The following is a 243,954-nucleotide window of genomic DNA, read 5'->3' as shown; positions in this document are numbered from 1 at the left end:
ATAAATGCAAAGTTAGCCTCGCTTTTTCTTCATTTTTTGAGCCGAAAATTCTTGGTCTCAGATTCGATCAAAATGACCCTTACCTGACCAATTGGACCCTCAGGAACTCAGGAAACGCAGCAAAAAGAGCGTGGGACCAACAGCAGAGAAATGGCGAGCAAAAAAGCACCTGCTGAAAAACGTCGAAAACACAGGATCTCGTTTTCAGCTGTAACTTTTGATCCGTTGATCGCAGCCTATTGGGACTGCGCCCAATCGATTTCTCTCGCAAAATTACGTCGAAATAGTGCATGAAAGAATTTATTCCGGCACTTTTCAAAATCGCGAAAATTTTCGCCAAAAACACAAAGGGGTTAGCCTTACTTTTTTTTTGGGCGAAAAACTTTTGGTCTCAGATTCGATTTCAATGACCCTTACCTGACTAATTGGACCCTCAGGAACTCAGAAAACGCAGCAAAAAGAGCGTGGGACCAACAGCAGAGAAATGGCAAGCAAAAAAGCACCTGCTGAAAAACGTCGAAAACTCAGGATCTCGTTTTTAGCTATAACTTTTGATCCGTTGATCGCAGCCTATTGGGACTGCGCCCAATCGATTTCTCTCGCAAAATTACGTCGGAATAGTGCATGAAAGAATTTATTCCGGCACTTTTCAAAATCGCGAAAATTTTCGCCAAAAACACAAAGGGGTTAGCCTTACTTTTTTTTTGGGCAAAAAACTTTTGGTCTCAGATTCGATTTAAATGACCCTGACCTGACTAATTGGACCCTCAGGAACTCAGAAAACGCAGCAAAAAGAGCGTGGGACCAACAGCAGAGAAATGGCGAGCAAAAAAGCACCTGCTGAAAAACGTCGAAAACTCAGGATCTCGTTTTTAGCTGTAACTTTTGATCCGTTGATCGCAGCCTATTGGGACTGCGCCCAATCGATTTCTCTCGCAAAATTACGTCGGAATAGTGCATGAAAGAATTTATTCCGGCACTTTTCAAAATCGCGAAAATTTTCGCCAAAAACACAAAGGGGTTAGCCTTACTTTTTTTTTGGGCAAAAAACTTTTGGTCTCAGATTTGATTTAAATGACCCTTATCCGACCAATTGGACCCTCAGGAACTCAGAAAACGCAGCAAAAAGAGCGTGGGACCAACAGCAGAGAAATGGCGAGCAAAAAAGCACCTGCTGAAAAACGTCGAAAACACAGGATCTCGTTTTCAGCTGTAACTTTTGATCCGTTGATCGCAGCCTATTGGGACTGCGCCCAATCGATTTCTCTCGCAAAATTACGTCGGAATAGTGCATGAAAGAATTTATTCCGGCACTTTTCAAAATCGCGAAAATTTTCGCAAAAACACAAAGGGGTTAGCCTTACTTTTTTTTTGGGCAAAAAACTTTTGGTCTCAGATTTGATTTAAATGACCCTTATCCGACCAATTGGACCCTCAGGAACTCAGAAAACGCAGCAAAAAGAGCGTGGGACCAACAGCAGAGAAATGGCGAGCAAAAAAGCACCTGCTGAAAAACGTCGAAAACTCAGGATCTCGTTTTGAGCTGTAACTTTTGATCCGTTGATCGCAGCCTATTGGGACTGCGCCCAATCGATTTCTCTCGCAAAATTACGTCGGAATAGTGCATGAAAGAATTTATTCTGGCACTTTTCAAAATCGCAAAAATTTTCGCCAAAAACACAAAGGGGTTAGCCTTACTTTTTTTTTGGGCGAAAAACTTTTGGTCTCAGATTCGATTTCCATGACCCTTACCTGACTAATTGGACCCTCAGGAACTCAGAAAACGCAGCAAAAAGAGCGTGGGACCAACAGCAGAGAAATGGCAAGCAAAAAAGCACCTGCTGAAAAACGTCGAAAACTCAGGATCTCGTTTTTAGCTATAACTTTTGATCCGTTGATCGCAGCCTATTGGGACTGCGCCCAATCGATTTCTCTCGCAAAATTACGTCGGAATAGTGCATGAAAGAATTTATTCCGGCACTTTTCAAAATCGCGAAAATTTTCGCCAAAAACACAAAGGGGTTAGCCTTACTTTTTTTTTGGGCAAAAAACTTTTGGTCTCAGATTCGATTTAAATGACCCTTACCTGACTAATTGGACCCTCAGGAACTCAGAAAACGCAGCAAAAAGAGCGTGGGACCAACAGCAGAGAAATGGCGAGCAAAAAAGCACCTGCTGAAAAACGTCGAAAACTCAGGATCTCGTTTTTAGCTGTAACTTTTGATCCGTTGATCGCAGCCTATTGGGACTGCGCCCAATCGATTTCTCTCGCAAAATTACGTCGGAATAGTGCATGAAAGAATTTATTCCGGCACTTTTCAAAATCGCGAAAATTTTCGCCAAAAACACAAAGGGGTTAGCCTTACTTTTTTTTTGGGCAAAAAACTTTTGGTCTCAGATTTGATTTAAATGACCCTTATCCGACCAATTGGACCCTCAGGAACTCAGAAAACGCAGCAAAAAGAGCGTGGGACCAACAGCAGAGAAATGGCGAGCAAAAAAGCACCTGCTGAAAAACGTCGAAAACACAGGATCTCGTTTTCAGCTGTAACTTTTGATCCGTTGATCGCAGCCTATTGGGACTGCGCCCAATCGATTTCTCTCGCAAAATTACGTCGGAATAGTGCATGAAAGAATTTATTCCGGCACTTTTCAAAATCGCGAAAATTTTCGCAAAAACACAAAGGGGTTAGCCTTACTTTTTTTTTGGGTAAAAAACTTTTGGTCTCAGATTCGATTTCAATGACCCTTACCTGACTAATTGGACCCTCAGGAACTCAGAAAACGCAGCAAAAAGAGCGTGGGACCAACAGCAGAGAAATGGCGAGCAAAAAAGCACCTGCTGAAAAACGTCGAAAACACAGGATCTCGTTTTCAGCTGTAACTTTTGATCCGTTGATCGCAGCCTATTGGGACTGCGCCCAATCGATTTCTCTCGCAAAATTACGTCGGAATAGTGCATGAAAGAATTTATTCCAGCACTTTTCAAAATCGCGAAAATTTTCGCAAAAACACAAAGGGGTTAGCCTTACTTTTTTTTTGGGCAAAAAACTTTTGGTCTCAGATTCGATTTCAATGACCCTTACCTGACTAATTGGACCCTCAGGAACTCAGAAAACGCAGCAAAAAGAGCGTGGGACCAACAGCAGAGAAATGGCGAGCAAAAAAGCACCTGCTGAAAAACGTCGAAAACTCAGGATCTCGTTTTTAGCTGTAACTTTTGATCCGTTGATCGCAGCCTATTGGGACTGCGCCCAATCGATTTCTCTCGCAAAATTACGTCGGAATAGTGCATGAAAGAATTTATTCCGGCACTTTTCAAAATCGCGAAAATTTTCGCAAAAACACAAAGGGGTTAGCCTTACTTTTTTTTTGGGCAAAAAACTTTTGGTCTCAGATTTGATTTCAATGACCCTTACCTGACTAATTGGACCCTCAGGAACTCAGAAAACGCAGCAAAAATAGCGTGGGACCAACAGCAGAGAAATGGCGAGCAAAAAAGCACCTGCTGAAAAACGTCGAAAACTCAGGATCTCGTTTTTAGCTGTAACTTTTGATCCGTTGATCGCAGCCTATTGGGACTGCGCCCAATCGATTTCTCTCGCAAAATTACGTCGGAATAGTGCATGAAAGAATTTATTCCGGCACTTTTCAAAATCGCGAAAATTTTCGCCAAAAACACAAAGGGGTTAGCCTTACTTTTTTTTTGGGCGAAAAACTTTTGGTCTCAGATTCGATTTCAATGACCCTTACCTGACTAATTGGACCCTCAGGAACTCAGAAAACGCAGCAAAAAGAGCGTGGGACCAACAGCAGAGAAATGGCGAGCAAAAAAGCACCTGCTGAAAAACGTCGAAAACTCAGGATCTCGTTTTGAGCTGTAACTTTTGATCCGTTGATCGCAGCCTATTGGGACTGCGCCCAATCGATTTCTCTCGCAAAATTACGTCGGAATAGTGCATGAAAGAATTTATTCTGGCACTTTTCAAAATCGCGAAAATTTTCGCCAAAAACACAAAGGGGTTAGCCTTACTTTTTTTTTGGGCGAAAAACTTTTGGTCTCAGATTCGATTTCAATGACCCTTACCTGACTAATTGGACCCTCAGGAACTCAGAAAACGCAGCAAAAAGAGCGTGGGACCAACAGCAGAGAAATGGCGAGCAAAAAAGCACCTGCTGAAAAACGTCGAAAACTCAGGATCTCGTTTTTAGCTGTAACTTTTGATCCGTTGATCGCAGCCTATTGGGACTGCGCCCAATCGATTTCTCTCGCAAAATTACGTCGGAATAGTGCATGAAAGAATTTATTCCGGCACTTTTCAAAATCGCGAAAATTTTCGCCAAAAACACAAAGGGGTTAGCCTTACTTTTTTTTTGGGCGAAAAACTTTTGGTCTCAGATTCGATTTCAATGACCCTTACCTGACTAATTGGACCCTCAGGAACTCAGAAAACGCAGCAAAAAGAGCGTGGGACCAACAGCAGAGAAATGGCGAGCAAAAAAGCACCTGCTGAAAAACGTCGAAAACTCAGGATCTCGTTTTTAGCTATAACTTTTGATCCGTTGATCGCAGCCTATTGGGACTGCGCCCAATCGATTTCTCTCGCAAAATTACGTCGGAATAGTGCATGAAAGAATTTATTCCGGCACTTTTCAAAATCGCGAAAATTTTCGCAAAAACACAAAGGGGTTAGCCTTACTTTTTTTTTGGGCAAAAAACTATTGGTCTCAGATTTGATTTAAATGACCCTTATCCGACCAATTGGACCCTCAGGAACTCAGAAAACGCAGCAAAAAGAGCGTGGGACCAACAGCAGAGAAATGGCGAGCAAAAAAGCACCTGCTGAAAAACGTCGAAAACTCAGGATCTCGTTTTTAGCTGTAACTTTTGATCCGTTGATCGCAGCCTATTGGGACTGCGCCCAATCGATTTCTCTCGCAAAATTACGTCGGAATAGTGCATGAAAGAATTTATTCCGGCACTTTTCAAAATCGCGAAAATTTTCGCCAAAAACACAAAGGGGTTAGCCTTACTTTTTTTTTGGGCAAAAAACTTTTGGTCTCAGATTCGATTTCAATGACCCTTACCTGACTAATTGGACCCTCAGGAACTCAGAAAACGCAGCAAAAAGAGCGTGGGACCAACAGCAGAGAAATGGCGAGCAAAAAAGCACCTGCTGAAAAACGTCGAAAACTCAGGATCTCGTTTTTAGCTGTAACTTTTGATCCGTTGATCGCAGCCTATTGGGACTGCGCCCAATCGATTTCTCTCGCAAAATTACGTCGGAATAGTGCATGAAAGAATTTATTCCGGCACTTTTCAAAATCGCGAAAATTTTCGCAAAAACACAAAGGGGTTAGCCTTACTTTTTTTTTGGGCAAAAAACTTTTGGTCTCAGATTTGATTTAAATGACCCTTATCCGACCAATTGGACCCTCAGGAACTCAGAAAACGCAGCAAAAAGAGCATGGGACCAACAGCAGAGAAATGGCGAGCAAAAAAGCACCTGCTGAAAAACGTCGAAAACACAGGATCTCGTTTTCAGCTGTAACTTTTGATCCGTTGATCGCAGCCTATTGGGACTGCGCCCAATCGATTTCTCTCGCAAAATTACGTCGGAATAGTGCATGAAAGAATTTATTCCGGCACTTTTCAAAATCGCGAAAATTTTCGCAAAAACACAAAGGGGTTAGCCTTACTTTTTTTTTGGGCAAAAAACTTTTGGTCTCAGATTTGATTTAAATGACCCTTATCCGACCAATTGGACCCTCAGGAACTCAGAAAACGCAGCAAAAAGAGCGTGGGACCAACAGCAGAGAAATGGCGAGCAAAAAAGCACCTGCTGAAAAACGTCGAAAACTCAGGATCTCGTTTTTAGCTGTAACTTTTGATCCGTTGATCGCAGCCTATTGGGACTGCGCCCAATCGATTTCTCTCGCAAAATTACGTCGGAATAGTGCATGAAAGAATTTATTCCGGCACTTTTCAAAATCGCGAAAATTTTCGCCAAAAACACAAAGGGGTTAGCCTTACTTTTTTTTTGGGCAAAAAACTTTTGGTCTCAGATTCGATTTAAATGACCCTTACCTGACTAATTGGACCCTCAGGAACTCAGAAAACGCAGCAAAAAGAGCGTGGGACCAACAGCAGAGAAATGGCGAGCAAAAAAGCACCTGCTGAAAAACGTCGAAAACTCAGGATCTCGTTTTTAGCTGTAACTTTTGATCCGTTGATCGCAGCCTATTGGGACTGCGCCCAATCGATTTCTCTCGCAAAATTACGTCGGAATAGTGCATGAAAGAATTTATTCCGGCACTTTTCAAAATCGCGAAAATTTTCGCCAAAAACACAAAGGGGTTAGCCTTACTTTTTTTTTGGGCAAAAAACTTTTGGTCTCAGATTTGATTTAAATGACCCTTATCCGACCAATTGGACCCTCAGGAACTCAGAAAACGCAGCAAAAAGAGCGTGGGACCAACAGCAGAGAAATGGCGAGCAAAAAAGCACCTGCTGAAAAACGTCGAAAACTCAGGATCTCGTTTTTAGCTGTAACTTTTGATCCGTTGATCGCAGCCTATTGGGACTGCGCCCAATCGATTTCTCTCGCAAAATTACGTCGGAATAGTGCATGAAAGAATTTATTCCGGCACTTTTCAAAATCGCGAAAATTTTCGCAAAAACACAAAGGGGTTAGCCTTACTTTTTTTTTGGGCAAAAAACTTTTGGTCTCAGATTTGATTTAAATGACCCTTATCCGACCAGTTGGACCCTCAGGAACTCAGAAAACGCAGCAAAAAGAGCGTGGGACCAACAGCAGAGAAATGGCGAGCAAAAAAGCACCTGCTGAAAAACGTCGAAAACTCAGGATCTCGTTTTTAGCTGTAACTTTTGATCCGTTGATCGCAGCCTATTGGGACTGCGCCCAATCGATTTCTCTCGCAAAATTACGTCGGAATAGTGCATGAAAGAATTTATTCCGGCACTTTTCAAAATCGCGAAAATTTTCGCCAAAAACACAAAGGGGTTAGCCTTACTTTTTTTTTGGGCAAAAAACTTTTGGTCTCAGATTCGATTTAAATGACCCTTACCTGACTAATTGGACCCTCAGGAACTCAGAAAACGCAGCAAAAAGAGCGTGGGACCAACAGCAGAGAAATGGCGAGCAAAAAAGCACCTGCTGAAAAACGTCGAAAACTCAGGATCTCGTTTTTAGCTGTAACTTTTGATCCGTTGATCGCAGCCTATTGGGACTGCGCCCAATCGATTTCTCTCGCAAAATTACGTCGGAATAGTGCATGAAAGAATTTATTCCGGCACTTTTCAAAATCGCGAAAATTTTCGCCAAAAACACAAAGGGGTTAGCCTTACTTTTTTTTTGGGCAAAAAACTTTTGGTCTCAGATTTGATTTAAATGACCCTTATCCGACCAATTGGACCCTCAGGAACTCAGAAAACGCAGCAAAAAGAGCGTGGGACCAACAGCAGAGAAATGGCGAGCAAAAAAGCACCTGCTGAAAAACGTCGAAAACTCAGGATCTCGTTTTTAGCTGTAACTTTTGATCCGTTGATCGCAGCCTATTGGGACTGCGCCCAATCGATTTCTCTCGCAAAATTACGTCGGAATAGTGCATGAAAGAATTTATTCCGGCACTTTTCAAAATCGCGAAAATTTTCGCCAAAAACACAAAGGGGTTAGCCTTACTTTTTTTTTGGGCAAAAAACTTTTGGTCTCAGATTTGATTTAAATGACCCTTATCCGACCAATTGGACCCTCAGGAACTCAGAAAACGCAGCAAAAAGAGCGTGGGACCAACAGCAGAGAAATGGCGAGCAAAAAAGCACCTGCTGAAAAACGTCGAAAACTCAGGATCTCGTTTTGAGCTGTAACTTTTGATCCGTTGATCGCAGCCTATTGGGACTGCGCCCAATCGATTTCTCTCGCAAAATTACGTCGGAATAGTGCATGAAAGAATTTATTCTGGCACTTTTCAAAATCGCGAAAATTTTCGCCAAAAACACAAAGGGGTTAGCCTTACTTTTTTTTTGGGCGAAAAACTTTTGGTCTCAGATTCGATTTCCATGACCCTTACCTGACTAATTGGACCCTCAGGAACTCAGAAAACGCAGCAAAAAGAGCGTGGGACCAACAGCAGAGAAATGGCGAGCAAAAAAGCACCTGCTGAAAAACGTCGAAAACTCAGGATCTCGTTTTTAGCTGTAACTTTTGATCCGTTGATCGCAGCCTATTGGGACTGCGCCCAATCGATTTCTCTCGCAAAATTACGTCGGAATAGTGCATGAAAGAATTTATTCCGGCACTTTTCAAAATCGCGAAAATTTTCGCCAAAAACACAAAGGGGTTAGCCTTACTTTTTTTTTGGGCGAAAAACTTTTGGTCTCAGATTCGATTTCAATGACCCTTACCTGACTAATTGGACCCTCAGGAACTCAGAAAACGCAGCAAAAAGAGCGTGGGACCAACAGCAGAGAAATGGCGAGCAAAAAAGCACCTGCTGAAAAACGTCGAAAACTCAGGATCTCGTTTTTAGCTATAACTTTTGATCCGTTGATCGCAGCCTATTGGGACTGCGCCCAATCGATTTCTCTCGCAAAATTACGTCGGAATAGTGCATGAAAGAATTTATTCCGGCACTTTTCAAAATCGCGAAAATTTTCGCAAAAACACAAAGGGGTTAGCCTTACTTTTTTTTTGGGCAAAAAACTATTGGTCTCAGATTTGATTTAAATGACCCTTATCCGACCAATTGGACCCTCAGGAACTCAGAAAACGCAGCAAAAAGAGCGTGGGACCAACAGCAGAGAAATGGCGAGCAAAAAAGCACCTGCTGAAAAACGTCGAAAACTCAGGATCTCGTTTTTAGCTGTAACTTTTGATCCGTTGATCGCAGCCTATTGGGACTGCGCCCAATCGATTTCTCTCGCAAAATTACGTCGGAATAGTGCATGAAAGAATTTATCCCGGCACTTTTCAAAATCGCGAAAATTTTCGCCAAAAACACAAAGGGGTTAGCCTTACTTTTTTTTTGGGCAAAAAACTTTTGGTCTCAGATTCGATTTAAATGACCCTTACCTGACTAATTGGACCCTCAGGAACTCAGAAAACGCAGCAAAAAGAGCGTGGGACCAACAGCAGAGAAATGGCGAGCAAAAAAGCACCTGCTGAAAAACGTCGAAAACTCAGGATCTCGTTTTTAGCTGTAACTTTTGATCCGTTGATCGCAGCCTATTGGGACTGCGCCCAATCGATTTCTCTCGCAAAATTACGTCGGAATAGTGCATGAAAGAATTTATTCCGGCACTTTTCAAAATCGCGAATATTTTCGCCAAAAACACAAAGGGGTTAGCCTTACTTTTTTTTTGGGCAAAAAACTTTTGGTCTCAGATTTGATTTAAATGACCCTTATCCGACCAATTGGACCCTCAGGAACTCAGAAAACGCAGCAAAAAGAGCGTGGGACCAACAGCAGAGAAATGGCGAGCAAAAAAGCACCTGCTGAAAAACGTCGAAAACTCAGGATCTCGTTTTTAGCTGTAACTTTTGATCCGTTGATCGCAGCCTATTGGGACTGCGCCCAATCGATTTCTCTCGCAAAATTACGTCGGAATAGTGCATGAAAGAATTTATTCCGGCACTTTTCAAAATCGCGAAAATTTTCGCCAAAAACACAAAGGGGTTAGCCTTACTTTTTTTTTGGGCAAAAAACTTTTGGTCTCAGATTTGATTTAAATGACCCTTATCCGACCAATTGGACCCTCAGGAACTCAGAAAACGCAGCAAAAAGAGCGTGGGACCAACAGCAGAGAAATGGCGAGCAAAAAAGCACCTGCTGAAAAACGTCGAAAACACAGGATCTCGTTTTCAGCTGTAACTTTTGATCCGTTGATCGCAGCCTATTGGGACTGCGCCCAATCGATTTCTCTCGCAAAATTACGTCGGAATAGTGCATGAAAGAATTTATTCCGGCACTTTTCAAAATCGCGAAAATTTTCGCAAAAACACAAAGGGGTTAGCCTTACTTTTTTTTTGGGCAAAAAACTTTTGGTCTCAGATTCGATTTCAATGACCCTTATCCGACCAATTGGACCCTCAGGAACTCAGAAAACGCAGCAAAAAGAGCGTGGGACCAACAGCAGAGAAATGGCGAGCAAAAAAGCACCTGCTGAAAAACGTCGAAAACTCAGGATCTCGTTTTGAGCTGTAACTTTTGATCCGTTGATCGCAGCCTATTGGGACTGCGCCCAATCGATTTCTCTCGCAAAATTACGTCGGAATAGTGCATGAAAGAATTTATTCTGGCACTTTTCAAAATCGCGAAAATTTTCGCCAAAAACACAAAGGGGTTAGCCTTACTTTTTTTTTGGGCGAAAAACTTTTGGTCTCAGATTCGATTTCCATGACCCTCACCTGACTAATTGGACCCTCAGGAACTCAGAAAACGCAGCAAAAAGAGCGTGGGACCAACAGCAGAGAAATGGCGAGCAAAAAAGCACCTGCTGAAAAACGTCGAAAACTCAGGATCTCGTTTTTAGCTGTAACTTTTGATCCGTTGATCGCAGCCTATTGGGACTGCGCCCAATCGATTTCTCTCGCAAAATTACGTCGGAATAGTGCATGAAAGAATTTATTCCGGCACTTTTCAAAATCGCGAAAATTTTCGCCAAAAACACAAAGGGGTTAGCCTTACTTTTTTTTGGGCAAAAAACTTTTGGTCTCAGATTTGATTTAAATGACCCTTATCCGACCAATTGGACCCTCAGGAACTCAGAAAACGCAGCAAAAAGAGCGTGGGACCAACAGCAGAGAAATGGCGAGCAAAAAAGCACCTGCTGAAAAACGTCGAAAACTCAGGATCTCGTTTTTAGCTGTAACTTTTGATCCGTTGATCGCAGCCTATTGGGACTGCGCCCAATCGATTTCTCTCGCAAAATCACGTCGGAATAGTGCATGAAAGAATTTATTCCGGCACTTTTCAAAATCGCGAAAATTTTCGCCAAAAACACAAAGGGGTTAGCCTTACTTTTTTTTTTGGGCAAAAAACTCTCGGTTTCAGATTCGATTTGAATGATCCTTATCCGACCAATTGTACCCTCAGGAACTCAGAAATCGCAGCGAATAGAGCGTAGGACCAACAGGAGAAAAACGGCGCGCAAAAAAGCACCTGCTGAAAAATGTCGAAAACACAGGATCTCGTTTATCAGCTGTAACTTTTGATGCGTTGATCGCAGCGTAATGGAATTGCGTCCAATCGATTTCTCTCGCAAAATTACTTTGGAATAGTGAATGAAAGAATTTATTCCAGCACTTTTCAAGATCGCGAAAGTTTTCGCCAAAAATGCAATGAGGCGAAATTAAGCCCTACTGTATCTACGAGCAAAAAATCACAGGTTTCCCATTCGATCCGTATGACCCTTCTTGACCAATCGGACCCGCAGGAGCTCAGCAAAGTTACATGAAAAGCATACGGCTATCAGCAATGCAATAATAATAGGCTGACTCGTCTTTTGACCGTCAGTTGCGCTCCGTTCCGCGCAAAGTCCTCGGGCTGCGCAGAACTGAAGTCGCATGCAATATAGCTTTCCATGTGAAGCATCGCAAAATTGATTCAAATATTTTCCAAAATCGACTAAATTCACGTCACATCGCAAGGGGCCCAATTATTTTTCGTCCCACAATGAATTGGTATGATTCTTGTCATACTCATCGGAACCGTGGCAGTGTGAACGAGAGATCAAGAACAGCAAAAGAACCAACAGATGGGGAAATTCAAAACAATACGGTTAAAATTAATTTTTTGTTTATTTCAATACAGGTTACATAAAATAGAGACAGTACTTTATCATAGATCATACATTGTATTCGACAGAGGTATGTTGCACCTATACGCCGAAACTGAAGCTTCACTTATAATAACTATCTGATATAGATCATGCATATTCTGCTGAATACAATGCATACTGCACACTCATTTCCGCATATGTACAATACTTAGGTTTTTCATGTAATGTTTAATCTTTGTGGAATTCTCTTCGTTTCACACTTCAATACTATTTGTCAGATACTTAAATTACTACACACACGGACACTCGAACACTCGTACTGTCATTCAGGTGCATTGATTTAACCATATATTGATGCATCAATTTTTGATTTTCCATCCTTACCTTTTCGAAAACCCATCGTAAATTTCATGATTTTCGGCCGTAACTTATTATCTGTCGTTCATAGTATAATTACTGCTCATTCTGCAGTTTCGTAAGAGAAATCTGATCTCCCCACAGATGCAAAATAGACACGTAGGACAGCAGAAGACCAACAGCTGAAGAAATACTGTGAAATATCTTCGTTTTTCGGCTGCAACTTTTCATCCGTTATCCTAGCGTATTCGGCCTTCGCGCAATCCATTCCTATTGCAAAATCACGTCGATATAGTACATCGAATAATTGATTCCAGCATTTTGCAAAAACATGAAAATATCACCAAAAACCGAAAACCTTACTTTTTTAAGTAAAGTTGTTCCGTCTCAGAATTGAATTGTATGATACTTTCTGCACCAACTTGACCTTCAATCACGCAAAAATCACATCGGAAAAAGCCTAGGACCAAACAAACAGCAGATAAATTTCTGTTTACAGTTTTTCTCGCGTTTGTTATTGTTGTTCTTGTCAATTGTAATGTGTCACGTGTCATGTCTTTTCTTCATGTGTCAAGTCTTATGTATTAGGTCTCAAGTCTCAATTGGTCACTATAAAGTCCTGTGTTTTTTGTCTAATATCAACATCGAGAATTTTTTGGTATCGAAAATTGTTTCATTGTCATCGAGCTCAATTTGACGGTTTTTATGGAATAAGAATGTATTATAATATAACAGAAATAAGGTTCACCCAAACATGGTGATTTATTGCACGATGTTCCAGAACACACATCAGTTTCCTAAAAAAAATTTTATGTCCTAAGACGGAGTCCCTATCAAGGCGGGACCCGGGGCTTCAGCCTCTCAAAGCTTCTTCCTCAATCCAGTACTGGATTTGTAGGTTCTTTCTCCGATTAATCGATCTCTCAGGGTCGCAAAAAACACTACTAGAACATCGTAGGATAAGTAGCTGGGCAATTACGAAGTGTATTTTCTGTTTTGCGGCTATTACTTTCGATTCGCTCATCACAGTTCCTTCAGACCATGCTTAACTTATTTTTTTCAAAACTCACGTTCGTGTAGCGTCTGTGTAATCGATAGTTTTTATTCGAAAAGCGAAAAATATTTTCCCATACAAGTCTGCCGCGACTGTGCATGGTAAAATAATCTCGATTGATGTTTCTGTATTCTATAAGATCGTACAGTGCGTGTGAGCCAGAACGTCTTTCCTCGTGACCTCAGTGTCGCAGTAATACTTGTAGTATCGCGTGTGACAAACTTCGAAGCTCGATGAAACAAAAGTAACGGGGAGAGAGGTACCAACGTGAATGCATAAAGGTTCGATCTAGATTGCACTGCATAGGCCGGAACCGAAATCACCTCTCTACGTATATCTATACATATGTATGTACCTGCATTGCATATGGATATAAAGTTATTCTCTACACATATGTTTATTCACGCACACCTGAGTCGAATCTGTCGCTGGTGGTGCTGACTCGATACGATATCAAGGCCAGTGATCCTATTATCCGAGTTTCTTGTAGCACCAACTGACAATGAGTAGCGTTCACGGAGAGAAAAATTTGAGAAAAATTACCCTGCTGTTACTATAATCGTGATGTAAAAAACACTTAATGCAGTTTTTACCGTGCTGCATCAGAAAAATGCGTCGTCACATTTTAAATTTTGTGCTGCCGAAATACATAGTTTTTAAGCAAGGTAGTAATTTTTTTCATAAAAACCCATAATTTTTGTAACATGCATCAATAAAAACTGCATTAGGTGTCTTTTACATCACGATTAGTAACAGCAGGCTAATTTTTCTCAGATTTTTCTCTCCGTGTACCTACGACTAAATCTGACTAGAGACGATAAGTATTCAACTGGAAACGGTATCAAATTCGCTGAAATCAGAGTAGGAATTTTACAAAGCCGAAGAAATCACTACAATATTACAATAATTACGTATCAATTTTTAGGAGCGAAATTTCAAGCTGTACTGGACTAATTGAACATTTTTATTCTACAATGAATTTGCAAAAATCTAGGTGCGTAATCCCTGGCAAAAGTTCTCTTGTACAGTTGTAAAACGATGCATCATGGATGTCATTATGACGATCGGTGTAAAAACAAGAATAGATATTATAGAAATAAAACATCGCGCGTCAAATAACGACTGTAACGGAATTGCAGCCGTGACGCTTTGAAGCGTGATACGTGACTCGACAGAGGATAACAATTTAGCAATTACACGAAACCAACATGGTACATCCATTGACAATGTGTTACAATTAGTTAGGGAATGAAAAACGAAAAAAAAACCTTCATTGTATGTAGCACTCGAAATGAAAATCGTGGGTAATTATCGAATAACTGTTGTAACTGTTATACGCTCCTCAATACGAATAAGGCGACACTGTAATCCTGATGTTTTTCATATCTACTAGAAATTTTGGAAAAAAAAAAAACACAGTGAGTATCGAATTGTCGGGTGGCAAAAATTGCTAAGGAGAGAAGATATAAGAACGAAACGAACAAGGACAAGGATGCAAGTTTAATAAAACGCGTATACGATCAAACAATTTAAGGAAGGATTGTGAGTATTCATTCGGTTATTTCACATTAGCACGTGAAATTAACAACTATCCGAAAGAAAACCTTCAGTTTCCGAGTGCTAATTAACTACATACTTTGGACTTAGTTGAAGTAAAGCAAAGGAAATAATCGTTAAGCTCTGCAGCTAGTGTTGCATGAAAGTGTACGTGCGTAATAACGCATAAGCATAACTGAGGCGTAAATATATGTGCATTGTCGACTGGAAAATATAATAGCCGTACCGTTATCCCTGGGTTATAACCACTCATCTGCTCCGGCCGAGTGATCCCAAATAGTTTCGAACGAAGTTCAATTATGATTTCTGTAAAATACGAACCTGCACACGTTTTTACAATAATCATTACGACCATCGTTCGGTTACGCGAATTAATCATCAGATTTACACGTTGATGACGAATAGAAAAGTCATATCCGAACCACTTGTATTCGGGAACAATTCATTGACGTTAATCAAAAACTCGACAATTCCAATCTGGTCAGCCTATTTTTATAATTTTGACGCGAGTTGCGTCGATTGCAATAATGTATTACCTACACAGGTTTAATTTTAATCAAATAATACTATCGATTGCTTCTTGTTTGAAAAGTCTCTTAGCCTGAAATAATGGTTACACGATTCCGATATACTCGTATGTGCAACTCGAGTGCATGCAGCATACGTATATCTACATATCTACATATTACGTTCGAACCTACGTACGTACATACCACCGTCTTGCGGATATGTTCACCAGTTGGATCGGTTGATGTCGGTATGTATACTCGTAATAAACGAAATAGCGTACGCTTTAATGCACCAAGGCTACGGATGACTTTCTAACAACAATCACTTTATGTAACGGCCATTATTCGTTCCTTTATTACAACAAACGTAAATACAAATAATAGTTTATAGTAATAATTATTGATGATAATATTATAATCATAGTAATAATAATAATAATAATAATAATAATAATAATAATAATAATAATAATAATAATAATAGTAGTAATGATAATGATACTAGTCATATATGAACAAAATCGACAAGTGATCGGGGATTTTGTTATTATTTATTATAAATACATTGTGGAGGAGGGACTAGAGGGCCTCTTTGGCGATTGGCCGCTGCCGCAAACCGTCGGCTAATTATTGTCAACAAAACACGTCTTAAGTCAAACAAACAAATTATAACGATTAAATGGTCAAACAATTGACATTTACTTACATAAAAAAAATTTTTACACAATATTTATAACATTCAAGCGCTTACACTACACACAGTTCACTGTCAAACAATGATAAACCGTTGCACAAAAATACTCTGCAGCCACACTTTCGTTTTAAAAAGAACCTGGTCATTTGTTTCATTTCTACATTCATTCATTCGAAAAATTCTCTACGACCTTTCAGAGTTTTCTAATTTTGCGCCACAGTCTTATAAATTCTGAGGTATAATATCTATTCAATTAACAATATTTTTAATTTTACTTTTTTATTCTTGTTTTTTTTTTCTTCTCTTTTTTCTCAATTGATTTTAGTTCTTTCTTAATCGTGGGGCATTCGGAAATTGAATTCCATCTATTCCGTTGTACCTTAGATTAAACGTGTTACGCAACCAATCAGCCACACTTAACGAACGTTATATACCTTAATGTAGAGTATTCGAAGAAAGAATATTTTCCGATTCAATAAGCAGTGCCAACATGTGGGCAAAAAAATAGCATTTGCCTGAGCTTATTAAATTTTTGATATTCGACAGTAAGTCGAGAATTTATACTCGAACGAATTTAACCGGTCGCGGTACAATACAATAAATAAATAGGATAAGAAATTAACATGTAGTATGTATTCTATTAATTACATGTAGAACGTATAAACACACTCGTCCTGACTCACACTTCCGATATATATACAGGTGGTTTCCTGCAAAAAGTGAAAATGGCTACAAGAGCGTTACCGCGATATTATAATATTTCTACGTAGACCTATCAACTAGCTAACAGAAATTAATTTCTTTAAACATTTTGCTCACAGTACAGCAAATTATCGAATTATATATGCAGGCGTTGTTGCCTAATTCTCGCCTATCTCGGCAGGTTGTAAGTTATGTGTACATATGTATACAGAATGAAGTCAATACTGGAAATTTATTCTTCTTAAAAGTAACTTGTCTACGATTCCTGCGATTAGTTATACAAGTATTCAATCTTGATACAAGTAAATATTTAATTAAATATGTACAAAGATAACTGAACGGGAAAGAAACCCAGCGAATCCAGGTCACGCTACGTGTAATAACGTCGCGTATAATAAATAGTGCCCGTAAATTACCAGTCTCTTTCAATTTTTTATAAATTATTGTCCACATGAAAATTCAACAACTTTTGTGAAACTGATTACTTCTATGTATTCCTCGCAGTTTCAATCTAACGAAGAAAAATTGATTGTACAAAATATTTTTATAAAATTAGAAACACGAAATGGCGATAAATAATTGCCGATAATAACATAACGCACAGTATCTGACAATTGCGACGACAACGTCGTTTCGGACACACGCGTACTTTTCATTTCCCTGTAAACCTATCAGTTTTCATTTAAAGCGATACGTTCTACAAGACACAATATGTGCAAAATAGTATCTTTTCAAGAACTGGGGTGCCTTGAAGGAATTATCCATCAGCGAAATTTTAATATAACAACGTTTGATTGATCTACCAAAGTAAAATCATGTGATAACGCTGTGATTGGTAATCCGGTAGTTGTCATCAGTCAAAATAAACGCAGTCGCCGTGATGAACGAAAAATCGTTAATTGTACGGAAAAAAAGCACCGCTGGATGAGCACTGGTAGCTTTTTTGGTGATTGATGCGTGAAAAATAAACCTTAACAAAGTACCACCCGCGACTGGTGATTTTCCAAATGTTACAGAAGTGACTTTTCGGGACATCAAGAATATATAATTAAAACCAGAACAAAATCTAAGCTAAACAATCGAACATCGATGATATTTTATTATCATCATACATGTAAAGATTACTCAGCTGCAGTAATAATGTTAACTTCTCATTGGTAATTCTTTCAAGACACTCCATTACCGCAAAAATCCACCCTTTAAAGGTGTATTCAATAGCAACAAATAATGGATTCCTTTCCGACAGATACAAAAAGAAACAAAACAGAATTCAAACATTTTTCCGTTTATCGGATTGTTCATTTAACGTACTGCCTCCTTCTGCCGGTCGATTTCGCCGAAGACTTCTTATTCGTGGTACTACTCGGGGCTGATAGACTAAGATTAGCAACAACGCCGCCATCGCTCCACGTCCGACTCCGGCTGGTCAAAGCAGAGTCGCTACAGAATCTGGGCCTCTGTATATGCAAATGGCCATTAGTTTCCTCGGTGGATTTCTCCCCTTCGAAAAACCTGCACATTTCTCTAACCGGAACGGACTTGGTGGCTCTGTTCAAGTCGTGAAGAGAACGCGCCCGTTGCTTTCCTCTGGGACTAGGATTCGCTTTGGCCCTGCCGAGGTCCTCGGTGCTTCTTGCGAGCCGGCCGCCGAGTCTCGACAACGATTCGAAAAGCGTGAGCTTGTCGCGAACCGGAACATAGTGATCGACGCGTTGACACCGCTTCAGGAGCCTGGCAATCGCTTCTTCGGATGGTTCAGGGGCGAGGGAAAAGGACGTCGGGGATTTCGGCTGGGCCGTTTCTCTGTGTTTTAGTGCTGAGGATCTGGTCGAGGACAAGGTGGGTAAGGAGGTCAAAGTGGCCGCGGAGACTTCGAATGGTGGAGTTTGTACTTGTTGGTATATCGGAATCCTGGACGAAACGGGTGCCAGTCGTTCCTTGCGATCGCAGATAGTTTCGACCTGCGTATCGACGTTCGACGAGTGATTAATCGACGTCGTCATGCCCCTGTCTCGGACACTGCGTCGTTCTCTGGCGCGGCTTCTGCGTTCGCCGACGCTGCAGGAAACTGAATCAGTTTTCGGTTGGCTCGATATGAGGTTCGCGGATTTGGCCAGGTTCCCCTGCTCCTCGAACCGCACAAAGTTTCCCGACACCTTGACTAGCGACGACTTTATCGCCTCGAATTTTTCACCCTCGAGAATCGAGCCGTTCGTCATCGCCGTCGTCCTCGACTCCGGTGACCTCTGACGCACCGTGGTCAAACCACACGAGGAGACATCTTTCGCGAATTTCTCACGCGACACCGAACCGTTCCTGCGCGTAGCTCGCACGCCGTTCGTCGAAGTCAACAGGACTATGTTGTGATTTTTATTATTGTTATTATTGTTGTTGGTCTCGACGTTTTTCTCACTCTCGGCAGAGCGGTAAATCCTTGTTAACTTGGCGAGAGACACGATGTTGTTGTTCTCCTCAGCCCGGGCCTTTCGGCGCCGGGCATCCTCCTCCACGACCCTGCGACTCCGGGCCTCGTTTTCCCTCCGCCTCGCCTCCTTGTACCTCTGTATCCTCTGCTCCTTGAGCTCCGGCTCTGGTAGAACTGTTTTGCAGATACCGTTGACGGAGTCGACGGAGTCGACGCTCGACTGGCCGCCACCCCAGGGCAAGCTGTCGTCGCTACCCTCGCTGCTCTCGCTAAAGGCCCAAGGCCTCGTGGCTGGAGGTTCCTTCGGGAGTATATGAGGAATACTGCGAAACTCCACGTGGACGTCTTCGTCGCTCGAATTGCTAAACCATCCTCGCAGCTCGCTCCTGGCTCTCCTCTGGTGTTCCTCTGACGTGATCGAACTGTTCACCTCTCGCTCCTTCGAAGAGTTACGGAACCAGGAGCGCAGTTCGCTTCGAGACCGCCTTCTGGACTCGGTGGGGCTGTCCGGTAGCGGCACCGGACCTCGAGGGCAGATGGTCAGGATCTCAAGGAAGTTCAAACAGCGCTGAGCCCGGAACGGTGTTTGTCTAACGAGTTCAGCAGCGATAGCGCGCACCCAGGACCAGTAAATGGGTTCTGTGTCGGCCTGGAAAAAGAAAAGCTCGATTGATTCATTGGGTAAAGAACGGATATCGTAGAGAAAAGTCTTGATTGACTGTTTCGAGTAAGCATTGGGTTTTAAAATTTTAACTCCGACGATAAATTTTTCAATCCAACAAAACTGTTTCAACAACGATGGAAAGTTTCACGTTGCTCAATTCATCGCAGGAGAACCATGACGACGTTACGCGTAGAATTCAGCCGACTTCCGATGCCAACGCCATCGTACGTTCTTTCGGCGGATGTGAAACTTGGATGAACCCGCGACTTTCTGCTTGGTAATTGCAAGGTCGCGGTCGCCAATTACAAAGCGTCCGGATCAGGAATCGTGCACCTCCGACCCGCTAGTCTATATTGTTCAACGATATAAATGTTTGGTAACAATTGTGTTGCTAAGTCTCGTTGGTGGATACAAGTCGTTGATCTCGATTAGATTATACAGAACAGAATTACTGAGCTTCGTCCAGTATTGATTAAACCAACATAAATCGTCGATTCATTAATTACCAATTATAAAACATCAAATTTATCTTGCAGTCTCGTTGCGCTCTTCGCACGATACATCCGTATTTGTACAGAGAGGCTATCTTTCGAGTGGAATGATTCATTCTCGCGGGCTCGGAGAGTTCAAACTTTTTTTTGTACTTAATGAAACACACATGGCCAACAGAGATACGTCTCGCCGTGTACAGCTGGATAGAAAAGTGTGTAGAGTGAATATACATGCATACGCATTAAGAGAAGATCCTGAACAATGGGTCATGGGAGAGCGATCTCCGACTCCCACGCTAACCATAGACGTGCTTGTATCTTAACGATCTTATGGAAGAGAGGACGACGGCGACGACCTTGACTTCTCAACAAAGCCATTAGTTTTAACTCATCAGTTATATATCAGCAAAATTACATACGTGCCCGCTTATCAATGTGCTCGGCGTAGATATACAACTTGATATTACGTAAGCATCGGATCATTCAAAGGCATTATACGCGCAAGATGCCTTGGGTTCAATCACCAGTTTAATTCCTCGATTGTACGTTCACTTGCAAATGATTTTTTCGCCTAGCATGTACCTAGATACAGGGGGTACTTCAATATCGGTAAAAATAAACCTTTGAGAAGATTCAAGTTTAATTTTCAGAATTACTGCATCGAATTCTTATATCAGTAGCTTAGAAAAAAAACTAGCGATGATCAGATGTCCAGCAAATTTCATTCCGAGCCTTTTTGCAACGGTGCTTGAGATATTCCGGACGTAAAAACGTTTCCCACGAAACGCGTATAAAACGAAACCGAGAAAACTGTTGTACATACCAGGATTCAAGTCCGTCTATAAATGTACGAATAGCATGGTATTGTTGCCAGTGTGAGTGAGTGCGCATGATTGACTTGGAATGCGTAGCGTCGTGCGATTTTTTACTTTGTATTATCATCATTTATTGGTATTCCGTCTCGAGAAACGACCGTACAAGCATCTCGATCAGTCGTATCATGGACTGCTGCCAAGTCACGATGTCTAAAAACGACACGGGTACGTTCTGCAGGTGCATCTTAGCAAAGAAGTTCAACTCGTTCCCCTAGGTCAGAAACCGCGCCGAGCAGACTCTCGCGGTGCGTGATTATGTCTTGATTATTATTCCGTTACGTGACTGGAGCATTACGCGATTACGCTAACCATGCACGATGCTTGTATGGAAATGTCGTGAGGCATGCACCTCGACGTCACATTCAGAAATCATTCATTCCTAAAACTCGTCAGCTCACCCAAAACGTAGCCAGGGTGCCATTCTGGGGATTGCTCAAGGTGAAACCAAGAGCGGAGTCGTGGGGCTGGCATATACTTGGAGTTGCTTGGCGCAGGTTCAGCGCTCTGAGAGGAAGCCTCATCGGGGTTCCCTCGACCCAAAGCCATCCCATCCTGATCGTAACCATCCTCTGTTCTCCAAGGTTTTCCACATACAGTTCACCTGGAAAGATAAAATGGGTATACATCAGCTCGAGTGTCAGCACCGTCAACGACGTCGACTGACAATAAGCGACAGGTCGATTGAAGACGATGAAAAACTCGCGGCTCATTCATTCTACGGCGAGAATATATCGTTAGAATTGTGAATGTTCGGTAGCGTTTCGTGTTACGAACCAGGCACCGTTACCTAGATTTCATCTAATGAATTTCTTTCGACCCTTTTACCGCGGCCGACGCCGCGACGTTCACATATGAAACAAATTTGGAAATTCCGTTCGCGTTGAAGAACCACTTTGAGCGAAAGGATTGCCACGTTCATTAACGATACGTTAATTACTCTTCCCCCATTATATGCTGCACAAGGCGGGATTGCGTACTGACTCGACAATTGCGATTCAGCCTGCAAGTTGTCTCTTCAGTCTCTGCAGTCGAAAGAGAGAAGTCTTGGAGGTATAATAAGTATCTACTTCTTCATGAATATTCAAGCGGTTACGATTACGTGACAGATGACAGCTCCTCAGCCCTCGCAGGCGGCACTTGCAATTATACCTATATCCATGCAATCGTTGAATCGCAAATTGCTAGAGTGACGAGCGCTGCAACAGATCATAGTGTTTGGATCACAGCCTGTCTCGCATACGATAAGAAAATGATTGCGACCAGTGCTGCCAGTTGTCGGTTCACATTTTATCCTCCTTATTCAGTGCAAATGAGAAACAGGTCACCGACATCTTCTTATTCTTTGCGGAAAAATCCTTGCCAAAATCGATTTGACCAACAACGAATGGATACCACAAATGACGATAGTATAGCGACCCCCCACATCTGTCATGTTTACCTGGAATGTGGATTGCGAAATATCGGAATGCAAGCGGGAGAGAAGGAGCGGCCGTCCGACCTTGTCTCATGAGTAGGTATTATGATACGTTCGACCGACTAAGATCTGAGTGACCAGCCGTCGGAGAAGAATGGAGGAAAGAAAGAGAGAAATAGAGATAGAGAGAAGAAGACAAAGACAGAGAAGTTCAGAGAGCCGTGCTGGCTATAATCAAAGCCCCTAACTTATCAATGGGAATTCTATTTTAACGAGCATTCCGGGTCGGCTGAGTTCAAGTAGGAAGTGACCTCATACGGTTTCGTGATAAAATTTTGTATAAATATTTTAGAAATGCCATGTGAAAAAAGTAGCTAACACAGTTATGCAACTCTAAAGTATCTTATTAATAGTATTAGTATTTAATTAGTAAGAAAAATATAATGAGAATTTATTCTCATATTGATATGTGACAGATGAAGTCCCCGGCTGAAATTGCGGTAGACCCATGCGTCTATTTCCAATTTGCGCATTCTATGACATATACAGATACAAACTAGTCCCCTGATATTTTGGAACATACACCATCCACATTCTCACTCGAAAGAAACCCCGATAGTAAACACAGACGAGTCACGAAAACGTCCTAACCAAATTCTTAAAGCTGTACTCATAGAGATTACGTCATACAGATAAGTACCCAAGTTCACAATTTCTTTAACCTTCGTCACTTGGTGGGTGCTTCAGGAAAGTGAGGATAAGTATTTGTGAATGCAGGAAAAAGATAAAGAAACAAGCATCGTTTGACTACGAAGTTTCTGTCGTTAGCTGCCATTGACGTAGTAAAACATTCGGAACTGAGCAAGCGATCTAGTCGCACTAATTGACATTATCTTGATTTGCACTGCACTCCCCGAATCATGAAGCCGAAGCTAGCAGCAAGAGTTAGCAGCCAAATGTGTTTAAACTTTTTAGAAACAGGAAAAATGCATCTCAGTTTTATCCTCACAACTGTATAAAAGTATCGGAGGGCTCAAGGTATTTCAAAAAATTTTCTTATCGACCTTCACTACCTTATTCGAATGAAGATTAGGACGTTCGATCGCTAGCTTCAACCTCGTCCCCGAATCAGCTGAACCCTTTCCGTATTAGCCATAGACGGATTCCACAGAAGATATGAATATGGTGTGGTAATTGGGTTGTTTTCACGTGGGAAAGAAACAGAGCGGGCTATTAACGAGTTGGTTTTGTTTCCAAATTGGCATTATAAGGCCACGGCGAAATATCGAGTCTGTTAACGACCGTAATTGAAGGCTCCGGCTAATTGCTTTGTATAGCAAAGCGACGTCGTCAAGGTGTTAAGATAACGAGCGATTCACCGTTTCGGATTTTCATTTAAACGGAGGAGCGAAACGAGACGTCGCTCACAATCAGTCGGATCTCGTTCTCTCTCTCTCTCTCTTTCTCTGTCTCGTCGCATTACCTTCTCGCAAGCCATCCGGTAATGAAGCTTGACAGTTTTTACGGTTATACATGAGCAGGCAAGATAGTGGGCCAACCGGAAATGCTGGCCGTTGGGCGATCCGCCGTCGCGTCGGCAGCTGTAGACCTTACGATCCGTTGTTTTGGTCGGCTATTTAATTTGCGATGAAAATTAATTTTGGCCGGACCTCCGATCAATCGACCAATCCGACACGGCGTTGCGAAAGTTCACGGTAAAAAAACGTCCGAGGAGATTGAGCACATACTCGCTTACTTAGGCTTAGGTGTTGTTCTATAGAAACTGATTTCGGATTTATCTTGAGAGAAGATCAATCGTGGATAGCACGAAGCCAAAGATCAAAGACCTTGTGCGTTACGGTAATGTAGCAACGCGTTCGATCGCGGTTATACAAGCGGATTTACGTCGGAGAAACGTACGTCACGTTACACACGCCTCGAGTCCTTTCCAAATTCAATTGTGCCGAGGATCGCAATACGAGAGGTTTTACACGAGCGCAAAACTTTTCGGATGGAAAGCGGTCGCCGGTTAAGTATGTACTACACACGTATATTATGCAAACGACAAACTAGGCATTGAATAATCGGACATCTGACGGGTTACTCCCACAGTCAGCGAAACTCTAGTACAATCAAAATGACTGATCCGAGAACGGCGCATAGTCGTAGCGTAGGATATACGTTTATTCGATGACACAGTTCTGTTCTCAGTGTATTGCAATCTTCCTCAGCCTCGTTCTTCAATCAGTTATATTTAGTAATTCTAATCTCCATTCGCGTCTCCTCGGTCCAATTTCACGCAATTATTTACAAAACAGAAGCAGCGAACCGTGTGACTACACAGCCAGACGAAGTTGAGTGAGGGTCAAGAATACTTGTTGCTTAACTGGAAGAATTAACAAGCGAGATCATCGTCGTCTTAACTCAGATCAGAGTTATACGGTTACATGTAACACTGCATGTCCGCGGAGTGATGATGACTCCGAGGGAATTGCAATTGTTCCTCGTTAACGGGGATTATTAGAATTACGCGTACCACGTCCGAAGTGATCGCTGTGTAAGCGAAGAACTCGAATAATTCTCAAGACCGAGTCCATCGTCATCGCAATAAACGCGGAGTATTCTTCCAGAAGTTCTCGCTTTCTACGTATTATATATACAACAAGTCGACGGTTAATTGAAAGAAGTTCAAGCACCATACGGCATGCAGACGGTGCGCACTCGGTTGATCACCGCGTCTTCTCGTTTCTTTTTTATTTTTTTTTTTTTGCCCCTCACTTTCATCTTCCCTGCACCACGTTATGCGTTTTCGACCCTGACATTTCGTGGCCAAAGCATTGGGTGCATACAACACGCTCTGTTTCAATGTGTGGGTATAGAAGAAGGCAGGCGACACTGGCAGCTAAGCCATGGAAAATGTAAGCGGTACAGGGTACAATGGAGGTAAAGGGACATAAAGAGTGGAGGAGAAATAAAGAAAGGCAGAGGAGGGCGGATGTCCGCATCCTGCAGCTTCGTTTCTCTCCTCTTTCTCGTCTCCCCCCCCCCCCCCCCCCTCTCCCTCTGCTCGTCGAATTCTCTTCACCTCCCTCGTTCTCCTCAACGAGATACCCGACACCCGCGAGCCATTGCGTCATCGGAAGATGCACCGCGAGAGACTGCAGTCTCCTTTATCTTTATCGGGTGCTGCTGGTGCGTGAGTCGTGTCTCTCATATATCAGCGTGTGCGTTACGTGTCACTGTGCGTACACACTCGTCTCAGTTAGTTTCGCGCCCCGCCCAACGTGGGCGATAGAACATGTGCGCCGACTCTTCTGAAATGCGTGCACCACTGCAACAGCACTCCAATAACCCCGTGTCTCTTTTATATATGTATATATCACGCATGTAAGAAACGGAGGAATATATAACAGAAGAAGGCTTCGTCGCGACGCAATTAAGAAAAATGTCCGTTTGAATCTTCCAGGGCATCGAACTTTGCGTCTAGTGCACTGTAATGTAACGAACACCGTGATTATGATCCGTTAATTTTCTTGTCAACGCTTTATACTCACATGTAATTTCTATCGCAGCATTAAAAATCGATTTCATACGATTCTGAACGGTAATTGATAGATGCAGCGTTACTCATCAAGGGGATGTGACGAATACTATGCATAATAGCTACATTCATTAAAGGCTGGGCGTATCGTTCAAGCATATGCAAAAAATCTCCAAGTCCCTATTAATGACTACCTTGTAAGTCGCGTGACGGGGATGCGGCGGCGCATGCATACACTTATTACTCTACGTTTCTGCACATATACGACATGCCTTTAGACACGAGCAGACACTGGAAGGCGCGTGTAGCGTACACTCGGTCAGACTAATTCTGTCATCACTGCATAAAAACTTAAAAGATATGCAGCACGGTTGGTAACGCTGTTAATATCCGAGTGATTACGAGAATGTGCGAATTAATCTACACCACATTTTGTCTTTACGTGGGTAAAGTAATTCGAATACGACCTAGACTGTGGGCGACAGGAACGAATGTCGTTGAGTGTACGTGTAAGTCCGCAAGCACAGTTTAGGGATTCGTGAGGCGTTTCGGCGGCTGCCGTCTGCACGTCCCTTTCCATTCTATATATTCGTGTGTACAATATTTTCTCGTTTCGGCGAAGTTTGCCGATGCAGCTGCATCAGGATGACACTCAGTCTTTCCCCCTGCGTATAATCCCACCAACATCTCGTGCCTTGTAGGAATTGTTCCTTTTTTGAAAACACGCACGCCCGCACACACACGCAAGTATAAATCTTTTCGTCATGGATCTATTAATAATAGCCATAAACCATAAAGCGCTGTTACGAATTTCTGTACTCATTTCGTAGGCACCTTTCCTAATTGGTACATATATATTCTCTGAAGGAGAAAACTCCCACGCTTCTACGTCACAGACACATGAACTCGATTTGAACCCGGCGGTGTATTGTACAAGGCCCGCATATCCGTTGTACTGCCAATGATGCTGACTTCGCGATACGTGCTTATGCAGCTGTGTCTCCACACGAGTATGGTACCTGGATCCGCATCTGATACGTGACGGGAATAAGTGTCGATTGATTTTCTTGAAGTTAAAAAATTATCGACAGCAAGAAGAAACATCCTCACATCGTGACGGTTTAGTCTAATCGTATGTAACCACGAAATTTCTCATCGGAAAGACGACCCTGGACGTTGAGTGAAAGATGAATTCAAGATCTGCGTCGAAGTAGATTCGTAGGTACATGAAAATCAGTCCAGCGCGAATATTGTATCTTTGAAAATGTCCCAAAGTCCCCGATCGATTTTTCGAATCAAAGTGTGAAATCGGTCAAATGATACTGGAGGGGAAAAAATTAAGATATATTCGATGTTGGAATATTTACGGGTGGAACTTTCACGCTCAACGGTCCGAAAAATTCGAGTGTTAGAACTGATCATCCCGGAATTAAAGCATCCTCAAACGTACACGTTCATGATGCGAGAGTCATCTTTCAAAATCTGTCACTCGTGGATCGGGGTGCAGAGGCGATTCAAACGGCGAACACCTATCGTAGCTGAAATCCAAATTTCACTCTTTACCCGACTTCCGACTCTCCAATTTTCCGCCACCGATTCCCCTCCAGCTTCCGACTGTCAACCGAGGATATACCTTGTATACCTACCTATATCTATTCCGTAACCACAGAGAAGAACCAGTTACAGATTAAGAAATCTCGTACACGCAGGTGGTGGAGAGCTTGGAACCGACCAACTTTCACAAGCAGGCATTACAAGCGCCGCGGCGCGTCACCGTCAACCATCGTCTACCTATGATACCCTTCGGCGAGGACACCGTACTCCACCGGAAACACTCGGTGTCTGTACAAGAATAAATTAGGAAAAAAAAAACTCGCAAAAATTCATCTTGGCATGGGTTTGCACGCCACTCTCGTTATCAGGTCAGCCTTGGGGCTGTAGGGGAATTTGAACCGACGGTAAACAAGAAAAATAGGTCAGCTGCATAACGCGATATAAACTGAAATTGAATTTTTTTTCTGTACATAACAGTGATAAATATTTTTTACAGGTAAAAAAATATACATAAAAATAAAAATAAAAATAAAAAAAAAAAAAAAAATAAATAAAGTTACGGCTAGAGGTTTCCGTTGTTGTAAAGAATTTTCTAACGCCAGTCGTATAATTGCACGCGAATAAGTGTAACGTAACCTGCACACCGGCGGGTAAAGGCACGCGCAACGCGGAAGTGATAATTGTGTAGGTACCTTTACAAACTCGGTGAAATATACACATAACAACAAGGAGCCGAACCGGAACTTTTGTGCACCGAAGCAACGGCGCCTGTCTGTCCCCCACGTAGTATACCAGGGAACCGTTTGCTTCCCCAGATGACTGGGATAACGGTGTGACGAGAATGGAGGATGGAAACATAGGCGAAGGGGTTTCAAGTGTCTGAACCGGCGTTTCCCATTGGCGGGCAATTTGAACGCGCTTTGGTTATAACCGTGCAAAATCGGATTCGCCGGTGTGCCAATTAAAGTGCGCATGTACCGCGATATTACACTTTCTCTGTATATAGGATATAATATGGTCTGCCGAGGAGGAAGTTTTGCGCGGACGATAGTTGATATTACTCTAGTTATAGGAAGAGAATTAAGGGAAATTATTATGTCGATGAATCGCGCGTGCAATTTTTTCTTTTTTTTTCAACGTCGAGTGCAGTTACGAGTACAGGGCGTGTCTTGTGCTCGATGTTCCTTCTCCGCACCTCGAAAACCACAACGCAATGCAACGGACAAGGAAGAGTAAGAAAAAAAAAGGATAGAGGGAGAGAGAAAGACGAGGGACAGGAAATGAGCGCTTTAAACACGCGCTCAATCGAAAGCTATCTTGATATATGTATAGAATGAACAAAGTGAAGGTAGAGATATTAGTTATTAAGTAAGCTGGCAATGTTTACGGTACCCTCCATGCATCGGCGGTAAGGTACGATATATATGACGATGAGAGCTGCCGCGAGAATCGCTGGTATAATACAACGCGAAAGGAAATTAAGATCTAAACCGAGTAACGTTTGTGTGTATACACGGCAATTAGTGATGATATTTCATACCGTATAAACGGCCTAGAGTTGAAATTTTTTTTTTTTTCAATTTACAGTTACATATTTTTAATCAACATGTTACGGTTAGGTCGTGATTGTGTTGAAAAATCGAGTCACGGCGTTCATACTTGAAATTAGTACTACTTTTAACGTTGGCATAGGTAGGCGTACGCAGGCACATATACATGTTCAGATTCAATTCGAGTAGGCGTACACGCTTGTAATTTGAAATTACGGAAGGAAGTCCTCAAGATTTTCTAATTAATTCCTCGTCATACAATTACACGCCTCGTTTACGAGAGAACACTGTTTTACATGAATTATTATAATTACCAGAGCTAACCAAGCCCTACGGGAAGATTTTATGGCTGTTTAAAAAATTTAAAGAGAAACGTCAACGGCATACCTCGTTTAACCCGTGCCGACAAGCCAAGCAACCGCCACGAGTTAGGACACAGCGAAAAAGCAGTAATTTTTCACGAATCCCAAGGAACCACAAATTTTCCAATTCGTGTGATTATCTCTACCCTGATTCTCGAATATGGAACAACTTTTTATCTGTCTTTTTTTCTTCGGCTTTTGCCCCCCCCCCCCCCCCCCCCCAAATCGTTACAATAGCGATCGAGCCCGCTATTCAGAATAGATTTTCACCATGGCCGAGTCCGCCCTTTCACCATAATACGCCCGGATTGATTCGCGCAATTCTCTGACAGACTTATCCTAGTCAAACACATCTGTAGAGGAGTGATTTTTTGCCCGCACCTTGCCGTAAGGATAATTTATTCATGAATATCAAACGTGTACTTTGGGGCCCCGATGTCACGAGTGACCCACATTTCCGCCCCATACACCGTCAATTCATCGTCATCGATGTACTCCACACTCGAGTTTACCTCTTTACACGTATACGTACGTACGTACACGTTGCGATATCTTTTCTACATCTTTTCTTACGCCGCAACACGAATCATTCGGCATATTTGATTGACACGCGTTCTAAGCATCCGAGCAAGTATGCTAAAATGTGTCAATGAAAAAACTCCAACGACAAAAGAAATTTTTGCTACCATTTGCACCTACTTTCACTCTTTTCAAACTTTCGTTCAAAATTGATTCCATTTGACAGTGAATCGGAGTATTTTTGTACAGCTTAAACAACCCAGAGTCTCTTCGGTAGGATTTAGAAGGAAACTAAAAAATCCGCACTGTTTGGTACCACCTACTTCGTGATGTGAAGAAGAGAAAAAGTTCCCGCGGAAAGACGCAGAGATCTGTGTGATCCTGTCCTGTCTTTTGACCCGAGTAAGAAGTGCTTGGCGGTCATAAAGACAAGCCGATGTTTTCGATGTCGTTTCTTGTCTGGCTCTAATCTCCCTCGTTTCTATATACATACCTACCAACATACGTTAAACGTACGTACAAAGAGTGGAAGTAGACGCAGGGTGGAGAAGACGAGCATTGTCGGAACGATATTTCACCAGCAAAGCGTCGCGACACCGACACCGAAAACGGCTCGGTATACATATATGGTGGTCGAAGAATTTAAACGAGATTTTATTTTTAGGGTAAGCGGTAAGACGGCGCTCCGGTATTTGAAGGCATCGGGTCGCGGGAAGCGCGAGGGCTCAAATGTCGTGTCCAATTTTTATATCAAGTTCACCCTCGCAATTGACGAAGAAGTAATATAAAGCTCGCAAGTTTTTCATTGCGTGCTTTGCGAGAGCGTTCGTTTGACGGATAGGCGGTGAAACATGATTCAAGGAAAACTGAAATGCTAAACAAACTCGCTGTTTTCTCCGTATTCTCACTAGGAAAAAAAAAAGAGTCGGTGTTGTTAAACAAAGAAATATCGTGCGTCGTCGTCGTCGTTGAGTGGATGCAAAAACTGGGAACCGGAGGAACTAATGATCTGTAATTTTTACTGAGCGAAGGAACGAAAACCGGAAAGCACAGTAGCTGGTACTTTCAGAGAAAATCAAATACCGCTGAATTATATTTGTCGATAATGTCGCACGTGTATAAAAAATTAATTATACAATTCCCATAGCGCGATATTCCAGACATATTTACAACCGTGGCGGCAACGAAGGATAAGTTATTTAATAATGCGCACGAGAAGGAGGAAGTGACGTAAAAGCAGAAAACCGCGATACAAAGCCGGAGTGATTAACGGTTTAATATTAGCGGAATCATACGCGTTTTAGTCGTTGTTGATTTTTCAATCACACATGAAGATGAAGACAAACCGGGCAACGAAATAACGAACTGACAGAAATTCAGAAGGGCACAAAGAAAATTCGCGATTGTAAATGCATGCGCGTGTGTAATGTAGCATTGCTGGCAAGAGAAAGTTCGGACTGCTTTTGTACGTACGGGAATTGAAATAATCGTAACGACAATCGGCAGCGAATCGCGAATGCATAATTACCCTACGGGTTGTGCATATTGGCGTATATGGGTATTGCAACAGAGTACCGTAAATTACAGGTACTCTGGCCTGGTAGAGATCACATACAATAGGTACGCACCTGACGATTACATGTCAGTGAACACGTTACGTCCTAAACATCCATCTATACCTGGCTTACATCCACATTCAATTACATAAGTTAATTAGAATTATTTAAAAACTTATTGTTAATGTCGTGTCCACGCAGTGATTAGAATCTTCAGCTGTGGTCTGAAAAAAAATTCGTGCATTCCGTAAAAATTTATTATTTTACCGCTAAGGCAGCAGCGTTTGCATCGTTAATCTCGTCTATGTATCTCAGTTAATTCCGAGTCACTATCAGGTGCAGTCGTATAATTCTCGTTAATCAAGTCTGATGCAGACACTCAAAACTAATTAGAAGAAACCGTTAGAAACGTTACGAATAAAATAGACATCAGCTAAAAATCACCTGGGTAAGGATTATTTCTGTAACAGGAAATTATATTTATAACTATTATGGAAAAAATAGATTCCCGATTTAGAGAGGGGAAGAATACTTGGAGAAAAAAAAAAAATTCAGAGTTTTCTTTGCACTAGACAGACTCGACAAGTACGTATTATTTATGCCGTTGTCAAGAAAATTTAATGCAGTAAGATTATAAAATCTACACAGCGCAGATAAGGCGTTGGGTAAACGTTGTGTATTATCGCTTGGTGAAGAGTTTTTCACTCTAAGCAGCCGTAATGTTTTTTTTTTTTTTTTCCACCCTAAACCGCGGTCTACATCCGCTTTACTGCATGATGCCAGAGTTGCATATCACTCCTGGTATACGTTGTACTCGTATCTCAATAACGGTTTCTTCGATTCCATCGTGAGGTTTTCAACGTTTGAAAAATGTATTTCTTTTTCCGTCTCATATACAAGGCAAATATTATATTCAGACAGCATCCGATGCCTGCAGACCGATGATTGTATCATACCGACAACAGCACGCGGCAAAAGCGAAAGGGAAAATTGATTTAAAAATATGTACCTACGCACAAAGAAATAAATGGCTCGTGTCATCCGTGAAGGAAGTTGCAGCTGCAACGGACCGCAATATTTATCGGTCGAAAGAAAGGGTTGCCGATAGTCGTTTTTACGCAAAGTCATCCCGCACGGATAGCGGCGTAAAAGATACCCGAAACTCACTTCTCATCCGGCGCCTTCTGCGTCGTGAAGGAATTTAAAGAATACCAAGCGTAGCCATTGACTGAGTAGCAAACTCTGTTAAAGCGCGCTTGATATTTCCGGACCATTGACTTTTTCGGAAAGAGAAAATATAGAATGAAGAGGGGAGAGACTGAGGAAGAACGAAAGCAGTCGAACCCGATGTAAGGCGCCAGGATCGGTTCCCATTTTGGACACCGGCAGTCCCCTTCGTGTATTGTCACACGTCTTTTCGTCGATTAGGTGCCAATAAAGAAGCACACGCTGTATGTCACGTAGACGGAGAACCTGGACGCTAGGCATAGCACAGTTTCCTTGTTCGACATCGCGTTTCTGTAACTGACTGATGATTTTCTACCAAGAACATATAAGAACGGAATACAAACTGGCGAAACAGCTTCAAGCATGACTGAGAAAAACCGAGCGGAAAAAGGAACCCACAAATTATAGAAACTACTTCCTCATTGCGGTTAATCGAGCCTCAGTGCCAAGTCGGCGCATCTTCGAGTTCCTTGTGCGTTTTCACGTCGCAATTATAGATGCGAGAGAGATGAGTTACGGCAATTCTCGCAAATGAAATATCACAGTGGTTGTTTTATCGGCTGATCGTCTGACGGACAGAGAGACGATTCATAAACTACATGTGTTCCTCCATTCGAATGCGTTTCTTATATGCGGCGATTGTATACTCATATTAAATGTAAGAGGATCTGGTTTCATTTGATCTGATCGTCTAATTGAGCGCAAAATTGCATTAAGCTACGGTGAAAAACCGCAGACGAATCGTGAGAATGAATAACTATTTAAGAGTAAACGAATTTGATAAAGTCTTACATTGATTTACATGTAATATGATTCTGGGTTTGGGAAGAGAAATTTATCCGCAAATATACAAAATACGGCACCAAACTTGCTTGACTCACTTTTTCACCGAATTGAAATACAACTCTTGATTTCATCCCAATCGAGGCAAATTTGCTCCGTGTTTGTGCCGTCAGCCCACAATACGCCCAACGGAAATTTGTGCGAAATAAAAGAACAGGGGTACACTGTACGAAATGAAACGATAGGCGTTGAGAAAAGTCGAAATCATTAATAGAACGCAACGCGCGTGGGCTTGTCAAAAATGATTTACGATCTAGGGTTGATCACAAAGGGACATTCTTTGTCAATCGTATATTATATACGTCGTAGGAGCGAATGGCAGAGTACAACAATACCGCCCCAATGTGCGTCACAAAGAATTTGTTTACCTTAGAAATTATCAGCAATAGTACCGAACTGCATCGGGCAAGAAATCCCCTCTTAAATTTCAGCCCCACCCTGTGGGAAGGCAGAAATCACCGATCATCTACAGGCGTCGTTGCACAGAGATGTACACGATTGGATGTCCATTAAAAATTTTCCAGAGACTGCGCCGAAGTTGGGTTCGGTATACGCTTAGACCAGTATTTTTTCCCCATAGTTTTTTCCGTCGTAGATCCTTTCGCATGTGAATACACAAGGGGCCGTAGTAGGATGAATTTCGATCCCCAGACTTTGACCCCGCCGGATTACGATCCCGGCTAAACGATTCGTCACAAACTTCTTGCATCGCGCATACTTCACGAGCCAAAACTACCCTCGGATCATGGGAATGCTGCTCGTAAGATTCGACGCGCTATTGCGTAATGCTGATCGATCGCCCAATGCTGTCTCCTTAATTATCGCACTGGTACAACAACATTCGAAATCGAAATGCGTACACCGAGTGAAAAAAGTCGTTGAATCTACTAAATGTACGATCGCGGACGGCGAAATAAACGTTGATTTGTATCGATTCAAGACCTGTTGGTCTAAAAAAACCGACTCCTTCAACTATTTAAATCAGCTAAACATTTTGTTGGACCAACAGATCTTAATTTGACACAAATGAATACTCATTTCACCGCCCGTGACCGTACATTTAGTTGATTCGATGTCTTTTTGCTCTCACGGCATAACGTGGAACAATATTCTACTTTGAAAAATGGTTTAAAACGGATTACTCTCCCATGCATTTCGAGAAATGTACAACGCCAGCATTTGCACCAGGCTTTGGGGACCTATACATGTGTCAGTAAGTCCTGCAACATGACGCTTCGACCTCGACCATGGTTCGCCTTGGTATGGAAGGGTCCGGTTGAACCGCACGGGGGTGTCGATTTTCATGCGGGTCAACATGGGTATCCCTATCTCGATTCGGCTCTCCTTATTTGCCCACGACTCTCATTCTGCCTCCCCGTCACACGTTCAACTGCAGTTTGGTTCCCTCGACCGAGAAATGAGAAAGCATGGAGAATTCTTCCTGTGGCAGAGATAACCGACGCGTTTAGAGCTAAGCTAACCGGTGATAGGCGATCATTTTCACTCTAGATCAGGATAGTTGTCACATTGAAAATCATCGTAGATAAATAAAAATTCAATCGAGCACTTCTTCGTTAACGATCGAGCGCACGGATATAATAGAATACTTTGAACCATCGACGAGAGTTTACAGCTATATATAATGGAGGAGAGCTAATTCATCCGTGCAACGACGCGTGTATACGGCAGAAGCGAAAGTCGGGATTTCTCTCCTCTTTAGAATTTATTATCTCCGTAGTTCAAGAACACTCCAAATTCGTATTAATAGAAAGAAGAAAAAGAGAGAACGAGCGATTGGAATAAAAACGTCTCGACGCGATCTCACGCGATAATTTTGCAAACGTCAAAAAGTAATAACTAGAAATCGGCGTGATATATGAAACGCGTAAGGTAACGATAATTCTTACACGTCACGCGATAAGTCGTAGAGTGGTGTGTGAGAATTAGTTATTGACAAAGTGTGATCGTACAGCAACGGAAGTAATGACGAAAAATAAGCACGTACAACAGCGCAGACGTTATCTCAACCCTTCGTTTAAAATTTGATCTTGATAGAAGCTGACATTTGAATGGCGGGGAACAGACGCGGTCACGTCTATACACTGTTCAGCGTTACAGGCATACCACATATATATATATATAATCTTATCGTTCGGTAGTTTGAAAAGCCGTTGACTGAAAACCACCGTCGTACAAGCATCGCGCGGTTCTTCAGGCCTAGCTTCAACTTCCGTACGCTTCCTTCGGCTCGAGACGTTGAAACCCCTTGTCAAAATCACGTATGCTCAGATCGCACTTGAGAATCCACAACCTCGTGCGCGCGTGTATGCAACGGGGTCCCGTAAGACTCTCGAAACGATTCATGGGCATTCGAGCGTTCGACAAGAGTACTTGCCGGATCGAAAATTTCCATACGCGATTACGAGAATGGGGCCTTCCTTCCCTCCATTTTCACTTGGCACCCTTCGAAAATAGGGCGTTCCCGGTAAAGGGTGTTCCGTGGTTTTGTCGTACGGGATATGTAAAATGGTAATCGTGTAAATTACGAGTGTCCAAGCGGCGGGGCAACAGGTCCGTGAAAAAAATGTCGTCAAGGTCCGTTGCTCCGGTTTAGCTGCCGCTTCGCTCTCCGCTGCTCGACCAAAATATTGTCAATGTATACCCCGTGTGTATTGTAACACGAGAGTTTATCCAGCTGCCGTTGACCACCTGCCAAAACTCTGCGGTCACCAATGCACGAGGAGAGTTTGCCAGGAATTCCGGAACAGGGAAACTGGTCGGTTTGTCGCGTACAGTGAGCGAGCTGACAAAATTGAGAAGAAAAAAAAAAGAAAATTAAAATTCACCGTAACGTAACTTTCGAAACGCGTCAGGTAAATAATAATAACCAGCTGATTTTCGTTGCAGGCTTTTGACCGTATTACATTGACCCCGTCGGAAGGGAATCAAATTTTTAATTTCCCGCAGACCATAGAGTTTCAGTAAAACCATAACGCATCGAGACGCCAACAAAGGGGTTGAAATTCTAACCCCGATATATTCATAGATATACGATACGTTATTGTCGTCATTGTCGCACGGTCTACTGTTACGGAATTATAACCCTAGATGTATGCACATGTGAATTTCTCGTACGAGCTTAGCCGTCCATTGATACGTGCCGACGATTTAACATCGTTACGTACTCGTGTGCGTATGGCTATATTTATACGCCCAACCGTGCTTAAGTTTGTTATTCATATGTACAGACTAACGCTACAGGGTGCGGTAGAATCGAGCACGAAGGAAGGGTTTTTCGTCACCTTTCACCATCGTCAGGATATGGTTCGTCTCCTTGTTATAGCTGATGTTTTAATTACAGTCGATCGTATAAGACGGGCATGTACTCGTGTACGCGGAGTTGGTTCGGTCCAACGACCATAGACGGGATTTAAACTAAATAAAAAAAAGTGATTAAGCACGGCGAGTAATGGGTCAAGAAAATATACACCGGTGCTTTACTACTGGCATCTAACGATCCAACTGGTTCTCGATTTCTCCTAGGTAAAGGAAGAGAGAAGAAGAAGAAAAACACGGTATATAGATTTTACAGTGAAAGTGACGAGACTGCGGAGCGAGTCGCTAATCAATTGATACGTGCATGTATTGATACGTCATATATATATATGTAAATCTGTACATATATACGTATAATATCGTTCACCGATACAAGTCCAGTGCCGGTTCGGTTGGAACTCGACTGGTTAGTGATTGCACAAATGGTATTTCACTTGTACGCGACAACTTATCCGCAAGGATTCATCGCGAAAACAATAAGAATGTGACCGGGTACACGAACCCGTCTTACGCGTACGGTACCGGAAGTGGCTGCTTACGCACAGTTTCCGTCAACTCTTTAAACTCAAAGTCACGTAAATCTTTAACGGACGCTTTCATTCGGAACGTCAACTACGACAATTGCGTACCCTGCACGGTAGTCTATTCAAAGTTATTTTTTGCAAAACGTTTCAAGAGCAAATATTTCCTCTTAAAAGATCTGGCTACTTCATAAAGTAAACGTACAGCTAAGTGGAAACACAACGTGCAGTATCGTCGGTGGTTTTCACTCCGTTCCCTCACACAATCCTATCATTACGTGCAGAATTTTCAAACGATTTAGGTACCTTGTCGTGCAAAACACACGCGTAAATAAATTTTACAGATTTTACCGTCTGTAATGGTTCCAACGAAAAAAAAAAATAAATGAAAAAAAAAAGAAATAAATAAATAAATTAAAAAAACGACCCAAAACCGTTTACCGAAGGCGGGCGTTTTGCTAGACCGTGTATCACTGGTGGCTCGACTAGACCGGACTAGATTTCCCTAGATTGGGCGTGGTTTCTGGGAGTAAAAGTACAAAGCTATGCACAGTGGTAAGCGCTTCCTCGCAAAGCCCTTTTCTCACGCGACACCGTCGCCTCACTCCTTAGCCGAGAGTGTAAGAAGCGGCAAGGGTTGAGCGAGGTGTCGAACTCACATGTTTGCCGGTAGACAGAGAGAAAGAAGCAAGAGAGCCTCGGGGTATGAGAGGAACAACGGGATGTGACCAGTCCAGGTCCAGGCTTTGTACACGATACATGCCGGGTGTCATCTCGCAGTGGCGAAAACTCCAGCAGGAGCGTTACATTGTCTCCTCAGTACCACCGTAAGCGGCAAATTCCGTACCCGTAGTCTTGAATATTGTGACGTTTCAACCCTCGCGCTCCATCGTTCTCTCATCCTCGTCTCAATGTGAAATAAAATAAATAACACACGGCGGATGCGCGCAGACCGATGACTCGCCATTTATTACCGACTCACCCTTTCTTTACTCTAGCTTCTGGCGAAGTCCTCGATTAATCATTTCGTACCCGCTGCAAGATCGGGTTTTTCAACGACGCTACATAAGAGGATGAATCCTACCATCGCCGCGTCGTAGGATATTTAACTGCGTTTAGAGGACGGCCATGCGCGACTGGGAGTCGTTTTTCATTTGATTTCACTAAAACCCCGAGGCGACCGGCCTGCAGCGAGTATATGTATATATATCACGACGATAAATACAAGTTTTCGTGGATATTCGAAATCATCTCTTTCTCTCTTAATCGGCTTTCTCGAATTTAATCAACACCGATGCAGAACTTTCAATTAACAACTTTGCCTCGGTTAAATTCAATCCTCTCCTTGCACACGGATCCTTCGACACGTGTTTATCACCGCGGTGTTACCGATCGCCGTCACATAGACCTATACATGTATTATACAAGTTGCGGCAACGCCGTTGTAGAATCATTTATGGTAATGACCGTGAGAAATAAACAAATGTTCACGATCACACCCGTGCACAATATTTATATACATATCTATGAATAATAAATATGCAGCAAACTTTCTCCAAAAATTGTTGAAAATTTATCAAACTTCGCACGTGTATCGTACACCTTTCACAAGCCGTAAACTGTACAAGGATAATCGTTCGTTCCTTCCGATACCTAGGCTAATTTATCCGCGCGTTCAGTCTGCAAGTTCAAAGACCGAAACTTTCTTCAGCGTGGGCCAGGGAGCCCGACTTGCCGACAAAGAAGTGTACGGTGAATTTATAAACAATACCTACACCAGAGTAACGGCTAATTTATTCCAACAGCACGTATCCGGTCCAAAAGCTGGCCGAAGTCCGGAGTCGGCACGGTGACGAATATTTTCGTAAGCCTGTTCTGCATAGAGCTAGAACAAGATTTATGCACAGACTGTATAAGAAAACACCGCGCGAAGGATTCCTCAACCTATACCCATAGAGGCATGCATGGGTATGATTTTTCTCATGGAAAAACAGGATACGTCGTATTAGCTGATGGGACGGACACGCGGAGTTAGCAGCCCTCCTCCCCCCTCTCAATTTGCCGAGCCCCGAATCTCTGGACCCGTTTTTGAAGACTCAATTTTCTCTATCCGGGTCCCCTGCGGTGCGGCTCGGATCTAGATATGCTTGCGGAAATGATTTTTCAGCGTATATTAGCCACCGCCAGCTGGCTGTCAAAAGGACATCCATTTGCTTAGAGGCGAGCTGCAGACTCGTCTGTGTAGATAGTTGTCCCTTCTTAAACAGAACCAAGTCCTGCAAGGTGAATTAGTCACGCGCCCTAAGGGTATAAATTTCGTTGGCTGTGAATATTCACGATATTCGAATACACACATATATATATACACACACACGTGCGTATGATAATGATCGCAGGCAAGTTTCGATGCCTCTCCGCACTCTTCGCATTGCGTGTATTCTCATTCTTATACGTGCAGGTATGCGTTAATGATTCCGGCACGTACATATGCTGCGGAAATCTTCAAAATCGACACTCGACTAGCATTCTTTGTTCCTTGTCTCACTCGTCCTTCCTTTCGTTCCCACATGTCGAAGAAACAGTAAATTGCGCCGTTTTAGAATCACACGCGACATCGACGGCACCAATTGCAGGCCATTTCAAAGACACTCTATTCGTCGTAGAAAATGTAGAAAATGTAGAAAATGTATAAAAGGTTATTAATCACGTATAAGCATCGCCACCCGCTGGTTTCCGGCAAAATACGACATTTTTACATCATAGAGACTAGCGTGGTGCGTAACACCGATGCAGTTCCGTTATACAGGCGTTTATTTCGCGCAGATATACTCACACATGTACATATTATACGAACCGTGTGTTGCAGAAGCGTTGCAAAAGCGCCTAAGCTGTCCTATATAGAGGAAGAAAAAGGGGGGACGTCGTCGTTGCTCGTCGAGAACCCTATTTTTGAATAATCACATCTATTTCTCGCGTATTACAACAGACCCATAACCGGCCAGGGTGATATTCTCCCGAGGTTCTTCTATGTCGGCTGAACCCACCCCAAGAAACGAATTACGACGGCAGGATCCGCCCCCGGTCGAGACTTTCCACCCTTCGAAATCCTGGATTTTTTGTCTCTCCCGAGCATGGCCGTAATTTCGTCATTTTACGAGCGAAATTTGAATACCTAACCAGGAGGGGGATTTGACGCCTTTAAAGACGCTGTCCAGCCTCGCCGCTGGATGATGCGTTTATGTATAAGCAACGCGAAATATTGTAACGGACAAACGGTTGCTGCAGGAGCAACGTAAGCGACGTTACCCCAGTTCACGGATTTTTACGACTCGGACAAGCTCGTTGTGTTGCGGTACATACCCGTTGGACAAGAAGGAACGGCAGAGAAGAGGTTTCACGTTCTGCACTGTGCGAACAACTTAAACATTAACAGTAAGAGACACTGGTGTTCTTGTTCCTTCCGCCTCTGCTCACTCAACTCTTCACTTTCACGCTGCGGGCTCTGTGTCTCCGTTTAATAATATATTCCGTAGGTATTATACGATTCGCTGTTAACACCGTATCGTAGAATAGGTAATATGTTCGACGATAAAGCCGAGTTGACTCGATTTGGCAAGTAAGTAAAGAAACCGAACATCACGATCGGCGATAAGTTAGTGAAAGTATTTATTTTAGATACATTTTTTATTTATGCTGATCAGGAGAAAGATGTTAAATATTCCCCCGCCGTCCTGTGTTCACCGTTTAATTTCAAGAATCGAATTTTATCGCAAGACAAACGTGAGATTTTACCTATTAGTAAGAGTCAATCGTCTAGCTTCCTTATGTATCTGTAATGTCCATAACGAAGAGCCATAGAATAATTACAAGACCGCAGAGTGCTGTTAGGTCGAGCAGTGCAACACGCGAGATCTAAAAATAAATTGAAATTAACGACACTGTGTATCACATTTTATTCCGATATCGCAGACCTGAAAATCGTAAGGTGAAACCGTTACTTTATTAACACCTACGGCATTTAATCGGCGAGAGGACATTCGTCACTTTCTATTCCAAAGCTGTCTCTAAACCAATCGTGCCGTCGACTTGACTTTTTCGATCGTCGTATCACGGCGATGCTGAACGATTTCGAGCACAATTAGCGCGTATTTCCTGATAGGTAAGTCAAGGACGCGATTGGCACGCTCGTTGACTTTCATCCGTGGCGTCGTGATGCAAGGTCCTTTGGATTCGTTGCGAGGGAAGCTGGAATCGGCCAAGGACAACGGTCTGACCACAACGTATAGAACGCGTGAAAATGTCGAGGGATAGATCGATCGATCCATAAGGTGCATGAAATGAAATGACAAAAAGTTACACAAGCTGTTCTCGACGTGGTATACCCTACTCCTTTTTCATTCCACCACTTTTACCTCATTTTTCAGGGTTATACCGAGGATCAATGTATGCAAAATCACGAAGAGCTTGACAAAATTCAGAGATTAAAAAAATGCGGTTAACGTGTAGTCTGTACTTCGTTACAAACCATACACCAGGACACGTGAACGTATATCAGCGATGCGTTTACTTACTTACTTATTATTATTATTATTGTTATTATTGTTATTATTATTATGTACCGCAAAAATTTCATACCTTCAAGCTTCGTAACGCATAAGTTTTTGGGACACGGCTGCACGGAGCATACGAGTCATCGCTTTTATGCACTCGCGCTGCTGAACCCGATAGATTCTATTTTTAACACCAAGATCACATGACGATGGTGAATGAGAAGCCTGCGTCTATAATAACCTGAACTTGGATAAAGATACGGAAGTGTTCTTAGAAAACATATAAGGTCTTCCAAGAAGTTTATGCTATCGTCTGCATATGACGCATGTCATGCATGTATAATGCATATGCATATGTGTATACGTATAAATATATCAAGTTTCGAGATTTCGTCGACACCGATACGTTGACGGAGCCAAGATATCCGGGACTTATCACTCGCGGTGGAAACACCTGCACCTTCTTAGTCTTTGGAGTAAGTATGTACCAACTTGTCAAGTGGGGATAAAGAAAGGTGCATGATGTCAATTGTAAGGTAAATTTGTGTGTAATAATTCAGTAATCAGACAACAGCGGAGAAATAAGAACGCTGAATGAAAACCTGGAAAAATTGACGTTCATAGGAATTCTGCAGCAATTATAGAACGGAATTGTTTCTTCATGTGTTACCCTTTGATGTAAAGCTTGTTTAATGCTTTCTGTGGTCAGAAATGACGAATTGGACGTCGTTCTTGTAACCCGAGACAATTGTAGTGTGCAGTTATCGCTTCAGGCAGTAAAACTACATCCTGCACGTTGCGCAAATTACTGTATTAACCGAGCCTGCAGTCGCTGAAGCCGCAGCGGTTTGTCAATTCGTCAAACTTTTCAGCGTCATCTTGGTTTTAACTTGATCTAAGCCATGTTTCCCTACGTTTATTTTTTCGTAGAATAAAAAATAAAATAAACTGTAATACCAATCAACGTAAACGGATATTGAAAATTTCCGCTATGCGCACATTTCCTCCTGTATATTTTTCGTCTAAGAAAATGACCAATGAATAAGCGACGTAATTCTGTATCGTCGCGACGAGGAAAAATTATCAAAACCCATCGCATCTCGACAATCACGTCGTCCGTTAATTGTCGAGCCGAATGGATGAATTCATCGTGCGTAAATGAGCGTATAAACTGGACTGTATTACGCGGTATAACGGAGTAAGGCTCAAGATTTATCATCAATTGTGACGGCGATATCAAAATAACTTTAGATAGTAGTGGAGGTTTCAAACGGGTTCCTGCTTGGAGAAGAAATGAAAAAAGAAACAAGTTGCTTCGCAATCTCGGTACAATTTTATTTCGACATTGAAGAAACGTCAGCATAATTCAAACTGGCACCTTGATTCGATTGACTATTATTATTATTACCATACTACTGAATTTTATTGATGAAATTTTCGGAGCATTTAATCCGCGGTCATTCAACTTTGCCCTAAGATGGAAAAAAAAAAGAACACATTTTAGAACCTGGTTTTTAACGGAATTAAACCGTGAGATAAATTATCGTTGATTTCAATTCGAAGCCGCGATCGGTACATTATAATAATTTATTCGCCAAAAAGGAGTCCTTGACGACGGGCCGAATGTCGGCCGAGAAAATAAAAGCGAAGGAAAGAAGAAGAAGAAGAAGAAGAAGAAGAAGAAGAAGATGAAAAAGAAGATGAAAAAGAAGGAAAAGAAGAAAAAACGAAAGGCAGAGGGTAGGGTGCAAGTACCGTTTGTCGAATACCCGTCAGTAGGACAGCGTTAAAAAAATCCAGTTCAATACAAAGAGATGATAAGGTGCGCGGCGATTTCATTCAAGGCCCATAAAACCCGCTTTATACAAGACGTCGACGAGCGAAATCCGACTGCCGAGGCGGTTCTCGAGATGTATCGTGTTCGCTGCAACGTCGTGCAAAAAATACGACCGTCATCGTGAGTGGAGCTCGTTGTTAATATCCGTATCTGATTATTGCTTTTCGCACAAGAACGTAAGGAAACGCGAAGAAAGAGATACGAGGACAAAAACAAATAAATAAAAATACGCGAATGAAATCGTAATTGGACGAATTTTTAAAAACGAAACCGAATCGATTCCGGTGACGAATGTTACAGCTCGGGAGAGTCGCGCAAAGAGCATCGCCAAATGGAACGACTAGTATAAAGTCCTTGATACACTTTGACGTCTGCTCTCTGTCTCTCCTCTCTGATTCTCTCTCTTTCGCTAGAGAAGCTGGCAAGCCTCGGGCCGAATCGGAGAAGCGCTGGACCGCTGGAGGCTGTGAAGACACTGGGTCAGAGCCAACGGTGCAACGTCCTGACCTCCTCTCTCTCTTTCTTTCTTTCTCTCGTCGGACTCTCATCGCCCATCGTCTCTCTTCCTCATCCCCCACACGCGAGATAGAGAGCTCTGTCTAATTATATCCACTTGTGACTTGGCTTATTATATACGGACAACGCCGTAGCGGCATGTATTTCGCTCGCCGCCGAGTGCTCGTTACAATCTTGCGAGAGAGGGAGAAAAAGGGAGAAAAAGGGAGAAAGATAATGTAAAAAAGAGAGAGAAAGAGAGACAGAGAAAGTGCAGTTTAATTAATCCGCGTATTGCAATGCACAGCATGCGGGAAATGTATTAAAGCTGCGACGTACTGTAAGCCAATTTCAATAATTTTAATAAAGCGGTGTGAAAATGGTGATGAGGAAATAAAAAAAAAGGCAATAGTAAAAAAAAAAATTGTTGGTTTAAATTGGCGCGTTACTATTCACTGAAATCGGATAAACTTTACTGCGTAAAGAAGGAATATTTCTGATCCTGCGTTGTTAGGACAGATTTGGGAAAAAGCGTACCTATTCATCCTGCCCACCTAATTCTACCAAGATTCTTGATGCACGCTCGCGCGATCCAGAATCCTCTTTTTGGTCTCCCGAGGGTCGTGTTAGCGGAGAAAACGAAATTCCTCCCAGAAACACGTGGCGACCCTGGCAACCTCGAGTCGTAGGTATTTTGCGTGACACGACGCGGAGATTCCGCGAGTTATTTCGTTTTCCCCTCTCGACACTTCCGTGACAACAGGGTCGAAGATCAACGGGGTTAACATCCCGGTCGATTGTGCAGAAGCCAGGCGTTGATCGGATACTGTTCACGCTGCATTTCCGTAAAAGAGAATTAAGTAAAATTTCGTACGTTTTATTTTCATCAGGTTGAAGTTTGTATGGAGCGTTTCTAGAAAAAAATCCTTATTCTTTAGCTTTAGGATTACTTGAAATTTATTAAACTGTTAATAATACATTAAGAAACTCACATTTCGTAAATTCATCTTCTCCAGGTATTCTAAAGCGTGTAAAATAGTCATTTCTGTTTCAACGTTTCACTGTTAGAAATGCAGTGTTGAATGTAACACCAAAAATATTCTGTTAAAAGTCCACACTATTTTGGGTGTTGATTCTAAGGCCAGTTGGTGTCAAGAATCGAAGGATTTACACCGATGACCTTTAATTTTACAGTAATCGGTGTGGACTTTTATCGACACCGTGAATTTTCTGACAGTGTTCGATGCATTAAAGTTACCAATACCAGCCTCGTTTATTTTTCGATATTCTAATATTTTCTCGACATTTTTCTCTCTTTTCTGTACATACCTATAGGTACGGTATATCCTACAAAAATTTATCTCAAAGTTACCGCGGTGAAAATTATAGACATTATGTCACGCTCGAGGCTTAGTTTGGAGAAATAAAAAGGCTACAATATATACGGGCAAAAACAAAAGGTGAAAGTCGCAGGAATACATTTTTCGAAGTCAGAAAGTTCGACCGCTCAACTCTCTAGTGCATATTGAGGCAACAGATGGCATCGTTTAGAGAAAATGAAATAATAAAAAAATTTGACGGAGTAGGCCTAGTGGTCGGTCGGAGTTCAAGAGCAAGCCTACGGAAGTAACGACACATTAACAATCCAACAACCTTCGAACCCTCGGTTACGATCTCGATCGATCGTCTTCTGTAAAGACGAGTTTTCGTCGCGGTAAAAATGCGTGATGGATCACGCGTCTCGCCGCATGCACGTGAGAGTTCAGGATAGGTATAATAAAATTAACGACCTTTAATCCTGGAAAGCGCGACGATGATCATGCGGTAAAAAATCCTCCTTCTCGAGCGAATAAGCGAGAAAATTTTATTTTAAAATCTGACTCGATTAAAAGTTTATGAACAAGAAATAAATTGAAGTTGAAACTTTCTGAAAATCATTTTAGCACATTTAATTCGTTATGCGTGACAGTAGACGTCATGGTAATTATAAAAATTGCAGGCTGTCTCGAGCTTTCAAATTTTAAACATTTATTCCGTTTATATTGACATATTGACATAGTGTTTATTCCTCAAGAGTTGAAAGACTCTAACGTGACCGAAGTGAAATCAGACGCAACGATCAATTCGTCAGCTTACACAACGCGATGAGGACAAAGTTGTCTTTCTACGAAAAGCGATAATTCCCTCTCGCTTCCCGGTCATTCCGTATCACCGATTCCTCAGTGTCTAAAAATAAAATTCCTCAGAAACTGACCTACATTCACCAAATATGTATTTTTCTATTCGTTAAAGCTGCGTCTCGTTTCCCTTAAATGTGACTAGCCAAGTCTCGACTGTGCAATAATGATTTACAGTGAGAAGTTTTGCATCGCGTGCGACGCGCACAAGTCGAAGTAGGTATCTACACCAATCCATCGTTGCTCGTCACAGCTTCACAAACAAGTTCCCCGACGATGAGCTCGTTGATGCAGGCGAGACGTCTACGATCCACTCGCTCGTGTTGAAAAAAAAAAAAAAAAAAAAAGAAGTAAGAAAATATTTCTTACACATACGTATATTAACACCCACGCCGAAACGGCGGAGGCAGCGCAACCGTTGACAGACTTATCTCCTCACTCTCTATCAAGTTCCTGCCACCGACTCACCGTGATAAAACATCAATGCTCCTAACTGGCAAACGGACCAACTACAGCCTCCGCCTCTGCAGCTTTGTCCAAGGCTGAATAATAAAACCAATCAACGAGATCTATCATCGCACGCAAAAACATTTTCCACGCATGGGTCGTTGATTATAATGATGTGGAAATTTTCAAGGATGATATGAAATTCAACGACTTGTTGAAATGGCGTGAAATTCGCGTGCGCGTAAAGACCCTGTACTATGCAAACGCATTCCGTATATCATAGCATGTGGCGTTCGACAACCATAAGATTGGTTAAAGATTTCCAAAAATTTGTGTCGTACTACAACTGCGTGCTTAAATAAGCTCGTATACGTATTGCTGCACAATAAGCGATAACTCTTCGAGAATATGGTGTTCGTAATGAGGAGTAAAACGTGAGGGTAGGAATTACGACGAGGCGAAGAAGATTTCACAACTTTACATCGGAAAGTCGTGGTTGATTTCCACTCTTCTAGGGAACCTATAATTAGTTATATTTATCCGTTAATCCGTCGTTCGCATCATTCTCGACCAAACGCGAAGATAATGAAATGAAGATATACACGTATGCATGCGTTTCGTAATATCGACAGCGTATGTACCTTATGTGTACAGGATCGAGATCTAGCGTAAGCCGCGGCTGGTTTAAATAGTACAAGGAAAAGATTGAAGTGCTTAGCGCTCGTCAGCTTTGCTAACGCTGGTACATTTTTCAAGAGAAACGATCTGCCAAAGGGCAGATAAAATTTTGCCTGCGATAAAATGTGACGTTGTTTATAATCGAATACCGGATACGTTTTAGGTACCTTAAACTCCAGTTGCAGGTATACAGCGAGTAACAGGACACTAGGTACGAGTTACATGCATACCTAGAACAAGAGAAAGTCGGGAGAACTGTTGCAGCAGGTACAAACGTTAATCGATACGTATACATACCTGTATAACAGTGTGCCAGGGTAGCCTAATTCTAGGTCTACGTGCCCGCCTAGACTTTATGTTCTATGTTCTGCGTTTCTAGATTGCTTCCTTTCGTCAAACTACCTCGTGACTCTTTTTCTCAGGATTTATTTTTCCAGGGGGTCACCGCACCTCGAACGTCCGGTTTTACACCGTTTAACACCATTTAACACCACTACGTCGTATTGTATACCGGTTCGCGGAAAATTTTCACAACCACTTTTCTCCGACGCGTTGCAAGTTTCGGAATTCACGGTGTACGCTGATAGAAATCATCAAGTTGGAAAGAACGGTGCAACGGGAATTACTTTATACTTCGAAACGGGGCCAGGGAACTTATGGACATAGGTTAATTTACAGCCTTGTAGTAAGTAACCCGTTGGACTTGTAATCATGCATACAGTTTTGTTTACGGCGTATCGCAATTTCAGAGAAGAAATTTAGATCGGTTTAAAGTCGGGGCTTGTATAAAATTAGGTATAACGTACCGTACTGCACACATTGGGTAAAAAAGAAATTGACAGTTTAATTCGATTCTAACACTCGAGTGCAGAGATAGCGATTCACGGAATGCCGCTGTTTCTTCGACTTTCCAACTCTCCAACGTACCTTACACAACATAAGCATGCGCTTACAAAAAAACTGCGGAAATATGGAATAAAGTGTGTGAATTCCAAAGTGAAATTATAAACGTTGCATATTATTACAGATCTACGTAGTTAGGTAGGTACGGAACCGAATGCCGAACAAGGAACGTCTATAATAAGACTTACATTAAAACCAGACAAATGGCAGACGAAATGTGTTCTTTTGTAGATACTTGTAATATATTTGCAAATAAGTTATATGTATAATAGGGTGGTCCTTGTATGGGGTAAAAAAAAAATCCTCAATTTTTTCAGACTTTTATTTCATTCCCCTAGTCACCCTGTTCAAGAGGGGAGTTTCAAATTATTCAAAAATATGCTCATACGCTATATTTTGTACTGAATTTTATTTCAAACTTCTTCCTAGGCAAAAAAAATCCATAATCTCGACTATTCAGTGAGATTCTTCTTTCCAGTGGGGAAAAAAATCGTTTTGTCAATCATACGTAATCCGAGAGAAAAAATTTTGAAACAAAAGACTAGCATTCATTCAGTCAACGCTACGTAATATCACAATCGATGACGTGCAAATATTGAGGTTATTTTTTTTACTTAATCTGATCATTCGTCGTCTTGAAAAATAAAACGAATTAATTTATTTTTCGCCATTTGGAATCGATTTGACATTTTTTTTGTACCTCATACAAGGACCACCCTAATGTATAATGATACCGATATCGCAGAAATTCGTGTTGCGCGTTGGCCGCCCGCAGCAAGTGCGGAGAAATTCGAAGCAGATTTATAAATTGGCTTTTTCGTACAGCTAATTTCCAAGCTTGTATATAAAGATGTATATTGCACGAGAAAAACCGCCGTCTGTGAAATAACTTGCCGAGTATTCGTCGGCATGAAAGAGAGAAAATACAGAAGGGGCCTTGCCGAATAGTCCAAGTGCTCGAGGGCCTGCCTCGGAGACTTTCAGAGATTCTCTTTGGCGAGGAGTGTAACTGCAGCCATGGGCCCGTAGGTAGGCACTGTAGCACAGAAACGATCGATGCGATAGGTTAGGATTCTTAGATGTCGGTCACAGGCGTCTCCGTCTGCCGCCTTTCACTGGGTCTTCACACGTGGATGAATCCCCGTGTACCTTAAACCGAGTGAGTGCTTGCCTTGCCTTGCCTCCTCCTCCTCCTCCTCCTCTTCCTCCTTCTTCTTCTTCTTCTGCAGCAGTAGCTGCGATTTGGCGCTTTAACGCGACTGTCACTGACCGGCTTTGACTCTTTTTCGAAAACAACCGATCGCTCATTCTCCGTTTGATAATAATACATCACGTTTTAAAAATGCCTACGGCAAAGAGAAAACCAATCGAAAATCACTGGAATCGTTATAATGTGTGAAAAATGAAGGTGACAGTTACGAATATCCTGCTACTGTACGGTGCAACGATTTTGAATGATCGATCGAGTGCACTATCGGACAATGACAATGATTTTTAGCCAATAGAAGCGTGACGTATAAAAGATGTCAACCCGCTTGACTAAGCGATTCAAACAAAATACTTCTCTGCTGTTATACCTTTTTTTTGCAAACTTCACGCTCATCGTCGAATCGAACATATTATTACTGTGATTCATGTATGTGCAGGTGCACAGCCATTTGCATTTTCACTTCAACGTATATACCTACGTGCACTCGGTTGACAACGATCAATATTGCGCACTGCAATACCTGCAGGAGAGAGGAGATACAGACAGATTATTCAGGGTGTAGACGACTGAAATCCCCGACTGATTAAATTGCTGTTCCCTACAACGGTTTCAATCAAATCTATCAAATCGGTCAGATCTGCGGCTCTGACGTGTTGAAAAAATTTGTAAAAGCCATAGTCACAGTTTTCATTTTCCTCAATTTTCAAACGTCGGTGTAAGTCAACGCCAAGAAAAGGAGGTTACGAAAACGAAAAGAAATAAAGAATAGAACCTGCTTTCTTTGATGTTATTTTCACCTGAAAGCATTAGAAAGACTCGACTCGATAATATATTATCGCGTGTCAGAAGTCGTCGAGTTAGGCGGAACCGTTTCGACGTAAAAGTCACATCGTTACCATGCATGCAGGCAATATGGGGAGCCGAGGTGTCTGTATGGAAACTCGCGTGCTGCATCAATGAATTTTAGTATTAACAATAATTTAGTCACGCGATTCGCCCGGGCGTAAAATCGATCTGGGTGAACAAAAAACATTTCTAAAAGCAAACATATCAGTCAAGAAGCATTAGGCGTTAACGTTATGCACATGCACACATACGCACATGTATTATATAAAGTAGCGACAAGTTGATCCGGAATCCGGACGACGAGAAGAAATAAATAAAAACGATTCATCGAGTTTTGATTCGTGAATTCCCGTACCCTCGAACATCGACACCGTATCGAGCAATTCGTATAATATAAACCGCATTCCAGAGACAGTTGAGGATGAAAAATATCGCCAAGATTTGCGTCAATAAAGACATACGCCGGGCGCATGGAATTTGATTTGGCAATTAGGGTTCGTTTTGAAAGGTCAAACGACACCGCCTCGCATCGGAAAGCAGCGCGCATCTCGACCATCCAGCCACCGTATAACTACGATAGGAATCTCTTCGCGCTCTAAAAATAGCACCAAAAGATCCGATTCGAGCTTGAACACGTCGAACTATTTCGTACGATTCTCGCCGTTTTTGAAAATGATCCAACAATCGTTTTTCCGCAATCGTTCAAATTCATCGTAGCTTCATAAAAGTGCGCAATGAATTTTTTACGCGGATTCAAGCACGCGGAGGTCAACATCGGGCCAGAAAGCACTTGGGGATCTACTTTTCGTTTAAAAGTTGACCGCGTCACGGATGAGGGGATAGATTATCCGGCATGTAATGTCCAGCGATCTGATTCAGACGGCATATCGCAGGCCAAAAAGAGTATAAGGTATGGAAGGTCTACCAGTACCTGCACACGACTTGGAGTGAACACGGTTGATTGGTTTTCGAGGCGAAGGCTGAAGCAGACTTTATAGTTAGCCGGTAGCTTGTTTCGCAGCAGCGTGAATTGCCAAGTGTTACTAGGATACCCACACACGCACACCTTCGCGCATATCTACAGTCTCCGACGTAACAGGTATGAACTTATGTCCAGCATACAGAAGTCCGCTGTCGCATCTAAATCAGGTATAAGATCCGAGTCCGCACCAGCCCAGACGAACGCTGACAGCTTTTGTACACAGTACCTATCATGGCAAAATGTGTTCCTATAATATAAGATCCAGAGGAGCATTATTTTTTACGGAAGAATGAGTGTCAGGTTCAACTGGAATCCTCGATCCACCAAACATCGAAGGATTCTTTTTTTTTCTAAATCCCAAAAATCCTGAACTCTGCGCGAAACCGATTTCTGAACCAAGGACAAGCGAATCATACCCTTCAGTTCACGCGTACCTTCGTAAACTGTGACGGTCGAGTTTGCGCAGAATATTAAAATACGGCGATTTATGTACACAGTAAAGTGCAAAGTTACTGAGCGATGAAGCTGTTATTGCAATAACATACGGCCCGTGGCTCTAGTCTCCGTATCGATAAACACCACCGGTTAACCGGTATAGCCTTTACGTAAGTATAAAAAGATACGCCCAGCCATACATTTTCCAAGACGTCCTCTATACCCACACTCGAATAGATTAACTCAAGTGTCAGGGTGACGACATTGAGGGTTCGCCAATATGGAAAACTTTTCCTCGTCGTCGCGCGACGTCGTTTCCCTTCATCAACGCGGAGGCGAACGTCTGATACGACAATGAGTATTTTCCGATCATGGCGGAGCTCTGTTTCTTTTCCCAGCTTGGCTCACGTTGGATCTACGTAGGCAGGTATCGGTTCGCGTCTATCACCGGATCCCATGGAATTATCTAGATTGACCAGCGAGTGTCTGATATCGACTCGCCGCACGAAAGGCGAGGAGAAGGCGACATTGTTTCGTTGGCTGTGGGTGGATTTATCGATTGGCAGAATGTCACGCGAATCGGCGACGTGGAAAGAAAGCTTTGGATGGTTATTATGCAAGGCAGGTGTGCAAGCAAGATCTCCCGATCGTCCTAAGAATTTACCTCCAACTCGTTGTCTCAATTGAATTTCGCAAACCCCCGTTGAAAATCACTCTGTCTCACATTATGCATTGAATGTTATCAAGAATAAATGATCCGATTGCATACAGCATACTTTGACATTTAGGTAGTATTACATGTATACATTTGTGCGACAAGTGTACGTATAACATAATCTCTGCGGTTGTATAAAGAATAGATAATATAAGTTATCGTCCGCGGGCAAAGGGGAAAGTCCGAAGCTATATATAGTAATTCAGGATGTAGGAATACCTACGTGTAGAGAAAAGCAAGGGAATGTGCAATTGCGAAAACTAAACGTACGTGTCCAGCATATTTCTGCCTCATCAGCACGATCGTCCAGCGGAAGAAGAGGAATATATATATGTATATATATGTACATATATATACGTATCGTCAAAGGAAGTCGGCCCCTCCGACCCACGCGAACAATACCGACCACCACCGGCGTTATAGGACCCCGTGACATTGCGCGAATGTTTGAAAAACGGCGAAAACATCGAATGGGCGATATGGGCCTGACGGGCACTGTTTGAAAGTCCCATATACGCCCCGTCGATACGGAACTCCGGGGATTTGAGGATTCAAAAAAGACCCGCGGCGAGGGAACGCCGTTGTAAATGCCAAAGTATGCGTATGGGTAATATAATCGCGTGCGTCGCAAATGTGCGCGAGTCTACGGTCTACGAAATCGTAAAAGTAAACCACCATTGGCGGGACGACCTGAAGACGACGAACACTTTGGGGAGAATCGAGGATAATAATGGAAAAGTCGTAAAAATCAATTGAATCTTTCAGGGGTTCGAAACGTGAGGCTTTGCACAATTAAACAAACAAAATTTTCCTTCACGTTTCAATGGCTGCAGCGATTTTCAACGATTTTCAGATACCGATCAAACCTGGAACGTCGTTAAAAAAAAATACTCAAAATTATTCTACTAACCCCATGGGTGCAATGCGATTGAACATTCCGTACGATTACAGCTCGGTGAGTTTTCTCACGACAAATATTCAAGCGGGGTGCAACGATTCTTTGCAGTTCAACGTTATTCCCAGACGACGACGATTTTATACGAACCTCGGGGATATATGATCCTTTTCTTCTTGCGGGCTAATTTCGTTTCGTTCTAATCTCTGATTCACCCGTCGAGAACGACCAACGTTGTAACAAGAAGTACAATCTGTACCGTAGGCCGATTGTGTTAGTTTAAAATTTCCGTAACCATTTCCGGTTCTCCGTTGCACATGCAATTGGGTAGAATTGTTTGCACTTAAATACCATACATACCAAGAGACTATTTCTATGAACCAAAAACCTCGAATTATCAATTCCTAAAATTGACGACGAACACATTTTATTATAAGCCATGAGTTTGAACGCGTGACGATTTTTCTTAGGAATTTGTTTCTACGATAATCTCTGCGTTTTCTACGATTACAATGAACGATATCAGTTTTGATAATTGTTCTTATTTTTTCAACCGTACTTACGGATTTGGACGTAACACACACAACGAATAAGTATTTCAAGCCGAGGAGATACTTGGGTAAGTCATTAGCATAATCTCGGTAATTGTTTGACAAACATTGCGCTTGATATACTTCTGAAACATTATTATTATTATTATACGACGAATCGTTACGCTGGAAATTTTGACATTAAATACGTGATACTCAACGAAAAACAAAAAAAAATACTTCCGGATACATACCCAAGGCATAGAAACGCCGAAAGGAGAAGAGGGGATAAAATGTTTTCATCGAAGAGCGTCGAATGAAAATAACAAATTTATCAAAACCCGCAGCGAGTAGTCTGATAAATGAATAAACAAATATCAGTACGTGTCGGAAACACGATTTTCCATGCTTATACGTATACGTATAGCTCAAAACGCAGGAGGCTAAACAAAACTCGACTTGTGAAACATTGGAGCAGGGCAGCATGCAGCTGTCGGAGAGCTAATCGCAATGAAACCAAGATCGTTGCAGATAAGGGTACAAGAAAAGGGCTCTTCTGCGACCTACCCAAGTTCCATAATATGCTCCTCGTAAAATAAATAAAAAATAAAAAAAAGACACGCTCAAACGCACCGATGCGTTTGGTAAAAGCTAACCCAACATGCGGCTATTACATCGCCGTTACAAAAAAGAAGGGTCGCGGAGGTCGAAATTGGCCTGACAGCAGCTATACGCGCACATGTTGCACTCGCAGTGTCTTTTCACCGTGCTAACTGACCATTGAGAATGCTATAGTCAGTATTTACCGACTGAGTAGAATGTAAATTTTTGACTATTATTATTAGAAGTCTATACGCATAACTGACGATAAAATGCCGCAGTCAGCGCAATTTTACTACATGCAATGTCGAAACCGGATACCGAGCAAAAAGTTTTGTTTGACGCAATGATGATGCCAAAAAAAACAACGAATACCTGTAATGGAATTATCACTTATTGAAGGAATACATTTCCCGGCCTTCTTTTTGCATGAAACTAGGAAAGTTTGTATTAATAGTTATAGATAAAGAAAAGATAGTCAGTTAAAAATCTAGTAGATTCGTTCGATTTCACTCTATCATTTTCTACAAAGTCACTGAATCAGATTTTCTTTTTTTTTTATACAGTAAACGATTCAACATAGCCATCCATCGATCATAATCAATATTGTTGAAAATATGTTGTAAAATTAAATACACAACGATGTTGAAATGAGGAAAAAAGTGTTTCAGTAAATTAGTAGAAAATTGTCGTCTAAATAATTTGAAATAAAGTATCCATATCTGATTTTATGGTTTCGTTTAACTATTTCGCATTCCCAAAGAGTTTGACAAATACTCAATGTAACGTGTAATCTCAATATTATCTCGCAATAAAGTTGGTGGACAGCATAGATTTTTGGCCAATCACGACCCTTTTCAAACGCAACTTTAAAAATGTAGGCACTCTCACAATCCGCATTGTATTGTTCCTGCACGGATTGGCAAAGGGACTCTCGTAAATCACGTACGAAAGTAACTGCACCGCACGGTCGGAGTTCGTTTGGATTGGATATGCGATGTCACGCAGGGTTGTTTCAGCCGACCCTGCCACAGCTGTATACCGGAATCACATTAGTATTTGCAAAACCTACTATGTATATAAGGCACCTACCCACCAACCAAGGCCGTAAGGGGATCTCGGAGATTTTAACAGAGTCCTGGATCCCACCGGAAGAAGGAGGAGGACCGAGGAGAAAAGGAGAAGAGGAAATATCGGGGGCGTTGGCTATTTCGTGACCCGAGGCATACGGTCCTTTCTTTCAAACTTCCGTGACCTTACGCAGAGCTGCTACCGTGTACAGAGATTGCAGGCGAAAGCTGCAGTCGGCTACTTTCCTGGATATTGTCAAACACGACGACTAAAACCATTTCAGTGTCAAAGCGCGTACGAAAACAAGTTTTTCCTTTTTCGCGTAAACGAAATACGCGGAAGTCGTTATTCTTGCAAATTAGTTTATACGAGATAACCGTTCACCTATTTTCTTAAGCGGAAAGTTCTGACGCTGAAACTCGGACGAATTTTCGTTGCACCGACGAATAACGATTCACTTTTTCCGCAGGTTAACGAGGAGGAAAAAAATTCCAACAGCTGTTAGTTATTCGCAGGTGAAGAGACGACGAGAATGCTTTTGATTTGTTCAACGGACTCGCGGTATATAGATATTATTGATCGATAGTTAATACATGAAAACAGTAATTGAACACGTCGTTATAAAGTACAAGATATCCACACGATCCAGCTTCGTTATGGATATCCTGAAATTGAGATACCCGAGAAGCATCGAAGTCGGAGGTCCGTATTTCGTTACCTCTGATAAATCGTAAGCAAGTACGTATATACAGACTTCGGTTTGTATGCAATAACGTATAAACCAAGTTTCGCTTTGTTTACACATATTGATTTGAACAGTGCCATAAATCGCGATTTCGCACTTTAGTAACGACTCAAACCGCACACAATCTCAACACGTATCTAAAGCAGGTAAGACAATTTATCGAAAATGACGTAATTCAGCCTTATCGGCATTATATACGTATACATTACTGGCTGCAATCGGCAGGAAATCAGTCCCGAAAGTTTATCGAGACCTCTGCAAGTCCAGCAGGTGCTTAGTCGTTAACAGACGATTGTACAAATCACCGATAACAGTAGAATACTGGAAACAACCGCGCCTCTCTCTCTGCTCCCTTTTCTCCTTCTTCTTCTCGTTCGTCGCAAATTCTGCATAAATCCATACTTACGTTACACCCAAGAAAATTCAAAGCAAGGCCACCAACGAATCGTAAGAAGGGCCGAGAACCTCCCCTTGGAGATTAATCGCCTTTTGCCTCGAGCATCTGCCGATTGCGACGGCTGTGTTTCGATTCCGGTCAAACATTCAATCCACGTGGATGGAAATAATTCCTCGGTAGCGTCACGGATGTGAAAATTATAGTCGAACAGAATCGTTGAATGGATACAATAAATAATAACTCACCGCGAATTTTTATCTCCTGTGGATCCAACGGCGGCACTCTGGGATGAGTTAGAGAATCTTCGCGTTGTCCGGGCTTCTTCAACAACACCCCGACAACTTGTGGAGGAGCCATCATCATCCTGACTAACGATGCTCGATTAATCCTTTCTCGTCAAAATCTTCACTATTTTTTCACAATTGCGTGAGTGATTCGCTCAGCGATACATATCGTTTAAACTCGTTCACTGGATCGCCCTGACACGACGATGACACAATTAAAATACATAGGTTCCAATGATCCAGGTGGGACAAGACGCGTTTCTCCTCAATTTTCTGTGTACGTGATCGCAACCGTCCGACGGTAATCTTCTTCTTCTTCTTCTTCGTTCGTGCGTTGATTATTTGTTGCGAGATATCGGTTTACCATCGATTATTCTTCCACGACCCGAGTAATTTACAAACTTTTGCTCGCTTCCTTACTAAAGTTGTACGAGAAAACACGAAGCGTTCACGACGATCTCATCATTCCCCAAAGCTTCCTTGGCCATGTCCAAATTATCCGAATGATTCAACAATTGAATAGGTACGCGTTGTTATTAAACAGCGTTACGACACAAGCCCGCTACTTTCTATACCGTAATCCTTAACTTAACGTTCGTTCCGCGAACTGCAGACACAATCTTGAAGCGTGTGCATACGGTATATTTTGCTTTCTCGTTAAACACTTTTCTCACCCGGTTTCCGGACTGGGACGAAAACTCGGTCGCCTACTGCGATTTATATCTGAGAATGAGCTCTCGCGCTGGGAAGTGGACGGTCTCTTATCGGTGCAGTATTAAAACAACGGATGCAACGCAGTTTTTTCCCCTAGTTCTTTACAGTCAAATCATATCGATACACCCGTCACCCGAACAATGCGAGGCGCGTATTGACACAGAGATTACATGACACGGGCGAATCCACGATATAATCAAAAGACTCGAGGTACGCTGTTACAGTCATTGACAACGACACTGAGTTTATCCACGTAAATAAATAACGATAATTCGCACAGAATATTTATTTTTTTAATTACACACACCGCCGCGATCCTCTCCATCGGGAAGCGGTAAGGAGCAACACGCGGTTTTACCGGGGATCGAGTTATGACCAACTCGGATCGCCTCGACGTCGTCCATGGCGGGCGTATTGCCAGCGACTAACCAGACGCGGCGACTTTCGTCACGCCGCAACTGATTTTATCCCCACTGCTAGCCACGTTCTATGCCTCTTATTCTTACCCTCTCGGAATCTCGCTGCTGCGGCTGCTGCGGCTGCTGCAAACGAATCAAGAGAGTCACTTGTTTATGGACGTAAAAATGTGTTGACGGAATACTCGATGAGCAGAATATTGTTTCTTAGATAAAAATGTTCGGCGTTGGAATAGTTTACGACGTTTTTTTGTTTTAGTTTCGCGATATTGAGAAAAATAACGTTTTTATACGATGTATTCGTCAGGTGGATTCGAAACAATTGTTAGACGCAAAATGAAAATGGCCGCTGTTTGACGCACTTGACGTTTTATTTTGGTTCTACGACGGCTTACGGAGCTTGTTAGATGTCGAATGGTGTTTTACGTCAAACAAAATGACAGCTAGAGCTGCTGGAGTATAATTTCATTTGAAAATCAGTTGTAAGTATGGTACGTGTATTGTATAAAAAAACGGGTATGGTTAGCTCTTGATACGAATGATTTTTTTTTTTTTTTTGTTGATATTATTATAACAGTGCAGACTCACAATACCGATTCCACCATCTGCACAATTTATAATATTATCACCGTCTATTAGTAATTAATAATTTCTTGTTAATGTGCTAACTGTACTTGCCACATAAAAAATTCTCACAAACTTGGTCGTTGAAGTGTTCTTTCTTTCGTTACTATCCCAATTTTCTGCCCTACATATTCAAAGTTTTCATTTAATTTTACCTGTACTTGTGTAACATACTTTTTTACCAACGTTATATATACGTATATGGATCGGCTAGCTGCGATAAAAATTTCAACTTGAGGTGTGAACCGCGTATCGCCAGCTATTTCTGTCCGTCTGTTCTTTATACTATTCGGCACAATCAGCATTCGACTCTAGTTAGAATTATGACTCGCGGTATAATATCAGTGTTTGGCTCGCAATTAACCCGAAGGCGATCGCCAATGCACAATAAAGATTTAACGTTTACAATTAACCTGGTGAGTATAGATCGCTTCAAGTCTGGACATAGAGATTGAATTGAACTTGATTAGCCGCTTTGTTGCCAACGGTAAAATTTGAAAGTTCAATCTTCGTTCATTATTCTTTATTCTTTATTCTCACTCTTCGTTTGTATTTTGCTCGTTTCCATTAACTCGTTTATCGATCATCATCATACAACCGACAAAATAAAGTTAACATCCTCGAGTTCGATCGATGAAACAAAACTACGTATTCTGATTTCCGTAAGAATCTGTTCAAGTTATACGACAACCACTTGTTCGTATATAATACACAGGCATGTAGGTATTACAGCCCTCGGGCCGAGATAATTTAACGTATACACCTAAATTTTGAATCGAGATACAGAGTATCAGACGTCGTTCTATGGTCATTATAATAATATGAAAGCTCGCCAAGTGACAACCACTCTCGAAGGCAGTGACCGAGAAATTATACATGTATGCGTATGTATGTGAATAAAAACTGGCGAATCGCTGAACATGCTGCGTCGCGTTTACAGGTAGAGTTTATCGCGCGTTTCTCGCTGCACTTGGGTAACATAAAACCACTTGATCGGCGGTTGAACAAACCTGTATACGTGTAATAAAACTGTGGTAATTTACACGAAGTTGGGATACTATAATTTCGTTACCTGGTAGGTGTACATATTTCATCAAGATTGAACCTCGATCGTCATGAATTTTCTCAAACTTTTGCTTTCTTTTCTTTTTTTTTTTTACATCCCATAAATCGGAACTACGGAGTCGATCCATAATTAGGTTAACACGAATGATCGTGGGTCACGACTTTTCTAAATGCTCGGAGAAAGTATTATACACACACACACACACACACATATATATATATATATATATATATATATATATATATATATATATATATACACACACACACATATATACATATATATATATATATATATATATATATATATATATATATATATATATATATACACACATATATACATATATATATATATATATATATATATATATATATATATATATATATTATATATGCCTGTGTTTTTTTTTCTTCTAAATTATAAATACATATCGTTGCTTTTTTCCTTACATATAAAAACACAGACACACACAAACGCGCGAGCACAACTGTGCAAACATTGGTTAATTTTCACTGTAGAATTTTTTCAAATTTTAAGTACCTCATATAACGTTCGAGTAGATATAACGTTCGTGCTTGCTTTCTCTATCGTTGAGCACCTAATTTTTTCTACATACCTGCAATACGTCTCTCGTAAAAGCTTACGGGCCATTAATCCGAACGATGTAAATAGAATGACGAGTGTCGTGTGTATGTAATGTGCAAAAGTCGACACATTTGATTCTCGCTTGGTCAGCGATTCGTGTTCGCAAATTGCACATCCCCGTTGTCCATGGGTTGTACACGTATGTATATGTATGCATTACACATACCAGTGTGCCTAATCTCCCGCACTCGACGTCGTCCGTTGCGCGTTAAGGTAAAAGTGAGATCAACCTGGGGTTATTAACATAATTACCATCGAGTAAAAGGCCGCGTAGTCCGACGTGCGAAATCGTCGAAGGTTTATGAACGCTCTAGAAAGTAATCAATATTAATTATAACAATTATACACGTACCCCCTTGGATAATGTGGGTAAGCTACATCTATGATACGTAAAGAGAAGTTTTTGACCTCGGTGAACATATTTCTCTGCATCGCGGAACGTACAGCCGTAGGATATTTGCACGCGGGTCAAACGACGTATTATAGCGCTGTGCGCGCAAATTATATAAGCAATAGAATGTAGAATAATGGGCCCACGGACAGTACTTATTACAGGACTTTGCCAAATGTCACACACATAGGCTAGTACCTCTGGTTCATACAGCCCGATTTCTTTAACGCGATATGGGGCAACATTCCTGCGGCAGACGTAAGGAGCAAAGTGGAGGCCCAAATGAAAGGGCAGGCCTGGTGGGGCCCTTAGAGAAAACATCGTCAGCTCTCACCCTGCAGTAAAGTAGCTGATCCATTGGAGGCTTTTTGTAGAGTGTCGCCGTTAAACCAACACGCGTCGACTGCTGCCACCGTTGTGCAAAAGCCTGCAGCAAGGCGACGCGGAGACTGCAGGGCAGTAGGTATATGTAGGTATGTGTAGTGAATTCGAGGGGAATATCAAACGGAGTATCGTCTGACGACGTATTAGCGGATTCCTCTTATTGTTGAAATGGACACCGAGAGCGACAGAAAAACACGCGTACGGAAAAGAAAAAGCAAAGAAAGGAAGGGAGAAGGAGGGAGAAAAAATCTATTTTATAGAGATTTTAGCACAATGCTCTGCGGAGATTATATATATATAACATATTTTTTCCCTCTCTTTCCTTACCTTTCTTTGCTTTTTCTATCCATGTTAAAATTAGGGGAGGCAGGAACTGGAATTGGATCCGACAAACTCATAGCTCTTGTTTATCGTTCGATTATCAAATTTATTATTGCAGTCGAATTTGTTTTTCGTGGCAATGAATTAAAACTAAGAATTTCCGACTGCATACCGCGTACTTTTTCATGATAAAAGAACAAATTTGAAGCACCAGGTTTTATCTATTATATCTCCTGAATCTAGCAAGGTGTTTAACTTTTACCCTGTCACATGGAGTCGTTCGTGCTCGCGTGATTTCTTGTTATGTGTATATTTTGTATGTTAGAACGCGTGCAGCATTCTCCCAAATGAATAATCAAGAGAACAAACTATTGGACCTGCAACTAAACGCCTCAAGGAACATGCACGAATTTTCCCAGATTTTTTGCAGTACACAAAATAGCCAAAATATGGATGATAAGCGAAATACTAAGAAAGAAGTAACAAAAAAAATACAGAACCGTTGCTATTCTTTTTTTATCGTGGTCACTCGCAATATATTTTCCTACAGCTATTGCGATATTTTGATAGTGCAACAAGATTGTTGTTAGAAAGTCACTCAACCGGAAAAACGTAGTTAACTAATTAAACGGATTCCATCATACTATAACCAGAAAATAAAGTATTACGAACTACGGTAATTACACTGAATAATTAACCGTGTCAATTTTCTTATACGTCCAACGATATGTAGACCATTATTGTAACGATACTCATTTCACTAGACTTTCTTGGTAACGTGTTTAGTTCTTAGTTGGTTCGTTGCTGATCGCAGAGATAAAAGTCCGTGGCGAGTAATAAATTAAATACGTACGTAGATCGATTATCAAGAAACCGCGATGGCCTTAGTTGGGGTCATACATCCGCATGTGCTTTCTATGTATAACAACGCAACGCGTAGGTCATCCGGTCCGGTTCGCCGATCTCAAGCCTCGTAAAAGTTTTTCCTCTTGGGCTCCGGTGAACCGTGTACGTGTCACTGATGGCGCCAGCGCTGCGTCAACGGCGCTTTTAGGAAGAACGTGCGTAATAATAATAATAACAACAACAACAATAATGATGATGATGATGATGATGATGATGATGATGATGATAAGAATAATACGTTATACGTATTCAACGAAATGTTGCCTGTTCGCCTTTACGTCGCGAAATATTATTCAAACTGTGAATTATTGTAAGCGTATATAGTAGGTGCGAAATATTACACGACGAGAGTGTCCTTCGATCTCATTCTCGACGTGTATTGTCTCCTAGTTCGGTGTGTTAATTAAACAAAAATTGTCAAGGCGGGAATAATCTACACAATACAATTGTTATCCCGCCGTGTGATTGCCATTCGTATATCAGGAATTAATTGCTACGAATTATTATACATATTGACGAGAATTCGAAGTTATCACTCGTTCGGCGGTCTTAAATCGAGAGTGCTTTGAATGGTAATTAAAATCAAGGTTTCACCCTCATTCGACGTTCGTCGGTGATGTGCGATATATATGTTTTATTCAGACTTGCGATCCTTATTTTATATATATCTACGTTCGTTGAGCCGCGGACACGTGACTCATTGGAGACGTTTAAAAATAAATTATACAGCTGGGCTTCACCGCCGCTGTAGTGATGCACTGTAATAGATGCGATAGGGATTTAGCAGTTGGTGTTAATAGCCGCGAGATATTTACTTGTACGTATAACAGGCCGTTTTAGTAAAATATCGCCGGCCACACCCCAATATCATGGATTTTGCCGAAAGAATGTACAATCTTTATTTCTTCAACGGTGTGTGTAACGTAATATCGAAACCACGCGCGAATAGATCAAACACAGATTGATTCGTTCAACACGCTGCATAAAATAATACAATAACTTATATCTACGTTTTACAATGCGAGATACAACAAACCAGACAGTTCCTAATAAAGAAATAATGATGATAGAAACCTAACAATAATTTCTCTCAACTGATCCAAGTTGGTGATCACCTTTCATGATCGCAGAATCCTACAAAATGAAAGCACCCTTCTTTTTTCTTTACACATCTCATTACAACTCGAAGAATTGTCAAATCCTATAAAAAAAATTTTAAAATGCCTAGAAAAACGCGAAATGCGCACGCTCGGCAAGTCCGATGCAGGATTTTCTTTTTCGTTAATTTTAGTAAACTCGATATCGCTGCTCTCAAGTCACGGGGAGCTCGCTTGACTCACACGAGTCAGGACGTGCCTCGCAAACTCGTGTGTGATTCTTTTATGTATACAGGTACATGTAAATACGAGTCCGGGTGCATTGCAAACGTATGTATAAAAGATTGTACGGGCGTGAGGACCGACTAGACGCGCTTTAGTCATTAGCTAATTACAATGAAAGAGTTGGAACTTCGGGTGAATTTTAACTAATCATTTTCATTTTAAAGCGAACGTATTAAAATAGATGCGTATATTTTTTCCCACCCGAATTTGAAAAACAGTTCCATTATCATGTTCTATTTTGAACGCGACAGGTATTACGGCATATATGCGCGTCGTAATTATCATCGGAGATTGAATGTCGAGACAATGGGGAATACATGGAATATCGGAAAACGGTGAATACACGACCGACAATGAGTTTTTTATTTACTTTTATTCGCTTCTTTTCTCTTCTTCTATTTCAATTATAACGAAGCCGTTACGAAACAAAAGCCTTTGTGCAATATTCGCAGAGTAAAATATATAATAGACGTGCCAAATATACGCTTGTACCTTGGGCTCATCTCGATATAGAGACGAGCTGCGGCATTTGCGGCATTCGATCGGAAACACAATATCGATAAACGCTCGGTACCTATATATAATAATTGTCTCGAATCTATTTGCAATCGCTCGTACACACACGTCACATACACAAACGCACGGTGTACACGATGCATTATATACCGACTACTCGATGTACGAAAACGATTTAGAATTGTACGCGGGTGTTAGTGACGGTCGTTAAATCGCAATAACCCGAAGGTATACGTTTCGCAAATGTACATCATTTGCTGTTTTATCATTGATTTGCAGAACTGCCGCACCGTGACGATGTAACATACGTTATATACATGCGCTCCATGTATTCTACATGCATAGGTACCTCTGAATACGCGAATGCATTATTTATAAATTTTCTACGGGTATTATAAATCGTTGGAAAATGGAAAGTAAAAGGTATGCGCGCGGCGTCAACGCTCCCCGTCATTGGAAACGTAGAGTTTTCAGCTTTGGTGCAAACGAAAGCTGCCGGTCTCTGCCTGTAATACACGACACGTTCTATCCGTGCACTTACACGCTTAATTCCCTGCAGCTACCGCAGTACGCGGTAATGTTTAACGGGGGAAAAAAATTAGCGAGCTACCCGCCTTGAATACCTATAAGCTCGATAATAGCTACGGGTAAGAGAAATAATCGCGAAGGGAATACAAGCGTTGCTGTTTACGCGGTAAATCAAGGAAGACAATGATGACGAGAGTTGTCACGTTCCAAGTGAAAATAAAAACAGCCATTATACGCGTATGATCCTTTCTTCTGGGAAACGTCCATAGATGGTTACGATTATAACCCGCAGTAATACCACCATCTGTATACACACAATCCACGACCATCGTCTCGTGTCTATTCATCCGCGTTGTTATGATATATCGGACAATACTGATTACAATTACGCTCGTTTCTACGGCGCGAACGAAAAGTTGTCAATTTCAAGTGCCAAGTGTCTTTTATCACGGTCAATGAAAAATCCGCCGAGCCTTGTTATCTTCGCCTGCGAAAGAACGGAAACTGAGATTTGCTAACCGTTTATCCGCTGGAATATACCAAGTCGCCGGGCATGTGTGTGATCCAAATTTAGCCAGAGTTGTCCGGGGTACGAGATGCACGCATAATAATACACGCAATGTGCGTTTCTACTGCAAAACGAGAAGAATAGCGTCGCGCGTTTCTGAACGTTGGGTAAACAAATATCGATATCCGGAATCGAGGTGACTAGAGAAATTCAATAATGTCATCTAAGTACGAATGACAAGGTTAGAACGACGATCAGAGAGTCTGTTTCTGTGTGAATAACGGTACATCGATAACATCTATACGTATATACCCATGTACGTATTACTGACGAGCAATAAAGTGAAATGATTTTTGTGAACCCCTGCGGGTAATACGTGACCCGAGTATTTTTCTTTAGCTCGACAAATTGTATTTTTTACCATAAAAATGAATGCCTAGGACCTGGTCGAAGCCGTATTTTCCTCCATTTGTCACAAATAATTAATACGACGAGATGTACGATCAGACCCTACTTCCGTCAAGGAAGAATTCGAAACTGTTCAGAGTTTTGAAGGCGGTTAGCAGAGCCTCAAAATAAATCTCAGTAACGTAGCACTCTAGAGAGAGAATTTGATTTCTCTCGACTTCCATGACTGATGTTGTAGCGAAAATACTGCTCTTCCTGTTCAAATCACGAGAGTACGATAATGATTAATATCGAAGGGTTGACAAACGAATGAACATCCCAATCGGTAATTGACCCCAGATTTCCGCAACCCGTGATAAATTAATTGCAAATTGGGTAAACTCGTCGTTGAGTCGATCTAAAATCTGCGGCACAGCGGTCCACAGGATTTCCCAATTAGGTCAGCGGGAGATGCCGACTTTGTTTGCGTGGCACCCGCCATGCAGAACGGCCGGATTCTATGTGCGTTAATGACTCACGTACTATCCACGAATTGTTACTGTGCACTCGTCTTTGCGCAGCTGCGCGGATATATCTCGAAAGAGAGAAAGAGAGAAAGAGAGAGAGAGGTTTAATCTTTGGATCGTTATGATTATCACTTACAATTAGTGTATTATTATATATTTCATAGACGTGCCGTATTTTTCTCCAATCGTTCATTGTCCGTACATCATTACGCCTCTGTAAGGCGTCTAGGGTGAGGGTATAACAAGAATAATGAGAATACCGATCGTTACAGCTATATAATAAAGCGACAGATTTTCATTACGCGGTCATTATCTACGCGCTTTCACTGTCCAGGCGACGAATCGTGTGCAGCCCACGTCACCCTTTCATTATTTTCTTACATACTTGTGTGTTATATTATACATATACATGTATATAAGGTTAAGAGAGATCGTTGTTGCGCGATCGTTTCTTCTCCGCAACGGTAATTCATCTTTTAATATATTTTTTTTTTCCCTCAATTGGAATTCCGTTTCTTCTGTCAAATGACTCTTCGTCGTGTTAATTATTTCCTGCAGCACGCTGTCGGAAAATCCTAATCCGTCTTCGTTCCGTCTTAATATCATCTGATCAGAATAAAATTCGTTAGTCTCGGACCTTAAGTGACGATGAAATATTGAATATCTTTCCGGCAGATAAAACTGTCAACTTTATCATGCTTCGAACGCTCGGTTGGAGTCACATGTGCCTAGCGGACTACCGTGGTTTTCTATTTGACAATGAGTAAAACTTGTTCAAATCATACGTCGCAAGAGTCTACGAAGCGCAGGTTTTACCACCGAGTGTAAATTGAAGGTGTAATCAATAAGGTTCGTCGAATCGATACGCTGTCGACAAAGCGAGGGCTAATAAACTCTCCGCCTGACACTGAGGAGAAAATCGTTCTGCGGCTTACATGCGATATTCCAGTTACTAATTGCTCGTCGCACACAATGGAGTTCAACAGCCGTTAAACCCATGTAATTATGTATTAATCAGACGGCAACAAATCTTCGTTGCATTCTCATCAAGCCGATGTTGATAGTCATTAATGTCGTAGCTAGTCGAGATATGCATCTAGTCAGCCCACATTCATTTATGCTCACTCCGGCGTGATTGATAAATCGCTTGATGGGTGTAGCCGCACTATTGTTCGACCAAACATGACGTAATCCCATTTAATTCTCTGCTAAGGCTACCCATCTTCATTCTGCCGATTCATCGTTTGACCACGGTGTGCAGGAAAGGTTATCAATTCAGAAGATCCGATTCGAAGATATTTTAATACACTTTTCAGTGACTCGAATTCACTATCAAAACAGAACTGGGCAGCTGGGAATATCGGATCATCGAAGGTAACGTGATATCCCTTGAACATTTGATCGAAATCCGTTCGATCAATAGACGACCTTTGTGCAATAGCAATAATCGATCACGAATCATTTTATGCTCGTTCCGATGGTTCGAATTAAGGGATCGTAAAATCTGACGTAAACAGCTTGCATTCGTTCGCGAGTCAACTTTGAATAAATGTCCAGCGAACAATCGCGTTTATTGATACATGAAATGAAAAGCAACTGCGGTGGTGAGGATTTCTTATGCACTTGCAGCGATAGCGCTGATTAAAGACAGGCGTGAATAGCGTCTGGCAATTTTTAAGAAATCTTTCACGAGCACGTGTACTTAACGTATAAACGTATATAGACACGAGGTTTGACATCGCTCCTTATCCTTTGCATTATAATGACATTGTATACGTATATGCAATAAATGTATGAAATACTGGCGTCAGCATCGCTCTAATTGGTAACTGGCACTGGTTTTTGATAAAGCAAACGACACGCTGTGTATACGGTGTAAATAAATGAAAGCCCACAGATGGGTCATTATTCAAATTCCGATCGCAGATGTAAAGTAACGAATTCCGTCACACTGCGTCAATTCATAATTACTACACGTGTAACCAACAACGCGCAGTTTGTCTCGTACATGTGATTTTAATCGTTACATAAAACATGGAATGCAATTTTTTTCATCATTTTTTGTTTTCACTTCAGATGAATCAGTGTCTCTTGAATGTTTGCAACTTATCGTCTGCTGTCAACATTGGATATAACGTGAAAAACAAAAAACGTTTTTACAATGAAAACTAATTTCTATTTTCGAAAGTTATTTTTTATTTTATTTTTGATTGTACATAAAACGCCGGGTTTTCAGTTTTTATAAAGCAAGACTTGAAATTATTCCTTAAATGAAAATGTTGACGGTAATTAATTTCAAAAAAAAAATATTAAATATAACACCAACGGACTTATCATCAAATGATTTTCTTGGCAGTCGGTTACTTATCCATCGACCGGTACCTCGAATAAGTACACACGACAGTTTTGGCCTGGTTTCAGCAGTCGCTTGAAATATCCGGAGAGCAGCACTGGTTGACAATACTCGTCGATAAAGAAGCGCGCTGTACGAAATTGTTAAGCCTCGCTTGTGTTTAAATTCTTGCGAAGCAAAGGAAAATCGATATTGGCAGACGGTGCTGCGGAAGAAGAATTTTAAACACACCGCACGGCTACGTATATGCAATTCTTGCTTTTCAAGCTTAAACGGTTTCCGAAGCAAAAGCGATCCGAATAAAATTTTTCCGCAAATAGCCAGCGCGCCTTTTTCATCCGGTGGATTGATCCACTCGCCCACATTTCGGCACCGCCAATATATACAAATACTGCGTACAAGTTTCACATCTGCGATCTGATTTGCACCGAAACGTCCCTTCGTTGAATCAACGTGACGTTTTGTGGAGGTTTTTTGTTTCCATTTAATCGGACAGAGGCAAACACGCTTAACCGCAAACCGAATGAATGCAGTCACGTAAACTCACATCCACACAACGTGCAGAAAACATCCATTCGATATACACAAAACTCGGGTTTAACGCCGCTGCCGCAGTAGCGTTGAATTTTAATCAACTTACACACCCGACAATATTTTGCGCTTCCGGTGTATTCACTAATATATGATAGCCGTCTATAACGCGGCGAACGTATGAAATCGGCGCGGTCAGTATGAATCCTCTAATTTCTATCGTTCAATATTAAACAAGTAATTAAGCTGCAGACGGAATTTATACAAGTTTGCCAGTGTAAATTAGCCATGCAAGAGTTCGTTACACCTCATGAGCCTGACCTGCGTTGCTCCAAAATTAATGAAAAAGACGGAGCTAGCCAGATACTTGCTCCGTCTCCCTGCACCATATCCTCGTCACTCGGTATTTTTCTGCAGGGGTTGAGGCCAGGATGGCGCACTGCGGCTGATCTGCCTCGCATCTCAAACAGCGGGGCGCCCGGTCGCCGTCAATCCGATATCTCATCAGCAACGACGCGACGGTTCGGACGACTGCTGAGCACTCCTTGTTTCTACATATTTTCTTGTCCAAAGATTCCTCTCATCTTCGACGGAGCAGTAAATTTCACTGCTCGTGCAGTGATTGACCGAACTGAAGCTGGAGAGATTAATCTTTTCCTTATTATACTTTTCGCATTTCCCGCCCGATTTGAAAGATGGCGCCGTCTGCTGTCACGTGTGACGTCAGAAGTCTTCCAGCCAATCCATATCCTCCTCGTATTCCCGCGGGATCCTTAAAAAGCGTCATAATTATATTCGTATTGCTTGCGGGATTAAGATTAAAAAATTGTAATTACGCTTCACGTAACGAGCTTCGTTACTTGGACAATTTTCACGATAACAAATTTACGAGCAAGCCAATTGCTCGATTACAAGTACCATTCTACACCCACTAGATTGGACAGCTCATCTGTGTAATGATGGATTACATGGTAGTCGATTAAGTTCTGGAGCTTAGTTAACGAGTTCATTGACAACTAAGCGGCCAGGTTTCTTGTGGGATTTGAGTCAGGTACCTCAAGTTCTTTACTACTTCGTCTAGAATGTTCGTGGAGTTGTTGCGAATTTTTTGAAACAGCGTATAGATCGCATTCAGCTTTTGCATTGATTATTCAAATCACACCACTTCCGTACGAGAGTCAACGTATATTAGATCTTTCGCAACTACTGTACAGTTCTATTTTTAATCGCCTAGACACACACGAAAACGTAAAATATTAAAATACTAGGGGCTTCGCCCCTGCGCGCTTCGCGCGCCAACCCCATCTCGGCGCTACGCGCCTCGGGCACTCGGCGCTGCGCGCCTCGTTGTTCGGCGCTTCGCGCCTCACTATTTCCTTACGCATTGTCTAGTAGACAGGCGAATTCCTTCATGTTGATTTAATGACAGGTCCTGCACTTGCTGTCCACTTCAATTCCTTCTGTGCTTACTTTTCTTTTTTTCATCAATCTAAGCTTCCATTCGTTGGTTGAAAATTGGTGTTCCTTCTCTATTGATATCTGTCTATCTCCTTGACTTGCTGAATTATTTTTGCTACCGCTCTGCCCGTTATTCTCCAAAATCACCTTCTTTATATTTTTTTTTTCTCTGTATTTATGTTGCTGTTCACTCCGTAAAACACCTCTTTTTCTTGTGGTCAACATCTATCATGGTCGTCCTCTTGCCTGGTTATAGGAATATTTGTTTATTATTATTCTCTGCCTTATTTGGTTCTTCGCACTTAAAATTTTATTTTCCTTTTTCCTTTGTGATACTTCCGAGCATCCACCATCTTCATCGCCTTGTCTGCTGGTTGAAACTCCTCCTTTCTGTTCGTTTTTTTAAAAGCCAGTATGATATTTTTTGTTCGCTTCCCTATATTTTCGCTGCTGTTCATCACATTGGTTGGTCGTCCTCTCGATTTATTTTCCGAATCAATCATCGCAATCGATTCTTCTAATTCTTCGACACCCTTCGTTGAATTATTTTTACTGCCGCTCTGCCGGTTATTCTCCAAAATCACTTTCTTTATATTATTTTTTTCTCTATATTTGCGTTGATGTTCATTCCGCAAAACACCTCTTTCTCTTGTGGTCAACATCGATCCTGGTCGTCCTCATTCCTGGTTATACGAATATTTGGTGGATATTATTCTATGGCTTATTTGGTTCTTCGCACTTACAATTTTATTTTCCTCTTTCTTTTGTGATACTTCCGACCATCCACCATCTTCATCGCCTTGTCTGCTGCTTGAAACTCCTCCTTTCTCCATTGTCATCGTAAATCCTGGCTGTCCTTTTGACTGTTTGGTGATATATTTAGATTTACTATTATTTGATTGTTACTTTTCATACTTATTACTCACTATCTGAATTTTATTTTGGTTCTGCAAGACATCAAAGTGTCCACTCTCTCCGTCACCGGTGAAGAGTAGCGAGAATTGTGTTCCATTTTGTGATCCGATCCGGTGTGGATGAATTTGTTCTTCGCGATACTCGATTTAACATATCTTAATAATTTCCGCAGCTGCATATATTGCATTTTTATTCATATGTGATTTGTAATCACCAGGTCACCTAATCACAGCACCGTTTGACTCATTACCTGTAATAAAACCCGCAAATGTAGACCAATTATCCACTATATTTGAAACGATCCTCAGTCTCACCTCTGCGTGTCGATCTTGAGTGCCGTATACACAATACGCCAACGCGCGAAAAAGACAATTCCTGTCGGGAATCATCGTTATAATTTTCGTTTGCATGTTCATTTTTTGCGCGTCAGAAACAGATACCTATAAAGATATTTGTCAAAGACTGTCATAAACAGCCGATGACAGCTGTCAAAGGGTTTGCTAGATGCTTTTTGTTTTGTTTTCGGTATCTCACCCCACCGCCAACTTCATGCGTATACTATTGTTATTATAATCTTTTTTTACTATTGTTATTATAATCTTTTTTTACTATTGTTATTATAATCTTTTTCTACGTTCATTTGTTTGAAACTTTTTTATTAGATAGAGAGATATTGATACTTGCGGAATGTGAGGTGTCTTTTTTCTTTTCAGTTACGTAAATACATTCAGAGCACACGTAATTTAGCGTATGAAAATAGCCAGCAATAGTTCTCAACTTGTGAGTAATGAGTAAATTTTGGAAATAAAGTTTTTACCCAACTCCCACGCGTCACAAATTGCAGTAAATTTTTCTTCTCAGCAAAACACAACTCCCGCGGTACAGAAAAGAAAAAAGAATAACCGAGGCGTCCAGGCCGACGCGGTAACTCAGCAACATTTTTTATTATTATTCGCGATTTGCATTCAGGAAGAGCATATCTTAATCTCTGAAATTTACTAGTAGCACGTATTCTACGATGTAAGAACCTGTTTAACAGCCACTGCAGCTGGAGCCTTGGATTTATTTAGTGGATACAAAGTGCGGTAAGAGCCGGGTCACGCAGACATGGCTTTTTCAAATGAATAATTGATCGTTTTTAAATTTCACGAACACGCCACGCGTTTAAATATTGATCACGTCGCGTTTGATGCGCTTTTGAATTTCTCTGACAGCGGTAATGGCGCGTGTTCCGAGGTTTAAAGTGATGGTCGAGAAGTAGTACCCTGCACTGTTCAATTACCTCACATATACGATCTTTGGAATTCTCTCGCTTCGCTGAATGCCTCTCTCAAATTCAGCGAAAGCGCGTATAATTGCCATGAAAAAAGAATCACTCGAAAGATGTTTTTTTTTTTTTTTTCAAATTGTAAAGTGATTGCGCAACTATTTACCCCAAACTGGTGTGAAACCAGCCGCGAGCTATTCCATAATTTTTAAACGCACAATAAGTGCTTTCTCTTCCTTGAATAATTTCGATCCACAATTTTTGCCATTAGTAAAAGAAACGCAACGTCGAGAAATCTTAATAACCGATGTCGCTCGAAGGCGTAAGAGTTATGAGTTACACGTCATTCCGGCTACTCGTCGCGTGATCGGATCCCTTTTGTTTCCAAGTATAACGGAAGAGTGAAAATATCGTGACGTCATATTGAAAATCGCGACCGACACGGAAGAGAGAAATTTTCACGAACTTTACTTTTTCCTCTTGTTTTTATGACGTATCTTGATTCACGCACAGGTAAATCACGCAACAGAATATCTCGACAGCCGCCGGGGTAATCACACCTTCTCCATCTTCGCTATCCAATTGTAAGTACAAGATCTTCTTAAAGATCAGAGGTTTGAGTGAAGCGAAAAGTAAGTGAAAACTAATTAATTACAAGAATTGTATAATCTTAATTAACGGTATCAGCTAAGTGTAAGTGGAAAAGCTCGAAAAAGTAGAGTAAAGTAAGTACGTAAGAAGTCATACATGTTAAGTGAAAATCTCTCTGTGTGCGAGTCAGGGGGAACAACACGTGACTTATAATCGCACGTGGGTGGCACGAAGGGGTTTATAAAATTAAATCAAGCTTAATGAATTCGTTAAAACTGCAAATTGCCTTCTAGGTACACGACTGATTGGATCAGCGAAAGAAGAATTTATTCGAACCTCTCGATTCAACAATTTAGAATAAGGATAATTTTTGCATTCCGCTCTCTCTCTTTCTCTCTATCTATCCATCTATCTATCTCTTTCTCTGCCTCGCTCTCTCTCCGTTTATCTCAGTTAAACATCCCCACCACTGAACTCTCGTGTATCGAACGCTCCTGTGACGTCACTAAGGCTTATGTGACGTCATGACCGGGGCTCTCATTCCGCGAATACTGCAACACGTTATTCCTCTACGCAACATCGAACAAGTATCACAAAATTGAATGTCTCTACGCACGCAACGAATCTATGTTCTTTGCTGCTGTCCGTATACCGCGCGAAAGCTGAAGCTCAGTTCTTGATTAAACAATTGAACGATTCTCTTATAGACCTAATTGTAAGAGGGAAAAAAATACGGTAAAATTCAATTGATCAAGGGTCGCGAAATGTCAATTAATGTGATTTTCCCCCATGGTTTTTCCCCGTCAATTATTCACGTCAGTAATGTCAGAGCAATTCGGCGCGGCATTCAATTGTAATTAAGTACACTCTGTTGCACCAATTTAATTCAATCGTTTTTCGTCAGATGAACGTTTCTCTCGGCTAGAGCATGGTAGAATTCAATTCAACTACGAACGGCTCGCACATCGTTATTACTGAAACTCTATCTGTCAAAGCTGGCTGTTCGGTTTTTTCTCCTCGTGTCCCGAAGCCCCGCGCGAAAGTAAAAGCAAGAAAAAACACAGGCCACAGATGCCTGCGGTACTTTCATTTGGTAAATACTGTATAGAGAAATTTTCAAATTATACCTATAACACAACGCCGCGACAGTTATTCTTCGGGCCTGAAAACGGTTCGTTGCGGGAGAATGGATAAAAATGTGAAGAGAGAAAGAGAGAAGGACATTGATTGATTGATATATTCATTATGCCATGGCAGGCGATTGGCAACAAGTAAATAACGTCAAGTACAATTGAAAGATGATTAAAATTACAACTAGATCCACACTAATAAATACTAGTTTAATAGATAACATAACGTAAGAAAACAGTAATTTTTGTAGCATGCGGTAGACAAAGTTGAGTAGAGATATTGAAGCCGGTACAGTATTAAACAGTAGCAGTTAAGAAGTAAAAATAAAAATAATAATAACCGCGCAGTCGCGGGAGGATAGGTGTAATAAAAGTAAAATTACCTCTAGATCTGCAGTAATTAGTGTTAGTTCAATACGATCATACGGAGAGGAATACCATGAATTTTAATAGACATCCAATAGAGCAAGGGTAAGAGAATAGGGTACAATTACCGCTGAATCTACAATAATTATGATAGTTTAATAGATTAATCCAAGGAGGAGTCAAATGATTTTTAAGTGACTTGCGGCGGAGAGAGAGAGAGAGAGAGGAAAACCCGGTACTGATTGCCCTCGAGCATCCGCGAAGGCATGATACACATTCACGGGATGACGAAGTCGGCTTTCGAACACAACTACACATCTCCGAGGAGCGTGGCCTGTGCCCGTGTATGTCAAGCTTCTATTTTTGGCGAAATTCCTCCTCTCCTCCGAGCAGGATTCACCCTTTTCGCCCGTCCGGCGAGGGCTCGTCCTTGCGGGCATGACGCGAATCCCCATTTCATACGCCCGCGCATCGCGCTAGACAAACACATAGGCGATGATAAGGCGGGAGATTTCACCCCGTGCGTACAGGACGACCTAAGCCGAGATGGTCGAATATACGATATTCTATATCAGGTATTTACAATTAAATTTCGCAAATTCGCGGACGATCTGTTTCTCATTTCGTTTCGTCCTCGACCGGCTTCAGTTGTTTATAATTGGTGTGTCACCGAAACACGATTGTCACCCGAAACCGAAACTGAAACCGAATATTCGGCTCCTCTTCCAATTTCGGCCGAAGCCGTAACCGAAACAGAAGCTTGTGCGGTTACGTTGAATTTCGTTAAATTTTCTTCATACCTTGAAATTTAATGTTTTTCCCATAGCTTTGAAAGCCTCGATTTATTAAGAGATCACTTGTTTTTGGGATGCAATGTAAGTACAGTACTACTCGGCCAATTTCTGGGTGAAACCAACATTTTTTTTTCCGAAACAGAAATCGAAACTTCGGTCGCTCTTCGTTTACAATTATTCAAATCGGCTCGCTGTATCACCGATGGAAAAGCAAAGTTATCCGCGTACTTGAATCGACGCGTGCGATCTCTGAAAGAAATGTCGAAAGGATCAACTCGTGTGCTCGGGAAAGGATGAGCATTGGCAGGATCCTCACGTGCATGCAGGGCATGGATGCAATTTCCAGGGGTTTCTCCTCGACCACGGGTCCATTGATCTGACATTCCTGCAGGCGTGTGACGTCACAGCCGTGGAAAAGAATCGGGTCAAACACCAGAGTACGTACGTGGAAGAGAAATAGAGAAGGAGGGAAAAAGGTGATATGACCAGCTGCAAATGAAGAGCAGCGCGGGAATGCCGATGTGTGTTTGAACGTATGCATGTATGCATGTACCTAGTTACGAAAAGAGCCGCATTGAACTGGAAGACCGATTCACGGTACGACGGTGATGTGGTTTGAGTGTTATTGAGGGGCGACAGCTAATGGAGAAGGGGAGATTTTAAAAACCAATCATTTTCGTGATATTTTGTTGGTTTTTTTTTTTTTTTTTTTTTTTTTTTCTTTTTACAAATATTGTTACCGCGTTATTCGCTCGGCAGAAGTAGGGATGCGGCTTCTCGTTATCCGTGGTAAGCTGTTTTCGGATACACGTGTACGGTAATAACTTTTAACGACGAAGAAATTAGAGGGGTTGAGGGTCACAACCGTTGGCTTGTTACGCGGGCGTTGAAAATTTATCGAAATTACTGAACCATTTGCTTCGACCTAACCAGGAAAATACCGTTCCTCGTATTCGGAGTGAATTAGAATACTCAGACTTTAAATAATTTCGCATACCAAGCGCCGAAATATCCCTCGACATCTCGGTTCTTCTAATGGAGAGAAGAGAAACGACAGTTTCTTAAGAGGTTAAAATCTTTCTAAAATTAACTCAAATGTCCGGGTTACTTGTCGATTGAATTCCAGAAAAACGATTACGTCGCGAATGGTCAAGTGGTTCGTAACGAAGAAAAGAAAACCAGAAAGAAACGAGGGTTTGTTTGATATTTGAGAAAATCCACCGTCTGGGATCTCGAAGCTTTCTTCCATCGGATTCGAACAGTTTTCTGTTTTTCCCGTAACAATTTCTTTCTTCTCATTCGGCAATCCGCTAAAAGGGCCACGGCTGAATCGTCTTTGTGAAACAGTTCCGCGATACTGTTACAATAATGGCAACGGACCTTCGTCACGATCGAGAAAAATGTGAACGATGTATTTCCAAAGGTGTGTAATAAATACAAGAGTGCCGACCGCGGGCTGTGAGATGTGGACCATATCCGACAATTACTGATTTATGGTCACCCTGAAACTCTGGCGATTTCAGCATATCCTACGCGCACGGATTTGCGAGGATTGTGTCGTTGGCTGGCTAAGATTTGTCGTCGAGAGAGCGGCTGGAACGAGGAGCGGAGAAACGGGCTGACATTAGGGAAGATCTTTTACGGTTGCGTGTTTACAGCGGGTGGTTGGCCCAATTTCGTGACGACCGCATTTTTTACACGGACAAATTCGCCGCCACGATCTGCGGTAGGCATGTGCCTATGTCTCTTTTAAAACCAAATTCCTGCGGTCTGGTGTTCGAAGCCAGATCGTCTGACCTTTGATACCATTTGCCAAGAATCACAATGATCTCGGTTCTAGAATTAATATGGTCATTGGTCCTTTCCCGGATCCGCGAATGGAGAATTTACTGGTCGGTGTTTATATTAATTTCGTTTGGAAACCTTTCCTGCAGCTACGAAAGCTCCGAGTCGCGTGTTTCTTGACTCGACAAAGTAAAATAATTTCCGGCTGTATGTGAAATTTAATATCACAGTTCACGCATTGTCCGATATCAATTGCGTTGTAAACAAGATTTATTTAAGATTCGATCTATATCGAGTACTCGGTTTTTTTTAACGAGTTAAAATATATCTATATATCTGCAATAAGTCAGTTACGATCTGAGATATACATCTGTAGTCGTAAATGAAAATGTGCAAAATTTGGAAAATGAATAAAAAAAAAATTTACCGTCTCCGGTAAAGCGATTTTCACTTATCGATAGGCAATCGATTCGTTCGTCCTCGTTCCTAATTGAATAAACCTAGGAAACTCAGGAGTGCCAGGGAAAACAATGACCTTCGTCGTTTCGTGCCTCGTACCTCGATAAAATTATACTTTGAGCAATGATTTCGAAGTATCAGAAGAATTTCGCTTGCTAAAAAATCAGACACCTCACGATACTTTAGGCGACTTGTATCAAGTAAGGGTTAAATCATCGAGAAATCCATGCAACTTGTAAACACACTATGAAGAAATTTAACATTCCGATTCCTGATTAGCGGCACTTGGTGTTGCGTCTCCGGTTTGCCGGGGATGAAAATTCCGCACTGTAACACCCTGTTATTTTGTGGAGCCCACGCGTTGAATCGAGAAAATAAATCGTGGCTCGAACGGGATAAATTATGCGATAGTTTCACGCGACATTAAGTAAATCTTGTCCCCGGGCGCATAGCCAAAGTTGAGACGCGGTGTTATCGGTTCACGTAGCACCCTCGAAGGCCCGAATAGAGAGGGGAAATCGAATCTTACGGAATTACGTCGTTATTAGATGAATGCAGCTATAATTAATCTGTTAAACAGAATTACTCCGAGCCTGTAACAAGCCAAACTCACAAACGTATTCACACGCGTTCTCTCGATCAATAAATCAGTCGACTTTTCTGTCGACTCACGTGAGCCTGCCACAAATTCTCCGTCGATAGCTCCTTCGAGGACTTTGAATCTCTTGTTCAATACCACGCCAATGTCTCCCTTGGGTTTCAGGAAACATTTATTAAATTCACAGGGCCAACGCCACGCGCATCGGGTGCAAGCATGCTTTTTTTTCATACTCTACACGTGCTTGTACACGAAGAAAGATGATACCGACTGCCGCACATTCATTCCCAACTGTCTCTAGCTTTATCCTAAATCTTGGTACTCTTTTCCGCCCCTTCTTCTTTATTATATCCTATTTCGACCTGCTCTTTTCCCCGTTTTTCCGTCTTATTTTCGAAATCTTCCCTGCACAACGTTTGGTCGTAACGACCGATACTCAACCCCGGTCCTCGTACAGGCTATGAGCTTTTATTGAAACAACCACCGGGCGTTGAAAGAAAGAAAACTTTTCTCGCCTCCTCCTCGTTCTTTTCTCTCCTCCGTTTCTCCGTCACAGGTCTGTAACCTATTCCTCGCGTTGTCTCAGTTCAGCACGTCCCTGCAATGTCACTCGTCCCCGATTCAAGCGAGGCTTATCAAAAGCTGCAATGTGACTACGACGATGGCTAAAGTGGAAAGATGTGATATTTGTTCACTCGACGTCAGAACTCGTGGAGATAACCGGTGGAAAACAAAGGGTCAAAGCCAGTTGCGTGACGCACGATTTTTACCCTGAAGCAAAATATTCTAGGTTTTATACCGAAGAATTTCTACTCCCCATATAAAACAGTTTCAAAGGAGGATCGTTAACGATGGCTGCACGGTTATACCGAGGTTTTCGAATCGACAACTTTAACGTAAGATCCAAGCTCGTCTGTCTCGTTTCTGCAGGCGCAATTTACGTTTCAAAAATTTCTTACACTCATATGCGCGGTGCTCGATGTCGCCACATCCATTCGGAGATAATTCGAGAGGCAAAAGTGATATTTCCCCGGCTTTCAATTAAGACGCTGCGAAATGGGCGGCCTCAATTTAGAACCCCTTTCGCGGAACGCGGGTGGGAAGATGTGCGGATACTCTTACTCGGAGAGACATCTCGCCGAAAGCCACAGGATACATGTTCCATTCCGAATGTTGTACGAACCGTACGTCAAGGAGATGCCCCCATGGCGTGTCTAAGGTTTCGGCACACCGACACGGCGGATAAATTTATCACCGAGCTATAAATATTTATTTTACTACAGGCTATAAAAACTTTCTCTTTATAAGAACTATATCCGCGTATTGCAGGCCAATATCAATAGATTAAACCGTTTAGATGACGCTTGACGATCTCGGGGTTGTAATAAATTGAAAAGAATGTTTATTGAAATTTCACGGATTATTTGTCTCCAGCCAAAGTTCCGATGTGGCGAAGAAATATGGATAGCTTTAAGATCAGGTTCCACCTTGTAGGGATTACTTCGGAAATCTACGAAACTACGCGTCTGAAATACATCTGAGATACGCACTTCGGCGTGCTTTTGTCCTCCTATCTCACAGGCACTCGACGATGCTCCTCTTCACCGGTTGATGCAAGGGCGACGGGAGGGAAGAGGCTTCGGTTAGATTGCCGAGCGTCAAGCGACCCTCGGAAGAGTTCGGTATAACGGCACGTTCACAAGAGTATTTATCCCCGGGAAGCAGCCCCTTGAGTTCTTGGGACAAATTTCGGAGAAAGTCTAGACGACTTGGAGTACATTCGCATCTGGCGAGAAGAAGACGGTCTTTGCGATGCACAGGCGAGAGGGAGCATTGAGTGCCGAGTTTTAATAAACAGAAAAGCAGCCGGCCCGAAATGAACGCAACCGTAAAATTTTATTCACCGATAGTCGTTTCGTTCCCTTTAGAAATTTTTAATCCTACGCAGCGGGAATTTTACGCCCGATTTTATCGCCGACGAAGTCTCAGCTGATTACAGAATCTCTATACCCGGCGTTGCGATTTTTATTGTCAAGAGTGTACGATTCGTGTGACGATTTTTTGCTACATTTTCGACGTTACGTTTGTTTGTATTTTCGTGCGTGTTTCGTCGAGGCAATTGCCGTGCCAAAAATTCACCCCGATCTTATCTGTGTTTCAATTAATTTTTTCCGCAAGCGGAAATATTGAACCGTGTAAAAGTCGAAATCATACGAGACAAAAACTGTGTAACTAATTATAATATGTAAATCAGGTTCGTACAAGCATTATCGTCAACGAAATCGGTAATTACGGAAAACAAACGGGTTACCGAATAGTCGTAAAACAGATTAATTTGAAATGCAAGCGGTGAACGCGTACACAGCATTTCTCTCCGCGATCGTCACGGTTCGGAAATTGAAGTTTGAAACGTGAGAGTCGCATTAAAAACGCGATTTCTGAAAAGATGAGAGAAAAAATTCACGTTCCGTCGCATTGTTGAACTTGCTTGCTAACCGAAAAGAGTAGGTATCGCTTGGCATATTACGACACACGCTAGACGGTGCACAATATTGTAAGCAGAATTGTACATCGTATAGTTAGATAAGAGAAGTAGCTCAATCGATACTAATCAGCCTCGTAGCTCGCCGACCGTTTTTTCGTTGCTTAGGAAAGCGCGAGATAAATGTACAAACATCGACATTACACTTTGCAACGACACTTGAGAATTGCTCTTGTTAGAAATTTAACAAGACCGTGTGACTCTCGCCTCTATGTAAAAGTTGACACGCGAACATCGCAACCCGTTATTAAGTTATGAGTGAGTAGCGTATGGCATGAGCTGAGCTGCGAAAGATAAAACGACCACCGAACGCATTCGTTGATACCGAGCAGTAACGATTTTACGGTAGATCGAAATCTCCGAACATCGTACAAGCCGCGGAAAATTTCGGCGAAATCGCGAGGCTTGTACCAATTAGCACTCCGTCTGTTCCGTTATTACCGATTTTCCGGTATCCGACAGGCCGGAGCTTTCGTCAGCCCGCTACTTCAGCTCCCTGGAGTCGCCGCCAACTCCAATCGCTGTATTTTGCCGCGATCGCGCTTTTCTATTATAGGTATTATTGTTTATCTCAAGGAGGAGAGCTCTCCACCCGAGCTTTCGACGACTCCGGGATCCTCTAATATTTGCCAACCTCGATGTAAACTTCCGCTTTCAAAGTAGGTACATACTTGCCCTTACACTTGTACTTTCACTCTTCGGCGACAAGGCTTAAAGGTCAGTATTGAAGCTCGCAGATTAGAAGGGTACCCAACCCCTCTCAGTCTTCGATATTACGTAGCAAAATTTCCGCGCTGCTGTTTATTACGATACGGCGAGGTATTTGGAAAAAGCTTTTTACGAACTTCTCAACGACTTCTTAAGCCGTTTGAATTTTCAACCCGCCCACTGAGCGTGGGAGCCTGATTTTCCGATAAATATACTTCACGTTCGCGTTCTCCGTTAACGAAAACCCGTGAGTTTTTTTTCGGAACAGCATCCCTCGTAACAACGGTGGTTGAAACCCGATACTACCCGTATCGCGGAGGCTTTCTCGTGGTGGTTTATGACACGCGTATCCCCAGGGCACTGTTCATTCGATATCGCGAGGATGCTCGAAGGCTAAGTTCATGAACAAGAACATCAAGAGGATTAAAGCAAAGAGGAAAATTTACTGACGACATCTTCCGCCGGTTAGTAAATTTTTGTGACTTGTCAGGTGCTCTAAATTGACCTTTAAAAGCACCACTCATTTTCGAACACGCTCTGATAAGTCGGGGGTGGGTTCGTTAGTTTTAGACGATCAAGTTACGCTCGGTTTGGCTTCGCAACAGATATTAGACGGGCTTCCAGACCTGCTTACCATTCCTCCGAGTTTGGGTCCATTCGATCGAGTTCCACAGGTATTTCTTCTCTCGTACAATCGTTTACAAAGTCCAATGCGTTTCCTATACCTCGCTTCATACTCACTCTTAAAGCCCGATAAAACGATCCGTCTTGGCTTCAAATTTTAGTTCATTAGCGCAGGTTGAGGAATTGGTGTTGAATTCGTAGGCCATTATCTTGACAATCTGTTTCAAGGTGAAGACCTCCAATCGCGTTACAATATACTTGAACTTCTCTAAAATGGAAGGCAACGCGCGACCTTCGTGATTGATCAGACCCTTGATCTCGAAAGCCATGAATCAATTCTGTGTTTAAACTGTACAAAATTTGTTTGCCTTTGAATTTGATAAATATCATATAAACTTTCAACACTCTGACCGATTTTAAAAAGCGCTAGAATAAATTGCGTCATCAATGTCATTTTCGCTTTAAAGGTTGCTGCGATCAATGGTTCTTGTCACATTTTCTCAGTGGTTTTTCCAAGGATGTTCCGGTTTTGATTTTTGAGTGCCTCAGGTCCCGATTGACGGGAAAAGGTACCTGGAAACCGATTCTGAGACGATAAGTTATTGGGTTTCAAAAAATCGCACAGCCATTACCGCTAACTCTTTGAATTTTCGCCATTCAGATCTGATATCTCGAAATAGCTGTTAAAAACCAATCCAACATATATGGGTCGAGATAGAAGGGGTTTTATAAATGAAGTCACGTCGTAAATATAACTTCTCGTTTCATCCTTGCCGTTACCGTAATACTGCAGTGTAGTATAAAAAAAAAATAAAAGTGATCTCCATAAAACAGTTCCCCTTCGCCGTCGGAAAGGAGCGTGAAATAGCCGGAGAACTTTCGTAACAGAGCTTTAGACCAACAACATTCACCTACGCATACTCTAGGGTATTTACAAACCATAGTAAAAAAAAATTGTGTCGAAAGTTTAGCATGAGATTGAATACCTTCGGTGTCAGCGTAGCGTATGTAACTACGAGTGTTTCTCTAATAATTGTAAAAAGCATAGTAATTGAAACATAAAAACGCTAATCCGTTTATGGTAAATACACGTGATATATGGTCCTCGGTAAGAAAGAAAGGAAAAATAAAAAAAAGAAATCCAGACAGTTCTGCCGTAGCATATTTCTGTCCAATTGATTCCACGCATCCCCCCATTGCAGCGACAAAAAAAAAGATGCTTAAACAAAATCAAGGTGACCTCTCCGCAGAGTGTGCAAGCGATCTTTCGGGTAGTGTACATATAGGATACATCGTGTGTACGTTGTATAAGAAGTAGGGAATAAGATCGTCCGTCACCGACGAACGACGCGTCTGTCCTGCGAAGAAAAGATCGTGGATAGAGGATGTTATGAAAGGTGGTGTGAGAGGAGAAAGCGTTACAAGTACGACGACAGTGCGACGCGAAGTGGCGACGGACACTCGCCGTCGGAGTCAAGAGAGCCGCGTACGAGGTACCTACAAGGTAGAATAACGCTCGGTCTCGACGTTCTTCTCCTCGTCCTCGGCGAGGTTCTCGTCTTGGCGCCTCGGTTTTGGTCCCTCTTCCGCACTGCTCCTGCGCCGCCCCTTTCCTCCCTACCCCTAGCCGAATGCTACATCGGTCTCACTCCCTTTATCGATCCTTCCGCCGCCCCCACGTCCCTCCGCACTCATCCTCCTCCCGCGTACGTCGGCCCCTCAGTGGCAGCCCGGCCACCACGCCGGCACAAGTTAACCGCGTATTACGCGACTGCAGTAAAATATCCACACGAAGCTCGTGCGGTGTGCAGCAGTGCTAGCTTTGCTACCCTGAAAGAGGCGGCCCCCGATGCGGACATTCGAAAGCTCGGTCCCAGTGACGTTTCGCTACAATGTAAAATGTCCTGCCGACGGTCAGCTCCTGCTTCTTCTTCTTCTTCTTCTTCTACTTTATCCTGTTCTTCGCCCCCGACGAGCTTTCGACATCAACGTGCACGTCCTCTTGTCTGACAACTTGTAGAAAGTGAAGTGAAGAAGTAAGTTCGGTGTTTCAACCCCCCACCCCCTGACTGACCTCTGGTCACCACCTATTGTTGTCCGAGTTTACATGCGACCCTGGCAACCTCTCCCTTCATCGTACAGACGACCGAAATTCTCGATATCAAAGCTCTATTCGTAACCTCTAAAAGCGATCAAACGCTCACCGAATGGGATCGTTAATTTGGCGCGAACGCTTGACTCGCGCCTTTTTCTTTATTTGTTTCTTTACTTCTCCCAAAAGTTCGGTTCGGTTCTCATAATGAATACAACCGATGTCTGGTCTGCAAGCCCGACGCTGCATGGAAATCAGTGAAGTCTTTTCACCCCCCCGAGGTGAACAATGGCATTGAAAATATCCAACCGCGAAGCGTGGCGAGGCGGAATCACGATGTGAATTATTTAAAATATACTCACCCATCGGACGAAGGCATATCTGTGAAAGATCAATCGTGCGACCTTCCCGTTATGACATTTAAAGTACATTAATATCAATCCCAAATGCGGTATAAATGTGTTCTCGACTCGTTTTCGGGCATCCGCCACTCACCGCAGCCTTCGACACTTTGCCGCATCGTGACTGTGGAAAACGGAAGCCGCGTGCGGGTATCAAGTTTCCCCAACGTATTCCGTTCGTATCAACTACCATCGGAAGCTAACCATTTACGCGCCTAAACGATCCATACCCGTGATTCAGACTCGCGTTTTGTACGTATAAACACGTAGGACACGTGCAGGTCCGAGTGGGCTTATAAATAGAAAATAGTCACCGTTCGGTAGTGCGATTCGCTGATGTTATCCTGCGGTGTCCTCGAAGTCTGGCCACTACAACCAGTCCTTGACATCCAACTTTTAGTTACCACCGTCACCACGCAATAACGAAGGCCTCTGAAATAACACCTCGATATCCTTACAGCCTGTCAACTCGTTTCGCAAGTCACATGCCCGTTTTTCACTACTCCCAAACAATTTACAATCGTCGAAAATCTTCAATCTCACAACTTCACGAGCCTTGTCAAATTTGTGCGTTTGTCTTATCTGCGAAATTTATACAATTTACCACCAACGGAAGCCGATGCTTCAAATGGTGAACAATTTCCCGATTACCCCGGGTTAATCAACGGCTTATCGCCTCGTCAATCACTCGCTCGACTGATCAGAGTTGATTATAAAATTTCTCTGAAGGACCCTTGACCCATACCGCCAAATCGTGCCGCAGTTGAAATAAAAGGGTTCCAAATCCGCTCGCGTACAGAGCCCAGCGTTCTCGTTGCATTGTCACGTCGGGAAGAAATCTGGGTTAGGCAAATGTAATAATTTTGGCGCTCGTTATATCAGAGATTATATATACATGATATAACCGGGCATAATTACTTAGAAATATATATAATACAGTCGGGTTCCCGTACAATACACGCGAGTTGTGCCGCAGGGCTTGGTATTTCTGGAGCAGCCGTCTAATAATAGATCGCAAGTAGACCCATGAATTAAACAGCTCACATACAGTGGTGAACGAACTCAAAGATATACTGCACCGATTCTCTTGACGCGTTTCAAGCGTTTCGCTCGACATCACGACCGGTTTTCATTCTTCGATGCAGCTGGCCAATCGGTGCGACAAAACTAAAATAAGTTCAAGATAAACCCATCAATAGGCATCTGCATCGAAGTAGGATTGATACGTTTTCTCTCGGTGCTAAACGAGCTTTCGTCTTCCGGGTGACGAATTGGCTTCATTAGTGTACAACCGTCTCTCCGTCACGGGGAAAACTCTCTCTTGCAGGGAGGGTGAAGTTCGTACAGCACACCCTAAATCAACAATCCCAACTTCTGCCGCACGTAGGTATAATATACGACGGTTCGACAATACACGTATCGTCACAACACGTAGACGCTTTTCCAAACTTGCGGACATACTACATATTTACACACACGCGCACACACACACGCATACATACAGGTTGGTAAAGGCGGCTCAAGATGGCGCATACTGCGGATATTATTCTTTCCCCGAGATAAAATACTCCTCTTTTATATCAGGAGAGACTCCGTGTAGTGAAAGCTCCGGTTTACCAATATCTTTGTTCCGCGGGTTATAATTTTGACTAAAAAAACCGGCTGCACAGAGCAAAGGTTTTCGAAACTCCGCATGCCTTGTGAAAAATTCACAGACCGGAATATAAGAACACGGTTTGTCCGCGGTTTGGGGGTAAGGGCAATTAGCATTACTCAGCGGAAACGACGAAGCTCTGAGGAATGAGCGGATCTGCAAGTGGCACGGGGTGGACGGACGTGACTTGTGAACGGGCCGGTGATTAACGAAGGTAGCTCTCTGTATACCTATAAATTCCAGACGGGGCGACCGTTTTGCGGAGACAACGAGCCAGCTACGGATAAGAATAACGTAGTCCAATTCCCTCTCGGAACTTGATCAGAGTAGTAAGGTTAAAGGATTAAGCCGAAAATGCGCGCCGTGCGCTGCGCTTTCTCCGCACAGCTTGCACAGATTCGCGGAACAAGAAAACCTTCGATCTTTGATCCCTGCGGGTGGTCCATTTGGTCGCAGAGGCTGCGATTAGAAGACAGCAAGTTATACAGCCTGGCTTGCGCTTTTACGTGGCTCGAAGTTTACTAGGGGTATAAATTTTAGGGGATGACATTGTTGTAGCCGGTTCGAAGCTTCGGTGGAATCTAATATTCCGAATGCCAGACTTACGGTGAGTTATACGCCGCGTCGCCACCACCAGGACTGACGGTTTAATTTTGAACCAAGGTACTCGACGGGAATAATCAGCCCCGTGCAATTACATTATTACACCTATATATTTAATATGTGTTATACACATTCCCACATATGTAGGATAGAGAGTGCACCTATAACGATACTAAATCGGTCGGAATATAATTTATACGAACAATTGACAGCCCCCGGAATTACGTTCGGAAAATGGGAAACGCGCCGCTCGATATGTCCTCCGGGATTTGAGGGTATTATTTCTTGAGTAAAAAGGTTGATGGCCCGTTAACGGTGTGGAATCGAATGAGAATTACAGCCTTAACTGAAGCGTATATTATCTTAGATCTGTCTATATCTGAGTATCTGTTCGGAACCATCACCTATATACATATAGGAGACTTGCATTTTCATTCACTCATTTATGCCTCTGTCTGATGGAAACAATGCGCATTCACACCTTGTTCATCTCCACAATGAAACCCGGGCTGCCAACTTATTACTGTTTCAACAACCGTCGCAACGCGAGATACCGCGGATAAAAGCTTCGCGCGACGTCATTACCGTACAATTAATTATAACTTTGGACGGAAATTAATTGTACAATACTTCAATGCTATGTTCGGTGCTACATTGGCCTACGAAGAATAGGCTGAAAGGACTACGTCTGGTGCGCCGTTACTGTTTCTGGTTACGTTTCTTTCTTCGTTATACCCTTGTAGTATTCCCCTGGACGAAAAATATAATCTCGTGAAGTTGGGAGGGAAAAATGATGCGCAGAAATATTTTTAAAGCGCTGATCAAAGACATCCTTGTGTAGTATGCCATCCTCAAGTCACGGATTCTCGTTATCTAATTTTTTTTATAACAAATCAACTGCTGATCGTCGCGTGTTCGCACTCGAATTATGCAAGACAAACAAAGGTACGGAGTTAGAAAGGGTAAGGTAATGAATTTACTACGGGTAAACACTTGTTATTAATATTAATTTCAACACCCTTCGCACGAGGAGCCTATCATATACGTTGACGAAAATTAAAATTAAGGCGATACTCGCTCTGCATTGTATACCGGAATCTCTCGACACTTTGTGCAAACAGAACCCTCCTGAATTCACGGGCAAAGCATGACCGTCAGATACTTGAAACAAATCCGATTCCCCCAAGTGTCGCTCCCGCCACACCCAACCACGACAATCATAATACCATATTATCATTATAAAATAACCCTCTCGCACAAACAACCTCGCAAAAGTCATCGAGGTAAATCTCATACATAAGCGTTTGCTTGGCGATAGATTGAAAAAAGAGTACAATAATGGAAAAAAAAAAACGAACGCGCCACGTTCACCGTCGAAAAATGGTATCAAACATGGTTGATTATCTAAACGTACACGACCTCGTACCGTCGGTAACAAAAGCCCTACAGCGGCGTGACAGTCTTCAAAGGCCATTGTCCCAGCCGCCCTCATCATCGGGTGAAAACGTCAAGTGCGTCTGTCCGAAGGCTTCTTGTATGTTGTTTCTCTCTCTTTCATTACTATCTATCTCCCTGTGTTTTAGGGAAGGACGAAATGCCGGCGGAGGGGGCCGTCGTCGAAGTGCCGGCCGAGGGTGCCGTAGCACACCCCGATGACTCGGACGAACCTCCGGAGGATCTGAGAGCCCGGGCGGCGGGGGCAGCCGGTGGGACGGGGGGGCGTGCCGGCATCATGAAGCCCTTGGTGGTCCTCGCTCTGCCAGGGATGTACCTCTTCTACAAGTACAGCCAGTACAGGCGGGAGCAGCGCGAGCTTTCGAGACGACGGGTGACGGAGCGGGAGCTGCAGCACCTCCACCATAAAATCGTGAGTACGATGGGAAATTTGGCAGCAGCTGTCGTTACGCGATCATCGACCGGGGGTGAATCCGCGGTGGATTTTGTTTTTCCTCCAGCAGCCTTCCCCGCGGTGAGCGGGATTCGAAAATCGAGATTACGCCGCCGACCGGGGGAAATATTTGAGCGTCCCTCCGCCGTAGGTATATACTTGAAAAGGGTGAATCCCCCGAGGGCGCGACACCGGGAAGGGGAAAAAGCGGTGAGCGAGGAGGGCGAGCCACGGGTAAACTTTTCACACGTTCTACCAACAGCGTATAATGCTGGGGCAGCAGCAGTGTGCTGCAGGCCGCGGGATATGCACGGTTTGTCAAATTTATCTCCGGCTGTTTGCGTAATCCGTGATTCTCTACAGGTATAACAACAGTGCACAGCCCAAACGAAGGTCGGACTTCCGCTTACTACCTGATTATTTAAACCCCTAACCCTGAAGCACCAGAAATTATCCCGCATGTTTGCCGTTTCACGCCCCGAGGTTTTTAGAAAATTTCCTGTGGAACGGGTCATTTTTATTTTTTTGTTTCTTTGCTTTTTTCTTCCCGTTTATCGCGAGCGCGAAAGTCTGTGCAAAAAGGCCGACGCAACCGCCCTTATCGCCGCCAGAGATTCATCGGCTTGCGGAAGGAGCGGTAAATTATCCGGGAATAACGCGATCACCGTTCACCGGCAATCTCTGTATCCTCCCTCGGGAATTACCCGTCTTTGACGTTCCCGGGCTCGCTTCGGTCGCCACCCGAGCTCGCTCAAGGGAGCACATGTAACGCGTCACGGTGAACCGTGTTAAACGGTTAAGGGGATACTTCGTGCTTGTTACACGCGTCGAAAGCCAGGATTTTTCATTAAATCTTAAAACCGAACCGCAAAGTGAAACTATACGTACAACAGATGTCACCGCGAGTCAGTACTGCATTTGTAAATTTCAGGTTCGTCGATCTCTCGTCGTCGAACACAGGCCAGAAAACTCTTCGACCGTGAAGGAAAAATCAACAGCTAATCAGGATCGTCTTTCTACCTTATATCTTCGGACGCATGCCTCGTGCTACTTGAAAATCTTGACTTGTTGGAGTTGGGATATTTGAAGGTTTTGCTGCGGTACGCATCCCTCAATGATCAGGTCGCCGGGTTGTTTTTTGCGCAGTTGTACAATTCTCCAATCAGAATTATACTTTTCATCCTCTGTATCTCAGAAGCATCGACCGAATTCTGTGCGGTCCATTTCCTGTGGTATCAATTGACGATGACAGTAGCTTTGAACTCCCCCTAGGAGGAGTTCCCGGCGCAAACAAGTCTCAATCACCGTCAGATCCAGGGCTTGTGATCAAACGGAACGGTGGTTGAAAGCTGGGATGAAAACTAGAAGCGTGCGTCATCGCGCGTTCTGTGCAATTTGCGGTCAGCACTTCGACGTTTGATTCTTGACGAAGAAGTGGAAAATGCACATATACCGTCGACAGGGTGGTTTTCAAACGACTCGCTCTCGACCAGATTTCACCAGCTGCGTTGCCTTGCGTTGTTTTCGTAGTTCGCCTCGGCGTAGAACCTTCCATAAATATTCAAATGACATGTATGAAAGACCGCCTCGAAAGCACCATCTCGGCCTTCTTCCACCATGTATAATACAAAACCAACCGCACAAAATGGACGCTCGCCGCTCGGCATATTTCCGCAGCATTATACAATGTACAAGAGGCAATGCTGCAGGGGGACCACGTTTGCCTCGAATATCTAGTAGGTGTATGTATCGATTTGACCAACTCCACCAGCTCTCCCTCGTTTCGGAGCCTCAATCTCCGAGTGAAGTGTAGTTACAGATTTACCCAGTCTCCTCCCCAAACCTCTGTTTGCGAATCCCGAGGCATCATTGGCCACTCCAGACTCGTCGCCACGTTGTCCCGCAATCTGTTTCTCCATTGTCTGTATCCACGTCGCGGGCCAGCCGACCGATTAAATCCAGTCAAACGGACCTCGAGCTTACCTGAATATCCCATGCAAATTGGGATCGTAAGAGGTGCGATGAGGAGGGTGATGGAAGCGTTGTGTTAACGAAGGTATTCCGGAGATTTGCATCGCTTTGTGTACGCATATTTGCACGTTTGGACAGTTGACGGTGGCAGACGGAGAGGTAAATTTTTGTATAACAGATGCGGAAGGCCAGCGCGTGAGGATGAAAATCGAATCCCAAGTCTATACGTAGGTATAATTTCCAATCACTTGCTAAGTTCTGAGGCCTGATTATCGCCCAGCCGGTGGGAGAAATGTCATTTTCGACGAATCTATTCTCGCCAATCTCATTTCTTCTGACCCAATTTCTTTACACCGAATTACCGTTGCGACTGCAGAGAAAACTGAAATTTATTTCCTTCGTCCCCACACCCTCCCAAGTAGATTGACGATCACTCAACTTTGCCTCACTCTCCTCGTCGTGATTCGGTTAATCAACTCCTTTCCTTCCCCCATTACGCACCACCAGAGATCCTCATGGGTATATGCATAATATGCTATTAATAGCTAATATTAACTAAGAACCAAAGTAGCGCCCAGTAATGTAGTTATGACTTTGTTTATGTCCGACACTATCTCATCTCCGCATCGCGACTGATTGCGAGTATTCGATTCCACTTATCGGAATGTTCCTCGTGCAAAAAAGAACTTTCTCAATAACTGAAACGGCATGAACGTTCATCTGGGACAGTATAACAACCCCCATTTGTATTACGCGGAGTTATACTGCGTTCAGGTGTACGAATTAACGACGTAGAATTACAAAGTAAAGCAAACTCGAGCGCGCTTTGCTGCTCAAAGGTTTTCTAATCTCTTTACCGCTCATATACCTATCTAAAATGCAACACAAGCATACGCAATAACGCAAACACATCCGGAAGAAGGGCGTAAGAGGCCCCAACTAACGAAGCAACTCACGTAACCGGGCGATAAAAGTTTCCCGTGCAGAATCATTATCAATGTTGTAAATTGAAAAGGTCAGCAATTCTCGAGGTACAACATTTACAACTGGCAACGTATTAACGACGAGGAATAACAGGCCTTGGTCAGCCGGGACCTTGTCTGGCCTGCGGAGCATAACCTAGAACTACTCAGGCTGAGAGGCGAGAGGCAGGATGGCTGGGCTTAAACGTCGAGTCATAATTGCCTTCGACGTTCGCCCCCGGCTCTTCGGATACTCAAACACAGGGGGCATGGAAATACCGCACACCGATAGAAGCACACAAGAGCAAGGCTGCGACTGAAGTTCGAGATAAAGCTCACGCTAAGTTCGCGTTTGGCGATCGTATCTGCTGCGTGCAGTGTCAAGGTGTTGATTCTGCAGCAGCGAAGGCTAAGGGTTGACGAGAATGTGAAAACACTTCAGGGTCTTCTGACCCCTTCAGCTTTCGCGTGAGCACCCCGGAGACTCTGATTAATTTTGACGGCATATATATATATATTTTTTTTCGTTCACGGCCCTTATCGGCTGCGAGCGGGAAAAAAATCATCATAGTTATCTAAAGTTGGAGATCTTTATGGCTCTCGGACCATTATAAGGTTGCCGATAAGTGAAACGACCAACAACGACATTTTCTTTTCGAGGTAAATGCAAACCGACACGATGGGGAAAATCTTTGCTACGCATTCGCGAATCAGGCGAATCTGATAATCTCTGATGTACGCATCTGAATGAGCCATCAAGTACAGTGTGCTGGTATGTTTGGTATCAGCGTTTAGATCAAAGTCTTCGGACTTCGCAGTAACGTACATTTCAAAGAAAAAGAAAAACACACATCAGTGTGGAGTAAATATTGTACCGTATATTCTGCAACGTATAAAATGAGATTTCTAAGTTTATTATAAGTTCAATTATTTCCCTGTAAGAAACAAACTATCTTCCTTGAAGATAATTTTCGCAACCCGCGCGTTAATCGATACGCCCGGCAAAGCCGAAGGGCAGTGATTACACATCGAACCGTTTTTATCAATAAGTGTGAAATTATTGACGTATTGAATGATCAACACTCATCACACATTCGGCGTCAGGCCAGGGAAGCGAAAGTTCAACAAACTTCACCGATCGGCGTTACGGAGAAAAGGGAAAAAGGTTCTCTCGAACGATGATAAATAATGAATTTGCGGTCGTCTGGTCATCGACCTCAGTTTCCGTTGAATTGCGGTTATCACTACGAGGCACAAAATATTCCGTAGGTATACATATAATTTAAAAGGCACGGCACAAAGCGGCTGGATTTCGAATGAATTTAGTGGGTTTACCATCTGATTACAATTTGCTTTACGCATTTACAATATCGCGTGCTACTGATGGGTTAGAGAAGTTAGCAGATCATCTTTGCACTTATAGCAGATATAAACAACTCAATCGTTATGCCTCGATTATTTGGTGATTGAAAAGTCAAAAAACTTAAGTAAAATTTATTTAATATTTGGGGGTTAAACAAACCACATTTTACGGAAAAACGGTGTAACTCGATTGTATGAAAGGAAGCGCAACTGTGGTACCAAAACATGTTCAAAGAAGTGTGAGCCGAAGTTCAAAAATAAACTGTTGCTACGTTGACCAGAATTTGTGGAAACAGCCTACCAACGATTCCTTGTATTATTTTCCATGCCTCAGATTCATTGTCACAGTTTTCGTCTCAATAAAATATGCCAAACAGTAAAAAACTGAATTGTTCTCTGAAAAAACGATATAACTCAAAAACTAAATTATTTCTTTATTATGGCAGGCTTAACCATTTCATGGATTTATTTATATAATCCAAAGCATTATTTTATACTACAATCCTCGGTTAAATTGTGTAAAGAGTCGTTAGAGTCAAGTTAGTTTTCTACGTTTTTCTCATTTACCTTGAAGCTATATTTTCCGAGTTATAACGTCTATTCCGCCCATCCCCTCAATTTACGTCAGAAAGCTTTTCCCTTCTTTCCGATCGCGCATAATTTCTTCGCTCTGTCGTGAGCCACGAATAAAATCGTTCATCATTACCCGAGCCAGTTGGGAAATAACGAATAATTCCTTCACCTGTAACTCGTGCACGTATATAAAGACGTTTTTCACTGTCAGAGAAAATAAAAAATCGACTCGACGACTCGAAACCGTTATCTCGAAACGTGAATGGAATTAAATAACCTCGTATAACATAGAGTCGGGGGAAAATTCGGTCCGCCGGCATCGAATTAGCCTAAAAGAAGAGACAGTCTCATCGATATTTCGTCCTCAGAGCTGCGAGTATTCGATACACGTGTATGAATATCCGTCTGCCTGTGTGTGGAATTCGAAATTCAGATAATCCTGAGTGGGAGATGAACCTTCTGTCGGTTGGCTAAGTCTCTCACCGATTAGGTTATCACTTGCCTCAAGTACACGGTTCAGTAGAAATCTGGAATTCTACGGATGTAATGAACCATAAAAAGAAACGATCGATCGATCCGCAATTCGAATTTTGCGGAACGTGTATATCTCTGTTAGGATGAAAAGAGCCAATCCTAGATAGTGTATTGGTCTCGGGGGAATCTTTTGTGATTTGCGGACACGGCCAGAATTAGGTAGTTATCTAGGAGACACAGACGTCCGAGGCAACGAGGCCATTGTGAAGAGCAAAACAGCACCTTTGTAATCCAACCGCAATCCGTCCGAATCCTCCTTCAGGGGCCGGTATTATATCTACCAAAGGGAGAGACGTCGGTCCTTTTTCCGGGCTTCAAACATTTGTCAAGCTCCTTTAGAACAGCCAGCAGCAGCCCATAGCTGGTCGCCCAGAATAGACCTGGACGCCGAACAAAAGGCTCAACATTTTTCACCCAAAACTGTAAGGCTCCCACCCAACTCTGCATCGTGGCTCTTACTCGCCGTTAGACTTTGTCACCTTGTCTTGTCTTTCATTTTCTCGGCGTGTACATTCGTACATACATGAAACAGATAAGGGTTTACAGTTGCAAGTGCGGTATGCAGAGTCCCCAGGGCATTCCGGAAGTTTCTTTATCAATCTAGGGAAAATCTCTCACGCGACCAACCCTTTTGTTATCTACCGCCCACGCGGCGAAAGGCGAGGTTTTCTACCTTCGTTCCCTTCTCCGACGTTCTTGCGCCATTTCTTTTTTACGGCTCGTTGCAGTGCCGGCTCTGCATCTTATACGTACCTATGTATATGCATATACCGCGCTATACGTACGTTTTCATCTCTTACCGAGACTGTAAAAACCTGTGCTTTTACCTCCGCTGTAGTTTTTATTTCGTACCGGCAAACGGCGCCCTTGCGAAGCAGAATTAATCGAGCCCGTTCTACGGAACGTCACACGGAGGACATCCCTCTTTTCCACTCTGTTCTGTATTTCTCTCCCCGTCTCTTGGCTGAAGGTGAAAAATCACGCCGTCGAGCTTGCGAGCCGGCGTTTTTGCCGCTCCCCGGAGGAAATGACGCCCGGAGGCAGCCCTCTACCTCCCAGTTTTCTCCACTAATATTATAAAAAACGCACGTATATGAAAGAAAATTCCAGACGACGTCGAGGAAGTCCCAAAGAGTTCTGTCCAAATTTTTTCCGAGCTCTTTCTTACCGCATAAAATACCGCGGCACCGTTCTCTTATCAAACTCTACGTCATTTGAGCTTCTCGTCATTCCTTCCACCTCGTCAACCTCGACGAAGTATTAAAGTCACGTTTTCCGCTGCAATAAAACGAAACTTCGTCCAAACTTAGATCGTGATTAGACAAAGTCTTCACAAATTTTCGGACCAAATACATACAGGATAATAGAAAGTTGTTGAATTTTTATTTATTATTTTTCTTATTCCGGATAGATATTCTGATAATTTATTTCGAACTCTGACGCCAGTATACCGATAAAAATTCATCTCTGCACGTTTATGATTTACGTTTTTCATACCTAATGCTTTTGTAATTCAAATTATCCTCCCATTCGGGTTTTCTTTTTCTTTTTTTTTTTTTTTTTTTTTTTTTTTAGCACCCTCGTTTATTGTCAAAATCTTTAAACGTAGATATTATATAAGATGCCCGCATGCCCGCGCCTGTGTGTCGAAGAATAAAGTCGAGTTGCCTTCTAACCGCGTTGGTGGTGCTTAAAAACAGCTATCCTGGAATCTCAAATAATCAGTAAGTTTTAAAGAGCTTCTGGAGGAAACGGGGATCGAAATCTTGGGAGGGTTCTTAAAACCCCTGCCCCTGATTACACCAATTCTCTTTTACTCGTTACAATACATACGTCAAAATTCAAAGGTTTAAATCGGCCAACGATCTTCTTCCAACGTCGTTAAAAATTTTCCATGTAAGTTCGACTCGCGCGATCTACGATTCGCGTTATTGATCACGATCGAGATAACAACTGCTGCCATTATAGACTTAACACCACAGATCCTGATTGACGGCTTTGTGAAGTTCTCATATCATGCTTCGAACACAGTGGTTGTGGCAGTGCAAGATTCTGTCCGTTTAACCTTTACCAGAATGATTGCAGGTAATTCCGCTACGGATATACCTCGACTGTAACACAGCTCCTGCAATCTGAGGTTCTATTTCCTATACGATACAGCATGTATGTACGTACGTACGTTCGTACATGGTTTGAAAATATCTCCGGGACAATATCTCACCCAATGTAACGTGAAATGTCGCATCGGTATTGCTTTTATTTTATCGGAACACGACGTGAGATGCCTTCGATCAACCTATCACCACGATTGAAGATGGCGTACACGTGTTAAAGATGCAGAATACGACGCGAGCTTCCATCTTGTGCGAAAAATAAAAATCCTTACCTCTTCTGAGAAAAAAGATAATAATATTGTCTACAGCGAGAAATTCATTCTCGCGTTAAATTTACACTCTGGCAGAGAGAGAAAACGGACGAGTAAAACAATAGCTCAATTGCCGAGTAGCAGACTCGCACGCCGCTATCATATCGAATTTTATCGACGGGACTTTATTAATGCCACGTTCGTAAAGGTGAACTGTAGAAACGTAAAACCGTGTCCTCAACCCGAAGTATATAATACGCTTAATTGTAGACAGACATACCGAAACGTCAAAAGCTGGATCAATGTTACGGCAGGTGGCTCGTTGACTGCAACCAATTTCGCGAAATACTCAGCTATACGCAATCAAATCGTCAGCTCTGTCGACCCGTAAAAATTATTTCAGCCATTACGCATACACGGGTGATCGTAAAGTATAACTCGTCACAGTTACAGGTTAAACGTATCGTACAAAATTGTTTTATAACTATAAATTAAATCGAATCGATTTTAAATCAAGTAAGATGTATAATCTGTGCGATAGTAAGACAATAGAACTACAGTATTTAGCGTACAATAAATTATCGACGAGAAAATTACGGACAAGTATGCCTTTAATTTTTAAAGCTGTGACAGATAAGAGCTTGGAAAAGGTTCAGAGACGTGACGGAGGACAGCGTACTCATTTACGAACGTGTTAATGAGATGTGCGAGCCTCCGGCGAAGAGGGAAACGCGGAAGTCACATGGGGCGAGAGAGATGAGAGTAAAAATAACAACGTGACGTCACCAGCCACGTTTTTGTGTCAATATGACGTAGTTGTCATTAGGGAAGAAGACGCAGCTGCTTTGTTATAAAAACTAAGATCACGTTATTGCGATGCGTATACGGGGTGGCTTCGGGTCGAGTAAAAAATCTGTTAAAAGCAGAATCGAATCAAAGTTACACGTAGAAAACCATCAGGGTAAAAAGGCGAATATTCGCATCTCAAATGATTGTTGCTTGAAATTTTTTTTTACGCTTGCAGACGCATACTTGTTGTACTGTTTGCAAAATCGCGTGCAATAAACGTGCACCTTTACGCCGCTTTACCTGCGGCGTGTAAATTCAGCCTAAGTAACCCACCAGTCTGGAATCACACGATTAGATTCACCCACGTACGACGTTACACGTGTGTACGAACCGCCAACACGTTATCCTGGCGCCACGGCGTTGACTCACCCGTCTGACGCGTACCGACTGACATCACGTCGCGTCTGCACGTACTCGATATCTTTCACTTAATTCATCCCTAGCCCCGCCGAGTCGATTCGAGGCCACATTTGCTTGCGAGTTGTGATCAAATGCCTGTACGTACGTCTTCGAAAAGAAACATCGGCTGCAGTTCACCTGAGCCATGGCGTAACGCATCGTAGATGTCAACACTGTCCCAGAGGCTGGTTGTCATCGCGCCATGGCGATTAATGTCAGAAACGCCCCTGGGATAGTGGAGGGAAATTTGCGAATCAATGGAGGGATGGAAAGGTCGCGTGTTTATTCTCGGCTAAAGGTCTCCGCGGTTCGGGTCCTTCAAGGTTTGCAGTCAGACGTGTTACAGTTTCGCTGCTCTTCGCATATACCGATGTTAATTGACCAACGGCCAAATTTTTTGGGCTTTGATTGGGGCGAGTGATTCGAGGCGCTGGAAGCGAAAAGCCGACGACGACGTACCGATTCGATGATGAAACACTTGGCCAATTTTGCACACATCGCGTACCTTTGTACCTTTACGTACCCCCGGGAAAGCGTAAAGCCAATGATCGTCAGAGGTTAGCGTCCGCGTCGTTGGCCTTCTCAGTTATAAGGTGTCTGCGTACAGGTCGATGTATACGGTTTATTCTGTCGACAGAGCAGCGCCGCGATTAAATTGATCGGATTGTAACTCCGATATACCTTCGCAGCAACTCGCACCGTAATGTCGCAAATAATGAAAATAATTTACCGCAGAGTGTGGATATTTCTTTTAGAGCGATTGAAAGCCGCAGGTGGAGGGACGACGATGCTGTTTGCAACAGCGGATCGTATTCACTGATCGATTAACTAAATTGAAAGTTTATCTTTCAAAAGAAAAGAGGAGCCTTTTTGTTACTAGATCCGTGGGACACTATCCAGTGTATTTATAACCTATGTATACGAAGCGAGAGACACGTGCGTTGACATTGTACGACTTCTTAGCATCGATGTATATATACATACATAAAATGTACATTCTCTCGAGTTCACTCACTCGATTATTTCGTACTCTGAAATCACCGTATATGCGGATCGCATCGTAACACGAGTGGCGCAAAGTTCATAATAACGAATAATATGACGTTAGAATTTCTCTGCCACCTGTAATATTCGGCGTATATTAAACACTCTTTAAAGCCTCGTCGTAGATGACCGTGAGAGTAAACTGAAACAGCGTCGTTCGGATAAATATCACGAAGGGCAGAGAAAATGAAACAAAAATAAACGAATATTAAAAATAACCGACGACTTTTTATTATACACGGCTCGGAAATTTTCATTGAAACATTTTTTTGAATGAAAAAGCACTCTGAAGTGGCTCAAGTAGCGTACTCGACGACGAGGCGGAGTAAAGGGGAGTTGTAATGTGTGGTTTATTTTTCAACTCCGAGAAATGTGGAGAACCAAAAGCGGGAAATTCGTGATTGCGCGTATAAAGAGTCGCTTCTATGATATCCTTCAGTGGCTGCTTATACTGCATCTGTCTATGTATAAAGACATGCGGTAATGAGGACGACTTAGACAGCAGTTTTCTAAACTCTAGCCAGATGCCTAAAAATTTACTAACTCAGTGCATGCCCGATACTTTTGCCTTTGAATGAAAGTACTTGAATTATTCCGAGTTTAAAATTCGATCGAAATTTGAATAAAAAAATGTCCGATTCATCCAGGTAAACAGATCTTTGAAACCGCACAATGAGGAGAAATTGAAGTTTTCCAATTTCATAGAGATCAATGCTTTTACGTTCATATTATTATCGATTCTCGACATACGAATAGGAAACGGAACGTGGTTTAAATTGAGGTACGAAAATAACAAACAGTCGGTAAATCACTGGCAATTTGGAAGTGATCTATCTGATATGTAACTTTAAGCACGACCTTGAATCTGACTTTAGCCAATAGACAATCACCGGGGTAATTTCGGTACAAGGCGTTCCGGTATACGTGTACGTCATACTGCGTAACGTTACGGAAGAGAAGCTTAGGTTCTTATCGTAAATTGAACATTACTCGTATTGATGTACACCATCGAACGGTGAATAATATGTTTGCAGAACGGTGCTCAACTCAGAGGGAGGAGTCATGATAGTAACAAGGGTGGAAGCATTGAGATTTTTTTTTCTTTTTCCTTACACCGCGTTACTTCAAATATGCTGCTGAGAACGAGATAAAGAATGAAATATACTACATCACGGAGTTGGTTTCACATTTTGTACTTTTTGTCTTCTCTTTTCGTTCTGGACTGTGCGTGCGGAAAGGTGCGTGAGACACGAACGGTTGGTCGAGGCCCTTATAAACATTCAAGGTTTGCTTTAATTAATATTCACGTTATACTCGTCCGGCGAGAAATTATCAGATGCACTCTGTCGTTATAATCTCACATTAAAGCCCCTAGTTTTTTTTTCCCCCCGTTAACAGGGTGGTGTTTAATTACAAAATCGATGATTCGTCGAAACGTATTATACGTTTTGTTGTACACAATGTCTGGTATAAAATTTCCCGAGCAAATTTATCCACCGAAAAATTACCTATGCAACAATAATCGTAAAAATATGCTTGCGGTTGGTCCGTTCCTTGCAATGATCCGAAACTCAAGACTGCGAGAGTTTCGCGAGGCTTGAAGATACCAGAAATAAGGGCACCTCGATTGGCGATCAGATATTTGTTGGTTCATCCATGTATTTGCTGTTATTTTTTGTCGATGCAAGCTCATCTCCTGATTCCGTAACCCGTCGTGTTCCTGGCAAATGGAGGCTGGGCGTTTGTCCTGAGATAAAACATACCGCGGATCCTACTGTCGGCGGCGAATCCCATCCGAGCGTCCGGAGTCCACGTGCAGTTACCGGGAATCTCTATCCTCCATCTGGAACATCTGCTGGCGGGAAATCCGTTCGGATCTCCCACCGATTCCGCGTAGAATTGCCAGGCACGATTATGTCCGCAAGCAACTGTATAACGGAAACAAAACGGCGTATGTTGATGCGAAAAACGGAATCTGAACTTTCAAAGAAATTTTAAGAAGTTATCGATTCGATCGATATTATCCAAGATCGTGAAAGTCTCGATCTTCGAACTAGATATCGCTGGCATTTTTTTTTTTTTTTGCATAATCGAACTTCTAAGATGTCAATCCTAATGTTTTAAGAGGGATTATTACGATTCCGCGAATCTAGTGAACGCTATAAATAAACAAAGTGTTGAAAATGCCTGTTTTTATAAAATAAATTAAATTGTGGGAAAGTTATGGGAACTAGAAATGTGGAACTCGGTAATCGGAGTCAACCCTTAACTGTGCATTTCCGAAGCATTTGAATCACTTTCACGGTTTCAGTTCGCCGTATTACATACGCTATTTTGAATTTTGAAAATTTCTCAGACCTGACCCCATTTTCGAAATCCATGATCTCAAGAATCCTTATGTACCCACTTTCAAGGAACTTAACTCCAAGGAAATATGTGTGCCTTAAAGGTTTAATCATCCCTACTCTGCTTCTCCACGGTTCGAGCCATCTCCTCGGCAAGACGTCGGCTGAATTACTATTTACCCTTTTCGATGTGTTAAAAGATAACTTGTAATTGCAAATGAACAGTTACGAAAAATCATGAAATTCCTCAATGATCTTCTAAATCTGTTATCGAGTACTCACTGTACTGATTAAGTACGCGTGTTATTCCATCGAAGATGATGTTGTCGGCGGTACATCCTGGCTGGGTAGGCCTTCCACCGTTTGGATAAAAGTCGGCGTGACCAAGGGGCGAAGGGAAGCCAAATATGCCACCATCGGTGTGAATAACATCAACGAAGCTTGCATCGGTCGCGGTCAAGTGTCCGTCGGTCCCCGTATTCATGTACAAAGGAAAGGCAGCATCAAGTCCGGTTATTCTTCCCACCTGCTTGTTATTTCCACGATTACTATTATCGCTGTCATTACTATTACGATTATAAGCGAGAAAACTTTTTTCTAGAATTTCGCAATCCGCACGCTCGCACTAGCGATCTTGGCCGCGATAATTGGCCAACACGCTCGACTAATTTGTTCATGGTTTGACAAGATCTGCTGTTTTTGGTCACGGTCAATACTCGCTTGGCCGGCCGATAAGAAAACATTTTACAACGTACAAATTGGGAAGTGAAAGTTAATTTGCAATGTTTTCTTGGCGGGTGTTTCACCTTCTAAACTCATTGCTAAACAGTCGTTCCAACGTCACACATCAATGTTTCTGCGGCAACGCGGAGAGACGATTTCTGACCATCAAGGTCTACCGAACCAGAGAACCAAGCCTTTTCACTCCGCTAACCGTTTTCGGTCGATATTTTAAATCTGTTCCTGGTCTCACCTGCTGCGGGATGAGAGACTTTCCCATGAAACCTGCCACCTCGGCACCCAGACTGAACCCTATCACGTGAACACGGGAAGCCGGAACCGCGCCCTGAGCCTCCAGCCATCTGACCATACCAGCTACGTGGGGTCCAACGATCCTGGTGTTCCTTACAGCCGTAATGTACCACGGAAGTGCCGACAATTTGCCCCAATCTACGAGGACGACGTTGTACTCACCGCGCCTCAGATACGCTGTAAAAAAACGACGAGGAAACGATTGGTATCGACATGGCGAGGTGAAATTGCGGATGACGCTGTACGAGGATATCTGAAAACGTTGATATCACAAAACACGAGTGAGAGCTTGAAACTGGCTAGGGATGGTGCCAGAGTCCACGGCACTGTTTGAAGACGATATACCGCTTAGAACTGACTTCTAACTTTGGAAAAACTGCAGATTTTACATATGCTGCGCTATCGTGTTTGTCCGACATGAGTCCAATACTCTGCGTACGAAGTTCCACCGAATCGATATACCCGGTGTAGAAGTAACTGTGATATCAAACGCTAACCCTAGGCGGAGTCAAAGGTCCAGCCGTTCGGAAAGTTCGCGCCTGTAACAACGCCGCAAATGATATCGCCAAAGGGAAAAGCGCAATAGCAATGACACCCCTATTTTTTGGCGTATAATAGTTGAATACATACGTGGAATCCATTTACTGACCATCGCGTATCGTCGCCGCACTCAGCCCTGGTGCCCGTTCGCTGTATCCATGGATGTAAAATATGGTTGGATTGCTTCTGTTGAAGCTGCTCCTTTGCAAGGTCGTCGCATCATTGATTGCCAAGATGTTTGGGATGGTCGGATTGCGTCTGATTCCGTCGTAGAATCATGCAACGATAGTTAACTTTTTGAAACGAACAACCTGCGAGGACAACTCGATGTGTGTTGGAAGATTATCCAAACCACCTGAAGCTAACTAATTGCCTTATCTTATAATCAATATAAGCTAACTAGCAGAAACTCAATTTCCATCGGAGCAACTGGAGACTGGCTCAGAGAATAATACATTCAGAGAAGCTCGATTATTTAATCGAGAAGAAATTCTTCGGTAACCCTTTTATAAAGTCACGCGCGTGATGGCTGGTAACGATACAGCTGGAATCGACACTGCGAGAGCTTGTCGATGTAAAGATTGCTAATACGTAGCTCATAACTCTTCTTCTTTCCTAATTTCGTTGCGCATAATATGTACGATACGGAATTACCTGGTATAAAGCTGATACTGGATATCTTGATCAGGCTCAATAGGACAACAGAGGGTGCAATTGCCCGTCGGGAACGGTGAAATGTGGGCTGGGTTATTACCTGAAACAAACAAAATCCCACGCACTTATGAGGTTAGTTTTCTTTCACGGTTATATTTGAATGACCGAGTGTATAAATATGTACACTATAGCAGTTCGTGAAAACTAGGCCAAAGATTTCTATTGTCGGTACTGGAAAAATAACATCACAAGGTTGTTCCCCTGTGTCTCAAGGCAGCTGTTTGCATATGGAACGACTTTCTTAATTTATCCACGATCAGTTTTCACCCCGCGGTCGTTTGTCAAGCCAATAAATTACAGGGGCCGTGCAAATATTGTACAGCATCAATTATTTCCTCGTGCACGCACACCTTGCGTAACCTTTTCTTTTCTCTTTTCTTATTTTTCTTTTGTTGTTTAATCGCTTTTATTTCACACTCCTAATCAAGTGACAATCAGTCTGGTTACCCTGGACCCGTGAAAATTTCCTCGGGTTAGACAATACACTTGAAGCCTATTGCCGATTAAATTTGGCTTGAATCTATAAATGTACGCAGTTATAAGACAACGAATAGGTATCCTTAATTATCCGGTGATTGAGTTATCGATCAGCTTGTTATTCACTTACCCAAGTGACGAGCTTCGCCGGAATCTTAGCTAATTGCTTCTAATTGTTATTTGATCGTAGGTTTTGTCAACGTTTAACTCCCTAAACGATTATCAACATTAACTAAACCGTGTCAGTCCGAAATTCGACTCGATAGAACCTTACGAGAGAATTGGGGAGGCGATGAAAAAAGTGTCCGGGAGTAATTTTTTCATGATTCGAAAATAATACTGTTTGATTTCATACCTATGATCGGAACATTCGCTGTGCAAATATTGTCAGCACAGACGATCGTTTAACGAGTACGAAAATAAAATAACAATAGCGATATACCCGCGTAATGAATACATGCCTTGAATTCAATTTGAAAAGATAATTGCGAAAGCTCTTTCAGCGTACCTTAAAGAACGCGCAGTCTTAAGTGGAGGTGTACGATATAAGTTTCGCCGTAAACCGGGCCACCACCATTACGTGAGACTGGCTCCATTGGTTTGCGGTAAAATCGAGGAATTCAGAGCATTGTATAGTGTCGGCATTGTTTGCGATAGAAATAATCTTGAACAATAGACGAAGAGAAATAGCTTCAGGCCATTTTATTTTCATCCCAATCGCCTCACCCTTCTCTTCGCTACTATAATAAGTTTAATATCCAGTTACGAGATTTATGAAATTACAAAATCTGACAACGGTGATCGTTATACGCCGTATCGATAGGTCGAGAAAAATTTGTTGAGAAAAGACCGTTAAATTCGTTTTTAATCGGCGGCTTAGTGTTGTTGTAAACATCAACTCCACTTAGCTTATACCTTGCGAGAAATCTCTGCGATTTAATATTATCAAGTCACTCTACCGGAACGTAATTCATTCCTAATACCATCAAAGGCCTATCTAATCATTCAGCTCTCCTTTTTATGATCCACGGCCAAGTTCCGCAAGTGGCTCTGAGTACTAAGGCTGTTCAGTTAGTTATACGAAAGTTATACGAAAGCGAGACCGATAATTGAGTTAGCAATAAATGAAATAACAGTCCGAACGCGAGATCCGACGTTACTTTCACGCGTAATGAATCCCGATGATGAAGAATATTCACTTCCGTAATAATCGTTACGATTTCAATTATGATTATGGCTAACGAGATATCCCGGATAAATTTGTACACACCGTTGAAGAAGAAAATATCGTTCCTCGTATTCTCACTTATTGTTCGGACGTTCGTTTTAAGCACGTTGAAACTGTCAGAAACGAATAACGGAATTCAATTTTAACGAGAGCATGAATAGATGTTGTATATCCTGACAGGTTTATTGATTCATCACTTGTATGCTCTCACCGGAAACAATTACCGCATTACCATTACACAGGATTCAAAGTTGAACGTTGACCTCTAAATTTAATCCTGTGATTCCGTAGGTACGTTGTAATCCCCACCGATCAATCGAACTACTTTTCGTTTACTTAACAGTCGAACTTCGAAGGTTTTAATACACTTTACACCGACTCCACTCCTCAAACAATGTGTAAAATTATTTTACTTCAATTTGTAAATTGCTGTTGGACCGTGTGAAGTTATGAAACACGAGAGAAAAACACCCGACAAATACCAAGATAAAAACAACGAATGATAAAACTATACACAGGCAATCAGTTATAGAAAGCTATTTTCTTGCGTCAACCGACCTCTGGACACGACCCATAACCGGCAAAGATACGAGGCGAAGAACCAAGGCAGCATTTTCAATTTTTCACCGAGGTGTTAGGGACCGAAGTTAGAAACCTTAGATCAATGCAGACCGATAATCTGAAGCGAACTGAGAAAGTAACCGGCTCGAATAAATAATCATTTCGTGTAACGTCAAGTACCTCAAGCATGAAATGATAGTCTGATGTTACGATGCAAGTTTTAAACAGCTGCCCAGGTCTATAACGTAATTGCAGTCGGCACGGCGTGACGACAACCGCGACATTTATTTCGGGCATCGAGAAAAAGACCATAATGAAATCGATTATATGGCGGCCAATCAGCGCTCCATTCAAAGCGAAACATCTCTTCAATATTTCATGTACACCGAAAACGAAAAGTGTGATAGAAAGACTAACCAGTACTTATAATTACTTTTGGTAATGAATATATTGTATAATTGCGCACGCTGATTAAGGCAGCCACGCGTGTAAACGTGAATTGAAGAAGATCCTTGCGAATCGGGATGTTATTTCACGGACCTGCTTTTTCCGAAATTTCGAGTGATTTTTATAAAGTGAGAGATTCGTTGATTGAACGTTCATCGTTTACCGGTAATGAATTTACCGTTACACCTTCTACACCTTTGTTAGAAAGAAGAAAATTGTCAAACTCACCTAACAAAAACGTGATGGTGATGCAGAGAATAGGGCGTAGAAAATCTGGTATCATTTCTACAGTATTTGTGTCAACCGATCCCTGCAGACAATTATTTTATATTGTTCTTGAACTTGAGAATGGCTGCTCTTTACACAACGTACGATAAATCCATCAGAACGATTTGATTGAACAGTACATTAATTTTCGACAGCCTGTGATGTTAATTCCTGTATAGGAGAACAAAAAATTGAATCTTTGCAATGTCAGATTCGCTCTGAAGTAAAACAGTTGGAATAATTGATGATAATCTCACTCCAGCGAAATTTCATGTTATTTGCAAACTTATGCTATTTTAGGTATGCGGATTAGATTCATTTTAAGAGGGAAACCTACCCGAGGAGGCTGAAAGGTAAGTGGTTTTCGGAAAGTTTTTCGACCGAGAAGAATTGAGTGGATATTCTCTAAACTCTGAGGATCTCTTATTACTAGTTTGACTTACATCTGGTAAACTTTTAGAATCAATTGTTTCATAATTTATCGAGTTTACAACCACGTCCCATACCAAATCTTTATTCGCGTTAGCAAATTGTGTACACGCTAAAGGTCACAATTTTAATCTAAAACCAATGATACTGAAATTTTGTCGTTGTTTGAATTATTTCTAAGATCATGAACCTAAATCTACCCATTAGAGTAAAAAATTTAATGTTTTACACGAGTTTTAAAAAGAACGTTTCATTTGTCACCATTTTTTCACAGTCTTTACACAGCCTCAAAATGGAGCATCTTAAACAATGCAATTATACCAACGGAGGTTCTTAAAAGTAATCCGAACAAGGAACAAATTTCAATTTGGTTGGTTTCAGATCAAAGTTGCGACTTCCAATGTACGCAACCTGCCAACGCGAATGAACAGCTGTTGTGGAACGTATTTAATAACTCGATCAATTATGGCCCAAACGACTTGATAAAAATTACCAGATGTAGTTCAAACGAGTAATAAAAAATCCTCGAAGCTTAGAAAATATCCATTCAATTTTTCTCTGCCGGGAAAATTTCAGTAAACCACTTACTTTTCGGCCTCCTGAGTTAGGTTTCCGCCTTAACATGATTGTCGGATAAAACGTCCGCTTTTAAGCCCAATTACCAAGCAGCGTGGGAGGCGAATATCGTTGGACTGGAATACCTTCCAGTAAATTAAAAACTGATCCAAAGGAGCAATGGTAATATCTACCAAGTTTCATGACCTGGCAAATTCGTCGGCGTCAGATTGTCAGCAGTTTTATTTTAAACGCACCGACGCGTCGTACTCAAAGTGGCAACTCTACTGGAAAAATAGTCGTTCGAACAAACAATCGCAATTGGTGATCACTCTTCCAGTGTCGCACGCCATCTGCACACGTGACACGCGAAAATATATGCTTTAACAAACAATCCACGTATCAGTATCAAAAACCACTTAAATTCATCAACCCGTTACGTTTTTCAATCGTTGAAACCACACTAAACGCTTTTTACGCTTTTTACGCTTTTTACGCACGTCAGGACTCACTTCGGGTCACGGAAACTATCGTTGCACGCTTAAGAGGAATCTCCATGCTCGGAGGATTGCTGCAGTTGTCGATGGTCTTACGGTTATTCTCACTTTGTCGTTACATCTGGCGTAACACACGAAGCCAGTCTTAAATTCATATTCCGCCGACACGAAAGTCCCCGTTCTTGGGGTTAAAGGAGTAAGAAGGGATATACCATCGCTGAACTTCGCAAGAACACCAAACTCCACTTTAGCCTCCTTGACTTATTGTGAACTAAACTCTTACAGCACAAAGTATATTTCGCAATCCAGTTCGATACAAAAGTCGTTACGCTATGCGAGGCAGCGGGTGATATACACAACTCTTACTTTCACGCGTCTGGTAAATTTTTTCTCCCCCCCCCCCCCCCCCCCCCTTGACGTAAAATATAACTGTTTTAATTTTTCCGAACACGGTACAAGTATTATATTGGAACGCACTGTAACCTGAGAAACCTCCAAGGGGAAATCACCACAACAACTTCCACGTTACTTTCTCGTGACTAACTACACGTATTCCTGTAGTACACTCACGCATGTAGCATTCATTGCGTAAAACTTCTGCATCTTATACAGGTACTTATTTAATCTTCTCAGCCTCATTTCCCCATAATTAGTAGGTATATTTACTTGCTCAACATTAACCGCCACGAAATTTGATTAAAGAAGTAGACGCTTCGCAGTGTCAAAGACAAAGTTCAAAGCGCGTTCATTAATCCTGCGATGTGGGTAAAGTTTTGTAGATTTGACCCTATGACGAGAAAAGGATTGGATTCACGATTCCTTTTGATCTCGTTCCGGTATTTTGTTTAGGAAACAGGACCGCAAGTTCCACGAAACGAGGAAACGAGGAAACGAGGTAATACGACGTAAATTCCTACTGAGAATTTACGGTAGCGTACATTCTTAGCTTTGTTAGATTTTGTTTCTGCAAGGGTTTCAAGGTGAATAAAATGACTTCAACATGTTACGATCATCTAAGGTATACCTCGATTCCACCGACAGGCCCTTTTGGCATTCAGCCAGTCGACTGTCAATATCAATTGGCATGGTTGCGTCTCAGCAATTTCCCATTATATGAATGAAGTTGAGTAGGCTCATGATCCTGATAAACGGAGCGAATTCCATTACGGAGCAGTCGCGAATATCAGCGGGATTATACGGCGGGCTTAGTAGGGAGAGCGAATTGAATAGAACTCTTTTGAATATCTAATGCAATTAAAATTCCCGTGCAAATTTTTTGTGGCATACGTTCTATCGCCATGCATACAATACGGTACGATAAACGTCGCTGCAGAATTTCGTCGATTCAAGCCTTGAATAAGGTTTAAAACTCCTGCCTTCAGCGAACGAGGATCACAAAGTCTTCGGCAAGTTAAACAGGGTTGAAAATAGTCGAATGTCAAGTCACTCGTAACTCGAACGATCGCATCACCGCGAACACACGAACGTTCGCTACTCGTGTTACAGAAAATAAGCCTCCGCATTGTAGCGCAAGGATTATCTATAGGACTTTAATAAATATTTAACAAGTAGAAAAAAACAATCGATAAATTGTTTGCAAGCGCATGAATAACCTTGAACCCCGCATGCAACTCAAACTGGTTTGATATTGTCTGATAAAAAAGCAGGAAAATGAGAAAAAAAAAAAAAAAAAAGAATCGTAATATATTCTCGCGTTTTACCCAGCGTATAAATAAGCGGCACACGGTATGTAATGTGGAATCTAAAATAGGCGATTTGTAGAACAGAGCTTGCCTAGGCCTATCAAGTACGCTCTAATCGATCCGCCTATGCAACGTTTTGTACAAAGATCTTCGGTTCCGCTGCTGCCATGACGCCGAGCTTCTAGCTCGCAAATTTTTGAACTAGGATTTCTGCGGGTTATTTTCTCTCGGGGGATGATTGTTGCGGAGTTTTCTGCACAACCCTCTTACGCGCTCGTCATTAGACGGCCCATTGATAGGGAGGCTCCGTTATAGCAGACCTATCGATTTGCATCGGTCTAGCCACAAAGACTTCTATTCTTAGCCAAACTATTTAAAATATCAGCCTCGTGTCCTGGATTCAAATACGATAACGAACAAACGCCGACCGGCGTGATATCGATAAAATATCGCTGTATGCAATTGGCATTTTATTTGAGATCCACGCGCTGATTAAAGAAAAACGTAATATTGTTCACCGGCCGAATCGCGATTCCTTTTCGCCAAGTTTCGTAAAAGATTGAAGGCAAACTCGACGACTCTTCAGGTAATTCTCTATTCACCTTTCACAATGTGTTATATGAACTTCGAAACTCCTTCGGTCTTCCAAGCGAATATCGATGATCTCGAAATTATGCTGCCGCTGCAGCATGCAGATTGACTAGAAAATGCATGCGCCGCGTACTCGACGTCACCTGTACATAATCCTGTGCTTTGATCATATCGCTGCACCGCTCTTGACACCAGCCCACGACCAAATTACAGGGTATAATCGTCGTGTGCTCAGGACGACACGTGACAAACGATATAATCGGTGGCTGAGGGAAATTGTTAATTAAAGAATATTTCTTTTCATCCCAACGTACAGACGCCCATAATTTTTAATGAAATCAACTTGCCGAAAAAAGTAAATTGCGATTAGTGAAAATTAGTTCTTACTGTACCTACACGTAAGTTTTTAATTAAGACTGGTAAAACCTTGTGACGTTTAACAAACCGAATATTTCTCTTTGCTTGTTTCCAGGACAAGCTCTTGACGAAACTGGAAGAAAACGAGCCCGAGTTGGCCTCCTCCCAAGAAGACGAGGTAAGACCAAGTTTTTAAGGGAACGCTCTAACAAAGTGAAACGGTTAATTAATTCGTTAGGCACGCCCTCGCTTCGCCCGTAATCCTGACAAGGCCTCTGCCCGTCTCTGGTAACTCCTAAGCTCATTATACAGGGCCGTTTAGACGTGATCGGAAATATCGACGTGTCCTCTTCGACGATACAAAAGGGGAATGCAATCTGATTAAGAAATTTGTATATGTCTATCGTTTAAGCGATACCTCCGGCAAGGAACGTACCCGAGGCTTAAACGTTCCTCGATTCTCCTCTTATCGCACGATCAAAGATGCGAATGACGTGTACCTACACTGATTCGTACGAAAATGAATCCGTTGTGCTCGAGTATAAATTACACCCTGCAATCATTTTGACGATCAACAATTCAGGAGTAATTATTTTCCTGGCTTCTATTCAGACCGGATATTCGTATCCACCAAAAAAAGCTACAGCGTCGTGCTTGCAAGGTGGATGTGGGTGCTAACGTGGCGCGTCGTATCCGCAGAATCTGACGTCACACGCGCCGTTCTGCAGGGGTGGCCAAAGCGTCTATAGAAACGACGAGACAATGTCTGGCGAGATTTCTTCACGTTTCCCAGATTTTCCAGCCTGCAGTATTTTACGGGAACAATGGCGAGGCTTGTATGCGCTATGACACTTGACAATAGCGCTCGAAGAAAGCTGAAATCAATTAGCTAATTGAATCTTATGGAGGGTACTCCGTTGCAGTTGACATTTGTGATGAAGCGACTCGTGCATATCGGCACGCCAACCCCTGTTCGAAAAACACTCGATCTTTCCGCGATTCCGATATCGCAGAATTATTATACGTTCGACATTTTTCAACGCTGTTTGACTACGTCGCTCTAGCCGTCGTTTTGCGGCGTCACGCATGGGGAAATGAGAAACGACAACTTGTCGAACGGAAAAGGCAAATGAACTTCGGTGTTATCGAGGGTGAAAAAAACACAACGTGTTACGCGTTGCGTTATATGTAATGTATAAATGTGTATTACTACTTCCGCCGGAGGCGATGTACCATGTACGACACGACGAATGAGCGAATGGATGCGAATTTGTGAATTCACAACCGGAAATGGAGTTTTTCACAACGATGAAAATTACCCTAGAGACACTTCAACAATGTAATAATTGAAACTCTTGTGCGATAGCGGGCGTTTATTATTTAGCGCTTAAAACTCTTCCTGGGTTTTTTGCAAAAATGTGTTTCAAATTATGTCATTCGGTTTGTAATCAGCTTCAATTATAATACACGTCGTCCTACGGTGCTACGATTTTTCGAACAATACGAAGGTATAAAAGTGACGGAAAAATTTAGCAATTGCCACATTGACTTGGAGTCATGAAAGCGACCTTGTTTGCTGCGGTAATCACGGCTCTCCTCGCCGTTACGGTAATTATGAAACCACTTTTATGTATTACACGGTATCGATACCGCTTTTGTTACGGAATAAGTATTTGGTTGCATGAGTAGAGTTACTCCTGGATATTTCGTTCTGAGATATTTTGAAATTACTGCTGGTGATCAGAATAGATCGGCTTTGAATTTGGAGAGGAAGTCGAACATGGCTCTTCGAAGCTCTGTCGGCATCAACACTTGACTGTTATATATGTTCGAAATTCATTACTTTTCAAATCACCTCAGATATGAAATATCCGACCTAAATATCGTGGATTTTCAAAAGTTGATCGCAGTGCAGTCCAGTTAATAAAATTGCTTTCGCGTTAGAATTTCTGACTAAAGACGCAAAAAAATGCTAATGAAATACGGATGAATGAAGAAAAGTAGAACGATCAATCACGAACCTTTTCTTCCGCTTTTCCGCTACCGTATAATTTTCATAGTTTCGTTATACATTCAGATTTCAGCAAGGTTATATCGTAGTCCTCTATCGCTACGGTTATAATCTGCAAATCTTGAATTAAGATATCTAGATTCGATGTTTCTGCATGATTCAAAAACAAGATTTTTTTCACAGTGAAATAAAAATAATACCTACTTCTGACATTGCAGTATAGCAAGTCTTAGATGCTTAATCGCTTATACATAGATTTATTAATTAATGCGCACCAAAGCCGTAATTAAAAGTTTAATATCGACTAAGTATACCGCGAGTCTTACAACCTGCAACGTTGCATCCCATTTTCATCAACAAGAACACAACGAGAGTATAACGGTCGGGTGCTTGAAAATCCACGAGGGTGAAATATCGCGAACAATTGAAAGAGCTCGCTAGTGCTGTGCAAAAGCTGTCTAGCTGAAGTTACACTCACGGCACTCGGGGAAAACAAGTTGGAAAATTGCATTATCCAATGCTGCATTCGTTCTGCGTTACTCGGCAAATTATTACTGGCTTAGAATTTATCACAGGAAAATTATATCGCAGCACTCGAGACTCTCATATCTAAGCGTTTTCCTCCTCCAGATAGCCGGATGGGGTCCCCCACCCCAGGGACCTCCGATGGGAGGCGGCGGCGGTGGCGGGGGTGGCCCGGGGGGCGGTTGGGGCGGTCAGGGGGGTGGTCCAGGGGGATGGAACAACGGAGGAGGAGGAAACCCAAGTGGCGGTGGCGGGATGCCGCCCAACGCGACCAGCACAACACCTGCAGTCACAACGCCCGGGGTAACAACAACGACGACAACCACGACTGCATCCTCGCAAAATGGTAATTCTGATCTAATTGAAACTGGAGGATAGTTGCGAAGCCGCACTCCAGACTAGACTGATTTTTGATTCGGTATATCCATTGAGGGTCATTAATTGCAGGGGGTGGAATGGGCATGGGCATGGGAATGGGGCCGGGCGGTGGCGGTGGCGGTGGCGGTTGGGGTCCTCCACCTCCTCGTCGCAGACTTTGGAGACGCTGATAGACGGACAGCGGTACCTGGAGTTTTACTCCGGCTCTGCTTCGACCTGTGCTCAATGGTTGTATTGCATATGACGGACAACGCTGACGGATTTACAGTTGGAATTTATAATACATGTAGCTTTGTGTAGATAAACTGTCGGTTAAACGATTGATTGAAAAGGAGTTAAATAAAAACACGTTTATCGAAGTGAATTCGTTTCTTAATTCGCGTTACGCGTGATTCCTGTACACTGAATGAAATTTTATTGCAATGTTTGGTTTTCCGCATAGCGTTTTAGGGACAAACGAGGTACAATCATAAACATTCCTAGAATAATAAGACATTATACTATTTCTATATATATATATATATTAATATTATGTTGACAAGCAAGAATTACTGTATGATCTTTGACACATTCTTATAAATGTTGTGCATTTCGTTACTCACTATTGTACTTTTCACGACTGTATTATACCGCGATTGTCCCTAAAATGGTATATTTTATTGTACTTTTGTGTATGGGGAAAAGCAAATATTCCAATAAAATTTCTTTCAGCGTATGGGAGTATTGAGCAAGATTCGAAATCCCTCTGCTCTACGGAATTCTAACAATCAATGCACTCTTGACGCGGTCGAAAGCTCCTGGGAAACAGACGTGTGTGTTGTCGTTGCATCGTGAGGCCACGCACGTCGCGCCTACTTGTACCCTCCATTGATAATTGATAGAACGATAACACTGGTTGGGTAGCGAGAATATTGCCGGAAATAAAGGTGTACATACACTGCGTCGACGTTACGCTTTGTCAATTTCAGCCAATTTCCTCCGTTCCGAAATGGGATGAAATTGAAGTGACAATTCGCGTTTGATTGGGATTCGGACATCTACTCGACTCAACGAGCTACCAACAGTCCGAAGTCGAATCGTTCGACAAGATTCGGAGTTTCCGGTAAATCGATTACCGTGCATGTAATCTGTCGAAAAATTTCTGCCACTCATTTCTAATCCCAGTGCTAACAAAACTGTGACGTAATTTGAGACACGCGAGTCTTCCTACAACGCCGAAGCTTCCTTCTCGAACGACTTACTCTTATTGTCAGACGATCAGGTCTCGCGAAATTTCGGCACCAGCCCGAAAATGTTCGGCCTTCCAGGCTGATCGACGATCCAATAAGCCATATAACAGCAGATTAGGACCGACAAGGAACGAGGAACGGCTGGTGGGTCAAGATCGAAGTGAAACGGACAGGTAGGTCATAATGCGTGTATACGTATATATGTATATACGTATATACGTATTCCTTCTTGGGTTTTTTTCTCCTCTCCAAGGGTATAAACCCAGTGATGAAAAAAGTAGCGTAAGACGAACGGCGTTCTTGTTGGGGTTAAACGTCTGCTCAGTCCACCCTTCGAGACGTATCCATAAAATATGAAGTTTGCGAAGCTTCGCTTCAGTCCTGACCCGTCTCCGAATAAACAAATATCAAAGGAAAATCCTTCATAAATGCCTGAAGCACGCTGCCGTTTGAAAGCCGCGAGGTTCGACCGGAATCGCGAATGAAAGTAATAAATGAAAATGCAAATATTGTGACAACCTGCACACACGCCACTCCGTTGATCTAAATCAACCGGCTTCGATGTATTCTCAATAAAATATGATCGCATTTCAAGTACGTTGACAAAAACAGGGTTAGCCATTTTTTTTCTACTCTTTTTTATTTGAATAAATTCATCACGCGCCTGTATACTTCATTCTCAATTCAGATCTGTCAAGACGTGAATGATAAATCTTCTTGTCACTCGTTTATTTCTTTCGCAAAAGTTTCATTTCTCCTCCAACTACATCGTCCGATACCACGATGACAATGAATAACGCAAAAAAGAATTTCCTACATCCGGATATGTAATTTCTCGGGGATGAAGGAAACAAGAAACTCTCGTTCCTCCGCCATCAGATTATTTACCACGATCTTACTCGCTCGTCTTTCGGTACATCCGATGCACTTATTTTTTTTTATCTGTATCTACCGCTCCAGAATGAAATCCACGAGATACTTTACGCAAAAACTAGCTATATACCATAATAACAGATTTGATATCCATGCAATACAGTTATGAAACATTAAAAAATAATCGGTCCAGTGCCTAACAATGTGTCTTTAGATTCTCCTGCATCCGGTTATAATTTACAACCAGTAAATCACGGACCATACATTGTGCACCTGTTTTTATGATCATCACGTGAATACAAGTTGAAACAGACCGTGCTCACAATGTCGGGTGACAAGTTTGCCAGCAAACATAAAGCAGAGCTCCTCCTCTTCACCGTAATCATCGCTATTCTCCTGGCATTTGTGGTGCATGAGACGCAGAAGCGGGAGGCGTACAAGTTTCTTGACAAAAGTTCTACCAGCCTGAAAGCTCTGAGGTGTAGGAGGTGTCCGTGGCGTTCCTCGGGCACGATTGATTGGAAACTTGTCGACAGCCGTGTAAACACCCTGAGAAGGACCGAAATACAAGATTTTTTCGATTACAGAAAATATTTTATCTACCCGAAGAAGTGGTGTTTTTTTTTTTTCTCAATTTACCAGAAAAGATTTTCAAATCAATTACAAAACCATTTCAAGGAACCCTTAAATCACTATTCATTTTATCGTACTCGTAGACACACCGGAACAATTGTTTTGTCGATTTATCAGACAAACAATTGTCTGTAATTATGCACTCGGGAAAACTCATAGCTGTATAAATTTAGTCAAAACTGCGTAACGCTTGTAATATTTCAGGAACACCAGCACTTCACACCGTAACGAATCGAGGTTAAACAAGCTGTACCAGAATCGAGAAGAATCGAATGCTTCAATATAAATTGATTATGACCGATGCCTAACTGTACAAAGCGTAAATAAACAGTGTGAACAAAATCCTTCATTTCTCACGAAACTCTTCTGTGTACGTTATTTTACCCGTTCATTGCGTTGGCAAATATTCGAGCTGATATTGCACATTTGGCGGTCACGAGTAGACACGTCTAACACTCCAACGTGCAAGACGTAACACATTTGTCTTGTGCGTTTAATTGCCAAGATGAAATGAGCATAGCTAATCGTACACAATTAGAATATCACACAATAGAGCAGTGATAATCCTAAGATATTAAATTACCGCAGTAGCTTGTATAATAAATCCGATTACTTGATTACGTTCTATGATACCAAGTTGTGATAGTTATCTTACGACGCCCTATTATAGTGATAAACGCGTCAATCTTACCGTGCCCGCATTCTCATCCTCCGTCGTTCCTCCCTGCTGCTAATTAATTACTTAGGTTGAAGAAATTTATTGGCCAGAATTTTTCCCCCCCCGATAATCCAAAGTACGATCGTCGCCGGGTTATATTGTGTGAAAGGCGTGTAAGAAATGGAGGAAGATCGGGCCGTTATCGCAAGTTCAGAAGTCCAGAAATTCCATCGAGTTCTCGTTCCACGTAATTCCGACAGGATGATAGCGCGTTGGACTCGTCGGTCCATTCAAACCCCGCGGTAAAATTCTTTCCCCGAGACAAGTGTTCGGAATGAAATTGATGAAAAATACTTTAGCGATGTTCGAGTGGTCTGTCAGAAGTAATTGCGGCGTTCTTCCTCGGGGTGTATAACGTATATACAGAGAGACGGATTTTGAGGGGGGATAGTGCACAATATCGCGATTCAAAACAATGCTGCAACGATAGAAAACCGCGTCCGGTTAAAGTGCACGTTGTCCGGATGAAAACCCGCTCAATCGATGAATAGCCTCGGTAAAACGCGTGAGCTAAACTCGATCAGATGAAGTGAATTTCATGCATCCGTGGGGTGGGTGGTACTTGAAAAAATATGACTTTACGGCTTACAGTTTTTTTTTTTAATCATTTCATCTTGGTCTGTTTCAGTGCGTCATTTGTGTGAATGCGAGAGCATCGATGCAGACGGCGCCGTGTGGCCACCGGGTTGTCTGCAGGTAAAACTATGAACTGTAACCAAACTGTACCTCAACGTAAGAAAATACGTTAAAGAAGGCAGAATGAAAAAAAAAAAAAATTAATACCTTATATTTTACTTCCATTTTATTTCTTAGACGGTGTTTCGTCAAGACAATACAGATGGCCGTATCGCAACGACTGTTACCCCTGAGGTGTGTGATATGCAGAGCAAAGATTCTCCGGTTGAAACAAACCCTCATCCCTCGAGACGTAAGTACGAACTACCGACCCTGCAAAAAATAATGTCAACGTCGATTCTCTAGCAGTTGATTTTCACGGTAAGGAATATCAATTCCCTTCGGAAAAGCGCAGAATGACGAAACGTTATTTGACCATCTTGAAAGGCGTCAAGTAAAGTACAAAGATCCCTATCATAGACTCCCAAGCTGTTCCGAGTCCTCCCCTCAAGTCTGACAGACCAAATCAAACGTGAATTCTAAAATCTCCACACTGAAAAAATTTCATTTGTTATAGTAACTAGAAAAATTCAGTAAAACAGGTATCGTTAAGAAAACTGTTTGAATATTATTGGGATTACGAAAAACGAGGTGCGCGTAACCATTTTGCGCTGTTGTCGATCCTTTTTTGGTAATTGCCACGCAAAATCAGCTTGTTCGGTTTACTCTACTTTTTCAGTTAAATAAGGCTTTAACGTCAATTTATTGTTGCGCAAGCATTAAATTTTCGCAACAGTTGCAAGAAAATCTAGTAACAGTGATCGTAATGAGAAAGAATAGTAACGGATACTAGACTTTCCGGTAACAGCTAGAAAACTAATTTTCATTTTCTACCTAGAACTGTATTTTTCGATTGTGGTAAAAAATGAAAATAGTTACGGACTGTGCGGCAACCGGAACTAAAAGTTTCTCTCAGTGCAGTTTCACTGATGCAATTTGTAAATCGCAGTATTCGATGTCTGGAAAATCCTGGGTCCTGCCGCAAAGCGCCTCGGCTTACAGTATGGGGGCTTCCGTGGCAGGAAGCGGTGCTCCAGGACCCGGTGGCCGATGGGGTCCTAGCAGCGTGCCTCCGTCGGCGTCGCTCTACTCGATGAGCAGTGGTTCTTCCTCTTTGTCAGGCAAGTATTCAGAGCATGAAATTTACCTCAGAGCACTCTCAGAGTGCATAGACTCCGTATTTAACCCTTCGATTACACATACAAGAGTTTTTTGTATTTCGTCTGCATCTGCTGAAACCGTGAAGCAATTATTGTCGTTATGATCGAGCTTTTGACTATCGTTTTTAAATCTCGTTCGAACCATTCGATTGGGGATGTTCTAAACTTTAAACAACACTGATAACCAATTATTGAAAATGGTGAATTTTAACTGGATGTATGAACGAACTGAATATGGCTGGTACAAATTTGCACCAGTAGACAGTAAGCCCAACGTACTGGATTAAGCATGTAATCGAAGGATCGGGGAAGCTTTGTGCTTTGAACATGAGTTGCCGAAGCCACAAAACCCCTTTAAGCCTGGCAATGAGCAAATTTTTCTTGCTCGTCATCAGGGGTGTCTTCCGTATCTTCAGCCACTTCCGCTTCTACCAGTAGTTCTGGGATTTCAACCGGCAAACCGAACAGGCTTAGACAGCCAACGGGAGCAACGCTTCGCCGCTCGCAGACCCAATCGATGAAACTTCGAATCCAGGTGAAACTTATTTTGTGAAGTAATTGCACACGTCCAAGCTTTTTGTATTTTTTAAGATCACGACTCGCTTCATGCTTCCGACATCCTAGGAAAGGGGATTTTACTTCATCTCAGAGAAACGACAAAGACGATTGATTCCAGCCGTGACGGATACAGAGACGGAATGAAACAACTGTGTCCGGGTTGTTTGTGCAGTCATCCAAAGCTCGAGTTATTTCGCGAACTGGCATTTCGTCTCGCTGAACATTCCGCAAAGTTATACTCGTACATATACATGGTTGAGGAAGCATGATGCTTGTTTTCAATTAAATACCAGTTTCCCATATACCTACATCAGTCCGGTTTTGCTAGTTCCAAAGATTCCAACAGTTGGCACGTAACAGAGATTGATGAGAGTGATTCCAAATTTACGATGAGTAGAAAAAAGAAAAGGAAAAACTTCTACAATTAGTCAACTCTGCGAAACTGTATCAACAGAAGTTGACGAAGAGTCGTTAACGCGTTTCACGTGAAACGTTGAACGAAATCTATCATAATTTCAAATTTTAATCGTTATATAAGCGCTTATAATAATTACTCGCAGTTTACAAAAAGAGACTGTATATCCGCAGTGTATATAATACGAGAAACAAGGCATCGCGTTGCCCTCGGTAATTAGACGGGACTTTAACCTTGTTCCTCGTTATTTCCGTTTTCACAGGAATATCAAGACCCTATACAGCAGGTCCCCGAGGAGGAGGAAATAATAAGGGAAAATCGAGAACGCCGGTTGCCCCCGATAAAGGAATTTCAGAGAGACTATCGTGCTGGAAAAGCGTCCACCAGAATACGGTGAGCCATTGCGTTCTACGTATTGTACACAAAAAAATTCTAACATACTCGATTGATCCGAATCCGTTCTTTACCCTCGTTTCGTCGATCCTCCAAACTAAACGAATCACTCCTTGCAATATTTTCATTGCGAATCTCAGGTGCGCCCAGAAGATAGTGACGCAGCTGGAAGCTTCGCCGTCGCCACGAAACGCGACAAATGTTGGAACACCGGTGATAACGCCACGCGAAGTGACGCCATCGGGATCGACAAGATCGTCAACAAAATCGGTAAAGAAGTCACCGACCATGCCAAAAACGCCGATGACGGTTGCCCAGGAGGTTCAAAAAACCAAGAAGGAAAAGGAACGGGAAAAGGAGCGAGAAAAGGCGGAAAAGGCCCGGCAGAAGGAGGAGGAGAAGGCGGAAAAGGCGCGGCAAAAAGAGGCGAAGAAAATTGCGAAGGAGGAGAAAAAGAGGGCGAAGAAAGAGGCCAAGGCTAGGCGGAAGGAGACCGAGGAGGCTCTGCTCAGAGAAGAAATTAAGTAGCCGTCGCCCCTGCAGGTACAAATTAAACGTATAGTTCGCGAATCATGGCCTACGGGCTGTGGTAAAAACGATAGTATAACAGTACCTACGAATGTGCACGTAACTGTAATTAAAACCACGCGGGTGAATGAAAAATCAAGAATTTCTCCCATCTCGCGTGCATTTCAATTCATCTATGTACAAAATGAGAAACGCAGTCGGTATTTGGGGATGTTTTCTGCGAGATAGACCGAGAATCTCCGTAACAAAGGTAGAGTAATGTAACGAGTGCAGAAAATCCGTGACGCATTTCGGAAAATCACTGCCAATATTCGTTGCGTCTTGACTGTGTCGCCTTGTCCGTGTGTTGGACCGATTTCGATAACGATGCATAACGCGAGAGGGGGGATCGATGAAAGATTGTAATCAACGACCGGGTTTGCTATACGTAATATATAAGTGAATCAAAATAAGAATAAATATACATACATGAATATTACACAGGCATATCTATGTATGTATATGAATAATTGATAGAAGCGGCCAAAAACAGTTAAACCCGTCGTGTGTCGAGTTACAGTGAATTTGAGTTACGTCGTTAGTTAGACAGATTATAGTAGAGTATTAGAATCAACTAATCGTATCCATGTGATAGATAATTGTCGACACGTTAATGATTACTTGCGACTTACGAGTTGTGCAAGCGGATGCGATAAAATCGAATCGCGGTACGGATCTGTTATAATCGTGTTGTTTACTACGCATGTACGAATATTGGAATTCACCAAACGGTATTTGAAATAACGTCAGCAATTCGGGAGTTCGGAAATTGATCGGTAAATTCACACGATTACAAAAATAGTAAATTACTACTCTACAAAGGGTGAAAAAAAAAAAAAATTATGTAAATTTCAAAACATGGAACATATCGTGCTTTTGTTGTGGATCGATCGTGCGGTGTAAGAGTCTCGTTGTAAATAAAATTTTTAATCAAATTTCTACGAGTATCCCTCGAACTTCACTCGTAATAATGTACAACCGATGTGTAAACGTGTCAATTTTCCCATCTTCCGCACCTGCTGCGGTACGAGTACAGAAAAAAAATTTCCATCTTGCAGTAATTTCATCGCCAGACAGTGTTGTTGAATTTAATAATTATTCAAACTATCATATTACCAATTATTTTCCTTCTTTTCGCAAAACGAGACGGGTACGAAACGTTTGTAACCCTGATTAAATGAAATTCACTGATTGAGGGAAGAAAAAAACCTTCTGCGTTTGTAAATTAATAAATATTGAAGTTAAATTCATTTGATAATTATCCGATAAACAGTTTCATGGTACGCAGTGAATACAAAAATCTATAATCCACGGTAATACGTATACGCATCCTTTTACAGGGCCGAATCAATTTACGTATGTAATTCCGTGTAATACTTGACAGTATTTGAAGTATATAGCATGTTCGTGTAGAAACAGCAAGCAGAAAAGTAACTTGCCGAGTTGATTCGTTCTTAAATATATAATCATACATATTCACATGTAGGTAATATATTACATGATATATAATACGTATACGTTAATATTGGCAAATTTGTGGGATATTATAGTTGTAACAAAATCGCAACGGAATAAATAAGGCTATAACAGCACAATGATCGTTACACACCAGATGTAAATACACTAAATGCCCGAGATTGAGTTTCGTTTAAATAATTTACAATCTATCAGTTATATCCTAAAAGATCAATTATTACTAATAAATCATCGAAAAAATATCTAACGAAATAAAAATTGAAAAACGTCTAGTTCGCTTCAGCGTGACAAACGTCGGTATGTATTGTAATATACCTATAACACTGCAAACACGAGCATATAAATAGATTGAAAGTTGTGCATTGAAATTTGAAAAGAAAAAAAAAAAAAAATTAAAAACTCCGAAATTCGCACGGACAAGTTTACAATTCATTATTGTAAAGAGAAAAAACTGATGAAATCAAAATAATAATAATAATATATATACATACATATGTGTAAACAGAGTCATTACATTAAACGTTGATATACATATATACCCTACATGCAAAAATGAATTATAATTATAATTTTTGAAAATTTCTGTAAAATAATAAATCTGAACGAATACAATTAACTTGAATTATGTATCGTATGAAAATAATGTAGTTACGACTAATTGGTGTACATATACCAGGGTGGCCACACATCTGGAAAACTTGGAAAATCTGTATCCGGAAAGTTTTAAGATGTCACGGAAAACCGGGAATTTTCAGGAAATTTTTATTTTGCTTGTGGAAAAAAACTGAAAATATCAGTTTCCTATCACGGGAATTAGACAATTTTTTTTCAATTCAAATTGAATTTGTACCGAATATACAGTTAATAAGCTGAACGATTTTAAGTTTTTATAGTAACTTACTAGAACTGGGGAAAATGTCAGGGTAAGCTGGGTCTTGGATCCTGGAAAGCTTGGAAATTTGTGGCCAACCTGATACACATATATGTTAATCATCCTTGATTCATCAAGTCCACATACCTAATATATACGTTATGTCACGATAATAAGCAAAAATCAAAAGAAAAAACAATTTGTTATTTTAGGTTCTTCTCACATATGCATATATATATATATATATAAGTCTGCTATATGTAATATACAAACCGATCTCGAGTTATTATTAATCACGATATCAAAAATGAATGCGCAAATTTACATGGACGTAGGCAATTTTTCTATATCAAATAAAACAAAAACAAAAAAAAACTACCGTATCCTTTTTTTACTGCTATAGATGCATTTACTTTCTAGTTCGTTACATCATGTATGGAAGTATAGCGAAAATGCTGTTTGTTAATAATCGAACCGCTAAAAAATAACATTTTTTTGATACCGGGAATAATGACAGTGTTCAACAGAATTCGCACATTCACGAAACATTCGTCTGTTACTAATTGTTCACCGCATACGTATGCACATTGTTAAATATCTCGAGCCATACACTAATCAATGTGGTAATTATTATTAGCCTTGGACCCAGTAAAATTTGAAATAAAAATAACCCTTCGATACATAAAAATGCAACAAGCCTACAAGCTGCTTCAACTTTATCTTCTTCTTTTTCGTTTTCTTGGAAATCAATACGTGTGAACTTTGTTCGTACTTACACACATAGCAAGGCGTTCGTTCGCTAACGCTGATTATATTGGGCACGTTGCGCCGAAAATTAATAGAATTAAAAAAATATGTAAAATAAATGAAAAAAAAAAAAAAAACATTTCGATAAGGCGCCCGACGTAAAGTCGCACATATCAAAGGATTATTTATAACACTTTCCTAAATATCCGTTCGGGGCGCAGGTATTATATCCGAACTACAAGATCAATTGGCGCAAAGACTTGCCCTCTGAGTGTTCAAACATGCCTATATTCGTATATAGCGGACGCAAAAAGTGATTGGGTCGAAAAAAGTGGTTTTTAACCATTAAAGAAACTTACACTCGTCATTATTACCCCGTGTGAATAGAGAGTCACGTAATGAAGTAATCCGGTTGTGAAATTTTCTCGTACGAAATCTCGAAAGAGAGCTCGAGCTAAGATAACACAACGGTATAAAATAAAGATTAGCTGCCACCAAAACGTCAATTTTTGAACAACTACTCGTTATGTTGGCTAATTCAAAAGTCACCGCAGAAAGAGACGAGAAATTAATTGGAAATAAAGTATTCTCTTTGATTTTTACGAATTAAACTTTTGTAAATTCTTACAATAATCTTTCATTAACGCCGTTTTTTGTTTTCACGGTTAAATATTTTCACGGGCTTTTCTTGGATTCCAGTGGTGACTGTTGAAATAACCTGTAGTTGTGCTATGGGTAGATGGAATGTACAACGTATGTTACGTACATACACAAAATGTTGGCAATAATTTCCAATTATATGAATGAATAACATATATTATATAAATATAATATAATCATAATATATTATACTACCTATATCAAATACAATTATTATTGAATAAGAATTTGTAGTCTGTTTATAGAGAATGTTAAAAATGACCTAGGGTTTAGGTAAAAAAAATCCACTGTATTCAAAATTAAAGTTCAATACTATGTAGAAGTTATTGGATCCAACATGCGGAGCAGAGATCAGACCGTCACTCATCATCACGCGTCGCAATAGCAAATAACAGAATATTTAAAAAAAAATCTATGCTTTCCTTTGTAATTATATTCCTCATTGCAATTCCACAGAGTTGACAGACGCTGAATTATTCTACAGCGTAAGTTGCGTCTGAACTATCGTCAAATTTTTGATTTTGTGCCAAACTCGATTCAATTTAAGAAATGTGAAGAGAGGATTTTTACTCAACGCTTATTTCTTCTGCGTTTTTATACATCTTTATTATTCACACAGGCTCTTGTCTATCCAATCGCGTAATTAAGACTTTACAAAGCATACGGTAAAAGATAAAAATAAAAATTTTACTGTGTATTAAGGCTAACGAATAGAAAAAAAAAATTAACAGTGTTTTGCTGAAAAGTACGCACGATTATTAACCATATTTATATCAATTTGTTTCTAAAATGACTCCTGTAGTTTACGACTCCTGTTAAAACCAGTTCGGTGGTAAAACAAATTTTACTCACTGAAACAGTAATTACTACATAAAAGTAATCCACACGTGCAGATAATACGATGGGTTACTATTTTGCAGTTCCTATTTTTTAATCCACCATTCTCGCTTCATGTCTAGACTGTGCGGAAAAAAAGATGTTTTTTTTTGCGACTAAACCCCTCCTCCCAGATCCAGCTACATTATCGAACAGCCGTATTCCCTTGCTCCGAACACAATTGATGCATTACGTTAAGTAGAAAATAATTACATATAAGCGTAAAAACTAACTATAAAATCGTAGTAATAAAGTTAGCGGCTAGAATACGTAGCTTTTTATTTCTGAAAATGCGCTTGTTAGAAAATTAGGGCTGGGAAATCGTACGACAGAGTAATCCAACAAATTGGTCAGTGATCCCAGTCACTAAAATGACTTAAGCAGTTGATTTTATCAAGTCTATTTTTAGTAGTTTAATTTTAATTAATAAAACGTAAGAATTTAGAAAATACAATGTGTTATTATGTAATAACCTGTATTAAAAGAAAAAAATCAATAATGAAAATCAAATAAAATGTTATAATAAATGTTAGGTAATTATTCACCGGCCGTATATTTATTAAACCGCATTAATCCCTCGTATACCGTCGAGATTTATTACGAAATTGCACAATAATGATTTTTTCATTGATGTTGCGTTACGTTAACGTTACTAACGTCAGCCTCGTCCGAACATTGTCGCAAATTAAGCGAATATCGAATGAATGTAGTATGTTAAAAAATTGCCTTTAAAATCAGATATGACTCTCTTGAAGTACTTTAAAGTTTAAAGTTTAAGCGGTAACGAACGAATTTTGGCAAACTTTTGACAGAAGTCGATTAGTCGTCATGTCGACGTTTCGCTTCGCATCTGCGAGGCTGTTCAATGTCTACGTATATTTTGGCCCCGTGATTTGCGCGATAAAATTGCGGCCCGATAGTGATAACATTTTTCTTTCAATCTTGCGCAATATTTGATAGCGTACGTAGTAAAATGTTATTGAGAATTCGATAAAACACGCTGACCACGAGATCGATAATAATTTGATAGTACATTGCTCGATATTCGAAGAGCCGCATTCGCATCATGGCCTCGTTACAGGTTAGGAAATACTTCGCGACAGCATCGCGAACTCTGTTGAATGTGGATTTTGTCACGACCCGTTTAATGAGCGCTTGTTCCAGTGAAATATTAACGAAATATTTGCGATATCAAGAGTATGGAGAACCCGTCAAGGTTCTTTCTATCAATACAGAGAAACTGGCCAAGCCAAACGACAATCAGGCAAGTAAAAAACCGGTGATCGATTCACGGATGATAACTCACAACTATTGCCTAAATTATTGTGTTCTCAGGTCACCGTAAAGTGGATTCTATCGCCTGTCAATCCAGCTGATATAAACACGATCCAGGGCAAATATGCGAGTAAACCGCCATTACCGGCGATACCTGGTAACGAAGGTGTTGGTGAAATATTACAAGTCGGAGCTGGGGTGAAAAACTTGCAACTCGGAGACAAAGTTGTACCCAACAGCGGACACATCGGCACATGGAGAACACATGCCGTCTATGACGCGCAGGAATTATTAAAGGCATTTCGTTATCTAACATACGAATAGAAATTGAACGCAGGTCTTCTCAGACTTACACAGATCAAAGGTAACGCATGGACTTTGTTACGGCAGTAATCAACGATTTGTTTATTTACAGATTCCAAAGGAATTGGGAAATCTGGAAGCAAGTATGCTAAATGTTAACCCATGTACCGCCTATAGAATGCTCAAGGATTTTGAGTGCCTGAAACCGGGTGATTCGGTTCTTCAAAACGGTGGCAATTCGGCCGTAGGACAAAATGTTATACAGCTCTGCAAGGTTTGGGGATTCAAGTGCGTCAGCGTCGTTCGCGACAGGCCAACGATATCAAAGTTAAAAGTATGTGCTCAACGCACATACTCTTACTTCATCACAGAAATTACCATCTTATTTTCCCACTTATTGATTCATTATTTTCAAATATTAATAAACTACTCATACTTTTCAGGATGAACTGATAAATTTAGGGGCAACAGAGGTACTGACCGAAGAAGAAATAAGGACAACTTCGATATTCAAAAATGAATTACCAAGACCGAAACTAGCTCTCAATTGTATAGGCGGAAAAAGCGCGTTGGAACTATTGAGGCATTTGAACAAAAATGGTACTATGGTTACTTACGGTGGCATGTCTAGAGAGCCGGTTACTGTACCCACTTCTGCGCTAATTTTTAAGGTAACAGACTTCCAGATTTTTAAAGTTACAGAAGATTTTGCAGACAATGTGTTAGATTGCTCGTTACCTTATAATTCATAATCATTTATTTTCTAGAATATAACTGTGAAGGGGTTCTGGGCAACAGCATGGACAAATTCCAACACTGATTCGAAAGAGCGCAGAGAAATGTACGATGAATTAGCACAATTACTTATTTCAAAGAATTTGAAACCCCCGGCAGCAAAAATTGTTCCTTTCAACAAGTATCAAGAAGCTGTTATGAATACCCTTAGCATTGTCGGAAAAACAGGATTGAAATATATCTTAGATATGACCAAAGAATAGAATAAATCATTGGATCTGTAAGATAAAATCGGTTACCAGTAGCTAAGATAAGGGAGTACGTGTCAATGCCCAAACATATATCATTAATGTAGTGAAGTACCCCAAGATTCAACTAATGATTGAAAATAGGAATATCACTTCACAATTTCTGTACGAAACGATCGTAAACGGATCCTGTATACATCCGCCCATAGTGAAACTACACCTAGGAAATAAAATTTTTAAATCTTTATTTAATTTAAATAAATCTAGGTCAAGTGCTACAGAAAAATGTATATAATAATAAGACATAGTATAGATTTCTAACGTTCTACAGGATAAGGATTAAATTTCTTGGCTACAATTATTAATTTCAATTTTAATGCAGCCATTCAATATCACCATTTTCCTTAAATTTATATTATGATCTAATTAGTGTCCGAAATCCAGTCTTTGCTGGTATATTAGTATTAACATGAAATAAGTTGGTACTCAAGAAGCGTGCACGCCTTATACTCTACAAAAAAATATGTGTACACTTACAGTTTAGTGCTCACATTTTAAACTGCCTGTAGGTTATTATTGAAAATTTATTGATTTCAAGTCACAGTCGTCGTTAGGATCGATGAACTTGATTCAATTTTATCGAGCAATTCTAGTAAATTGATGCTGGTTTGCTGTTCACTTACATCAAAGTCTGCGTATATGTTTTCTAATGTGTTTTTGTATTCCTTATTTGATTTAAGCTCTTCTGTAACCAAGCTACTAACTTTATCTGTATGTTCGGACTGCATATTATCAGTATTCTCAGTATTATCGTCGCTAGAAATATCCTCTGTAAATAAGTTTAGATGAAATGTTTTCACGGGTTCTTCTTCCTTGACCCCCAATTGGGCCTCGAGCATCTTTAATTCCCTTCTGATTCCTAGATTTTTAGGTGAGTGTTGCTCATTCTTTGCAATATATTGCGTTTGTCCGTATGAAGGAGAATATCTGAAAATTTTATAATACCAGGGAACGTTTTCCTTTATGCTTAAAATGCTTAATTCATTGTCAGCGATAAAATTGGTGGCGCGAAACAACGAATCCAATCGTCTATCAAAAATAAACTCAAACATAATTTACGTACACATTTTTTCCAAGTATAGTATCACGATTTCCAAACAAGGCAAAAGAGCCAATAGCACAATTTTCGCAATCTGTGTCATTCAGCTTAACGCCTTCAAGCATATCTTGATACTTTATGTAATTCTCGTTGTACTGTACAGAAGTTCTGTTGAAGGTTGCGTCATTATTCTGAAGACCCAATCTTAATAGAACTGAAACTCTGACATGATAATCATCGAGGACCTTCAAACAGTCTTTTCGTGTTTGCCAAACTTGGCCCATGGTCATGTTACCATATAACTGTAAGATGAATTTACGACTTTTGTAAGTGTTTTTGAAATTCCCGTAAGAAATTGTAACATTCAACCTCTTACATTAACGACCATATGATGCACTAAATTTATGCATTCGTGAGCATTCTTATCCACCGCAATCTCTCGCATAGCATCAATGTGATTGAGTATCAGAAGAATCACTTCTCTTGGTCCTGTGCTCATGGTGAGTTGATACTTGGTCAACATAATCATTAGATCAAACAATTTATCCATACTTGCTTTGTCGAGTCTCATAATTGATGACAAAGCTACACATTCCAAAGTGGAGCGAATGCAAGAAACACTTGTAGGCTCGGATGGCTTGAATACAGTTGTTAATATTTTTGGATTTAATAATGCAGCTGTTACGTCATCCAAGACTATAAAATATAATTCCTCAATAAACAAATAGCCCATTTGTAATTACAACTCGTGAGTGAAATAAAATGTGCAACACTATTGGACGTGTGGTCAAATGTATATTTTGTCGAATGTGCATAACGTATAGGTGCTCGTGCCAGCATTATTCTTTACTGTAATGACTGACTGGCCTTGTATGCTTTTGTTGAAATCAATTCCTTGAGCATTTAATCTTTGCTGCAACACGTACAGCATTTCTCCACCCATATTCAGGTACAATATCGGAGTTGTGTACATCGACATCTTTGTCGTTTTGAATCAATTTGTACTGGCAAGAAATAGGGAATCTGACTATAAATTTCAGATGACAAATTACTCTCTTAGAGTTGGGCGGATGAGTGAAAAATTGATTACATCCATCGGCATTGCACAAGCGCGTGCGTTTGCGCGTAGCTATTATGAAAAATGTACTTTACTTGTATCAAGGAGAATGGGATTTGTATTATACCTATGCATATATATCAGATCACAGACCTTCGCGGATAGAATTATATTTATGAATCAATAATTCCTACATTTATATGCATAATGAGAGAAAAAAGAAAACATCGGTGACATTTCGAAATAATTTTTGGAATTTCAAAGTTAGAACGGTCGCACATTTTCATTCCAAATTTACAAAATTTACGCGCGTCTTACTATCGACACCAAACATCGATATCACGTGGCTCACAACCTTAACACCAACGGATACTTTTCTGTTGACACACGCGCACGATTGATCAGATCCAGCTCATCCAACGGAAGTAACAAATGAAATCGTTTTTGCTTTATCTCTATCAGAAAATGTGCGTGAAAGGAAATTCCCGGTACTGATTGTTAAAATACCGGGACAATGAACGAGTAGAACAACCAAATAACTTTGAAATCAAAGCGCTAGAAGTCGGCACGGTGCTTAAAATATCTTTATATTGCCGCTTCATTCAACGCCGAATAATGGGCGCCGAATTAAAAAAAGAATAACACGTATTAGGTTACCCAGTGTATTTGGATATACATATTTCATAATTCGGCGAATCTGTTTTATCGTTTACTTTAATGAGTTTACGATAAGCTTAAAAGTTTGAAACGATAGTTAATTACCGTCCAAACTGTGACAGTCGTAAGTCTTCATCCAACCGTATTAATTGACTTAGTTGTCATTGCTTTCTTATTCTTTTCAAACTAGAACCTTTGTTTAAAAATTAGAACGTTGAGTATAAGATTACACAGAACATCAATCACATCCAACGCGCAAGTGATACACGGTGAAAAGTACTAATTCGTCATTAATTTCTCAATCTTTAATTTACAAAAATATTCTCACGCTTCACATTCTTCACAATTTTCAATTGACAGTATTAAGAAATTGCATTTGCACGTTATAAATTAAACAGATACAATACTGAAGCCTTTTACTAATCATTATTGATCTCGAATTGCAATATTTCAGATGGAGGAGCTATTGAGTACCTTAAATCGAAGAATACTGGCTACCAAAGAGAATCATGAACTTGTCAACAGATTTTCCAAACTTGAAACTGACGAAGAAAGGATGACATTCGCCCTAAAAGTGTTGAGCAAATACGACGTTCTGCCTGACTATGAATCAAAGTATAAAAATTCTGAGGAATCGACAAAACTGCGAGAACAAGGAAACAGAGTATTCATTGGAGGATGGGATTATAAAGCGGTCGAAAAATATAGCGAAAGCATTGCCTATGCCATAGAATCTTCTGAGGAACTAGCGTTAGCATATGCCAATAGATCAGCAGCACAGTTCAGAATGGAAAAGTATGAAGAATCCATAGGCGACATTGACCGAGCTCTGAGTTTAAACTATCCCGATAAGTTAAAAACTAAACTATTTGAACGGAAGGGTTTATGTTTAACAGCATTGGGCAGACCTGACGCGGAATTGTCATTCAAAGAAGCTCTAAATTGGCTTGACAAAATGTCTTTGAGCGAAGAAAAAATTAAAAAATTGAAGAATCAGCTTAAAACCTTTATTTCAGCCCCGTGTGCGTTTGTAGAGCTTCCAGCCACACCAATAGAATATCAATTGCCAGAAATAATAAGTCTGAATAAAGAAGTTCCTTGCGCGTCAGACGCGCTGGCGATAAAGTATTCAAAAGAGCTTGGTAGACATCTTGTTGCTACTCGTAAAATAAAACCTGGCGAAATTCTAGCCGTAGAAAAACCGTTCTGTTCAATCCTCATGCCTGAAAACGTTTACACACATTGCTCGAATTGTTTGCAAGTATCGTGGGCCATGCATCCATGCAAATATTGTGTCTACGCTATGTATTGTTCGGAAACATGTAAAGATCAAGCATGGAATGAATATCATGATGTGGAATGTGGAGTTGTAGGGTCGTTGCTAAATTTGCAATTACACATGCAGGGCTTGTTCGGCATGCGACTAGCTATCGTGGCAACAGAAAAAACAAAGAACTGGAAGGAATTAAAAATAAAACTCGCCAAAATTGATCATAGCGAAGGTACGTTGGAAAAACTTACAAAAAATAATATGCTGATTAATTCATTTGATAGCTTGAATAGATGTTGATGATCATATGAATTTTCAGATCCACGTACGAGAGGGTATTCTGAGGATGGGAAGTTTCACAGTGATCAGTATAGTAGCCTTTACAGTCTGGTAACAAATACTGATAAACGATCGGTACAAGATCTTTTTGGCAGGGCATTTAATGCTGCATGTATAACATACGTACTAAGTCGCGAGAGCGACCTATTTGGCAAGGAACTGCCAAAGATGCTAGATACCGATTCACTGGCCGAAAATCCCAAAGTCAGATTCATTGGTGGGCTGATATTAAAACATCTCCAAATAATCCCCAGTAATATTCATTCGGTATGATTATATCAAATGATGACAAAGTTATCATTTTTCTACCGTCATTTTAGCATATTAAAATTTGAAATCACCTTGATGTCAATCCTTTCTATAATATGTAATATCAACTAATCTCTGCTCGTTACAGTCAAAAGTCATGCGTGTAGAAATTGTTAGGAGTGCTTCTGTAAAAATTATATCAATTTCTTATAGTTTGGGGAGCTTCGCGGTCTAGAAGACTATGAACGTGGCGCTGCAGCAATGCCGTTTTATAGTCTCATCAATCATAGTTGTGATCCAAATGTTACAAGACAATCTCGCCCGAAGCATATTGTTTTATATGCTCTGTATCCCATTGCAGAAGGTGAACAGGTAATCAAATCATAATTATAATTATCAATTTACTAACCCTAGTCTCTAATGGGATTATACATGTTACAAATAGATATTCTGTAAGAATACGCTAGAAATTATGATACCAACGAATGTCTGTTCTAGATATTTGACAACTATGGGCTACACTATGCTTTGACGGTGAAGAACGAGAGGCAGGAGAAACTTCGGAAGCAATTTTACTTCGATTGCGAATGCAGACCTTGCAGAGAAGAATGGCCCTTGTATGACCAATTACCTAGTTACCAGGTAAATTCGAATTTTGCATTCGTATGAATTATGACATTCAGGATACAGTCCGCTCTTTCAATAGTGCTGGGGATGGGTGTCTATGGGAATAACTTTTCGAGCTAAGCAGTACCCCCACTTTCGACGCGACTCGATGACGAAAACAATAACACAATGCACCTAGCACGTGGCACTACTGAAAGAACCATAGAACTTGACCATGGGTGGGGGAACCGTTCAAGCACATAATAGGGGAAGCGGCACTATTGGCAGAGCGAACTGTATATGGTTTCAAGTAAGTTCACCCTTTCTTCAATTCAGCATTAACTTTGATCTGAATTTTACCTATTGTGGAAGTTACCTTGGCTTTATGTGACATTTCATTAATATTTCAGAAACAAAGTTTGACGCAACACAACAAGAACCGGCTCAATAAGATCCTGCAAAAACACCACAGATATATCGAGCTTGCATATGATGGTAAAATTGAGAACGATCCAAATATGCTGCAGAATTTGGTAAAGATGATCGAATTACTGTTTGACCTTGTTGAAAGACCGTGTATTGAAATTAATAACGTCGTGGAGACAGTAAAACGTGTTTATGCCTTACAAGGAAACAGATTCGATGTACCAGACAAACCATACCCGGTAATACAAACATCGATTCAAACATTTCAGATGTTTGAATTGAATTCAAAATTTACACGTGATTTTCGATTGTTTTACAGAAGAAAGCCTGATTACTATTAGAAGAAAAATAAGGGTCTCTGACATTTTTCTGTGAAAAAACCTGCAGTTTGAAGAATGAAACAATGCGTGCCTCAATATTTGAATACTGGCATTGGGGTGTACAGCATTGATCACTTTTTCAAACAATGATGTATGTTACATTTATATTTTTTATGGTAAATAATTCAACGCCTAAACCTCAACTGCTAGCAAGCAGCACGCTTCTGATACTGATTCAACCGTGTACAGAACAATGAACAACGAATTTACGATGTACGTACTTAAATTATTCACGCATTAATCATTAAGTAGATTAGAATGCAGTAACAGTAATTGTGGAAAAAAAAACTGACGAGATCAAATAGTTTTTATACGAATCTCTATTCTGTTTCATACAAATATGAGTCGGATATTGTGTATAACAATCCTGGGTGCTTGAACAATATGTTGTGCGTGTAGATTTAAATTAATTGTTATATCCATTGAAAAATGTTTCTAAAAAAATATGTTTTACCTTTATGACGTTATTACAGTATTATATGTTACTAATTTTCAAATAATTTAAAAAATAAAGTTGAACGATTATAAAGTACATCATTCCAACCTTTCCATTTTCCAATTCTAAACTTTATGTGAATTACAAAGTAATGAGTGTAATTTTCACTTTTTCTAACATTGGTGAAACAAGAAGAAAATACACGTTGAGTGCAACCAGTGCACATAAGAAAAATCACCAATGCTCGAAATATCAATAACGTAAATATGTTGGAAGGAAAGCCAAAAGATAGTCACAAAAACATTATAATGGTAAGACTCGCAAGTTTGTCATAATATTCGTTTCAAATAATCTGAAATGCCTAAAGGATGGTATGAAAATCATGTGTAATGATCATGAAGTAATATGAAATACGAAGGGAAAGAAATTGTCCGAGAAAGATGCAAACGCTAGAGCACGAATTTTTGCCCCCTGGCCACTGCGTTACAACTCTCCCATTCAAGAAACCATAGTCGATAATCAATTTCCAGCTATATCAGACCAGTAAAGAAAATATACAGCCAGAACGAAGCATTTAATTCAGTAACTTATATTTTATGCCAATTGATTAAATAGGACATTATATTCATTCGGTAAAGAATATTCTAACAATTATTCAATTAGCTAAAGCTTCCAAGCCAAACATCAAACTACACTTCCGGTGCATTCCGAACTTAGCCGCCCGTGCTTACGACAATCTTTGACTAAAGTTCTGTCTTGAGTGCCTCTGAGAAGAGAAAAGAGAGCCAAGAAAGGCGTTGCGAGGAGATAGAATAGTCTAGTCAAGATAGGCAAAAAATCGACCTCACTTTGCATTAATTTCGTTTTTTTTTTGGTTCAATCATTGGGGGGGTCACTGGGAGTCCTCAAACCAAAAGTCGACCAAATCGGCCCCTTGCTATCGCCACCATCTTGAATTTTATGAAATTTTCTTCAATATCTCAGCCATTTTCAATTTTAACGAAAAATGGTAAAGACGAAAGTTGTAGGAAATTCAATTTAAACAAGATAATACAATAGTTTTACTTCGCCGCTATTCTCAGATTTAATTCGAAAAATATCCATTGTTTGAAAAAAAACGCAGGAACCAAAGTTGTAGGAAATATTTCCTACAACTTTTATCTTTACCATTTTTCGTTAAAATTGAAAATGGCCGAGTTATTCAAGAAAAACCATTTTTCATAAAATTCAAGATGGCGGCGATAGCAAGGGGCCGATTTGGTCGACTTTTGGATTGAGGAGAGATTGAGGACGTTTGGATTGAGTGACCCTACCTACGATTGAACCAAAAAAAAAAAAAAGAAAACGGAATTAACGCAAAGTGAAAACCTATCTTGACTAGACTAGAAGGTGCGTCGCGTTTCGAGGTAATCGACGAATCAGATATAAGTACCGAACGCACAGGCTACGTTGCCACGAGTAGGGTTGGGGTGGCTGCGTTGAGCGCTGCCAGGTGGAAACGCCAACTTTGCACCCAAACTCTACCTTGAACAATTGCTGGGTAGAGTCAAAAACGCGATCAGTGGGAACAAGAGTCGAGTGGGTTACTTCAGCCCTGCCAACGAGATCGAACTTCGCTCTATCCTCATCCGAGCCGTAGATCCGGTGGAAACAGACGAGCCAGCCCGAATCTGACACGATTTGTGACCTCGGTGGAAAGTAGTCTATGATACAGGATCCATTCATCGGTACAGCTTCTTTCGGCAGAGAGCTTTCGGAACGCGACATACGCAGGTTTTTACGTGACTATAAAGACAGACGCAATTTGGTAATTCCCCGCGTTATCCACACATCTAACCGAAAAATTTACCGTAACTACGCTTCACAACACCACCGTTAGTAAGCCATTGTTTCTGATTAAATTTACAGTTGCATCGTGATTCGACCTCTGGACGAAACAACGTTGAAAAATTGGGCGTCTCAATACAATATTACGCACAACTTATTACAATATCATTAACTCGATGAAATTGTAAATTCGCAGGCAATTACAAGGTAAGACAGATTTTTTAATTCAGGAAGCACGTGTTTGCCGTGTCTGCGATCGGTTCTTTTTTAGCTATGGAAATTTTTATGTATACAACTATTCAGCATACATGTTATGAAACGTGCGAATTGAAGATGAATACTTCCTGAAATACTTCATTATCAAGTTATTTTGTTTCGAAAGCTTGGAAAACAAATCATTTTCATTTTATTTACTGGGCTGATTTATATCGAACCTTTTCTTTATAGATGACCGAATATTTAGATTTCCCTAAGATCAACTTTATCAGGGAACTTATACGTGACCCTTTGGTTTCGAAGTTTAGGATGCTCAAAACTGAAAATGAGCGTTTTGAAGTTGCTTTGAAAACAGTGATCGAGCATCACATTACTGTCTTGGACACTACATGTCAGCAAAAAAATTTGGACCGCTCGATAACATTACGCAACAATGGAAACGAGAGCTTTTTAAGTTGTCAATATTATACAGCTGTGAAACAATACACTGAAAGCATTGTCTGCGCGCCGGAATCTTCTGAAGAATTAGCTATAGCATATGCTAATCGATCTGCAGCTTTGTTCCGATTGGGAAAATTTACTGACTGTGTAAAAGATATCGACAGAGCCTTAAACCTAAAATATCCAGACAGATTGAAAATAAAATTATATAAACGAAAGAAATTGTCTTTTGTGGCACTGGGTAGATTTGGCAGAGATACATCATTTCAGGAGACTGTCAACTCACTTGAAAAAATGGATCTGCAAAAAGATGAATCTAAAAACAAGCTGCTGCAGTTGAGCTCAGTTCGATTGATTTCAAAATCACCTGCATATGCACTACAACATCTCCCACCCACAATACTCGCCTCAAATCCAACCATTCCTTCTGCCTCTGATGGAGTAACAATTAAGTATTCAAAGAAATTCGGAAGACACCTTGTTGCTACACGCAAAATTAAACCGGGAGAGGTACTCATTCTCGAAAAACCATACTGTTCCAGACTAAATCTGAAAAATGTTTATACACACTGCTCATATTGTTTGCAAGTTTCATGGACTATGATCCCGTGTCAATATTGCATCAACGTGGCATATTGTTCAGAAAAATGTAAAAATAAAGCTTGGGATGATTATCATGAGGTGGAATGCTCCGTTGTGGGACTGTTGCTAGGTCACGGATTCAATAACATACTTTGGCTAAGCCTGAGGATGGCTATAACAGCAACAGAAAAGGGAACTAAACTCGATGCATTGAAACAGGAACTGAAAACCATTGATGATAGCACAGGTATTATTAAAATGACGACTAACGCTGAAATTTGAAAAATTATCAATATCAATATAAATTTTAATCGTACTTCTCTTACTAAAAGTATGCTATAAATTTATATTTGATTTTAAAGTTTTTATTAATATAATATGTCATCATAAAGTCTCCAACAACTGCAAATTCTTATTCAATTTTTCAGATCCATGCACTAAAGGATATGGGGACGATGGGAAGTTCTATAGTGACAAATACCGCAGCATCTACAGTCTAACAGATAACATTGATAAATGCTCTGCGGTAAATTTGATATTTAGACCTTTGTGGACAGCGATAACAGTCTGCATGCTTGCAACTGAAAGTCGAATGTTTGGAAAAAAGCTTTCATTGCATACATTGGCAAAAAATCAAGATGTTATGTTTGTCGGAAAGCTGATTTTGAAGAATATACATACTTTATTCAGCAATAGACAGAGCGTATGTACTAAATCAAATACAATTCAAATTTCAGTATATGTATATATTTAGGTTCAGCATTTAAGAGACTTAATTCCCCCTTGAATAAGTGTTTAGCCTTGTGCGGAGAGTAGGGGGATAGTACAATATCCATGGTGCCAATTTTTGACCACTTATTCTTGATATTTTTACCAAAATAATGATAATTTCAAGAATAAAAAAAAAGCACGATGGCTGTCACCCGTGATGTGAAAGTCAATAAGCGTACAGTTTGAGTTTGCCAATTGAAGATCAAAGTTTTCTTGTGAAATAATTTTACTGCAAAATCGTGTTAACTTGAACTGTTATCATAACTGTGCAATAAATTTCTGTGATGCATTTATTCACTTTCAAAAATATACCTAATACGATAATTTTTTAGTTTGGACCATCGCATGGTCCAGAGGGTCAGAGTCTTGGGGATGCAGTTATGGCTGTTTCTAATCTTATTAATCATTCCTGTGATGCTAACACGATAAAGCAATGGTATGCAGACTGCATGGCTGTATATGCTGTCTATCCAATTGAGCAGGGCGAACAGGTAAGTTGACAATGTTTCTTGAATCCTAACACATATCACTATCTTTCTTGTTTTTATTAGCAAAAATAAACACACAAGTTTGAGGAAACGAATGCATAATATCTAGTGTGTATACTCACACAACCACAAAACTGAAACTTGATATACCTACATCTTATTTACAGCTCATAGGTTCTTCCTATCTTCACATTATTACCACTAACTATATTTTACATAAATAGAATTACGTACTCATTTATATGCTTGCTCAAGTAGGAACATAGTACATAGACAAACAGAATTTAAGTTAAAGCAGAAATTTGCCAACAGCTGTTACTGAATCATAAATTGTCAAACCTAAATAATGATCCGTTTTTCGTTTTAATTTCAGGTATTTGACAACTATGGCCCACGCTTCAATGTGATGGAAAAATGCATCAGACAGAGATACTTAAATCGTTGGCACTTTAATTGTGATTGTTTGCCTTGTGCAAATAATTGGCCCACAATGCACAGTCTACCCAGCTACAGGGTAAGAATATATCGTGCCTCTTTGATTATTACTAACAGATTCTTTTCCTCGATCTAACCAGAACGTTCAGTTGTCTCTTATGTGTATTTCAGAAACAAGAAATGTCTGAAGATAGTAAGAAGCAATTGGACCAGATTATATATAGATACAAAGTATGCAACTTGATGTTCGATGACAACATACGATACTTGCCAAATATATTGAACGAATTACTGAAAATGATTAATCTACTGTTTGAAAATGTACAGAAACCATGTATCGAATTGATGATGGCAATATCGATGTTGAAAGAATACTACGAGTGGAGTGATGTAATATTTCACTACGAACCAATCGATAAATTTTAAACAGAAAAACAACGTTTGTCCTATTATCGATCTCTAACTATGTACACTGCATTTATTTTTTCCGACTGAATACTCAACTTGTCAGGGTGTCTATATAAGTAAAGTGTATGAAAAGTGGCTTAGAATTCACTTGTTTGATTATTTACTTTTATGCGTATATTCTTTAAGCAAATAAGTATGTTCATAGCAGTAGTAGGAAAATGAAGTTTTTTCTTTTGTTTCAATAAATGATGTTTGACACTAACAATAAACTAACTTTTGCTATTAATCCCTGTTACATTAGATTTGATTATGGCTGCATTGAACTAATTACATAGCACACTCATCTAATTGCAAAAGGTACAGAAGTGTGTAGCTTATTTCGAGGAGATCTGTGCTGAAATCATTCAGCAAAACCCAACAGAATTTGTTGTTTCTGATTAGCTATGTATATTTCAAAAAAAGGGTGTAAATGATCATGAGCATTTTTTATCGGTTACAGCCGAATCAAAATGATACCACCATTCATGAGATACAAGTCAAAGCGTTTTCATGGGAAGCACGCACGATAATGTACGTTGCAGAGTGGGATATGACAGATTGACTGTTTCAATAACAACATGGAGTGCTTTCCATTTACAGACTCAAGTCGACTTGTGTCGCTATTTCTGGTGTATTCCTTTACCCAGATTGGCCGGTTACACCAGAAATAGCGACACAAGTCGATTTGAGTCAGTAAATGGAAAGCACCCATTATTAATTCTGAACACAATGTGAGGCCGTTTAATTTGCCCAATTTCGAGTGCTTGCTTGCGACTAATCTAAATATTGAAGATTCATTTATTTACCATGATTGACATTAGATTGGCCTTTTCCGCGATGTTTCAATAACAAAAAAAAAAAATAAATAAATAAAAAAAGTTACCAATGCGCCGAGAGATTAGACAGCTACGATAACGTCATTGTACTGGTCTAATTGAAAAATTCAAATCGACGGGAATTACCGATATGCATACGTCGAAACCAATCGACGCCGCGTCTCAAATCCAACCGCGAATACTGCATTTAGAATCACCCGACAATTTTGTCTTTCGTTCGCACCAGGCACTTATCCGTGTAAATCTGTTATCTCAAAGAGTATTTCAACGAGATCCAGAAGATACTAAACGTAAGACTTTGTGTATTATATTATCAGCATATTTTAGCAAATCTATAACCTCCCCTAGGCATATATATTTTATTGTATCAACTTGCGCGTGGTTTACGCCGAGAAAAATAAGTTATCACGAGATCAGATTGAGGCGGTCAATTAGCGACCCTTTATTGGTGACGCTTTATTTTTCGCATTAAGGTTCAGTATTAATTGAAGTTGAATTTTGAATCGAAATCATTCATTTTATAAAAAAAGTGGTAAATCAATGTGGCCGAAAAAAAAACTTTCGAACTACAAACAATCAACAGGTATTTCTGTTAACGAAATATGGCGTGGCTCGTGTATTCACGAAATCGAGCAAAAACTATAAGTTTTTCGTTTTTATTTTTTACCAGCCCTAACTGAACACGTCTCATCCACGTGTTTGTCATTTAGTAGTCCACATAATAAGGGGACAAGCTGAAATCAAAGCTGTACAAACGACAGGCAATGTGTTTGAAGGCTTTGAGTCGACCTGGCGCAGATCTATCATTCTTGGAAGCTATGGTTTGACTTAATAAAACCGGTATGAGTAGAAATGAAATCAACAGAAGTAAAATTGAGTTGAAACAATTGATGTCCAGCCCTTGCACAGTTGCTAAACCTAAAGCACAATCAGAACTATTACCATCTCCGAAGATACTTGTGCCAAACCTGAAAATTCCCTGTGCTTCTGACGCAGTTGAAATTGCATATTCACAGAAGTATGGCCGGCATCTGATTGCTAATCAAAAAATTAAGCCTGGGGAAGTTTTACTAGTAGAAAAACCATTTTGCAAAAGACTGCTGTTCCAGAACATCTATACACACTGTTCAAATTGTTGGCAACCATCCTATGCTATGATTCCATGCAAAAGCTGCGTCAATGTAGCATACTGCTCAGAAACTTGTAAAGACAAAGCCTGGGATAATTACCATGAGGTCGAATGCACAGTTATGGGATTCTTGCTTTGTTTTGAACTCAATGAAGATATTTTCCTAACCATGAGAATGGCAATAATGGCCACGCAAAAAGGCAAAAAGATACATTTATTGAAACAAGAATTGATGACAATTGATCAAAACACAGGTAAAACATATTTATCCAAGTACCTATCCCCCTATTCCACACCCAATCTAGCATTTATTATGAAGGATCTAGAGTACAATAAGATGATGTGGAAGAGGAATTCTTCGTAGGAGGAAAAAGGCAAGAGATCGGATAGAGTTACCGTTCAGCAGTAAAGGGAGCATTCTGCTAATTTGGTTTGGAATAAGGTAGTGAGGTGGTGATAAGAAGAGAATGCAGGATATATGGTAGCTCTAAGAGTATGGAACAAGAATTTGAGGTCTGGAGGACGCAACGAGGGCTCAAAAATTTGATTATATTTTACTAGTTTATTTGAAATTTTATCAGATTCCAGAAAATGGGTACTTTGGAAATAGACACTTGAATAATATCTCAGATAGGGGATAATTGAAAATTTGTGTTTTTAAACGAGGCTCTATTTTTTAACCTGACCTTCATATAAAAAATTCCATAGCAAATCTTGTATTTCACTTTTGGATCTCCACCAATACCATGTGGAGTGCTTGCTATATATCCATCTATCCCCAATGATATTGCCTACAGATGTATTATTAGCGGTTCCAACACCCGTATGATGACTCATATTTTAGTTTGCATAGACTGATGCTATTGATAATACATGACAGAAAATTAGTCAAATAAATATAAAATATAGACATCTAATGTTTCATTTCAGATATTTGACAACTACTTTATGTTACCTTACACAGCAATTCCGAAAAAACTGATACAAGAACGTTTCAAAGAGTGGAAATTCAATTGTGAATGTCTACGCTGTGCAAAAAGTTGGCCCACGATTGAACACGTACCTAGCTTCAGGGTAACAATTTACTTTGAATTAACTATATGAATGCCCATCTGTTAGCCCTTAACCAAATCCTATCTAATCCATGTAGTATGTTGTATGAGAATACATACTGCTAATTCTATCATTCTTGTTCCAAAACATTTCTTTACTTGTTGTATTGCGTACATGTGAAAACTTCATTGATTTGACTTCCAGGACCAAGCATTAACTCGCCAGGTTAAAACCACACGACTTTGGCGAACAGATAAGGACTGATACCTACTCACTGAAAACATTGAATAAACTGACCTACATGGTTGAAACAGTTCATAAACTGGTACGGAAACCTTGCAGAGAATTGATGATGATAGTCATGATGCTCAAATTTCTGTATGACAAAACCATTTTCGATTATGAACCGGCAGATCAACTCGAGATAGACATACTACAAACAGCCAATTTATTCTCTCAAAACTTATACAGATAAAACGATACAACCTATCTTTGTGAGTCATTTTTCTTTTTACTTTGTATATGTATTAGGGTGGTCCGTATTTGGGCGTTGTACAAATTTTCATTGCGACGCCCCCCCCCCCCCCCCGATCTGTTGCAAATCATTCAAAAAAAAAAATCGATGTAAAGTTTCAAGCCTCTCCATCAACTGGAATACGTGCTGGTGAGCCCCGAGTTTAAGTTATAAATGTAAACTACATGTAGTTTTTATAAGCAGTAACTTCACTTTGTATGACGTACGGCTTAATAGCATCTTTTATTAAGCTGACATATAAGGGAACAATAATAATAAAATTTTTCAATTTTCAGGGTTTGTTCCTATCATTGTAAGCGACAACTGCCAAGTTTCAAATCGATCCCTCAATTTATACCAAATTCAGGAAAACGAAATATCTGGTCATAAAAACTACATGTATTTTATATTTAAAACTTTCAGAGCTTACTGATATGTGTTCCAGTTGACTTAGAGGCTTGAAACTTTACACACATTGTTTTTTTTTTGAATAATTTAGAAAAGATTTGGGAGGCGTCCCAATGAAAATTTTTCCACCCCCCAAATAAGAACCACCGTAATGTATATCTATAGTGCGTATGTATGGGTGTGTGATCATATATTGTAACAGACTTTCTACTACACATCAGAGTGGATATAGTACTTTCCTATAGTGTTCTGGAAAGAATGCCATAATATCTACACGTGTTAACGACACATATTTTCTTTGTTTCATTTTCCTATCTTAGTTATTGTTTCACGACTCATTGTTTTAATAAATATATTTTGTGCTATCAATTCAATCTCCATCTATAGTTCAACCCTAATCGCAATGCATTTTTCTTCACTCCATCAATTTGTGAGAAGCACGTCTTTGTTACAAGTGATATGCGATCACAACTGTTTGCCCTGCGTCGTCTTCGAGAAATGGGCATTCGAAAACGTTTATGAGAAGTTAATCGCTCAAGTTATTCACCGTCCTCAGAACCACACGGCATTGAATCCACGCGAAAAGGACACAGGATCAAAGGGCTTTTAACTATTCGAATAAAGGAAAAGCTTTTAAGTATCACAATTTAGTGTTAATTTCGATTGAGAAGCCACGATGGCTATATACGCATTTTCATTCTTTTGTAAAAATAATGATAGGTGAAAATGACTTGTGCATCATATGTATTTATTGCTCATCACGAAAATAAGTAATACACGTGATGGTATTTTTTCCTGCATTGCTGACCTGGCCACAAAAGCTGAAGATTATAAAACAACACTAAAACGACTGGTTTGCCAATATCCAAAAATTTCATGAGTTGGGTAAATCTGGATATAATGCAGAAATGGACGTAAAAAAATGGAGTACATGCAAGGCTTACCCATCAACCAGCTCCTGCAGGATAGAACAAGGTTGACCTGTCAAGCTCCGATTTTCAACTAGTACAAGTTCATGTACTCGTGCATACATCGCGAAAACTGTCAGCATTATCACTTTCACTATTTCACTGAAAGTTACTTTTTCACGCAAAACAATGTGTTGTAAGGGAAGGCACACAGAGAAGGAATGAAATAAAACTGAACAATGTATTAACATTTGTAATATTCGCGGATGAATCTAACTTGGCGTTTACATTCTGATCGTATAACAACATAATACGGAAAATATGTTAAAAGACAATTTTACAATAAGTAAACGGGATAGGCGTTAATAATAATTTAAAATAGTATCACTGATCACTGCACTGATTACATGTTTGTCAACTGTTATTGAACATCAGTAAAAACAAAAACAACAACGAGCACGAAATAGCGAAAGTCATTTGTTTAACAAAGCAAAAATTATGTCGGACTTCGCGTAAAGTATCTGGTATATCGAGTTAATAAGCAAACTCACTCTTTAACTGCTGCGCCGATTTAACTTGATACGATTCGGAGAATTATCAAAGCAATTGAATCGTAAAAAATCAGGCCCGCCGACAAAATGCGTCCAGTTTCGCGCGCGCTTACGAACGTTCTGGTGACTTCTCACGTCCAACGACTAGAAAATGACGGCTCGCTATACTAGCGCCGTCGCGGCGATATTCGGAAACGCTGGGTTCGTCCAATTCTTGGTGAGAGCCAATCAGCGCCATGCATTTTACTGCAATGAATTGTCGCCGTCACCAATGATCGCTACTTTCACTCGCAGGCGCATCTCTAGGTATATGCTCTGAGAGATCCTCAAAAGCGCGGGAATCACCACCTTAGCTGCCGCGTTCTACCGCGTCCCAAGTTATCGCTCTACTGCGCCATACCGATTTAACCGGCGTCCTTCGAATACGAACGAATTGTGCAATTGATATGAGCTTTGATTATTTAGGCAAATGTGATACAATTAAACGTATCCACAAGAACTTTTCAGTTTTTTATTGTTAGAATATTCTTTTAGAATTGTAAAAACTGAACTGATGAGCATTTATTAGACTGATCTAAGTCTAGTTATGTCTTCTAAATTCAAAAATGTAAGTTTATTTATTACAATTCACCCGTATAGACTTAAGCAGATTTTAATTTGGAACTAAACAAACTATTTTTAATTACTTCGTTCAATATGATAATGCTAGCCCTAATTGGATCACTAATTTTATGGTTGCACTATGCAAAAACGATCAAATTTACGAATCCTGCATCGTTCGTTAATACTTATGACTAAACTCTGCTGATTGATTCAAGCTATGTAGATTATTAATACTGAAGTTAATTGCTCAGATGCGCAAACCTTCGAGTCTCAAAAAGCAGCTACTTCTATCCGAGCTGATGATGGACAAAGATATTTTCAGTAAATTCAAGAGGTTCAAAACTCACGAATAGCGTTTTACATTTGCCATGGAATTAGTAGTCCAGTATTCAGATGCCTTGTTTGATTCAACATGTAAGAAGAAAGGTTCTGAGCGCTCAGTGATATCGTGCCAAAATGGAAATAAAAGCTTTGTGATTGGCCTGTACTACCGGGCTATAAGACAATATACCAAAAGCATAGCATATGCTGTAGATTCGTCTGAAGAACTAGCGCTGGTAATAGGGCTGCAGCCCTATTTGAGCTAAAAAATACAAGGATTGTGTAAGTGACATTAATAGAGCTGTGGACCTGAATTACCCAGACAAATTAAAAAGTAAGCTATACAAGCGAAAAGGACTATGTTTGGCAGCACTAGGAAGTCCTGATGTCGATTCAACTTTTCAAGAAACTTTAATTTGGTTGGATAAGACATCTCTGAGCAATGATAAGAAGAACAAAATTGAAAATTAGCTAAAAGCATTGATTACAACACCACGAACGGCTATTGCTGAGTCTCAAGTAAATGTGACCCAACATCCAATGCCAAAAATATCTGCACCAAATGTAAAAATTCCCTGTGCCTCTGATGCGATTGCGGTCGAGCACTCGGCAAAACTTGTCCGGCATCTTATTGCTACCCGGAAAATTAAACCTGGCGAAATTCTGATTTTAGAAAAACCACATTGCACAATCCTCGACCATTGGAGTATTTATACTTACTGCTCACACTGTTTGCAAATATCCTGGACCCTGATCCCATGTAAATATTGTGTTTATGCAGCATACTACTCAGAACTTTGCAGAGACAAAGCCTGGAACGAATACCATGAGATAGAATGCTCAATTATGGGATTCTTGTTGTGTTTCTCTGTCCCTGAACAATATTGGCTTGGTGTAAGACTCACTATAATGATTTCACAAAAAGGAATGAAATTGGCTACATTGAAGGAAGAGCTTGCACATGTCGATCGATTCAAAGGTGTAAATATACATTTGTCATACTGCTATTTGATAGGATTAAATTTAAATTAGAAATTAGAACCAATCATTGAAATTCAAAGAAAAACCCCTGGTTTAGCAAGTGAATGAGGTTACCTTCTTTTCAGCAAATTCAGCTTATGGAATAAATTTTAACTCCATTGGGTACGTTTGCAGGTTCACATACAAAGGAAAATATCAACGATGGAAAATTCTGCAATGAACAGTACCGCAACATTTATACCCTGCCAAATAATGTTGGCTCTTCCTTTGTGCTAAAGCAACTAGTTAGTGTTCTGTGGTGTGCATTATCAATATGTATGATCGGAAGAGAGACTGAGATGTTCGGGAAGAAGATGGAAGTAAATTATACATTTACAAAAAATCCACATGTAATATTTGTTGGAGAGCTGATGCTGAGAAACGTGGATATTAGTTTAATGAAGGCTACAGTTGTACGAGTGCTTCAATTTACTATTGAATTGCGTCAAATAGAATTTCATAAATTAACTCCTTTGTGCACAAATTTTTGCATTGATATGACATTTTTTTTAGATCCAATCAGTTACTTTGTACTTTAATGAAATATTTTGATTCGACAGTTCGGTGCATCATGTTGTTCAACTTCTTATGATCACGGACTCACACTTTTGGCTCTTTGTCGTCTGGCGAATCATTCATGTGATCCAAATACAATAGAACAATGGTATACAGACCACCTTGCTCTGTATGCTGCCTATCCTATTGAGAAAGGCGAACAGGTAATAAGAAATGGTTCCATGATATGAGATTGAAGTCGGCGATGTAGTTGAACAAGAAGTAGCAGTTCTCGGAACATCTTTCATGGCTCATAAATGTACAGTTACTTGAATTTTTATTCCAGATATTCAGAATCTATGTACCCCGTTACATTGTGATGGACAAAAGCAAAAGACGCGGACGTCTTCAGGATCGAAACTTGATGTGTGAATGCATCCCTTGCAAAGAAGATTGGCCCACGCTCGTCACTCATTGTAGCTACAAGGTAATTATAATGTAGAGGTATAATAACCATGGACCTCACTTAACCATACCTGAAAAACAATAAAGTTTTTTCACAAGTATAATCTGTGCGAAAACATGAATCTTTCATTTGCATGTTCATTGATAGAACACTTTCGCTTATTACTACTTTGTCTTGTTTACGTTCCAGCAAAAAGCAGTTACTCAATAGGGCAAAACTAAAATTGATGCCTTTTGCAACAATACCTTGTAACACATGGTGATTTCTTACAAAAAGATATCACTCAAAACATTCCTAACATTATCACCGAAGTGATAAAAATGATTGAATTACTGCATAACCTTGTGCAGAAACCTTGCAGTGAATTGGACATGGCGGTTACAATGCTCAAAGATCTTTACGCGGCAGCTGACATCGTGTACGACTATGTACCAGTCAATCCACCTGGGATAACAATTCAGTGCTCAGTATTTTACGCGTCGCTTCAGCACACGCTCTCAAAAAATTAAACTTTTCACTCGTAATTTTCATTCTTATTTTTCTGAACACCTCGAACTTTGTCGAGGTTTATACATATTTGAATAATTATATCTTTAATATCTGATTACATGGATTCGGAATATACTTCGTAGTTACTTTTGAAAAGTATTATGAACTTCTGTGTATGTTGATCATCAAATAAACTTTGCAAACTATAATTCCTTCTTTTACTATGTTGAGATCCTGTTTTGTGCAATACCGAAATATCCCTAAATGAAAATGATTGTATGAAATTATGTAATAAGTGAAATATTAAGACATAATAAAAAAACTTATTAACAAATTCATAGTCGTCATTTCATAGATACTGAGAGATAGTGTTCAATAGCTAGTCTGAGCGATTGATCAGTGAATCAGAACCTTCAGTGTTCTCTAGAATTTGACTCGTATAACTCTCTGCTTGCAATTTGCGGTTGTCCTCAATCAAACGAGCAACCTGCAGGTTACGATAGTTGAATGCAACCTCCAATGGAGTTTGTCCGGCGCGATTCTTTGCGTATAAGTCTGCGCCATGCTGGATTAGGTATCTGGAAGTATAATTGGATAAGCGATTGTAAGATCGAAACACCTGCCCAATGCCAAAGTGAAAACTTACTGCGCCAACTCCAATCGGCCGTTAATTGCTGCTAAGTGAAGCGGCGTTCTCCGGGCCATCGGGTCTGCGATGTTCACATTCGCTCCAGCCCGAATCAGAGCTTTGACGGCTTCGAAATCTGAGCTGGCCCGAACGCCCAAAACTGCTTCCAGAAGCAGCCCTAAGCCAATGCTTTGAGGCGGGGGATCCGTGGAGGCCCTGATCGTTCGAACATCACGCGTAATATGACTCGAGGTGAATATTTCATGGGCAAAATCTACCCGTTGGCCAGAAGAAGCTTTGCCATAGCCACGCAGGGTTTCCTCATTACGCTGTTGTAGAGAGGGCTCTCGAAGAAAGTATCATAGACGTTGACCGGCGCGCCGTACTTGAGGAGAACTCTTGCAGCCCCGACGTCCTTCTGCGTGACGGCAAAATGCAGGGGATAACGACCCAGGTTGTCCCAACAGACGGTCGACGCACCTCGGCGCAAAAGCTCCAGCATCGCTTGCCTGTGTCCGAAGAAAACGGTCAAATGCAAGGGAGTCGCTCCTGAATAAAATTCGCCGTAATGCGAACGTCGTCTACGCGACAATCCCTTCTATGTACATGAACGTATAAATGTCTGAAATGAACACGAAAAGAGGCTTCGTTTCACCGTGTATGGTCTTCTGTTGGAGATCGACGGTGCAGTTGGGCTGACTGCAGAGCAGGACGATCAGATCAAGGTCACCGTGTTCGGCGGCTACAAGAATCGGCGTGACATCGTGTGAAGTACGATGGTTAACGTTCGCCCCTTGAAGAATCACTTTTCTCGCCGTATTGACATCGCGATTTGTGCAGGCATCCATCAGCTTTCTGTTCAATTGTGATTTGGCAACCTTCTTCGAGCCAGGTTTCTCTTCAGACGTGCTAGCACGATTCATTTCATTGGCTTCCATCAGACGTTTTTCTGTACGGTTACGAGCTTCCCGAGGCAGATGTGACACGTCTGATTACAGCCAAACGACGAGGGTCATTCGATCAAATCATATCGCAAGATTAATTAACAAAAGTGAGCTGTCATAGCTAGGCGTATGTTTTTCTTGCTTTCTTCACGTATTTGTAATTAACGTACAGTCGGGAATCGCGAATTAAATGTTCGAGAGCAGACAAACGATTATTCACAGTTCTCTCAATATATGTTAAACAGCAGCCCATTTACGACTAATATAAAAATCTACTCTCTAAAAATATATTATGCAACTCCTATTTCTGATTTAAATAAATGATTATTATCGCTGTACGAACAAAAGAGTTTGCCCCACAATTAGGGCGCATCCCTAGAAACCTGACTATAACGCTAAAATGTTCGTGTCGAAAACGACTGAAGTGAAATAAATTAAACATGAATTGGGAAAGTCGGATAGTGCATGCATAGAATATAATCTTTTATTGTTCGTCTCTTATCCCTCTTACACTTTACCCATACATTGATCGAACGAAAGCACCACTGATTGAAAAATATTTTCAAGGTAAAGTTATTGTATATATATATATATATATATATATATATACATATACATGTATACACACACACACACACACATATATATGCATATGTATCAGATTAGATTGTAACATTACATTACATAGGTAGACTACAAATGACCATATATCACGGCAAAGTAGTATATGTCGTAACGCGAGGGTATCGTATCTGAAGATATGGATGGAACAACCTGGCTAAATCGGCCTAAATCGAAGATCTTCGTTTCGAAAAAACCGAGAAAAACGTGGTAAAGCTGTAGTCGCATATGCCTCGGTAATGCCTGTATTTTATCATTGCCACACTTTTCTGTGGACAGTTATTGTTTGTTTTTTTTAATTAGATTTGCAAAATAACAGTCAGTTGTCAATCGTTTCAAAATCGCGTGACGTTCTTCTGATACGAGACATACCCACCGCTTACAACCCTGTAAAATACACATTTAAATGCCATGAGCTTGATGGCATTTGAATAGATTTTTTTCAAAGGAGCCTAATCCGATTTCAGAGCTTGTTCTATATACATACCTGCTTTGTGTCAAGCATTGAGATCATTGGAAAAAGGTCGAAATCGACTTAGGCTCTCTTTTCCATCCATGCCCTCAATCGAATTCGATTGGTGATTGATTTTACATCATCCAACGAAGAGGGACAGATTAGTTTGAACCTTTTATTTTACTTATTTTTTCTCCTCTCAATTTGACTGCAATATTTTACGTTACCCTTGCCCTCTGATCATATTCAAACTATCAAAGTTATCTCGATACTCTTCATGACATCACAATGCATATAGCACCTTGAATTACGGTCACCGCATTTCGTTTTTAGGACGCAATAAATCTGTCGTATCATTTGAAAATTTGTCATACCACTTATAGACACATACAATAGTATTGACAATATTATAGTTTATACAAATTACAATAGAATCCAAAGGGTACGCTTAAAATAAGCCCTTCGTATACGGTTAGTGTCTTGACATTTTCGATCGAATAAATGCTTGACTATGCAACGAAACATAACTCGGTCGCTGTCGCGCAGAACAAGTTGGAGTTAAATTTAACGAGCATTTCTATCTCATTATACATGTTTCAGGTTTGCACAGTTGTTACAAGAATTTTAATAAATTCAAAGACTAATTCATTTAGCAAAAATTATTGTTTCAATGATTTATATTATCAGTGAAGTAAGCTCATGATATTATCATCCATTAATTGAAATAATTAGTTTCGCAAGCTGAGACGAGATTTGGGGTTTGAATTTGGACCAAATCCTTCTGTGAATGTAGAAAATTCCGTATAATTGATAAGTTATGTATGTAATTGATGAATCGTTATGTCACATAGCTATAAGCACATTTATTAAAACGTAATTGATTGCAAAAATTGCGTAATCTTCCTGCAATGTGGTTCCAATTCCAGCATTAGAAAAAAATTTCATTTGACATAAATACTATAAACGCAGTCAGGTGAAACATATTGAAACATACTTTAAGTACACTATACTAATACAATCTTAGTTAGCCTATGGTTAACTGGAGAATCTAGAGAGTAACGCTTTGCAAATTACCCTTCCTACCATTTATGTATGCGAATTAGCAATAGAGTCCCAAAAGGAGGATAAAATCCAACGGACCAAAATCTCAGCTGTGAGTTCGAGTCAATTTCGCAAAACCTACAGCCAAAGCATGTGAAATGAAAGTTACAAAATTTGTTTCACACATGCCATGTGTTCATCTGATATCCTATCGCGTTTTTCAATGTTCAAAATCACATTTCATTAGCTCTGGCGTTATAGTTAAACTATTATTCACAAAAAAATATTTTCTAATGCAAAACACAGAGCATCCAGTGAATAACGCGAAACTTCATGATGCTAGAATTATTCCAAACATCCCGGTATTCAATCAATCAATTGTCAGGAATTGTAATTGGTTATCGGAAGACTTTGCATGTCGAAGAATTCAGATGATCTTCGGTTAACCATAGATCACAACGACACAGTCAGGGGTTAAATATACGTCAATCTCGTTATATTAATTAGTAGATATTATAGTCTTGCATGTGTAAACAGTTTCCACAAATTTGGTATTTATAATACCAACTTTCAGTTCCATGGTTTCGAAGGTGTGGTAGCACGGTGATTTGGTAATTAGATATGTTAGTTGCGTTACTTTGAATAGAAGCAAGGCGGCTTTGCATCTTTTTTTTCTTTACCACGATTTCAGTAAAGAACCGAACCGGTCATATTGATTTCGAAAACAAGACATCTTCACTTTAGCTAAGATTAAAATAAAATAAATTTAAACGAACAGTTCAATAAATGTGATGTCAGGAATGAACTAAATAAAGATCATTACAAGCAGACTGGATTTGTGTACAATTCATAAGTAATAAATCATTGCATTGTAATGCGTTGATCCGTTTCTCAGTTCACTTTCAAAAGCTGAAAACATTATTGACAAGTCCCCTGTTACTCAAAAGCCGTAGAACGCGAATTTCTCACATGGATAAATGGGATCAATCAGCGTGTCAGCTTTATTGTGTTATAACAGTAAGTACCATGGATGAAAGAATCGATACGTACGTAACTATATCGCGTTGTATATATACAGGTAATATAGGTACCTACACAAGATTTAGATGCTTGAAACAGAAAACTTTATTCACAATGTGTTAATTGCAGACGTTTACCTGATACCAAGACAAATGATTTCTTTTCAGACAAACGAACCTGAAATCATTGGTTCGTTTCGATGGTTCATCGTATCGTTCGGATAAAATTACAAATTAATGCGGTGGTAGTAGCTTGATTCAGCTCTGTCATTTGGGTAGCTGCCATAATTTTGCGGAAGCGCTCTCAAGAGTTCGGCAAGGTTGACCATGGCTTTCCTTCCATCGTAAGGTCTGTAGGCCTGAACCCCAAAAAATGTCGTTACCCATCTTTCAGTACCATATCTTTCGATGGCTAAGAATCTTTCCCGTCTTTTATCTTCGACTTACCTGCGACCTCCTCTTGGAAACCATAAATCTCTTGTCCGGGTTGTAATCGTTCCGAGTGTAACCAGTTCCGTACTGAGGTGTACCGTACAGAGCACCGCCGTACTGTTGACCGAACTGATTGCCGTATCGGTCATAATAGTTTGCAGGCCGTGATCGGGGAATTCCAATATCAGAAGATGCGAGGGCATCGTTTCCTACGCTAAAGTGCCGCGGCGAATAGATAGGCCCCTCTAACCAAGCAGCGCCTGTTTTATTTCACGAAAAATATAGCATTACGATAGAATCGAAGTGAGGACTGAGTAGGTCCTTGACTGACCTTCAACGTCAGAATTATAAGGACGAACTTACCATTCCTAGGATCTTCCTCGTCAACGTCTACGATGCTGTTTTCGTCGTCCCCATTTTCGTACTCGTCAGTATCATACGCGGGCCAGTTTCTGAACCCGGAAAAGTGTAGGTTTAATTTTCTTGAATTTTAATCTATGTTTTTTTTAGTGGTTAAAAATAGTAACGAAGCTTTATTGTAGTATCAAATAACATTACCCTTCGCGACGCTCAGCTTCCCAAAGTGACAGAAGTGCCAGAACATCCTGAGGGTCTAGTTCCCGCTTGTAGCGAGATTCCTGGTACAACGGAAGGCTGTGAAACAGATGAAAAAAAGCCCAAGGACTAACGCGTGTGTCGTTTATATAGTTAAAGGTTAAGAATAAATGTCCGACAATTGCCGTACACGACGTCAAACGATATCCCTATAGTACAATGTTATTTATCCAATTACAGTCGGTCCGCAGTGGGCAAAATTACTTCTTGGAAACATGTTCCAGTGTATGTAACATATATCGAGATGACCTTTCACCGTCGCGTGACCGGAACGCATAGAATTGTTCATCCATCAAGCAATACTTAGAGTAATAGATAAAGCTGCTGCTTGTCTGATCGGACGTTGTTAGATTTGGACGAGGCTGAAGCTAGCAGCCAAATGTTCTATTGTTCATTTGAATGGGATGTGAGAGTGAAGTCCAAGCATCAAAATTTTGTGAAATACCTTGAATCCCCCATACTTTTATAGAATTATGAGGATAAAACTGAACAGCGTTTTTCTAGTTTAACACATGGGGCTGCAAACTCTAGCTGCTAGCTTCAGCTTTATTACATTTGATAAATGATAATAAGTAACCCGATGATCCGCGAGATGCGCTTAAATTCGGAAAGCCGACGTTAACGGGTAATCGCATAATTTAGACCCTCTAAATTGCTCCGGACCTGACTAGTGATTCGGAGAACTTTAGGACACTGCTGTTTCAGGACTCCGAATGGGCGCATTAATCGTGGTCGGTCGATACCCAACTCTGCCTGATCGGGTGGTCCAGATGACGCGTGCTACCCTCCATCCCCTTCAACATTTGGAAAACAACGAGCGCCAAACTGCATGACCCAGTTTACAGCTGGGGCTTCCATTCACCTTTTCCGATCCATGAGCCCCTCCCAAACCCCCGACAGTGAACCCTCGAAAATACAGACTTCTGCAGAGCTATCGACCGCCTCATTCCCATATCCGCATCTATCTTCACCCACCTAGAACGGGAATGACGGGCGCCTCACGTCCAATCCTAGTCCTTTGGGACTACGTAGTTTAGAAAACATTAATTTCAAGCTGTACTTAAACGTAACGACCAGTTAAAATGACTCCGAGTTGCGGTACGCGACTACGATTTGCTCAACGAAAGCACCTACGTATGTATAACTAAATGAGCCGGACGCTTATCAACGCTTACTCTAAAATCCCCACGACCTATGGATGATTGTCATCGCTTTGAGCGATTTCTAAGGATGAAGGACTGCGCGTGTTGTTGGTATAATAAGTTGTTCAACAGCTTTCTTGATATGGATTGTGGATAGAAATTTAGGTCAGTTCAAGCGGCAGATTATTCAGCCTTAGAACCATGCTCTTTATTATCCTGTGCTCGATACAAGGGCTGTAAGGCTCTTTCCCTGCGTAACAATACTGCGCATTAACTTTTCACCTTTATCGAGTGCAACAGTCTCTGTCGACGCAACAGACGACGAAGCGAATCATCGTTACGTCTCCATAGTTTTATAGTCCTCTTCTCTTTCATGGTTTTCTCTCTCGATCGACACGTTGCTTGGCAACCGTCGTGCGAACCATTTCGCAAGCGCAACCGACGACCCTATCCAGATAACAAAACAGATCGATCCATACTGCCTTCTGCGCCCACGCTACAGGTGGCCTGGTAACCTGCGACAAAACCCTTGTGGTGTCCCAGCATTGCACCGAACATGCGGAACATTCTATTAAATGCAGGAGTCGAGGGCACTCGATTAATTACGCGATAGTGAATTATGCACGGAGGTATTAGTCGATGACCATCCACCGCAAGATGTGCCATACTGGTACAATTATTTTCAGTCGGTTTTATTCGTGTACGTTGAAAGGACCCATTAACGCGCAATTTGTCTTTCGCATAAACAACATAATACGTTATTTGGAAGGCTCAGAGTGAGCAGCTTTCCGACTTATCATTTTCTAACGGGAAAAAATGTTCTCTTCGTGCTCTTACTCACAGATTAGCTCCTATGAAATTCAAAATACATTCACTGTATAAGTCTGTACAGAATTAAACAGTTTTTTCAAAACACTTTTCAATAACTCATTTAAACTCGATTTGTGGACGAAGAACGCGTGGGTTCGCGCATATAGCGGTTATATAAATATGTATATCACGGTCTAGCTTACGTGGGTTGTAAACTCAATGTCGACGGTTTCGTAACTTCGTATATATGCAAATTATTCGCTTGTCGTTGGTAGGTACACTTGCAGTGCTTGTCACGTTCGCCATTCGTTACTAAAAAAGCTTTTTTTCGCAACTGCGCTTTGCCCATTTGGGATTTGCCTAATGAAGTTCACCGGTCGGGTATTCAGTTTCAAATGATCTTTTTCCTTTGATGAAACTTAAAAGCCCATTCGATACAAGCATTCCTTATAGGTAGATAGATTTATTACTAAGCTTATAGAGCTTCGGCTCCAATACTTTTCTCTATCGCGTTCATGCAAACCGATTATACGTTGTACGGATAAATTCATGCCCGATTTGCTCCCGTGGCTGACAACTAAAGTGTTTATCGATAATAATTCGAGCTAGGTCCGTTGGAATGGTTAACCCAGCGCGATTGCACTGAGACCAAAGCATTCACGTAGTTTTTCAAAAAAAAAAAAAAAAAATTCCTCAATTCTCTTGAATCGTTCTAAAATGTGAATCCACGATGATTTGATTGCGAAAATTATCATATTTTATACTATACATTGGTATCTAATCGAAAACGCTACGTAGAATAAAGTTCCGAAGTGAAATTTGGCTTGGGATAAAATTGTCACAGTGCGGCCGAGCAAGGTTAATCATTGACGAAAGAGTAGATTGTCAAAGGGAAAAACTCTCCCAGAGGGTGGCGAAGTGCCACGCCGTTAGTTCGCAACGGGAGAAATTGCGTTATACTAACCAGTTCGAAGGAATGCTCGAAGGAGCCAATGGGTAGCAAAAGACTAAGTACCGGGTAATACGAGGTATCGAATTTGAGTAAGAGCGTGTTTTTTTTTTTTTTTTCAGTAAAATTAAAAACTTACCTTCGTTTCGCCTGAGCGACGGGCTGCTGGGGCATTTCGGTTGCTGGGGGGGACGAAGTCGACTGCATCGGAGCGTGTGTCGATGCAGGTGTGGATGAGAAGCTGCCGTCGGATCTTTTGCGACGGTCATCACCGACGCTGTAATATCGAGGATACGCAGAAACGTCCCAGGTGCGTGTGTTATCTTCCAACCAGTTACGCGGGTTATCTTCCAGCTGGTTGTCAAGTATCTTTCCGTACCTGGGCGATAATTAAAGTGAAACGAGGTTGCGGTGACGGAAAAGTTGAAAATTCTTTAGGGCTAAAAATTTCGGATTCAAAAAATACACTTACTGATAACCCTTGTAGTAGGTGGGTAAATGTTTCTCCTGGTATGCCTCGTGCATCGCACTCGCTAACGGTTTTGTACGGCTAAACTTCTCCGTCGCAGGGAAAGCGCTCTTTATTTCTTCCAGCCCCGAAGATCCGATTGTTCCTGAGTAATTATTATTTATTTTATGATCAATCGCCGTGTCGAGTGCAAGTTTGACAAAGTATCGCATAAAATTTGAGCGAATGTAACGTTGAAATGTTATTTACGTTTTTCAGCTGTCGGTGAGAACAAGTTACCCGGTGCATTTTCAGCTTGACGATTCTGCTGGTTTCCGAACATAAGCAGTTCTTGAGCGCGTTTCACTGTAAATTACAATGAAATTATAGAATCGTCTGGTCTTGCAATTTTACTACATATATCTATGAACGACTCTGCGGACACGTTTAACGTACCCTTAGGTCGTAGGGCTTGATCAGCTCGTTGGACATCTTCCATCAATGTCGTGGACAGCGCATCGGTCATCAATGCCAATAGACCAATGGCCAGAATTCCAAGCCACGCTGAAACCATCTACACAAAATATCATAGTTTCAATGTCAACGCTAAACGAAAACTGGACATGAATATCTGCTGTTTTGATGAATTATCGCATACTTTCAGCAGTGTAATAACAAGTTTCTTTCGAAAAATATCGGAGTTGTAAAATAGAAAATAGAAACTCAAAACATAATGCAAGTATGCCGTCGCGATCTCAAAGTTTTGATGAAAATATGATAATTTTCTGTTCAACGAAAGCAGTACTGACTTAATCCTCATCTTTGAACGTAATCGCTTCATTCCATGTTCATACTATTGAAATTTATTTTTACTATAACTATTTCGCTCTTCAGCCGTAGAAATCGCAACTTTATTGAAGATAACCCGTTTTTGTTGTACGCCTATTGGAAAATGAGTAGAACCATAATTTTTAATCCGAAAAAATAATCAGATTACTGCATGAAATACCGAAGCGGCAACTTATCATCATCAATGATGCTTCAACGTAGCAAAGCCAAAATGAGGTATGGTTTAATTGCGTATTGGAAAATCCTTCTCTACGAAGAGATGTAAGAAATTAAACACTGACCGTTTTCGACAGTTTTGGCTTTACGACGAGACCTGTTGCCGCAGTTAGAATGTGTCAAGAAAATTGAGAGCACGGGGAAATAAACACGATTAAACATTTTAGCAGTGAAGTACCTTGAGTCAACAAAGTTTGAGATAAATGCTGGGCGATGGGGTAGAAAATTAATTGAATGCTTGCTAGGGTTCTTGATGCTCGGAGGAAGCGAATGAGGTAAGTACGCGCTAGTTGGTAGCTGACAACATTAACCTGGTGGGACAGGGTGCGGCTTGTTTAAATATTAATTAGTCAAGGGAACTTGTTGCCAAGTCGACGGCGCAAACATCACCCGTACTTATACACGCCTCCCTAAGGTCTCCGGTAGACCTGCACAAAAGCACCCAAACTGTTTCTCAATTAAGGGGTATTACCATCCAGAAACTTCAAAATTCGATTATTTTTTTTTTGCATTCTCTTATAGTTTGGGGTTCGGAACATGTATCTCGAAACTATTAATTTGAAATGCGTAGAACTGCCATTGTTACAGAGACTCAAGTCCGTATTATTGCGCCTCTTTCCTCAGTATTCGTGATTCCAAATAATAATGATAAACTAGTTTATCGATAGCGTTATTGCAAACAACAAATCGTCGCGTATGTCACGCTCCGTGGTTTTAACTCACTAAACATAATTCCTACGTCAATATAATTATTGCTCTGAAGCGCAAATAATCATAATCTCTTTCTCTCTCTCTCTCTCTCTCTCGTTCTCTTTCTGCCTCTCTCTATTAAAAATACCTATACCATTGTCAAATATTCGGGGCGGAAAAATCAATACAAAAAAAATTACAGTGTACAGTCAGAAACGTGAAAAATAAATGGAGATACGATTTATATACATAAACATGTATGGATTATCGTACTTGAATATAATATGGCTTGAAATTAGCCATTGTTCGCTTGAGGAAAACGAGCCCATGACCAGCGTACTGCTGTCAGTTCTACTTATATTTCAAATAATCCAACTCATTCGCCTTTAACCATGCTTCTACATGTTTCATTGCAACGATAAACTGTGCGTATATTTATGCGAAGTTTGAAATAAATGAATAAACAGAAACTGAACCTTTAGTTCCGACGGTTCCAACAGAGTTATTGTGTACTGAAAAGGTAGACTGAACATTCAACGCAAGTAGTGTGAGCAGTATTCGGTCAGCCGCAGCCAGCTAGCGAGTCAGTAACGGCATCAAAAGCTCTGACAAGTAATTTTTAGATTTTTTGCCGTTATTTTGATCTACAAAATATTCCTAATATAAATTTTCCAAACTGGCTGTCGTGTGACAAAGGAATTTGTAAATAATTGATATCTGATTTCATGAAGCTGATAATACGCAAAGATAAAAGTTTGACGGTTTCCTGCTATGTTTTAAAAACTAGGGTCAGGGCTCTAATAGCGATTATTTTGCAATATATTTTGAAAAATTTTTATAGAACAGCGTGGGTGTAAAAAACGCTCTTAATATTCTGAGAGATTATACTAATATACTACGAGTAATTTGAAATATGTATGGATAGCGGATTAATATACATACAAAGGATAGGTATAACGGGCCCTATAAAAAGACGTTTAATCTCTAATCTGTAGATAGAAGCGCACTACGCTGGATCCATAAAACATTCTACCCTGGTTCAATATTAAAAAGAAAAGGTTCGATAGATCGTGACGAATGTAGTATCCATATGCCAAAGTTTTGGGACATGAAAATAAGTAAGTAACAAACAACGTTTGTTCCCGTTTTTTCAAACAGTAGCAAACAACGTATACTGATAATGAAAATTTTCGAAAAATTTACAGTAAATGTTACTTTTACAAGTTTTTCGTTCTATCTCGTCGCGGTTGGTTATTACTGGATAGCTAATTTGGAAGATTACTCTCGTTATTGAAACCATGTGAATTTCTGTGTAATAATTAATGTAAGTATCACGTGCGATATAAATATTATGCGAACTCGAAAAAGTCATATTGAACTCGAGGTTCTTGAGCATACCTACTTTTCAGTTACAAGACACGTTAAAGTTACTACGTAAAATATATCAATTTCAGAAGTTTCTCTATCGCCTCGATGAATATTTAAATCATCTCTAAAGCCTTGCATATTCAATGGGATACCAAAATTGATAATTATAACGAGGAATGAAGCAGTTACGTGGAAATGACGTATTATTTATCAAGGTGTACGAAAAGCTGGTCGACAAACATGATATTCCAAGTAAATTGTAATTCTATTAGCTTTGTTCTTGAAGCGATGATAAAGGCTCCAACATCAATCTTACCTTAGGGTACCTGTATCCACATTTACATAAGGAGCATTCATCCTACCCAAAAAATTACCCAACGCCTGAATGAACAAACACAAAAATCACATCGCTGTCGGTGAGTTGAAAATTTGACTGGTAAAAAGAAAAACAAAAATCGAATATTTGCTATTATTCCAACATCTCTAGAAATTTTTTACGCAATAGCTTCGTTTTTCTTCAAGAAGTTCGGTGTTAGCTTAATGCTAGAAATACTAATGCTGTAACATAGTTAATTTTTCTCATCCGTGCCGAAAGCATGAGAAAATTCTCTGACAGCGCAAATTTACTTGTTTAATATTACGATATTTATAAACGACGAATTTGACCTTCGTACTCCCAAATGTTTAAAAATTAAAACTTCACCTTAGCGTGTCCCTGTTGTCTCCAAGCAGTAGCCTCTCGCTAGTCTTCTTCCTTCTATCGTCCGTCTGGTTCTGAGGGTTGCGCCGATCAGTGGAGACTCGAAAGTGAAACCACCTGAAGCTCTGACGGTCCGGGAAGCAGTGCTGGGTGGCAGGGCTCGGCGCGGGAGCCACGGTGGCGAGGCAGGCGGTCGATCAGCCACCCCCGCAGATTCCTCCCCACCTGCAACGCCTACGCCTACGACGCCCACGCGTCAGAGCAAGGGATGAACGAAACGAAAGGGGAGTATCTCGAGGGGCCGGGAAATACCCCTCCTTCCTTTTGTACGAGTAATTTATTTCATCGCTGAGGGAAAATCAAAGCCCGGAAAAAGAAGGACGCGGGGCCGTTATGGGTAGTAATGAAAACCGTGTCACCGCGTCCTTTGACGGGAGATATAAATCGAGTGCTTGGATGTTCTTGTCTTTGAACCGATGAAGCATGAGCCGAAGATAAAACGTTCTTTTCTTACACTTTTATTGGTTTCATTTGCCGAACGATACGAGCCAAGGAAATCCTATCGCTCCGTAAGATGGTTGGTTGAAAAGAATTCTGATTTTTTGAGAATTCGATGAATGGACGAAGATGCGACATGGTCCCAACATTTATCATCCCAATTGAAGTTTGCTGTGAAATTTTTATCATCGTATTCATGCGCCTAAAAAAATTTCGTCAGCTTAGAATTGACCATTTTTCTCCGCTGAATCCATTGGATTATTTGCGCTGATGTCACAGTGTCGCGAGTTCTCCGATTTGCGACTGTATTTGGGTTCGGGGTGAGCGTGGGGGATGCAGCACACCGCGGCGTTGACGTCATCGGTGGATTCTTGAAAGAGACGCACAAGCGATGCTCGGTGGTGCCTCGTTTAGCCCGTAGCCTTAGGGTGGGGATTCCCGGTAGTTCGGATCGATCGAAGAGACTTCGTAGTAAGAGACGCCTGTTGATGCTAAGGGATGGTTTCATTCATGAAACCCGTCCAACTCCAGTGTAGACTGAATGGTTTCTCCGCCATCCTATGATACGTGAATTCAACCTGCTACTCTCCTTTCCCAAAAATCGGAAAAGAATAGAAACGGATTGAGAATTTCAATACGATCTATTCCGATTTCTTTATCCAAACGGATGTTTCGTATTCTTTGAAAAGAATTAATTCGGATTGATAATTGCCATCCCTTATTCTAAATAAATAATTGAAACGAACAAGCTGTTAGAGGTGGCATTGTCGCGAATATGACGGGATAGGAAAGAACAGATAAAATCGAATAGAAACGAATAAACAGATTAAAACGAACAGTGTCTCATTGGAATAACTCATGCTTAATTTGGAAACTTAAAGAAATGGGATTCATAATTCTGCTAATTTTTCCGTTTCTATTCTTTTCCGATTGTTGGGTTGGCTCCAAAATATCTAGTGCTGTTGGCTGTATTGAAGCCACTACAAATTTATACTGTACGAGGCAATACAATTTAAACTCGTCATGTTATCAACTAGGCACAGACAATAAAGCGAATTTTTTTTCAGTTTAACCAGAGAACCTTAAAACGGATAAGAATTCTACGAGTACTGCCGAATAATCAATTCCTACGCACTTCTTAATTCGTGTAAAACATTTTCGGTGTTACAAGTTCAACCTTTTCGCCTGCTTAAGATTATATTGATCTATTTTGAATGTGAAAAAATTTGCACACCCTGTACCTTTAAGCTCGAAGACCAGCTTTACTGATCAGATATTACTGCGGATAGACGTATCGTTGTCTGCCCTTGCGAGACTGCAAACATCAACTTAAAATGATGTACTAAAGTATTTTTCGAACGAAGGTGTGGGCGTGTTCTTTGTTCATGGCAAAAGAAGAATAAGACTATAATTGAAAGCTATGATGTTAAATTAAGAATAAAAAATGTTCTTTTTTATTTATCATCAATACCATGATATGTCGCACAAAAATATGACATCTTCATATACGTATGTTGCTATTTTGGATTTATATGGGGTTTCAATGATATTTATTTTAAGTAAATCACTAGCCTATACCATGTAGCAGGATTGGGAATAGAACAACGTTCATCATAATTCGATATTTTTCATTCTTGCACCATGATTAAGTGTACTCAATTATGTTTCACTCTGTAATAACAAATGATTTACCGCCCAACAACCATTCATTATTTCTGTCAGTCAGAACTCGAACTCGATTCAGTTTGTTTTCTTGATTTTTTCGATTTTTTTATCTTTTTCACTTTTGTGGATGACTTTGTTTTCTTTTTTCGAGAATCAGATTGTGAGCTATCTGAACTGGACCCTGAAGATTCACTCTCGGAGGACGAACTTACTTTCGTTCTTCTCGATTTCTTATTTTTTAGTTTCTTCTTACCTTCACCAGCCTTTTTTCCCTTTGATTTCAGCTTCTTCGCATTTTCATAATCAAGCTGTTTTTTCTTCAGTTTCTGTTTTCGTTTGATTTGTGCATCAGATTTTTTTTTAGAGACTTTCTTGTTGTCACTATCATCCGAGTCAGAGGTGTCCTTACGCCGCTTTTTCTTCTTAATTTTATTTTTTGGCTCATCCGAATCTGAAGAATCACTTGATGTCGTGGTATGTTTTCTTTTTCTCAATTTTTTCTTTGAACTTTTAGTTTTTTTATCAGACTCAGAGCTTGATTTAGATTCTGATTCACTTGATGAGTCCTCAGACGATGAGCTACTGCTCATTTTCTGTGATTTTGAATTACGATTTTCTGGTACACTTTCTGTTTCCTTGCTCCTAGCTGTTTTTTCAACCTCCTTATGTGCAGATTCTATTCGTCTATCTTTTGAACTATAATGAACTTCTCTTCCCCTAACATCAATGTTACCTTTTCGCCCATTTTTGTTCGACTCCTTGTCATTTCGGTATCTAATTTGTCCATCACCATCGCTTCTGTGTCTCTGTTCATTTTGCCCTTTTTTTCGTTGATCTTCTTCCCATTTATTGTTTACTCGGTCTTTCCTTTCCTCGTGCCTCGTCATTACGTTAGATACCTGTAGTATCCAAAACACCGGACAGATAATTTAATTGACAAATCAGGAGAACGAATATGTCGAGAAAATAAATAACGAGGAATATTCATTTCATATACTGTGTTTACATCTTGTACATGTGTGTAACTGTGTTCTATTGTAGATGACATTGAAGCTAAATTATACACGGATGATCATTATTTAATAAAATGTAATAAGAAAGGTTGACGTACCCTTCTGTCGCATTCAAAGTCTTCCCTATGTCTTCTATCTCTGCCAGTACCTCTCTCATCATTATTGTTACTCCTGTTATCATCTCTACGATCTCTGCTTCTATAGTTGTCGTCTCGTTTTTTGTTCTTTTCTGATCTGTATCTGCCTGATTCGTCTTTCCTTCTTCCACCCGTATCTGTTTTGCTCTGATTATAGATATTTTTAGGTCTTTCCCACGAATAATTTCTCGGATAATAGTTCCGAGTGATCTCTCTGTCATGAGATCGTCTATCATTATTTTTGTTATTCTTCCTATGTGTCTCATCTAGCGGTGTATGCTTTCTGTTTTCCTGGTGATACCGTTTTCTTTCACTCTCCTCCCTGAGAGAACACTTTCTTTCTTTGTCTTTATCATAGTCTTGAATCTTTTGTTCTCTACCATTTTTGTTATTAGTTTCATGTGAGTTCCCATGATTTTGGTTCACTTTCTCTTTGTCGTCATAATACTGAATCCCCTTTCCTTTACCACGCCAACGCATTTTTGATACCGATTGGGAGAAATCAACGTGTATTCGTCGATCGTCAATCAGTACATTGTCCATCTTAAAATATGCATCTTCACAACTCTTTCGATCCGCAAATTCGACAAATGCATACTGCAACGAATCTCCAGTTTGACGATCTCTTATAACTTCACAGCTGGAAGAATAAAATTGTTGTAATAAATTGTATGAATTACTAAAAATTGAATAGTTGAATTGTGGAAGAGGGAAAATATCTTACAAATTCTTAAATAAAACCTATTGGAAGTCTTTACTTTTATTCAAAGCTTGGTTGTTTTAAATTCGAAAATTCTCAATAAACTATCGCAAACACAGATCATTTTCCCTGAATTGAAAGGTTTACGCGCCCTCTGGTAATAGATATTTACAACTAACCCAACAACTTTTCCAAATCTGCTAAATATGATTTCTAAATCATCATCACCGGTCACTGGGTTTAGTTTACAGACAAACAAAACGTTTTCAGGTGGTGCCATATCAGCATCAGGCAGATCTCCGACAATTTCAAGGATGGTAGCTCGTGCCTTTGCCTCTCTTTCTTTTCTCATCTCCACTATCTCCTCGGCAGTCATGCCTGCTGTATCGTCAATGACTTCATCAGCTCCGATTCTGTCACTCTGAAAATGATTTTCAATTAGTTCTCTAAGCATGGATTGATAGAAATTAAAGAGAAAAATAATAGTACCATCAAAGCTTCCTTGGTACGCTCTGGACTTTTGTCTGGAATGACTAATCCCAGTGGATCGTCGTACGGGTCTTCTAGAATAACAGTGTGCGAAATTCTAATATCTTGGTAGGGTCTGAAATCTCCGTCGCATATTGCTTCATTAAATTTAAGGACAACCTCTAATCCTTCTGTGATTTCACCAAAAACGCAATGTTCTCCATCTAGAGACTGAAGTTCAGATCCAAGAGTGATGAAAAATTGTGATCCCAACATATTGTTGCCACAATTGACCATCGATATCAAACCCATCCTGTCATGTTTTATTTTTGGCATCTGTTCTGCTTCATAGTACCTAGCTTTCTCTCCCAGAACAATACCGTACACGCTTTCTCCACCTTTTCCAGTTCCCGTAGGATCGCCAGTTTGTGCAATGAAACTGCTTTGCACCGAATGGAATAAGCTCCAGTTGTAGTATTTGATCTTGCAAAGTTTCAGGAAATTCCGGCATGCTGCAAGACGTATTGAATTGTTACACTTCGTCAATAAGTAATACGATGACCATCAGTCACGTATCTTAGGTTAGGTTAAGTTAGGTTAACTTTAGGAACAGTTCAAAAATTTTTGTACGTAAAAAAATTTGTATCATCTCACTTACTCTGTGGGCGTTCTGCGGTGAATAAATCAACAGTAAAATCACCAACTGTTGTTTCAATTACAACAGCCATCGCGTTGATATCAGGAATGGTCAAATTTATTCGAACATAACCTACGCTTTGAAAATGTGAAATGTTTCTCCGTGATAGTTTACTCTTTAGCTCATTTCAACTAATGGTGGGAGAAGATTATGTATGCCAAATGTATAACGTACAAGTGCGTTATTTCTTTTTTTAGAAAAGCAGAAACTTTTCGCTCTCGTTTTGAATACACGTACGTACGCACATGCCAGAAAGAAACCTCCATAGAGATTATATCTCGATGGAAACCTCACATGCCTGATATTGTGCATGCGATACCGATTTTACCGACCTACTTTTGGCAAGTGGAATCTATGCCAGAAATTCGCAATCACACCGCTTGGTACAGCACTGAGAAAATGTTTTGGAATTTAAATCGTAGCGGCAAGGGACGCGGCGCGCACAGAGATTTGATACAATTTTAGCAATGCTTCACGCGTGGTATCGAACCTGTATAAATAAACATGGGAACGTAAATGGTTGTTGGATATATATAACTTGGAATTGCAATGAAAGTGTAACTTAAAGTTTGCCAAATGTATTGATACAACAAATCTTGATCTACCTGTACATGTATTTCACTCATTGTCAGTGATAAAATGACCAGGTCTGATAATTATTACCTCAATACTACTATCAATATCATAAAATAACCATCGATTGCAATGTTTATAGTGTTTAAAATACGGTGGTGTAAGCGATTGGCGAAATTATTGAAGAAATATTAGGAAGGGCTCCGTGCTGATTATCCGGATGGAAGCTGGGTGAGTGTGGTTTTAGAATGTCCCGCTGATTAGGTACACTCCGTATAATGCTAGATTTCCTCGTGAAATTTACTTTTCCGTTTCGTAAGATCCAAGATATGCCGGCGCACGATGCTAAAGCTTGTCTCAGAGACCTGTTGCTGCAGCCATACAGAATGGGATTTAGAGCTGCATTGAGTAGTACCAAATAACGACTTGTGTACCTAAAGATATAAAAAATGATAAAAGTATCTTTTAACGAAATAGCAATTATCAATTCGTCTGGCCTAAATTGAGAATAAAGTAACGGGGCAAGTATGAAAGAGGCTCGCTCACCATAATATATAAATTGAATCTGCTTGTTGCTGCTGCGCTGGGTGCTGTAAAAGCTGATTTCGCTGCAGGATTAGCATTGTGAATGGTACTCGACATATTATAAATACTAATACAAGTAAGGCTAGTATCCTGGCTACTTTTCTTTTGTACTTAACTTGAATGGGATGCTTACTTTTTCGAACAAGTCTTTCATATCTATCCAGCTGTAACAAAGTCAAAATTTCGATGAATAATAGAGGCTCCTCTATGAATCTCATTACAAAAACTCTTACATCATCGACTATGATTTCACTTCACGGACTATCCCAATAGTAAAAAATAATTTAAACACCCACTTTTATTAGAATGGCTGTATGGCATACGGCCATAATGGTCAAAGGAGCCCAAACACTGACACAAACAAAGATACCCCAGTAAGATGCAAGATACAACGAGTTTTCAGTGCAATAAGACTCCAAGTAATCAATCCACTGACGCGTCCGATACTGGCGAAAAAAAGCCAATGGTGCTGCAACGACTAGTCCTGCCACCCAAGTAGTACACAACAATATATAAGTTGCCCTGTGAAAAATAAGATAACATTTTCAGTTTAGTGGCAATAGGTAAACATAAAGCTGGTATAAAAATCTATCAGTTTATTCTAGATAGCTTGTGACAAACTATCCAATAAAAGGTAGTATTATCTGAAATCAATAGGTACCTTTTCGATAGCTTCCTCGAAGTGCTCAGCACGATAAGAGACACCCGGTCATAGCTCACAGCACTCAAACTGAATACAGCGACCAGTGTTAAAGCATGCGAGAGTAATCCATCTAGGTGACAACCAATCGACCCGAAAATATAATTTTGAAATAGGTCGAAACAAAGAAACATCCACGGGCAGAACAGTGTTGTCCCAAAATCAGCCAATGCCATATTTGCAATAAGAATATTCGTTGTTGTACGCAAAGTGGGTGTGCGTATTATCACGTACATAAGGCTAATGTTACCGACTAATCCCAAAACAATCACAGGAATCATAGTTGCTACTTTGAGAGTCACTTCCCATGCTGGCCGCACTTCCCAAATTTCATTCGGAAAATAATACTGCGTTGTGTCGAAGTAATCCTAAGACATACAAATTATCCATTCAGATTAATCAAGACTATGATCACTGATGAATAATGAATTTCGCAGTGATTTAACACATTAAACTTAAAAATTAGACGTGCGAAATTAAATATCTTATTTGCTAATCATAAATTTTTAACAATCGCATAAATTCTAAATACGTTTATACTAAATATGATCAAGAATTCTGTTATAAGTTGTAATAATATTGAATAGATCGTACATCTAAAATACCATGTATATACTTAGTTTCTTGATCCTTGGAAATCGAATCACCATACGAAAAAGACCAAGTATTATTTAACATGTCACAACAATTTGTCTTAGTTTCATCAACTATTTCAAACACAAATGAATAGTTAAGTTGTCACTCCACTTGCGAGTTTACAACTCGAAGAGCAGACAGCTTATTAAATTGTGAGTCCTAGAGAATCTATCAGATTACAGCAGGTGGCACATTAGCCATCGATAGAGTGATTGTTTGCACTGCTCTCTGGCTAGATATGAGCGAAGGATGCATAATACGTGCTTCATCATGATTCATGATTTATTTACCACTGAATTTTGAACTGATATGAAGTATCTTGCTATGCAAGGTAAATAAGGCACAAATATTATTCTATGAAATACAATCTATCAAAAATATGTACCAGATTTTGGGCCGAATTGATAAGATATGAACATCAGGTTTCGATTTTTTTTTTTTTTTTCTTTTTTGAGATACAATTCGAACATACCTAGCAGATTAGAATATAAATATACGAAAGTATCACTTTGAGTTACAATATAAGTTACTAGAGTATTTTATTTGGCAGACTAAGTGGTACAAGGTACTTCATATTCGGTATACATGTATTTACATAATTACAGATATATGTATGTGTACATGTTCACAGTTCAAGGAATTCCCTTCAATTTCCCTATACCTTGTCTTTGTTACATATATATTTACCTCTTTAAGTTAATAAATTAATATAATACTCTTACAATGTATTTATTTTGAATAAATAATATTATATCCTAAGATTGCACTAATATAGCCGTATGTACCTTTTGTACTTGCAAGGTTAATTGTTAATCAGTCTGACTTCCTTCTTTAGGTCAATTAATTCCGCATTTCTCCATTTTGAAACACAAACAATCTTCGAAAGTTTAAGTAATCTGAAGTAAAGTACGACAAAGCTAGTACATTGTACCAAGCGCAATTCAGTAAATTTAAAACGCAGTAATAAGTTTCACGTTATTTGAATATTTAATTTTGAAAGTTGGATTAAATCTTTAAGATTTTTCGCCATATTTTAGCTGAATTCACTTTAAAAATATCATTATTTTAAAATAACTTTTTCTTTTTTTATAACAAGATTAAACAACTTTTAACCATCAAAATTAATTAGTCATTAAGTCCTTTACTTGGATTGGAAGTTGCAATAACGATAAAAAGAACGTAAGTAATCCAGAAAGTGAAAAAACATTTGAAAAATTTAATTAGTTGCACTGCATTACGTTTTTCAAAACGTCAAGAGATTACTAATTCATAAAAAGTAGAATAATTTGTAATTATTAATAGAAATATCTAAGAACGTTTTTTTTTTTAATTAGGAGGAGCCCAACTTGGCATTGTATTATCTACATTGCAATAAAATTAATATATCAACTAAGCGAAATAACGGTTTCCTCGTACCTCGTTATTGCCAGATAGTACCATATTGTTTCGAATATAAGTAGAGGTTTTTTGGTGCTAACATGACCCCCAAAACTCGTCCTTGTCTTATACGCGGGGTTGACTTATATTCGGGATTTTTAGAAAATGTACCTTACAGACTAAAATTGGTTTTTATGAATAGTTCAATCATCAGATTAGACAACTGGGATTCACGCTGCGATATTTTAATCTACCCAAGTTCCATTGATATCTACTTAAAATCATTGTAATTTATAAATTAATATCTAAGTATACTTTTGTTATATTAATTTTGTTATAAAAGTCGATTTATATTCAGTACCTAAAAAAAGTCTTGAAATGCAGACTAAAAATTAGAGGTCGACTTATATCCGGGGTTGATTTATATTCGGAACAATACGGTAGTATGGTGGCCAATAAAATCATTTAATGTGGAATTTCAATAATATTCCGTGTACTCCAGTTTTCGTAATACTTTGATGTACAGTTCCTCTCAGTGTTTCTTCAGAGCTTTGCCATTGTAGAGCGTATCACTTCAGTAGTACCTAACTATTAACTGGTAATGTCGACAAACGCAACATAACAACAAAATTTCACTAGCTACAATATCCTCAATCAGATTCCTCTGCTTCGGATGATTGTGCAACTGGTAATGGTGAAGGAATCACTAGATCATCGTCATCTACTTCCTCTTCAGGAAGTAGAAAATTCTCTCCTTCGTGTACTTCTTCTTCTCGAGATGGCTCGGGAGGAGCTGATATATCTTGACCATGTTGTTTCAAGTGATCTTTCAAGGCGAATGCTCTACCGTACGAAGCTCCACAAATAAAACAACTAAATTTAAGATTATTATCTTTCTTGTGCGTTTGTATATGTGCACGAGCAGCATATAACGAGGCAAATGGTCTGGAGCATTCGGTACATCTGAATGGTTTGGTATGGCTATTTTTATGCCCTGCAAGTTGAACTCGAGTTTTAAAAGTTTTCGGACAATACGGACATGTGTATGCTCTTTCTTCCCCATGAGTGAGCAAGTGATGATTGTATACTGAGGATGCTTTAAACCTCTTGCCACAGTGTTGGCAAACATAAGGACGAACTCCGGTGTGAGTTCGCATGTGTAATGTCAAACAGTAAGACACGCGAAATGTCTTGCCACATACCTGCAAAACGAATTTTTTACTTAAATCTCGATTCGGTAGGAATAAAAATCGCGCACCCATTTTTATTAAATATTTTTTTAAACTTACCTCACAAGCATGAGGTTTCTCACCAGTATGAATACGTTCATGTTTAACTTTTTCGTGAGGTCTAGCAAAACGACGACCACAATGTTGGCACTGATAAGGTTTTTGGGCGTCAGCACTTTCACTTCCTTCCCCTCGAGGTGGAGTTGGTGAATGAGACTGATTTGGCTCAGTATGGACTGCAGCATGCATTGCCAAACTATCAGCTGATTCAAACTTCCGATTGCAAATAGTACAGGTAACTGAACCACCAGAATGCAAAGCCATGTGTGCTACTCGATATGATTCAGACAAAACTTTTCCTGTAAACAAAATTCATCAATATTGTCGTTACTTGATTTTAAGAAGAATTTTGAAAGGTATTCAACCGTCTGTAAACTAGGAAGTCCGAACTGTAAGTGGACTACTTTTCATACATATATTTTTTACCAACTGCTGACCTGTCAAATTTATTATCTAATCTGAGATCAAATTTTCAAAATATAGACTGTAAAACGAATCATACAGCGTTTTGACTTACAAATAAAAGGTGAAACAATGTAGGTTTTGTTTTAGGAAAATTAGAATATGAATTTTTCAGGGAGTGTCCAAAGAAAATTAATAATTATTCCTTCAAAGAAATGAAGGTATTGTTTAACTAACTATAAGAATAGAGTGAGATAGGGTTGAATAGTCATACCACATTCAGGGCAAGTAAAGGTGGCACTGTGAGTGCCTTCTGGAGCATCAACATGCCTTGCCCTCACTGGCGCATGCATTCGCGAATGCAACCGAAGACTTTTGTGAGATGAGAACTCTGTGCCACATGTGGAACAGACGAACAAACGCTGCATCCCTTCTGTTTCACTATCATGTACCTTCATATGTAGCTGCAATGCTCGGGCTGTAGCAAATGCTTGATCGCAGTGGTTGCATTGATTATTACCACGAAGACAGACATGGACCCGAAAACCTCCCAACTTAGCAAAATGTTCAAGGCACTGATTGCAACGGTACATCCGTGTTGGTCCTGGAGGTAGATTCTTATCTCTGACCTATGAGTTATAAATAAGGGAAAAATGAAACCTAATTGTAGAATTAAAGAATAGAATGGTGATTTGTTTTTCATTCCTCTTTATTTTACTTGAATTTTTTCCGCACCTTTACACCTTCCACGTTTGAAAAAAATTTCTCAATCATAGGTGCTTTGGCAGGTGCAGGTGAAGATGTTGGCCGATCCCAAAATCTCTCAATCTGTACCACTTTTCTTGTATACAATCTGCCCTCACTATCGACACATTCCTCTGTTCTTAAAGTATTCATTGTTTGCCGCTGACGACTTCCTGTTACAGGTGTCGGCTCCTGCGGCGGGGTAATCGAAGTAGGTGTTGGTAGGTTTTCCAGTGGTGGTTCCGCCATTTCTAAGACAACCTCTTGCCCATCGTGAAACTCTTTGATATGCTCCAAAACTGAGTTGAAACTCATGCCGCAACTACTGCAGCTATACATGGCATCAGCTTCTAACTGTAAAACGACATAATGACTTTATAAAGAGTTGAATGTTTTCAAATAGTGTAAAACAGAAGCTGCAAATAAATATGTGAAAGCCAAATAGGTATTTCAGTTTATGATGAGACTTGAAAAATCAGCAGCACTTCAGGCACTTACACACTACAATTAATGAAGTTAATCTTATTTACTATTTGATTCTGGATAACATTCTACATGGATTTAAATTACTTCCCTAATGCAAGAAAATAATTTGAAGAATTAGAAAATTAAGCAACACTCTAGTATATAGTTACAAGCTAATATTAGTTAAAAAATATAAGTTAGTATCAAGAGTTTTAGATGTTTTACTACTGTTATATACCAAAATCTAATTGTGACCTCACCACATGTGCATTTCCAACAGTATTATGGAATCTGGTGTCAGTGGATTTGGGAAAACGTTGACAGGGTTGACATGCATACAGAATAAAAAATGAAGTGTTACCTCTTCAAGTTTTACCTCGCAGATTTCCTGCTTTACATGAAGAAGTTCTGGATCATTGATGTCTTCTACTTCTTTAACATCTGCTATGAGACTATGAGTATGGCTCATCAAATTACTGTCTTCATTGTCCATAAGTTCTGGACCCCCAGATAAAATAGTAATAAGATTTTTATCAGTATCTTGATTGTCTGCTTCAATTGTTGTTAATTCTACCAATGGATTTGGTATTGGAGATTTGCTATCAGCTTCATTAACTACAGACGGAATTGGTGATTCCCGAGCTTTCGGCACAGGGGTAACACCATTGACTTGTCTTTCCTCAACATCCATTTTTTCCATCACATTGAATTCTTCTATCATGAAATTATATATTTTTTTTTTCAACAACTATTTTGAGTCACAAAAAATGTTTTACAACAAATGTTCAAACCAAATTTGACAGCTGCATATTTTTATACAAACTTTTCACTATCACTATGGAAATAAACTGGATCACTTCTCTGGTCAGTGAGGCAATACAGCAACAATGATGAACTTTCTTTATAGATTGTTGTATATGCTGTATAAAAATGAAATACAGATTATGAATTTTTCTAACCATTATCACCAGCTTGAATGGAACTTGGTTCGCCCACAATCATAATGTCTCCATCCTTGACAGTGGCCAAGAAGCTCTCGCTAATTTGTTCCACATTTGCCTCCTGCCAAACAGAGAAAGACGATAAATATGGAATATTAACAGACACCATATTATTTTCACTTCAAATCTAATTCAGCGACACTTTTAGTTTGATACTCACCATCAGGACTTCATTTTCTGACTCGGGTGACTGACCGCAGTGATCCAGGTGTTGAATCAACGCTAATACAGAGTCAAAACGTTGGGAACATCCAGGGCAGTATAAATTGTCCGTAATACTTAGTAAGTGATACTTCAATGACTGAGGATTGTTGAAAGTCTCGCCACAGCACATTGGACAAACAAGATTCAGTGATCCCATATCTTCTTCAGGGTGTGCCAAGGGAGGCGTACAATGCCGTCTAACCTAACCTGCCTCCGTTACGTTAAGTTAATCAAAATTTATATCTTCCTAATTTTGATAATATTTAATCTGATATTCTACTGAAAAACATATTAAAAAATTGTTGAAAATTATTAATTCATCGCGACATACCAAATCGTGTCATGTTCTCCAATGTCGAATGAATACTCTTTAAATGCGAATAATTGTGCTTGGTTATTAGTTGGATTTGATTTCAAATGACGATTTATCGCAGCGATAATAATAAAATTCCTCCATGAGAGACAAACTTCAACACGAACAAATGCCGAGCACAACAATCATGAAGTTAGGGAAATGATAAGTGAACTGCGAAGTCTGCCATTGCACTGCGAGATTGTTACAAACTGCTGAACTCAATTGATATATAAGATTATAAATGCCCCATACATTACCATACTCAATTTAATAATGCAGATGTTTCGCAACTTTTTTTTCATTATTTTAAACGATTGATTATTGAACACATTCATACCCAGTACAAGATAGACCCTGATCACGGATCGCGAAGTTTTGCAGCATACTTTTGACAAAGCTAATACATGGCGCCAATTTTAAACTCGTTACGAGCTTGGATCTAATCAACGTCTACTTCGTTACCAAACTAATACTGGAAAAATTTTGAATTCAATAAATGCTTCATTGCTCGGATCTTCCGTAAATAATGTACATGCGTAAACTTCTTCGTAAAAGTAAAAGTACAAAATTAATAACTTCGGACTCTGGTGTCTCAAAAGTCATCCCCATTTGAAGTACATTTTTATTGTTCTCTTGTAGTGACATCGTCATCTGCAAGTTTTGGATTACGACAATCAAATTCGAAATGATAAATAAAGGATCAGATAGTCTCAGTTATGAACGTATATCCTATACTGAATCGTGAAATTTACAAATTTCCGCTTTCGTACAACTTGATAAAACTTGAAACAGCATCTGCATGCGCGAATTTTGAGAATCCAGTTTTCATAAAAAAAAAAAACGTTATTATAAAAAATTTTTTTTTATTTTGATATTTTTACAAATATAACGAAACGACTGCGAAAGTTAAATTCTTCACCTATACGAAATATGATGTATTATTCAAATTCCTAATTGAAGAGGTCTGACCTTCTAATCGGTATGCTCGTGTTGAGCGTTACTTTCCCGCCAAGTATTTTGTACTAACTCAACAAACTGACGCCACCATCGGCTTTTTGATGTAAAATACAATGAACATGCAGCTATAAACGCCCATGATAATAGCAGACAATAATCAGTCTCATTAGACGGTGTACTCGGCACAGGTCCTGCAAAATCCGCAGATGTGACATACACGGCCTCAGTCGGTTCAAGATTCGTTAAATATTTAATGAATTTAGTAAACGTGTCGACAGTGTACTCTGTGCCATTGAATTTAGACACAGGTTTTCCATTGTGAACAAGCATTAATGTAGGAACACCGACTATTCCATACTGCGTGTTGAAGCTAGAAACAAAAACATAATTATTAATGACAACCAGTAAAATTTTTTTCCATTTCTTATAATTAACACTTTACCTCTGGTATTTAATAGCATCAACGGCAACCATTTTGATATGTGGAAATATTCTGGGCATAGCATTGAAGTGAGGAGCAGCTTGACTACTGAAAACGCACCAACGAGCGTAAAAAAATACAAGTATGCAGGCACCAGGTAGCTGTTTTCCTTCCTTGGCAGTTCTAGTTTTGTTTCCTGGTCCAGGTTCGAGAATTAGTAATTCCATGAGCCTGCTAGCATTAACCATCTGGAATATTATAATTAAATTTTTCAAGCCTAAGTAGATAATTTCCCAAGTCGACTGCATATAATAAAAGAATCTTTAAAGCGTCAATGTTGAATTGATATTTCCGAAAGTTTTTTGAAACTTCTGGATGATATATTAGTTGTACCCAAGGCACACGTCGCAAACACAATAATGAACCTGGATTAGCTGCATGTGTCAAGCCTAATCAATGTTTCTGAGCCAATCGTTTTTAGAGCACATATTTTACCTCGACTGTTCCATATTCCTTATTTGATAAGCAATTGGCTTTAGTAGTATTGGGGGAAACAGTTTCGGCTGTTACATTCGAATTAGTCTGATTATAGACTTCTTTTTGTGCCATAGGTTGTTCTGATTCAATGGTTTCATTCGCCAATTCGATCGCGATTGTTGGAGCTCGGGATTCATTAGTCACTTCTTGTGCACTTGCAGCAGCTAATAAAACTATCAAGAGAGAAAAATTAATACTCGTTTCAAAAAATTTTGACAGTCAAAATTTTTTGCGGTATGAATTCTTAACACAAACATGATAAAGAGTTCCTGCAAAAGAGCCTGGCAATCACTGAACGATATTGTTGATTGTCAGTATTCTAAATGAATTAGATGATTTCTAAAGAGAAAATACGTACCTAAAGTGAAGAATAATTTAAACATCTTATCGTACAGAATTATTTGTTACTTATAACCTATAAAATGTTTGTCACTTTTACGTAAAAGAAATTCACAAGTAGGTGAAACGTGAGCAGGCTTCCGAGGTCAAAAGATATCACTTTTCATTTTCAATACGACTAATGAATTAAATTATTCACGTCATTGCAACATGTTAAATATTGGTTTCTATTATATAGTTATCGCGCATATTTGACATATTATGCAGAGATACGCGAAGTGCGGGCACTTCAGTTCGCTTAACCAGCGGTTCTCAACTAGTACCGATGGCTACGATTCTTCAAAATAACTTTAAAATATTCAGGAGTCCCCCCTGTTGTTTGCAACAAATGAAGGACGGTTAGTTTATCTCTATTATTGGCTACATATTTCTCGAAGTCAAACGTGCATTAATATTCCAAAAGGTACAAAGATTAATGAGGCTGCTCACTGTGGCGGTAGCTATACTCCAATATAAAATCCATGTTGATTTTTTAATCAAGACGGAGCGGAAGAAAAATATTACTCAAATTTACAGCCCGCAAAAGTTTCAGTTTATTCCATATACATATAATGTATGTATTATTATATTTATATCTTTGTTCCGCACAGCCATCTCGAGTGCATTGTCTACAGTAGTGCTCGGATACTGTCAGCTCCATTAGAAATTGCATTTATTGTTTATTCTTGTCGGATAAATTGCCAGATCTACTAGACATTTCTTACTATCGAAATTTCGTGTATTGAGTTTCATTGTGAGTATAATTTTCGCTGACATCAATGGAAAGTATTGTATAGTAAATTAGACTGGTACTGTGTGATGTTCAAAAGTTTGATTTTCAATGTCGAACTATACCCAATCATTTATACCGAAGTCAATTGTCGCCATAAACTACAGATCGAGGGGCAATGGCATTTGTGTGTTTTCAAATACTGCCAGAATATTGAGAGCAGTAACTCTAGCCATTTCATCTCTAGTCTCACAGCTGGCACTTCCTATGTGCGGCAAAATGACTGTAACAAAAATGCGAGTTTCAATCATCTAGAAACGACGATGAAGTGGGTATACATAATTGCTAGACCAGAATGAGTAATATGTGACACCATAGGGTGAACATTTTACCGCAATTATCCAGTTTCAATAGTTCACTGTCCAGAGGTATGGGCTCAGGAGTCATGACGTCTAGACCAGCTGCCCTGATGGTGCCATTTTTGAGAGCTTCTATCAATGCAGGCTGATCTACGATCGGTCCTCGACTGGTATTGACAAAGATAGCAGTTTTCTTCATTTTCTCAAACATTTTTTTATTAAATAACCCACTTGTTTCTGGTGTCAGGGCACATGTGACTATCACAAAGTCGCTTTGTGCGACCAGATCGTCTATAGAAACTTTGCGCCCACCAAATTCTGCTGCTTCCCTTTTTTCAGTTCTACTCGTGTACAGAATTTTGGCTACGTTAAAACTCTTCAGGCATTTTGCCACTTGAGCTCCGATGCGGCCAAGCCCAACTATACCCACAGTAGCGTTACTCAATCCTGGTCCACACATCCAAGTCGGAGCCCAAGAAGTCCATTCCCCTCTGTAAATGACTTTTGTTGATAACTGAAATTTTTGCTTTGTTAATAAACAATGTTCCTCACCATTTAATCTGACAATTTGCAATTAAATGTGGCATTACTTTTAACTCAAACTTCAAAACTTAATACCTTGATATGGCTTTATTTGCCTCCAAGAGTCTTCTTGATGTTGCCAGTAATAAAGCGACTGTCAGTTCGGCAGTGGCATCGGTTAATATACCAGGAGTATATCCAACTTTGATATTTCGCTCCTTCAAAGCCTTCAGGTCTAAGTGATCAAACCCAACTGACATTGTAGCGACCACTTTGAGCTGAGGACCAGCAGCAGTCAGGATTTCTTCATCTATTTTATCCACAAGGGTACAGAATACTCCATCTACTCCAGCAATTCTTTCCATCAACATGTTCCGTGGAATGGGTCCAGGTTTATCCCAAATAACCAGATTACATCTGTGAATGAGTAGTGTTTGACAACCTTCAATTGCAAATTATATTCAATTACATTGAAATCCTGTACTCACTTTTTTTTAAGTAGCTCTAACCCAACAGTAGGTACATCTGGTCGAGTAACAAGGACTTTTGGCGGCTTATTTGCTGCAACAGATTCTGAAGTGGAAGACATTGATAACCTAAGGTGTTTCGAACGAATCTTGTCTGAGTTGATCAGGTTTTGTTCAACCTGGAGCAATCGTTTTGCCAGGAATAAAGGTGATGTTGATCTTCGAATCAAGGACACCATTCTGTACTTGCCACTTGATTTGAAGAGTAGGGTAATGACCTCGAGATCACGTTTGAACCAGGGGTTCTCAGGCGTTTCAGCAGCTGCTGTCAGTCTTAAATGGGAAAAGTAGAGGAATTTGTGTAAATATTTTTTCTAATGCTTTAAAATGTTTATGCAATACTAGAATCAACAATACTGTAAATAAACGTAAAAATAAATACAGGTGTGTAAATAGTGCATACTGTTGGAGAAGTTTTTAGGATGACAATAAATATACCAATTTAATTCTAAACAATCACCCAGCTTATGCTAAAATAATGTAAGAATTCGTAAATTGGCTCGCATTGCTTGTTAAAATAATGTCACTTACAATAAAAAATTATAGCAATTATAATTATTATTCCCTTATAATCTGCTCATTGTTTTAATACCTAGAAAGAATACTTAAGGAAATTTGATAACTTAATCGAACAGCAATCAGTAATGCTGTTGAAACAGTTATCAAATTGTAATACGCTTTACAAAGTTTACAAAAGTTGCAAACTTATCTTTAGATTTACACTACTTAAGCATCAGAAGGTATTAGATAATTTGCAATGTTATCATTTATTTTGTTGATTACGCTTAGCTGCAAAAAGAGTATTTTGCATTAAAATAGCTACAGTCATTGGTCCAACTCCGCCAGGCACAGGTGTAATGTGCCCGGCCACTTGTTTCACTCCATCAAAATCAACATCTCCAGTCAGTTTGAACTTCCCTCGTGCATCTTTGACCCTAGTTATCCCTACGTCTATTACACATGCTCCAGGTTTAACCATATCTTTAGTTACCAAGCCAGGTACACCTGCAGCTGCTACCAACACATCAGCTAAGATGGTAAATTTCTTTAACTCTACATGCGACGTGTGCCGATGGCAAATTGTCGTCGTCATATCCAAAGCACCTGTTTCACCTGAAATAAAACGCATCAAATGTCGTGAGATTATCAGAAAAGATTTCAAGTTATGAATAATTTGTATAAGTTTGGTAGAAGTTTAGAATACCATTGCCATCAGCATGAAGAAGCAAGGCTATCGGTAATCCTACGTGTTTAGATCTTCCTATGACAACAGCGTTCTTTCCAAATGTTTCTACTTTGGTTCTGATTATTAATTCCTTTACACCTAAAGCTGTTGCTGGTACAATTCCCTTTTTATCAGAACTCAAATTCCCTATATTCTCGGAGTGAAATCCATCAACGTCCTTAGAAGGTGTCACAGCGTGACAAATTTCTTTCTCATTTATCCCCTTTGGTAAAGGTAATTGTACCAACACACCATCCACCAATGGATCGACATTGTACAATTGAATTCTTTCTATCAAAGCAGCTTGCGCTACATCATATGGACACAATATAGTTTCACTATCGATTCCTGAAACAAATTCAACATGTGTTTCACATTCTTTAAGTAAAAATATAGTTGATGTTAACAATACTACATGAATCTGTTTGTACATACCGACTGATTTTGCCGCTTTCATTTTATTGTTGACATAAGTTGTACTGGCAGGATCTTCTCCGACGAGTATCGCGACTAATTTAGGTCTTCTCATGCCAGATTGTACCCAAGAATCAACAGACTGTTTAACTTCCTGTAAAATTTCACCAGCTATCTTTTTACCATCTATCAACTTAGCTTCTTGTCTGAAAATAAAAATAAATTAGTAACATAAACCAAATACTCAATATCAATTGCATTGTATCATTCGTAATATATTTATACCTGAACCCATACATACAGTATTTTAGAAGTATGAAAATTTCGGTCGGCATTTGATGGTTTTATCAGTGATAATATCCAACGTTTCCACATTCTAGTTCCGCAATATTTCAATTGATAAACCGTGAAGCTTCTACCAGCTGTAAGATGCGGAGCCTTTCGATCTGCTGACTGTAATATAATATTAAATAATATGTGAAATTCTACGAAATATTCTAAATGTATTATGACCGAACAGCATACTATGTACACGTATGTAACAATAGGAACAACATTAACACTGAGCATACGTGCCATATAATTGTATGAGCACGGTAGTGATATTGCAAGCTATAGTAAACACGAAACATTTGATATAACCATTCCATAGAACGTGCAACGAAGGTTCTAACTGTTGGAAAAGAAGAGCCGGAAAAGAAATTTTTCTCACCTCTGTCAAAGCGCAGCTATGTTTTCGCGTGGAATATCACAAGACCGGTTTGCCTGCGTGGTACGCAATTCATATTTTCTGCATTTTTGCGCTCGAGAGTGGTGAGTGCAGTTCGAGCAGAGATCCGGAGCAGATTCAAAAATGGAAATAGATGCTGGTTGAATTAGCCGCCACAAGGGGCGCTACCGACGACGTAGTCGTTATTTGAATCGTTTAATCGATACGATTGAAAACAGGGAAAGTAAAATATTATGTGCATGCCATTTACGGGACGGAACGAATTAAAATTGTACTATTATAATAACAATAAAGTCCGACTCAAGTTGTTTATAGAAGTGCTAAAAATGTAAATCATTCACCGTGATTATTGATCCCTCGGATTTTCCTTGTGCCAAGCTGCGATTTACCTACATATATCATAGTTCATATTTTTACGCATTTTTTACTTGCGTAATTTTTTTCGCCAACGAATCGAGGCGCCGCAATGGATATAAAAACGCTATGGGGAGTTTAAGGACATAAAACTTATATACCATCGAGAATACATATCTTACGTTATGGTACTTCGAACATATTCACATCGATTTTTTTCCAGCATTGTTTCTCCGACGCATACATACCTCTGGGCATAAAATTATAATAAAAGTTTAATTTATGTATAGTACAGACATGTATTTATTATCCTAGTTCATTCAGTCTATCGTTCGTTGATTTACATAATGTAAGTATAGGGTTTCATTATATAACTTTCTTCTTTTCTTTTCTTTCCTTTTATACAAATCATACACGCGTGTGCAAGGTTTGCTACGGTGATATGCTTATTTTCAATTTATACTCCTTACGATTCACAATGTAATCCATTAGTTGGGTCGACATCAACCCATTAATTTTTATTAATTGTTTGTTGGTTTTTCACGAGTCACGTCTAAGCGCAGAGAATATTTATGAATTGATCTTCACAGAGTATGTAAAACGTGTTTGATCACGTAGAATGAAAAAGAGAAAGTAAAATGAACAAATAATAAACGTGCATGATATTACCGAATTTTTTACGAGAATGTGATTTTCATATAAAAAAAAAAAAAAGATTTCTTAACGAGGGAAGAATTATGCGGGTCAGTTTACGAAAAAAATTTGATATAGGTATCTTTCTCTGATGATAATATCTGCACAGATAAAATTATTAACACCATCTTGCAGACCTTACCGAGCACGGAGAGGGTAACAAAGAAATGAAGTAAACGCATTGGTTCGATATCATTCACAGGTCCATTAATCCGGGCATTAGCTATGATGAATTTTGCCTCAACTAATACACAAAATAACTAAACCAAGCACTACGGGGATCATTCCGAGGGCAAGCATTTCACTTGAGCACCATCATACCATTCCTGTCCAAGTTTTTGGTAACTGTAGGTATGGGAATATCATTTCACGGGGATATTTTTCGCTCGCAGAGCTACGACCTTCGCGGAAACTATTTGCATCTATAATTGGACGCATTCGTAGAAAAAAATCTCCGTGCAAATGATGATTATCCAACATACGACAGCTGTTTAGCTTATACATCAAGGCTGCAGCAATATATCGTACTCTACACAAGTATATAAATGTAGATGCAAATTATAAAATCTAAAATTGCATAATGTAGCGAGGTCGATGACGCGCGATCAGCGGTCCACGTGCGGCAGATCGAACCTCTTCCTCTTCGTGTTTTCTTTCGCATGGCTGGACTCCCTTGAGGCCAGAGCGGGTAAGGAGCATCCTTTGGTACCCGGAACAAGTATGCCCCGATGTTCAAGGCGTCTTATGTAAGTCGTATTTGGGACGACGGAAACGGGCCCGAAATAACAGGGCTCTCTGGCCCTGTTCATGGCGAGAAGAGGCGGCCTTTCGATCGACGCCACGGACTCACGAGCTCGTTCAATTTCTGGCTGACACATGTTCGTGTTGCAAGTGCCTCCGCCTCGGATCAAGGTCATCTGCCAGCTAAAGAAGAATCGGAAATGCACGATGTGAGACGCAGAGTGCTTATGCTCCAAGCCAAAAAGTCAGTGAATCATACCTCCCGGTGCTGCTGTGACAAGTTCTGGCTGGTCTCTCAGGGGGCAGCTGGGCTGTCACTCTTCGGGATTCCAACCGTTGCTGAGTAAGGGGACAATCCATTATCTCCTTAGCTATAATTTCCTTAAGATCGACTAAAAAACGCTCGGCAAAAGAGTCCTGAGTGAATATAGGATGGTCCAGCAGTGTCGCACAAGTCGGACGCATGTCGGGGTCCATTCTCAGACACTGAGACAGGAAGTCTATCGTCGTCGATGGCCAAGACGGAAAAATTGAACGTAGTGATCGAATGTTCCCCATCATACAGATGTCCGTAGCTACTCGTCTCATCCCACGCATATTGTTATTCCTCACCATCATCGTTTGGTGCTTCTGACAAAGATTACCTGCACAAAATATCCAACGAATGTTGAGAAAATTGATCTTGGCATGAGGAGACGCGTATATAATTTTCTCAATAAGGGTGAAAATTAATCCAGACGAGTGTGTATAATACCATTCTATTTTGAAACTTCAGACGCGAATCATAAACTAAACAATAGTAGATTACATCAGATTTAACTTGACCAGTTTGTACTTGCTCACCCAAAAGTTTCATGATCTGATAGAGCTGATCGATGTCGCTATCCCCTGGGAATAAGGGGTCCCCGTTGACGGCCTCGGCGTAGAGGCATCCGACGGCCCAAACATCGACTCTCTTGCCGTAGTGGGAATCCCCTACCAGAAGTTCGGGGGCCCGGTACCACCTTGTCGCGACGTAATCCGTGCAGGACTCATTCGGTCCGGGTGACATTCGGGCAAAGCCAAAATCGCACAGCTTGACAATGCCGTTTGGAGACACGAGGACGTTCTCAGGTTTCACGTCTCGGTGCATAATCTGGCGTATAATTTTTAAATAAAATGGGAAGACGATTCGATCAAAGATTTTCTCAAGGTATATTACGCATACTTTAAAGATATATTACGGGGTCGTGATTGAATTATAAATTATGGAAGATATAAGGAAATGAATTATGCTAGTTACGTAGATGACCTTATCATAATTCTACCCAATTTTCTAGGCTTCAATACTGCAATTCAATAGAAACTGGAAGTAAACGTGCATGATTCTATTTCACAGATACCGAGTTTATTGGACGATGGTTTCTTCGCGGTATCATTCGACTGCGGTGTAGAAAGTACAATCGAGCGTTATGAAAACTTATGAAGATCCGCACAGCCATTATCGACGTACCGTCGACTGTATGACATAATGTGTTTTCAAGGAACAGCTCTTCCAAGCATTTCTGTATCACTCGGCCACAAGGGGGCCTTTATACCCGCTTCTGGTACATACGTTGATGCTATTGAGCGAGATAAGCCCACATATCCGTCCTACAGCATCAAGCTGAGCATAAAACCATCTATGGCGCGACTAACATGCAGTTGGAATATATAACAAACCCCATACGTTAACCAGCTTAGTAAGATCTAACATGAAAACATCTTAACGCGCGTTAACTTGAGCGCGTCTGTCTAATTGCGTGGGATGAAAATGCAGACCAAGCTACAGTCGAACATGTTACAAATAAAAGTATATTTATTTAAATAATCCCACCGATTTTCCATACTAGTGGTTAATGATGTATATAGAATATCTACGCAATCATTCAACATATTAATTTGCTATTGAGATATGCTGTATGTGCAAGAGTAACAAAATTCTACAAAAATTGAATCATCAGCCTCAATCGTCACGTTTACAATTCTGGAAGATTACGCATAGGTTTGGGTATCTAATATTAAACACATTGAGAAAAAAAAAAGAAATGCTTTAAAAAATTTCACGCATACAAAGTACCATTCTTGACGAAGACTAAGTACCTAGCTGAGAATTTCTTGGTCTTTTTTATTTTTCAAATAATAAAAAGCCACGTGTTTGGGTGCCTGACAAATCTAGAACATCTGTGCGGCTCTCACTTGATTATATTCACGCCCAGCTATGCGACGATCTTACATAACGAAGTGGCGTTCGAAACTTACATGGTTCGTGTGACAGTAATTCAGCCCTCGAAGAACTTGAAATATATGACGACGAGAAACATCTATTCCAAGGCCGGTTCCGACTGCCTCTAATTCGTCGAGTAATGTGTGGTCCAGGTATTCGAAAACTAGGTAAAACCGTTTGCGTCGACGAAATACCTCGATCATATTCACTAGATTTTCATGCCGCAATTTCTGTTGGGTTGACAGAAAAATTAGTATTCTATTCTGACGGCTGCGTCCTGCTGTAATATTCGACTATAAACGCGAAAGATAACTAATATTACAGTGACTGCTTAGTTATTATTGCAGATGCTATAGCTGCGGTATTACAAGTCACAATCGAATTACAGGCAGCGAGCTTTTTACTACTTGGCATAATTCTGGAAGTTTTACGGCCACATAACCGATATATCCTTCTTTCAAGTGTCTTATATAGGATGGAAGAAATTTGAGGTCGTGAAGTATACGTGGAAAGCCAAATTTAACAGTTTGCAATACTGTTGGAATTCATTTTTCACGAAAATATCAGGAAAGCGGAGGTGAGGAAAGCGAGTTGGCTTCCGTTTCAGAGCATAAACCACTCAAATTTCGCATAATATTGGGGGCAGTTATTACAAAACGGTAACTTTGTCCTGAAACTACCACTGATGTACAGACATATCTTATATCTTTGCAAATGCATAGCATAAAATTCGAATGAATTTCAATGGTTAGTCTGTATCCGTCCTTCCCGGGTAAAAAATAAAGGTTATATAGAAATATACAAGTAGTTGGCAAAGTGGTTTTACTGTAAATTGTATTACAGATGAAAAGTCTCGTTTTTCGACGTCGAGTTGTATTTTGAAAATAAATGAATTATATGAATTATAAACTGCACAGTTACCTTAAGCATACGAATTTCTCGAAGTGCCATTTTACGAACGTGAATATCCTCTTCAGTCTCGAGGAATTTCTTTATCGCCACAATCTGTCCCGTGTCCCGATGTCTGCATTTCATGACAACGCCGTAACTTCCCTCGCCGACAACTTCCAAGCTCTCATACTTTTCCATATCGCTGGTAATCCGTGTTGAAACGGTCAGTGATTTTTTAATTAAACATATTTAGCGATAAGAATTTTTCGTCGATGATTCAGTTAAAATAATGATTTTGGTTTTTACAAAATCTGCACGTTTTCATCTACCGATCCGTAAGGGTCATTATAAATTCTCGTTGCGTATTTTGAAGGGAGTTAAATTTTCAAACTACCTATAATAGTATAATTACTTTACTCGCTACATCTTCACATACACAGAGAATAAACTTGAAATTTTCGTTGATCACACACCTTCCGAAACTTAATCGTCAGAGATGAAAAAATTGAAACCAAAATCGCAAGGCAAGAACTCCTTTTCAATGTTCTCTTTAATCACCTCCATCCCCGAGTGCTGTTCACCAAGTTGTACGGAGTCGTAATTCCTGTTGAACACGAACACTAACCGCTCCTCATCCTCATATACGGCAGGGTTGACACATGTTTATCGGAACGTGAGCACTTGCCTCAAAGTTCCAAGGTCACACGCCACCTTCATGCGTTTGGATTCAATTTTCCACGTGACACGTTTCTGGGATAATTTTCAACTCAACTTTTCGCATGGTCTGTAACACACCCTGATCGGTATACGTATTAATTATCACAACACCGTGAAGGGCCAAACAGCAAATATACTTCTGGTTCGTCTTCCAAGGTCACCAATTAGGGTCAAAGGATGAAGGTCAGTTTCGCCCCGGTCCACTGGCCGAAGATACACGCGATCACACGTGATTTAACGCTTTCCCCTGATTTAATCCGGGGATGAACTTCGCTGATGTGATCAGGGTGCACCTTCGTCCGCCGCGGAATAACAGGCGAGTTGGATTCAGGCGCACGTCACCAAAATAAATTTATCGATTGTAAACAGGTTAGTTAGACTGTGAGGAACGAGGGAGGCGGGGGTCGTCAAGCTTACTCCGTTCATGTTGGCCCGCGATGACAAATGCCATGCGATAACTTTCATCGATAACTATTGATCCTGCCGTTAATTGTAAATGGTTTCCTAGCTCTTTGGCTGCCTCGGCCGACCCCGCAAAAAGGAACCAGAACCAAAGGAATGTGAGACGGAAGTGAAAATTCTTGTCGAGATGATTCCTGTGATGCATGTAATCTTCTCTGCATTCTCAATAGTCACACAATAGTTTGAATTGACGGATATCTAGATCATAACGATCGTTAGTTAATTACTGCTTTTTAAAAAACTTCAAATTTGTCTATATTGTCAATTTGTGCCGACTTATGGAACGATGATTAATCCAGACTGTGATATGTATACAGTTGATAGAGTACGATACAAATTACGTAAAATAATTTTCCCGTTCCATCAGCAACGAAGTTTTCAAGTATTCGAACAACTTTTACATTGAGGGCCCGACTTTTGCCACCCTACCAATTATATCCGTAATAACTGCGAATTTATTCCCAGTGCCTAGTAAAAGAGGGGATGAATGTTCAGTAAATGCGGTCGGAGAGAAAGGTTGTACCAAGAGTCTTCAGCCCACCGACTGACACAAAAATTAGTCACGACCTACGACTATATGTGGTTAAATCCTTTGACTAATACCATTATTTCTTATAGCTGTATGAAATATAAACCATTTGCCCTAATTTTAAGGTCTACAAAATTTCGGCTCATTGTTTTCACAAGCTGTAATATGGATTCATTTTCAACTTTAATCTACTGTAATCATTTTAAACATGCATTAATTTCGATAGATCAGCCATTGGTCTAAAATTTTTAGACGACAACATTTTTCCTCGCATCAGTTTCGATCATCGTATTGATTATACGGTATGTAATTAGTGGAACTAAAAGAGTTTTTTTACCGCACCATTAATCAATGCCCAGAAAATGGGCTCGGATATTATTAGCACGGGTTCATCGACTGTCATTGTATGACGTAACAATCAGTACCTTTTGTATATATTTCCGCCACTTCCAGCAAACCGCGATGTGAATACGCCGGCAAAATGATTTTGCCGTCGATCGTTCGATCCAATATCCTTGACCTTCTAGCTGTGAAAATAAATTCTTTTGATATATATTCATCACATACGTATCTGCATTATACCAACATCTAGATACGCATACTCGGGCTTGTGCCCCTATTGAATCAGTCAATCTGTGTTTATTTTAAATCTAAGTTTTAAAAAACCGATTAGTCATCCAGGCATACATAACGTAGGATAAACCGAATGGTAAAATTTCTTTTAACCACAGTGCCACCGATAATAGTGATATTAACGGCAATAATAGTGCGAGAGAAATACATGGAAGAAAAAATGATTGCGTTTGAAAATTGCGTTTGCATCGCAATATGTAAACAATTAATCAAGTTCAATTGAATGGTTGGTGCATCAGTATGGTTGAAGCAGTTACTTTAAAATATAGGTAAGTAGCTCTTCATTCCTATTAACTGTAATTTATTGTTTCTATCAGCAGATGATAAAACTGAGTAAACGGTTCCAGTTGTAGTCCTGACCGAGGACAAACATTCCCAGTGTAGGAGTCACATGCGTAATTCCAGCGTAGTCAGTGTAACGTCCTACGGAGTTCTGACATTTGGGACCGACCAGATTCTGTAAGCAGACGAGGAAAACATCTGGATGTGCAACAGAGTTGATTTCGAGTCAGTAGGATGAGTCGGGTTCGCGCACTATGGAAATGGGGAACTCCGTCTGTGCAAGCGACGTCAGATCCGTTGAACGGGGCAAAAGATCTGCGACGGTATGCTTGTCGGAGAGCAGGCACTGAAATAGACGCACCACATGGCGGAGATCTTTGCTCGCTCTCATACTGAAGCTTCAAGCTACAGTCTACCCGTGACAAAAAAATTCCCGGGTATAATATGGTCGTTCGTTCGGTTAGAGCGTGAGAGGATTTTAACCCGTATGCAGTCCCTCTTTATCCTGTTCCTTCTTTTTTTTTTATCAGTCCCAATTATCCCAAATTTATCACGATTGTCGTATTCCGATGAGACATTCTCTGCGAAATGCATCCAGATAACGACCACGGGTCCTTATACTTCATGATTTGTCGTTGGTACCTGATCACGAACACCTGATAATCGTAAACGCCGAAAGATCATAAAGAATTGAATCGAATCTGGCGATGATTCCAGAGAGGGGTATCTCATCGCGAACCGACCGTAGTTTGCGGCCCAAGCTTGGCCGAAGTGCGGCGTTTAGTGTAAGAATATACAGAGGCACGCACTCATGCACGCACGAGCCAACCCGACGTGGATGGCGTCCACGTGTGCGTATCCGTCCAAGTGCGGAGGCTGCGTGTTCCGAGAGCAGCGCGATCATTCCGTTCCCGGCCCCTGTCGGGTGCGAGTTCTCTAGGAAGTGGTGTTGTGCTTATTTCGTGTGTCGCGAACAAAGAGCCGATTCGACGCGGTCTCGTGGTGCTCGATCTTAGCCGAAGGAAATGCCCCTCAGCCGGGACAAAATTCCGACTTCGTTTCATCACCGGCACCGATCGCCTCGGCCTTGAAGGGCCAAAGAACGATGGCGGCCTGCCATCCCCGACCGCCCCTTCAGCACTTGCAGCATCCACAGCTTCAGGAGCCGAATGCCGTTAGCGTTGGGGTTGGTCTCGGCCTAGGAAACATTGGTACCCAGTCCCAGGTTACTTCCCAGCAGCCACACTATCCACCGCATCTTTTGAACTGGGTCTACTTGGCGATTGCCGATCAGAATTCTCCCCAGCCCCCGGAGCAGACTGCAGTGCGGAGCGTAAGCAGCCCTTTTCAACATATTTCAAATACATCCACATCCACCTCCATATCATCTGTTAGAGTTGTACCACAAATAGAGAGTCGCGGTGGTCGAATTGCGAAAACGAAAGCTCGCCTATGGACAGAGCAGCTGAAGCTGAAAGATGTATGATAGCCTTGCGGTACGGTTTGGTTACAGATATAGAGTCGAATAAAGGTGGTAGAAATAAATTGGGCAAACTCTCGTATTCTTGGCTCGGATATAATCACAAAATTGCAAACATTCTCGCCGCGGTGCTCGCATAATGTTTCCTTCTGTGCTACAGTACTAAGCCCTTAGATGCAGCGATTTTTCGTTACGTCATGAGGAATGCGAGCAGACATTATTATGCTTTGTAATCACTTTCCACGACGTAGATATAATTACATCTCCGTCTTCTAGCTGACACGCGCGTTTTAGACGCCATTTTTAGCAATTTGATAGAGCAAGTTCCACTTTCTGGTCATTAGCGGTCACGATGATTCAACTTGTGATTTTAAATTTATCTTCCCGCTCCGCAAACCGCAAAGCTAGATCCCTTGCAATGCAAAACACCATAATAATGGTCAAGTCTTTCGATCTTTAAATTATTGAGACCACACATTTGATAATAATACGAAATGCGCGCGGATCAACTCCGAACAATTAAATACGTGAAATGTAGCGTTTCGACGCTTGTTTATGTGCATATTCACGTCGCAGAATGATTGCAAAATTGTTTCCGCTTTCAGAACAAACTTCTCCCAGCAGTATGGGGAAACTTCCCGACTGCGGCGTCTCAGACCTATTTACACCAAAATGCTGTCAGTCCTGGAGCGCCGATAGGACCCGGAAGCTTAGCTGACAGCATCGGCGATTTAGCTGAACATTTTACGGAACTTGGCCTTTTAGAGCGAAAACCTACCAAGAGGCCACCGTCCACCTATCTGTGTCACTTGTGTTTCAAGAAAGGCCACTACATCAAAGACTGCCCTCAGGTAAGTCAATTTTTGTGCAAATTATAATTTTCTCATTTTTTATTTCTCTCCACACGACCTCCCTCCGCAGATGCATTACCGAGAGAGCATCTCTTTAAAATAGATAAGACAGCTGTGCAGTTAATGGCAATTACAGACAATTTATGATTCACTGTCATTCCAGATTTCAAGCATGCAGATATTTGTTACATTGCGGGTAGAAATGTAAACGAGTAAGCGGTCAGTAGTGGGTAAAGTAATCACGCGATATATGGTATGCCGTTTGAGAATATGCCAGTGTTTAAACGATATTACGTCACTCGCGTACTCCGGAGTAATATTGTTGGTCGTTCAAATTACGGCTTAATTGAGGAGAACATCTCGCGACTAACTGTGATGGGGGCTCCGCGCACATCTAGCCAGCCTTAAAGTCTCAAGTAAAGCGTTGACCCTACAATTGTTTCACCAACTACACCCCGACACGCGTTTCAATCGAGTTTCCTCTGCATAGTCACAAACACGTGCCCGTGTAACACGCACCCACCGCTTTCATTCTATGTAACCACGTACGATACGTAATTATTTTAAATTACAGTCTGCCACTACTGCATATATCAATATACGTATGTATAATAAGTTGAGTTCAACAAACATACGTATTCCAGATACATGTTAGAAAATTTCTTGAAAAGACCGATAGTACAATGGAAGTGAGAAAAAAAGAAAACCATTCAGATATTCGTTAGTAGTTCCAATTGAGCCACCAAGATAAATCGTACACAAAAGAATTATACCGTTCTCTCTTGCAACGTAGCTAACGTAGCCTGCACCTTGTCCAGAATCGGTGTGAGCGTATCCTTACATCCTTGTATAGGTATATAAGATAAGCTCGTATTACGCTCGCGGGTTTGAAGTGGCTGACGCCTGAGGTCAGTGTTGAGCTCAAGGGTTAATCTTTTAAGGTTTCACTGCATGGATTAATAGAGGCATGTTATAGAGCTTCGTACAAACACTCCTAAGTCCGATGGAGTACGAGTAATTTTTAAACACCACTAATTATAGATACAATCGTAAATCAGAACAAACGAATGGTAAAAAAGTGCCGGGTGGCAACTTGGTTCCCAGAATTGTTAACGAGCTTTTGGAAACTTCAATCCAAGTATTCGTCCAGATCTTATTTTCATATACATCTACGCAACTGTCAATTTTCTTTCTAAAAGTTACGTGAAACCATTTGATCATACGGAAAGCCTGCTGATTGTCCATGAAATTTGTGTTGCTTTCCGGAGCAAATATATATTCTTAAACATACAAGGTTTTTTTTGTCGTTTGTTTTTCTGCCTGTGAGATAAAGTCCCGGCATCATATGATCTGCAGCTATCGCAAATGCTACTACTTGATGATGCATCCTTGCTCTAGTTAATGAACACATTAGACGTGTTGAAAATTTTTTTTTCTGACCAAGAGATCGGGTTGTTGACGTAACTTTTTTTTATTACAGGCACGGCCCAAGGGCGAGGGCTTGACGCCTTATCAGGGCAAAAAGAGATGCTTCGGAGAGTACAAATGCCCTAAATGCAAACGCAAGTGGATGTCAGGAAACAGTTGGGCCAATATGGGGCAGGAATGCATCAAATGTCACATTAACGTCTATCCACACAAGCAGGTGAGTCTCGGGGTGGCATCTGCAGCTACATCCCCGTCTCACGTGCTGCTCTCACCCTCGCCCTCCCTATATGTAAGTTTCGAAACATCCCCATTTAACTTATAATTAATATTAGATCAATTAATAGATAAATGATAAGTCATTAGCTGGATCTCGAATAGTTGATCAATTCATTATCAGGTGTCCATAGCTGAGATTCAATTACGATAAATCATCACACTCTTTGTTCCGAATCGAAGCGTTGACTATTACAAACCGACGAGTATCATCCGAGTTAGAATCATTGACTGACATTTAATTTAGAAATATTCACTGGTATTTAGATGAATATTCAAAAAATTTGACAAATCGGCTCGTTTTAGAGTTTAATATTGTAGGACAAATTCGTAAACTTACCAGAAACGTTTCTGCAACTGGCATTAAGTACTTTCACAAAACCCTCGAAGACTCCCGCTGTGTAAATAATGAATTTCACCGACACCTTCTTAGGCCACTCTTCTCTAGAAAATTTTTCAAAACAGATCATGCGGGGGCTGAAATAATAATAACAATAATTAAAAACAAAAAATATCAATTTGTTAGTTATAGTAGAAGACCTCTCAGGACTTATCAACTCTCCGAGTAATTTAAATATAAGTTGATATATGCTTCCGAGAAGCAGGCTGTAGTCGCGGTTTTCTTTATTTAGAGCTCGACGCGTAGGTCTCCGTACAACAGCGCGAAGCAGAAAAATAAATAATTGAACTATTGTTCTATATACAGTAAAGATTTCTAGCACGAGTTTCGTACTGAATAAACTGGCAAATGCTAAGCTAATTATATATCGAGCTCAATTCTGAGATTTACTTGAATACACAGATGCGCATATTTACGTAGGTAGGCATGCTCCTATGGTGGTAACTGTATCGGTCGTTGTTTAGCTACACGAAGCAAACAGGGATTATCACTTGATTGAACAGGGCGGCGACAATTCTGCTAAAATAGAATTCAGAATTGCATGGCCTTTTTCCATGAAGCTTGAGGAATGTTGAGCTGCTTTTACGACCAAAAGCTCCAGAAATTATGCACCTTAAAATACATAAATTTGGATTAAACAACATATAGTATTTCTTTGGGGGTTAACAGAACAATACAATTTGCAAAATCGAGCTTACCCAAATTAAGGAAGCATATTTGAAGTTTGAAAACCATTTATAAAAAAAAGTGAATTTTTTCCTGGGGACCATCATAATTGCCGCACTATTCCTGGTTTGTCCGGTCTGTCGCCCCCCTGTTATGATTTCACACAAATTATACAATATACTGAGATATTGTACTCGTGAATGTTGAAATAACTGCTAATGCCAAATTAAATTCGGAGAATCATTTTTCAATCCCTATTTTAGCGTACCTTCAATCGTCATGATCACCGCTACATCCTAGTAGAACCCAAGTATTTTCGAGTGTAATTACCATTCTGTATTTGGCTGAAGACAATTCTACACCATTTGTGGACTCTACCTTTACGAAGACATCTGTTGAAACCATAGTTAGAAAATATTATCAATCCATGGCCGTTCAACATATGCAGTTGATATTGCCAAATTTTCGAAAAAAAAAGCCAAGAATAAGCCAAGACCGAGCATGAGCGGAGCTGATAAAAAAAGATATTTTATTTCCAGCGCCCGCTGGAAAAACCTGATGGTCTCGACGTCTCCGATCAAAGCAAGGTGCACCCGCAACATCTTTGTGAAAAATGCAAGACACTAGGATATTATTGCCGACGTGTGCAATAATTACTTACTGCACTATTTGTTTACACATTCGTACCTTAACGTTCGTGTACTTATAATGCCATGGATTTCTATACTTACAAGGGATACGTAACTGAAACCGAGAAGGTTTCATAAGCAGGATGAAATTTAATACAAGAATATTATTCCGAGCGCTCTTTGGCATAAATTCTAAACACCGACGAGTTCTGGTGTAAAATTATAAATCCTTTTTTTTGCATAGCCACTGTAACATTTCCTGTTGCTTGTTCAATGATCATCAAATAAGTAGTCACGTTATTGTGCCAGCATATTACCTATCCCTTTTAGTTATAACTTATAAATCTACGCTTAAATTAAACATAGTGGGAAGGGGCAGTTGATCTTATATTTGTTATTTCTGGCACTATTTATAGCCCAGCTAAGATTAGAGAACCATAGGAACTCCGAAGAGGAGGCAAGATGCTTCGGTAAGCTATTTACGTATACTGACTGGTTTGTATTAAATAAGAAGGAACCAATCGAGTATTTACCTACTTGGAAAATTTCAAGTCATTTGCAACATTAACAAATAAAAATTCCATATAGAAATTCATACCAAATTATTAAATTTATGTCAGGGGTGAGATTGGTAAAGTAAAGTCTAACCCGCGGATCTCTATGTTCTGTATAAACTGGGTCCGGTCCGCGGGCCACGTAATCTGTATAAATTTGTATTAATCAATATTTTATACATATATATATTTATATATATTTTGAGTTGTATATGTTATATAATCATATTCTGTATAATTATTTACTCACCAAGTGCCATGACAAAGAGAACTTTATATACAAAGAATTATTATTGTGTAATTAATGTTGTTATTATTATATCGCTGTGCCAAATATACAAGCCAAAGATACTGAAATGTCTAATCTTTTTTCATCTTCTTTCAATACCTACAAATTTATTTTATAGAAGATGCGATAAAACTTAAAATTAACAATTATATGATACAATACACGTAAAAAATGTACAGTTGTCACGGCGTGGTGACGGTGAAAAGACGATCCGCCGCGGGATCCTCTGAAAAATATGCTGCAGAATTAAAGACAGTGGCTGATGAGGATGCGTCGGTCGACATCTGGAATCAAATAAATATTTGTAGATAAGTTCAAAATTATTATTTACAGTCGTTCACCACTCGGAGTACCGGACGGGATTAAATTTTGAAATCTTGATAACGCGTTAAGTACCAGAAATTTCATGAACTTGAGGATAGCAAGAACAGTGAAATATTTCTTACAACTGGTAGAGAACCCTGATGCATTTGATGAACTGGACTGGCTGTCCCAGGATATTGAAGCTGTTGCTGCTGCACCTGCTGTTGTTGTTGGTGTAAATGTAAATATTGTTGTGGTTGCAGAGGTTGAAGTACAGGAAGTTGTGTTTCAGTCTGTTCTGTTGCAGGCTGTTGCTCGTTATTCTGTTGTGTAGCCTTCTCAATATCAAGTCCAGTTTGATGCAAAGACGAATATAGATATTCCACCTGTGATTTTGACTGTTGGTATTCTTGCTGCTGAGACAAATGTTGATAATAAAGCTCGTGCTGTTGCTGATGTTCGAAATTTTTCTGTTGAGTCGGCGTTTGAGTGATGTCAAAAGTCTGCTGAGCCATTGGCTGGACAGCCACTGGACTAGCTACACTTGGGGCCGGTTGATTTACAAGAGTGATCACTTGTTGGGTTTCCTTACTTTCAGCTACACAAGGTGCCGACGTTCCTGATGTCGGACTTGTACCACCAATCACGAATTTATCTGACTCTAAAAGTGTTGGACAGATACCTGCAGCTTCTTCTATGGGTTCAGATTGGTGTGAAGAATGCTTCAGGGAAGATGTATCAGGTTGTGGGGCGATTGGACTTGGAAAGGAAGGTTGTTGCTGCCCGAGTAAAGTTACAACTTGTGGTTTAGAATGATCAGGTGACGGAGGTGCTGGCTCTGGAAAAAGTTCCGCCTTTAAATTAGGTAGAAAAGTATCTATCGCTCGCCATGTAGGTGTCCAAAGGTTTGAGCTTGGGGCCAAAACGCCAGCAGATGCCATAACCAGCAACATATTCTTCAAGGATTCCGGAATGGCTTCGAAAAGTAGCTCACTATTATCAGCATACATGTAAGCTTTCAATAAATCTAAAACCGTAAGCCATATTGGCAGGAATCCAGGTAGTGTCAGTAAAGGAGTTAAGTGATGTAAAAATACTTTTGAGAGCAGCGTTGCTGCTCGTACTCGAGTTTCTTCTACTCCAATTGGGTCATTTGGTGCTATCGGGCTCAGAAGTTGGGCCAGCAAAGGAAATAGAACATGCTCTAGACATTGAGACCATTCTGCTGCAGCCAGCTGTGCCAAATCATGAGCGAGTAAAGCTCTCTGCAGGTAAGTTACAGCCGATGTGCGAACAGATCTACGGGCATCGCAACATAGCCTCGCTATACCTTGCAATAACGGTCGCCATCCCTGTGGCCACAAAGAAACTCCTTCTGCAGCCCCGCCTTCTTCAGCCCACCATCGGAATACTTGAGCAGTTCTTGTGTGCAGAGTATGCATCAAATCCAATAATTGAATGGGGGTTTGTTGATATCCAGGTGGTTCTTCCTCAACACTTTGAGCCTTATGTCGTTTGCCTGCGCTGACTAAAACAGCCTCCGCAAACGTTCTAACGCAGCGCACACACAGTTCAAAGTTGAATGGAGTAACGTGAGCAACATCCCTTACTAAGAATGCAAGACTTTCACAACATTTGACAAGAGCTGCCGGATCATGATCATGCAGATCTCTATCCAGGACTATAGTATCGGCAGTGACCGGCAAGGGAGCTTCGGTGCCAGTAGGAGAAACCAGCACCCATTCTGGTATAGGGCTAACAGGTCTTGGATCCAAAACGGATGTTCTGCTAGGTGCATCGTCTAAGACTGTATTAGTATGTTTTGGAGCTAATGCTCCAGCACCCACACATTCTAATAAACTGAAAACAACTTTCCAATCTTCCGTGGTATGGATGTTGGCAGCACCAGTTTTTAAAAGTTCGAATAATCCATATGCAAGTTGCCTGGCCAAAGTAGCAGTTGTTGCTGAAGGTAAGTGGGTTAGCGGTGTCAAAGGTGGTAAAACGGCACCAGCCAATTCCTCGCCCCGCAGCAATCTAATTGCTAATCTTAACATTCCAACAGCGACCCTTTCAAGCAGATACGCATGGTTCTCTCGGGCAGCAGTGGTTAATAACCCTTCGATGTGTGCTTGAACAATCGGCCAAATGCGCATTACTCTATCACGATTCTGAATCGTAATTTTAAGAAGAATTTCGAGAAGAAAAACTGCAAGATCTTCGTCGTGAGGATTTGCTGCAACTAGCGCTCCCACAAAAGATCGAAGTGATTCCACCTGAAAGCACATCATTTCCGTTTGTTAACATCATATTAGACTGATCCACCTAGTGATCTAAATACATTGAAGGTAAACAATAATTTTTTCACCTGTAGAAATTTACTTTCAGCAATAATCAATTCAAGCCGACAATCAGTTATACACTGCTTTGCTCTTTTGCGAGCAGTGGCCTCTGCAGGGTGTGGACCTCGCGATGCATCTAATGCAATGTATGAGTACAGGCTGGAAAAAATGCTTTGTTCAGCAGGAGGTGCTCTAGGGGTGACGTTCTTCCGAATGAGGGATACTTTCCCCGATAGATCAAGGAAGTCTTCACCTTCCGTGAGAATTCTCGGCAGCAGCTTGGCTTTATATACAGCTTGCAAGCAATCTACGACATTTCTCCAAGATGCTCTCAACGCATCTCCATGCCGATGCGTTACCTCAAAAAGAGTACGTGCAGCTAATTGACTACGACCACTGCCTCCTAACTGGAGAATCAGCTGTTCAGGCTCACCCCCTGTAGCCAACCCTGTGAATTCACATAGACTGACGACCAATGTATCTAAATCACTACTCATTCCATAGTGGGCACTGATCGAGGCACACCTGTGTGGATAAGAATATTACAAGAGATGGTAATGATTGTAGAAAGGTTTTGACGACGATGAGAAGTGCAGAAAGACTGTGACCTCACCTTAGGAATGCTTGAGCAACTTTGCGCTGTAAAGGTCTGTCCGACGATTCTTTATAAGCTCTGCATAGAGCAGTTACAACAGGTGCCCAAGCATGTACGGCCAGATCCCTGTCAACAAGTTCTCCTCCTTTGCCAACTTTTAAATAGTTACTCTCGGGCCCAGTACCTCTACGGAGTAACACTTTCCACAAGTAGTTATCTTTCACTAATCCAGTTTGTTCAGCTGGCATGACTATTTCTTCACTCCTAAAAATATAATGGTTCAAATGATCACAATCTTTTCAACTAGTTAAACGACAAGACTCTCACAGATTATTAAAGGTAATTTTTATTACACTCACTTAATAGCTGTATATATTTCATCTAACATATCTTGATCAAAATCAGCATCACCGTTAACCTTTTTCAAATTTTTCTTGAATTCTTCTGCAGTCATGGGGTTACCCTGTCGTTTGGCATTATGATTGTGTTGGTCTACATTCAACATGATTATGGCATAGGCCAACGTAAAAGCAGCATCAGCAGAAGCAAATGGTTTTCCGTTGCTAGTCTGAAAAATGGCAATGTAAAACTTATCAAACTTCAGTAATTGTCACTGTTCTGCATCAGACTACAGCTTCCTTTGTTCAGTAATTTCTAATAAGCTAATTTCATTGGTATATTAAGATAATAACACATTAAACTATTAATATGCCATGTTGTTGCCCATAACACTTCTGATAGATATACTAAGTACCTACACATTTTAAACAACGGTTATTTTACTACTATATGCACACACAAGCAGTTGAAAATTTCTTTATCATTGCATTTTGGAATTGCAATTAAATAACGAACGAGTAAATCGTATTTCACTCACATGCCAGTGTTCAGCAAATTTTTCAAGCAGCAGTGAGATAAGTGGTGCTTCTCCAGGGAGTCGGAAAGATTCCAAATAGAATCGGAGAGCCTGATCAATGCGCGTCTGTTGAAAATCAAAGCTCTCTACAAAGCATTGTAGCACTTCTCTGTTATCTCTCCTACTAATGTAATCTCCTATTTCTTTCTTGTCTAGACCCGGATTTTCTCTCAATAGTTTAGCAATTTTCTGTGGATCTGGATGACCTGTTGTACCCCCAAGTAAACCTTTTTCATTAAGAACATTGATTCCAGATTTAGGTTTGGCATTAAACTGTTCAGTTCCAAGGACTAGCCACTGTAAAAGAGCGATAAATAATTTATGTTAACTGATAGTTGTACATAAAACCTGATAAACGGTAATTCACAGTATTTGAACTTACTCTCTTGTTAGCTTTGGTTGCAAGTAACTCATCTCTAGTAGGTAAATTTAGTGACGGCAGATGTCGAGAAATTCTTCGTTGTTCCTCGACTCCCTTACACCTGGACTCAATTCCGTCAATCAACATTATCAACGCATCTAACGATATCAGTAGTATACTGTGCATACTACCTGACACTGTTGAAGCATTCTGAAACATTACATTAAATTTACTTATAAGTTAGTTCAGGCAGATTTATTATTACGTATACATAGCATGCAGGCTACAGTTGTGAACATAATGGTATTCATGAATGATAAATTATGGGAAGTGATAAAGAAATTGTCACCAAAATACTTGGATTTTGATTTACCTTTGACAGTAACTTTGTAAGATCTTCGTAAAGATTTTTGGAATATAGTCCACAATCATAATTAAGATATAATTCTGCCGGCAAACCAGGTATCCGCCATAGTCTCACTATGGCTTCTGCAATAATGGATAATTTTATTCATTGTAAAAATTTTGTGCTAAAGTTTTGTTTTCCTATGTTTGAATCATGAAAATATTCAGCAGTCAATACTTACCCAATGCTAACTCTCGCTGTTCATACGTTATTCTATTTGAATCTGAATTGACAAGTTCCATCAACTTTGTGAGGTAAAACTCCATTTGAAATTTGAGATATTCTCTTAATGATTCAAATAACAAAAATGAAACTTGAAGATCTGCTGCAAGGATTGATAGCCTATCAGATCCCAAAAGCTAGATTGGGAGAGAAAACAGTTCAGCCATAAATTGGCACTGCACAAATAATGAGTACAAAAAAACAACGTCAATTTTGAAGGAACAAATCAAATTAAGACGTAATGTAATAATTATTTAATTACCAAGATCAAATTTCTGCATAAGTCATCTTTGACTAGAGAAAGTAGTGATGGGAAATTGGCAAGAGTATCTGCAGACACTTCCAGTGTTACCTGCAGCAAACTGAGCCCTAAGTGCATCATTACTTCAGTGTTTTGTTTGTCAAGTGGACTGCAAAGAGAAACTAGAAATCTAAAGAGTTCCCGAATACATAACGCTCCGTATGGTGCCAACTGTTGGAGAGGTGTAAATCTCACTCCCTGAGTGTTAATGTATTCTTCCGGCAGTTCTGCATCCTCCTTCATTTTTTGCAATCCCACCTCCTTATTCATATTACTATTATCATCTATAGACAAGTCCTCCACACTGCCAGTTGGAGATTGCACCAAATTTACAGATTTTTCGTTTACTCCAAGTGGCTTAGCCCCTAAAATTTAGAATAGATTTTATTACTCTAAGAATTCTGAATTTTGTTTGCTTTTACTCCACATAACATTACATGTCTAACAGCAAAATTCATTTGATTTTGCTATTGAGAAAAGCATGTAGCCAAACCGGATGATAAACAATTATTATCATTACTTGATTTTACATACCCTGAGGAACACTTGGATTTTGTTCGACGGAAGATTTATCTTGATCAGGTACAATTTTAGCATCATCAACTTTATCCTCGCTTTCTTTTTCTGCATCATTTGATAACACTGGTTCCAGGCCTTCTTTATTTTCGATTTTGGCAGACTCGTCATTTTTGACGGAATCTTTTGAATTATCCTGATCAGGGCTAGTTTCCGTATTAATTTGATTTTTGTCAGAATCTTCTGTCTTTGCTTCAATTTCAGTTACATTAATTTTGTTTTCACTTTTTTCATCATCAGCCCTGTCAGGGGTTCCACGATCCAGCGATCCTTGCATATCGACAATATTACTAGACGGTGTAATTGGTGTAGTTGATAAATGGCTGGCTCTAACTCTTTCAACAGGGCTGAGAAGTTGTGTTTCATTTTCATCATCATCAGGAGATAATTTAGATTTCTGTTTGACGTGAATTTTGTTCTTTCTATTTTTAGTACGGGTATTCTCCATGCCATTGGTTCTCATTTTCTAAATCCATATAAAATATACATTGATTAGTCAAGTTGAATAGAAAATTTGTGTCCATAGCTTCAACTAAGAACCATAACGGACTTAAACGTGGAAACGAAGCACCTTGACATCTACAGATACGCAACCTGACATTACAATTTCGTTTGTGAGATGGCAAGTTGCAGCTTCGGCTGCTTATCTGTAGGCGCCAAGGTAGCTTGCTTCTGTGCTTAGATCCTGTATTTAAATGTACAACATTTCTAATGGTACCACCCAGTATTCGAGTACTAACTTTCATGTTCAAAAGAACCCTAGTATCATCTGCAAATTGCGGTAGTCTGGTGAAGAGATGCTGCACCATATCTCTCAAACAGTGTTCTGCAGTTCTCCTAAGCAACTCTAAAATACCATAATACAGTCTTTGGTTAGATTAAAGGTAATGCTATGAGTTCCTGATTTACGAATAGTTAAGAAAATTACCACTGAGCCTTGTTTCGAAGCATATTCTAAAGCAGCTAAGCATAATTTCACAAACACTTTCATTTGAAAGAAAGTTGCCGGCAGCTGAGAGCACGAGACCTCGCAGGACTTGCAGAATACGCATAAGGACCACTCCATCTCCCGAAGCATCCGTTCCCACAAATCTTGCATGAGTTACAGCATCAGCTACAGATTCAACGCAAGGAGCTACTGCGTTGTGATCAGGATCTAACATTCAAATAAGTAAACCGTACATTACTATATCTGTTAAATTGAGATAACTTATTTACCTTTTTAGATTATAACAGATTACAATACCCGCATATCCCATAAAGAGATAGACAATGCATATATACAGCACATGCTTACCAATGAGGCCATAGGATATAATCTTGTTAACTGCTGATAGTGCTAGACTAGTAACTGGGCCGGTTGTCTCTTCAGACCTGATGACTTCAAGAAATGGGGCCAGAAATACACTGGGTTCAAGCTGGGCTAAATTATCAGCATCATTCAACGCTTCCTTCAAACTTGCTAGGCCTTTCATCAGCGTATCCTGGTCCTCATCCTACAGTTTTGATCAAATTCGTGAAGTTTTGAAATAAAAGGAGTAATAAAAATTTTTTTTACAATCACAGTAACTAGTCATATTTGAGATTATCTTCAAATATGATCAAGCAATTGCAATATTCGTATCTACTTTTAGATGTCTGTTATTCAATTCTAATGTAAGTACATCAGTATTTCATAGTAATACAAGATCATGAAGGTATTTTTTTAATTGCACTGAACAACATAAAAATTCAGACCTTTCTTAATGTTATAGTAAACCAAATGCTACTTTATTGTTTCGAGACTTAGTAAATAATTTGAAGCTTGTAAATACTTGAAAAAAATTCATTATGAAGTTTCTGTAAAAAGAATAAAAATTCTTGCCAATTCTAAGGTTTCGAGGTTACTTAAGATTAGCCAGTTTTTTATGGAATATATTGTTGCTGAATGAAAATTATATTGCAAATTATAAGAATTTATTCGCAACCCATATCCAGCTGCTAATAATTAGTAAATCGTTGAGACATTTAAAGGTTGAGAGAATATTTCACATGTTCTGTACATTGATTATAAATAAGATCAAATCAGGCACAATCAGTTTAATAAGTCTGTAACATAGATATGAAGAAACTAAGAAAAAAAATTCCTGCTTACTCCAAAAGTATAGGTAGGAATTAAAAAAAGTACACAATTGAGACTATTTGCAAATTCATTAAAGCCGACTGGTAAATGTTTATGCAATATCATTTACCAAGCCTGCCTGCTGTTAAACGTTGAATGAAGTTATTTATTGTTGAACGGTGGAATTGGCTATACCACGAGATAATACAGGCATATCAAAAGGTGGATCAGCTGACGTGACCCGTCTAACCTGATGGGAATGCGAAGACCATCGTGCACCTCGACGCATCGCTGTCATGAGGAGGCTGACCTCGCCCTCGACCACGTAAAGGCCACCCCCGGGGCAGCCCATCTTCCCGATGCTCATCTTCGCCGTTATACTCGCATTTACATCATTATTCACGAATTTCGTACACACAACCACGAATCTATACACCGCACACAACTGATAAGTTATCGCCAAATGTCAAGACTTCCAACACGATACCATGGGTTAAATAGTAGAGTATAGAAGGTCGATTATTACGTTAAATTACATGTCAATTTTGATGTCATTAACCGACACGCCATCTACAATCTCATCGAAAAGAGAAAATACATACAAGCGTTGAGTGAAGATACATAGACTGCTGGCTTTATGAAGCTTTTCGTATTCGAAAATAGCAGACATAACTTTATCGTCAAGCAGCGTCCTCTGCGTCCTCCCCTACACGCGCAATTCGATGCGGTAGGCAGTCGGTAGGTAGAGGTGACACGAATTGATGTTACCATCGGTCGCCACGTGTACCCAGATAATACAGAGTCGAATATTATTATTCCTATGGAATGACGAACAAGAAACTGAAATTTTCATATAACTCCGTATGGATGCCGCATACTTTTCAACTACGCAAATTCATTTGGGCCAAAGTCGGCAATGTCAATCTAACTCCATCGGATCGACAAAAATAATGTTATCTAAAAAATAGATGCATGATAAACATGCACTTAGTTTACTGTTAACAGAGTTAGAAATCTTTTCTAGATGCAACGGATGGGAAACATAGTCGAAGAAGTTAATCAAAGGATGGGAGACACGGTCGAATAAATTAATCAAAGGATGGAAATATGTGGTTGTTTCTATACGTACCTTATGTAATTATACATAATTTTGTGTCCCTATGTTTAATATTTAACTCGTACCTTTCTCAATTGAAGGTAATAATATGTATCTTCAGTCAACGCTCATATCTTCATTCCGAAAGAAGATACAGCTGAAATATAAAAATAATTTCGTAACTGACGTTAGATTTCCGTGGTTTGTCAAAAATGCAGTTTATTAGTAGCGGAAAACTCAGACCTTTCTACATAAAAATACTACTTGTTAATTTTTTGTTCGACATTAGGTAAAACTCGATTGTTACTAATGTTTGAGTACATGCTGTAAAAAACCCCGATGAACCTCAGGCAATCATCACCACAAAAGTAATGTAAAAAAATTTAAACATGATCAAGGTTCCTGTTTTCAACTTCTACTCATATTACCTGGTTTGATTGTAACTCTGTCCGCTGACCCCCAAACACAAGATTGTTCAGAAATTTATTATCAAGTGACCCAGATTATAATTACTCATATCTGTAAACTTTATTATACATTTATGGCAGCGTCCGTGTTGATTGTTAGGAATTTCGAGTTTGAGAATATGTATTCCAGACAAAGTCGATATTATTTTATCCGGAATTTCAGCACTTTTCCGGTAACCCCTAATAATAATATTACCCAGAGAATACAATTGATTTGAAAAACTACAATATGTTAGTATTTGGCCAGTGAAAATAAGTTCACTTCGGCTCGTTTCCACACCACCGCAAGCGGTAGAGCACCCGGTGCGTTTTTTTTTTACGTGGTATCCCCAGTAGGCCTACTCCACGGAGATCGTAGCATGATCGATCTTACATTCTTCGAAAAATTGCAGACGACTTTTTTCACATGTTAATTATGATAAACTATTTTTCCCAATCAATTTGTTCTCGCGTATAGTCGCAGTATATTCGAAATTTTTCAGTTCATATAACCCGCTGACTATTTATTATCGATGAAAGATGACTGTTTTAATTATGGATGAAAGATGGTTGTTTTAATTATTTATGAAGGGTGATTGTTTTTAGCTTATAGGCGAACGGTGATTGACATTGGATGTTCGCGCACGGGTTTTCTTCTTCTGAGGTATGAGATAATCACTAAAATGGAGAACCTGATGAATACGCAAAACAATCCACAATCAAGATCGAAAGCACTAATCGCTGTAAGACGTTGGCATTTTCCTATTGGAAGACGATGCAAAAATCTTTCAAGAAATGGAAACATAGAATATGCACAACCACCAAAATACGACAGAGCTGTATAATTCTACAGTGATATACAAACCGAACATGACTTATCAGCGACTCGAGGAAAAAAGACTCTTGACACTAAAACTAAAACGGTTGCAATAAAAGGCTGTAAAACCATTACCAAAAACTACAGCTGAATAAATTTCACCATACTTTGTGATCGTGATGATTCTGAACTACACCACTAAATCTATGTATGAGTGAAAACAAGATGACTGACCCTGAACCAGACCTAAACCAGATCTAAGCCTAAAAAATGAAACGTTAATTTTTCAGTATAGTCAATAAAACTCTGTTACCTGAAACAGATGAAAATATAATTAGTGACATATGCCGATACAGACAAAAATATACTTAACTTAGATAAGTGAAAAACATAATTGACGAAAAAAAGAAAAATTAATTAGTTGAAACACACAGAATATTTGATTAGCTGGAACAGGCAAGGGGTTTGATCAGCTGAAACTGACAAAAAGTTTCATTAGCTGAAAGATAGAAAGTTTGATCAGCTGAAACAAACAAAAGGTTTTATTAACTGAAACAGACAAAAAGTTTGATTATCTGAAAGAGACGAAGTTTGATTAACTGAAACAGACAAAAGGTTTGATTAGCTGAAACAGACAAAAGGTTTGATTAGCTGAAACAGACAAAAGGTTTGATTAACTGAAGCATACAAAAAGTTTTATTAGCTGGAATATCCAGAAAGTTGATTTGCTGAAACGGACAAAATGTTTGGTTAGGTAAATCAGACAAAGGTTTAATTAGCTATTTGATTAGCTAGATCCAACAAATGAATGATTATATTATCTAAGACAAGCAAAAGTTCTATCAGCTGAAACAGACGAGGGTATGATTAGCACAAACACAAAAGTCCATATACTGACAGTAAAATGGGTCGAGTTCAACATGATATTCACCTTAATATTCGTTGCTTCGATTATTAATTATATTGATGAAAAAAACATTCTCAATTTTTTGAATCAACATCTCTTTCTGTTTTGAGTTATTAAAGTGAATATTTTTTCCGACTAAACATTCTATAGTTCTTGTGCATTTGTTAAAAAATAGGTTTTGTTGCCCTGAAACAGAAAATAATACGATCAGTTAAACTAGTACTTCTGTATATTTCAGATATATTTCATAAATACTTACGCCAAGATTCTCCACTATCACTATACACTACCGAGATTTTTGTACATGCGCGTTGAGCGTCGGTTTTCGAATACCGCGCTTTATCTCATAACTAAAAGATATCAAGTCCACGCACAGAAGGTGCCGTCGAACTTGAAAACTTCAGTAATCGTCAAAAAATTGACCGATGAGCTAAAAGATCAGCACATCGAAAGTGCGTAACTCTTGTATATACTGTTTGCAAAATCAACGCGTAAGACGACGTGTCCGATTCCCGTTATTAATTTACGCGCAAAAGGCTGCGTCCAATTCTCGTGATTAATCTACGCGCAATAAGGCGCGACAGATTAAACTGTCCAAATTTTTCATCATCTGTTTACAGAATCGACGCGTAAAAGAACGTTTCCGATTTCCGTTATTAATATACGCGCAAAAGGCTGCGTCCAATTCTCGTGATTAATCTACGCGCAATAAGGCGCGACAGATTAAACTGTCCAAATTTTTCATCATCTGTTTACAGAATCGACGCGTAAAAGAACGTTTCCGATTCCCGTTATTAATATACGCGCAAAAGGCTGCGTCCAATTCTCGTGATTATTCTACGCGCAATAAGGCGCGACAGATTAAACAGTCAAAAACTGTTATCATCTGAGACTTGTTATATACTGTTTGCAGAATCGACGCATAAAAGAATGTGTCAGATTCCTGTTATTAATTTACGCGCAAGAGGCTGCGTCCAATTTTCTTGATTATTCTACGCGCAATAAGGCGCGACAGATTAAACTGTCAAAAAATTTCTATTACCTGGGACTTGCCCCGAGAAATTCTGTAGAAACCCAATCCACAACTGCATCTTTTCGAATTAGATACATTGCTATGCGGATTGTTCTTCTCAGATTACAAATCGAAATTGGGAGAGAGGTTGGAGGAGGGCATGCATTATTGTGTGGCGTGACGGTCGGCGGTCCTCTTCGACGCGAAGTCTTCGAGCTCAGCATCTCTCCCCATCTAGCGTACCACGGAACGCGATAGATAGTCCAGAGATGCGTTTTGCCCATTCAGACGATCACAGAGTTCAATTGAACGGAATAATGATCGGTAATGACTAAATAATTGAACTGAATAACGATTGAGAAATAATTGCAGAGTGACAAGAAATGGAAAATTCAATCAATTTCTGTGATCGTTTGACGCTATGGATTACAAAAGTTAGTAACATCACGGTCCATCGCGACCTTCCTACCCTTGCCTGTTTCCCAACGAAGCCACCCAACGGAAAAGAGAGATTCACACACTCATGCATAAACCCCGCGACGGATCCCAAAACGTCCACCTACCTACCCGGTTACCTATATTCGATCTAAACGATTCTCCATTTTTTCCAACACACATCATTCTTCTTCATTTGCGCCGTGGTCACTGACTTACATTTTCGTTGGTTACCTGTTGGGAGCAACATGTTTTTGTATCATAGTCTGCCTATTCAGCATACAGTATAGCGGTTGTATCCCGCCAACCCTAATATTGTATGTATTATTTTAGTAAATGTTGGCAGGCTATCGGTACATAGACATTTTGTAAAATTGATTAAAAACACCCTGTATGCCAATTAGCATTTTGCTAAGCGAGTTAAGCCTGCAGTTGATCAGTACTTGTTGAATGTTAAATGATTGAAAATGATATATAAGATGTAATTTGATTACGTTGCGTTATGCCAGACTTTCGAATTTTATCGATTTAACATTAATGTTATTAATTAAATACGTTCAAACCTCAGGTGAACCCACCACTTAAACGACATCATCGGTAAATTTAAACGTAGAATATTACATCAGTTAGGTAACACAATTCGATTTCGCGAGTGCCGAGTAAGTGATGGTTACCTGTCGCGATGCTCATTCCACTTTTAGCAACGTGTAAAATTTCTAACTTTGAGTAAGCTACGATAAATTAAATTGCAAAAAATAATTATTCGACTGAAAGTCAAGCACGTTGCGATCGCGAATGAGCCTATTCATGCAGCTAAGAAATCGAAGATTTGTGTAACAATTGTTACCGCCACGCCACGTGACAGAGGAAGCCCAGGGAAATACCCGTAACCTATACGTGCAAACTCACCAACGTTGCCGAGAAATGGAAAAGTTACTCGGAAGTCTCTGCTTAAATCTGTAAAAAACAAAACAGAACACTTGAATTAATGTAACTAATGGGCTGTTCAGTTTTCAAATTAATTATTACTGTTATCTAGTTTCATATTCATTGTATCTTATACAAGAACAAAAGTTCGGCTTCATATGTACCATCTTGAATTATCATTCAATAATTAAAATAAATGTTACCTCGGCTCTGGGCTGCTCCACACTTTTACATGCAGTAGTTCTTGTAGCATCTCAGCTTTATTTACACAGCGACGCACTCTTTACATAATTCACAACTTCACTAATCTCTTATAATTCCAAGAACCCCACTACAATAACACTCAATTCTAGATACACTTTTGTGCTGTAGCTGCCTGTTTGAACCGACTGAATAAACTTGCTAACAATGCAACTGCGCATTTGCCAAAAATCAGCCAAAAAAATAGTAAAATGGACGCTCGACGCACAGAGGCAAAAGTAGACATCACTGAAATCGGAAGTTACACAAAGCAATGAAAACTCGGGACACGAAATTCACCTTCAACGTTCACAGGATGTTTTTATTTCAGTAACTCGATTTTTCTTCGGGTTACACGCTGGTCCTCGTGTATTATTCACAGATGAGTATGGTGGAAATACACTGATCGAACAACGTGACACCACCCCAACAACGCGGTCTGAATCTCGAACCGATACTGAAAGCACGCGATTTCGCTCCGATTGCTCGGGGACAACTGATGCTGCACGGCGTTCGGAAGAAATCTAAATCAGTTCTCTGAAGAACGGAAGATAATAATTCTCCCCCCCTCTGTCGCTCGTCACATGGAGTGGGGGTAGCTGTGTTTAGAGAACCGATTTGAATCCGTTCACAGAACGCTTACACCGTTGCTTACGCTCTGCTTCATACATCTCTATGGTCTCAATGATCAGGTGAAAACTATAGGTGAAAACACTACGTACGCCACACGCAACGCGATCAAATGTTTAGAACATTGCCGTAACATACATTCTCCGACCACTTACGGATCTTTCTTGAACAAGATTTTCTCAACTTTTCAATTTCATTATGACGACTGTATGTTACCAACGTTTTGCACGCGATAGTTGTAGGTTCATAACCTCATAGGAACTTCTTTTACCGGTGTGGTCAGTTACTTGGTTGATAATACGTGATCAGTCTTTATATATCCTCAGTTAACATATGTATATACATGGTTACTCCTGGCGGACGTTTTCGAGATATTTTAGCTAAGTTGTCTTGAACTCGACTTTAAATCGTGTCGGTAAGTTATCTGAAAACAGACATCTTAAAGGCAACTTTAAGACACTATTGTTTATTGGGTTTAACCGTTTGACGTTTTAGGAACGCTTCTATCAACGGTTCCGATGACGTTATAATTCTCGTTCCCTAATTATTGCGATCACTACAAGCTGCAAGTGACTTCGGATTCAGACTAGTGGTGATCACATGATCATCATTCTTTAGTAGCATCGTTGATTTCTGGTCTGGTGCACTGTTGCATACTCTGCCAGGTATCTCTCTGCTCTGTGCCAAGCTTTGCAGATTCGCGCTATAAATTGTCTGTGAAATGTATGTATGTACTTTGCGCATGTGCAATGGCCAAAACCCTATAAGTCCGCTGAAATTTCGAAAATACAGGAACTGAAAAGTATTTCATTGAATTTCTTAAGGATACCGCAAACTGCGAACAGCTGCAACATGTCCAATCACAGCGGTTTCAGTCAAGGTTCAAGTGAGTTTATGATATGAATGTCGTTATAATATTAGACTAAACTGAAATTGGTCTAAAGAAAATTTGCGATTCTTTATTATTGAAGTTGTACTGAAAACAGTTTATTACTTATGCCGTTGACGGAAATTTTAAAGACGCTTATCCTTGGGCAATGTTTGTGACAAGCACCCTGCGGGTGAGTGGTTCTGGGACTATGACACGCCGTATTAGCAATCCAGTAGCTTCCTCACCTGGGAAAGCCATTTAAAATACAATACCATAAAATATGCAAAACCCCATTAGGGTAACCGTCTTTAGTCAGCGCTTATGCGTACAAATACAGAACATTTTGTATAGAGAACCTTACCGGCTTCCGATTATTTTCATTGCTAGTGGAATAACGATTTACAGATATATCAGGAATATCGCTGATGTCTCATTCAATGAGTACCCGCTGTCAAACAGATTGGTCAATGGAATGCTCAGGGCAGAAGAATCCAACCATGCGATTTCCTATAGGATGTACAAACACTAAGAAACGCACTCATCAGTTGGAGGAAATGAACAAGGCACTTGCAAAGTGCAAAGATGTAATTTCTGATTATGCTATTAGGAAACTGATGTATGAAAGTGTTACAGAAGCATCGTTCAATAGGGATGAAACATTGCCACAAAGTACAGCAAAAAAATTAAGACAGTTAATCGCAGCCCATGAAGTTGAAAAGTACCTGCGCTTACCCAACAATTCCAATGATATAAATGAAAAGATCACTTTGTTGGGAATCACAAACTTATCCAAAATTCATTTAAGCTATGAAGAAAAACTAAGCATTAAAAAATCAGTTAATTGTAACTTACACAAGAAGGCTCGGGCATTTCTGTCAAGGTAGAGCTAGATTTTAAAATTGAACACCTAATTAGAAAGATAGGAACTGCTAGGTATATTTTATAATCCAAACAGTATAATTTTTCATATCTTAGTATTCAAACAATAAAATCGTGGAATTACAAACATGATATATTTTTTGTGTACAGGTTCAAGGTGTTGGGTGGAAACTTAGAAGAATTTAAGAAGACAGATGAATTGAACAGGCATCAAAAAATATCCGAGGTTTTTGAGATGGATCAGTTACAATGGAAGCAAAAAATTGAACAAGAATGCGATGTGTACGAGAAAGACATCTTAGAATATAAAAAGATTTTCAGTGAATGGATAAATTTGAAATATAGTGATATGAATGATGTACAACTTAAAAATGCATCAAGTTTACTGGCTAAAGCACAAGTACTCGAACTACAGGGAAAAATCACTAAATTGAACTGTAGTTTGAAAATGTTTCAAGAGACGCCAATGACACTGGAAGCTTACCAATTATTGGGGTCCAGTTTAGATAGTAAGATTTCCGATGTAGAAGATGAAATACAGAAAAAAGAAGCAATAAAAAAACTATATGAAGATCTCGGTGGTACTGAATATGACCAAGTTGCTCGGAGGTATATAGAATTGTGCAAAGCCATTGAAAAAAAAAAACGTATGATCGAGGACTTCTGAATTGATTAACTTATGGTATTACGTATCTTGGAAGATAGTGGTTAATCGTTGTCTTTTTATAATTTTCCATGTAATCTACTTGTACGTTGTTAGATATAATTAACTGTTTAAAATAAATTGCGACTGACAACTGACAATATAGTTTTCATTTTGAATATAAAATAATCCGAGGATCATATCAAGCTAAAAATATTTGGATTGAATAATAAATGATCATTCAGGGGTGTAATTAAGTATCATGAAAACATGATTTGTTCGAAATTATCGCTTAGTAAAGGCTTCCGTATTAGATGTTGAATAGTTAATTATTTATTTTTACATCAAAATTTAACAATTTTACATCTGACCTTATTCTGATCATCTGCTTTTTTTTCATTAATATTATCTTCTTGTAACGATTCTAATTGACTGTTCTTAATTTTATCAGCAGTAATATTGGCTTCCTCTTTTTCCTTGATAAGATCTGGACAGTCTTTTTTCAAGTGTGTTACATCGCCGCATATCATGCAACTGCCTCCTTGAGGATACAATCCCTTAGGATTATCTGGACATTGTTTAGCGATATGCCCTTGCTCTCGACAAATGAAACAGCTAGCGTGTCTAAATTCCTGACCTTTAACTACTCTACATTCAAAGTGAGTGTGTTCTGCAGATCCACATTTAAAGCAAATTCCAGTACCAGCTTCGTCACGACCGAGCTCAGGGCAATCTGAAAGATTATGACCGGACTTACGACAATGAAAACAGACTCGCTTTCGCTCACGTGCCAGGGCTTTTTCCGCTTTACGCCTTTCCAACTTCATTGCGATGTTTATGTCCGAGCGAGGAATACCTGTAAAAATAATTAATTTCGAATTTCTAAATATATTTCCACAGCAAAATATGTTTGTATTTTAATAATTTTGTCAAGAGTTTTTATAAGCATGGAACTATTTGACGCAAAGATAAAAGTAGAAATTATTTTTCAAATATGTTGTAGTGAACCCCTATTGCACATATCTAGCCCATGCAGGTTTACCTTTGATAATCATGTTTTTTTTAAGTTGCTCCAGTCGGTCTGCATCTTCTTTTTTTACAGGAAATCCATCGTATTTAACAACTTGAACTTCATTGCCATTAATCATCATATTAACAACACCTTCATCAGGCTTGCGTCTTTTATATTCTCCTTTCTCATTGTTGCCATTTTTTCTTTTTTGGGCCTTTAGGCTCTGAGCATTATTGTTAACCCTTTTTGAATTATCAGAAAAGAAATTTTCAGTGTGAGCCTCACTACTACTATTAGCTTGTATTTCAAAATTACCGTTTTTTCTACTGAATTCTTTATTTTTTTTAACAGAATTGTTACATTGGTCAATTTGATTTCCACTTTCAGTAGACGTAGGCCTATGTGAACAATGGACTGCTGGTGTTCCAAATTTGACCTGATTACTCCATTCATTTCCTTGTACATCAAAGCCTTCAGCACTATGATTCTTCTGTGTGTCTACAGTAGTAGCTTGATTTTGGTTCTCAAGATTGGTGCTAGTTATTTTCTTCTGTTTTTTTTTATTTCTTTTTTGGCGTTTACTCAACTTTTCTGAACATCCTTCTTCCTGGGCTTCAGTAATGCTATCTTTCACTGCACAATCACTGTTCAATAACTCAGCTTTCTGATTTTGCTGCAACAAATCGATTGCCGCTTGACCAATATCAGAATCAGGGTTCGCTTTCTTGGATTTCTTTTTCCATTTCTTACATTGCTTATATTTCGAACACAGGTCTTCTACCGCAACAGAATTAGACTTGGCCTCTAGCAGAGTATCACCAGGAGTTGAATTGATAGCTTTGTTCTTTATGTCTGAACTTTTTGACATATCAGTTATCTTTGCAGCCATTTCTGTTTCGTTTCCAGTTACATTAAGTTTTTTTTTCTTAGCTGATTTTGGTTTAACTTGACCAGTAGTACTAGAATTTTTGATCTCATCACTACTAGCTTGAATGTTACTCTGCTTTTTGTTTTTTATTTTCACTGGAATTGCAAGAACTTGATCTTTAAAAGAGTTATCATTTAAGCCCTGTACCTCAACAGCCTTCTGATTTTTATTGTTTTTGCTGCCTTTGATATCGTGTAATTTGTCAATTTTATTTTTCTTGGATTGTAACTCTGGAACGTTGTCAAATGCTGCCCATTCATGATTCACATTCCCAAATGTATCATAATATAATCGGTTATCCTTCTCTGCAAGTAACTCAGTAGCAGTTTTTGGCTTTTTCGTGACAGCTTTGGATGCAGTTTGACTGTCTTCAAGCTGCATTTTCATTATACTCCATGGTGTAGCCTCATCAGGAACACGTTCATTGGATGCTTTGGAGCCCTTGGCTCTGGTAAATCTAGTCATGTTGGATAATCTTCAAGCAAAGAAACAACACAGCCGAAGGGTACCTGAAATTACATATAATTCATATCAACTTGTAACGACATAACCAATTTTTAAATAATAGTCGTCAAGGTAGAAAAATCGAAACGAAATAGCACGCTACTTCAATCCTGTTACACATTATTCGAGGTTAAACAAGCAGTCTGCTCGGAATATTAGAAATGAAATGCAACTGTAAAGTGCTGGAATTTAATAAAGTATCATTAAAGATAACATTGGCGATGAATTAACAATTTTATTCCGACATGTGTATCCATATTTAAAAACATTTTCCGCATTACCTGCGGCGCAATTGACAACGTATTAATCCACGTGGTCGGTAGTTTTCGGAGCACAGAACCCCTAACAGAACTTATCGGGAACGCCAACTGTTGGCTGGACGACAGACAGCGACATCGATCTCCCGCTGCTTACCCAGACTCGAAAAAACCCGGGAATGTATAATTCCGATTGCGTATATACCTAACCTGAAAATTGCTGTCAGCGATGAAAATCCGTGCAGAATGAGGCTATGGAAGGGCTACCCTACAATCTGATAGAGCGAGTGAAACTCAAAATTGGTATCCTGTTATCAGTAGCTTTTGAGTAGCTTATGCTCATCTAGCATTGATCTTTTCCTTTACTTCGAGATACAGTTGTTTGTGAACTGCAGCCTTATAGCATATACTACTCAAGGTAGCCTCGCGTGTACTGAAAGTATAGTGAGAGAGTGAGATAGTTTATCAATGCCATGTACTACCTATCTCCCTCGCTTCACAACCTGGTTGGCCAATGCGTTTCCTCTCAGCCAATCAAATGCAGAGTGAGAGAAACGGAGTATCCAGGGTAACACGTGGATATATGTCGCGCTCTCTCATCGCCACGGCCATAGTATTTGCGAGTTTGACGGCATGGGTAGCTAACTCCAGTAGTATATGGTCTAAGACTGCAGCAATCACGGTAGCACTGGCTGCATAATTACGGAAGTCGACCAATGTCAGACCTGTTCTCAACGAACTAACCAATAACGTTACTTTTTACTTTTACCCACCGTTATGCTACCGTGACGGCCGATGATTTTAAGTTGGTAATAATCCTAAATCTGTATATCTGGCACCATTTTCTTCACAAATCAACCGACAACCGCAAACGCCGGTGAAGATTGTAGAATCTGCACGAAAAAGAGACGCGGATACATATTAAAATTTGTGAATTATCGGCAAAAACGATATGGAAACAATAGAAGAAAACCCACACAACGTGCTAGGCAGCATATTGAATGAAGAAGAACTTACACATATTCCAAAGGGTGTCAGCGAAAAGTTGAAATCGTATTTCGATGAACGGTTCGAAGAATTTATCACTGCTAAAGCTGTTTTTGAGACTGCCAGAAAAAATCTCGGTAAGATTAGCGTTACTTTTCTGCCTCCGATATTTACCGTTTCAAAACTCCCTTCAAACTGTTCACTGATGTCTGTTTAACCATCCAATTTTGCTTTCTTCATCTGCCAGAACAAAAATTAGAGACTCTACAAAAGGATTACAATGAGCAGAAACTGGATTTGGAAGAATGTAAAGGCAAACTGGAACTGGCCAACAAATATACAAATGAACTTCAAACCAAAGTTGATGAAACTAGGTCTGAAGCAACAAGATTACAAGAATCACTTAGAAGGTACAAATATCTTTAGTGTGCTTCTTCCTAGCTCTAGGTTTACATTTCAAGAAATGTACGATCAGGCAATTCATTTCTTAAATTCCAGGTAGTACATATATGTGCATATGTTGTTTTTTCTGTGAAAGAAAATGGCTATAACGAGTTGCCTAACAAATTAATTGACTTCGAATTCCTTTGAAACAATAGATATTTCGCATCTAAATTTTAGTATTCTGTTACTGATCCATTTTATATAGATTAGAAAAGGATAACGGAGAGCTGAGACGTCAACGGGATGTAGCCACAGATGAAAGAGATGCATTACAACTACAGGTTGAACGTCGAGATGCAGAACTTGAGCGTACACATGCCGAGCTGCAAATGCTCAGTACTCAGCTGCAGACAGCGGTGACTGCCAAATGTCAGGCTCTGGCTGACACTGAAGAGATCCGCAGTCGCGAGATGTCTTTAGATTACAAGTCAGTAGATATTGTATTTGTTAACTCAAGTTATCCATAGGTTTCAAGTATTCTAACAGAGAAATATAAATCCTTGTTGGAAATTTGTAAATACATTTATTCACAGGGAACAGCGTCTGGAGAAAGAGCGAACCCTTTTATCTCAACAGATGGCCAATTTAGAAGAAGAGCTATCAAGGCGCACTGGAGAACTGCAAAATGTTCGTACTGAATCGTCCAAGAGATCACTGTTGACAGAAACCCAACTTTCACAGCGTGAGGAAGAACTGCGAATAGCTAATGATGAGATTAGTAAACTCCGCGAAGGAAATTCCCTCATCATCAAACGCTGTGATGAAATGGCACAAAAATTAGAAGAACAAAGAGCTCATGAGCTTTCAATGCATGCTTCTTATCGTGAGGAAGTTAACGCTCAAACTAGACTAGCTGATCTTTATAAGGGAATGGCAGATGAAGCTAATGCCAAGGCTGAAGAATTTAGTTCAGCTGTTAAAGAACTACAATCCCTGCTTGAACAAGCCACAGAGCAGTACGGTGTGCTTGAAACACAGCACAATGATCTACAAATACGAATTGATGAAGAGGTCGCTGAAAAGTCACAAAAAATCGAGGAGCTTGTAAAAGAGCTGGAACGAGCGAATGATTTACTGAAGGACGCCAAACAAGGTATAGTTTTAAAGTTGGATATCTAATTTCGATCAAATTTAAGGCTAGATGTGAAAACAATTGCGTTTAGATCATACTTTTGAATACTTTTTCTTGATCAGCTTAATCCATGAAAGTTGCTCGATGAATTACCAGACATCCATATGATATATTAAAGGTAAGCATGCTAAGAACGTTTTGACTTAATTATTTACTATGTGCTCCATAGAAATGTTAGACCACGCAGTGGAGCAACTGGCTCCAACAGCAGCAGTAGCAAGTAGGCTGTTGAAAAAAGGCTCCAGCCTGACCCAAATTTATACCCAATTGGTTGATGCTACCAACGAACTGGCAATTGAGAAAGAAGAAAATGAGCGATTAAAGTCACAAATGAATATAATACTCCGTGAACTTGAAGATAAGGCACCGGTACTGCAACAACAGCGTGACGATTACGAAGCCGCAGTTGCCAATGTTACAATGCTCACTTCGCGTCTTGATGACCTTCTTGCTGAAAATCATCGTTTGCAAGAATCTGCAGATGAGGCTTCGCGCATTGCTAACCACCATGTTCGGGAAAATAAACGGCTAAAGACAGAGCTTGCGGATCTTGCTAGACAGGTATTTCTATATATTTTAATTTAGATTTCTTCATTTACATTTGTTATGTCTCAAACACTACTCAGTACAAAAAAAAAAAAAAATTATCATGTGACAAATATCTCATAGGAATACCTGTACAGTCGTATGATCATGTTAGTAGAGTTATTTTTCATCATTCCAGGTCTGTTTCCTTCTTAAAGAAGTCCAGGAGAGTCGTGGAGGTTCGACAGTCCTCTCTTCCACAATAATGGAGTCTGACGACCTAGCATCTTCTCAAATTATCAGCAAAAAGTTGGTTACCTTTAGAGATATTGAAGAATTACAGGAAAACAATCAAAAATTGTTATCAATTGTCAGAACATTATCTGCAAGACAAGAAGAAATTGAAAAGGCAACTGATGAAATTAATTCTGGGGAGATGAAAGAAAAACTTGATAGGTACATTACTTTCACAGCAAGTCAATGATGTATTACACCCCACTGTGTAATTTGACGTAAGGAACCCATTTAATGGTATACGAAAGTAAATATTGTCTCATTTCAGGTATGTAGAACAACTATCTGACATGCAAGCGGCGCAGGACCGACAATCAAAGATGCTTGAAGGTTTGTTAAGACAAAGGGATATGTACAAGAATATGTATCAGCAGTGTCTGAATCAGACCTCAACCAATAGTCGCCGAGAGTCTGTTACAGACGAGGAGAAGGTGGAAATGGAGGTAGATCAAAAGGAAAATGAAAGAGAAAATAAGAAGAAAGAAAAAGAAGAAAAAGATAAAAAAATAGCTGAATTGGAATCTAAGCTAAAACGACTGTGTGACGAGTATGATACATATAGAAAAGAACGAGTTGCGCATGAACGAATGTTAGGTGAAGAAATTGAGAGATTGAGAAAAGAGGCAGAGGCCAGTTCTGCACGCAGTTGCCGATTGAAATCGCAATTGGATTCTGCTAATGAGCGATTCCATCTTCTACAGGCCAATGTCAGCTCATACAAATCCCAAATTAAAGTTCTTGAGGAAAAATGCAGTAACTACAATACAACAATTGGTATGAAAATGTACCCTTGTATGAACCAATAATGATTTGATGAATGAATGTGCCAGGATATTACATTATTTTACATTTAATTTGGAGTTACGATTATTCTTAATCATAAGTTGAAACTGATGAATTTGTCAACGATATTAAGTGATTGAATTATTTCAGGAAAACATGAACAGAGTATAATGATATTGAAAGACGAAACTTTAGATGCACAAGCTCGTCTGTCACGAGCTGAGGTGCAATTAGAAAACCTACGACAAGAAAGGCAATTATTGCGAGATTCAGAGGGACGCCTGTTAAAAGAGCGGGAGGTATTGCACAGAGAGAGACAAACGCAAGCATTGCTACGAGCAGATGTGGAAGCTATTAAAGCCAGTTTGGAACGTTCTCAAGCAGAGGGTCAATTACGAGCAGAACAGCGTCTCGATGACGCTACTAGCGAGTGTGCAGCTTTACGTAGAAGACTTCAAGAAGAACAAGATCGATTTCGTGAATTAGCATCTCACTTAGAACGCCAGTTGGCTACCTCACAGCAACGGCTCACAGAAGAACGTGAGATGGTCGAGAAATTACGAGCGGACCTTGAAGCTGCTCGCGAAGTTCACATTGAAGATGTACGACGTATTGAAGATTTTAGTGCTAGACTTAGACAAGCTAACGCACATTCAATAGCCAAACCCATGATTGGTAAATATTTACGCAACGTCATTTTTGATTTTGAAATTTAAGAATTGTGATGCTGTTATTGTACAAAAAATATGTTAATTTTCTCACAGGAGATGAAAATACGATCAAGCGATTAAAGGAACTTGAGATTCAACTTACAAGTAGTCAAGCAGAAGTCAGATCACTCTCAGAACAGTTGAAAGCAGCCCACCAACACAGCCAACAGTATTGTAATATAGCTGAAAGCTCTGAAAGCCAGCTCCGAGAGTTGACGGCGGAACAAATCAAATACAAGGAAGGAGTTGAACAACATCTTCAGGAAACGCAGGCTGTAATAGCATCACTTAAACAGCAAAATCAAGACTTAGAAGGCGAACTTAGTCGTATTAAATCAGGATGCCATGAAACAGACTCAGAATTACGTGGAAAGCTAAATATTGCTGAAAGACAATTGGAAGAACTTGGGGAATTGAGACAAGAGTTGCTTACAGCTCAAAGTGATCTACAAGCTGCATCAAATGCTGTCAAAGAAACTGAAGAAAAATATGCTAGAGAAATGCTCCTGCACTCCACCGACTTGCAGGTAAATATTCTGTATACATTCCGGTCCGAAATTTTGTACTCTAATTACGAATGTCCGTGTATTTGTGTCTCGTAATTAATAACATTGTTATGTTATTGCAGGCACTCGCGCGACTAAAAGAAGAATCAGGTGCTGTTACAGAGAAAATCTCTCATCTTACCCAAGAACGGGACTCCGCAATTGAATCACTACAAATTGAGAAGGCTGCCTGGCATGAAAGAGAACAACGGTTAAATGAGGAAGTTCATGAGTTACAAGTCAGAATGAAAGATTTGGACGCACAAAACTCCTTGTTGCATGATCAAATACAAGAGCTAAGTGATCGGACGGCTGTTATCCAAAGTCAACAGTTGAACGCAAATTGCTCCATAAGCCCTGATACCAGTTTAGAAGTAATGAATCGTAGCTTCAGTGGACTTGAAGATGATTCTAAATCAGCGGAACAGCTCTTAAGAGTAATGAAATATCTTAGAAGAGAAAAGGATTTGGCTGTTGCAAAGTTTGACGTTCTGAGAGCGGAAAACTTAAGACTCAAGTCACAGGCTGAGGTAAGTATTAACGATTCCATTCCATTTTTTTTTTATTTGGTCACAGCATAGAGTATTAAAAAATTCCTAGTATTTGAAAGTATAGAAATATTAATAACTCATGTCCGAATGATAACAGGCATTGGAGAAACGAATGAAGGAAGCAGAGACATTGCTCAGCTCACAACGTGAAGAATCGGAAATTGATGTTGTAACAACTTCAAAGCATTCTGAACTATTACGCAAAGTTGAAACGCTCAATGCTATCACGGATTCGAATCGTATCCTTAGAGAAGAGCGAGATAGTCTACTGGTTCAAGTATCAGATCTGACTACAAAAGTAACAGCACTTTCGGCCGAAGTGGTACCACTTCGTGACAAAGTTCGAGAATTAACATCTAAAACTGAAGCGCTGGTACAAGAGAATAACAGCCTCAAAGCAGAAGCTACTAGATGGCGTCAACGAGCCAATGCTCTTGTAGAAAGAGCCAATAAAGCAAGTCCCGAGGACTGGCGACGTTTGCAAAGTGAACGAGAAAATCTTAGTAAACTGCTGACTTCTGAGCGTGAAACGCATGCAAAACAAATGGATGAATTGAATTTACTGAAGGTCGAGAAATCCAAACTTGAAGAACAACTGATCCAACAGCAACGTCAGATTCAATCTCAGAGCGAACAATTATCCAAGAGCCTAGAGGATATCCGAAAGCTTAATCAAGACTTGAGCGAATCACTTGCTAACTCAGCTGCAAAATTGAAAGAAGTAACAGTACTGCGTAAAGAACTCACAGACAAAGAAGTTGTACTGAATGATACCAAAAATAAAGAATTGAAGATCCGTACAATCGCAAAGAAATACAAGACACAATTTGAAGAACTAACTAAGACGCTTGAGGAAGAGAAATCTAAACAGACACAATTACAAGCAACTGGAACAGCTGTGCAAAATGTGGAACGTGAAAATCAATTGAGGGAAGAGGGGAGGCAAGAGCTGCGTCAGGCAAATCTTGAATTATCCGCTCGTACTGAGGAACTGACTCGCCAATTGACGGCTGTACAAAATGAAACAGAAGCCCTGAAAAAAGAAGTGGAAACATTAAACAAGGCCAGTGTTGAAAAGGAAGAGCGTGCAAAACAAGTACTCAAAGGCGCGAGAACGAGAATCATGCAACTGACAGAATCGAAAAAGGTTTGTGAAAAAGAATTGAACGATTTAAAGTCTAAAGTTGAATCTAATTCAGGGGAATCCGAAACTTCTGAACACGATGCGAGACTAGCTGCCATAAAATCTCAAATGGAAGGAAGAATTTCACGTCTAGAACATGAGAAGACTGAAGTGCATGCTGAAAAAGAAGCTCTTCTCCAACGAGTTAATCAATTGCAAAGACAATTGTCATCTAGTACTGGTGGAGTCAGTGTTGCAAATGAACCACCAACAGCTAACATTAAGCCCATGTCAGCACGTTCGGAAACTCCTCTCGCAAGCATTCGTCCTATGACCGTTGTGGTACAATCTAGGACTGCAGCTGTTTTACGCACAACTGTAGCAGCCCCTGTTTTAGTAGCACCTCAACAACAACAACAACAGCAGCAGCAGCAGCAGCAGCAGCAGCAGCAACAACAACAACAACAACAACAACAACAACAACAACAACAACAACAACAACAACAACAACAACAGCAGCAGCAGCAGCAGCAACAGCAGCAACAACAACAACAACAACAGGCTGTTCACACTACTGAAACTAGCTCACCTACCAGCAGTCACTCTGACTATCAACCAGCCAGTACGAGCAGTTCGTCCCAGACCACCACTAGCAATTTGCGGCAACTAGCAGTTCAGCCGCAACTCAGCGAACCAGCAGAATCCACTCAGCGGGAAGACCCAGAAAGTGCAGAACCTTTAAGCCTTCAGCAGCAGCAATGCCAACAACAACCTCAACAGCAGCAACAAACTGTAGCGTTGGTTAGTCCGAGAGTCGAACAGCAGCAGCAACAACAACAGCAACAACAACAGCAACAACAACAGCAGCAGCAACAAGCTGTGGCCAGTGTTAGTGATCAGCAACAAACAGTAGCGAGCAGCTCAACACCATCAGTGAGCACTTCGCAAGGTACCAGCGGCCATAAACGTCCTAGAAGTCTTGATACCTCAGCATCCGGATCAAGTGTTGCCGAAGGTGGTGTAGAGGCTACAAAACAAGAACAAAGTCCAAGCCCAAAAAATAAGCGAAGCAGGCAGCAAGAAATAACACCCGCACCCACTGCCAGTGCCACTGACGTCGAGTATCAGGTTTGTTCATGACCCAAAATGTTAATACTAAGCGTTTATTACCAATAGCTAAATCTCTCGATTTATTTCTTGCTCCACAGGTACCTACGTCAAGCCAACGTGATCAAGATGAAGAAGTAGAAGATGGGTGTGTGGTTGTAGTTGATTGTGACGAAGGTGAGGGAGGTGGAACTCATCAGGTTCAAGAGGAAGAAGAATTTGACCATGAAACATACGAGGAAATGGAAGAGGAAGAAGAATTACCATATGGAGTTGAGGGTGAAGGAGAAGTGGACAATAATGAAGTAGAAATAATAATGGAGGACGACTCTACTAGCGTTGAAGTACCCCGACAAGTTCAACCTGCAACTACTAACAATCAGCAACAACAACAGTCAGAAGCCATCAGCAGTGCTGGTCCTACTGGAGAGCCACCTTTACCATTTGTACCAAGATCCTCTCGTGGTGTAGCTCCGATGCCAAGGCAACAGCAGCAACAACATCTACTCTTGGTATGCCTTCCGACTTACATGTTATGAAAAAGCAAATTAACAATTACCAAAGTGGGGAAATGATATCTTGATTTGTGATCACAGCCTCAACAGGGGTATGAAGATGGTGGTGACGACAGTATAGTACCAAGCACCCCAACGCTATTTGTACCTCGCCGAGGAGATGGGTTTGGAGAAGCTGTCAGCTCTCCCCAGGTACCGCAAGGTCGGTTTACTTTCGGCGATCCTTCACCTACTGTTACTGCAACAGCAACACCAACATTAGCTACTCCCACTGGACCAGCAAGAGCTATTTTTGGCTCCTCAGGCTCTGGGGTCGCTCAAGTAGTACAAGAAGGAATGGATGATACACGAATGGATCTGACTCAACTTGAAGATGCTGGAACAGGACGAAGCGTGCCTACTACTCCGTTACAAGTGTCTCCAGCTGCTGCTGATGTACCACCTTCGGTACAAAAATTTTTTTCTACATGAATACATGAAATTTAATTAGTGTACAGAGAAGTAACAATATTAATGTATTCCTTTCTGTTCTTACAAATTTTATAGACAAGCAGTGGGCAGTCAGAAGAACAAGAAGCCCCTCTATCTGGAGTTGCCACAGCTACGATAACAGCAACAACTGACACCAGTGATGAATCAGCAATTCCTAGTATTCGAATTGTAACAGTAGAACAAGAAGCGATCCAAGCAGAAGTTACGACTGAAACTCTTGAGTTGACACCTGCTGACGGTAATTTTATTTTTCCATTATAGTCAAGTTTAAAACTTTCCCAATCATCTATATTTATAATATCAAGTATACATTCCCTCCTAAGCATAGGTTGCATTCATAACATGTAGCCGCTTTGAAAAATGGAACCAGTTTCACTTGCAGCTGTTAGTTTGAATGATTCTATATGTACGGTCTGTTTATTAAGTAGTGACTTCAGAAAGTGAAAAACAAGATGAGGGTGGTCCAAGTGCAGGGGATGATGAGGTTACCGAAGTAGAAGTTGAGGCGGAACCAGCAGGTGCTGAAGTTAGTACCGAAGAAGTAGAAGATGAAGGTCGGGAGGCTGAAGCCTCTCCGTCATGTAACACACGTTCACAGAAGGCATTAGCTGCAGCAGCAAACAATAACAGAGTTACGGCACGTCGTTCTAATCGATCTCCATTCCGCTCGTCTCGAGGACAACGGCCAACACCCATTATCTGGGAAAATCAGTCTGGTCGAGGTCAGTTGAAAGTTTGTTTCCATATATATTTCCATAATTATTTCAAACATTCAATTTATTATTGCAAGAATTTGGTTAGATTTTTCATTTTTATCTACTCAATAATAAATTCCGTATTACTGGAAAAAATGATCCCTATTCAAAAAAAATGTCCAACTGAATTTTCAAAAATACAAATTCTATAATTTAATAATGTTCACACGTAATTATCAATATTGATGTAACATCAAAATATTATAAATCTTGCACTATACTATGTTGGCATGAAATCCTCGCAATATAACAGTAACCGACGTTTTGTCCCCTTTCATAACAAGTGTACTATTAGCGAAAAATGTATATAATTGCAGCACAACCAGTTTTTATTATATTCCTGTGAAACACTTCTCACATTTCTATTTCTTGGCAGCTATTGTTGCTGTAATATTTTACGCACAATATTTTGAATGGTAACTGCTGCGTTTTTAAAGTACAGACCACAACCTTTTCTTTAATTGTAGGGCACAATCCAATAAGAGGAGGGCCACAATCAAGAGGTGGGGTTAGCGAAGGTAGAGCACGAGGTTCCAGAGGACGGCGTATGCGAAAATTTCCGTATGCCCGCTTTTAAGACATAGTACTAGCACTAGTTAGTGGGTGCTGCTTAACATATATGCATATATTATGATAAAACCAGATTCATCATATTACGACGTGCAGTTTAATGTGGTCTAGTATTACTTTGGAATATTGATGGAGTGGTGTCATCATACTTTGGGAAAATCTATCGTCTAACAAATACTCTGGAAAAACCGAGTAGTTGTAAAAGTGCACGTAAGAACTCTTGGCTGCTAATCCCTTGCTCAGAGAACGTATTATTTTGATAGTCAAGTATCGATCGGCATATGAATGTATTGCCGGTATTGCATGAGCTAGATTATGAATCTGTACCCAAACTGTAACTTGAGTACGAGTATTTTAAGTAAATGGTGCATATAAGATAACTTATTTGACTAAGAAATTAACTGAGCAACAGAAAAGTGGAAATGAACATATTTGAGGAAGATTCGTGACAGTTGTATCACGATAATACATTCATGCTTGATACAAGAGTTATAGATAATACCGTGGTTGATATGTAACTTCCATCGTCTGAGTAAAAATAATCACAGGATTCTGATAAAGAAGTAATTGCCTTCTTAGGTCAGACGAATGTAAAAATAACGGAAAATAGATGAGTAAGAGTGAAATCCCGGCTTGAGTTGTTATTGGAAAAATTATCTTACCTCATTTAAAAGCGACGACGAAAAAATGTACATATGTCAAGTGACGGTTTCAGTTCACATATGGTTCAAGATGCTTCTATGATTTTCGTTAATAAAATATTAACTTTAAATAATTCACATTCCGTATAGCTCTCCGAAAGATTCGACTGAACGACCGTCGATTAATAATATTAATCGCAAAATTATCTCGCGTCTCTTGCGTTCAACCGTTTCTATATCATTAATGCTGACTGATGAACTTATTCTATAATTCGTAATACTTGGATTATAGGAATTGTATTGTCTCTTATGGTAAGGTCGAGATAGTTTTGAACTATGGCACAAAATTTGTCAGATATTAAAGTTAAATTGGCAACATGTATTGATAATTGAGAAACGATACCACGAATATTATGGAATATATACCTATACTTTCGATATGTGTATTTTTCAATCAATAAATAATATGCTATGATGAGACTAACTGTGATAAAGTGATTATGAAATTGAAACCTGGGTAATAGAGAAGTCAAGGCTCAATTCCACTAGCATCTTCAGATACCTTCTCTCTCTACTCTCTACCTACTTTGTATTATCACTTGCAGCTGTTACTGAAATAATGCCGTGATGAATGTTAAATGAAGAGTAGTAATTTTCTCATAATTTGATTGTCGTCTTACTTTTCACGCCATGCACGTTGATATCAAAACAAACAAAAGTTTTAATAAAAATCGAAAATCCCTGCTTTCATTGTCGCTGATGACCAGAATTACTTACCATTGATTCGATTATAGAATCCTCATCTCACAAACTCAACGTATATAAATTTGTAAAGTACGATAATACTAACAATAAATGTAAGTACTAATCATAAATATACAATAAAGTTCAAATACAACGCTTAGATAAAGACCTGTGTCCACGATCTTGGAAACCGTTCAAAATATTGGTTTCCCCAGGTCACGCTGTGTGAGTCGATGAGATAGGTACCAAGGAATCCAAGATCTTGGAGCGATTTTTGATGAGATTTGTGGCCTAGCATGAGGTAACCACTTTCGCAAATTGCGTAGCACAGATTTCCGCGCAGCGATACCTACAGTTCGCGGGACCAATTGCACACACTGCTTACAATTGTTAGTGTTGACGCTTTTCGATAACAATTACCACATTCAGCAGTGCTCCTCACAGGTTAGTGCGTCGATACGATGGCACTACTGACTGTAAGCCGTTTCAAATATATTCTTGCGCGTACGGAGCTAAGTAAGTCTGATTTCAGGTTGGACATTGAACGTTACGGATAACGAAAATTAATAAAACCAAATGAAGATTCGATGCGTAATTTGGGAGAAGAAGTCATCGGTTGAACACATACTTTGCTGATAAATTTTCGTTTCTTCGTACATTCATATGAAACAGCTTCATCGTCACTAACTTGATATCTGGTTGAAATTATTCGAAAAGAGCATGATATAAATATTTAAACTTATACTTCCATTACTAATAAAAAATAATTATATTGCATAACTGTGACTTGTACCAGTGTGCGTTGCAGATAATGGAGTTAAATTTTTGACAGATAACACATAAAAAGGGTCAATAATAGTCAGAATTGAATTTTGTAATATATTTGGTGCTTTAATTTTCATAAGCCATATTATATATTCTCAAAGAAACGATATTCGCGTAATATTTACTATCGTTATGAAATCAGATGACGGAAAACTTATTACACACCTATGATTAAAACATCTGTGTACTTGATGTACAGTACAAACGTTGACCTCGAAATCGTTACTACAAATATATGTATATATCTGGGTTTTCACCTATGATCGCCGCGATGCCTGCATCGCGAACTTGCGTTTGTGTATAAAATAAGTATAAACTTCAATATTGAAATATCTGTATCCTCTATACTATAATACATATTCAGTTTTGCTGCGAGAAAATTTAGTACCTTAGGCGGTTTGATACCATCCATTAGCAAAAACGTACATCTGTACTTGATAAATTGTTATTTATAGTAAATAAGGTTTATAAATTGTATGCTATAAATAACTTTGATAAATTAGATTATAAATAACGTTTATAAATTAGTTTATAAATAATGTCTATAAATTATAGATTTCAAGCTTAAGATTATAATACATAATTCAGGAAAAAAACCTATATTCTAAACTATGCGTTCACCTGACGTGAGCGACGTAGGAATAGATTCACATTACATGTATAAATACTCGTCAGTCTTGGTTTCAAGAGATGTGTTCGCCCGCTTTAGTCTGGTATTTGCGTTTCGCAAATACGAGAAGTCGGCGTATAGCATGGTATAGTAGCAATTGCAAGTATGTGGAAGCACGACTAGCGAGATTGTGACTGGGATGGAATTTACACGTATGTATAATCTTTACAGCAATATTATCGCGCAAAAGAAGCCAAGCACTCTTTCGAATAATTTATGTGCGGCGAATACATTTCTTGGATCTGTCTAATCACGTGTACTAGCCTCGATGGAATCGAATCGAGAGCTTTAAACACTACATATTAATAGTATAAGCGCTCACTTGCGACAATTATAATTATTACATTCTAATCAGTATCTTTCTAATATCACAAGCTGTTGAAATGTATTTTATATCTTGCGTTTGGCATCGCGTACCCAGTACCTCGTTGAGCGAGTTGATAAATAATAATACTACGAACAGTTTCCCAAGCAATATATTGCTGAACAGGTGGTCATTAAATTGTATCAAATGTATGCGGCGAACATGCCATTATGCCGGCCACTCCGAGACTTGGCATCGTTCCTCAACAACTTGTGGCGCCTACATATGTTACGACCTCCTCACGATTTCACAGCTATGTTACCTCAACTTAGCAACTTTGCATTGAAAATAATACCAGTATTAAAAACTAAACTAAGATTCGTTCGATTTCAGCGAATATAAAACATTCGTTCATAAATAATTCAGAGTTTCTTAAAAATAATTCACTATCACGTTAATATGAAATAACACATAAACCGGTTCGCTAAGTGCTAAATAAATTTTGAATACGTAAAAATAATCCAGTTTTCCGTGGTGAACTAAACGATGGAGAAATGTGCCAACGTTCGCCGATATGCATTGGAATGGCCATGCACGAAGAACTTTTTTCGTGTTCGACGAACTTGAAGAAACACTTCCTGAGCAGATCTACCCGCACCAACAAATAGCAGCTGCATAAACGCGTGTTCATAATACCTACAGTAAGCAGGAAAAGATCCCGGGTTATTGCTGCTCCAATGTCATTACAGGAGGTGGAACCTCGACTTGCGACGAACTGCACTCGCACGACGTGTGATTTTCTACCTTCAACATTCGTATTGTCTCCTCCATTTTCTTTATCTGGTTGGTCACTTTAATTGCCACCAATATCTCGGTCTTCGTTTTCGGTGCACAAATTTTTGTGCTGCCGCAGCAACCGGTACCCGAGTCACATCTGTGAATCACTGTATAGGGTGGAAACACGTTTTCGCTCGTTTTAAGGGCACCGGCGGTCAGATGGTTTTTGATTTTGTAGGACCGGAGTTGTGGGACTCCACATGGAAAACTGGCCGTTCGATTTATGTGTTCTTTTAATTTGATATCGAGTTCCGAAATTGATCCTGCCTCAATTGTCAAAGTGAAAAGGTACAACCCAATCACTATCCAATACCCAGTCTGCATTTTGTAGCAGGTTAGCGCAATACTTTCACGAATCCAAAATAGTTTCAAATACGCACAATCGGTCCGCTTATTATAAATCTGCAGCTTCTATGTCGGTATGGGAATCGGTCGAAACTTCACGTTTTCACAAGTGGTATAGATCCAACGGCAATAAGAAGTAATCCAAAATCCCGTAGTCATGCTACACCGGGGCGTAGGAGAAAAATTTGGGAGCTTGTGAACGTGGGCTGTCAAAGAAATGAACGACCAATTGTACAGAACACTGTGTATCGCAGTTACTCGAAGCACTTTTACCGCGCGTGTTGCACGCGCACAAGCTCACTGTAAAATGATTCGTATCTTGGCTCTGCCGAAGTATATATGCGGCACGGTTAGGTGCGATCGGGCCAATGGAACGCGGAGAGGAAAATCGCAGGGGTTTTTTGATTTCAACAAAATCGACGCGTTGTTCGTTATAGACGCACTAATGGTGAAGTCTGGAAAGGAAATAAAGACGTAGCATACGCACATCCGTTTCTGCGTCAGTATCTGGTATGCGTAAGTGTAACGATAGTTTGATCCGTATGTCGTCTACCTTGCATTACTTTACGCGGCTGTAAATTACCCAACCGTATATTGTCACAGCTTGTGAATAATGCGGATGGACCGATTGCGCAACTTTATAGATTTACGTATGCATGTATGTATGTATCTACGTGTCGTTATAGGATGGGCAATAGAATGACGGTCTTTCAACTTTCGTATTATGGTTGAAAGTTTTTCTTCGATATTCCGAGTGTTCGTTAATAACACATTTGTGTAGTTGATCGATCTAATAAACGACGAACGCTCCAAACGCCGTACATGACGTATTTACAACAATTTACATAAATGTCGAATCTTGGTTTCTCAATCGAGTATGCATGCGAAGGTTGGACATAACTGATGAAAAATGTGAAATTATTTACATTTTTCGGCACTTTTTTGCCTTCTATATCGATTTACTGCAAATATGTGATACGAGTAAGTATGCCCAGAAAAAAAGAATGGTACAAAATTCGCGTGGATAAGGAAACTGATGTAATTCTGTATGAAGGAATCAACATTTTTTCAAACCGTTCATCTTTTACACTGTGATTCATGCAGTTTGTGAATCATCGTATGTAAATGCAGATGAATTCGTCCCGAGATTGTGAACACTAAATTAAACACGCATGTATAATGTTTTCATTACACGATGCAAGTGACGATACGCAATTCCTTATGCTTAAGGGATTTCTTTTATCCGCAAGCGTATTTCATATACTTTCGAGTGAAAGATGTCCATTCGTATTACATTTCAATAAATTAACAGCGAATAATGTGAATTTATATCATATTTGTCAAATACGTAAAAATGTAAATTATAATATCACACGAGCGCCAGAAATTTATCGACTAACTCACATTTTAATGATTATTCGGCTAAGCTAGTCGTACTACAGTGAAGAGATTCACCATAAATTTCAAAATAATTAAATAAATATACAGTAATGAACCTCGGTGACGTCATGTTGTAGCATATCGAATTTATTGGGACATCCTTGATTATTTGCTTCGTTCAGTCATTCTTGATTAACATGTTTATTCCCAACGCATAAACTTGGGAACTCCTGTATTCCCGGTAAACTACCAACGCTGAGAAAAGTCTTTGACCTTCTTTTGCTCGCATCCATCGAGTAGATGCAGTTTCTAATGAATATGCAAATGTCACGTTAGGGATTTGCTTGGGTATAAATACACCTAAGTAACTCCATACCATAATCTGAGTACACCGGAGCTGTGTATTTTGTCTGACTTGTTATTCGTACGACCGCTTCTCGGATATGAAATCGCATATTCATAATGTAGTTTAGGAGAAGAGCAAATAATTATAATTGATTAGTGATCAGCTTAATGCTGTGGCTTGCCCGACTATAGTTTCACCTTCTTTTTACTCTAAAACAGTAAAGATTCTTCAGGTGACTAATCGTTGATCGTAATTTCGTCAATCTTAATCGATCGCTTGTAATTAACGATTTTCTTTTCCCGGAGTATTTCACAATATTCTACGTAGTATAAGTATATATTCATTAGTCCCTTGGTGCACATGCGAATGGTAATTTCTGTCAAGATAAGAAACTTGTTACTAGTGTTTCGCGTATATGGTGCATTGCAGAAATGACCGTCTATTACACCGGCTTAGGTGAGAGCGATGCGCTTTGTCTCGGTTATTGGATTGGGAATGAAGTTTACATCCAACAATAACATCCGCATAGTTATCATAGTCACGTATTGCTTGAATACAGCCTACAGACATCCGGGTCCAGGCATTGCGTTTCGAAAATTAATGAATTCAAACATCGTGAACCGTATCTGAGCGCCACATGTGTCAGAACATGTGCATTCAGGAAATTGATATCTGGGTGTGATGACTAATTATTGCTACTCGTAAACACGGGGAAGTATCTTTTTGGTCTGGCCACCATGACTAAAGTCTTACGCCGTGAAGGACTGGCGTCGACCTAACGCAACAAGCATACATTCCATATTACAAATCAGAATGGATGTGCGGTTAGTATTAGTCAACGTGTAGATCTAAAGTGTTGGATCATCCGATTTAAAACTTGAGCTTCCTAACGGAAGTTCGATACAGAAAGTATCTCCATCAGTACCGACATTGCGTAGAATTATGCGCATCGTTTGAAAGATAATTACTTTCCGTAATCCGATAACAAGAACATACGCAACCACCGAAAGAATTGACGTTTGTAAACATGTCGAAACTACACTGGGATAGGAAGAAAAGTAAAATGCGGTAGGATAATATGACCGCACGTGTCGGAACCACTATAAATAGTAACAAGTGCGACTATCCGCACTTTGAACGCACGTTCGTAGAAAAGTGTATATGCTCCATGAAATAAACGTCAAATGATGAATAAAGAGACCTAACATTAAAACCACCCGCACGTCATTGGCATCACCATTATTTTTCTTCATTATTCTTAGCTGTAACTTCCGTGAAAGCCCCATAATAAACCAGCTCATCAAATCCCGGCGAAAGTACAGGATGCAGAGAATGCGAATGACGTACGTTTCTGCTTTCGCAAGTCGTTGCAATATCCGGAGCAGACTTCACTTGCTGCATTGGAACATTTTCCGCAAATCACGTGTACCCTGAGTTTCGATTAGTCTAGACTGTCACCTCTCACTAATGCAATATACTCTACACAAGGACTAATCTGTAAGATGCATAAGCATCTCTCTTCCTAAAAACGAAAAAATAAAATATAGTTTAATGAACCAGTCACTTTCAGCATGATCTCAGAGGTTGAGTAAGAAGGGTGCAAGCTCACAAATAATGTCGTAGATGTGTCATTGCCGTAACGATCGTGTCCCCCGATACGTCAGAAGTCAAACGAATGACGCTACCGGTCATTTCTAGATGACTGTTTCGTGGCATGCTGTCCAGCGTTATGCCGAGTGTCAGCAAGTGTTAGGTCCCGTGATAGTGATTGGCAATCTGCGTTACGATAACACGAAGCGTGTCTCGTATGGAGCTATTACCGGTAAGTCAATATTCACTTGTCATGCATACAATTTTTGTGCAAGAAAAAAACAAAAAAAAAAAACGTGACGATGGTCCAGGGTGGGCGCGGTGAGTAAACTTTACCAGCCAGAGGTCGCTTCTGCGAATATTATTTGGAGCGAGCATTTCAGTTAACGTACCCGAATGCACTTACATAAGTGACTTACACAATATTGCTATCGTTATCCAATACTAAAAATGGATGATACCTCGAAGGTTCACAACTTCGCTTGAACATTTCATGAACGAGGTAATTATCATATTTAGGGGTGTGGGTGTTTGTAAACCGATAAAACTAGGTTTATAAGAAGTTAGTGATAAAGAATATCGTTCAGTTTTATTTGAATGCTGCTTCATGTTTCAAAGATCGTAGCGTACAGCTAAACTCCGCCTCTCCACAAAGTTGAGGCGGTTGGATTTTCTAACTTGGGCTCAAAATAAAATGTAAAAATCTGAACGAGAAATTTTTGGAGTGACAAAGTGAGAGTGCACGTTACCAAGTTTTGTCGAAAGATATTTCCAGACTTTGAAGTTATTTATTTTGAGATCCATTAATAATTCTATTTCGATGAACAGGTTTTACTGGGAATTCATTAACTCTTTGAATGTTACTGACCCCGGATAGGCAACAGAGTGAATATAGTGTGCTACTTTAGTTTGTTGAAATATATAATGTAAAATTAGTCGAATTTATTAACCAAGAAAAAATAAAGAATGTATAGAACATTTGGGAACATCTCAACCTATCCATGAGTCTCACCATTGTCAATATTATACGTGCCTTGGTATGTTACAGCGCCCGACAAAAACAGCGATTCGCAAAGTTTTGATTAAGAATAAAGATGGTCTCTTTTAGTAATAGCGCCGTCGTCGAAATCATTATTTATGGCTATAATTAATTCTGCTGAGATTTATACCGTAAATTCCTTACGAGGAAGTAAAAATTTTGCGTTCAAAGCGGAATTGGCTGTGAATTTAGTTTAAAGAAAATACGATCTAATCAAAATTCTTACGCTGAAGATTTGTCTCATTTTACTGATCTTTTCTACCCCTTGAACTTTGTCAAGAGATTTACTGATATCCCCAAACTTAGAGCACGCCCATCATCGCTCTGGTCGCAAAATTTTAATTTTTTCAAGGAGACTATTAATTAATTCAATAATGGTAATTATAGTTAACAGTGATTTCACTAATTGGTTGATTTCTACAAAACTTGTTTTATTTGAATCAAATATTTTGCGAAGCGTGTTTTTTTTTCGGAACGACCTACTTGCAACATACTAGAAGGTGAATAAAATTAAAAATGGTAACGGTCATAGCCGCGCAGGTACAGATGGCTTAAAAAGCCCCATAAACATGTTTTTTCGCGATGCACACATGTGTCATAGAGCAAAGAGGAACGACTTTTTATTTCCTCGTACATGCGTCACTGATACTCAAGGGGTTAATTATTCTGCAGTGAAATATTCAGCAAAATGGCTTTTTCCGGTTTTAATTTTTTTTTTCAAAGTAGACCTGCTTCTACACTATGTTTTAAATATTCTTGATTCGAAATTAGCGTGCGCTCACTGTTCGCCACTTTGAAAAATCCACATTGGTTTCAGATCAGTCTACACAGAGAGTTCCGAGAAAAATTCCGTCACCGCTGCGTAATGCGATTCACGAATCAAAAGGTATAGTTAAGACGTTTCGAAAATAAATAAATAAATGAATGAAAATTAACAATAATTTCCACGTGCGTCCAGTACAACCAAATAGTCTAATCTGCTTCAGGCTGTATAATGAGAAAGAAGCTGCATGTGCGATGATTAAGCCGACGCGACGTTATCGGCCAAAGTTGTCTGAAGGTGAAAAAACCGGTCTGTATAATGGTGCGACCACCTTCGATTTTTTCGATGAAATAAAACGTAAATAATTACATTAAAAATGTCATCCTATATAACACATCCGCTTTGCGCGTCTTTGAAAAGCCTTCAAGATATTGGACGTTGTTGGAACTCTATGATACAAGACGTGAGATCCGCTGGAGATGTAGTGAAGAAAATTTGAATACGGCATCAAAGGATTTTCCGTTTCTCGATTATTACGCATTGATAATCATATAAGGTGTAAACTCGTCTTCGCGGCAACCCCGGCTGTGAGTATTCTTCAGAAGTCTCTATATATAGAAGAACGCAACGTGAATCGCGAGCGTTATGACGTACACGGGATATTTCCCGATGAAAAAGTATTGTCACTCTGCGAGTATATTTTCATTCCGTCCAATTGAAAGATAATCTGGCACTGTAAATCGTGATTGCTAATTTTTAATTATAGGTGGTAACAGTTACTCGAAACGATGGTAAATATTATACATTGCAGGTAATTGAGGCAAACATGGTTATGCTTGGCTGACTTTTGTATAAAAGGAATTAAACAACTTTGGGATCGTTAAAGACCAGTTTGAAACCAGTTCCAAGAAACGACAACAGCTGAAATACTGTACTTATTGCAATTATTATCATTCACTACTCGTATATCGTAACAGGAAAGGCCCGTGCACGATGTTACTTATACTTGTACATAATATATATGTATTGATTTCGTGCCTAAATTTCGTGTTTCAGTAGCAACGGCAGATGAATGTGAGAACTATTTCCAGTTTCATCAGAAAAACTATGTTTCTTACAACTATTTACACTTAAAAATATTTTAATATAAGATTTTCTACGCAAAACATATCGTATATACGCATCAGTTAACAAGACATTACTCTTACACCTTGTGTAACAAGAAGTGTATGCCATTATAGCAGTCGCATTATCAGATACAACAATGAGTAAAAATAGATGGAAATAACGAGGCAAGATATGCACTATCAGTTAAGATACTTAAAAACAAGGAAAAGCTGTCCGCGTTCATTTTTCTCCAAAAAAAAGAAAAAACTTCTTCAAACCCGAAAAATGTAAATGTTACGTTTTAAATTTTCTGGTATATTTATAAAGTATGACGATGGAAACTATTTCGTTGATCTATTGCTCGGATGGCCTTGTCCGGGCACGTTGAGTCATGGCCGATATAGCAACGAGATGCACTTGACCTTAGTTTACAATCTCGGACTGACGGTGCCCAGCTGACGCTCTCGCATCTCTTGTCTTGGAATATTATTGCCAAAATGGACCCTTATTCCCCTATCCCCTTATTTTACCAAGGTCTTATTTATTTATTCAATAAATGCTCTATCACTTTATACCAAGCACGGGACCGCTGCTTTCTTGCAATGATTCATATTCAAGGATTACACAGACAGTCTCTAGGCTAGACACGATTTTGGTCTGGAAGTAAGTGAAATAAACCGAGGGTCAGAAGAATTTTCACAACTTACGCGTCCGAATTTTGTAAATTCGGCTCAAGACAAAACTCCTGCCCTTCAACTTGGAAGCATCCACGTAAGTTATGCCCGCAATACTTCAGTACACTTGTGCCAGTTGTGGATCTGCAATGACAATTAAACTGGTAAATAATTCAATAGTGAAATAAAGATGAGCGAACATCACCGAGATTGTTAAGTTTATTTGTCGATTATATTTTGAAGTAAATAACTTAAATCAATCATATGTAGTTCCCGTAGATGCTGATTATTGTTCCGGGAGTTGCGCATCGCCTTAGTTCTTAGCTGCAATCGTAAGTATTATAAAAAAGTATTATAAACGAAAGACAACTTATTGATTTAAGTTATTTATTTAAAAATAGAATCGACAAATAATATTAACAATATGGGTGAAGTTCACTAATCTCAATTTAGCTGCGTCGTCTCTTTAGGTACGTATTTCTATCTAGGTTGAAAGAATTTTGAAATCATTGATGTAAGAGAATGCAATTAATTTCCCGAAATCTACGAGGTAAACTCTTTTATGTTTTTAATTCTCCATATTTGGTTATCGAAAGTTTGTCCTGGAAGACAAACGACATGACTCAACAATGAGGATGCTACCGAGACACATTGCAGCAAGTATCTGTAAGGCATATATTTTCCCAGTTTTGCAAAACTCTATTCCCTTCGGTGGAAGAACTCGTAAAGTACTCGAGCCGAAGCACGACTAAAGTAGACGAGTATTTGTCTGGGAAGTAGTATTAATTGATATCTTCCGAAGAGTATAAACGTATGCCACATGGATGTCTCGAAAAGGTGAAGTGAATTACAGATTTTTATAACGATTGGTGTCATAAACGAAGCAATAACTGTTTTAATTGTGATTGAGTTGAGCTGGAATTATCCATGTGCGGATATTAAAATATGCCCGTACACAGAACGAGTTCTTACACCGATTTCATGCCGCATGAAAATTCCTGGAATCTTTGGCATGAACAAATGTCTACTACCTTGAACCCAGTTAATAAGGCTTAGCATAACTCCATTGTACGCGTTTTTAAATATGCTTGTTAAAATAAATAAGACCCGGTCCCCATGCAAAATTTTCACCCCGAAGTAATTGCATCGTTGACTGTACTATCATCTATGAATCACCTGTACGGGAACGGGTCAGAATCCACAGTCCAATCGGGGTTTCTCCGACGAGCCGTGGCGTAATCGACATATACGTAGATATAAATGTAGGTGTTGCCATCTGTTTTTAAGCGTAATCTAACATGACTTTGCCCACAAGTTACGATTGGTCTAGCCTTCCGTGCCCATGATTCAATTGCGAAATATAAATAGATTCATTCGGCGAAGCTATAAGACGACGAGACACACGAACGGTTGTAGGCAAACTAACCATTGTCAATATGGACTCGTAGATTCTTCAAACAGATGTTAACGACATGGTGAAGTGACAATTTATAGGAAAATGGTCAACAACTTCTCGGCTATACAGCTGCAATTCGTCTGAATAACACAGGAAACGAGAAATACCCATGCAACATCGACTCTGGGATTTATTTGTTGTTTCGTTAAAGTCGAGACAGCCATCAACAGACAACGAATATAAGCACCATCTGTACATGACGGAGAGGGAAGAAATATTTGGTCAGCTGACTCATATTCTTTTAGTAATTGACGACGTTACTTGGAACGCCATTTATTTGATTTAATTGAAAATATTGGTGAAAAATATTTTTATAGCTTTGATTTTGTACTCTAACACGAATCTTGAATCGGTGAATGTCTTATCGAAACTTAATTCTAACATGCATAGTTATGAACGTAATAATGGAACGGAACGGAATTGAATTTTTTCAAGATGTGCAATATCGAGTACAATGCCAATAAAAATATGTGAAAGGTGTACATTCCGAATTGAAGTTACGTCAACCTTACCCGGATAATGGATACGCAGAAAGTGGGTGTGATGCAGAAATTTCCTTATTCTGGTGGAAAAGTAGTCGATGGCGCGTGTAGGTATCGTCATCGTCTCACCGCATACTTACGGGAAATACGCAAAACAGGAGTGGCTCAGACGGTTTGTAATTCGGATGTGGTCAACCGCAATGATCAAAAAGATTCACATGCATGTGCAGAGTATTTACGCAACAGAAGTAATACCGCGATCTAGCGAATAAAAGCGAATAAAAAGAATAAATAAATGAATCTGGAGATCGAAAAAAAAAATAGTTTTTTTTTTTTTTGAGTTAGTCTAATATATACTGTGTATATACTATGTATATATTATAATATATACTATATATACTATACATATACTATGTATATCCGTGACATATACATATAATATGCGTGCATATTATATAGAATGTAACTCGTTTGACTTTCAGAATCGGGATATCTCAGAAATGATGATTCTTAGGAAAAAAAAGTATAGAGACCATTTTTGTGGATAATTTTATGATCTACAATTTTGGTCTAAGCTATTTTTGTGGTAAAATTAACCGTTAACTAGAAACATCGAAAAAACCAAAAATTTTGGCCTTTGACCTTGAATAAGCTTTTTTAGCACACATGGTATCGATGGGGACTTTTTCGTTTTTCTTTATAATGGTAAGCCCAAGGTCTCTACCAAAATTCAGCTCTGTCGGAATTATTGTGGCTCGATCACTATTTTTATGTCTAAATTGACCGGACTATTAATTATAATACTGAAATATATTATACCGGCAATACCTGTGACGTAAGCAAGATGAAAAATGCGTAGGAAGATAAAGGAGCATGACGTCATCGGTAACAGTTTCGTTACGCACGTGACAAGAGGAAACGAAACAGACATTAAGAATCCGAAAACTTTCTGCCGATTTTCGACATGCTGAACGCGGTTAACCCGAGTGAATCATCAAATCCCACGTAGGCATACACGTGCGATGTAGTATAAATACCACGTGAAATTTCTGAGTTCCGAAATTCGTCAGGGAGATGATCGCGACCCATATCGATATGCTCCAGTAAAGTTTGTTTCAACCAATACAGTAACATGAAAAGTCCCTATGTCAAACATGGATATACATACATAAAATGGTATAGGAATGTAACAAAACTTATGATTGATTATGATCATTTGTTTTAATGCTTCATACGTCACTGCAGACGAAACTGGGATGGCCGTAGCTAAATATAGACACGTATAAATTAAACTCCGTAATTATGAATAATTTGTGCGAGTTAGACATGATTTGTAAATGCAAGCGAGTTATCTTTTTCTATAATTAATCTCAGGTAAAACGTAATGTTTTCTGATTTATAACGGTTGTGTTGTTTTTATGTATTACTGAAATGCTTTCAGGCATGAACTGTGTACAAAAAATTCGGAAGCTCGTACACAGATTGATACGAATTCATATCCCGCTGATTATATAAAACCTTTTTTCACCTCTTCATCTCCTGTCTTCAATATAAAAATTATTACTTTCGCAGCCCAGTATAATTAGGATCCAATAGTTCTAGTAAACTGAATAAGTTGATAATTACAGAATTTTAGATACTCTCGATTAAGAAAAGATTTACATTGAAACCAGGAAAATTACTTTTGATTCTTTTTACAAGGAAGCTATCCCAGGTCGACGTCTCCAATTTGATTTTTTTTTTTGTAATATTTTTATACGTATTTTTTTTCGTTATCTTCTCTAACACTTTGAGGGGGTGAAACCTCCAAAGTAAGGCATGTCAAGGGGCGATTTGGCAGTTTTTTTTTTTTTTTTTTTTTTTTATTGTGAAATTTACATGTTTCGTTTCTCGTTCCACTTCGTGGAATTTCTCATCGCTTTTCTTCTGTAATCTTAACCGTATACCTGTATAAACTTGTATTTTAGTCGCGGTGATCAAGACCGCGTGCCAGCAGCATGGAAATTACGACGTGCATTATAAACATACCCATAACGTGATACGTATGCATGTATGTATGATATGTAGTACATACATAGATACACTGCATGACGTGATAATGTGAAAAGCGAGAATCCTGACGGTCCTGGTTGAAGTATACCGCGATAAGAAGAGGGGAGTATAAATAATCCTGGTTCGGTAACGATCCGTCTAGTCTTACGCACAACTTGGACGGTGTTTAAAAGCCCGCCGTGCGTTACGGCTGCGAGCCAATTTATTCCGACAGAAGAAACGTATCATTAATTGGCAGGCCTACGCTATTTGTATCCAGTTTTTCTTGTTATAATTGCCGGCCATCCTAATTCATTGTAAATCAAGTCACGATGAACAAAGTCTTGGTAATTCTAGTCACGATCGGATGCACAATGACCAATTGCAGACCCCAAAGGTAAGCCAATACTAATGATATAATATATAGATCAATCGATAATTTTCACTTTTATATTTATTACTTTTTCCTCAAATTTTTCATTTAACTGCGCAGTTTGTTCGCAGTTATGTAATTATTTGTACACTGCAAGTGTGTGAACTATTTAAAAATAGTTTTCGAAATGCTTATATAATGAAAAATATAGGATCACATAGGATGTGGTATGATATACGTACGTGTAACATATTTCAGTTCAGCTTGACCGGCCATATTTATACGATGCCATTTCTTTTCCTTCGTAGAAAAAAAAACACAGGTTGTAATGCATGTTTGAAGCAGAGAGGGAAAAGATTTTTTTTGCGAGTTCTTTTGTATTAGACTTTGAAAAGTTGCTATGATTTTCTTTTTACGTGAACTGTAACAAATCTGCCAAATTTTATGAAATATTGCTGTCACAGATTTAAAAAAAATCTATAATAAGATACAATGAAGATCAACGTGAATTTGCAGGAGTAAGGTTTTTCACGTGCACAGAATTTCAGCTGAAAGGTTCATGAGTTCCTGTTAGGTATAGTAATTTTAAAATCCCTGGTGAAGAAAAAGTGCGTAATTGTACATCACATTTCGTGGATAAATTATGCACTGAAATGACATTTTTTGAGAGAAAATACTTTCTTTGAATTGAAAATTCATATCTTTCAGTTGAAATTAAAATAAGACAGTATTCTCAAAAAATTATTCCATTTGCAGGCTACACAGTGGGTCCCGTATTTCCCTAAACTTGACATATTGTTTTTTCTCTCCGCATAAACACTGTAAAACTGAAGGTTTCCCCTAAATATATGTATCCTAAAGCAGTTAACTTTCCTCTAAAATCCCTCTATTTTTGCCAGTCAGTTGCTTTTTTTTCATAAATTCAAAGGGATTGTAAAAATCAATTTGATGCATAAGAACAATATTTATACTTGCAACTTAACATTGGAACAAACAAAAAAAAAATACATTGAATCTCAAAACTCTCTTATATTTCACGTAACCGTATTTTTAACGGTTTTTTTTTGTTCCTACATTTAGTTGGAAATATAAACATTGTTTTCAAGCATCAAATTAATTTTTTCATTCCATTTCAGTTTATAAAAAAAAAAAATGATTGACATACATCGAAAATTTCAATGTATTTTCGTTTCAATGTATATTCATCCAAAATTTGAATTGCCCCCAATTTTTATACTATTGGCGTATGTTAATATTATCCAAAAATTTGTATATTCACAGGTAATTTTTTTTTTTTATAATATGAACATATATTTAGGGTGCAGTCGGACACCCTGGTGTCTATCTAATTTTGCTGTATTTGGTCAGTACCATGAAAATATATTGGAACCCTAACACGCGCTATTTTCGCAAAGTTTTCCCCTATTTCCCCAAAAATTACTTGGTTTGAGCACTGTGAAGCCTGCATTTGCAAATTGGAAGATACACAGCAGTTGACGGAATTGGATGAATTATTGAGCGATTTTGTGACTGAGAAAATGACGAACATAAGACTGATTCTGATTATGCCTCTACAATTTACCCTTATAGTATAACAGCTTTACAGATTTTATATCAAATTCTTTTTGTTCCATCAATTATGATAATTACCATGAATTGATAT

At 39.9% G+C, this 243,954-nt stretch overlaps 22 protein-coding genes and 2 long non-coding RNA genes across 45 annotated transcripts; 11 read left to right on the top strand and 13 right to left on the bottom strand.

Moving 5' to 3' along the window:
• Nucleotides 1-16,199: 16,199 nt before the first annotated feature.
• Nucleotides 16,200-58,493, bottom strand: LOC107222036. Its single transcript, XM_015661242.2, has 3 exons — nucleotides 57,310-58,493; nucleotides 21,527-21,729; nucleotides 16,200-19,747 (listed from the first exon to the last, which is right to left on the bottom strand). Exons 1-3 carry the CDS (start codon nucleotides 57,425-57,427, stop codon nucleotides 17,972-17,974), a joined length of 2,097 nt encoding a protein of 698 aa, XP_015516728.1. The 5' UTR covers nucleotides 57,428-58,493; the 3' UTR covers nucleotides 16,200-17,971.
• Nucleotides 58,494-84,522: 26,029 nt separating this feature from the next.
• LOC107222041 (genetic suppressor element 1) lies at nucleotides 84,523-124,620 on the top strand. The gene is made up of 9 exons (XM_015661248.2): nucleotides 84,523-84,823; nucleotides 89,121-89,404; nucleotides 111,343-111,405; nucleotides 118,223-118,290; nucleotides 118,408-118,522; nucleotides 119,219-119,390; nucleotides 119,825-119,964; nucleotides 120,665-120,795; nucleotides 120,936-124,620. The coding sequence occupies exons 2-9, from the start codon at nucleotides 89,132-89,134 to the stop codon at nucleotides 121,321-121,323; spliced, it is 1,350 nt and encodes a 449-aa protein (XP_015516734.1). The 5' UTR covers nucleotides 84,523-84,823; nucleotides 89,121-89,131; the 3' UTR covers nucleotides 121,324-124,620.
• LOC124296636 (inactive pancreatic lipase-related protein 1) lies at nucleotides 99,602-145,295 on the bottom strand. 6 transcript variants are annotated; one of them, XM_046746745.1, is made up of 7 exons: nucleotides 108,187-108,298; nucleotides 107,057-107,266; nucleotides 104,056-104,155; nucleotides 103,511-103,659; nucleotides 102,803-103,038; nucleotides 102,112-102,358; nucleotides 99,603-101,412 (listed from the first exon to the last, which is right to left on the bottom strand). In XM_046746745.1, the coding sequence occupies exons 2-7, from the start codon at nucleotides 107,109-107,111 to the stop codon at nucleotides 101,174-101,176; spliced, it is 1,026 nt and encodes a 341-aa protein (XP_046602701.1). In that variant the 5' UTR covers nucleotides 107,112-107,266; nucleotides 108,187-108,298; the 3' UTR covers nucleotides 99,603-101,173. The 6 variants fall into 6 exon arrangements, with proteins under 6 accessions (XP_046602691.1, XP_046602698.1, XP_046602701.1 ...); XM_046746735.1 differs by lacking the exon at nucleotides 107,057-107,266 and having other exon boundaries at nucleotides 99,602-101,412; nucleotides 108,187-108,880; XM_046746742.1 differs by lacking the exon at nucleotides 107,057-107,266 and having other exon boundaries at nucleotides 99,602-101,412; nucleotides 102,112-102,355; nucleotides 108,187-108,880.
• On the top strand, nucleotides 113,954-114,500 carry LOC107222040. The gene is made up of 2 exons (XR_006906421.1): nucleotides 113,954-114,109; nucleotides 114,211-114,500. It is a non-coding gene; the product is annotated as an uncharacterized LOC107222040 (long non-coding RNA).
• LOC107222002 (enoyl-[acyl-carrier-protein] reductase, mitochondrial) lies at nucleotides 126,875-128,914 on the top strand. Its single transcript, XM_015661195.2, has 5 exons — nucleotides 126,875-127,256; nucleotides 127,328-127,564; nucleotides 127,683-127,904; nucleotides 128,014-128,241; nucleotides 128,338-128,914. Exons 1-5 carry the CDS (start codon nucleotides 127,059-127,061, stop codon nucleotides 128,566-128,568), a joined length of 1,116 nt encoding a protein of 371 aa, XP_015516681.2. The 5' UTR covers nucleotides 126,875-127,058; the 3' UTR covers nucleotides 128,569-128,914.
• Nucleotides 128,907-130,716, bottom strand: LOC107222014 (protein OSCP1-like). The gene is made up of 4 exons (XM_015661209.2): nucleotides 130,520-130,716; nucleotides 130,029-130,348; nucleotides 129,677-129,954; nucleotides 128,907-129,540 (listed from the first exon to the last, which is right to left on the bottom strand). Exons 1-4 carry the CDS (start codon nucleotides 130,629-130,631, stop codon nucleotides 129,147-129,149), a joined length of 1,104 nt encoding a protein of 367 aa, XP_015516695.1. The 5' UTR covers nucleotides 130,632-130,716; the 3' UTR covers nucleotides 128,907-129,146.
• On the top strand, nucleotides 131,124-135,151 carry LOC107222005 (SET and MYND domain-containing protein 4). 3 transcript variants are annotated; one of them, XM_015661197.2, is made up of 7 exons: nucleotides 131,125-131,490; nucleotides 131,821-132,868; nucleotides 132,956-133,242; nucleotides 133,438-133,596; nucleotides 133,723-133,866; nucleotides 134,241-134,495; nucleotides 134,576-135,151. In XM_015661197.2, exons 2-7 carry the CDS (start codon nucleotides 131,821-131,823, stop codon nucleotides 134,585-134,587), a joined length of 1,905 nt encoding a protein of 634 aa, XP_015516683.1. In that variant the 5' UTR covers nucleotides 131,125-131,490; the 3' UTR covers nucleotides 134,588-135,151. The 3 variants fall into 3 exon arrangements, with proteins under 3 accessions (XP_046602649.1, XP_015516683.1, XP_046602644.1); XM_046746688.1 differs by lacking the exon at nucleotides 131,125-131,490 and adding an exon at nucleotides 131,559-131,642; XM_046746693.1 differs by lacking the exons at nucleotides 134,241-134,495; nucleotides 134,576-135,151 and adding an exon at nucleotides 133,931-134,140 and having other exon boundaries at nucleotides 131,124-131,490.
• On the top strand, nucleotides 136,314-140,576 carry LOC107222043 (SET and MYND domain-containing protein 4). 3 transcript variants are annotated; one of them, XM_046746704.1, is made up of 7 exons: nucleotides 136,314-136,845; nucleotides 136,981-137,106; nucleotides 137,347-138,385; nucleotides 138,567-138,841; nucleotides 139,242-139,400; nucleotides 139,771-139,911; nucleotides 140,004-140,576. In XM_046746704.1, exons 3-7 carry the CDS (start codon nucleotides 137,347-137,349, stop codon nucleotides 140,256-140,258), a joined length of 1,869 nt encoding a protein of 622 aa, XP_046602660.1. In that variant the 5' UTR covers nucleotides 136,314-136,845; nucleotides 136,981-137,106; the 3' UTR covers nucleotides 140,259-140,576. The 3 variants fall into 3 exon arrangements, with proteins under 3 accessions (XP_046602660.1, XP_015516738.1, XP_046602665.1); XM_015661252.2 differs by having other exon boundaries at nucleotides 136,314-136,879; XM_046746709.1 differs by lacking the exons at nucleotides 136,314-136,845; nucleotides 136,981-137,106 and having other exon boundaries at nucleotides 137,941-138,066; nucleotides 138,146-138,385; nucleotides 140,004-140,567.
• Nucleotides 140,738-141,950, top strand: LOC124296644. The gene is made up of 3 exons (XR_006906423.1): nucleotides 140,738-141,405; nucleotides 141,646-141,698; nucleotides 141,786-141,950. It is a non-coding gene; the product is annotated as an uncharacterized LOC124296644 (long non-coding RNA).
• Nucleotides 145,296-146,018: 723 nt separating the features above from the next.
• Nucleotides 146,019-149,003, top strand: LOC107222000 (SET and MYND domain-containing protein 4-like). Its single transcript, XM_046746770.1, has 6 exons — nucleotides 146,019-146,285; nucleotides 146,533-147,581; nucleotides 147,758-148,035; nucleotides 148,183-148,341; nucleotides 148,464-148,604; nucleotides 148,773-149,003. The coding sequence occupies exons 2-6, from the start codon at nucleotides 147,143-147,145 to the stop codon at nucleotides 148,791-148,793; spliced, it is 1,038 nt and encodes a 345-aa protein (XP_046602726.1). The 5' UTR covers nucleotides 146,019-146,285; nucleotides 146,533-147,142; the 3' UTR covers nucleotides 148,794-149,003.
• A 2,536-nt stretch (nucleotides 149,004-151,539) lies between these two features.
• LOC107222035 (prohormone-2) lies at nucleotides 151,540-162,159 on the bottom strand. The gene is made up of 9 exons (XM_015661241.2): nucleotides 162,002-162,159; nucleotides 158,632-158,749; nucleotides 158,446-158,541; nucleotides 158,200-158,341; nucleotides 157,867-158,106; nucleotides 154,770-154,865; nucleotides 154,575-154,663; nucleotides 154,227-154,471; nucleotides 151,540-154,138 (listed from the first exon to the last, which is right to left on the bottom strand). Exons 2-9 carry the CDS (start codon nucleotides 158,747-158,749, stop codon nucleotides 154,007-154,009), a joined length of 1,158 nt encoding a protein of 385 aa, XP_015516727.1. The 5' UTR covers nucleotides 162,002-162,159; the 3' UTR covers nucleotides 151,540-154,006.
• A 1,763-nt stretch (nucleotides 162,160-163,922) lies between these two features.
• Nucleotides 163,923-167,468, bottom strand: LOC107222039 (peptidyl-prolyl cis-trans isomerase sig-7). The gene is made up of 5 exons (XM_015661246.2): nucleotides 167,138-167,468; nucleotides 166,501-166,991; nucleotides 166,191-166,432; nucleotides 165,273-165,951; nucleotides 163,923-165,060 (listed from the first exon to the last, which is right to left on the bottom strand). Exons 1-5 carry the CDS (start codon nucleotides 167,205-167,207, stop codon nucleotides 164,215-164,217), a joined length of 2,328 nt encoding a protein of 775 aa, XP_015516732.2. The 5' UTR covers nucleotides 167,208-167,468; the 3' UTR covers nucleotides 163,923-164,214.
• A 236-nt stretch (nucleotides 167,469-167,704) lies between these two features.
• LOC107221998 (substance-P receptor) lies at nucleotides 167,705-169,792 on the bottom strand. Its single transcript, XM_015661191.2, has 5 exons — nucleotides 169,629-169,792; nucleotides 168,996-169,402; nucleotides 168,631-168,856; nucleotides 168,296-168,498; nucleotides 167,705-168,183 (listed from the first exon to the last, which is right to left on the bottom strand). The coding sequence occupies exons 1-5, from the start codon at nucleotides 169,710-169,712 to the stop codon at nucleotides 167,895-167,897; spliced, it is 1,209 nt and encodes a 402-aa protein (XP_015516677.2). The 5' UTR covers nucleotides 169,713-169,792; the 3' UTR covers nucleotides 167,705-167,894.
• Nucleotides 169,793-170,239: 447 nt separating this feature from the next.
• Nucleotides 170,240-175,701, bottom strand: LOC107222042 (zinc finger protein 79). 4 transcript variants are annotated; one of them, XM_046746574.1, is made up of 8 exons: nucleotides 175,484-175,701; nucleotides 175,109-175,359; nucleotides 174,907-175,009; nucleotides 174,324-174,661; nucleotides 173,474-173,836; nucleotides 173,013-173,367; nucleotides 172,337-172,635; nucleotides 170,240-172,249 (listed from the first exon to the last, which is right to left on the bottom strand). In XM_046746574.1, exons 2-8 carry the CDS (start codon nucleotides 175,307-175,309, stop codon nucleotides 171,698-171,700), a joined length of 2,211 nt encoding a protein of 736 aa, XP_046602530.1. In that variant the 5' UTR covers nucleotides 175,310-175,359; nucleotides 175,484-175,701; the 3' UTR covers nucleotides 170,240-171,697. The 4 variants fall into 4 exon arrangements, with proteins under 4 accessions (XP_046602530.1, XP_015516735.1, XP_046602529.1 ...); XM_015661249.2 differs by having other exon boundaries at nucleotides 174,309-174,661; nucleotides 175,484-175,700; XM_046746573.1 differs by having other exon boundaries at nucleotides 174,309-174,658; nucleotides 175,484-175,700.
• A 649-nt stretch (nucleotides 175,702-176,350) lies between these two features.
• Nucleotides 176,351-178,074, bottom strand: LOC107222009 (thioredoxin domain-containing protein 15). Its single transcript, XM_015661202.2, has 4 exons — nucleotides 177,781-178,074; nucleotides 177,381-177,595; nucleotides 176,907-177,133; nucleotides 176,351-176,834 (listed from the first exon to the last, which is right to left on the bottom strand). The coding sequence occupies exons 1-4, from the start codon at nucleotides 177,803-177,805 to the stop codon at nucleotides 176,480-176,482; spliced, it is 822 nt and encodes a 273-aa protein (XP_015516688.1). The 5' UTR covers nucleotides 177,806-178,074; the 3' UTR covers nucleotides 176,351-176,479.
• A 256-nt stretch (nucleotides 178,075-178,330) lies between these two features.
• Nucleotides 178,331-181,029, bottom strand: LOC107222006 (glyoxylate reductase/hydroxypyruvate reductase). The gene is made up of 5 exons (XM_015661198.2): nucleotides 180,930-181,029; nucleotides 179,900-180,211; nucleotides 179,508-179,828; nucleotides 178,923-179,380; nucleotides 178,331-178,813 (listed from the first exon to the last, which is right to left on the bottom strand). Exons 2-5 carry the CDS (start codon nucleotides 180,115-180,117, stop codon nucleotides 178,692-178,694), a joined length of 1,119 nt encoding a protein of 372 aa, XP_015516684.1. The 5' UTR covers nucleotides 180,118-180,211; nucleotides 180,930-181,029; the 3' UTR covers nucleotides 178,331-178,691.
• LOC107222013 (bifunctional methylenetetrahydrofolate dehydrogenase/cyclohydrolase, mitochondrial) lies at nucleotides 180,244-182,421 on the bottom strand. The gene is made up of 5 exons (XM_015661208.2): nucleotides 182,290-182,421; nucleotides 181,879-182,030; nucleotides 181,599-181,783; nucleotides 181,143-181,511; nucleotides 180,244-181,051 (listed from the first exon to the last, which is right to left on the bottom strand). Exons 2-5 carry the CDS (start codon nucleotides 181,950-181,952, stop codon nucleotides 180,702-180,704), a joined length of 978 nt encoding a protein of 325 aa, XP_015516694.1. The 5' UTR covers nucleotides 181,953-182,030; nucleotides 182,290-182,421; the 3' UTR covers nucleotides 180,244-180,701.
• Nucleotides 182,422-182,540: 119 nt separating this feature from the next.
• On the bottom strand, nucleotides 182,541-189,844 carry LOC107222016 (cyclin-dependent kinase-like 4). Its single transcript, XM_015661211.2, has 7 exons — nucleotides 189,365-189,844; nucleotides 187,705-188,608; nucleotides 187,262-187,625; nucleotides 186,376-186,570; nucleotides 184,939-185,230; nucleotides 184,355-184,739; nucleotides 182,541-184,278 (listed from the first exon to the last, which is right to left on the bottom strand). Exons 3-7 carry the CDS (start codon nucleotides 187,427-187,429, stop codon nucleotides 183,960-183,962), a joined length of 1,359 nt encoding a protein of 452 aa, XP_015516697.1. The 5' UTR covers nucleotides 187,430-187,625; nucleotides 187,705-188,608; nucleotides 189,365-189,844; the 3' UTR covers nucleotides 182,541-183,959.
• An 889-nt stretch (nucleotides 189,845-190,733) lies between these two features.
• Nucleotides 190,734-196,644, top strand: LOC107222044 (zinc finger CCHC domain-containing protein 24). 4 transcript variants are annotated; one of them, XM_015661256.2, is made up of 4 exons: nucleotides 190,734-191,187; nucleotides 191,940-192,185; nucleotides 193,666-193,830; nucleotides 195,216-195,483. In XM_015661256.2, the coding sequence occupies exons 1-4, from the start codon at nucleotides 190,960-190,962 to the stop codon at nucleotides 195,276-195,278; spliced, it is 702 nt and encodes a 233-aa protein (XP_015516742.1). In that variant the 5' UTR covers nucleotides 190,734-190,959; the 3' UTR covers nucleotides 195,279-195,483. The 4 variants fall into 4 exon arrangements, with proteins under 4 accessions (XP_015516742.1, XP_015516740.1, XP_015516741.1 ...); XM_015661254.2 differs by having other exon boundaries at nucleotides 193,666-193,902; XM_015661255.2 differs by lacking the exon at nucleotides 195,216-195,483 and adding an exon at nucleotides 195,492-196,644 and having other exon boundaries at nucleotides 190,736-191,187.
• LOC107222027 (Golgi-specific brefeldin A-resistance guanine nucleotide exchange factor 1) lies at nucleotides 195,828-205,054 on the bottom strand. Its single transcript, XM_015661230.2, has 15 exons — nucleotides 204,798-205,054; nucleotides 203,744-203,942; nucleotides 203,375-203,602; nucleotides 203,187-203,293; nucleotides 202,405-202,912; nucleotides 201,832-202,235; nucleotides 201,529-201,706; nucleotides 201,315-201,430; nucleotides 200,963-201,151; nucleotides 200,542-200,877; nucleotides 200,024-200,232; nucleotides 199,683-199,928; nucleotides 199,096-199,594; nucleotides 196,871-199,003; nucleotides 195,828-196,708 (listed from the first exon to the last, which is right to left on the bottom strand). The coding sequence occupies exons 1-15, from the start codon at nucleotides 204,912-204,914 to the stop codon at nucleotides 196,607-196,609; spliced, it is 5,571 nt and encodes a 1,856-aa protein (XP_015516716.1). The 5' UTR covers nucleotides 204,915-205,054; the 3' UTR covers nucleotides 195,828-196,606.
• Nucleotides 205,055-211,104: 6,050 nt separating this feature from the next.
• Nucleotides 211,105-213,608, top strand: LOC107222010. Of its 2 annotated transcripts, XM_015661203.2 has the most exons (5): nucleotides 211,105-211,472; nucleotides 211,553-211,780; nucleotides 211,883-211,943; nucleotides 212,334-212,808; nucleotides 212,958-213,608. In XM_015661203.2, exons 3-5 carry the CDS (start codon nucleotides 211,910-211,912, stop codon nucleotides 213,472-213,474), a joined length of 1,026 nt encoding a protein of 341 aa, XP_015516689.1. In that variant the 5' UTR covers nucleotides 211,105-211,472; nucleotides 211,553-211,780; nucleotides 211,883-211,909; the 3' UTR covers nucleotides 213,475-213,608. The 2 variants fall into 2 exon arrangements, with proteins under 2 accessions (XP_015516689.1, XP_046596230.1); XM_046740274.1 differs by having other exon boundaries at nucleotides 211,553-211,943.
• Nucleotides 213,609-213,760: 152 nt separating this feature from the next.
• On the bottom strand, nucleotides 213,761-216,565 carry LOC107221997. 2 transcript variants are annotated; one of them, XM_046740207.1, is made up of 3 exons: nucleotides 216,362-216,565; nucleotides 214,493-215,899; nucleotides 213,761-214,306 (listed from the first exon to the last, which is right to left on the bottom strand). In XM_046740207.1, the coding sequence occupies exons 2-3, from the start codon at nucleotides 215,853-215,855 to the stop codon at nucleotides 213,795-213,797; spliced, it is 1,875 nt and encodes a 624-aa protein (XP_046596163.1). In that variant the 5' UTR covers nucleotides 215,856-215,899; nucleotides 216,362-216,565; the 3' UTR covers nucleotides 213,761-213,794. The 2 variants fall into 2 exon arrangements, with proteins under 2 accessions (XP_046596163.1, XP_015516676.2); XM_015661190.2 differs by lacking the exon at nucleotides 216,362-216,565 and adding an exon at nucleotides 216,176-216,347.
• Nucleotides 216,566-216,824: 259 nt separating this feature from the next.
• LOC107222030 (nucleoprotein TPR) lies at nucleotides 216,825-227,809 on the top strand. 2 transcript variants are annotated; one of them, XM_046740084.1, is made up of 16 exons: nucleotides 216,825-217,275; nucleotides 217,386-217,548; nucleotides 217,788-218,009; nucleotides 218,116-218,675; nucleotides 218,884-219,275; nucleotides 219,439-219,695; nucleotides 219,802-220,307; nucleotides 220,467-220,991; nucleotides 221,081-221,553; nucleotides 221,655-222,101; nucleotides 222,220-224,373; nucleotides 224,454-224,864; nucleotides 224,949-225,314; nucleotides 225,414-225,597; nucleotides 225,788-226,081; nucleotides 226,582-227,809. In XM_046740084.1, exons 1-16 carry the CDS (start codon nucleotides 217,104-217,106, stop codon nucleotides 226,689-226,691), a joined length of 7,236 nt encoding a protein of 2,411 aa, XP_046596040.1. In that variant the 5' UTR covers nucleotides 216,825-217,103; the 3' UTR covers nucleotides 226,692-227,809. The 2 variants fall into 2 exon arrangements, with proteins under 2 accessions (XP_046596040.1, XP_046595990.1); XM_046740034.1 differs by having other exon boundaries at nucleotides 225,785-226,081.
• Nucleotides 227,810-234,266: 6,457 nt separating this feature from the next.
• LOC124294572 lies at nucleotides 234,267-237,547 on the top strand. 4 transcript variants are annotated; one of them, XR_006904499.1, is made up of 5 exons: nucleotides 234,742-234,868; nucleotides 236,223-236,291; nucleotides 236,392-236,489; nucleotides 236,589-236,755; nucleotides 236,980-237,547. XR_006904499.1 is itself a non-coding variant. In XM_046740410.1 (3 exons), exons 1-3 carry the CDS (start codon nucleotides 234,475-234,477, stop codon nucleotides 236,531-236,533), a joined length of 363 nt encoding a protein of 120 aa, XP_046596366.1. In that variant the 5' UTR covers nucleotides 234,267-234,474; the 3' UTR covers nucleotides 236,534-236,923. The 4 variants fall into 4 exon arrangements, 1 of the variants encoding a protein (XP_046596366.1); XR_006904492.1 differs by lacking the exon at nucleotides 234,742-234,868 and adding an exon at nucleotides 234,267-234,598 and having other exon boundaries at nucleotides 236,392-236,755; XR_006904488.1 differs by having other exon boundaries at nucleotides 236,392-236,755.
• Nucleotides 237,548-243,954: the final 6,407 nt, after the last annotated feature.

This window comes from Neodiprion lecontei, chromosome 1 (genome assembly GCF_021901455.1).
Source record: "Neodiprion lecontei isolate iyNeoLeco1 chromosome 1, iyNeoLeco1.1, whole genome shotgun sequence".
Lineage (NCBI taxonomy): Eukaryota > Metazoa > Arthropoda > Insecta > Hymenoptera > Diprionidae > Neodiprion > Neodiprion lecontei.
The sequence above is the reverse complement of the archived record's forward strand: the minus strand, read 5'-3'. Positions and strand labels throughout refer to the sequence as shown.

What these genes read in the sequence shown, in the direction of transcription:
- LOC107222030 (XM_046740034.1), top strand. Translation starts at nt 217,104, where the DNA reads ATGGAAACAATAGAAGAAAACCCACACAACGTGCTAGGCAGCATATTG. An exon ending in TTACAAGAATCACTTAGAAG is followed by an intron (nt 217,549 to 217,787) that starts GTACAAATATCT and finishes CATTTTATATAG; the next exon opens with ATTAGAAAAGGATAACGGAG. An exon ending in AATAGCCAAACCCATGATTG is followed by an intron (nt 220,992 to 221,080) that starts GTAAATATTTAC and finishes ATTTTCTCACAG; the next exon opens with GAGATGAAAATACGATCAAG.
- LOC107221998 (XM_015661191.2), bottom strand. Translation starts at nt 169,712, where the DNA reads ATGTTAAATAATACTTGGTCTTTTTCGTATGGTGATTCGATTTCCAAG. An exon ending in ATATACATGGTATTTTAGAT is followed by an intron (nt 169,403 to 169,628) that starts GTACGATCTATT and finishes TGTATGTCTTAG; the next exon opens with GATTACTTCGACACAACGCA. An exon ending in TCGAGGAAGCTATCGAAAAG is followed by an intron (nt 168,857 to 168,995) that starts GTACCTATTGAT and finishes TATTTTTCACAG; the next exon opens with GGCAACTTATATATTGTTGT.
- LOC107222006 (XM_015661198.2), bottom strand. Translation starts at nt 180,117, where the DNA reads ATGGTGTCCTTGATTCGAAGATCAACATCACCTTTATTCCTGGCAAAA. An exon ending in GCAAATAAAGCCATATCAAG is followed by an intron (nt 179,381 to 179,507) that starts GTATTAAGTTTT and finishes AGTCATTTACAG; the next exon opens with AGGGGAATGGACTTCTTGGG. An exon ending in ATTGAAACTGGATAATTGCG is followed by an intron (nt 178,814 to 178,922) that starts GTAAAATGTTCA and finishes TTTTTGTTACAG; the next exon opens with TCATTTTGCCGCACATAGGA.
- LOC107222044 (XM_015661253.2), top strand. Translation starts at nt 190,960, where the DNA reads ATGGCGGCCTGCCATCCCCGACCGCCCCTTCAGCACTTGCAGCATCCA. An exon ending in AGCAGACTGCAGTGCGGAGC is followed by an intron (nt 191,188 to 191,939) that starts GTAAGCAGCCCT and finishes TTCCGCTTTCAG; the next exon opens with AACAAACTTCTCCCAGCAGT. An exon ending in CACCCTCGCCCTCCCTATAT is followed by an intron (nt 193,903 to 195,491) that starts GTAAGTTTCGAA and finishes TTTTATTTCCAG; the next exon opens with CGCCCGCTGGAAAAACCTGA.
- LOC107222042 (XM_015661249.2), bottom strand. Translation starts at nt 175,309, where the DNA reads ATGGGATCACTGAATCTTGTTTGTCCAATGTGCTGTGGCGAGACTTTC. An exon ending in CAGAAAATGAAGTCCTGATG is followed by an intron (nt 175,010 to 175,108) that starts GTGAGTATCAAA and finishes TCTGTTTGGCAG; the next exon opens with GAGGCAAATGTGGAACAAAT. An exon ending in GCGAGGTAAAACTTGAAGAG is followed by an intron (nt 173,837 to 174,308) that starts GTAACACTTCAT and finishes GTCGTTTTACAG; the next exon opens with TTAGAAGCTGATGCCATGTA.
- LOC107222035 (XM_015661241.2), bottom strand. Translation starts at nt 158,749, where the DNA reads ATGGTTTCAGCGTGGCTTGGAATTCTGGCCATTGGTCTATTGGCATTG. An exon ending in ACCTACTACAAGGGTTATCA is followed by an intron (nt 158,107 to 158,199) that starts GTAAGTGTATTT and finishes ATTATCGCCCAG; the next exon opens with GTACGGAAAGATACTTGACA. An exon ending in CGAGGAAGATCCTAGGAATG is followed by an intron (nt 154,472 to 154,574) that starts GTAAGTTCGTCC and finishes GAAATAAAACAG; the next exon opens with GCGCTGCTTGGTTAGAGGGG.
- LOC107222043 (XM_046746704.1), top strand. Translation starts at nt 137,347, where the DNA reads ATGACCGAATATTTAGATTTCCCTAAGATCAACTTTATCAGGGAACTT. An exon ending in TATTCAGCAATAGACAGAGC is followed by an intron (nt 138,842 to 139,241) that starts GTATGTACTAAA and finishes ATAATTTTTTAG; the next exon opens with TTTGGACCATCGCATGGTCC. An exon ending in CAATTGAGCAGGGCGAACAG is followed by an intron (nt 139,401 to 139,770) that starts GTAAGTTGACAA and finishes TTTTAATTTCAG; the next exon opens with GTATTTGACAACTATGGCCC.
- LOC107222039 (XM_015661246.2), bottom strand. Translation starts at nt 167,207, where the DNA reads ATGGCTGTTGTAATTGAAACAACAGTTGGTGATTTTACTGTTGATTTA. An exon ending in GTACCAAGGAAGCTTTGATG is followed by an intron (nt 166,433 to 166,500) that starts GTACTATTATTT and finishes AATCATTTTCAG; the next exon opens with AGTGACAGAATCGGAGCTGA. An exon ending in AGATTTGGAAAAGTTGTTGG is followed by an intron (nt 165,952 to 166,190) that starts GTTAGTTGTAAA and finishes TTATTCTTCCAG; the next exon opens with CTGTGAAGTTATAAGAGATC.
- LOC124296636 (XM_046746735.1), bottom strand. Translation starts at nt 108,283, where the DNA reads ATGAAACTTGGTAGATATTACCATTGCTCCTTTGGATCAGTTTTTAAT. An exon ending in CAGTATCAGCTTTATACCAG is followed by an intron (nt 103,660 to 104,055) that starts GTAATTCCGTAT and finishes CGACGGAATCAG; the next exon opens with ACGCAATCCGACCATCCCAA. An exon ending in ACGCGTACTTAATCAGTACA is followed by an intron (nt 101,413 to 102,111) that starts GTGAGTACTCGA and finishes TCCGTTATACAG; the next exon opens with TTGCTTGCGGACATAATCGT.
- LOC107222027 (XM_015661230.2), bottom strand. Translation starts at nt 204,914, where the DNA reads ATGAGCATCGGGAAGATGGGCTGCCCCGGGGGTGGCCTTTACGTGGTC. An exon ending in TATATCCTATGGCCTCATTG is followed by an intron (nt 203,603 to 203,743) that starts GTAAGCATGTGC and finishes TTTGAATGTTAG; the next exon opens with ATCCTGATCACAACGCAGTA. An exon ending in CAACCAAAGCTAACAAGAGA is followed by an intron (nt 200,878 to 200,962) that starts GTAAGTTCAAAT and finishes GCTCTTTTACAG; the next exon opens with TGGCTAGTCCTTGGAACTGA.
- LOC107222036 (XM_015661242.2), bottom strand. Translation starts at nt 57,427, where the DNA reads ATGATGATGGCTCCTCCACAAGTTGTCGGGGTGTTGTTGAAGAAGCCC. An exon ending in ACAGGAGATAAAAATTCGCG is followed by an intron (nt 21,730 to 57,309) that starts GTGAGTTATTAT and finishes TTATCTTTCCAG; the next exon opens with GTGAACTGTATGTGGAAAAC. An exon ending in GCACCCTGGCTACGTTTTGG is followed by an intron (nt 19,748 to 21,526) that starts GTGAGCTGACGA and finishes TTCTTTTTCCAG; the next exon opens with GCCGACACAGAACCCATTTA.
- LOC107221997 (XM_046740207.1), bottom strand. Translation starts at nt 215,855, where the DNA reads ATGACTAGATTTACCAGAGCCAAGGGCTCCAAAGCATCCAATGAACGT. An exon ending in AAAAAACATGATTATCAAAG is followed by an intron (nt 214,307 to 214,492) that starts GTAAACCTGCAT and finishes TTATTTTTACAG; the next exon opens with GTATTCCTCGCTCGGACATA.
- LOC107222000 (XM_046746770.1), top strand. Translation starts at nt 147,143, where the DNA reads ATGCCAAAAATATCTGCACCAAATGTAAAAATTCCCTGTGCCTCTGAT. An exon ending in GTTTAATGAAGGCTACAGTT is followed by an intron (nt 148,036 to 148,182) that starts GTACGAGTGCTT and finishes TTGATTCGACAG; the next exon opens with TTCGGTGCATCATGTTGTTC. An exon ending in CTATTGAGAAAGGCGAACAG is followed by an intron (nt 148,342 to 148,463) that starts GTAATAAGAAAT and finishes TTTTTATTCCAG; the next exon opens with ATATTCAGAATCTATGTACC.
- LOC107222041 (XM_015661248.2), top strand. Translation starts at nt 89,132, where the DNA reads ATGCCGGCGGAGGGGGCCGTCGTCGAAGTGCCGGCCGAGGGTGCCGTA. An exon ending in AGCACCTCCACCATAAAATC is followed by an intron (nt 89,405 to 111,342) that starts GTGAGTACGATG and finishes GCTTGTTTCCAG; the next exon opens with GACAAGCTCTTGACGAAACT. An exon ending in CCTCCTCCCAAGAAGACGAG is followed by an intron (nt 111,406 to 118,222) that starts GTAAGACCAAGT and finishes GGTCTGTTTCAG; the next exon opens with TGCGTCATTTGTGTGAATGC.
- LOC107222005 (XM_015661197.2), top strand. Translation starts at nt 131,821, where the DNA reads ATGGAGGAGCTATTGAGTACCTTAAATCGAAGAATACTGGCTACCAAA. An exon ending in TCCCCAGTAATATTCATTCG is followed by an intron (nt 133,243 to 133,437) that starts GTATGATTATAT and finishes AATTTCTTATAG; the next exon opens with TTTGGGGAGCTTCGCGGTCT. An exon ending in CCATTGCAGAAGGTGAACAG is followed by an intron (nt 133,597 to 133,722) that starts GTAATCAAATCA and finishes TGTCTGTTCTAG; the next exon opens with ATATTTGACAACTATGGGCT.
- LOC107222016 (XM_015661211.2), bottom strand. Translation starts at nt 187,429, where the DNA reads ATGGAAAAGTATGAGAGCTTGGAAGTTGTCGGCGAGGGAAGTTACGGC. An exon ending in TCAGATCATGAAACTTTTGG is followed by an intron (nt 184,740 to 184,938) that starts GTGAGCAAGTAC and finishes TATTTTGTGCAG; the next exon opens with GTAATCTTTGTCAGAAGCAC. An exon ending in TGTCACAGCAGCACCGGGAG is followed by an intron (nt 184,279 to 184,354) that starts GTATGATTCACT and finishes ATTCTTCTTTAG; the next exon opens with CTGGCAGATGACCTTGATCC.
- LOC107222010 (XM_046740274.1), top strand. Translation starts at nt 211,787, where the DNA reads ATGTACTTTGCGCATGTGCAATGGCCAAAACCCTATAAGTCCGCTGAA. An exon ending in CGGTTTCAGTCAAGGTTCAA is followed by an intron (nt 211,944 to 212,333) that starts GTGAGTTTATGA and finishes AACGATTTACAG; the next exon opens with ATATATCAGGAATATCGCTG. An exon ending in GCTCGGGCATTTCTGTCAAG is followed by an intron (nt 212,809 to 212,957) that starts GTAGAGCTAGAT and finishes TTTTGTGTACAG; the next exon opens with GTTCAAGGTGTTGGGTGGAA.
- LOC107222014 (XM_015661209.2), bottom strand. Translation starts at nt 130,631, where the DNA reads ATGTCGATGTACACAACTCCGATATTGTACCTGAATATGGGTGGAGAA. An exon ending in TTTCAACAAAAGCATACAAG is followed by an intron (nt 130,349 to 130,519) that starts GCCAGTCAGTCA and finishes TATATTTTATAG; the next exon opens with TCTTGGATGACGTAACAGCT. An exon ending in TGCATCATATGGTCGTTAAT is followed by an intron (nt 129,955 to 130,028) that starts GTAAGAGGTTGA and finishes TTCATCTTACAG; the next exon opens with TTATATGGTAACATGACCAT.
- LOC107222002 (XM_015661195.2), top strand. Translation starts at nt 127,059, where the DNA reads ATGGCCTCGTTACAGGTTAGGAAATACTTCGCGACAGCATCGCGAACT. An exon ending in CCAAGCCAAACGACAATCAG is followed by an intron (nt 127,257 to 127,327) that starts GCAAGTAAAAAA and finishes TTGTGTTCTCAG; the next exon opens with GTCACCGTAAAGTGGATTCT. An exon ending in CAACGATATCAAAGTTAAAA is followed by an intron (nt 127,905 to 128,013) that starts GTATGTGCTCAA and finishes CATACTTTTCAG; the next exon opens with GATGAACTGATAAATTTAGG.
- LOC107222009 (XM_015661202.2), bottom strand. Translation starts at nt 177,805, where the DNA reads ATGTTTAAATTATTCTTCACTTTAG. An exon ending in AGGAATATGGAACAGTCGAG is followed by an intron (nt 177,134 to 177,380) that starts GTAAAATATGTG and finishes ATAATATTCCAG; the next exon opens with ATGGTTAATGCTAGCAGGCT. An exon ending in GATGCTATTAAATACCAGAG is followed by an intron (nt 176,835 to 176,906) that starts GTAAAGTGTTAA and finishes TTTTGTTTCTAG; the next exon opens with CTTCAACACGCAGTATGGAA.
- LOC107222013 (XM_015661208.2), bottom strand. Translation starts at nt 181,952, where the DNA reads ATGTGGAAACGTTGGATATTATCACTGATAAAACCATCAAATGCCGAC. An exon ending in TTTCATACTTCTAAAATACT is followed by an intron (nt 181,784 to 181,878) that starts GTATGTATGGGT and finishes TTTTATTTTCAG; the next exon opens with ACAAGAAGCTAAGTTGATAG. An exon ending in TCTTCATGCTGATGGCAATG is followed by an intron (nt 181,052 to 181,142) that starts GTATTCTAAACT and finishes GTTTTATTTCAG; the next exon opens with GTGAAACAGGTGCTTTGGAT.
- LOC124294572 (XM_046740410.1), top strand. Translation starts at nt 234,475, where the DNA reads ATGACTGTTTCGTGGCATGCTGTCCAGCGTTATGCCGAGTGTCAGCAA. An exon ending in CTCGTATGGAGCTATTACCG is followed by an intron (nt 234,599 to 236,222) that starts GTAAGTCAATAT and finishes CATTGGTTTCAG; the next exon opens with ATCAGTCTACACAGAGAGTT. An exon ending in TGCGATTCACGAATCAAAAG is followed by an intron (nt 236,292 to 236,363) that starts GTATAGTTAAGA and finishes ACGTGCGTCCAG; the next exon opens with TACAACCAAATAGTCTAATC.